This window comes from Tenrec ecaudatus, chromosome 11 (genome assembly GCF_050624435.1).
Source record: "Tenrec ecaudatus isolate mTenEca1 chromosome 11, mTenEca1.hap1, whole genome shotgun sequence".
Lineage (NCBI taxonomy): Eukaryota > Metazoa > Chordata > Mammalia > Afrosoricida > Tenrecidae > Tenrec > Tenrec ecaudatus.
The window spans coordinates 15,570,704-15,859,061 of NC_134540.1; the positions used below are offsets into that span (position 1 = coordinate 15,570,704).

The following is a 288,358-nucleotide window of genomic DNA, read 5'->3' on the forward strand; positions in this document are numbered from 1 at the left end:
TGAATGAAATGGGGAAAACAGTTTTTTTGAGGTAGTACTGATTTTGTTATAGTGAGGCAGATAGGTCTTAGGGATTTCTGATGCTGGAGCTGATGGGATGTGGTTCATTTCTTTAGGTTTGCAGTTATTCAAACCCCCACCAGATGGCAGCAACTAAAAGTGGGATACATATTTCCCACTAAGCCCTAAAGGTGAAAAAAATTAGGTGGGCACTATATGTTCCAGAAGTCACAAAAGGCTTAGGCCACTGGAGTTATTTTTGTTTTTCATACAGCCCTAGCACTTGCATTCCAGTAGGAATTGAAGTCTCAGTTGCCTAGGCAGAAAGAAGCCTATGTTAGGTCCTCCACATCAGCCAGGACCTGAGACCATTAAGTCCTACATACACTCAATCAGTGACCCTGCATCATATGAACAATGACACCTCTATGGGATAACCACAGGCTAGGACACCTCTGACATTGAGGAAGGGGACTCTACTATCTGGGCCACTCTGCAAATCTCTCCTCCACCTTGTTCCAGAAACCTACAATTCTTTTTTTTTTGGAAAATTTAGGGATAAAAATGCCTGCTTATGAAAATTACAAAGCACTCCCCAATATGTGCAGCCAACAGTGAAGTAGAGGTTCTCACTTAGAAATCAACATTCTGCCAATCACTAAAAGTCTTTCTTCCCCAAAATGCATCGCTTCCACGGGAATGGGAACGTGAGAACGTTCTTGGAACCACCAGACTGTGGCAGGTGCAGTTTGAATACACCCCAAGCGATTCTAATTACTACAGTCACTGCAGCTTTAAGCCTCATTAATTCTCCAGCATTTCAGTGGCCATTAATTAGATTAGTTACCAAAGGCTGCCTAAAGAATGGACCTATGAGGGCAAGTATATCTGGGAGGACAAGGAAAGGTCAGAGCTTTCCTGGAATGTCAAGGCCCAGGACGGTTTTCAAAATAAAATCACCCTCCACCTCGAAGGATAAGAGTGAAGTGTGTTTTGCTCTACCTTGGGTGAGGGGAGGGGGAGAGCTTCCAGAAGCGAGGAAGTGTCCACTCTCCATGTGTTGAAGCTGGAAGCCCCAGGACTTATCCCTGAGCATGTTTAGAAGATGTTGCGCAGTGCAGGTGATTTGTGTTGGACTACCAACGAAGAGGTTGGCCATTTGAAAACACCAGGAGTGCCATGGAAGACAAATCTGGCGATCTACTGCCTCAAAGTCACAGTCACAGGAAGCCCTCCAGAGCGCAGGCCTCCTCTGGGACAGACAGGGTTGCCATGTGTCGGGATGGAGAGAATGGCCACTATCTTACTGCACGGCGTCCTTGCCTTGGAGTTCACTGTAGATGGCTGGCATAGCAGCAGATGTAACAGTGCCTTCAGATGTCTCATCAAGTTAGTTTTCGTGTGTGTGCATGTGTGTGTGCGTGTGTGTGTGTGTGTGAGCTCTCCAAGGTGGCACTGACGGTGGCGTCCCCAGGACTCCAACACACTGCAGAGACAAGCTCAGGGTTTCTTTGAGGCCACTTTGATGAAGGTTTTCCGTCAGGAAACCATGCTAATCAGCTAGAGCAGAGGTGGGCAAAACTTTTTTCTGCCCACAGCCATTTGAATATTTATAACATGAATGAACTAACCTCTCATAGGACGGCTGGAATGACTGCCCTTGGTGAGGCATGCGATGTTCGCGGGTATTGATGAGTTCACAGGCTTTATAGTTCTGATGTTAGAACAACCTTCACAGCGGGAGGAGCTGACCCTGGGCTTCTTATTTGCCAAATGTTAAGAATGGCTTCCACAGACAACGACCTCAACCTGTAAGCCAGTTTTAAGAACGACCTGGGAATCTGTATTTGGGTTCAACCCGAAGTAGGAAAGGTGCAAGCTGTTTCTTTGGGAGCCCATTCCAGGAGTCGTTTGAGGGAAGGGGTCGGTGAGCTGGGGAAGGGAGGAAAGCCTATAAAAGTTTACTGCTGTCGATCCCTGGGACTCAACCACATGGAGGGCACTCTGCGAGCTGATGGGTGATCAAATTGGAAGCTGAAGTATTTAACCACCAAGTCCTACACCTCGTTGCTGGTCAATGTCAGGAAAAAATTATGAAAGGCTCTGAAATAGGCACAAAGAGTAGTGGTTGCCGGATTCAGCTCCTGCATCAGTTTATCTCAGTCTTTCATTGCCTTTAAGGTATCTTACAACTCTCTATGCTGCACAAGACATCCCTAGAGTGTTGAGAAGCAGGGAGGTTACAGTGAGGGCTAAGGCGAGCCATGGTATTTTCAATCACCTCATACGCATGTGAAAGTTGGACATTGAGTAAGGAATGCCCCAAAAGAATTGATGCCTTTGAGTCGTGGTGCCAGTGAAGAATAAATACAGAGAGCACCACGGACCGCCAAAGGACAAAGAAATCGATCTGGGAAGAAGCATGGCCAGAGTGCTCTTTTTCTTTTCTTCAGAGCGCTCCTTAGAAGCGACCATGGCAAGACTTCACCTTACAGACTTTGGACAGGAGAGACCAGTCCCTGGAGAAGGGCATCACGCTTGGCAAAGTAGAGGGGCAACGAGCAAGAGGAAACCCTCAAGGAGATGGATTGGCACGGTGGTTTCAACAAGGGGCTCAACAAGCAGAGGAACGACTGTGGGGATGGTGCAGGGCCAGGTGGTGCTTCGTGCTGTGTGTGTAGAGTCACTGGGAGGTGGAACTGACCGGAAGCCACTTGCCCGCAGCAGCAACAACAACAACAACAACAACTCCATATAATCAGTAGACAATAGATAATAAGACACGATTCTCATCCATAGAAACACTGAGTCTAATTGCCCTGTGGAGACTGACAACCAGTTTTACATCTTTTTTGCCAATTCATCTCCGCATGCTTTTTTCTGCCCTCTGATACGTACCACTTAGAATTCTCCTTTAGACCCTCCGTAACACCTAAATGGTTGCATCAGTAATTAAAGAGTTAAATAAACATTTTGATAGTCCTTCATTTAATAGTTGGGTGACAGTCATGATAATGAACCCACATGTGCGTGTCTGAAAAACAAGGTTAACGAGGGTTGCTCCCTAGGGTAGTGAGGCCCTGGTGGGAAGCAAAGCCAGAGAAGTCGCCCAGCAGTGACTGCTGGAGCCTGTGGCTTTGAAGTGATCTTTCGGGTAGGCTAAAGGGGTACAGGCATTGTCTACTTGTAGTGCCTTAGAGGGAATGTCTACTCTAAAACCCCAAAAGAGAACATCCTCCTCCTCTTCAAACCTGAACTCACACTTAGCCAGAACCAGTCTCCTGGCTCCAGCCTCACTGCAAGGAAAGCTGGGAACATGGCCTACTTGGCCATCTCAGAATTTCTCGATCTTCTTAATCTATCAGAGTGAGTCTGCCCCGAGCCTCGCCTCTCTGGCTGATAAGGACACAGGGAAAGAGAGAGTCCTGGGAGAAAACTTCTCAAAGAAGTCATTCTCATGAGAAGTGTTGAGAAGGGAGAGAATGTTTTGAAACGGATTGTGGTAGCAATGGTATAATACCGCTTGATGTGAGTGAACTATGGAATGATATATCTGAATTAGCTCCCAATAAAAGGGTTTGGGGGAAAAATTGCAAAGAGAAGAGTTTGAGGCACAGAAAGCCAAAAGAGAGGGGGGTCTTCATGTAATGGGAAAATACCGGAGCTGGTCCTACAAGAAGCCATTGGAGCCATCCTGACTGCCAGGATGGTTTCCACTGGAGTGTGCGGACGCAACATCCCAGAATAAGTCCTGCTCACTCCAGCCAGAAACCTTTGCAACAGAATCCATCTTAAAGAATTGCAACTTATCACCGCCACCCCACCAGGTTAAGCCACCTCCTGGAAGTCCCTGCTCATCCTTACGAATAAACATGAACCTATTTCCCTACATGAAACTCATTCTAGACCTTGTCTTTGCTCCTGGAGGTGAGGCCCTGCTCGTCCTTATGAATAAACATGAAGCTATTTCCCTACTTGAAACCCATTCTTGTCTTTGCTCCCAGAGGCGAGGGCTGGCTTTGCTTGTGCCCTCCTTGTCTCCATCAACAACATGAACAAGCATCTTCCTCTTCAATAAGCACTTGCTGATGTGGAAAAGCGTTCACCTTCGCTGGTTATTTTTAGCCAGTTGAAGGCAAGACCCTCCTTTGTGATGTTGGCTGTGGAATAGCATCTCCTGGCAACAGTCGGCTGTTCACCAATGACACTTAAGGTCCCTGTTGTGGGTTCGGAATTGCCTGAGTAGCAGCATGTTGGGAAGTTATGGGTGAACTTGATCCCTCCCCACCCCACCCGATGGTCCCCATCCCTCCATCTGGGGAGTGGTATGCCTCCTCTTGCCTTCCTATCTCAGCCCAGTCTTTCATACAAGCAAAGTTCTGCTTCCTCTGATTCTTTTTCCTTCTAGATTTTACCGGTTGGTTGTATATTGCACTGACTTAATGGATATCCATTTCAAGACTGGAAATGAGAGGCCATTTGCCTGACCTGGCCTAGCAGGAGATTCAGAGGCAAGACGATCTCTGTTTTGTTGAGATTTGAGTCTGCTCAACAGTCTTGATCCCAGGGAGTGGAGGACTCATAATATTGCAGGCAATGGCTTTAGTTCGATCAATTAGAACAAACCAGCTAAATTTTTTATTCTGTTTGCCCATCCTTTCCTCTCCTTCTCTTTCATTTTGAGGAATTCAAGCCTCACACTGACCTTTTTTGTTTTTGCCCTAATTCCTATTACTTTCTTGAAATTGGTTTTCCCCTGTGGGGATCTCACATGTGTAACGGTTTTTTGGTTGAATGGCAACTTTGAAGTGCCACCCAGTGGACACCCATCATTGCATTTGTGAGTCCTGCAGGCTCAGCACTTGGTGTCAGATGACCCAGTTAGGGTTTCTTCCCCTCTCTTTTGCAGCCTAGTGGGACGCCTCTGTCATTGTCACAATGTTTCTCTTCATCTGTTAGTGGACCCTGGACTGGACCAACTTGTGTCCTCTTACCAACTTGTGTATTCTTACCAAAGACAGATGATAATGATATGGATGTGGGCCACATCTGACCTCCCCTGCTTGACAAGACTGATGACTACAAAGCAGAGGTCAGACCTGCCTCAACCCTTGACCCCTCTTGCCCAATTTTGTCACTGACTCTTCCTCCCACAGCACTCTACCCTCCCCAACACTCTGCTTTTCTGCTGGGCTCTAGAATTCATTGCATTGGCAACACACAAGTCACAGATGGTCCTCATAATGTGGGGACTTAATAGGGACCCTAACAGGCTACAATCTGAGTGGCAACTGCTCAGGGTACAGTTTTCCAGTCAGGACAGTTTCTGCTCTGCATTGCCTGCCCCCAGTCACTTGGCCTGGCCTCTTCTGCTGAGATGAAGTTACAGTCACAAAGCGTTTTTTAAGGTTGCCTAAAAATGCAGGACCGCAACAAATAGTCAAAGGGCATGTTACTCCACCAGAAGCTGAAATCCGAAGGCATTCAGCTCTAGCTCTTTGTCCACCAATTCCAGTTTTCCCTAGTAAGTGCCTGTAGGCGCACTACTCACTCCACATTCAATCTTTTGCCCCAGAGAACTCAACACTGCTTAGTCTCTGGCTGGAAAGCTCATGCTATGCCTCATCTTGGGCTTCTGGTTTCGCTGCGCCTGTGGAGCCAAAGCTGTGCTCAAGGACTTTCACAGTACAGGGAGCTTGGGGTCCAAATGACATGTTCTACTCTTGTCTCTTCTCCCTTACTGGTAGTGAGAGCCTCCTTTCTGGCTTCTAAAATGGTTCATTTAATTTAATTTATTTTAAAAATAGTTTTATTCGCACTTCATCCACATGTCAAATAATTTAAGAATTCAATCATCTCACAGAGCGTTAATACAGTCAGCACCACCATCAATTCTAGGCCATTTTCCTCTTCCCTGTACTCGCTGTATTCATTTAATCATTGTTTTAAATTGTGGCTGAAATATACACAATAAAGCATTCTCCAATTGAATGACTGCTACATGCACCCGATGATGGTTCATTTTAGACCCAGCAGGATGGCGATCAAAACACTGTCAACAACCATTCAAAACTGAATCCTATAAGCCTTCACCCTTCTCTGCCACCTTCTCTTACCCAGACCAATCAGGAAAAGCTAGTTTGGTGGGTGTTACCAAGACTATGGCTCTCAGGGCCACACTGGATCATTCTCTGCACTGCTATAGGAAAGGGCTTTCTGAGCCTGCCTGGACTCCATAAGGGAATGTCCCCACTCAGTGACAAACGAGTCCCTGAGAGATAACAGGTTACTCTGTTTTTTTTGTTTTTCATGCCTAGTATCCTGCAGGACTTGCTGCCCGTGTGTGCTTGAACACAGTTTCCGTGTTAAGTCTGTGTCATGGGGTATTGGGTCTGTCGGTGTCTTGAAAAGTCTGAAGCAGTTATTCAGAGAGGTGTTCCAAGCATAATGAGAAGTTACAGAAGAAGCAAAGGAAAAAGGATTTTTGAAAAAGGATGAGAGGACTTAAAAGAAAGCTAAAAGGCAAGATCAGTTTTTTGGGTTTTTTTTTTTTTTTTGGTTTTTAAGGAAAAAGAAAGCAGCATTGTTTTAAAATGGAATGCCTGGCGATGCCAGAATATGAAAGATAATAAAGACTAAACTTGAAATGAAAAAGGCAGAAAACTATTGCATCAGAAGCTCAACTTGTGGCACAAAGCAAAAGAAAAGAATGTGTGTGTGCATTTGGGCCAAAGAAGTGAAAGTGTTTTATTTAAAAATGATAGTTTGAGTAAGATCAGGATATGAAAACATTTGTTGAAAGTGTTTGCTTGATCAAGGGCCTTGTTTATTTGAAACTAAAGGTTTAATAAGTTAATTCATTCTAAAATAAATTGTTAAAAGGTTTGCTATCAAATGGAATGTACTGCCAAGAATTGAGTTTCTTGCTGTTAAGATAACGAAATTTTTCTTGGTTCCTAAGTTGAAGATCAAGAGCAGAGCAAATTCCTGGCCCGTGAGAGCCCCTTGATATTAACCTGAGAACTTAGTAGTTGCCAAGACAACAATTGAAAAAACCAGTTGTAGTTTGTACAGTTTTAGAAAAAGCTGCAGCCAGAACTTAATTGCTGCTCTGTAAATTCTACTGAAAAAAACTCTCTACGTACAAAGCTTCATAGGCCTGTACCAAGACCCAAACTTGAAAGTCAAATGCAAATGTAAAGATCCTAAGGAGAAGTCATTCAAGGATTTTGTCTTAAAACTAAAACTGTAAGCGAATCTCTCCAGTCCCTTTGCTCCAGGCCCCGAACAGACTCACTGCACCCCCGCTGTACACCAGGACCCGTGCCCTGATACCTGTGCATTTCATTATTTAACTTGCACCAGACATTAGGAGCAAATGACCAAAAACCAGGAACAGGACCCCGGACCCCACACTCATGCCTGGTAGAAGAGACCTTTAAACTTTAACAGTAGAGAGATCTGACAACCAAGGACCAAGTCTAAAAGAGGGCCTAATTGTGGGCAGTACATCTTCATGGCTACTTCTAGATTACTCTGGTGAGACCAGAACCATACAGTTACTAAAAGAGAGAGGCTATTGGAAGGTGGAGTGTGCAGAACATTCAAGAACAGGGTGGCCAGTTTACTCTCATTGAAGGCTCAGTCCTGCCAGTCCACCATCCCATGTGATGTCCCTCTCTGAAAGAAACGAGGGGTCGGGTTACTCATGAGCCTCTGTGGTCCGGTCCACGCAGCTCCTGGCATGAAGACCATCATCCTCTTTACATCAGAGCCTTGGGTTACAACCAGATTTAAGCGATAAGGAAACTGAATTCTTATGAGCTGCTTTCTCCATTTTAACCCAACCCCGTAGCTCATGTGCTAGCAGTCATAGTGGTCCAAGGAAGGCCCAAGGTGAGTTTTACTTTCCATCTTCCCTGTGAGAAAAGACCCCTCACACTCACTTCTCTGTTCCTGAATGCTTGGTTCCCTTACCAGGAAGATGCTTGTTGACCAAGCCACAGTGCATGTAGAGAAAGAACAATTAACCACAGTAGTAGCAAGGACAGAACCCTAGAACTGCCCTTTGTGATAGGTCAAGATGCAGTTGCTGGTTTGTGCTGCTGAATGGGATCCCTGCGTAGCAACCCTGTGTATGAAACGCTGCCTGGTTCTGTGCCGTCCTCCCAATTGTCCTGCTGTGTGAGCTCATCAATGGAGCCACTGTGTCATTCTATCTTATCAAGGGCCACTGCTGCCACATTACCAATCATGATGTCCTTCTCCAGGGACTGGTCTCCCCTGGCAACATGTCCAAAGTATGCGAGATGAAGACACCTCATCCTTGTCTCTAAGAAGCATCCTGGTGGCACTTCTTTCAAGACAGATTGGTTTGTCCTTTGGCCACTCCGTGGTACTTTCCAGTCTTAGCCAGCGCTGCAATTCTCACAGACGCTAAAGCCTTCGGTGCGTCTTGGCCTTCTTCCTTTGTATCATTAGTTCTTGCTCATATGCGACCTCCTGAAATAGTGGAATGTCTACTGCTTCTTTTTGGTACAGTGGCTGTGTCTTCTATCCATCGTCTTTGGCTGCTTCCTGCAAAGTTCATTATTTTGCCCATAGCTCCTCTCACTGCAGTAACTCGAGGCTTGAAGGTGTTCTTCAGTTCCTTTAAGATAGGCTACAGGAGTTCTTCATTTTGGTTTTTTAACTCTAGATCCTTGCATATTTATTTTAATACTTTGTCTTCCCGAATTTCCCTTTGAAATGTATGTTCAGCTCTTTTACTTCATCTTTTCCTCCATGTGCCAGTCTGGGTAGACTAGAGAAACAGATCCATGGACACACATATGTATATAAGGGAGAGGTTTATATACAAGAGCAATTGAACACTGAGAAAACATCCCAACCTAGTCCAGACAGGCCTTAAGTCTGATATTAGCCCATATGTCCAATACCAATCTATAAAGTCCTCTTCAGACTCACGAAACACATGCAATGAAGCCAAATGCGGGATGATCAGAGACCAGTGCGTAGAAAGTCTTTGGGTCCAGTGAGGTTGTAAGCATCTCAGCGCTGGCCGGGGGTCTCTGAAACTTCTCCGGCTTCAGAGGTCTGGTTGCATCCATGTGGCTTGTCTTCTGCAGTGCCTCCCAGGGAGCGGCAAAGAGGAAATCCCAGATTTCCCAGAATTCTCAGGAGAAGACCACGCCCACACAGAAGTCTCATTGGCTATCTCCAGATTGACAGCCTAGACCCCACCCCTATACTCTTAATCCTTAAATTGACACTAGATTGGGTGACTACCACACTCCATTTCTCTTCTGCTATCCACTTCACTCTTTTCTTTCTTACTTGCTTTTTATTTTGATGAATCTTTTCTTTCTTCATGCATGATGTTCTTGTTGTGATCTCACAGCTCATCAGCTCTTCTGTCCTTAATCTTCAATGTGTCAAATTTGTTCTTGAGACGGTTTCCAAATTCAGGTGGGATAGGCTCAAGGTTGTATTTTGGCTCTTGTGGACTTGTTTTAATTTTCTTAGGCTTCAACCTGAAGAGTGGCTTCAACATCTAGACCCATTTTAGCTGCTGATATGGAGCCTCTCTCCATAATCTCTTCCCACAGATGTTGTCAATTTGATTTCTGTGCAGTCCAACTGGCAAAGTCCACATGTATAGTTGTCGTAAAAGAGGCATTTGTGATGAAGTCAGTGGTCTTGGAAAATTCCAGCCTGTAATCTTCGTCTTTGTTTCTGTCCCCAAGGCCATATGTCCCATCTACTTTTCTTTTCTCTTTGTTTCCAACTTTTGCATTCTAATCACCAATAATTACCAAGACATTTTTTATTGCATGTTGGATCCATTTTGGGCATTGGTAAAATTCTTTAGTTTCTATATCACCAGCTTTAACAGTTGGTATATAAATTGGAATAGTAGTTATTCATTGGATTTCCTTATATGGGGTAGACATTATCCTTTCACAGAAAGCACTGTACTCAAGTTAGATCTTGACATGCCTGTTTGCTGAGGATCGCAGTGCCATGCCTCTTGAATTTTTTATTCCCACACAGTAAATCATTTGACTATCTGATGCCTAACAGCAGTCTATTTTAGCTCCCTAATGTCTTTGTGCATTCCATTTAATTTTCTGTCTTCCAATTTCCTTAGATTTATATTAATTACATTCCAGGCTTCAATTATTTATAGATGTTTGCAGTTTTTCCCTTCATTTTGAATCAGTAAAAGGAGATCCTGAAGGCTTTATTCCTGAAGGTTTTATTCCATTCACAGCATTATGATCAACTCTACATTGAGGAGGCAGCTCTTCCTCCATCGTATTTCGGTGCCTTCCAACCTGAGGGACTCACCATCTGGCACTACATCTGAACGTGTTCTGCTGCTAGTCACCAGGTTTTCAGTGGCTAATTCCTCAGAAGTGGACAAGCTATTCCTTCTTCACAGTCCCTTCTTAGTTTGGAAACACTGCTGAAATGTGTGCGTTTGGGGCGACTGCTGGTATTTGAAATACCAGTGACATAGCTTCTGGCATCACAGGAAGGCACAAGCCACCACAGTACGACAAACTGACAGCCAGTGATGCTAATATCTGGTAGAGAAAGGAAAAACTACCTCTCAGTTCTCCAAAGAAGAAAGTTAAACTGTTAGTCTGTTGTCATCCTTATCTATCATCTTAGGTATAAAAGTGGAAGACGCTGTACATCCAGGGAGCGTGACTGTGTGAATATTCATCTATGTGTTTGTTTGTTATATCTTGTGGTGGCAAAGCTCTGGTGGCATAGCAGGTTACAGGTTGGGCTGCTAACCACAAAGTCAGAGGTTCAAACCCATCAGCCACACCATAGGAAGAAAGATGAGGCTTAATACTCATAAATATTTCCAGCTTTGGAAACTCACAGAGGTACTTCTATGCTGCCTTATCAGACGACCCTGAGTCAGAATCAACTTGATGGCAATAAGTTTAGCTGTTGTTTTATTTTTATCCTGTGGTGTGTGTGTGTGTGGTGGGGGCAGGGAGTAAGATGAGTGGTTTCCATTCCATCTGTACTTTTAGTTTAAGAAAAAAGTCAGCACACAATTAAAGTGTAATAACCACTAGTATTTAAAGTTGTTTTGTTAAAATTTACAACATTGATTTCCGTACACTTTAGCATATAAAGTTGTACTGGGAGACATTCAAATAGTTTCATATCTCTTTCTATTGTCTCTCAGACATTTGACTCTTCTGCTTTTTGCCTTGTAAAATGAATCTGTGACCTAACTAAGGGTTGGCAAGGAGGACAGTTTCCTCTGTGCTCTGCTTGGGACATCATTTATTCTAGATTTCCCCTGAAACCATGGGAAGAACCCGCTCAGCCATCTGCTCCTCCCTGCACATAGTTTCTCAGCTCGCAGTGGCCGGGTGACTTGTCATGGCTGGACTGATAGTCCCCTGGGACGGGAGGCAGCCAGAGCATGCTCATTGCCACCGATACACTTTGTCTTTCTTTTGACCTTTTGTGGGACACTCGAGCGTTCCTTTGAAGGAGGGTAGAAATAGTTCAAAATTTATTAACTTGACATTGGTTGTGCATGAAGTTGCTTTTGTTTTCTCTGTTCCTGGGCATAAATAAATATCTTAGAGTGGAGTTCAATGGCCCTGACCCTTCTTCTAGGATTCTTGAACTCTTCCCATAAAACGGATTTTAAAAACCCACAGCTGTAGGGATGGAGGAAAGAAGAGTCCTAGGACCAAGTAGTGGAGCTGTTAGCCCAGTGGTAGAGAGGATAAGGGCATCTTCTAATTCTTTCCCACCCCTCTGGTCGTGGTTGCTGTTATTTTTAGGTGCCCTTGGGTTGGTTCTGACTCATAGTGACCTTATGTACAACAGAATGAAACACTGCACCATCCTTACAATTGTTCTTATGTTTGAGTCCATTGTTGCAGCCACTGTATCAATCCATCCTGTCCAGAGTTCCTCTTTTTCACTGCCCCTCCTTTTCCCAAGGCATGGCATCCTTCTCCAGGGACTGGCCTCTTCTGATTACATGTCAAAGTGCTTGGGGCGCAGTCTCACCATCCTTGCTCGAAGGAGCCTCCTGACTGTGCCTTTTCCAAGACAGATCTGCCTGTTCTTTGGGCAGTCCGTGGCACTTTCCATATTCTTTACCAGCACCATTGCTCAAATGCATTTGTTTTTCTTCAGTCTTCCTTATTCAATGTCCAGCTTTCACCTGAATAGGAGGCAATCGAAAATACTATGGCTTGTGTCAGGAGCATCTTATTTCCAAAAGAAACATCCTTGCCTTTCAATATTTTAATCTTGTGCCACAGATTTACCTTATACAACATGTCTTTAGATCTCTTGACTGTTGCTTCCATGAACATTGGTCATGAATCCAAGCAAGATGATATCCTCAACAACTTCATTCTTTTCTCCATGTCTCATGATGTTACTAATTGTCCCTTGTGAGGATTTTAGTTTTCCGGCCATAGTTATATGATATGCTTACTCACTCCTGTGATATCCTTCACAGCATTTACCACTGTGATAATTTCATAGAGTAAACATTTATATAATTCTAACAGAAAATCTTGTTCCCTATCCTGGAAGATTTCATTGTAAGAATAATGAAATGATTAGGTCTGTCATGCATAAACTGGTTTGATTTATTGCACGGTGGTCATGGCAAAGGATCCCTGGTGGCATAGTGGTTACACATTGGGCTGCTAACCACAAGGTCAGCAGTTCAAAAGCGCCAGGTACTACTTGTGAAAAAGATGGTTGTTTTCTATTCCTGTAAAGAGTTAGTCTCAGAAACCCACAGGGACAATTCCACCCCACCCTATAGGGTCACTATGAGTCAGAATCAACTTGATGGCAGTGAGTTCTCTGATTTGCCTCGTGGGCAGCTTTGTGGATAAGATCTCAAGATATTCCGTTATCACTGGAGAATCAGAATGAACAAATGTTAGAGCCCAAATCTTTAGATTCCAGGCTTTTACCTGGAGCAGGTGGTCTTGAGAAAGAGACTCGACGACTCCTTGAGCTCAGAGACTGGCCCTTAAGCTCATCTTTGGTGACTTATAGTGAATGGTAGGCTCCTCAGCCTTCAGATAAAGTCAAGAGAGATTTTGCTTCTGTCTTCTCAAAGCATGAGCAGGAATCTGCAGACCTAGATACCTGGTGTTCCATCACATTCACCTCTAATTAGTATGCTTTATTGTCCATTAGGAATCATTGTATAACATACTTATACTTTGCTAATTTATATTCTGTTTCATTGTCTATTAGGGGATTGTTGTAGGACATGGTCATGCCCTTGTTTACTACTTATGGGAATTGTTTGGTAGCATGTTTATGATTTGTTAATTGCCAGAGATTTGGTTAATGTTACGTTTCATGAACGAAGAATGAAGGTGTGGAGCCCAATTTTGGAAATTTACTTATGACCTACTTCACACACTCCTATAACCTATTTCCAAGGTCAGAATAGCTTCCTAGCAATGACCAAAGAGCATTATGAGAGTAGGCAGACTTCTGTTTCTAACGTCACACTACAACTGAGTCTAACACACCCCTTTAAAAGCATGAAAAAGGAAATCAGAAAAACAGTATAAAAGTCTATCATGATGTGGCCTATGGGTCCAGTTGTGAGGGATTTTCTTTTCTTCCTATTGAGTGGTAATCCACTGAAAGCTGTGGCCTTTGATTTTCATTAGTAAGTACATCAAGTCGACTTCACCTTTAGCAAGCAAGGTTGTGTCACCTGCATATTACTGATTGTTAAAGACCTTTCAATCCTGATACCACATTCTTCTTCATATAATCCATCTTCTTGCATTGTTTCTTCACCAAACAGAATGAATAGTTTTGATAAAAGGATACAACCCAGATATACACCTTTCCTGATGTTAAACTACGCAGTACGCCCTTGTTCTTTTTGAATGTCTGCCTCTTGGTCTATGTGCAGGTTCCTCATGAGCCCAAGTAACATCCTGGAATTCCCGTTCTTTGCTATAGTATCCATCATTTATCTTCTACACAGTCAAATGCATTTGCATTGTCAATAAAGTCTCTCTCTCTCTCCACATACACATAACAATATATAAATTCATATCATGAAAAATAGCTCACACAGTTGTAAAACAGACGTGTCCAAGGCCAGGCATGTTCCAAATCCATGAGGCTTCTTCTGAGGATCAGCAGGAACATACAGATTGGTGCTGAGATGGATACTCAGAAGACACAGGCTGCAGAGACATGAATCCAAGGCCAGCAAACCATGTGGCAGGTCCAAATAATTCAAGGTTGATGAGCCAGATGCCAGTTCCAGACCCAACAAAATGCAAACTTGCTTCCCACAGCATCTACTTATAGTGGGAGCAGGTGCACTCTTGAAGAAATGAATTACATCTGGGCTGTGACATGAGTAAGAGTGTTGCATTCCAACTCACTCTTATTCCAATTTGGAGTCTTACCACTGATTGGCTGTAATTACATTGCATTAGGTCAGGTCTGGGGTATTACAAGTTGTTTACTGCTAAACCACAGAGACTCTTGGCCCAATCAAGTTGTCACAAAATCTTAACCATCATAATTACCTTTCTTTGGAATGGGCACAAATATGGATCTCTTCTAGTCAGTGGATGAAGCAGCTATCTTCCAAAGGTTTGACCCAGACAAGTGAACGCTTCAGCTTTGTGTCCCTTTATTGGAACATCTTCATTGGTATTCCATCAACTCCTCAAGTCATTCCCCCACCCCCCACTTTCTTGTTGCCAGTGCTTTCAGTGCATCTTGGAATTCGTCCTTCAATTCTACTGCCTTCTGATCATCTGCTGTCTCTTGAAATGGCTGGATGTTGATCAGTTCATTTTGGTACCATGACTGCATTTCTTTCATCTTCTTTGGATGCCTCCTGCTTGGCTGCTTAGAGAATTCTTCAACATTTAAACTTGAGTTTCAACGTTTACCTTCAATTCATGCAGCATGAGAAATGCTAAGCATGCTCTTCCTTTTTGGTTTTCTACCTCCAGGTCTTTGTATATTTCATTATAAACTTTAATTCATCTTCTTTAGATACTCTTTAACCTCTTCTGCTCATCTCTTCTATTTTCTCAATTATTTCATTCACTTTATCTTCTCTACACTCAATAGCAGGTTTCAGAGTGTCTTATGACATTCATGTTGGTATTTTCTATCTTTTTAATGACCGTTTGGTTTCTTCATGTATCATATTTCTGATGTTAACCCACAACTTGTCTGGTCAGTGGTCACCAATAGATCATTTCTACATATAGATGGGATATACTCAAGGTCATACATAATTTGACTTTCATTGACTGGGTTTTATTTTCTTCAGTTTCAATTTGAACTTAAATACGAGTGATTTATAGCCTGTACTATAATCAGCCCCTGGCCTTGTTCTGACTGACATTATTGAGAATCCCCATAATCCCTTTCCACAGATGTAGTTGATTTGAGTTCTGTGTATTCCATCTGGCAGGATCCACCTGTATAATTAATGCTGATGTTGCTGCTAGCAGGTTTTTGCAGTGAATATGTCAATGGACTTGCAGAATTCTATCGTGCCATCTCTGGCCTCATTTCTATAACCAAGGCCACATTTGGCATCCACAGGTATTTGTTTCTAATGCATGCATTCAAATCAGCAGCAACTGTCAATGAATCTTGATCGCATACTGCAGACTGCATATGTTGCTAAAAAAAATTCTCCGTTTGGTATTAGCAGTTGGTAATAAATTTATATAATAGTCTCAAGAAGTCTTCCTTATAAAATACCAAATGCACTGTCATTGAGTCAATTCTGTCTTATGGTGACCCTACAGGACACAGTAGAAATGTCCTCATGGGACATTTATACAGCTCTAAATACAGACACGTACAGATGTAAATATATTAATATATAATGAGAGGTAAATAGATCTATGTACTTATACCTATATGTTAAAAATTAAGGTAGCAGATGGACATTGGTCCTTGACTCTAAGGACTCCTTCAACATAAGGACACATTGTTTTAATAATCTGGCAATTTGTGATGCTCACCTTCTTGACACGATCAATGAAGACAAAATGGGTTCATAAGCGAATGTAGTGAAGAAAGCTGATGGTGCCTGGCTATCAAAAGATATAGCGTCTGGAGCCTTAAAGGCTTGAAGATAAATAAGTGTCCCTCTAGCTGATAAGAAACAAAGTCCACATGGAAGAAGCATACCAGCCTGTGTGATCATGAGGTGTCAATGGGATAAGGTATCAGGCATCTAAGGCCCAGAACAAAATCATACCAATGTGAATGGAGGAAGGTGAGGAGTGGATATCCAAAGCCCATCTGTAGACAATTGGACATCTCCTCACTGAAGGGTCACAATGAAGAGATGAGCCAGTCAGGGTGCAGTATAGCACCAATGAAACACACAACTTTCCTTGAGTTCTTGAATGATTCCTTCCCCCCACTATCATGACCTCAATACTACCTTACAAATTGTATTAGACCAGAATATGCACACTGCTACAGATAAGAGCCCACAACACAGGGAATCCAGGATAGATAAACCCCTCAGGGTCAACAATGAGAATAGAGATGTCAGGAAGATAAGGGGAAGGTGTGGGGAGAAAGGGAAAATTCACCACAAGGATCAACATATAACCCACTCCCAGGGAGATGAATAATAGAAAAGTGGGTGAAGCTGACAGAGGATGATGTAAGACTGAAAATAATAATTTATAGTTTATGAAGGGTTCATGAGGGAGGGAGGGGAAAATGAGGAGCTGATACCAAGGGCTCAAGTAGAAAGAAAATGCTTTGAAAATGATGGCAACATATGTACAAATGTGCTTGATACAATGAATGAATGTGTCAATTGTGATAAGAGATGTAAGAGCCCCCAATAAAAGTATTTAATAATAATAATAAAATATATGTCCTTATGGGTTTCCCAGATTGTAACTCTTTTCAGGAGTAGAAAACCTTATTTTTCTCCTGAGGTCATAAAGCTTTATATATTTTATATAAAGCTAGTAGTTTCAAACAGCTGAACTTGTGGTTAGCAACCTATGGTAGTTACATAATCTCATGTTAACTTGAAGGTACTAAGAGTGAAGGAGTGGAGTCTAGCCTGTCAATCAGGTCACAGCCTGATGATACCTCCTTGTGGGTGAGACATTCTCATGAGGATTCTGGAAATTTCCTCTCTCTCTCTGCCTTGCTTTCTGTTGACAAGCCACATGGAGCCATGCTGAGACGGGCAAGAGCCCTGGAGATACTTCCATTGCCACTGGATCCACAAGATTTTGCACCCACTGGCCTGGGACTTTGTATTTTGTATCATTGCAGGTACTCTGTGAGTCTGAAGAGGAATTTGTGGACTAGTATGGGACTTATGGGTTGATATAGGACTTATGGACTTGATCTGGACTGGGATGTTTTCTTAATATGCACTTACTTTTTGATATAAAGCTCTTTCTTATACATATATGAGTGTCTCTGGATTTGTTTCTCTAGTCAACCCGTCCTAACACACAACCTAACAGGTAACCCACGATGCCACGAGGGATCCCTACTCTTTCTTGTAGGGAAATGTATATTATCTGATCACTGACAGCACCTTCCTGAAGGATGGATTTTGAAATGTTCTTTTTAGCACTGAAATCTTCAGTTTGTCATTCCTACCATAGTGGAACATATGGTTGATTTCAAGTGGCCAATACTAGTTCATTAATGTCCAGGCTATCTGCCCAGCAGCTGTCCAGAAGAAAGCTCTGTTGATCTACCCGTGTAACACAACCGTCATTGAAGCCCAGTTCTACTATGACACACGGGGACTAGCAAGAGTTAAAGTCGAGTGGACGAAAACAAATTAGCTGTATTTTTATTGGTACATTACCATCCTGCAAGGGACACTGCTAGTTGAGATTTTTATATTCTCACCCTAGTCCTGGGAGATATAGATGATTCTCCACCTTTTACGAATGAGGAAACGCAGAGCTGATGTGATTTGTCAGAGGACACATGGCGGAGTCTGGACTCAAGTCCTGGTTTCTAAACTCTGTTTTGCTTACTTGTGACTTTCTTTTAAAAAAAATCATTTTATTGGGGGCTCATACAGCTCTTATCACAATCCATCCATACATCAATTGTGTCAAGCACATTTGTACATTCGTTGCCATCATCATTCTGAAAACATTTGCTTTCTGCTTGGGCTCGTGGCTTTCTTGAGCACTGGGGTGCAGTCAGTCATCACTCATGCTCTGTGGTTCCTGATGAATAGACAAGAGCTGGTGTGTGGCCTTGGACATGTCTGTTCCCTTATGGATCCCTGGTGACAAAGTGGCTATGCATTGGACTGCTAACTGCTAGGTCGGCAGTTCAAAACCACTAGCCGCAACCCTAGAGAATGATGAAGCTTTCTAGTCTCCTAAAGAAACCTAGTCTTAGAAACCCACTGGAGCAGTTTTACTGCTCTATAGGATCATTATGATTCAGCATCAACTCGTTGGCAGTGAGAAGGAAATGAGTAAGCAGAGCCTCAGCTTTCCCAGGAGTGAACCGAAGAGATACTCTTATCTTTCTTTCTCAGCATGGTAATTTTGAATCCTTTCTTTACAGGTTGTCTGGATCACTTTTGATGAAGAAAACTGTAGAAAGTGCTTTGCCGGGGAGGGGGTCTGAATGCACTGCTGGGATCACAGCTCACTCTCGCTGGAATCAGTCGAGGCAGATTTTAGTCCACAGGTGGCTTCCCCCCCGTATTTCTTTGTAAACTCTTCGGAGTTCTTCCAGAATTTTTACAGTCCTTATTCTTTGGCTAGGTCAGCTCGGAGTGGTGTTCAGGCTGGGGGTCGTTGACCAGGGCTATGGGGGCTGGATGACTTGGTCAGTTTGGGTGGCTGGCTTCCAGTTTTCAGCGCTTGTTACGGCAGGCAGACCTACCTCTTCTCATTGATGTTAGAGTGGTAGATCTTTGTTTTAAAGGTGATCTTCGGTGGTTTGAAGGTGCACTCTGCTGGAAGTTTGATTTCAGTTCTAAAGACCCCCTTATCATCTCAAGGGTCGCCAGGAACAATAAGCCCTTGTCAAGTCAAGAAATTAGCTTCATCAAGCTGGATTTACAGAAGGTTTTCATTCCACATAGGCAGATTTCTTCAAACTCCTTCATCCACCTCCTGCTGGCTTCCATAAGCAGCTGCTTCTTATTCTACCAACCATCCACACAGGTTGGTCATAAATTGCAAAATCTTCAGAACACAAGGTCGCCCTGATAGCCTTCATTTCCAAAAGCAGTTTCTTTGGTCTACCCCAAAATGTCCTTCTCTGCAGTGTCCTCTTGGGGGATGTGACAAAGAGCCAAGCAAGAAAGCTTGAAGGGAAGCCATGTCCCTCAATATTTCTCCCAGGGTGGGGATGGGGGCCTAGGCTGGCTCCTGCCTGCCAGGCTCCAGGTGGGCAGCAGGGAACTTTATTGAGAATGTCCATTCTAGTCTCACCACAGAGCCCACTTCTCCGGTAAATATTTCCTGCAAAGTGTTGGGTAAATGCTCATCCTTAGGAAATACTCATGCCCTAAAGGGAGGCCTTACTGATTAAAAAAAAAAAATCTTCCCATAGTGAGTGAAGGGGGAAGTGCAGAGTGAAGACCCAAAGCCCATTTGTTGGCCACTGGAGATGCCCTCACAGAGGGGTTTAGGGGAAGAGATGAGTCAGTCAGGGTGCGATGTAACACCGATGAAGAATACAGCTTTCCTCCAGTTCCTAAATGCTTACTCCCCCACTCCCCCCAACTACCATGATCCGAATTCTACCTTGCAAGTCTGGATAGAGCAGAGGTTGTCCACTGGTGCAAATAGGAGCTGGAGGCACAGGGAATTCAGGGTGGATGATACCTTCAGGACCAGGGGTGTGAGGAGCGATACGGGGAGGGTAGAGGGTAAGTGGGTTGGAAAGAGGGAACCGATTACAGGGATCTACATGTGACCTCCTCCCTGGGGGATGGACAACAGAAGGGGGGGAGGTGAAGGGAGATGCCAGACAGGGCAAGATATGACAAAATAATAATTTATAAATTATCAAGGGCTCATGAGGGAGGGGTGAGCGGGGAGAGTGGGGAAAAAAGAGGACTTGATGCAAAGGGCTTAAGTGGAGAGCAGATGCTTTGAAAACGATGAGGGAAAAGAATGTACAGATGTGTTTTATACAAATTAGGTATGTATGGATTGTGATAAGAGTTGTATGAGTCCCTAATAAAATGTTAAAAAAAAGAGGAACTGATACCAAGAGTTCAATAGAAAGTAAATGTTCAGAAATTAATGATGGCAACATATGTACAACATATGCTTGATACAATTGATGTAAGGATTGTTATAAGAACTGTAAGATCATGATCTTATAATAAAATGAAATAACAAATGCAAAAAAATTTTATTTATTTATTTATAATATTTTTAGGGGCCCATACAACTCTTATCACCATCCATCCATACATCAATTGTGTAAAGCACATTTGTACATTCATTGCCCTCATCATTCTCAAAACATTTGCTCTCTACCTGAGCCTCTAGCATAGGTCCTCATTGTTTCCCCTTCCTCCCCGTTCCCTCCTCCCTCATGAACCCTTGATAATTTATAAATTATCATTTTGTCATATCTTGCCGTGTCCAACGTCTCCCTTCACCCACTTTTCTGTTGTCTGTTCCCCAGGGAGGAGGTCCCATGTAGATCCTTATAATCGGTTCCTCCTCTCCAACTCACCCTCCCTTCACCCTCCCAGTAACACCACTCACACCACTGGTCCTGAAGGGATCACCCACCCTGGATTCCCTGTGTTTACAGTTCCTATCTGTACCAGTGTACATCCTCTGGTCTAGCCATACTTGTAAGGTAGAATTGGGATCATGATAGTCAGGGGATGGGGGAAGCATTTAGGAACTAGAGGAAAGTTGTATTTTTCATCATTGCTATACTGCACCCTGACTGGCTTGTCTCCTCCTCCAGACCCTTCTGTAAGGGGATGTCCAGTGGCCTACAAATGGGCTTTGGGTCTCCACTCCGCACTCCCCCCTCATTCACTATGGTAAGAATTTTTGTTCTTCGATGCGTGATACCTGATCCCTTAGGCACCTCGTAATCACACAGCCTGGTGTCCTTTTTCCATGTGGGCTTTGTTGCTTCTGAGCTAGATGGCCGCTTGTTTACCTTCAAGCCTTTAAGACCCCAGACTCTATATCTTTTGAGAGCTGGGCACCATCAGCTAAGAAAAAATTCTTGTCAGCAAGAATTGGAATGGTGAAGGTATTAGATCAGTGGTTCTCAACCTTCCTCATGCCACAACCCTTTAATACGGTTCCTCATATTGTGGTCTCCCCTAACCATAAAATTATTTTCATTGCTACTTCATAACTGTCATTTTGCTACTGGTATGAATCAGGCAACTCCTGTGAAAGGGTCCTTTGACCCCCAAATAGGTCACGACCCACAGGTTGATAACAGCTGCATTAGATGCTTGCCTTTTTCCTGGGGCCTCTTTTCAACCAGACTTGCCCCAAAGTCTTCAGTGACTGGATCAGTGGTTCCTTGAGAGCATGGCAGGGAAGTTGGGGGTCAATGGGGTGCTAATAGTAATGAGTTATAAGAATGAAGAACATGTATTAAAACTGATTGTGGTGATTATTGTGCAACTATTCTTGATGTGATTGAATGATTGAATTGTATGACATGTGAATTACATGACAACAAAACAGTTCAAACAAAATTTTTTAAAAAAAGAAAGAAAATCAGATAGACAAAAGAGAAACACAAGGGCCTAGCAGCAATAGGAACATTTGGTCTCCGGGATGTTTCCTTCTTAAATTCCCCTCAGGAGCCAAAGCCGTCCAAGCAAGAAGCATCTTTGCCATAAGCTTCCTGAAGCATTCAGATTAAAATCTTTCTAGCAACAGGGGGTTTTGCATCCCCCAGCTTCCCATACCTTTGGGATCAGGGTGGCTTCGCTTATAACTATAAGGACAGCCTGGACGTGTCCATTTCAGAGCCTGTTTGCCCAGCGGCCTCGCACAGACCTTTCGTCCTGGCCCATGGTCTACTTGTCGGATGATATTCCCTTCCTACTCAGGTCCACGCTGAAGATGTGCAGGAGCCCTGGTAGCACAGTGGGTCTGCACTGGGCTGCTATCCAAAAGGTCAGTAGTTTGAAACCAGCAGCCAGTAAGCGAGAGAAAGACAGGGCTTTCTACTTCCACCAAGAGTTAGTCTTGGAAACTCACAGGGGTGCTTTGACCCAGTCCTATCAGGTAGCGATCAGTCAGCAGTTATGCGATGGCAGTGAGGTTATATCAACAAGGCGCCTTGGTGGCACTGTGGGTTAGGTATTGGGCTGTTGATAGCCAGGTCGTTGGTTCAAACCTCCCAGCCACTCTGTGGGAGGCAGGCGAGGCTGTCTGCTCCCACACTCCCATCTGAGAAGCTCGAAGAAGAGTCAGTGTGAGTTTTGCAATCAGTTTCATTGTGACTAATTCCATTGTGGGTTTTTATTGTCTCCCTTATATTAGGTGCCTCTGCGGGGGGGAGGGGCTGATGATGACATTATGGCAGGGAGTTGTTATTTACCACTGTCATATCCTGGTGGGCCTGGATTCTTAGAGGTTCCTCTCACCAGACACTTGCCAGGTTGGTTTTCTCCTTAAAAAATCCACTCCCATTGAGTTGATGCTGAATCACAGAGACCCTATAGGACAGGGTAGAACTTCCCCTTGAGTTGCAGAGACCCACCGTTATGGGAATTGCAAACTTCCATCTTTTCCTGAAAAGTAGCTGATGGTTTCGAACTGCTAACTGTTTGGTCAGCAGCCCAATTGTATAACCACACCACTGGGGAAGATTAGAAATCACACAAGCAAATTGCTCTTCCTTGGACTTCTGTGCTGAAGACTGATGGACCCATGCACTTTTTGTTGTGTTTGACGGTCTCTATCCTCCTTCTTTTTGTGCTGTTTCCTGCTTTGAAGGGGTGGATGTTCTTAAATGTGACTGCTAACAGAAAGATTGGCCATTCTCACCTGCTGAGCGCTTCTGTGAGAGGAAGGCCTGGTGTTTCTGGAGAGGTTAAGGGGTCCTCAAACTATGGCCCCATGGGCCACATGCGGCCCGCTGAGGATATTTATCCGGCCTGCTGGGTGTTTTTGCCCTGTTTTGGTTTTACTTCAAAATAAGATATGTGCAGTGTGCATAGGGATTGGTTCATAGTTGTTTTTTTTTTTTTAACTATAGTCCGGCCCTCCAATGGGTCTGAGGGGCAGTGAACTGACCCGCTGTTTAAAATGTTTGAGGACCCCTGGTAAGAGCTCGGGGAAACCCTAAGGAGCAGTCCTACTAAAAGCATAGGGGGTCACTATACGTTGGAATGGACTTGGTGGTCCCCAACAATATACTCCAACATCTACAAGAGGCCTCGTTGGCATTGCTCCCTGCTAGCAAAAGAGTGGGGGCACTATGTTGAAAATCTGACCTTGCGATCAGTGAAATGCACATGGAAGCTTGTGTAAGCGTGCTCAGTTCACTTGGGCAGCAAAGACCCCAACAAGGGGTCGGAGCACTTGATTCATCCTCATTGGTGCATTTGGGCAGGATTTCATGACTACTGTGGCATCTGGTCACCCTGCTCTTGGGACAAAGCCCTAGCCACTCCAAATGTTTTCCCAAAATCTACATGGCTTGTGACAGGCTCCTGACCGCCTTTGCACTCTGTAGAAAAGCAGGAAGGAGGAAGGGCTTTGTGGACAGACCCAGTTGAGGAGAGACCATGTTTTTACTGCAGGGGCAGTGAATTATTTAATGTGGCTCTTTTAGTTAAAGTCTCTAAGGACCTTTTCCTGCATGGGTATGGTAAGAAGGTATGAGTAGATACTGTTACGATTTACTTGTAATTGTGGATTCCCTGCAATGACATCCTGCTATGTGTGAAATGAGCCCTCTCAAAAGCAGGAGGGATCTCATTACCAGCAAAAGCCAGGAGTGGAGCAAGATCCCTATGCAGTGAACCTCCTGGGTCCAGATGACCATCAGAGGAGCAGCAGCAGGACCAGGAGTCAGAGTATGGAACAGAGTGAAGGACTTCCCACCCCAAAAAGCAAGTTGAGTGCTTTGGTGCAGGAGGCTAGCTTGCAGAGTGGATGCCTCTGGCCACTTAATTGGGAGTGTTGGAACTCCTGACTCACAAGCCGAATGCCTTTGGGTTGCTGCCTTTGGCCATTTATTAGCACACTTGACAAAAAATTTTAACAGGTCTTGATAAATAACTCAGCCATGAGAAATTCTCACTGGCATTACAACTTGCTAATTTCCTTGATAGATTAGAAGTAATCATGAATTTTGTCTATGAGTCCGGTGTCACCACTGTAATGGATCCTTGAACCTAGAGATCAAGTAGAGAATACCAATGAAGATAATCCGTTTACCATCAGTGTCATGGGGGCAGTCACAGTTCAGTGATAGAATTGCCTTCCATGTGGGAGGTTCAGGTGTGATGCCCAACCAGTGCACCTCAGGTTCAGCCCCCTCTGGTTCCTCGCTGGCGGCTTGTGTGTTGTTGTGATGCTGAGCACGAGCCCTTCTAACTAAAATAGACCAGGAAGAAAGGTCTGATGATCTGCTTCTGAAGCCAGCAAACGAACACCCTGGGAATTATAACACCACTTTATTCAGCTGTCCTGGGGTCCAATTGAGTCAGGCCCAACATGATGGCCACTAACAACAGCCACAATCATGGAGGTCATGGGGGCATCTGTTTCAGTCCCGGAGCCTGCAAAAGCCCTAGGCCTTGAATGAGAAAAATGCGAAGTTTATTCCAGGAATTTCGTGAGCTGAGTGTAAATACAAGTTGCAGAGGGCGCCACAATAACTTGGCCAGTTGAACACATACATTTACATCGGCTTTATTTGTCTTACGCACGTGAGCATATTTGGAAGGAACACGAGGGGTGTTGTAAAATATAAGCAGCACGCGTTTTTGTAGGCATGGATTTAGGACTGAATTACTCCAACAAGCTGCTTAATTGAGTTCCCAGGGAAAAACTTCAATGTCCAGCAAATACACAGTATCCTAGTAAATAAATGGGAGGGAAAAAAATGACCCTTTGGAAGAATTCTCATGGGAACATCATCAAAGCTATTAAGCTCTGTAAATACTTCTAATGCACACAGACATCTCACTCTGTGGTTAGATAAATATGAATTTGCCAAGTGGGTCCAGGGGGCTGGGAAGGAAGTAGGCACTTAATGCAATTAGAAGACACAGAGCCCTTGTCTGGGACGACGACTTTTCTTAATATACAAATTAGCTTAAAAACATCTTGCCAAGAAAACGAAAAAAAAAAAAACCCCAAAAAACCACAAGTTTCTGAAGCCACAGTGAAAGACTGCTTTGTAGAACTTTTGGTAATGTGCTTAATTGTGGTCTACGTAGAAATAGTAATTTAGCCCATTAATGTTAATTGATTAACACCTTTCAATACTTTAAGTGATTTTTATACTACTCTTTTCTTTATAAAGGCTAGCTTTTCAAAAAAATTCACATTTCTCATGGTCTTTAAGGCACCATCCTGAAAATACTTACATGAAAGGACTAGGTATGAACTGGAAAATACATACCACTAACAGAAATTCACTTGAATTAAGTGAGCATGTAGTCAAGAGTAGGAGCCCTGACTGGGCGTGGAGTGGTTAGGTGTTGGGCCACTAACCACAAGGTCAGCAGTTTGAAACCAGCAGCCTCAGGTGAAAGGTGGGGCTTTCTACTCCTGTAAAGAGTTACAGTCTCAGAAACCCACAGGGGCAGTTCTATCTTGTCCTACAGGGTCTCCACGAGGTGTTTTTTAAAAAAATGGTAATCAGAGTAACACATATCAGGCTAATAATAAAAGAAGGCACTATCTGTTTGTTAGAGAATTAAAAAAAATTCCAACACAGTTAAGATTTTAACCTCCTTCCACCCCCATTTTGGAAAATAAACAGTTTTCCAAAAGAATTTCATATATATGTTCTTTGATATTTAAAAACTTTAGTCACTGAAGTCCTCAAAAGAAGGTTTTGCATCTTAACCACCTATGGTGACCCTCCAGTGAGAGAATCAAGGAAGACTTGCTATTACGTGTTCATGGTGATGGTTTCTGCTGTTTCGTGGGGAGTTCTTTTTTCTTTTCCCAAAGCCTTAACACTTTGTAAAGAAGGACACTCCGCCAACGCAGGGCCGCCCTCCCAGCTTTCACATGAATGAGAATGCGAGACCTTTCAGAGAAAGAGAGAGTCTTGCCCATTAAAGGAGCCCTGGTGGTGTAGTGCTTACACCTTGGGCTGGGATCCACATGGCAGGAAGTTCAAAACCACCAGCAGCCCCGAGGGAGAAGAGACTGTGCTTTCTACTCCCATCAAGAGTTACAATCTCAGACACTCACAGGGTTCCCTATGAGCCAGCACTGACTGTGTGACAGTGAGAGAGTCCCTTAATGGAGTCCTGGGCGAGTAGGTGGGTACAGTTGGGCTGCTAACCACGGGGTCCTTTTTAACCTAGCAATGCAGGAAGAACAATAGTGCAAAACGGTGCCCATTTATTATTACAAACCATCAGGCCAGCAGTGTAAAAGCACCGGCCGCTCCACGGGGAAAAGATGAGGCATAATATGTGTTAAGGACATTCAGTCTCAGAAACCCACAGAGGCAGTTCTCCAACCTGCAGGATCCCTGCAATGCAGAATTGCCTCGATGGCAGGGAGAGTTCATTAAATGAAAAAGAAAAAGAGAAATGAAATTATGCATGATTGCTGGCACACGTGTGCATGCTACTGTTTTCTAGAAAATGTTCGGAAGCCCACACAAACATTAGGCAAAAGAAAATGATTGGATTGAAAGATAAAATGAAACCGCTGAAAATAGTATGGAAAAATCTGACTTTTCTCCCAATAAGTTGAAATCCAAAGAGAGGGGTGCATTTCTGTTTTGTTCTCTCCACTTCAGATTGAGAGAGAGAACTCTTTCTTTACCCATTTCAATGTGTTCTATGAGATCTTTCTTGTAGAACCTGCAGAAAAAAACCATGCATTTCTATTTAAAAATTCCTTTTGAAAATCCAAAGAGTACTCCCAGCCTTTTGTTCCATCCAATGAGCTGGAAACGAAGAGCAACGGGCCACGAGGGATGCTTTGAACTTTTGAGGAACATTTTCTGAAATTGTCTATGTCGTTACCCTGTAATACTTCACTCAGTTCTGGGAAGAACGCTTTATGAAGCATATTAACTTTTGAACTTCTGTCAAAGAAACTCCTCGTATAGTACATTTCCATCAAGGATCATTCTGTTTGAGGTTCCTGAAAATCTGCTTGTGGGGCCATTGCAGTTAGAAGTATGTCTGTACGGTTCATTGTTCTCTCAAAATTGGGTGTTTGTTGGTCTGAAGCTTGTGTGTGTGTAACAGAGATAGTGGAGCAGAGGGATGGCAGGTGGGAGTGGGAGAGGAGGAGGAGATGGAGGAAGAGTAGATGCTGATGATGGAGAAGAAGAAAAAGATGGAGAAGAAGGAGAGCGATAAGGAGAAGGAGGAGAAGAGCAAATGACCTGAATACTGGCATTTATTGCTTCCTACCAAGTTGCTCACTCCCGAACCACTGAGCTTTGGCGAGTTTAAGGATTAAAGATTTGCATCCATTCATTTGCCCGAGAGTCAGCCCGACACCAGGTTTGCCGGTGGGCTGGCTGATTCTCACCCTCTTGCTGTCGCTATCATAACTAGGCAAGTGAAAGAGTTTCAGAGTCTCAGGCAACACGCGTGTTTTCAAATGAGTGCAATTCTGATATTCCCAAATGTGCAAAATATACACTTTTAAACCATTTCCCCCTTCCTATCACAATATCGAATTGGCTTCCAAGTCAACTCTAAAGAGTCGTTTTCGAAACAACAGCAGAAATAAAACGTCCACTCTGTCAAGCATACACATCATCGCATTTATCTGTATTCTTAAAATGATCCACCAACTGTGGATCATCCGAATTCTTAACACCGCCATGTGGGGAGGGGAGAAAGGTTCTCGAGCTGTCACGGAGAAGTCCATCCAGTTCCTTTTAAAATGTTGACTTCAGTGTTGGTACCCTGAGGAAGAATTACAGGGGACACAGCCTAATAAAGTTATGCCGATGGGCCTGAGCACAGTAGGCAGGGCCTCAGTGTCACCCTGTAAAGCCATCCCTCTTGAACTAGTTGACCTGGCCCTTCAAGCTTCTTATTTATGTATTACAGAGGCTACGGAGTGGCAGAGTAGGAGTCTGATGGACTCATTTTGCGACCATTCTCTGATGATGCTAGAGGGTTATAAGAAAAGTGTAGGGGCAATGTTCCATCCTTGGAATACAGCGGGCTTGTTCGCTACACAGCCGCAAACAATATGCACTTTGTAATACCTCTCCTCCGGGTGGGTTTAAGAACAGTTCTATTAATTGTTGGTTTGAAAATCCGTGTCTTCCGTCTGAGAAAAGAATGAGGTTGTTTTAAATGGAGAAAGAGTAGATGCTAGAGAGATTTAAACTTCTGAGCTGTCTTAAAGATGCATCTTATTTCATTGTGTGTATGTACCAAGCTCATTCATTCCTCTACAGCCAGAGTTTTTGATTGTGTCTACCTTTTTGCTTTCACGGCAATGGCTCCAATAAACATGGATGTGAATATGAAATAAAATATAATGTCATCCTGGTGCGTGGTTTTGCCTGGTGCATCTCCTAATGCAGAGCCCGTCTCTTTGAGCCCAGTAAAAAGCAGAATTCAATGATAACCGCCACCCACGCCCTTGAGTGCTTCTGGTTCACACGGTTAAGAGAACCCTTTCTTATTAATATTTCTTTTTATTTATTTGGTTTTATTATATACTAGCAACAAGACCTTGTTTTAATTGAGGTCAAAAGCTACTGACCATCTCAGGAGTTGTATTTGTTTACACACGGTTCTCTATGGGAAGATGTTTTATGTTGTACTCTTTAACATACCCGATAGTTCTCTAAACAGGGGTTAGATCCAAAAATATGGGTCTGATCATTTTTCCCACGAAAATTAAAAAATTGTCCATGTGTACGAAATTATATATTCAGTAGGTAAACATGGGGAAAATGCTGGAAGCTATTCAAGAAAACTATTGTTTTAATAAAACTCATATCTTTTGGATAAATTCTTCCCACTTCTCTCAAGCTCGCTTTTTTAAAGGGAAGGAAGGAAGGAAAGAAAGAAGAAAGGGTAGGGGAGAGGGGGCAGAGAGAAAAAGCAAGCAAAAGGGTGAGCATTCTCTTCATTAGACCAGGATCGACATACTCCCCATTCTAGGAGCTCAGCTGGTTAGCGACAGAGCTTAGCGATTCAGTGGTAGACTCTCATTTTCCAGGTGGGAGACGCCACGGGGGTTCAAGCTAGTACACCTCTTGCACAGTTACGACCTGTCTGTGAGTGCGGGCTTGTCATGTTGCTAAGATGTTCAACAGGATTTAGTGGAGCTTCTAGGAGAGACTAGGGTGAAAGGCCTGGCAATCCACTTCTGAAATCAAAGAATACACACCCCATGGGTCACAATGATGCGATCAGCAACCCCTCACTTGGCAGGCACAGGACTGGACCATGGTTTGTTTTTGCACACGAGTTTGGGGCTGCCTTGCTACATAGTAAAAAGTTCATGTACCACGTGGAGCCGCCCAACTTGAGTTCATTCTTCCCATGTAAACTATGAGGTAGCCAAAGAAGCTGCTAAGCACCCGTGGAAGGTAGAGTACAACAAAGAGGTATGATTAAAGAAGAGTCTCTTTATATTGAGCAACGACCTCCTGGGCTAGATCAACCTTCTGCCATCCACTGAGTGGATGTAGATTCATAGTGACATTCGAGGGCAGACTAGAACTGCTCCTGGGGGTTTCTGAGACTGCCCCTTTTTACAGGAGCAGACAGCCGCCTCCTTCTCCCACAGAGGATTTGATGGGTCTGGTCAGCAGGTCAATACTTAATTAACTCGTGCCCCCAGGAATCCTTGGGCTGCCCCATTCTCTTTCTCTCTTTCTATAAGTCATAGGGTGGGGAGATTCCTTTGACATGTAGGGGACACCTGAAAACTCCACAGTCAAAGACTACTACTGTCCAGTGATTTTTAAAAGACTTAGAGCGTGGGGTGCAGATGAGGGGCAAGTATTAAACACGTTACCATGGCCTGTCGATTTGCCCCTGCATCAGATGCACCCATAGCACCGAGGTCAGGCGTGCCTTTGAGAGTCCCCCTTTCTCCAGGATGCTAAGTGCCGCTCGGCTCTGGCTCCTAGTATAAAGGGATCCTGGGCAGCACATAAGCCCTAATCTGTGGGTATCTTTTCCTTCCTACTCTTGATCTTATTTTTTGTCGAAAATACATTTATTTGCTTTGCAAAGTTGGTTGTCGAGCTACTGGGCTTTTCTCTTTGCAAATGGCCCTTTGGCTCATTGGTGAAAAACCCCAAACCCACAACTAACAAGCCCGCGTCTGTGGTGTAGTGGTTCTGTGTAGGGCTGCGAACCATAAGGCCAGCAGTTTGAAACCATCAGCTGCTGCTCGGAAGGAAGACAAGGCGTCCTATTCTGGTACCGAGTTGTAGTCTGAGAAATCCTCAGGGGGCACAGCTCAACACGGCCCTATGGGGCCCCTGTGAGTCGGCATCAACTCCACACCTGTGAGTTTGGTTTGGGGGGGTCAATGGAGGAACTGTCAGGGGAATCTTACTCAAACCCCTCGGTTTTGGGGGGTGAATGATAAGTTGCACTGCAAATTGTATTTTTCAGATCTGGAGAGGGAGCTCACTGCCCTTGTCACTGGCCTGGGGAGCTTTCTTCTGGGGTCAAAGAAGGGTCAGCTCAACAATGCCCTAGCCAACTCCACCTCCATTTCTGAGTGACAGTGGCAGAGAACCCCGTCAATTGGACCAGATGCTGATTAGAAAGCAATGGGTTGTGGCCCACTTAGCAGTCTCTAAGGGGCCCACCTGCTCCAGGGTGTGACTACTAACTATTCAAATCTACCCAGGGGCACCTCAGAAGGGAAGCCTGTCAATGCTCCCGAAAGGTCACAGCCACCGAGAACAACTGTACATTGAATTAATGGCCACGGGTAAGGGCTATGCCGGACTGAAGTTCTGGCCACAGCTACTCTGAAGGCTGACCACGTCTCTCAGGAGGTTCCCATGTGAGAGCAAGCACGCATGCGAGGCACCCCGGTTACACACCATCCTGTTAATAAATACGACTTTCTCCCTTCCGCATCTGCATGCGTGTTTCCCCTAACCGCTCACGGGGTCAAGACTGCCAGCAGGTGTTCGGCTCAGTTCCCAGAGAATATGGTCCTGTCCACGTGAATGGAACCGGCAGCACTTCATCATCACCGCAATGTCACGAGCCTCCCCCTGTCCCGCAAGCATCGAGCACCAATAAGGACTACTATCGTGCAGCGACTCTGCTCTGGAAACAATCTCTTTCAGACGGAACATAGTCTTTGATTCAATACAAATGTGAACCAGCGGGACGATGGACAATGAGGAAGAAACCTCATTGCCTCTCTACCTTCCTCTCTCCTCTTCTCTATTTTTCTCAAGTACAAAAGAGGATGCTTTTGGTGGGGGGGTGGGGGATGGCAGTGGTGGTGGAGGCACTCCTGGTCATCATTCTACGTGGTCTGTATCTATTTGCTACCTCGTCCTAATAAACAGCGAGCTTATCCTTCGGGCAGGCTAGCAACTAGAACTTTGGAATCATACACTGTTAGCAAATGCATAAACAAGGTGATCTCTGCACCGTCACCTTTCTTACTCGGTAGCAATCATACTAATGTTCTCATTAACATTTTGACAGTCTGTTAGCACCTTGGAATAGGCCCAGCTCCGGTGTACGGAGGAAATGTCTGGCGCGAGAAAGACGTTCTTCGCTGGTCATCTGCGGCTCTGTATTTGTGTGAATACATCGTGATTGTCTTCTGGGCCAGGGGGAAGGGAGGTGTTCTTTGTTGCGTGGAAAGGTAGATGAAATTCAAATCAAAGTACGTGAGCATTGGCAAGTCCTCTGGGGCAGCTTCTTTGTGGAGGTCTCCTGTCTTGGACTGCTCACCAAAAGAAGCCTTTGGGGTTACACTGGTCTTTCTGAGGCACTTGGGGAAAAGGCTGGGTTCCAGGCGCAGGTGTCAAACCTCTGAACTGTCGCTGCTGAGGCCCTGGGACGGCATCATGGGCTCGCTGCTGCCTGAGCCGCTGGGGGCATCCTTCTTCCTTGGCTTTTCTTTGCTCCTGCACATCAGGACTGCAGTGACAGTCAGGCCCACGGCGAGCAGCCCCACAGCGATGCCTCCGACGACTGTGACCAGGCTGATGTCTGAGCCGGAGGGGCTGAGCTCGCGAGGCAGGACACCATCCGGTGGGGCTCTCCCCTGTGGGGTTTGCTTCTTGTCCACTCGCTCCAGGGAGATGTGCAGGATGTTTGTGCCTCGGTTCTTCTCAGCACCGATTTCCCACGTCAGCGGGGGTGTGCTCCTGACCTCCCTCCTCTTGTGGCTCGTGGAGGGCACCGGGGGCATTGCGGGACTCAGAGAATGGTACTGGTACTCCACGCTTCTTTTGCCAATACCACGCTGAGCGTTGTCCCGGGATCGCACTGTATAGATGGCATGTAGGTACCATTCTCGGCCCAGGGAGACCTGGGAGGCACACAACATTGTTTTGTTAGCACATGGGATGGTATGCTGGCCTGGTTCATCATGATTTTCAAGTGGAATAATGGCAGCTTTTTCCCCAGAAGAGGAAGGTGATTTCGAACTTCTGACCTTGCAACCACAGCCCAACCCACAACCCACCATGCTAAACCATCAGGGCTCCTCTCAGTCTGCTTAAATCAATCTCTCTCTCTCTCTCTCTCTCTCTCTCTCTCTCTCTCTCTCTCTCTCTCTCTCTCTCTCTCTCTCTCTCTCTCTCTCTCTCCCTCCCTCCCTCCCTCCCTCCCTCTCTCTCTCTCTTTCATTCCTTTGCAGGTTTTCCCAGGGCCTGTAGGAGGAAGGAATGTTCTGACCAATGTTTGAAGCACTCAGAATTAGATTGGTCAGATACTTTGAGAATTGACAGTAAAAATGAAAACAAGCACCCCCCCCCCCCACCACCACCAAAGTTTCTACCACAATTTCTGCTGGGAAAGCTGCAGAATAACGAATGCGCTTCCTTCTTATTGCCCCCACAGGTAGAAAGATCACAGCTTTCCCCACGCCTGTCAGGCTCAGGCAACTGCAAGCACAGTTGCGAAGGGCCCTTGTTCTTACAGGTAGTCACAAGGGAGCACAGCTCTGTCCTGCCTCTTTGGAGTGATCCGTGTTGCTATGGCTGCAGGACCGCCCCCTTTCCCCCTTCCCCCATACATCTGCTCTCTCGGCATGAGTAGTTTCCATCTCAGCTCATGAAGTGTTTTGAGAGGGGAAATTCTGTGTGTCCACCTGCCTCTCCTGAATGGAGCAGTGTGCCCAAGGTCATTCTATAGGGTCAGGAGAAGAGAGGGAGGAGGTTCTGCATAGGAAAAGCAGAACTCCCCCTGTCAGATGTGGATCCACATCTGGAGGCACAGATAAAGCTCTGACCACCGGATGAAAGAATGGGAACATCTCAATAAACATCATAATGGCTAGGATTTAGGGATGCTCACCGCAGGCCCAGGACGGTGCTTTGTGGTTGACATATCTTTTCTTGTTCAAAGTTCACACGAACTATTGGACCAATGACTATGATTGCCACCGACATCGCAGGCATGAGAAGTCGAAACTCTCAGTTCGCCTCTACTCTGACTTCCCGCGACCCCCTATGCGGCAAAGCTTGCGCCCCATGGGGTTTCCAGGGGTGGATTTCTGAAGAAGGTGGGTTAAGGAGCCCCGCTGGTGGCATGGTTACACTTCGTGCATCAATCTGCATGGTGGGCATCGGAACCCACCGGCCGCTTAGTGAGAACGACTTCCGGCGCCAGCAACGCTCGCACCTGGAGTCGCTACGAGTCACCATTGATTGGACTGGAAGGAAGCGAATTTGGTTCTGGTTTGGTGGTTATGAGTTGGGCTGTGAGCCACAGGTTGGCAGCTAAAAACCACCAGCTGCTCCACGGGAGAAAGACACAGAGCTTCCTCCTCCCGTGCAGCGCTACCATCTCTGTCACTCACAGGGGCCGCTCCACCCTGGCCGATCGGGTCGCGATGAGTCAGCAGAGACTCATTGGCAGGGAGTCTGATTTTTGGGTTGTTTGTTTGTTTTGCTGGCATAGTGGCTTACGACTTGAGCTGCTACCAGAAAGGTTGGTGGTTCAAATCCACCAGGAGCTCTTCAGAAAAAAGAGGAGGCTTTCAGCTGCCCTTAAGATTTACAGCCTCAGAAACCCAAATGGGGCAGTTCTACTCTGTCTGGCAGGGTCATTATGAGTTGGAATTGACTCGACGGCAGCGAGCTTGGTGTTTTGAATTCTTTTGGGTGGATTTGAACTTCTGCCTTCAGTTAGCAGCTTCACCTGTGAGCTCTTTGCCCCACCACAGTGCTAATACATTGGTTGGAAATCGGCTCCTCTTTGGCTCACCTGGAAGAGGGGTGTTGAGTCAACTTTAAATCCATCAGATCCAGGCTGGTTTACTAAGAGAATGGCTTCGGGGTCATCCGCTGCCAGTCTGGCATTAAACAGGACATCTCCAAAGCTGGTGGCTTGGGTCTCGGGCTGAGCTTTGTCCTTGAAGGACAAGGATAAGGATGAATGAGTCAGATGTCACAGTATGTTCATGATCATTTGAGCAGATTAAAATCACCATGGATGTCACTGATTGGTTTGCACGATTGAAAAAGATGTTCTTGTTTAAAATGGTTTCAGTAAATACATACATATATACATACATACATATATCTATCCAGTTTCTTTTTTCGCATGTATGTTACTAGAGGCCTCTAGTCTACTTCAGCTTGACTTCTGCTTTTCTTTTTAGCTATTCAGAAGAACAGTTAGGTCTGAGGGGTAAGGAATCTGGAGGGTTTTTCCTTTAAAATTTTGGTTTTTAAAGAAACATTTTATACAGTTATACAGCCCATCTCAACAAATGAAAATAGTAAGAATATCCCGTTAGTGCCCCATAAATGTGGCTCTTTGTTTTTTCCCTCCATTCCTCTAGAATTTCCTATTCTCCCCTCTCCTGATTCCCACACCCATCCTTGGCTGCCTCCTCTTCAAAGTCTTATCTTTTTGTGTAAAAGCCACGTTTCTTTTTCTTTTCTTATAATAGTCTGTAAAATTCCCTACAAAATGACTGTCTAGTTTCATTGTTTGGTCAAAGCACTCACCACAATTTTAAATCTGTATAAGAGTGAAGGCGAATCCGCCAAGCAGCCGTATTCCGCATCGGCTGGGCTGTACTTGGGGACGTAGCCGTCGGTGCCTGTGCACAGGAACACCTTCTCAATGCTGCAGTAGAACGAATCGCCGAGGTTCTGCACCGGGTCTACCATCACACGGCCATAAATGGTGTCACCTAGAGCAGAGACAAGGGCGCGTTAGTTGTTAGGTGATAAAGTCACTGTGCCTATCCGCAGCCACAATGATGACCACTTCCAGAATACAACATCTGAACTTGTTTCCGAAGCCCCCTCGCCCAGAATAAAACTCACCCAGTGACACCCCCCAATTTCATACACACCCCAGGGCCCACTCAGGGCCAAACTGATCCTCGGTTATATGTGCCAAACCATAAAGAAGGTTATAGCTATCTGCACTCAAACGTGAGAACCCAAAGCCAACCCTACACACACGGTGCCAACAGTGTGAGCAGCCATGTCCTGTGTCAAAGCTGTACCTTCTGCAAAAGCGACATCGCTCTCTTGCCCGAACCCCATGGATCCGTCCGACAGCCAGAGGCTCTTCTTGGAGAGCAGGTACATTTGGGTGTTCAAGCTGAACTCGGCCGCCACTGGGTCACTCACCTAAGACAAAGTGCAAAGGCCCTTGGATGTGCCGTACAGGGTTTTCCTGGTAGCCAGGCATGGCTCTCCCAGGGACACACGTCCACTGTCATCAGACAATGGTGTGCACCTTCCGCAGAGCGATGCAGGGCTTTACGACACTGGCTTTCTCCTCAGTGAAAAAGCAAACCTGGCTGGATTTTGAAGAGCACAAAACACCACTGTGTGAGCTCATCCACACTGCTGCAAACAGTTACTGTCCTCCACTGCTAGCCCCAAGGCCAGTGGTTTGAGTTCTCCTAGAGGTCCCTTGGATGAAAGGCCTGGTGATTGACTTCAGAAAAACAATCCACCCAAACACTGATGGAGCAGTGGATTTTGTGTCAGGTGGCTTGCATGAGTGGATGCTTTGTTGAGGTGCTTGGACCGAGTTCTTCTAACAACCCTGAAAATAATCTTTACTTGAAATCTACTATTTACACTAAATGAATACTATCAATAGGTCACTGTGGTGGTTAGATTTTATGCTGAGTTGATGGTCCCTCTGTGGAGATAGGGGTGGAGCCAACCTGTCGGTCAAGTGGTAGCCTGGTGATGCTTCCTGAGGGGTGTGGCTTTTTAATAAGATAGACAGCGAGACCCTCTGTCTTGCCTTTCACCTTCCTCCTTGTTTGGAGTCTGTATCTGCCTCCCTGGGTGGTTCTAGGGGGGCCATTCATCCTGGGAGCTGCACCCTGTCACGTTCCCACTGCCCTGGGATTCATAAGACTCTGCACCCACCAGCCTGGGATCTCCCTGCTTCCCACTTCCCCTTTCTGTTTTCCCAGCCCGCAGCAATGTGAGTCTGGAGAGGGCTCCATCAGACCCATGGACTACACTGGACTGGAATGCTTTCTCCATATAAAATTACTTCTTGATATAAAGTTTTCTTGTCCATCTATGAGTGCCACTGGCTTTGTTTGTCTAGCCAAGCCAGCCTAACACAGTCACCAGAGTTTTGCTGCAAAAGGTTCTGGTGGACCCCCACCCCAGGGGTGTGTGTGTGTGTGTGTGGAACTTGTACACATCTAGATTTGTGCTGATGGTTCCAGGACCGGCTGCATTTGTTCACACTCACCCAACTGTGTGTTACTGTGTGTAAATTAAACCTTAACAAACCTGATTGAGACAGTTTCTGAAAGTAAAAGAGAAAAGACAGAAACAAAAACACCGCCTACCGATCTCCCCTGCGCCCCCACCCTCCATCAAGGAGCTCAGTTCTCCTCTGATAGGCCTGGGGTTTCCAAGAGTTGGACAGACTTCAGCAGTGGCGAGTGGAAGGGACCTGTGGGATCATGGTCCGTGCGAAGCTACCGTGTGGGTTCGGCTCTAGGTCCCCTCCATCACGTGACTATGGCAAGAGAGAGTGGCATGATGATCTTAGCTTCCAGTGGCCACACAATTGTGCTTCGACTCTACTGTAGTCCAGGAAGTGGGCAGTAGCTTTGCCAGAGAAGCTTGACTCTTGGGAGAATTACCAGAAGGTGACACAGAGGCATGACGGGAGCACATGCCGTCAGAAAGACACTGGCGAGGAAAACCTTGCTCAACGCAGGGGCTGCCTCCGTACATCAATCTGTACAGAGCCCAGTATCCGTGAAGAGCAACACGCCCGTGTCTGTTCTCGATCCATGCAAATAATGACAATTAGGGGCTGAGAGGCAGTCAGAGGATCAGGGTGCCCTCCTCCATGCAGGTGGAGACGCGTAGAATGGCTTTCACAAAAATTCTCCAATCTCCAAGGTACCAAGCTCCAGGAGGAGGGGCAATCAGAGCAGATAAAAATGAAGCAAAGTAAACCAGCAGAAGCCCTCGCTCCTCTGGCAACTATCTGTAACCATCCAGGTCTTGTTCTCATAACAGATAGAGGAGGTTCTTTCCTCCTCACCTTCCTTCCTTCCTGTCTTTTTTCTCAAAGTCATCAGCAGAGGAAGACGTTTTTTCCTTCTACAAGTAAACCACCACGCCATGACATCTAGAGGCCAGAGGCCAGTGAGACGCACCTGCTGGAATCGGATGTCCAGGTCAAAGGTGACAGGCTCCCTGGGGTTGCAGATGAGTGGCAGGCGGTAGCTCTGATGTGGAGGGGTGGAGCACGGCAGCAGCTTCACAGTGTAGGTCCCTGAGTAGTCCCGGACCTTGGAGAGAAAAGAAAGACCTGCATGGTTTCCATTGGCAAACCTGCGGAGTAAAGGCCTGCCGCCCCGAGAGCCTCGGCCACTTACTGCGAAGTCGGACATGAAGCTCCACTGCTGCACCGGCTGGTTGTAGGTTGGCTCACTCCTTATGAGGCGGAGGGAGAAGGTGAGGCCCGGGTGGTCAGCAGATATAATCACTGAGCTTGTGAGGGATGCTGGGAAAGTGATGGAGATGCCCATCATTTTGTTGCTCATGGCTGCTGAGTGGAGTTTGACTCGGGGTGACTCAAGGCATGTGTCAGAAGAGACCCGTGTTTTACAGGATTTTCACAGTTGTGACTTTTCTGAAGCAGAAAGGTCTGGCCTATGTTCTAAGGTGCTCTTGGGTGGTCTCACATGGCCAACCCTTCAGCCCACCCACCACTCAAGAAGATAAACAAAGCCAAGCCCACACAACTCCTAGGGACCTAGAGGGCAGGGCAGAACTTCTCCAATTTCCAACACTGTGACTCTTTATGGGAGTAGAGCGCCTTGTCTTCCGCCCTTGGAGCAGCTGGTGGTTTCAAACTGCCAACCTTGTGTTTAGCAGCCCAACTCGTAACCCAGTCAATAAAAAACAGAACAATTAAAACATGACAAAGTAATTATTTCAAGTAGTGTTTAAGATTCCCAGAACTCTTTATTTGCATTTCCTCATACAATGTGTGTGCGAAGACCACTGACAGGCGTGGAGTGTCGTCTGACTCACAGCGGTCCCAGAGGCTGGGGCAGAACTGCCCCTGAAGGTTTCTGAGACAGTATTTCCTGATGGGCAGGAAGCCTCCTATTCCTCCCTTGGAGTGGCAGTTACCCTGATTTTGCAGATGAAAAAAAACCAGACTGGGAGGGACGATGTGACTCTCCCAAGGACCCATAACTAGGAAGTGGCTCTTTAGAATCAGAACCTAGAGCTCTTTCAATCCAATAACTCTGACAAAAGATAATTGTGCAGAAGCGCCCAGCTTGCTCGGGGCTGCTTTCCGGGGAGGCACCGCCGTGCAATAACGGTGGACGTGAATGCGTTCATTGTGAACTGAGACCATGGCTGTGCTCAGAATAGTCTATTGGTGTCCACACAGCTGGGCAGCGAATTTATGAATGGAGTCTCATCTTTATTAGACTGCCTGCCCCTGTGCTGAACAAAGACTTGGCTTATTCGAAAGGTGGGCATGTGGAAGGGGACTAGTAAGGCCAGGAGACCATTCTTTTCCAGGACTGGCAATCCCAAGAGGTCATACTGATTCATTCCAGCTCAAAACCTCTTACTTCTGGAAGATTTCACCTGCTCTCTTCTTTGCTAGAGCTCATGCCCAGCATAAGGCAGATTTTTGAAGTTATTGAATAAACGATTTTCCGTATGACTCAGCATGGACTTGATGACAGCCAGTTTGTGCGTCCTTCCTGGTTATCTTGTAAGCACTGGGCTGCTAGCTGCAATGTGGTTGGTGGTTCAAACCCACCAGCCACTTTGCACGACAAAGATGAGGCTGGGCGCTCCTGTCAAGATTTATAGCCTTGAAGACCTTATCTAGGTTGCTATGAGTCTGAATAATGGTGGGTGGGTGGCGCTATTACATATAAGGAGCTCTGGTTGTACTTCCAGTAAGCATGGGACCGCTAACCTTAAGACTGGCTGTTCAAACCCACCAGCCACTCCTTGGGAGAACGATGAGGCTGTGTACTCTTGTAAAGGTTCCCAGCCTATTTGGGGTCCCGGGAATGAACTTGATGGCAGGGGCTTGGCTTTTGGTTCTTCTATTGGTGGGATCATCGCTATGAGAAAGAATCGACTTTACAGCAGTGGACACGGTATCTGTCATACAATGGAGGGCTGGCAAGCCATGCAAAGCAGGTTGTTGTTTGGAGAGTGGAATTAAAAAGAAACGATTTCTAATAAAATAATCTTAAAAAGAGAGAACTTAGGGGCCTTATTGCCTGCTGCCTTATTGGTGAGAACCCCTGGGTGGTGTTAACGTTCAAGTGCTCAGACCCTAACAGAAAGGTTGGAGTGTGGAGTCGTCTTGGACATGCCGAGGAAGCAAGGCCTCCTGATCTACCAGGGGCCTTGTGAGCATTCCTGGACAAAAGACTTTCTCAAGCCCCCATGTGCTCCCCCAAATCCGTCCTTAAAAATCTTATGGAGCCCAGCTCTCCTCGGACACATGATTTGCCGTGAATCAGATGGGATCTGGAGGGCCGTGGAGTCAAGTCTGACTCCTGGTGACCCTTCCAGGCAGGGGAGAGCTGCTCCTTTGGGTGCCCAAGACTTTAAATCCTTAAAGGCATAGATAGGTTCATCATTCTCCCACGGAGCAGCTGGTGGGATCGAAGTGCTGGCCTTGTGGCTCAATGCGTAACTCACTATGCCTCTAGAGTCCCTGTCTTGTTTTTAATGTGTGTGTGTGTGTGTGTGTATTATATTCAAAGCACCATCTTACATGGAGATAGCCCTGAGGATAATTGAACGTGTGCAAAAACTTAGTGAGGAAGCAAAGCACCTCCACTGGCTCGAAACGCAAATGCCTCTTTCGGTGCCCAGTAGGGAGCTTGTTTTCTGAAGGGCATCACTCACCTGGAATTCAACTTTGTGCAGCGGAAGCAAAGCTGGGAAAGGGATTGTTTCGCTGCCTTTTTTATCTAAGAAAACCTTTACAGTGGACTTGGTGAGGTCTCCTTTTAAGTTTGCCAAACTTTTTTAGCATGTTCTTGAAAAGCTGATAGATATAACTTATAGGAATTTTGTAGACCAAGCCCTTAATGCAGATAATGACATATATGCATATTTGAAATAGAGTTTCAAAGCCAATGGGGGACCATTTGAATAGATAATGCCTATCCTTAGGCATTACAAATACAACATTGTATTTGTTGGGCTGTTAACTGTAAGCTCAACAGTTTGATATCACCAGCCACACTGACGGAGAAAGACAAAGCTTTCTATATCCCTAAAGATTTATGGCCTCAGACACACACTGGGGCGGTCTTGGTTGCTACTGGAGTGGTTAGAGGTTCAAGTCTACTCAGAGATGAGTCAGGAAAAGGACAAGCCCATGTGCCTTGATATATCAGCTATCAATAACCCTACCCAGCATAGTTCTACTCTGACACACGGGGTCACACTGAGCCAGTCTATTCAATGACAACAGGTATTGGAGTATCCACAGTGAGGAGAGTGATTGTTTAATGGGATGTGGGTCTTACCGGGATGTGACAGCACAAACAAGCCATGGAATTGAGCTTCTGTCTTGAAGTTCACAACTAAGCGTCCCTCTTCATTGAGACGCATGCTGGTTGGATAGAGAGAACCTGAAATGGAACACAGCACACCAGAGTGGAAATTAGATTACTCGGCCCTGGATTTCTTAGGTTGTCAGTCTTTAGTGGAGCAGAAAACCCTTTCTTTTACCCTCAGAGTGCCTGGTGGGTTTGAACTGCTGACCATGCACCTGGCAGCCCAACTCATAATCTACTACCCCACTCGGACTAAGGCGTTCACAAAGCAGGGAGGAGCATCAAGTTAGGTAACATGAGTGAAGTTGATATGAAATACATGAGAGGGTGGTGTCAAAGCATGTGTGGAAAAATTATCTTTTCATTCCATTTTCCCACAAAGTTTTTGAAGCCCCCTTGCTCCAACAGATCTGAACAGGACAAGACGGTCTAAGCGCCAGTCTATAAAAACAGAGTTGCTTACGGAAAGATATAACCCACGTAGTAAAATCGTGGCACTTTAGAGACATAGGTGCAAAAGAGGTGTGTCTTCTGAAGAATGATTCCCAACTTATGGGTGGAAAGAAAACGCTGAAGTTTCCCCCAGAAGTCCAGCAGTCTGACAAACTTTGGTTCCACTCCAATCATATGAAAGAAACGAGAATATTTACGGTAGGAGGAAAAGAAGATCCACCCAAGTATACGTTTGCTAAGGCAAGACACCAAATGCTACAGGCTTCTATGGAACTAGAATGCCAGCGATGTCTGAGGGGCCTAAAAATTCTTGGAAAAATAGAGGAAAGAACTAGGAGGAAAAGGTCATTGATAGAGGTATCAAGATAGGCACGTACGTATGTAAATATATTTATATATAACATGGACATATCTATATACATATATTTATGTGTTAAGTATTAAGATAGCAGACAAGATATTGAGTCTCTACTCAAGTCTGCCCTCAACGCAGGAACCCTTTGTTTTAATATCCTGACATTCTGGAATGCTCACTTTCCCGACATGATCACCGAAGACAAACTGGGTACATAAGCAAATGTGGTGAAGAAAGTTGGTGGCGCCTGTCTATTAAAAGATACAACATCGGGACTTTTAAAGGCTTGAGGATAAACAAGCGACCATGTAGCTGAGAAGCAACACGTGGAAGGAGCACACCAGCCTGTGTGATCATGAGGTGTTGACAGGATCAGGTATCAGGCATCAGAAGACACAAAAAACAATCATATGGATGCGAAGGAGGTGGGGCGGAGAGGAAACCCAAAACCCACCTGTAGACAATTGGACATCCCCTCATAGAAGGGTCACAAGGAAGGGATGAGGCAGTCAAGGTGCAGTATAGCACTGACAAAACGCAGTTTTTAAGGCTTCCCCCCACGCACTATCATGATCCCAGGTCTACCTCACAAATCTGGCTGGACCAGAGCATATACACTGGTATAGATAACAGCTCTCGACACACAGAATCCAGATAGATAAAACCCTCAGGAATAGTAATGGGAGTAGCAATAATACGAGGGTAGGGGGAACTTGTTGGAGACGACACACCTACTTGGGTGTAGTGTCAGAATTAGCAGCAAGAACACACCTTACATTGGACTTTAAAAAAATGTAGCTCCCCCTTTCAGGAATGAATGAATGGCTTTTTCCTTTGGGCTCTTCTTGCACTACCATTACATGTTTTTAGAACCATGGGGCTACAGACTCTATTGTGTGACCCAAATGACCTGTAGCCTAAGACGGGCCGTGATCGTTCCACAGCTTTGTAGAAAATAACCAATCACATGTTCTGCAAAATTTAAAGCTGAACGTCTGCTGTTATATTTAGGTATAGTAAAATCAATCAATCAATCAATCAATCAATCAATCAATCCTCTGAAGTACAGGCAGTCCCAGATCATGAATGAGTTCTGCCCCACAGTCTGTCTCTAAAGGGAGTTTGTAGGCAAATCGCCACCGCTACGCACAGTCTGCTGCCACAGTTGGTGCAGTGCTTGTCTCTGTGTGGAGCAGCTGGGGTGCCTTTGTGTGCACAGAAACATTAAAGGACCCTTCCGGATACACGGACACATCTTTAACAAAGGAAGCCAAATCAAAACGACCCACTGGCATCGTTTCAATGAGTAACTCCCCAAACCTCCAAACTCACTGCCTTCCGGTCAATTGTGACTCAGCGACCCAGTAGGACAGGTAGAACTGCCCCTGCGGGTTGAGAAAGCCTCACACTTTCCCCAGGAGGGGCTGGTGGTTTTGAATGGCTGACCTTGTAGCAGCCCAACTTGTCGCCCACTCCTCCCGCGAGGCTCCTAGAAACCTATAGCGAGGGGTTTCTATGATTGCGCATCTTTATGAAAGCACAGCCTTCTCGCAGGGAGCGGCATTGGGTTTGCACGGGGACCTGGTGGTCTGCAGCCCGATGCTCATACCACAGTGCAGCCAGGGGGCTCCTTTGACACAGAATGCAGTAAGAACGATATTGCAAAGCAGTGCCCACTCGTTATTACAACCACTGCAATTTGATGTTCATCACTCAGGGGCGGCCTGGACATTGATATCGGTAGGAGGAGTTAGTGATTTCTGCCAAGTCCTAGTCACCCACCTTGGAGTTCAGCTTCGGGTGGGCTGCCGATGCCGTCGTTCCACAAGATGGCAGTGTCGTACACAAAGGTCAGGCGCAGCTCGGACTTCAGGTCAAAATGCTGCCACCCGCCAATCCCCACGGGAGAATGGAAAACATAGGACACGTACAGGGGGACCCGCAGGGTCACGTAGGACTGCACCAGGTTCAAGACCTGAAACGAGACGGTCACTTTTATCAGCTCAACTCCCCGCTGTTTTCTAAGTGCACCTAACTTTATGGAGTTATTCTCATTTCACTTAGTTAATCACCGAGAAAAGGAAACTGTGGCATTCTACAGCACTACTTTCCCTGCGTTTAATTTTAGATCGATTAAATAGTTGTTATTATCTGACCTTCAGTCATAACCAAGGATATGTAGCAGAAGCCCATAGGATAAACTGTGCTATTGTAAGTACATTACAATCACAATGCCTTTTGTGCCATACACAAGCTTTGGTAAGATAGAGTCTACACACACACACACACACACACACACACACACACACACACACACACAGAGTTCACTTCAGTATCTTCCTCTGTGAAAAAAGGAACACAATTTGGAGTTGTCTCAAGGGATTGTTGAGAGGACTGAATGATTGGAAATAGATAGCACATTTATTTTATGTAGGAGATTTGCAGGCACGTACCCCAAACCCCCTCCAATCTCACTGCCATCCAGTTGATTCTGTCTCATAGGGATCCTATAGAACAGGGTAGAACTGCCCCTGTGAGTTTTCAAGACTGTAATTCTTTATGGGAGTAGGAAGTCTCATCTTTCTCCTGCAGAGCCACCAGTGGTTTTGAACTGCTGACCTTGGGGTTAAAAGCCCAACTCATAATTACTATGCCACCAGGGCTCCCTTTGCACTCCACAGAGCCGATGATTTAAGTGCAATCTTTAGGGAAGAACAACCAGAGAAAGTGGAAATGATTTAACAGCAGATTGAAAACAGGGTTGGTGAGGAAGAGTTATAGGAACTAGAGGTATTTACTTAATTAATCTGTAATATTTATTCAATCTGTAAAGGAAAAAACAGGTGGATTTGTTATTATGAATCATTATTTTTAAGCTGTAAGATTTTTTTCTTCAGTGTTTCTTTTCTGGGCCAAAGACAGATTGGGGAAGGTGGAATGGAAGAATGAACTTCTATCGAGCCTTAAACAATTTGCCAACCGTGATAACTAGGAAATGTCAGAGGCAGATTTGCGCCTACCTTTGTCCATTTCCAAAGCCAGGGTTTTTTCCTATCATTTTGTACTGTCGTTCTGATGTTGTCACTGGGACTTTACTATTAATCAAATGACTTAATCCTGTTGCTTTTGAGACAAGTGCCCTCTGGCTCCCCGTTGGAGTGCAGTCTTGGAAAAATTGGCCTCAGCTAGAAAGCCTTGAACGATTGAGTGTCAGACAATACTTTCATGTATAAACCCACTTAACAATTCTTTTCTTTCCAGCTGGGACAAATCCAGATGCTCGGTTGTAAACAAAGGAGGCTTTGCGTCTGTATGCTTTGCACGGCTACTCTGTTGATGCCAAGAAAAGGGAGGTTTTTTGTGAAGATGTATTTTGTGAGTAAGTGTCGGCCTGTGGCTATGAAGAAGAGTCCCCAGTGCAGAGCTTTGAATGAGAAGATTGCTGACTATATTAATGACTGCGATAGGACAGAGACAGGAGGAAAGGAGGAAACAGAAAGAAAGGGAAGGCAGAAAAACAGGGGTGTGGGATACAAAAGACTTTTCTCCAGCTTTGTCTCCCCAAAGACATGCCAAACATTAGAGGCTGTTTGCTAGCACATGGTGGGATGTCAGATGCTTAGAGATATTCTCCCTGAAGGCATCCAGCCATCAGACTACAGTCTGGTACACTGCAGGTGGGGCTCACACCTTACTGATAAGCATACTCATTGTTTCCATGGAGATCCAGAGAACAGGTCAAACTTGCTCAGTGACATCTGAAGTTAGGCTGCCATCCTGAGTCTAGGATCTGCCTTTCTTGTCACATGTATGTCCCCAATCCCGCCCCTTCCTACTGCAGTGTATACCCCTAGATCACCCCCTCTCATTACTGTATTACCTATAGTACAACACCTTCCTGTGACGTATGTCTTTACCTGTAATTAGGGGACTTGCACACCCCCAAAGATATATAAGCCTTGGTTAGAAATAAAGAGCTCTCTCTCCCCTGCTCCTTGCTCCCCTGTCCCCTCTTCCCTTGTCCTCCTTCCTCTCTCTCTCCTGCCCTGTATCAAGAGGAGCTGAGGTGAGCATGCTCCCAATGAAATGTGTCTGGCGCCTTCATTTTGCTCTCTTCTATCTCTCTTATTTTCTACGACTTTACTATAATCTTTAGTTATTATCGCCACACAATCGCGCCTGCCGGACCTTTGATGATTTGTTATGGGCTGGCTCCCCTGACACAGGGGGGTAAAAAGGAGGGAGGGAAGGACGGCGAAGCATGACAGTAAGGAGTGATTAAAATCAGATTAGGTGGTTCCTGGTTGCCATCGAATCCAAAAGTCCATGAGCCTGACTGCCAACCAAGAGGCTGGAGGTTTGAGCTCACTCACAGGTACTTCAGAAGAAAGGCTGGGGGTGGGGTGGGGTGGAGTATCTTCTGCAAAATCAGCCTAGCTCTCCTGGGACACACACGGTGCAGCTACAAGTTGAAATTAACAGTCAATGGCAACCGCTTTCGTGTGCACGAACACATACAGCGATGGACCCTTGGAAGAGCAATCTGTACACGGAGTTGTGGAGCACAGCTTCGTACTGCAGAGTTGAGGCTTAACGTCCTAACTATATAGTGTCCTTTCAATATAGAGAAAGAGAACGGATTTTACACCCTCGATGGCAATTATAATAACCGGAGGCCAATTAACTCATGATCTCTCTCAATCAGATAGCAATTAAGACTTGGTCCCAATCTATGGAATGGAACAAAATCCACCATTTCATCCAGAGAACCCAGGAGAGAGCAAAGGCCCGATGGGAGACATCCTTACCTGCCCGTCGGTTCCGATGGTGCCTCCACAGGCAGCCAGGAGCTCAGACATGTCATAGTAGCTGACAAACTCCCACAAACAGGCCTCCAGGTTCAGGTTGCGGTAGAAGCGGAGGGTGCTGGCCCCTCGGATGGAGGAGCTGTACTGATAAGGATACGTCTCCCCAATGGTCTCTGGGTTTTTGGTGGCGTCCGTCAGGAAGCCATGGTGAGTCTTGACTTCGGTGTAATCCAGGAGGTTGGAGCACTTGTGGTTGCCGACTCTTGTGCCGTCGGGGCTGAGGGTCAGCTCGAAGTTGGACAGCTCTCGGGTGGAGATCACGGGGAGCATGCCTGCAGGACAGTGGTGGAGTCACTGGGGCTCTGCTGTGACAAGCAGGGGCCCCTGATCCTTTCCAATTTTTCAACCTCATGATAAGGCAGGGCTTTTGAAATACTGTACAGGAGCAGTGGCCCTCAAAGTGCTGCCCGAGACCTGTGGATTTCCCTGAGGCTCTTTCAGGAGAGCGGGACCATGGAACTTGTATGAAATTCAAGTCTATTGTCCATGATAACGTCTTCCTGCTTGGGGTGACCCCCACTCATTTCCATACTGTGTCCACCTACTCTCACTCTCTGATGGCAGCGCTGAGTTAATCCAACAGACAGAGACCTTATGCTTTGCAAAACGACACCCATTTACTTCAGCCCTTTACTCTAGAAGCTTACTGGCTCTTCCCCTCTAATCCAGAGGATAGTTTTCCAACTGTTTGAGCAAAATGGTTGAGGGCCCCAAAGACACTTTGTTTGGGAAGTCCACCAGCAGCTCCTCTGGAGAAAGACTGGGCTTTCGACTCCCGTAATCAGTTCCAGTCTCAGAAACCCACAGGGGGTTGGATCTTCTTAGGTAAATAAGTGGGAAAATCAGGCTCGGGTCCTGGATGTAAGGGAGGTAGATTCCACCTTCAACTTTTAATAGTACCTCACTGCCCCCCCCCCCCCAGTCACTGAAAGCGTAACCGATACTTGGCATGTTAACATCAGTACCCCAGGTTGACTATAGGTGTAAAGTGTGTTGATGGAGTTAGGGTTGGAAACATCTTCTGTGAGAAAATGCTCATAGAATAGATTAAATCATTGATGCACACATCCTGGTTACAGCTCCCTAAGCTGAGAAGATGAAACCAACGACAGGAGACTGCTCGTTTCTTTTGGCTTTTATTTTAAGACCTAAACAATGCCTTAGTTATTGCAGTCAATATTTAGAGAGATGTAAAAACCAGAACATCTCCATCTATGAAACCGCAAATGTGCAGGGGCTTAAAAACATCATCATCCTTAAAAAAGTCGCCATCCTTTCATTCCAGTTCTCCACGGACTCTTTGAAGTCCTTCCGTCCAAGCCGAAGGCAAGCATTTGGATATCAGCCTGCTTCTCCTGTGAGTCTACGTTCATGGGTTCTGAAGACTTACTTATGCCGCTACTTCAGAAAGACATGCTGTCTACTGCTGTGTAGAATTCCAGTCTCGGAAACCCATGGGGACAGTTCTACCCTGTCCTCTAGAGTCTCTCTGAATTGGAATCCACTCTATGGCTGTGAGCAAGACGTTATAAAAGTCAGCACGGGTCAAGGTGATCTACGGTGTTTGAGTATATGGTTAATTGGTCTGTTTTTATAGAATGCTTTCATGGTTAGGGAACCCCTGGGTGGAGTAAGAAGTTAACACCCCCGGTTGCTCATGGAAAGGTTGGCAGTTCAAGTGGATCCAGAGCTGCCCTGAAGAAAGGCCTAGAAATTCACGTGAAGAAAGGTCTAGAAATAAAGCTGATGAAAAAGTGCATTCTTCTGTTCTGATACATAGGGGACTACCAAGAGTCAGAGGACACCCAATGGCAACTTTTTTTTAAGTGGACAGATGTTGGAAACCTGGGCGTAAAGGAATCAGGGAGCTTTGGAAGAAGCATTTGTTACCGGCTAGATTCATTATTCAGTAAAATGAACCAGGAAATGGGGAGCCCAAACACGTCCAAACATGGCGCGCTCAGGTCACCTACCATCTACGTGTGGCATTGTGACGGTGAGCTTGATGAGGTTGGCGTAGTCCGGGTCCTCGGGGCCCGTGTAGCGCAGTTTAGCAGAGAACGGCTCCGCGCCCACCACTCCGGGCATGCGGGGCTGGCAAAGACCTGCAGGAAAAAGAAGACATGGATTATGAGGGGAATCCAAAGACAATACCTAGGGAACATTTGGGAGTGGACCCACTGATTCTTCTATGTTCTGTAAGGTTCTCTGTGGACCGGGACCCATGTGGGGGAGACTGTGGTATGAGAAGTCGTCACAACAAAGAGACTTTGTAGAGTTTGAGCAGGAAGAGAACCAAACCCCACTCAACACCATCTCTACCGTTCAGACTCAGGTGACCCTACAGGTCAGGGTGGAACTGCCCCTATGAGTTTCTGAGACTTTAAAAAAATAGATCATTTTATTGGGGGCTCTTCATGCACCCATTGTACTGAGCACATATGTTGCCACCATCCTTTTCAAAACATTTTCTTTCTACTTGATCAACTTCGGAGCGATTGCAGCCATGGAAAGCCCCATGCAGCCCAGGTGTCCTCTGGCACACATGGAGTCACCACGTGCTGGGATCACCTCCATGGTGATGTTTTTAGACTAGAGAATCAGGAAATATACGGGTCATTTGAAGAGTAACTAGAAAGGACACATCAATAATCCAGGAAGGCGCTTCAGTGGCTTGGCTCCACTGCCTCATCACATGAAAATGGGAAAGCAGTACCTCTTTCTCTGCCGATGGTTACGATGGGGCTCAAGAGCTCCAGGCCTTCGTTCCCATCGGCATTCACAGCGCGAGCAGCACACTGCACCCTGGAGCCAGGCTGGAAGTATATGGAGTCTAAAGTGATGATCTTGGATGAGGTGAAAAAGGTATCGAAGTCCACTTCTCTCATGGGGCTGGTCACACCGTCAGGGCCGGTGGGGGCACTAATGAGCCAGCGGTATCGGGTCAGAGTGTCGTTGATGTTCTCACTCGCACAGATGGACCCTGTCTTTTCATAGTTGGGATATTTGGGGTTGCAAGCCTGTGGGAAAGACAGCATTCGGTTAGGTCTACAACGAGATGGCCACAACTCTCACTTCTTTGTGTCACAGTTCATGGGACTTTACCCCCATTCCTACGCGGGCTTACTGCAGCTTCCAAATGTCTGTGCCAAGATGTGATCGCTCTTATGAAAGCCCCCTTTCCCCTTCAAGCAGCTTACTGGATGTAGTCACCTGAGCGATACAAGCACACTGCCTACTACCATCATCTCTGTGTCCTTGGAACTGCTGAATCATCCTTGTTTTTCTCTCCTCCCTTGATCGCTTCCACTCTATTAACCCAACTAATGGGGGAGTGCACCTAGCTGATTATTCTTTGAATTGTCTCTTATTGTTGGCCTCAGCTTTCTCACCGCTCCCTCCCTACATAATGCAGGGCCTTTCCTTCTTGTCCATTGACAAATAATGACCGCGTGAGTCCTCCAACCTAACCCTCTCGTCATGCCCTCTTCTCTGTAAGAGCTTCGGTTGCCTCCCATCTGTCTACCCAACCAATCGGGTCACAACTCTCCAATATGGCATTTAAGGTCCTCTATAAGTTGGTCCTCAAACTACTGCCTGATTGGAAAACGTTATATACCCAAACAGCCATTATTGTATGAAAATAAACAAGTCACAGTTCTTTTCACCAGGAGCCACTAACTGACTGTCAAGAGAAAACCAACACAAAAGCCATGATCCCACGCCGTCTCTTTCGCTAGTCCTCAGGACGTAGCCCGAGTTTTGGTCCCCTTTCTGGAACGACCTTTCTTTCTTTAGTAAGTTCCTGGCTTGCATGGCTCAGACTTTACTCATTATTGCCTTAGAGGCTGAGCTGCAGGCAGAGCACTATGCACACATCAGTTGGTAAACCTCTGTGGGCCAAAGAAGAAAAATGGGAGCTTTATTCGCTTCGGGTTATATTTTCTTTGGTAAAGTTCAAGGCTGAAACCTGACAAACGTCCCCACTTTTATCTTCTTCATGATAACGTCAATGTGATATTGGCGAGTTTGCAATGATTTTCAATCAGCGACATCACACTGTTCCATCCAGATTCTACTCACCGTCACACAGACAACAGGGTAGCCAGACACGGGCTCCACCTGGCCTTTAGCTCTGGAGGTGTCGTCATACATCAGCAAGGACACGATTTGAGGAACAGACGGAAACGTGACGTCTGCCATGCTGTTCATCTCTTCTATGTACACAATAGCTTTGGTTGCCTGTAGGGGAAAGGTAATTATCATCGATGGCTGGAATGCTACACGTCTGTGATTTTAAAAAAGAACCTTACGGGACCACCCTCGCGGTGGCAATCAGACCCACTGTCCCATTACAGTAAAGAAGGTCACATCCAGGGTCCTTATGTTGGGTTCATATGTCTGTGGTCGCTTGGCCATATCTTATGGAACACGGGAAGACACCTACGGCCCCGTATAGATCAGTTTGATAACTATCTCTCAAGCCAAGCCATATATCAGCTTCCAAACTAACACTTCCACGTGTGTTCTTAAGAGAGTCGTTAGCAGTGGAGGTGATTGGAGTGAATCTCTGTTCCTTTCACCACATAGGAGGTAATACAATATTCCACGAAAAAAATAAGGAAACATTTACTTTTCATGTGATCAAGACTTACAAAAGCTACTCGATAAAGGTTCTCCGCCTATACTCCTTGAACTGCACATATGGCATGGTTAAAAAAAAAGCTAAGCACATGTTCTCTCTACAATTTTCAGAGATGGCCCATTTTTATCCATGAGAATGAATGCACTATTAGAAGTGTAACTTTAGGTCATAAAGGCACACTTTAAAGAACCCCCTCCCCCCTCCCAAAAAAAAGCTAAGCACTGCACCAGGAATACAATAATCAAATTTACAAAGTGATAAAAATACTTAAGGGAAAAAATATCTCTCCAATTTTACCACACACAAATACTGAAACAAATCATACATCCAGACACAGTATTTATTTTTAATTGACTGGGTCTGAACATGATATGTAGCTATGAGAATTTTTGTAGGTAGAGAAGTCAAAATAGTGTGGAAATTATGGTTACCTTAAAGAAAATCTGGTTAGTTCAGGCAATATAAATTAAGAAGAGAAAAAAATAGGGTTAAAACTGTAATCTTCTGGCTCCTGAGACTTCTGCACATACAATTTTGATAAAATTATGACTAGTTGAAGGTGGAAGTTTTGAGGGTGGAAAAATAATTTTGTGGGTTAAAAGAAGTGATTTCAGTAAGCTGTAGCATGAATTTTGGGTTTGGTTAGCATCAAATAGGATGCCTGCACCCCATGTGGTACAAATGGTTACTAACCCAAAAGTTGGTGAATGAAATATACTCAGAGGCACCTTGAAAAAAGGGTCTGGTGACTGATTCCCAAAAGATTAATCCCTTGAAAAGTCTGTGGAGAACACAGCTCACTATCACACACACACACACACACACACACACACACACACACACACACACACATACACACACACACACACACGAGGCCACTGTCAGTTGGGACTGCTTGGTAGCAAGTTGTGTAACAGCACTAATCCCATAGTCTCCCCTTTGGGCCAAGATGACTCTCCGGGTTGAGGTCAACTTCATTACTAACTGGCATGGGAAGTATGAATCAATTGATATGGGGCTCAGTGACTCTGCTCCTGGAGCTACTGCAAACAGGATTTCCCCAAGGAGCTAGATGCTCCCGAACGAGAGCCAGTCAGAACCAGACTCATTCAGGAAGTGCAAAGGGCCCATCTCCTTCTCGGTAGGCTCGTTGACCGTGCAGCTATAAACGCGCATCTTCTCTGATAAAAGGCTGGTTCTGAACTTCTTCCACATTTATGGACTTACCTGCGTCTCAGCGATCATATTTTCGTCGGGTTTTAGGTGGACAGTGAAGGCCTCCGTCATCTCTCTGACCCCATCAAAGATGACTTCGATTTCGACCAGGTGCAGGGTTTCTCCTTCCTTAAACTCGATTTCTATGAAGGCAAAGCCACAGACTCAAATCTGGACAAAGGAACGGGAGTGGCCTTGGCTGAACCTTTTCAGACTGTGACCCACAAGGAGAACTAGACTTTCCCAGGTGGTCAGTATCTATCTGTGTGGATACAAGTGTGTGAGTGTGGCTGGAGTTGACTCAATAGTTGAGCAAACATGATTTATTGACTGTCCGTTGCATGCGAAGAGTTTCAGTTGTGTTTTGTTCTAACCACCACCCATCCTTCAGAAACGTCCACACTCACAAAGGTTAGCATGAAGACGTGGCGTGAACCTGATCCACCCCCAGACGTGGCAGAGGTCCCGTTACCTTCCGATACTGGGTGATAGTCTTCTCCGGACGTGGCGGAGCCATCCTTGGTGTGGACTCTCACGATGGAAACCTTGGACGTGTCTCCTTGGCGAACCACCGGGATTTTTACAGTCGCCGATTGTCCTGGTTCTTTGGGTTCACTGACACTAAATTTGGTTTCTCTAAACTTAATCACAGTCTCTAAAAATGGCAGGAAATGGAGAGAAATTAAATTCTTACAAGGAAGGATGTGTCCTCTACCCACCCTTTTATAATATAATGCTTGGCTATCTGTCTCTGGCCATAAGCCACGTGCTTCCACATAAACTGCCTTGGCTCTGGTGAGGGCATCTTGTCCCCTTTTCACATTTCTCAATTTCTTAAATTTCCCCCCTCGGTTCCCCAAACATGAATGCAAATGCATTGGAGCTCCCAACGGAAAGTTGAACGTAAGAAACGACTCCTTACTGTCAGCGTCATCTCGTATCCGTATCAGAGTTTCGTTTTGGGCACCAATGGTGGCCCCAAAAGGAGAGTTGCTCAGTGGAGATCCCAGAACCAGGCGGAGTTCCTCTACCTCTTCATAGAGCTGGTCGTCCATCAGCTCAAGGACGCAAGGCTTCTCTGTCTCACCTGGAACGAGGATCGTGGCAACGGTCGGTCATATCCATGTCCCAAAGCTGATCTGCAGTGACTCAGAATGGTGAGCTCGGAGCTCCGTACAATCTATCAGAGTTACCTTTATCTGCGTCTCTACCTCTACGTCAGTATCCAGCTCTCTCTGCATAGCTCCCAAAGACACATAGAAGCAGTGAATGAAGCACTTTCCAGATTTCAGTATAATTCTTGTCTACAGGGACTCTTGCTCTCATGTGTGACCTTTTATTCCAATGAGCATGGGGGACGTAGAGCTGATTTTTGTTGTGTGGTGGTGGTCATGACAATAGAGCATGTACATTGTCGCCCGGTGTGCAGCCAACCCTGGATCTCAGTTACGTAAAGCACGAAGGTCTCTACTTGTCCAAGCAGAGAAATGGACTCAGAGGGTTACAATGACTTGGCCTGGTCATTTGCAAGAGGAGGACTGGTGGCCTTTATAAAGCTCCTTTCCTCTCCCTGTTTAGGCTATTTATTGAAGACGCAGCCAATTAAAGTTCGAGAAGTTCATTTTGGGAAATTGTCTATTTCTATCCAACAGCTGGACATGCATTTTTTACTAGGATGACAAAAAGTAGATCAGGGCATTCATGTGCTTAGAAATGCGGGAGAGATGGATTGTACAGAAGGAGCCATATGTTGGAATACTGGTGCTGGCAAAGAATATTGAAAGTACCAGGGGCTGCCAAAAGAACAAACCTGTCTCGGAAGAAGTACAACTAGAATGCTTCTTGGAAGCCACTTTCTTTCATGTACTTTGCGCATGTTATCAAGAGGGAAAGGCATCTTCTGCGGGGAAGCAGAAGGGCATTATAAAAAGGAAGATCTTGGATGAGATTGATGGACATGGTGGCGGCAAGGATGGGCTCAAACAGAACAGCAATCATGAGGATGGCACAGGACTGGGCAGTGTTTGCACAAACAGTCGTTCTGTTGTACACAGGGTCACTAGGAGTTAGTGCTAACTCTCAGCACCTAACAATAACAACACACATGGATTAAGGAGCCCAGGTGTCAGTGTTAGGTTGCCATCCTCAAGGTCCGTGGTTCATATCCACCAGCTGCTTTGCTTGGAAAGATGATGCTGTTCGCCCCCTGCCCCCCCGCACCCCTACCCCAACATGTACAGACTCAGAAGCCCCAAGGAGCAGTCCAACTCTGCTTCATGAGGTGCTCGCGAGTCAGGATTGGTTCTATGCGCTGGCATTGACTCGATGACAGTGGGTCAATGCTGATTGGGGAATAAAACAAACATGATCTCTGCCTTCAGGAGTCTACAGTCAAGTTTGGGAGACAGAGCGCATGAAAGCGAACACACCTACAAAATTCAGGTCAGTGCTCTGAGATAGAAAGCCAGCAAACCAGAAAATAAAAAGTAGGAGAGAGAGAGGAAGGTCACAGGGAGGAGCAAAGGAGTACCGAAGTCCTCGTCTGGAGAGTCGGTGAAGGCAAGAGCTCCCTAAGGAGGAGCTGGTGGGAGGCTGAGCCATGCGGAGGACAGACAGGAGACTGCTCCAACTACAACAGTGAGAATGGAGACAGAGGCTGGTCTATTTCAGGGACCGAAAATAAGCTAGTGAGCCCAGAACATGGTGAGCATGGGGGCTGATACCCAAACCAGAATGAGTCAGAACCATGAAGGCCTCTTTGAGGCCATGGTTAACCAATAAAGTAAAATAATAAAATAAAACAAAATAAACCCAAACTCGCTGTCCTCAAGCCCATACTGGCTAATGGTGACCCTGCAGGACAAGGAAGAATGGCCCCTTCCCTACGGTTTCTGAGCCTGGACTGCTTTGTGGGCGTAAAAAGCCCAGTCTTTCTCCCACGGAGCAGCTGGTGATTTTGAACTGCTGACCTTGAAATTAGCAGCCCAACTCTTAACCGCTATGCTATGATAAGGAAGTTGAATTTCATTCTCAATCTTGTCTCATGGAAAGCCATTACAGAGATTTTACAATGGATCAGATTTGTGATTTTTAAAGGTGACTAGCTGCTGTGTTGCAAATGAATGAATGAATGAACGAATGAGAAGGGGCTGGGCAAAAGCGAGGAGAAGAGGAGTTTGTGGCACTGCCAGCAGAGAGGACAGTGGCCTGGCAGAGATGGTAGGGAAGATAAGGAGAATTAAAGGCTGCGGGTGAAAAAGCTGGGATTTCCAGCAAGACGATGATCTGTAAACACATCTTTCCCAGGCTTTCTGGGAAACCAAATGAAACCAAATGAAACAGGTATGGCTGAAAATGATGGCGCCTTGACCTTCAGCAGCAAGGACAGAAAAGTGGGTTGAAGACCATGAGGAGAGGAGAGAGAAGCGTGAGTGGCTGGCTAGCCTGATGCTATGCCGCCTTCTTGGAGTTTTGCAAACAACATTCCATCCAGATAGTGAATGGCTTGGCACACTGGTTGTTGGCAACAAGAAAGGCAGGGTTACCCCCCACCTTACCCACCCCCATTCAGAGGCTGCTGACACCTGTCCCTCTGGTCAGATCTGTACCTTGGTGCTGGGTGCACTACCCTGGGGTCTGGAGGGGCGTGACCCCCTCCTCCAAAGTTGGAAACCAAGAGGAACAGTAGTTGGGCAATATGATCTTGGTGACAGAAATAAATGAAGCTAGATATTGCACGAGAGAATTTTGTACAATCAATGACTCGTTCATAGCAAATGCCTTGTTTCAACGACACAAATGGCGACTGGACACATGGACTTTAAAGCTCATTCATTACACGCGTTTTCTCATCGAAAGACGAAATCCTCACTGGTAGTCACACGAGGTGGCTGTGCCTCCTCTGTCTGAATGTATGCGATGGGACAATTTCTTTCTTCCCAGAGAGAATGCAAGTGCCACAAGAGTGAGGATGGTGTTTGATTTAGTGCTACATTCTCAGTACAAAATGTAGTGTCTGGAATGAAACAGATTTTAAGTAAACGTGGGATAAAGATTTTCTTTCATTTCTGCCACAGATCTTAAAAAGATGACGGAAAAACAAGTGCTGATTTTGTTTCTAGATTTCTTATATCTAATAAAGAAACAAAATTGGTAGCCATACACTGATTGATCATAGTCAATATGATAGTCATGCTAGCTTCTAGTATTAGGTGTAGTGTTTTAAATGAAGGGAGTCCTGGTGGTGTGGGAAGTATGCACTGGGTTGCTAACGATAAGGCCAGCAGTTCTAACCCCGAAGTCACTTCAAGGGAGAAAGATGAGGTTTTCTGCTACCGTAACATTTACAACCTTGGAAACTCACAAGGGCAATTCTCTTCTGTCCTGTAGAGTTGCTGTGAGTCAGAATTGATGAGATGACAGTGAATATCAGTGACAGCTTAAAAAATAATGTTTTCACTAAAGGCTTATAAATCAGTTTAGTTTCCCATCCAATAATTTCTACACAAGTGGTTCCATGACATTGGTTACATTCTTGACAATGCAAGCACATTCTAATTATTTCTGTTGTGGCTCTTCTGTTTAGTAACTGTTGACTAGTCACACATAGATGCTTTTAAAAAAGGAGCCTAATATGTATGGATCATAGTCACTGTTGTTTAGTCACTCTGTTATTTAACAATGGTGATCTCAAGGGTTACTTTAGGTTCAAGGTTTAGAGTATCTTATGGCCATCATCTCAGGAAAACTTCCAGTTTCAACTATCTAGTAGGTCTTTTTTTTTTTTAAAGAATGAATTTGAGGCTGTCCCACAGTTTCCTCCCATTCTGTGAGGGTCCCTCCAGAGTGGTCCTGATTAGAACTGTTGGTAGCTGGGCACCAGCTACTCCTTCTGGTCTCAGGAATGTAAATGAGACCATCAGTTGTGTAGTGTACTAGTCCTGTAGACTAGTTTCTTCTTTGGCTTTTTGCACCCCCCCCCTTTTTTTTTTTTTTTTTTGCTTTTTCTTCTTTTGTTTTAGGCAAATAGAGACCAATAGTTGTATCTTTAGTATTAACTTTGGACTAACAAACCATCATTCCAAGAGTAATCAGGTTCCTGCCTCTAACGGTGGAATTGATACTATATTCTCTGCTTTCTCCCATCTCATTAAGAATTATCAAACCATTTAAAAGGGTGCAAATGATATTACTTTATGAATACTTAAATAAATATTTTGAATGGTTGATCCTTTAAGCTGTTTTCAATACTTTTATTATTGTACGCAGTTTTGAATTAAACACCCATGTCAGGAAATCTTTCCATGTTTTTGTTTTTCTTGAATATATTCCTACAAGTACTATGATTGAATTAATGTGATTAAACATTTTAAGGTTCTAGATACGTATTGAACATGTGAGAATTATTTCAATTGCATATCTGTCATTTGATCAGTAAATATCCCCCAATAGGGTGAAATGGGGACATTTGGTAGAACCTAATCACTACATAGAACACTCATCCATCAGTTGGTCATCCTATTGCATCTCGTATGTTCCTGTGATGCTACAGCAATGTTGGCGGTATTTCAAATGCAAGAAGGGTGACCCACTACGAACAGTTTCCACTGGGCCTTCCAGCCTAAGACAGACCAGGAAGAAAAGCCGAGTGGATCTACTTCTGATAATTAGACAAGGAAAACCTTATCAATCACAACAGGAGATTGTTCAGCTCATTTGCTTTGGAGGCTTCATCTGGGGGATTAATCACTTGAGGAGAGCATCATACGTCCCAGCAAAAGGTGACGGGACCTTGAGTGAAAGACCACGGTTGGGACAAGGACTCACACATGCTAGTGATCATGAGGATGGCATGGGACCAGACAACGGTTTACAGTCTGCGCCAACTTGGTGGCGCTCATCCATGGATCCATGGTAGTTAATTCAGGGAATTAAGCATTGAGGTCCTAACCACAAGACTGGCAGTTAAAACTCACTAGTCATTTCATGGGAGAAAGATGAGGCAGCTTGTTTCCATTAAAGTTGACAGACTTAGAAATCTGATAGAGCAATTTTGCCCTGTCCTATAGGCTACCATGAGTTGGAATCAACCTGACACTGGTGGGGTTGGTTTTTGGCTCCCTATCACCTCATCATTGTGTAGATACGATGGAAAAACGCAGGGCACTAGTCACCAAGATGATAAAGGTCAAAAGTACATTCAATTGGCTACACTCTACCTCAATGTATCACTTGGTGACAAACTAAATCACAAGTCAACCAACATTCATGCGCTTGTGTTTCCTTCATGCACGAGTCTTGCCCAAAACTTGGTTTCCTTGAATGCCAAAGACAACGCCCAGCTCAAACTTACCAGGGAGGAAGGTGATGATGGAAGCATCAGTGTTGGGACGTTCTTCGAAATCCATCATGACTTGGGCCGAGCCCTGCCGTGTATAGCACCTCACGGAAGACCGGTACTGGATATCCCCACTCCGATGGATCCCTGCCACTATCTGCCCAGCATGTTCATCGCCAGTGTACACGCGTTCTTTAAACTGCATCGTAGGCACTGCCAGAAGAAATAAACACAGGGAGTCAAGTGAACAGGCATTTCTGTAAGAAAAGAATGGCATTGCAGAGCGTGTGATTTAGTGGTAAGAATAAGGGGACAGAGTAAGGAGAAAAGGGTCCCAGCTTTCTCATAGGCACTGGTCTGGTCATTGTTTCAACCTTGAGAAGACCATTCAAGTTTTAGAATCTTGATGTCCTTATCTTTACATTTACACCTAGCCTATCTTTGTGACATGCCTAGGTGATTCAAAGAGTTGAGGTGCTAGAAGCTAACTAAAAGCTTGGTGGTTTGAATCCACCCCTAGGTACCTTAGAAGAAAAGCGGGGCATTGGAATGAGTCCTTGAAAAGCTCTATGAAACACACTGGGGCAGGGGGTGGGGGACCAGTTATCAGCTGGAGTCTATTCAATGGCAACTGGTTTTTAAAAAAGAAGTCCTCTCCGTCTTTGTGGAATATAAATATGTAATGAAATACTAGCAAGTAGATAAATCCAGAGGTCTGAATATACAAGGGGGTGCCAAAAAAGCCCAGAAAACAAAACAAAAACCCCAACCAGAATTGCGCTGGGCTAAGTGGAGCTTTCGTAGCATGCATTTTTCTCATTACGTAAGCACCAAGCAACTTGCTCTGAGTTAGTGCACCCAGTGGCATTGCCTGGGAAGGTTCTCTCTGGTCATAGTGAATTTTTTGTAAAAATAGTTTCACTCAAACCTGGTTTGTTGTGATGGCTGATTTAAGAGAACAGTGTGAGGCTGAGAAACTTTGCTTCCTGCTTGGGAAAAATACTTCAGAGACTGTAGTGATGTCAAACACAGAGTATAAGGACGGTGATATGGGAAAGACTCAAGTGTATGAGTGGTCTTCTCATTTCCAAAAAGCTGAAATGTTAATTGATGACAAAGCTCATTATGGAGGTCTGTCAGCTCCCTGAAAGGACGATGAAGATGTCAACTCAGTGCACTCGGGTGTCATCCCCCCAGGACAGACTGTTCATCAAGCTTTCTATTTAGAGGGTCTGAAAAGATTGCCTAACAGTGTATGACAACAAAGGCCTGATTTGTGGCAGATGGGAGACTGGTTTTACCACCATGACAATGCACCTGCTCAAGCAGCCATCTCAGTGCACCAGTTTGGGGCAAAAAACATCATGCCTTTCTTGCCCCACACACCTGACTCACTTAACCTTGCTCTGTGTGACTTCTTCCCCCCCCTCGCCCCCCCACCACAAATGAAAGAGGGACCATGTAGAAGAGGTGAAGAAAAAAACGAGGGAGGTGCTGTCAGTCATCTAAACAGATGAGTTTGAAAAATATTTGCAAGAGTGGGATAGCAGATTTGACAAATGTATTCAGTGTAATGGAGGTGATATGGTGGGTTTGTGTTTTTTTAATGTAAATACATAGCTTTGAGGGAAAAAAATAAATCCTGGAATTCTGGTTTCTTTTGGGTACCCCCTCATTTGAATATGTATATGCACATAGTGGTGTGGTCAGGTTAGCATGGTCTGCTAACTGCAAATTTGGAAGTTCAAATATACTCGTCATTCTGCATGAGAAAGATGAAGCTGTCTGCTCCTATAAAGGCTTCAGTCTCAGGCACACTATCCAGGGGTGCTATGGGTTGGAATCAACTTAATGGCAGTGGACTTTTTTGTATACACATACACATGTATATGAGGAGGCTTCATGAAATGGAGCTTAAAGATAATTAAAAGTTTACATGAGCATATATTTATATATACGTATACGTATGATCAACCAAATTCATACTTCAAGATTATGATGGCTAGCAACCATACAGGACAGAGTAGAACTGCCCAAAGGATTCCCAAAGCTGTAACTCTCAATGGAAGCAGACTGCTACATCCTTTTCCCACCTAATGGCTCCTGGGTTGAAACAGCCAATTTTCCAGTTAGCAGCCAAATCCTTAAACACTATGCAATCAGTGCTCCGTGTACAAGAGGGGCCTTCAAAGAGTGTGTGGAAAAATGGAATTAAAGCTAATGTAATTCTGTGAACATTTGATTTATGAAATGGATATTTGTTTTTGTTGCAAATATCATCATGAATGTGGTGGACCATGCAGAGACCAAGCACTGTGAAGGAATGAGTCACTGGGCCTTGGGCCTCAGGCCATGGTCTCAGGTGACGTCGAAGTAAATTGACACAATGCAGTTCACCAAGACAAAGTGCTATATCAAACTTTGGTGAGTAGCTGGCATCTCAGAAAAGCTCTAGAGTGGCTTGGACAACTCAAACTCATAGAAAAGACAAGCATTACTGGTTGGGTAGAGACTGGTAGAACTTCCCAAACGGTGGGCATTTGTTACCCTTCAGGTTTGGAAATGAATTCACACCTCTGGCTCAATTTTCCGACAAACGATAGAGGGGTCTATAAAGGGAACAAAACTACATTGGAGGCACGCACACCTTAGAACAGCAGTTCTCAACCTGTGGGTTGTGACACTTTTGGGGGGTCTAACGACCCTTTTATAGGGGTTGCCCAAGACCATTTTGAAAACACATATTTCCAATGGTCTTAGGAGCCGAGACATCGCTCTTCTATCCGTCTCCAGGTGGGTCTGCCCACATGCAGATTCGCCCACATATGAGTACCCGGCGTGAAGACTGTTACCCATGCTACACCATGCTTCAAGACAAAATTTCATTTATTTGTCCTTAGAAATAAATAGTTCACAATATATAATTACATATTATTTTGTGATTAACCACTATGCATTCATTATGTTCAATTTGTAACAATGAAAATACATCCTGCCTATCAGATATTTACATTACAATTAATAACAGTAGCAAAATGACAGTTATGAAGTAGCAACAACAATAATTTTATGGTTTGGGGTCAGCACAACATGAGGAACTGTATTCAAAAGTCATGACATGAGGAAGGTTGAGAACCACTGCCTTAGAATAATCAACCACTTGAGTTCAAAGGGAAGCATTTATGCAACAACAAGGTTCAGAAGTATTAGCAAAAAGGGAAAAATGGAAACAAGAAACACAAGGAAGAGGGAAACGTGATATCACCTTGTGGGACTTGCAATCAATGAGAGAAAACAAAATGTGCATGAATTGCTGAATGGAAAATGGATCTAAATCTTCTTCCAAGCTAAACCTTCTTCCAACAAATATAATCTGAAGTCAAAGGAGGGATGAGTATAAATAGTGAGACTCTGTTTTGCAGAAGGCTCTGGATGACAGTGGAAGCCCAAGATCCATTTGTGGAAACTACAGAGGAAACAAGCCTCCGGTGACCTCCCTCTGTCCACAATTGAGGGAGGGGAGGAAACTGGTTACTACCCAGAGGGTGTTGGACAGATGAGGATAGAGGAGCAAAGGCATAAATCTGACTTGAACAGTCACAGCTTTGTCAGTTGATCCCCCCTCTGATGCATGCTGGAGCTGATTTGATTTTCAATATTTTCTGTATTTTTGTTTTGTTTGTTCATGTTAGGGTATATTTCAGAGGCCTTATGCCATTGGAGGCCACCCTTATGAAGTTGTGTTATAGGTTTTTATGTTTCAGTATATGAAACCCAAGGTTGATGAACCTACAGGGACAGCAAGTAGAATGGGTGCTTGGTCTGTTTGTTTGGTTTTTTGTGGGGGAGCAGTGGGGGTGATGGGTATGGTGGTGGTGGTGGTGGTGGGATAAAAGGAAGATCGGGAAGAAAAAGAATGTTCAGAAATGGTTTGTGGTAGCGATTGCACAAATCTGCTTGATGTGATTGAACTATGGAATGATATATGTATTAACGCCCAATTAAGAATAAATTAAAAACAGAATTGTGCAGTCATCACAATAAAATATATAAAAATTTCTTTAAAGAAAAGTTAAATAAAAAAGAGAATGGAAATTCCCCATGAACTCTTTGACACCCTGGTGTATGTGCATGTACGTGTGTGGGGGGGTGGTGGTGTTGGTGGTGAGTGCATAAGCAAGCACCCTGGTGATGTCATGGTTAAGCGTTTAGCTGTGAATCAAAAGGTCATCAGTTTGATCTTACCAGCCACTTGTGGGAGAAAAAGGTGGCATTTTGCTCCTAAAAAGATTGACTTCTTGGAAACTTTACAGGGCAGTTCTGCTCTGTCCTAGTGTGGAGATGAGTTGGATCAATAGCAAAGGGATTTTAAAAAATAGTTGTTTGTCTGTTTACTCATCGATTTCTCCATCCATTCGCTCATCTATTTGTCCCTCTACCCACTAACCCCTTGAGTTTTTTTTTCTCAGAATCTACTGATATCAAGAAGAATATTAAATGTTGTGCAGCTAATTCCATGACGAAGGAAGATCAAAAGAGAATTGATGTCTTTGGATTATGGCATTGACAAAGAATATTAAGTTCACCATGGACTTCCGAAGAAACGAAGCAAAGATGCCCTGGATGAAGCACAGTGGAAATGCTCTTGACAACGGAGGGCTGGACTTTATCTCACCTACTTTGGGTATGTGATCAGGAGAGACCCGTCTCCGGAGCAGGACAGCATGTGCAGTAAGGCAGATAGTCAATGAAAAGAAGACTCAACCAGACGCTGGACACAGTGGCTGTGTCAATGGGCTCAAGCATAGCAACAGTTGTGAGGACGGCGCAGGACCGGGCTGCGTTCAATTCCCTGGTACACAGGGACCACCGAGAGTTCGAACTGGCTTGACAGCACCGAACAACATTGAGACGTGTACTTTACTCAGATCGTCTCGGGAAGGCTAACAAAGCGGATACACCTGTCATTTTGTGGTGCCACTTGTGTTGGGCAATTCCATGTTGGTTTCGCTGACCATAGCTTAGACTCATGCAGGCACGGCCACGGTCACCCTGAGGAGAGGTCAAGAATCCTTTGACATGCCAAAGAGCCTGCCAGTGTCCTACAGCCGACACTGTCTCAGAAACATGATTTCAGTGCCTTTTAAAAGAAGTTCAGCACAGTCTGTGTTTAAGGAGATCACAGAAAAGGTCTCCTGCTGGGCAGGAAAAAGACCACTGTCATTTAAGAAGTGAGAAAACCTCCATGTGGTTCCAGCCACCTGCAAGGGACTGCTGGAGACACAGCTAAACTTAGTAACAAAAGGCATGCCACAAGAACTAGTGTCAATCCCTTAGGGAAGGGATTTTGTCACTTAATGAGAAAACCAATAGTTTTCTTTTTAGACAATCTACTTCTATCTCAATGAAAGGAGAAGGATATGTAAATCCAAATTTATCAGAATACTTATCATTTATATGGGCCCTAAGTTATTGTTAAGTTAATGAACACTCACCGTCTGAAACAGAGTCATTTATGGACACAATGGCTTTGCTGGGTTCTCCAAGGGCAGCATTCATAGGCATCCGAAGCACCAGTTCAAATTTCTCAATTCCCTCCAGCACTGGTTGTCCAAGATCATCCAAAATAATTACACGAACAGTCTGCATGTTGACTCCCGGTGCAAAATCTAAATTATGACTGATTCCTACATAGTCTGTTCCAGCTGGGAGAGTTAAAAAGACAGTTATTAGTTGGCACTAAATATTTAAAATGATAGACAAATTATACATACATAAATATTTATAATAATTGTACATACAAGTTACATATATATATGTATTGACTAAAAATTTGTTGAAAAAATGGAAATAAAAGATAATGGGATTTTTCCCCCACTAACTTGTTGGTGGCTCCTTGCATATATAACCACTTTTGAAAATTCACAGGCCCAGCATGACACTGCTGAAAATTATATTCAAACGAAGTGCCCACGATTGATATCTACATTGCTATGTACATTAATGAGATGGTAGGTGCAATATGGCTTTTTACTGTCTATGATGAGTATAAGGAATGACTTTACTTACTTTGAGTTCTTTCTCTTGGCTCCCTTATCTGGGATTTCTCAACTGTTTTCAACCCCATGTATTATTTTGATAGCCGTAAAAATGTAATGTCTTTGTTCTTTGAAAATTTATATGAAGCCTTGTGATTAACAACAAAGCAAAGTTAATACACTTCCATAGTTCTTTGTGACAATTTCACAGTATGTGATCTAATACTATCGGGGAAAAGAGGAGGCTTTCTACTCCAGTGAGGCGTTAGTCTTGGAAACCCACAGGGCAGTTCTACTCCGTCCTCTAGGGTCGCCTTGAGTCAGAAGGGATTCAGTGGTTGTGAGTTTGGTTTTGAGTTTGATCTGATATTGTCTCTTTCTTCATCTTCCCTTCTCCAGGGGGCTTCTTAGGGAAATGATACCAAGAAGGAGACACGTCTAGCGTAGGCATGGGACACATTTTGGGAGACAAGGAGCTAGAGAAGCTTTGAAGGTACAACCAAAGCAAAGCAGAATTAGTCACTGAACATACAAAACAAACATCCTCACCACTGGGCTCAGAAGCAAGCTCAGGATGAGAAAAGATTGCAGTTGTCAGGATTTCATTGTACGTGAGCCCACGTGCGCCCATCGTCCATGGGAGCAGCAGGCAACCAATCAAATGATGTATGCCATTTGGGTAAATCTGCTACAGAAGGCCTCTTTGAAAGTGTTAAAGGTAAAATTCCTTTGAAGACAAAGTGCACCTGAGCCAGGCCACGATGCTCTCAGTTACCTCCTAAGTGTGTGCAAACTGGGCACTAGGGAAGATAGACCAAAGACAAAGGGATGCCTTCAAATTATGCTGTAGACCAGGAATCCTTCATCAACCAGGGGCTGCCAGGAGACAGACGACATCTGTGCTGGAAGAAGCACAGCCTCCTTAGAAGTGAGGCTGGCAAGAGGGCTCACCATCCGCCGAGGGAGGCTCTGTCTTCCGAGACCGCACGGTGACGCTGGACGGCCTGGACAGGTCGGTGCCTGCTCTCCACACTTGCACCTCCACGGAGCCGGCACGCTCGTCCACGGAGTACTCCACAGCGCCGAAGTAGAAGGTTGGTTCTGTGGATAACAGAGCAAGAGCCATTCCGGTCACTTAATTGTCCCATGCCCATCTCTTCCTAGATTATTCATCTTTGTAGCTCAATTGATCATGGATATATGTGTGTGTGTATATATATATATATATATATACACACACATCATAAGGTGTTGTGGTTGTTAGCAGCTGTGGGACCATCCCAAGAACCCATGCACACTCCTACACCATCCCCACCACCTGGTTTGGAATGATCCTTTGTGTTCACTGACTGGAGTTTCAGATGATTGCCAGCTTAATCTTAATTACCTTAATCTAGAAGCCACTGAAACCTGTTCAGCATCCCAGCAGCACACTAGCTTCCACGGATAGACAAGTTGTGACTGTAAAGAATGTATGCTGGATGGGAAGGGAACCCAGGACTGACTCACAGGCGAGCATTCTACCACTGTGCCACCTCCGATCCTGTTAGTAAGGTAGTATTTCTTTAAAGGATAGATTGATAAAGTGCCCAGGGCCAAATGCCTTTGCTAAGAAATAAAAAAAAACACAGAGTATTATCCTCAAGAAGAGAACAGAGCATCCTTTTCACAAGGCATAAGAGTTAGTGTGTCCCATGGGTGAGTTATAAATGGTTTAGAATGTTCTTCCAGGAAGCTGAGTGTGTTAGACAGCTGGAAAGGAAATGAAGGGACGCCCTGAGGCTGAGAGTTTTGGAGTTTTGCTTGGCTGCTAATTCCATCCTCTCCTATGGTGGGCTCATTCAGAATCAAAGGCACAGCTACTTGGACAATGGCATGTTCTATTCCTTTAGTTTTGAGCGGAATCCAGTGAATTTGACTCTGTAACCACTGAGCTTAGCACCTGTAGTGGGTCACTAGTTTTGAAGACTTTAGAGAAATCAGGCCTTGCTTGTATGTTGCATTTAACCTGCAGGGTCTTGGGAGATATTCAAGGCCAACTGAAGATCCACTGGAGAAATGGTAGACATAATCACCTACCAATGAGCTTACATGCATTTACATGGATTTACATGAATGAAAATGTTGAGACTCAGTCATTCCAGACTCAGCTTGTGCTTCATGACTCTGCATTTCCTTCCATTATTGGCAGTTACTCTGTGACAATTCATGTTGGCAAAAAAAAAAATTGGAATATACTGAGGACTATCAATGGACCAACAAATCACGCTCGGAAGAAACACAACCCGAGTGCTCCTTAGAAGCGAGACTGGTGAGATTTCCAACTTGCTTCTTTGGGGCACACTATCAAGAAAGGTAAAGCACTAGGAAATGATGCTATCATTTTGTGTGGCAAAGTAGAGGATGAGGAAAAATGAGGAAAACCATCAATGAGATGACTTCACACAAGAACCCTACCGGTGGATTCAAATGTTCCAGTGAATGATCCTGAGGGTGGTACAGGATGGGGCAATGCTTCTAGCTGGGTGTCAACTCTTAGCAATGACACTGGTGATCCATTTGAATGGGGCTAATGGAACCACTCCTCAGCCAGGGCCTCTCAGGTTAACCTCGGGCAGCTAACCATCACGTTGGTGGTTCAAACCCACCAGCAGCTCCAGACATTGGGCTGTCTGCTTCCATGAAGACGCACATCTGGGGAAACCCCAGGAGCTGAGCTACTCTCTTGGAGGCTGAGAGTTGCTCTTTGTTGAACCATTGCTCCCGGTGTTCCCTTGTGACCAACAGTTTACCTGGGGAGAGAGCTGTCAGAAGGCTGGGGCAGAGTGGTTAGCTGACTAGAGATAATTTGTGAGCAGAGTTAAAAACAAACAAAACCAAAAAGACGTAAACCTACCTTATTTTGAAACACCTCTATTGTCCTGTTAATGGTGCACCCCTTATTCATTGTGAGCTTATTTTAGAAACAGCCACTAGCAAAGATAAAGGCTGTGTCCCTCCAGAGTCAGGTAAACTATTTGTCACCAGAACTTCTGGTTTTACAGGACCTGAAGGACTGAATCTAAGAGGACATGGACCAAGAGTGTTCCATGGATGGCTGTCATGTTTCAGAGCGTCAACTTGAATTACCAAAGACCTGCTGGTGTAATGCTAATGCATTGGGTGGTGATCTGCAAGGTTGGCAGTTCTAAACCATTAGTTGGTCCTCGGGAGGAAGGTAGGGCCTTTACTCCTATAAAAAGTGAAAATCACAGGGGCAGTTCTACCTTGTCCTAGAGGGTCAGGACTGATGACGGTAGTGAGGTTATTTATCTCTTTTGGTGGGGCCGGGGACTTTTTAATGGAATGTACCAAACCAAACCTTACAAGAAGTTCTTACATTCAATAAATTCCCTGCTCAAGTTCAACATAAATTCTTTCATTTTCTCCCCCAAATAAATACTCCTTATGAAAACCAGAAGCATCTGTTTTCTTTGTTGAGTCATATATATAGGTGGCGTGCTAAGAAAGGCATGTTGTTGTTGTTCTTAGGTGTCATCGAGTTGGCTCCGGCCCATAGCGACCCTGTGTACAACAGAACGAAACACTGCTCGGTCCTGCCCCAGCCTCACAATGGTTTCTCTGCCTGACTCCATTGTTGCAGCCACGGTGTCAATCCATCTTGTAGAGGGTCTTCCTCATTTTGTCCATCAGATTGTCATCCTGTGGTGGCTTGCGTGTGGTGGTGATGCTGGCGGCTATGATAATGGCATTTCAAAAGGCAGCAGGGTCACCCAACAGGGACAGGTTTCAGGGGAGATTTCAGACCAAGAACAGACAACGAAGAAGGAGGGACGTGGCGCCTCACTTTGGAGGAAGAAGGCGCTGAAAACTTTATCTACAGCTTCGAGGCCTCTTCAAATACTGAAGAAATGCATCGCCCCACGGAATTCTTAAATCAGAAGAAACCAGCCTGGGGGTTTGTTTGCATATTTTGTTTCGGGAGTGCTACATCGGCCTCCAGCTGGGAAGGTGCGAGGGATTGAGGATGTGTGCAGAGGAAGGCGCTATCTCACTGTCTCTGTCAAGGCCCGGAAAGATGAGCCAATGTATTCCTCGCATTTCTCCCTCCTAAGTCGGGGCCCAAAGTGCACACAGATCGTCCTCCACAAGCTAACGCCACCGACCAGATGGCAAAGCAGGCACATCTGAATTTATTCTTTTTTTTACAAAAGGCTTTTTACAATGATCTTGAACAACAAGTGGTTCCGTAAATCTCTTCACATTCTTGGTAAACCACATAATCGTACAAATGACCTTCCTGTACCGGGCTAGAATCAGGGTAAGCCCCAAGAGGGCCTCTCTCCGCTCATAATGAGACACCCTCACCCCTGCATCTCCCTATCTCTCTCCTCCTCCCAGAGCCAAAGGAGAAAGGGGGCAGAACAAAGCCAACCCACAGTGACCCAATGATTGACATGGTGGTGGAGATGGCACGCGGGTGCTTGTTTGGCCTGTGTTTCAATGGCCAACTGTCAGTTCTCACTGTTCACATGCTCGCTCCTTGGGCCGTGCCTAGCAGGGCCGCTGGGAGCCTCCCGCAGTCTCCGGAGGTTATGTCCAAGCTGTCAACGAGAAAAAAGAACAACTGTTCCCACATATGGCACATTGACGACCTGTCAGTGTCTTAGTGTATGTTTGAGTGTATGTATGCACAGGGGGGGAGCATGCCATTTTTAGCGGCTTTCGGTAATGTTACCGGATGTCACCAACAATTTCATCTAAATTTTATCTTACACTATGTTTTTGCCTGCAGCAGAAAAGAGGGGGAGGGGGAAGGAGGCTTAGCCCTATAATGCTGAGCATGACGTTTTCATAACATTTTAATTATAACATTTATTTTAAGTCCATGGACGAATATGGCAATTGGGTTACATTTAAAAAACATTGCAAATTTTATATATTTTTTCATATATTTTGGTTGTTATATAGATTGATAACTATGAAAGTAAACAATAAAAACAAAAAAAAATTTTCCCTGAAATTAAAAATTCAGGCGTTATAGGATTATTAATCACATATCCCTCATCTTTACCATGGCGATGTCTGTAAAGCATTAGAAACTATCTTTAAGCGTTTTTCTCTAAAATGAGATTTTAGTCTTTATTCCTTTGGTTACTAGCAGATGAGCGCATGGGAAAGCTGGACATTGGATAAGGATGGTCCGCAGAATCGATGCGTTTGAATGACGGTCTGGAGGCGAAGGTTGAAAGCATCATGGACTGCCGAAGGAATAAACAAATCTCTCTTGGAAGAAGTACAGCCAAGACACTCCTTAGGTGCACGGATGGTGAGACTTCATTGCGTGCACTTTGGGAGTTATCTGGGAGACTAGTCCCTGGGAAAGGACATCATGGTTCGTGAAGGAGAGGGGCAGTGAAGAAGAGAAAGCCCCTTGACAAGAAGGACTGACTCCGCGGCCACCGCGAGGGTTCGGCTACAGCGATTGTGAGGGTGGTTCAGGATCAGGCAGTGTTTCATTCTGGGGAGCGCACAGTCACCATGGGTTTGAATCAACTCGATGACACCTATCAACAACGATAACGAACCGTGTGACTTAGACATCTCCTTCTCTCTCTGCTCCCTTCACGGACACAGGCCAGCTCATCAGAGGCCATCACTGACCCTAAGGGTCGAAATGATCAACTGTGAGCTTGTCAAACAGGAATCTAGTAGTCTGTATAAGGAAAAATACAAAACACACTACTAGGCCAGCAGGGGGAAGAAGATATGACTAGAACTCAGCACCTTTCTATCTTCTCAGTGCAGCTGGATGAGAATGGGGAGCCGCTGAGTCAATGCCAGCTCGTGGAGACTCTACAGGACCAGGTAGCACTGCGCCTGTGAGTTTCCAAGACTGTAGCTGTCTATGGGAGTAGAAAGCCTTCACTTTCCCCCTTGGAGCGGCTGCTGGCTTCAAACTGCTGACTTTATGGTTAGCAGCTCAGTGTGTAACCACTGTCACCAGGCCTCCTGCTGTGATCTCACCTTTCAAAGCCTTCCCAAACTCTCCAAACTCCTGGACGTTGTTTGTAATTGTTGCCATCAGAGAGAACCATACGTAAAATGTGCGAATTAAAAAAAAAATCCTTCCCACAGGGAGCTGAATCGTCCACATCCCTTCAGGAAAATGGTGGGATGTCCCGGAAACATTTGAGTGTGTGCTCAGTCAGCGTAAGTAAATACTAAACAAATGGATGAGGGTTGGCATCCAACAGGTGAAAGATACACACGCCAAACCCAGAAAGAGCGCTCGCTGTTACGGCCGGCTAGTCTTACTTCTGAGTGCGACCGTAAGCCATTCCCCTTGGGTAGGAGCCCTGGTGGTGCTGTGGGTTCAATGAGCGGCTAAGTGCAGGGTCAGCAGGTGGAAACCACACTGCCCCCGGGAGTGCGAGGAGGCTTTCAGCTCTAAAAGAATGAGTCTTGCAAACCTACAAGGGCAGTTCCACCCGGTCCCGTAGGGTTGCTCACTCGGCATTGACTCAATGGCAGTGAAGTGGAGTTTTATCTCTGGCTACATTTATTTACTGATGTTTGCTATTGACTAAGGAAACCTGGCTAGGTAATGAGCCTTGCATGCTAACTGCAATTCAAGCCCACCAGTCACGCCAAGGAAGAAAGAGGTTGCCTACTCCCATAAAGACGCCTAGGGTCGTGATGAGTCAAAATTGACTTAATGGCAGTGGGGTTTTGTTTTTGTTTTTTTGTATAGGACCTTGGTTTCTTTGAAAAATTCAGGAAATCATATTTCTAAAGACCATTTTAGAAATATATCATTCACTCACTACCATTGAGTTATTCTGATGCACGGTGACCCTATAGGACAGAGCAGAATTGCTCCTTCTGAGCTTCTGAGACTTCAGATCTTCCAAGGGGCAGCCAGCCTCATTTTGCTCTCATGGAGTGACTAGTGGATTTGAACTTCCTACTGTATGGCCAGGCAGCAGTTCAGTGCACAGCCCATTATGCAGCTGGGCTCCTTCTGAAATGTAAATGCATTTTAGAAATGCATTACAACTAAAAGTAAATGAGAGGAAAAAAAAACCCTTTTTCATTCTACAATTCAGACCTGAAATATGCATAGTGGCTTGTCCTATGCTTAAGCTCAGTTTAAAATTTTTTTTAATTTAATTTAATTTTTAAACAGTTTATTAGGGGCTCATACAACTCTTATCACAATCCACACATACATCAATTGTATAAAGCACATCTGTACATTCTTTTCCCTCATCATTTTCAAAGCATTTGCTCTCCACTTAAAGCCCTTTGCACCAAGTCCTTTCCCCCCCATCCCTCCCCGTTCCCCTAAGCTCAGGATTTTAATGGCGCAGAATCAGTGGTTGATCACATTAGCCAGAATGATCAAGCCCATGCTACTTATTCTGCAGCTCGTTCACACACACACACACACACACACACACACCATTTCTCACTGCTGCACCACCCACCATAGAGCATCCAGAATGCAGGTTTATTCCCTCTGCCTCGGAAAGATACATTAAAGCCAAAGAGTGTGCAAGAACACGTTGTTCTAATAACCTGGCATTCTGAGATGCTCACCTTCCTGACACGATCACTGAAGACAAAATAGGTGCATAAGCAAATGTGGTAAAGAAAGCTGATGGTGCCGGCTATCAAAAGATATAGCATCTGGGGTCTTAAACGCTTGAAGATAAACATGTGGCCATCTAGCTCAGAAGCAGCAAAGTCCACATGGAAGACGCACACTAGCCTGTGTGATCATGAAGTGTCAATAGGATCAGGTATCAGGCATCAAAGACCCAGAACCAAAAAATCATATCAATGTGAATGAGGGGGAGGGTGGAATAGAGATCTAAAGCCTGTCTGTGGACATTTGGACATCCCCTTACAGAAGGGTCACAAGGAAGTGATGAACCAGACAGGGTACAGTACAGCACCATTGAAACATACAACTTTCCTCTAGCTCTTTAATGCTCCCCCCCCCCCCACTATCATGACCCCAATTCTACCTTACAGTCCGGCTAGACCAGAGCATGTACACTGGTACAGATCAGAGCTGGAAACACAGGGAATCCAGTACAGACAAACCCCTCAGGACTGATACTAAGAGTAGTGATACCAGGAGGGTAAGGGAAAGGTGGGGGGAGAAAGAGGGCACTGATTACAATGATCTACATATAACCCCCTCCCAGGGGTGATGGACAACAGAAAACTGGGTGAAGGGAGATGTCGGTCAGTGTAAGACATAAAAATATGAATAATTTATAAGTTATCAAGGCTTCATAAGGGATGGAGGGTGGGGGTGGGACGGAACAAAATGAGGAGCTGATACCAAGGGCTCAAGTCGGAAAAAAATGTTTTGACAATGATGATGGCAACAAATGTACAAAAGTGCTTGACATAATGGATGGATGGATTGTGATAAAAGTTGTATGAGCCCCCAATAAAATGATTAACAAAACAAAACAGACAAAGCCAAAGAGTGTCTGAGCAGTTTAAGGGGAGCAATTAGGCTCTCTATTCTCCTAAGGGTTGACAGTCTTGGAGCCCCATGGGGCTTTACAGTCGCTGAAATCAGAATAGACAGGATGGCAGGGAGGCTTGTTTTTGTTTTTTAAATCACTTTTCAAAGTTGATCTCCAGAAAAAGTGTGAAATTCACGAGGGAAGCCAAGCCCTCCTGTCTGGATCCTCTCAAGCAAAGGGTCCACAGCCCAAGGCAGTGAGGCAGAAGAGCCTACCTTAGCCCCTCAAACATGGACACCCTTATCACAGCTGAGAAAATGTTGACTCCATGCAGTAGAACTAGGCTCATACTCGCATGCTTGGGACCGAAGGGCAGAGGAGACTTGGCAAGCTGTACAGCCCCCCTGCGGCAGGGGTGAAGCCAAAGCAATGTAATGTCTTTTCCCAGCAGGGAGACTGAACTTCTTGTTCTACTTTGTTTTCGGCTAAGAGTGCAGTGTCTAGATTGATGTTTACAATTGCATGTTGTCTCCTGAGAAGGAGGGAAGAGGTAATTGCTATCTGGAGCCAAATCTCATTTACTGCCGTGGACACAGCCCGTCAGTCAGGGGAGCTTTCTGGTCCTCACTCACCCGTGTGCACAGAAGTGCCTGGAATAGAAACCTCTATGATGCCTAGTGGTTCTGAGCTGGAGAACAATACAAAGGAACCCCCTTAAATTATTTCCAATTCAGATCCGGTCTCCTGGGCTTTAGATCTTGCTAAACTAATGGCCCCTACAGATTTTTCCGATGGGTACCTCCAAATAAAACAACAAGTCCAAGGTCTGAGCCTCACCTGTGTTTCCATACCTGGCTACCTCTCTACCTTGCTGCCACGATCCTGGGTCTGGCCAGTGTCACCGGCCCCTGGAATCCCCTCAATAGCCCTTCACCAGACTATTAATCCAAGTGGCCGCACCCAAAGCTAGTCTAGTCCTGGTCACACCGTTGCCCAGTTGTGTATTGCTTTCAAGATTGTGCACAGACTTCACAGTAGGGTTTACAAGACTGAAACATCTGGTTCGAGTTTGCCTTTGAACATCATTTTTAGCCTTGGTTTTAGTATAATATATATTTTTAGTCTTGATTTTACCTTGATGATCCCATAACGCGAATGTCTTCAATAGGCCATGCCCAGTCTTTGCTGCACCATTGCTCTACTTTGAACATACCTTCCCTCTTCCTCCTCTGAAGAAGATTCCTGCTCAAGTTTCAGGTGTCTGTTCAGAAGTCAGTTTTGTGAGAAAGCGCCCTGAGCTTCCCGGACACAACTTTCACTCACCCTCAACTGTCACCGCTTACTTGTCTCAGCCCCTGTCTCTGAGCCGTCCATGGCAAGGAGCTGTTGTTTTCTGGACTTCCCACAACACTACTGCAAGTATGTGCTCACTCTACATCCATGGAGTGACGGAGCACACTGATGTCAAATAGAACAGGACGAGTTGTTCATGAGAGTGAGTGTATCCGTGTCTCCTTGTGATGCGGTGAGTTAGGGCAGAACCTTCCTTGCTGGACAGTGAAACTTAAAACGTGCTTCAGAAGAAGAGCAAGTAAAAGGACATTCATTCATTTATTCACTCATTTGTTTTTATTTCTTTCTATCTAATCATTTCACCCCTCTTTCCTCTGGACCCAGCGAGACCAATAACTGACCTTTAGATCGCCACTCATGAACTTCCCCCTTCCGACTTGTTAACCTGAGGTGGTGGGGGGTGGTTATACAAGGACATTTTAAAACTTCCCTTTGAGTGAGGCTCTTGGCGAGTAGCTCAACCTTTAACCCACTGCACCACCAGAGGGCGATTTTTTGTTTTTGGCGTTGAGCCTGGAAGAATACACCAGGGACAGATGAAGGGAGTCAGATGAAGTTGAAGCAAAGGACTTAACTTCGTGGTTCCCAAGCTAGATGTGTATTTGAATAGTCTAAAGAGACTTGTAAAATGCAGGTGTTAAGAGCTGACATCCAACTGATAGGCTGCAGGGGGTGACCCCAGGTACCATGCTTTCACAAACAACCAACACTGCACTTGATCATAAGATCTTGATCACAAGCAAGGATGTTGCTTTGAGGACTAAGGTGCACCTGACCTAAGCCCTGGTATTTCCGATTGCCGCATATGCATGTGAAAGCTGGACACTGAATAAGGAAGGCTGAAGAAGTATCTGGGCACATGAGCTGTGGTCCCACAGAAGACTATTGAAAGCACTGAGGACTACTAGAAGGACAAACAGATCTGTCTTGGCAGAAGCACGCTGGAGTGTTCCTTAGAAGCAAGGACAGCAAGACTTTTCTCTATATACTTTGGACATATTGTTCAGAGAGACCGGTGTGGGGGGAGGTCAGATGCTCACAGGCATCTTCCCTGAAGGCAGTCCCTGCCAGACTGCTGTCTCTCCACACCACAGGGGTGGGGGCCTGTGACCATTAGCTTGGTTCCTGTAGGTGGAGTTCACACCCCACTGATAAAGGTCTCTATCAGTTGAGCCAAGGAACAGGCCAAAGCGATCTGTGACATCCAAGGTTAAGCTGCCATCCTGTATCTAGGGTCTGCCCATCTTGTCACATGTATACCCCAATCCCTCCTCTTCCTATTGCGTGTATTTCCCTAGACCACCCCCTCTCATTACTGTATTACCCCTTCCTGTGATGCATGTCTTCACCTGTAATTAAGGGGCTTGCATGTCCCCAGAGGATAAAAGCCTGGGCTAGCATTAAAGATTCTCTCTCTCCCTCCACGTGGACCACCAAGCGGGGCTGGGGTGAGCATGCTACCATGAATCGTGTCTGACTCCCTTTATTTCAATACTTCTTTTCTATCTCTCATGCTCTCTATAACCTTACTATGAGCTTTACTTATTATCGCTGTACAATTGCGCCTACCGGGCCCGTAATGATGTGTTAGGGGCTGGCTTCTCCTGACAGACCAGTCCCTGGGGAAGGACATCATGCTGGTTAAAGTGGAGAGGCATGAAAAAGAAGGCCCTCCATGCGATGGGTTGGCACAATGGCTGCAACCATAGGTTCAGGCCTAGAAAGGATCGTGAGGCTGGTGCAGGACGGACAGTGCTTTGTTCTGCTGTACACAGGGTCACAGTCAACTGGATGGCACCTCACAACAACCGCAACAAGTCAGGAGTCGGATTGGTGAAGGGAGGAATCAGAGAATGGTGGAGAAAGTCTGCTCCTTAGCTACAAGTAAAGTAAGAAAGGAGGCATATCCATAAACAGTTTTCACAAAAATTTAATAGACTACACTTTTACCCAACAATTCACTGTAGGAGGGTTTACCATCTAGAATTCCTGATTTAAGTGTACAAAGATACTGGCATAGTATGTTCATTTGTACTTGATTTGTAATTGGGCACAATTGGAAACAAGCTCAAACTCAATCAGAAATAGGACTGGTTCAATTAAAGCCCATTCATAAAAGGGAATGGCAGGCATTCAAGTTGTTATGCCCTCAGGAAAAAGTCTAGTTGAGACGTAGATGTCTGGTTAAAGATGATTCAAGTGACTTCATATTTTCCACTCTCAATTTGGCATTGCAAGCAATAATAACAAATTAAAAGTGAAAGATAAATCTACCAATGCTTTGAAGATTGTCCTCTGCACCCTAGACCACCAAGCCAAGGGAGGCACTGGATGGTGCACTAGATTCACATGCTTGGCTGCTAACAAGAACTTGGAAATCTGAGTCCATCCAAGATGCTTCCAAAGGAAGGCCCTGTGGTCTCGTCCAAACATCAGCCATGGAAGCCCCATGGGCCACACAGTTCTACTTCGACATGTGAAAGTGACCCATGTCAGAGTGAACTTGCTGGTATCGCTCCCTCTTTCTTAAGGAAAGAGAAAGCCTTGCTAAAAATCAGACAGACACATCTACGGACTTAAAAACCCACAACAGCAAACAGTGGTAAGCGAGGGCCAAAGGTGCATAGTTCTGCTGGTTTCTAGTCCCGAGCATGGAGAGAGGTAGTGAATCAATTCTTGAGGGGTCGTAGGACTCCAACTACAACCCAGCTCATGGGTGAGAACCAGTGACAGATGTTATCACCTATCATAGGTGAACAGGTTCCACTCAGTTACACACATATGCCAAGAAATGGCTCTCCCTTACTGACTACCATTGAGTCAATGCTGACGGAGAGTGAATCTACAGAACAGGCTAGAATTGCCCCTGTGAGTTTCCGTGACTGTAGCTCTTTATGGCATTATAGTAGAAAGCTTTATTATAGTAGAACGCTTTGTTTTTCTCCTAAGGAGTGGCTGGTAGTTTCGAACTGCTGACCTTGAGGTTAGCAGTCCAATTGTAACCACTATGCCACCAGGATGCCTAAACAACTAAAAGCTTATTAAAAAGGTAATCTGAAGCAGAACTATGGATGCAAGATATATTGATTGAAGATATGAATAAAATATGCTGGCAGACTCAACTCAGTATTGATTGTCAACCTAAATGATCATTATAATGGATATTTCCATCTTAAAACACTGGAACTGAAAATCAAGACAATAGCACAAGGCTAAAGATGGAGGAGTCCAGTGGGTAGCTAAGCCACTTTCATGGTTATGTTTCATTCAAGAGGACAAACTTTGTTAGTTAAATTACAGGTAGGTTTGTTAGAATTATAAGGGTTGCTGCCAAGAGAACAGAAATAGAAAATGGAAAGATAAAGATAAACTTTCTGAATCTACGGTAACTTGTTTACAAGAAGCAAATAGAGTGGGGGGGGGGAGGAGTTCATATGCAGAAAACTCAAAGTATAAATCCCAAATATAGAATAAGCCCACAATAGGATCTGTTTAAAGCAATTAGATGGGATTGAATAGCAGAAGTATAAAAAGTAAGTCTGTAAGTACATGAAAATGTGAAGGAGACAGGGGCTAGACCAGTACTTATTAAGCCAAGAGGAGCAAAAAGAAAGGTGGTGTGATAATATTCTGTGTTTGATGACATTATGTCAGCCCCAACACAAGTTAAAGTAAAACCCTGACAACAGATCAATGAGTAAATCCACCCAGTGGGACAAACCGTGAACCAAGACGATATAGTAACTATGACTTTGTATCGAAACATATAAACCGAATTATAAGAAAACATGAATCAATCTACATTTATCAACCAAACCAAAGCCACCGAGTTGATGCCGACTCATCGCAACCCTATAGGACAGGGTAGATCCGTCCTTGTGAGTTTCTGAGCTAACACTTTAAGGGAGTAGAAAACTGAGGAGTGGCTGGTGGTTTTGAACTTATAATCACTATGCCAGATGCTCATCTATAGCTGTAGTGGGATTTTAATTGTATTACTCTTAGAATTTGACATATGAAGCAGAACAACAATCAGTAAGAACAAAATTATTTATAACATAAGCTTTGTCTAATATGTGTTTTTAATCAATCTCCTTTCCCTCAAATAAAAGATTTGACTCAATCCCTCACCTCCCAACTCCCACCAACCTATAACAAAAAATCTAATGGCCAATGGAAAGACTGGAAAATGACAGAAATGTGCAAGTCTCAGAAGAGAAAACTTGAATTGCTAATGAAAAATATGTTGACTCTCTTTAGTACTGAAGGAAATATTAATAATATTAAAGTATCAAGGAGATACTAGCATTCACAATAATGCTAAAGCATAAAACAAAAACCCAAACCCAGCAATAATACATGTGGGAAAGAGTACATGGATACACAGGGCTTGCAGGAGGGGGGTTATAGAGTGGATTCAATCACCTTGGTGAAAATTTGGCAGTAGTTGGCAAAATTGAAATAGTACATACAGTACAATCCAGAAATTCCCACATTAGGTACATATCCTTGAGAAGGTTTGCATATGCCTCCCCGGAAACACATCAACGAATGCTCAATGCAACATTACTTACACTAACAAACAAGGGTAAAACATAAATACCTATTAGGAGAGGACTAGATAATAACTAAAATTTATCTAAATGGATAAAAGGACCAGATCCTGAAAACATATGCCACTTACAAAAATTAAAAAGCAAGCTTACATTGAAACACCCTCAATTTGTAATTGTTGCTTTTAAGCCCAGTACTCAGGGGTGACAGGTAAGGACTTATAGATTTAGTGTGTAGTGTAGATTCTTTTAAAAGATCTCTAGCAACCACAGCAAATGTTAACACTGGTTCATTTTGGAATGTTTCCATATGCGATTTGCTGTCTTTTCTCTGCAATGAAAAAACTATTACACAGAAACTGTAGAATAGTTTGCATTAAATGATACAATGGTATAAAATGTGTATATTTAAAAACATGAGAAACAATATATAGAGTTATAAAACAGAATACATAAACTGCTAATGGGTTATTTCAGAGGGATGGGATTCTGAGAATACTTTATCTCTTTTGCTGTATATACTTTGGTAGTATTTGTTTTGAAAATTATCTTCAAGTAGCAATCACTACATTTGTAAATAGGCAAAACAAAGTAGGTTAAAAAAACTGATGAACTGTATCCTATTAGTATATTAAAAAACAGATTTAAATATTATTGACTGCAACTTCCCCTACTTAAAAAAATACCTTAGCTATATACACATACCTCCTTAAATAAGACCTATAACATAGTCTTCAAATATTTTCCCTTCAAAATACTTTGTTGGAGAAATAAAGTTCACAATTTGTACCTCAGGTGAAAGCTTACATATAGATATCAGTTTAAAGACATGCTTTTACCATTTCTTGCTCTTGTCAACTATAATTTTCTCAGACAAGATAAAGAAAGCTCAGTGCATGTCTACATGCTGATAATTTATGAACCAAATCTTTTCAAGATTTGAGCTAAAAAATATATGGTGGGTATTTCTCCCAAAATACAATTAATCAGAGATTTTCCTGTCAAACGAGGTTCACCCCCAACATCTGATCTTATCTTTCTCAGGGTCAGCGCAAATCTGAAAGTTTTGTAAATGGCGTTTCCCCTCCAGAACATATGATGACTTTGTAGGTGTTCTGAGTCCAACAAATGTTATTGGGCATCCTGCCTTCTGCAAGAATGCTTTTATACATGCTCTTTCCCCCCTATTCTACATCTTAGCATGAGAGTCCTTGGTGCTATAAATAGTTAATATATTCAGTTGCTAACCAAAAGATTAGAGATTCAAGTGCACTCTGAGGTACCTATGAATAAAGGCCTGGCAATCTACTTCTAAACTCCTAGCCATTGAAAATCCAATGGAACAAATCTCTACTCCGACATAAATGGATAACCATGAGTGGGAGCCAAGCCACTGGCAACTGTTTTTTGGTTTGTTTTAATACCCTAACCTCGTTCCAATGGATGGAGATGAAGGGAAAATCAACAGAGATTCAATCATTAGTTTCTCAACCCAAAGGGATACAATTTGTGGTTTCCAAGAAACCATTCTTTATGGTTTGGGGTTTGTGAAAGCACAGAAACAGGGAAATGTCTATGAGACAGATCAACACAATGGCTGCAACCTTGAGCACCTACCAATCAACCATTGTTAAGATGGCTGCAGGCCAGACAACAGTTAGCTGTCACATGTATAAGGCTGTCATGCATGGGAACCAACTTAGCAGCAGCTGACAATTCTTTATGGCCATGTTTCCCAACGACGACACAGATCATTTTTTCTAAGGTGCTTGGGAAGTGCAGATTCCGGTGTACCTCACCCAAACCAACATAATCAACCTCTCCCGGAGCCAATAACTGAAAATCCTCTCCTTAGGTGAGCACAGTCATATTGGAGTTTAAGAAGCATGGCTCTCACTTTCATCCTCCAGCAGCTAGTCTGGAAGGGCACGAGAAAGAACCAGTCCACTATCGGACAGGTACTGGAGTGCAGAAATGCACGGGTGGTGGGTAGAGGTGTAGACAAGAAGCAAAATGCATGCTGGGTCTCACACACCACACAGCAAAGGGAATTCCGAGGAGCTTCCCGTAATCTAGTTTGCCTTCTTTTGTGTTTCCACTGGTAGGTTTTGCTTGAAAGTATATTTCTGAAGAAAACTAGGCCTCCCAGTTCTGTCTCTATGTTGTTTTCCAGGAATTTTATAGAAGCTCTGGTGGTGTAGTGGTTATCTATTGGGCTGCGAACTGCCAGGTCTGCAGTTCATAACCATCAGCTGCTCGTCGGAAGAAAGACAGGGTTTTCTACTCTCAGAGTTACGGCCCCAATTGTATCCTGTTCTATAGGGTTGCTATGAGTCAGCATCATCTCAATGACAGTGAGTTTTTTCTTTTTAATGGTATTAGTTTTAACATTTAGGGATTAAATTCATTTTGACTTGTGTTTTTGTACGTGGTGTACGATAAGAATCTCGGTTTATTTTTCTGCATCTGGAGATCCAGTTTCACCAGCATTATCACATCAACAGACAATTCTTTCCCATTGACTGGACTTTGACCCGTTGCCACCGATCAACTACCCGTAGATAGATGAATTCACTCCTGGGTTCTCAGGGCGCGTTCACTGGTCTACGTGTCTGTCACTGTGCCGGCACTAGGTTGTTTGTATTACCATAATTGTATAATAAGTTTTGAGATCCGGAAGTGAGAGGACTCCTCCTTCTTCAGTATTACTTTAACTATTTGAAGTCTCCGTCCTTTCCGTATCAAGTTGGAGATGAGTTCTTCCCTTCCACTTAAAAATTATCGCTGGGATTTGGATCAGGACTGCATTAATTACAAACCACGCTTTGTACTATTGCCATTTTGTCTTTCAATTCATAAACATTAATAAACATGAGAAATTCTTTCAGTTATGTCGAGCTCTTACTTTTGTGCAGTAATGTCGCAGTCTTCCTTGTTTGTATAAATCACTTACGCATACAAAAGATTTTACTTGTCTGGTTAGGTTTATTCCGTGTAATTTTGTCCTTTGGGAGGCGACTGTAAATGGTATTGGTTTCTTAACTTCTCTTTCAGCGTTCTCCTTCTTAGTGTAGAGGACCCCCAATGATTTTTGTTGGGCTCTGTCATTTAGCTAAATCCTTCTATTAGTTCCAGTAATTTTTCTGAAGTCTCTGGGGATTTGGAGGCATATCCTTGTGATTCTGATTCCTGTCTAATATAAATATCCTTTATTTCTACTATTTGCTTTATTGCTATCGATAGAGCTTCTGCTACAATACTGAACAGGAGTGGTGGTAAGGAAACCCTTCTCTTGTTCCCATTCCCAAGGGGAATGCTCTCAATATGTCTTGGTTTAGAATAATGTTGGTTATTGATTTTGTATATAGGGGCCTAATGATGTTCAGGAATTTCCCTTTATTCTTATTTTGCTAGGAGGTTTTTAAAAAGAAAGGGTGTTAGATTTTATCAAATGCCTTTTCTGCACAGGTGAGGCGATAATATAATTTTTTCACCTTTATTTTTATTTTGATAAATGTTCTCTATATTACCTCTACTTTTTTCCTTTTCTTTTTGTTTGTATTATTTTTTTCCCCAACAGTTTCATTGGCATATAATTTACATATAATACAATTGAGTAGCTCAATTGTGCAATCATATCAAGGGGAATTGTACAATCACCACCACATCTATCGTAGAGCATCCCCACCCCGCCCCCTTACCCCCACGGTTAAACCACCTTTGATATGCGTCCTGCAATCAAGACCTGTAATTCTGATGTCCATTGCGATGACTACACAGAATTCATATACAAAACCCAAGCTTAAAGGGTTTGTTAAGGAAGTTAACAAGTTGTAATGCCAATGAGAAATGCTCAGGATTGAGTTGTTTACCAGGCCACGTTACAAAGTTCTTTCTGGTCTGCTAATAAATGTTCAAAGGGCATACCAACCCCACTGTAAACCTCAAGCAATAGCACTGAGCTCATGATCCCTGGGTCAGCAAAGCCAGCTCCCTGAATTAAGTGCCCAGAGGGAGCCACTCTGCAAGCCAACCCACTGCACAAAAGCACTCAGCTTAACTTGCTCCATGGTTTGGGAAGTCCCCTGCTCTGGGCCACACTCTGGTTCCTGGTTCTGCTGCAGCTCCTCTGATGTAACATTATCTCCTAGAGCCCAGAGGTTCATTGATGTCACAGTTGTCTTCCGGATCCAGGAGGTTCTCTGTGTAGATATCTTGGGTCCAGAGGATATGCTCCACTCCTGGCTCTTGCTGCTAATGCGATCCCTCCCCCAGATCCTCAGAGGCTCATTTTATATGTAGTAGGATGGAATTGCAAAGAATCCTGTAGATCTATTGATTGGCTTTCTAATGTTGAATCCTTCATACCTGCTGTAAATTCTAATGTATTCTAATGGACAAAGGAGCTTCAAAAAGTCCATGATAAAATGGAATTAAAAGATAATTCTGCAAACTTTCTAAAACATCCTATTATTTATATACGTTGTTAATTAGAATTGTGTTGAGAATATTTGCATCTCTATTTGTGATGAGATATACTGGTCTGTCAGTTTCTTCTTTTAGTGGTGTATTTTGCCTGGTATCAAGGTGAGGCTGGTTTCGCAGAATGAATTGCAACATATTCCACTTTTTTTTCTTTGTTATAGGACAGGTTGAGTAGAATTGGTGTCAACTCTGCTTTTTATATTTGGTAGAATTCTCCAATGTAGTTGTGCCTTTGTTTTACTTTGTTTTTAAATAACATTTCAAGTTTCTCCTTTTGTTTTGGCTTGTTCAAATTTTCTATTTGAGTTTCCTACTTGTATATGGTATTTTTGTTTAAAATAATCTGAATGGAATCTCTCCGTATGTCTACAGATCAACATGTGGCTCCTTGTTTTAGGACAGATGGAAGTTCCCAGTTATTCTTTGTGGTTGAATATCCAGATGAGGACAAGTTCTAATTAAATGTGTGATGATAAACACACTTATTTGAAAAGCCTAGTAAAAATAACATATATAGATAGCAGCCTACCTCGTTTAAAGACAAAAGCAGGGCACATCCTTGGAGGATGAAGCACAGATGGAAAATGGCCAAGTGGTTCGTCTGATGTGGGCAAATCCCCGCCAAAGGGATGTATTCCTTTTGTACTTTTCAGTTCCAGACGTCATTGATGTAATTTGTTTAATCAAAACTCTAGAGTCACTTAGTAGGTGTAATTAGCGCCATGAGCAAGAATTCTCAAACAAAACGAACACTGAATACATTCCATTGATGCCTCGATGTGCTCAGTTGCTAACCAGGATCATCACCAGGACCCTCACTCCTTTGGTTCCCAATTACTGCTTCTTGTTGGAAATCTTTGCTTCTAGGTTTTGAAGGACTGCATGCTCTGCTTCTTGGCCACCCCCGCCCTCTCTGTGAGACTCTCTGCTCACACTCTGGGAGACAGACACAGCAGCTGACAAGACACAAGGACACACCGTGATGCAGAGACCCCTGCCAGTGCTGAGATGTTTCCAATGCCACTGGACAGAAGGATTTTCTACCCCCTGGCCTGTAATCTACATTCAGTGTAATTGCATGCATTTTGTGAGTCTGAAGAGGACTTTATAGATTGGTGTCAGGCATATGAGTTAATATCGGACTTAGGGACTTGATCTGGACTGGGCTGGGATGTTTTCTCAATGTTTAATTGCTCTTGTATATAAATCTCTCTCTTATACACATAGGTGTGTCCATGGATTTGTTTCTCTAGTCCATCCAGACTGACACAGAGCCATAGAAGCGGGGATGCAAGACTTCGTCTTATGTATTTCAGACCTGTTATCAGGAGAAACCAGTCCCTGGAGCAAGGCATCATGCTTGGTAAAGTAGAGGGGCGTCACAAAAGAAGAAACCCTCCGAGAGATGGATGGACACAGTGATCATAACAATAACCTCAAGCTCAGGGATGACCTTGAGGGTGGTGCAGAGCCGGCAGTGTTTCTTGTCCGTTGTATTTAGAATTGAAACTGACTGACACCTGAAATCAAGATCTAGAAAAATAATAACAACGGACATTGACTGGGTATTTTCAGTGTACCTAAACAGTCCTAAATCCTTTATATACATAATTCATGTAATACTCCCAACCGTTGTACTGATGTGGGTCCTGAGGTCCAGAAGTTCAAAGACTTGCTCAAGATCCGTTATCAGTAAGTCGAAGGGGCAGAATTGGATGTCACAGTCCGCCTGTAGAGTACTCACTAGGTACCACTACACTGTACTTGTGCTTATCTTTAATCAAAATGGGAAATGTGTAGATGTACCTTCATGTGTGGAAACACAAGCATCAGACTTAAGTGACCGTGGGATAGAGGTTGGGTTTGATGAGGGAGAAGGTAGACAATTGCTGTTAGGTTCATACATTTATGTTAAGTTGTCAGGGGATAATTTTGTAATAAAAATTGAATACTCAACAAGGATTAACCAGCATCCTTTAAACATAATCTTGAAATGTTAGATATAGGCCAGAATACTAATGATAGACCACACATATCTCTCCTCTGAAAATTTAAAAAATATTTTGTTCTCTCTCTCTCTCTGTGTGCGTGTGTGTGTAAGAAAGAGCTTTATATCAAAGAGTAATTGTAAATTAAGAAAACTTCCTAGCCCAGTTCAGATCAAGTCCATAAGTCCTATATTAGCCCATAAGTCCTATACTAGTCTATAAATCCTTCTTCAGACTCACGTGATATATGCAATGATGCAAAATGCAGGAAGATCACAGGCCGGTGAGTGCAAAGTCTTGTGGATCCAGTGGCGATGGAAGCATCTCCAGGGCTCTCGCAGATAATATTTTGTTCTTAATATATTCGGACATCTTTTCTAAATCTCCCAGGGTTGAACATGAGTATGCTTTCTAGGGAGCTGAGTGATGATTGCATTTTCAAACAAAAATATTATCAAGAGTCCCAGGTGCTGGGAAGTTTGTTTGCCCCCCTTTCTAACATATAATTAAGTTGGCAACTGTCACGCATGCTTCGTATCTTATAATTCTCGCAATTCTTTCTTTCTTTTTTAATCATTTTACTTGGGACTCTTACAGCTCTTATCATAATTAATGCATACATACATTATGTCAGGCACATTTGTACATATGTTCCCATCACCATTTTCAAAACATTTTCTTTCTACTTGGACCCTTGATATCAGTTCCTCATTCCCGTCCCTATCCTCACGAACCTTTGATGATTTATCATTTTATTTTCCCCATGTCTTACACCATCTGCTGTGTCCCTTCACCCACTTTTCTGTTGCCCATCCCCCCAGGAAGGGGTTATATGCAGATCATTCACACTGCATTTTTATGCTATGTCCAAACCACCCAGCCAGGCATCTACCTCTCTCCTTAGACTGTGTGTCAAAGACTTGTTCAAGAAATAGCATTGTGACTAGGAAAAGGGGAGGTATTAGAAAACAGTCTGAAATACACACCAGTTAACATATGGTTGCTTATCTTTAATCAAAGTGTGTGTGGGAAACGTGTGTGTGTGAATTAAGAAGTGTTCACTCATAAGTTCCAGGGGAAGCAAGGAGCCTGGGGCACGAGACGTCACCAATTCATGGCTGGAAATAAAAGCAAAGGCTAGTAACTGCTTCCAAGTGTAACTAAAGGAAACCACTCTGGCTGTAATGCTTATGTGTGAGGAAGCACCAATTAAGATGATATGTAATGCAATATTAACATCATAATTTTGCCCATGGGTACATTTAGCGTGGTTTCGCAAGTCAGGAATTGCACCAGAACCTTTGTTAATTTGCCTTTTGTGGTCAAAGTTGGCACCGAAGCCTGGTGGTGCAGTGGTTAAGCTCTGGCTGCTAACCAAAGGATCTGTGCTTCAAAACCATCAGCCAGTCCAAGGACAAGAGGTGGTAGTTTGCTTCTGTCAAGACGGCTGTTAGGTGCTGTCAAGCCACTTGGGACTCATAGCAACCCCATTTAAACCAGAGCGAACCCTTGCCCGACCCAGCGCCATCCTCGCAGTTGTTTCTGACTGAGCCTTTAGTTGAAGTTTCCATGTCAGTCCATTTCACTGTGGAGCGCCCTCTCTTTGGCTGTCTACTTTGCCAAACATGGCGTCCCTTCCCAATGACTAGTCTCTTCTGACAACATGTCCAAAGGAAGGGAGATGGAAGTCTCCACAGCCAGGCTTCTAAGGAGCGGTCTGGTTTTATCCTTCCAAGACAAATGTGCTTTATCTTTCGGATATCTACAGTAATATTCTTTACCAACCTCATTATTCAAAGTCATGAATGATTCTAAGGTTTCCTTATTCATTAGCTAGCTTTTGCATATGTATCACGTGATTGAAAATATGACTCAGGTTGGGGTCACTTTTGGCCTCAAATCGTCCTTTGCTTTGTAATCCGTTAAGGACGTCTTCTGCATCCAATTGGCCCAGGGCAACAGGCAGTTTCATTTCTTAACGCCACTGCCACGGGCATGGATTGTAGATTCCTGTGAAATGAAATCCTTGACAGTGTCAGGACGCTCTTATTATGCATCCCATGGTAGGGATTCATGCTTTCTTTATGTTGAGGTGTAATCTCTACTGGATACAGCAGTCTTGTGTTCTCACCGGAATATGCTTCTGTGCTTTGCTGCAAGCCAGGTGTGTCACCTGCATTCCTCAGCTTGTCAAGGATCCCCTCCCTCCCTGGTGCGGAAGCCACCTTCTCCATAGAGCCCAGCTTCTGAGCCCATTCTCTCAGTAGACGTATTGGATAAGGGTGGTAAAGGGACACAACCCCAAGACACACTGTTCTTTAAGCCACAAAGTCTCCGAATGAATAGCCATAGAAACTTCTGTGTCCACTGGAGCTGACTGGACGACACGGAGGCAAGAACCATAAAAAATAAAACAAAGAATGCATGGCCACCGAGACCATTCTAACAGAGTCGAACGATTCTCAAGGTTTGCTGAGAAAGTCTTTGTGGAAGAAGACAGCCTCCTCTTTCTCCCTTGATGTGGGTGGTGGGCTTGAACCACCAACCTTGCCTTAAGAGGAAGGTAATAATAATTGTGTTTAAATGGCAAGGGAGGGACAGAATAGTCCACGTGAGAGCAAAACTAAGACATAATTTTATCAATGTGCTCCAGATGGGAAGATAAGTATCTTCTTTGAAATCAGGACGCCAGCAGGATTTAGACTACACTATAGCTGGTAAGTGCTACTTTGTCATTCCCCCTGCTCAAAGTAAAGTTGTTTCTATCTCTCCCTGTCTGCTAGTGAATGCAGCAGCCCAGGGACACTTGGTCTCATGCATATCACAATGGGAGGAGGAGAAGTCAATGAGCTCTCACTTGCTGCTTAAAGTCTGCATTGCCTTTCAAATGATTACTGCTCCAGAAACTGTGAATCCGAAAGTCTATCTGGACATTCTTACTCCTGCAGACTGAAGCGGATTCTCTAAGTAAGGCTTCGAAATCAATGCTTCTATTCCAGGGGTGACCAGATTGACTGCAGGGTGATTAATTTGGGAATCCTAACAGCTGAACCAAGAAAGGCCGGGACTCACCTGATGTTAAACATGCCTGTGTGAGGTCTCGGAATAAAAGCATGCGGCTGACACGCCAAAGAATAAATGATGGAAACCACGGGCTGTCCCAACAGTGGATGTGGAAACATGCCTGCAGGCTGCCCCACGAGTAAACAGAGGACACGGTGAATTCCAGGATAAAAGGAATGTGTTCCTTTATGGTAAGACTCCTTCTTCTGCTGTTCTCCGTCTCAAAGTTATTTGGTAGCAGCAGTCAGTCCTGTTACGTTGCCTTCTAGTGCGGTAGACGAGAAAGTCTCACTGCCCTCTCCCGAGCTACTCCAAGTGGAGTACTCGCTCACTGTCCTCTGGTCAGTGCCGGCTCATGGCCACCCTGGAGATCACGGACAACTGCCCCTGTGGGGCCCGAGACTGCAAATCCCTCAGGGAGTAGATAACTTCCTCTTTCTAGCTTCAAGTGGATGGTGTTTTTAAACTCCTGACTTTGCGGTTGGCCGCCCAACACATAACCCACTGGGTCAGCAGGGATCCTTGCCTTGTGGCGTAGTAGGGGGAGGGGGATCACTGATCTGCAAGCAACTGTTGCTATAGCTTGTTCAGGCACTGGGGAACTCAGGCTTGCTGGTTCTCTGATTTCTGGTCTGTATTCTGGGAACTGAGTTCCTGTGTGATGCAAATATTTACCTGCTAAGAATGCATATCTTTAAAAAAACATGTTTTATATAAATCACTGTATTGGGGGCTATTTCTTACAGCTCTTATAACAATCCATACATCTGCGGGGCCAACCCCAATCCTAGCTCTGTGGACGCCCTCTCCACAAGAATGCACTGCAGAGGACAGCACTGAAGGTACAGCCTGGGAGAGTGGCCGGTCTGCCCAGACCACACGGGAGCAAACTAAGAGGGAAAGAGAGAGATTGGACTACATTCTTGTCCACCAAACCTCAAGGGTGACCTTCCTGCACAGAGCAGCCAATGCAGATAGACCTGGAACAATATATTGGCTTCCCCCTGCCACTACCCCCCACCAATGTCCATCCATATAAGATTGGTAGGATAAACAATCCCAAGGAGCAAACAACGGGGCTGATTGCTCTGGGGGGACAGAGGAGAGGAGGAGGTGGGGAAAGGGAGGGGGAAGCCACTAATCCAGGGAAAAGAGAACAAGAGATTTAAAATAGATGGTCAGGAGGGTGTAAAATCACTGATGGGCGTTGATCAAGTGCACTATAACTGAGAGAAAATTCTGAGAGCCAAATGAAGGTCAAACGTGAGGTGAGACAGAAAGAAAGTAAAAGGAAATAGAGGAAAGAACTAGGAGGCAAAAGACATTTATAGAGGTATAAACATAGGCATGCACATATGTAAATATACTAATATAATGAAAGGGATGTAGGCCTATGCACGTATATTTAAAGGTTAAGTATTAAGGTAGTAGACAGACATTGAGTCTTTACTTAAATACTCCCTCAATACAAGAAAGCTTTGTTCTAATAACCTGGCATTCTGTGATACTCAGCTTTCGACACAATCACTGAAGAGAAAAAATGGGTGCATAAGCAAATGTGAAGAAAGCTGATTGTGCCTGGCTATTAAAAGATATACTGTCTGGGGTCTTAAAGGTTTGAAGTTAAACAAGTGCGATCTAGCAGGGAAGCACAAAGCCCACATGGGAGAAACACACCAGCCTGTGTGATCATGAGGTGTCGACAGGACCAGGTAACAGGCATCAGAAGATTCAAACAATTACATTAATGCGAATGATGGGGGTCAGAGTGGAGACCCCAAATCCTTCGTAGACATCCCCTCACATAAGGGACACAAGGAAGGAACTAGTTAGCCAGGATGAAGCATAGCACTGATGAAGCATACAACAGTCCTCTAGCTCTTTACTGCTTCCTCCCCACCACTATCATGACCCCAGTTCTACCTTACAAATCCAGGTAGACTGAAGCAGGTACACTGGTACATATAAAAGCTCTCGACACGTGGAATCCAGGACAGATAAACTCCTCAGGAACAGCAATAGGAGTAGCAATCCCATAAGGATAGGGGGAAGGCAGAGGGAGAAGGGGGAGAAACAGGGAACTGATCACAATTATCAACCTATAATACCACCACCCCGCCTGCCTGAGGGGGACAGAAATGCAGGTGAAAGGAGACAGACTTTTTCCCATGAACTATATCTGCCACTTTAAGAGAAGTTCATAGTACACGACCTTCTCCTATCTAGTAGGACTTTTTAGTTTTTCAAATTAGATATAAGAAGTTTCATCAGATTCAAGTAGACACTTTTTGTTGACAGTAACAAATTTCTAGCACCATTGTTTTTCTTTATTTGAAGATTGTTGAAGTCACTCAATACAGATTTATTGCAGTACATTGCATGCTTGGCATTAAGATAATGTTTTAATTTGTCTCATTTCATACTTCCCACAGCAAAAACTTCATTACAAATTAAACATGGACATTTTCCTACACCACCACGGTTATTAGAACTAAATTCCTATTGCAAGGATTATTTGGCATATTTTCTTTTTCTTGTCAATTAGATGTAGCACAACCCAGTAGATAAGACTTGGCTGTGCCGTCTTCAATATTTTTTACCCCTTTTGTCTAAATTTAGTCACTTATTCTTAACCGAAAAAAGTATGTTTGTCCTAAAGTATAAATATACATTGTTAATAATCTCTCAACTAAATGCTAGTTTAGTTCATTCCATTATATTTGGGTGTGCTTCATGTAAACATGGAGTTCATACTTATGCATATACATACAGCAGTGATGGTGGAGAAGTACTAAAGGGCTTTGTCTTTACTAAAGAGCCCGGGTGGCTGGGTGGTTAACTGCATGGTGACGAGTTTGTAAATCTTTCTGGAGGAAGACAGCCTCATCTGTCTCCATTGGGGTGGTGGGTGGGCGCGAACCACCACTTTTGCTGTTAGCAGGGACGTGGCATGAACATTACAAAAGATGAGGCTCTCTTCTTGCTCTTTCCTTGATAGTCACCAGAGTCTCTCCCTCAATATAGTCAAGCATACCTGAGTGCACCATCATAGTCAAGCATACCTGAGTGCACCATCATAGTCAAGCATACCTGAGTGCACCATCATAGTCAAGCATACCTGAGTGCACCATCATAGTCAAGCATACCTGAGTGCACCATCACGGGGCAATGGATCTTCAGGTTCCCTCCTTTTTCTCCTGCCTTCCCTCTTCCATATCTCTGTCCCCACCTCCCTCCCTTTCACAGCTTTGAAGACTCTATCCACTGTCTTCACTCTTGCCGCCGATTAACTCTAAACCCCTTGACACGTGGCATCGTTCTCCAAAAACACTGGAGAAACACTTCCGTCAAATCACCTGACTTTCTGCAGGTGCACCTTTAGTAGAACCATCCTTCATTTTCTCTCAGAGTTGAACACTGTGAACCATGCCTCTGGCCTGCACAGCTTGATCCTTCCTCTGGGGCACCACCTGCCTCTAGTTCATCTCTCGTCTCTCTTCATCGTAGGCATGAGTGTGCAAGGGGAACACGAGACAAGGACCCGGGAGTACTGAGCGTGCTGTGTGCACACCGGAACTGCCCAGGGAGTCTGAGTTAGTGTTAGCACCTGCTTGGATTGCAAGCGTGCATCCGAATGACCCAGGTGTTGGATGGGGGATCAGAGGGAGAAAAAAGACTTTCCAAGCAGGGAGAGCTGCAGAGATCTAAGAGGAAAAAAAGGTGAGGGGCAGTTCCCCATGTTTAAGGGTGAAGCATGTTTACAGTGGTACGGTATGTCATTTGGGCGCATGGACAGTGATGGCAGCAGGAAGTTATGAGCATCTCTCGAAGCTTAGGCTTCATGAGGTAGGTGAAGGAGCTGGGCCCCTGTTCTAGAAGCTATCAGATAGAGGTGCGCTCCAATTCTACTCAGGCAGGGAATGTACGGAGACATATATGTACAAGCTTGGGGGGAGCGTTGGAGGGGTGGGCATACTGGAAACAGTGTCTAGTTAGCTGCTAACAGCACTGGTTCGGCCTAGGTAGCGGCCGTTCACACAGGAGGGAGAGAGTAAGGAAATAATATGCAGAGATATAAAGCAGGTACTTGTACAGATACAGGGTGAGGAAGGGGAAGAAAGAGCCATCAAGTTGAGGTATAGATCCATTCACCAAATGAAGGAAGAAAAGCACAAACTCACTGCCATCAAGTCAATTCCAACTCCGAGGGACCCTATCGGTGCCGAGACTGTCACCATGGGAGCAGAAAGCCTCAACTTTCTCCCACGGAGTGTCTGGTGGTTTCAAACTGCCGACTTTGTAATTAGCAGCCCAATGCTTAATCCACTATGCCACCAGAGTGCCTCAGTTTAGGAACAGAACAGAAAAATCAAATTATTACAATGAACAGTTCACCTAAACCAAGCTCTAACAGGCCACCCTGCCCCCTACAGATCTGCTGGATTTTCTTTGAGAATCTAAGGCTTGGAGGCATTGATAACTTGTGTGAATCGGTCCCCTTGCTTTCACTGCTTAGAAAACAAGATTAAATCCAGATGGCACGGACCACTAAATTAATGGGCCTTCTGCAATGGTACTATAGGAGTCTGACAGCATTTCTCTTTAACTAGAAATATGCAGGAACTGAATGTTTACAGCATGACTGGAAACATTTGCTGATGAAGATCAAGGATTTCAATCTTCAGTATGGATTACAACTCAAGTTACAGAAAACAACTGGACCAACAGGTGATATCATGATAAATGGAGAAAAGAGAGTCAAGGATTTTGTCTTGCTTGGGTCTCCTAATAATGTTCTTTAAAGCAGGAGTCCAGGGATCCAGTGACACACTGCACTGGGTCAATCTGCTGCACACGGCCTCTTTAAAGACCTCTTTAAACCCCTTGAAAAGCAAGGAGGCTCCTTTGAGGACTAAGGTGCGCCTGACCCAAGCGATGGCATTTTCAATTGCCTCACATGCATGTGAAAGTGGGACATTGAATCCGGAAGGCCAGAGAAGAATCAAGGTGCTTGAATGATGGGGTTGGCGAAGAATATTGACACTATCATGATGAGTCAAATTGGCCAGTGAGTTCTGATCAGGAAGTTGGCCAAGAGAAGCAACACCTTAGTTAGTAAGGTGAGGCTTGAGATGCAGGGCAAGCTTTGGTAGGAACTTCAATGTTGTCTTGGGCCTGCAAAGGCCAGGTCACTCCCACCCAGGAACTTTGAGGACGGTCATTAGAGTTGGCAGTTACCGACTGAGGCGCCCTGCCCCTTGTCCCTTGAGGTGCTGGCCCTATCTCAGCTAGGAAGACGCTTGTGCTGTTAGGGATGAGCCAAGCCATGGTCCAGTTCAGTGCTCACTGTTTAAATAAATTCTCTTTAAAAGGAATAAAATGATATTACAAGTGTGCTGTAGGTGAAGGCTGTCTACCCAGCGAAGCACCCAATTTACAAAGGAAATTAAATTTCATAAATCCATAAGTAAACAGAAATAAAATGGTTGTTCAAATTTTACTAGCTAGTGCTTATTAAAATAAATAACAGCAGGAAATGCTGTGTTGTAGACATTATGAGCAAAACCCCACTTTCTTTCTTTTTGTACCTCACGGAGCTGAAGTTCAAGTCCGGCCTTAGTTTCTCTCAGGGCATTTCACACACACACATGCACTCTTTCACTGGCAGGAAGTGGGCCACGAGCTGTGATCAAACGCGTCAGGACGTTACTCCCCTCACGCTCTTTAGTTCAGAACCATACTTGTTCAGAGGGAGGATTTTCAGGGCCACTGTCACTGCCAGGGAAAGCTTACAAACAGCCAAAGATCCTGGGTCATCCAGCGTAAGAGGAGCCTCTCCTGGTAGTTAAGAGGCAGTACATCCCAGGGCTGGCTTGGTAGCTTTTGTGGCCGGCACTCATGGCCACCACTTCAACAGAGCGGGGAGATTCCATCCCGACGCCGCAGCGTGGTAGAACTTGGCATGGAGTGTCATGCTCATTTTGCAGGAGAAATTGTAGCCTCTCTACCAAGTCAGCTTTAAAATGCTTTCTAAGTGTGTGGCAATTGTAATATGCAGTGGGGTCTATTTGAGTACGCTAAGAGGCCACATAAGCAATTAGTGAATCCAGCTTCTAGTTCATGTACTGCTGTAGCCGCTGTTGGATGATCTTCAGCAAAATTTTACTTGCGTAAGATATCAATGATAACCACCGTATAATTTACAGATTATGGGGCACCTTTCTTTGGAATGGGTCCAAATATGGGCCTCTTCAAGGCCGTTGACCAGGTCCCTATCTTCCAAATTTCCTGGCATAGAGGAATGAGTGCTTCCAGTGCTTCATTAGTTTGCTGAAACACTTCAACAGGGATTCTGTCAGTCCTTGGAACCCTGCTTTCCCCTCATGCCTTCAGTGTCTTTAGTCCAGGTTGGTCTGCTTTCATCAGTACCCTGGATTATTGTTTTTATTAAAAGATCATTTTAAAAATATTTTAAAACATGCCGAGTTGTTTATTAACTCTTAGACAAGCTTTTTAAAAAAATTAATAAATCTTTTTATTGGGGCTCATACAACTCTTATCACAATCCGTACATACATCAATTGAACAAAGCACACTTATACATTCGTTGCACTCGTCATTCTCAAAATTCACCTTCCACTTGGGTTCCTGGAATCAGCTCGGTTTCCCTATTTTATTGGAGGGTCTTACAACTCTAATTACAGTCCATACATCAATTGTATCAGGCATATTCGTACATATGTCGCTATCCTTCTTTTCTCGCCATTTACTCTTAAAAAATCATTTTATTGGGGGCTCATACAACTTTTATCACAGTCCATCCATCCATCCATCCATTCATCCATTGCAGGGGTCCTCAAATTTTTAAACAGGAAGCCAGTTCACTGTGCCTCAGACCCGTTGGAGGGCTGGACTATAGTTTTTTAAAAAACTAAGAACAAATTCCTATGCACACTGCACATATCTTATTTTGAAGTAAAAAACAAAATAGGGCAAAAACACCGGGTGGGCCGGATAAATGTCCTCAGCTGGCCACGTGTGGCCTGCAGGTTGCAGTTTGAGGACACCTGATCCATTGTGTCAAGCGCATTTGTGCATTTGCTGCCATCATCATTTTCAAAACATTTTATTTCTACTTGAGCCCTTGGTATCAGATTCTCATTTTTTTGCCTCCCTCCCTCCTTTCCTCCCTCCCTCCCCCATGGTACTTTATAAATTTTTTTCATGTCCCACACATGAAGGGGAAGGTGGGGGGAGATAGGGGGAACCGATCATAATGATATAACTATAATCCCCTCCCAGGGGGAGGGACAACAGAAAACTGGGAGACAGTGGTCAGTGTGGGGCACTATAATTGATTCTTGATCAAATGTTACCTCTTGAAATGGCTGAACACTGACTGATTCTTTTGGTACAGTGATGCTGTGTATTCCTCCTAGCTTTTTTCAATGTTTCCTGTATCATTCAATATTTTGTCCATGGACTCCTTCAATAATGCAAAAGTGCTATAGCAACACACAAATCTCTACTGACCCACAGGTAGCGTCTGTGCATGAGGTGCACCGGCCAGCAATCAAACCCCAACTTCCTGAACGGGAAGCAAGAATTACAGCTTGATGTATATCACTGGTTTCATCATATACTTTAGTGGGTCGTCTTTAAAAAATCGTTTTATTGATATATAATCCACATGGCATGCACTTCAATAGTGAGGTCATATGTGAAAGAGTTGCACAATCTTCTATTCCTGCTGTGCTGATTGCAGTTACCTCAGGGGACTCATGTTATACCTGTCCCTTTGAGATTGCATTACCTCGCTTAACATCAAGGAACCAAAAATCATTATTGTGTGACCACCTTCCCCATACAAACGCTGAAGACAAATGTGTGCATAGCAAGTGTAGTGAAGAAGGCTGATGGTGCCTGGCTATCGAGAGATATAGCATCTGGGGTCTTAAAAGCTTGAAGGTAAACAAACGGCCATCTATCCCAGAAGCAACAAAACCCACATGGAAGAAGCACACTTGCCTGTGTGATCACGAGGTGTCGAAGGGATCAGGTATCAAGCAACAGAGAACAAAAAATCATATCATTGTAAATGAGGGTGAGTGCAGAGTGGAGACCCAAAGCCCATCTGTAGGCAACTGGACATGCCCTTTACAAAAGGGTTGCAGGGAGGAGATGAGTCAGTCAGGGTACAGTGTAGCAATGATGAAAGATACAACCTTTCTCTAGTTCTTAAATGCTTCTTCCACCCACTATCATGATCCCAATTCTACCTTACAAATCTGAAGATGTACACTGGTACAGATAGGAACTGGAAACACAGGGAATCCAGGGCAGATGAATCCCTCATGACCAGGGGTGAGAGTGAAGATACCAGGAGGGTGGAGGGAGGGTGGGGGTAGAAATGGAGAACCAATTACAAGGATCTACATTTAACCTCCTCCCTTGGGGGTGGACAATAGTAAAATGGGTGAAGGGAGACATCTGGCAGTGTAAGATATGACAAAATAATAATTTATAAATTATTAAGGGTTCATAAAGGAGAGGGGAGTGGGGAGAGAGGGGGAAAATGAGGAGCTGATACCGAGGGCTCAAGTGGAAAGCAAATGTTTTGAGAATGATGAGGGCAATGAATGTACAAATGTGCTTGACACAATGTATGTATATATGGATTGCGATGAGTTGTATGAGCCCCCAGTAAAATAATTAAAAACAAAAGAGTTGCACAATCATCACAGTCTCGCAACGTTCTCTTTCTTCCTAAACCCACTGCTACCAGCTCCCCATTTCCTCCACACACTCCCCCAAAGCCATTTATCCAGTTACTATCTCTAAACACCCATCCATTCTGAATTTCATATACAGGAAAATATATTAAAAAAAACTAAGCAAAAAACAAAAATCAAAAGACCACCTACAAAATAAACCAGAGAAATACCCTAATTTAAAATGGATCAAAAAAGATTAAGTGTTAAGACATTACATTTTAACCTAACCAAGCCTGCCAAAACCAACTTAACAATGCTCTCTGAGAACAAGGCTAGTTACATACTTAGACTATGTATCAGAGGAGATTCTCCAGAGACTAATCTATACTTGAAGGTTTCCACTGACATCCAACACCTCCTGCAAACCTGCCTGCTCACAATTTAAGCTCTGATATCATTCCCTCCTTTGGATTTGAATTTTACTAATCACAATTCTTAGGGCACACAGGCTGGTGTACATTCTCTATGTGGACTTGGTAGATACCTCACCTAGATGACTGCTTGTTTGAAGACAAGCCTTTAAGACCCAGACACTATTCTTTTTCATGCCTGGCCACTGAATACTTTCTTCACCTCCCTTGGCTGTAACACCCTGTCTTCAGTAATCTCTTCACCAAGGGGAATCTCCAGCAGGGCCATGTCATAAGAACTAGTTTTTATTAGACTGGGGTAGAATTAAGTGTGAGCCCCAAATCCACACATATATGTATGTTTTACATACATCTTTTTTAACATAAATCTCATTACTGATTTCTATATTGCTATATGCTAGAGAACATTTCAATTAACCTCCTGGGGCCTAAGATAATTCTAGTGATAGTGTCATTATGTATCCATTGTTATGGAATTTAACACACTGTTGAGAAAAGGAAATTACACAAGTAGAGCTGGTTCTGAACCGAGTCTCATGAAGTGTTGCTTTATACAGATTAAGCTCTAAATTACTGGACACTATTTACACTAACAATGAGGGTTGGTGATAGGGTAAAATTTTTAATAACATTCATACACAATGCAGAATGATGTCTATCAGATTAGAACATGTCACAGTAAAGCCAGGATGGCATTGATATAGTAAATATATGGTGGTCCTGGGCCTCTTTTCATTGGGAACTCTCTAAGCAAGGGATCTGAATCAAAGTCTAATGGCCTCCAATTCCATAACCGTGGGACAGCAGTCATCTGCTGCTTCACAAACTAAGGAGTTTTAGCCGTAAGTCTAAGAGCTGCAGGTGAGTTTGAAGGATAGAGCCCAGTTCACTTTATGAGGTTTCCACACTGACTCCTGGTGTGGCCTATGCAGGATGCTTTACGCCTTGAGCAGACCGAGTTTCAAGTTACTGGGTCATCCTTTATCTCTACAGGTCACTTGAAAGGCTCTGTATGTTGATTCATAATTATAAGAGGAACTTTAAATAGCTGATGGAAAATGGAATGGGATGATAACAGACGGTTGCCAAGAAATCTTTGAAGTGCCCTTGTAGTTACTTTAATGCAATCGGATTTTACTCTGAATCATGTTAAAGAAGATTTTAATGTCAATTCCAAATAGGTATGCACATGATTAATGAGGTCATATGAGGAAGCAATCTAAATAGCAAATCACATCTCTACAGAGATCAATCAGCACATCAACAGTATAGACAATGGCACATATAGTTCTATTATTTTAATTAAAAAAATTTTAACATCATAAATGGAGATGCGTCTACCTATAGAATAGCAGGTTTCTATGAAGTGTGTATTTCCAATAACAGAACATTCGGTAGTGAGGCATGGTCTGGACCGACTAGTTAAATCATCCTGTCATTGACGGTTCATTGCAGGGATTTAAACTGGGTTGCTTCAGTTACACCTCCTGCTGAAATTTTATATTTGCACCCCAGATATTTTAACCAGATCCCATATGATTCTAATGTATCCAGAAGGATACACTCACCTATGTAGATCTACAGGATATCTGGGTAAGAATCACCTTGTTAAAATGGACATTATGATTCCCTTTATCTGTAGTGGAAATGTAAATGGTCAGCAGGGAATTGAACTGGAAGGAAGCAATTCAAAGCCCTGGTCCATTGTGTCGTGTTAGAAACTCTGTCCTATCTTTTCATCTCACAGCAGAGAAGTGAGGAGTCCTGGAGGCGTAGTTGGGCCACTAACCAACCACAAGGTCAGAATTTCGAACCCTCCAGCATTCTGTGGCAGAGAGATGTAATCGTGTGCAGCCTAGAGACTGACTGTCTTGGATACTCAACTGGGCATTCAACCCTGCCCTTTAGTGTGGCTGTGCGTCAGATCCAGCTCCTTGGCACATAAGGTTTTGGTTTAAAACAGTGGTTCTCAACCTGTGGGTCGTGACCCCTTTGGGGGTCAAACAACCCTTTTACAGGCATCACCAGATCCATAACAGTAGCAAAATGACAGTGATGAAGTAGCAATGAAAATAATTTTATGGTTGGGGGGTCACCACCACATGAGGAACTGTATTAAAGGGTCATGGCATGAGGAGTGTTGAGAAGCACTGGATTAAGAGGTTTTTCTAGTTATCCAAACTTTTATGCACTTTACTGATTCTTATAGTAATATTTCTAATTCCTTTCAGCTTTCCAATTTTGAAGTCTAGTGTCTGAGGCAATGCTTACAATAATGTGTGCGTAAATGCAAGGGGGCATCAAAAGGTTGGGAAAAAAGTAAGTAAAGGAAATGGATTTTTTTCCCCATAAGCCCTCTGAAATTCCACTCATAGATATAGGTCTAGCACCCATCATTTATGATTTTTATATAACATAAGACACCTTTAATATATGTGAATTTTAAGCACTGTGATGGAATTTGTGCCTGAGATCTTGAGGCATCTGTAAATGTGTAATGATTTGCTTCTAGGAGTCTAGTGATAATAAATCAACCGTGTTTATTCTTTGAAATCTACCAGGTGGTATTTTATGGCCTGGCATTCACGCTCGTGTTTGCAGGAGCTGGGAATTGAGCAGATAAGCGTTACCAGGGCAGGACCAAACAAACCCAGCCAGCATTACCCACAAGGCCCCGAGAAGAGCCCAGACCCCACCTTTCCTAAAGACCTCCCTGTCTACTGCTAAATGGAGTGGAAATGCAATACTGTCCCATGTCTAACGGAAGTGTAGAGATGCACTAGTATGTTTTACAACGAGGAATTATAATTTATAAAAAGTGAGCCAGAATAGTTTTATTACAAGCCACTCCAATGTCTTTGATGGTCAACATTTTAATTATTCTAACATCCTCAGGCGCTGTGCACCTGTAAACGTACCTACTTGTCTCATCTGATTATGTTTTCTATTAGGATACTTCATCCCTTTGAGCATTACAGAGTAGACTCAGAAGGCAGCAGCATGCGCTCATAGACACACCACTAACGTAATATGAGGCAGAACCACAGTGGTTAGGACACTGGGCTCTCGAGTCGGATTGGCTAAACGTTTACCAGTTCATCTGTTTTGGGTAAGTTATCTAACAATTCTCTTCCCATTTTACAGATGATGAAATGGAAGCAAACTATGGCTTTGTAAATCATAGGTATGTAGTGTTTGTGTGTGTGTGTGTGTGTAAGCTTTAGCATAGTTCTTTTTTAACATTTTAGTAGGGGCTCATACAACTCTGATCACAATCCATACATACATCAATTGTGCCAAGCACATTTGTACATATGTTGCCATCACCATTCTTAAAACATCTGCTTTCTACTTGAGCCCTTGCTATCAGCTCCTCATCTTACATGATTCGACGTCTCCTCTCACCCACTTCTCTGCAGTCCATCCCCTGGGGAGGGGGTTATATGTAGACCTTGAAATCTGTTCCCCCTTTCTCCCTCACCTTCCCTCCACCCTCCTAGTATTGCCACTCTCACCATTGATACTGAAGGGATCATCTGTGCATGATTCCCTGTGTTTCCAGTTCCTATCTGTACCAGTGTACATCCTCCGGTCCAGCCGGATTTGTAAGGTAGAATTGGGATCATAATAATGGGGGGTGGGGGTAGGAAGCATTCAAGAACTAGAGTAAAATTGTATATTTCATCGTTGCTACATTGCACCCTGACTGGCTCGTCTCCTCCCTGCAGTCCCTCTGCAAGGGTATGTCCAATTTCCCCCAGATGGGCCCTGGTTCCCCACTCCACACTCCCCCTCATTCACAATGCTATGATTTTTTTTTTAATCTTTGGTGCCTTGTGATCTCACAGGTTGGTGTGCTTCTCTAGCATAGTTCTTGTCACCAAAAAATGTGCTCAATGAATCTTGTTGTCAGCTGCCTTGGTGCCCAGTGCAGATGAGTCCACTGAGGCTGTCCCAGCCCCAACCCCAACCCCAGCCCCAAGCCCAGCCCCAGCATTGTTTGTGGCTTTGACCATTAGATAAAGAGGGCATTCACTGGCCAATTTTCATAATTAGAACATCCATGCCTTCTTCCCACTGAGCCCTTTTCGGCCTCATCTGCACATTCAAGTCTTCACTGACAGACGGGTGGTCACTGCGCACAAGATGAGGTGCATTGGCTGAGAACCGCATGTGAGTCTCCCACACGGAAGGCTAAAATACTACCACAGAGCCACCAATGCCTCCTTCATAAATACCAGTATTATTATGGTTAGGAGCCCTGGTGGTACAGTGGTCACACAGTGGGCTGCTAACTGCAAGGTCAGCGGTTCGCAACCACCAGGCACTCCATGGGAGAAAGACGGGGCTTTTTACTCCTTTAAAGAGATACAGCCTCAGAAACTCTCCGAGCTGTTCTACCCTGTCCTATAGGGGCACTATGAGTTGGTATTGACTCGATGGCAGTGAGATTTTTTTTCAATTGTTAAAAATGTATGTGGTAATGATGGAACCCTTGGTGGGTATATGATGGGCTGCTAACTGCAAGGTCAGTAGTTTGAAATCACCTGCTGCTCTGCGGGACAGAGATGAGGCTTTCTACTCCTGTGAAGAGTGAACAGTCTAGAACCCCCCAGGGGCAGTTCTACTCAGTCCTATAAGTCACTACAAGTCCGAATAGACTCAATGGCAGTGAGTACTATTATCATTTTTAAAAATGTGTGCTAAGACTGAACTGTATGGTCTCTTTCAAAGCCTCCACCTTAATTGATGTCCTAGAGCTACCGTTGCAGACACTGTACTGAGCTAACAGTGCCCCTTACACTCCATGCTGAGAGAGCTGCTCTCGGGTGAACTGGACCTGTTTCCGGCATAGCTTCCTAGGCTCACTTTCTTGTTGGCCACAAGGTCATCCTGCTGTGTAAATTATACAGAATGGCCAGCTATTCTCACAGAGAGCTCTGGGGCCCCTTGGCCTTTTCTGGGAATGGCGCTGAGCTGTTTTTATGTGACCTGCACGAGAGAGTCAAGTAAGTGGCTCCTTGCCAAGCAGCTATGTGTGCCTGGGAACAAAGCTCTTCATGCCTCTCCTGCTGGGAGCAGTGTGTGGATCAGGAGTTTCCAGAAGACCAGGGCAACCAGAGGAGCAAAGCAGCATGGTCCTTTGGAGCTCCGGACCACAGGTGGAGCCGGACGTCCTTCCATTGCTAATGAACCTGCTCCAGCAGCCGGCTCCTTATTGATGGCCATTTGCCCGTGCTTTAATCTGTGCCCTCGCCATTCCTCTTGGGGCGCTGTTGCCAGCTAACAAGTGGCTTGCTGGGCTCTGCGTTCAGGTCTAGAATTCGGTAGAGGACCTGGGAATTTGTACCCTGTGCTACCAAGCCTGGTGTACGCACTCCATCCTTTGGCCTCTCCCTCTCTGAGTAATGGAATGACTTGCGCTCACAAACGCTCTTTCTTTTGACCCCCTCCCACTCATGTGTCTGTTGAACACATTCATCCCCAAATCTTACAACCCCTTTTCTGAAACCATTCCAATTATATATACTTAAAAAATGGGAACATTTGACATCTGGAAAGGCCTAACAATTATATTTATTATTGACAACTCTAATAATCTACTTACAATTACCCATTTCCACCACGCTTCTCTGGTTCTATAACAAATAACACTTAATTATTACTTGCAACTAGCAAGCCTGGTGGTGTTGTGGTTTTGCACTGGGCTGCCAACAACAAAGCCAGCAGTTTGAACCCACCAGCCGCTCCTTGGAAGACAGGTGAGGCTTTCTGCTCCTGCAGAGTTCCCTCGGAGGCCCACAGGAGCAGGTCCACCCTGGCCTAAGGGGTCACTATGAGTCGGCGTCAACTCGGTGATAGTGAGTTTCTGGTATTATTAGCAACTGACCCTGATGGTGCAACTGTTAAGTCCCTGGCTGCTGCCAGATACGTTGGTGGTTCGAAGTCACCGGCGGTTCTTAGGGAGGAAGAGATGGTGGCCAGCTGCAGTAAGGATTGCCGACTGGGCGGCCCAACGGGACAGTTCTCTGCTGTCACATGAGGCCATGAAGAGTTGGAATCTACTCAATGACATCCAACATTTGCAATTAACAGCTAAAAAGAAGTGTATGTAAATATCTAGCAGAAATATATATTAATCGCTATTGAGATCTGTGGCATCCTCACAGCCATTGTGTCTAGTAACATTCTCATGGGGAAAACACAGTGTAATCTTTTTTCCTATTCAGTTGCCTCCTGTTAATATCAATATTAGTTCAATTCCTTCTCTGGCTGATGTGTGAAACAAATATGAACGCCTGGTCAGTCTTACTAGAAGAGCTTGAAATTCATTAGCTCAAATGTTTTCCTCATCATTTGTGGTTTCTGTATGTGTTTATGCATCTCCGCCAAAGTGATTCATTCTCCGACGGTGAAGCTCATACTACAACATTCAAATGGCTTAATCACCTTTGCAAGCGGATGTGCTAAAAACAAATCTTCAAATACAGACGCCAATAGCAAACAAAATGAACAAGCGACATTGCTTTATATTCATTAGCTTTATGGTCTGATGATGCCTGCGGCCATCTGTATGGCTAATTACTAATAGATGAACTATACAGTTTAGGTACCAAGTGAAATTTAACTCTTTCACGACCAAATGATCTACCACTTTGGGTTTTTTGGTTGATGCCAAATGTTTTCAGGAAGGGACGGCGTGCTGATATCGAGGGGAAAACGTGTTTGGAGGTAACATGGATTTTGATACAACTATATGGGTCTTATGAATCCTCAACAGACATCGTGGTAGGATTGTTGGGGTGCAGTGTCTTTCTGAAGATGCACAATGGCGCAGGTCCTCCCTCGTCACCAGGTGGCGACATGTTCTACAACTGGGGTATCTGTCGGCTTCCCAAGAGCCTCGAGAGGCTGAAATGGCTGGTGGGCAATATCTGTCTCATGGAGCTTGAAAGGGTTGAATCATTTTTTTGTGTGCAGACCAACGGCACATTAAAACAAAAATTCAGTGAGTCTGTCACCTACTCTCTTAATGGTACATTTGTTTTCAATATAGTCCTACAATAAGAGTGAGCAAAATGTATATTCCTGGTTCACATTAACGTAGTTGATATTTGCATCAGGGATATTGTGGCTTACGGGAATAAACTCATTTTAAATAACTATATGAATGCAAGGAAGGATTGGAAGAGAATGTGTATATAAGAGCGTGTACCATTCTGTGATACATGAGAAGGAAGGATACCCACACCCAAGTTTGCCGTGGACACAGTCTTTGGCCCAAAGGCTATGCATGGGATTCTGGGCCTGACACAGAGCCCCACGCAGCATCTTGACTAGGAAAGCAGCACCCATTGGCCCACTCAGGCCTGCGACAGCCCCTGACAGGAAGGATGTCACAGGATATATCTGGAGGAGGACACATGTTTTTATTGATCTCAGAGCCACTCCTTGATGTTTCTAGCCCACCAAATGCCACCAGAATGTAAGCTTGTGTTTATGACTTTGGGGAAAACAAGAATATTTCTTTCAATGATGGCAGCTCTGGAAACTGAGCATACACTGGATATAAAAATATCTTCCGAGAGGCATTTGTTTCCCGTCACCAACTAGTTGAGTTTCTTGTGGAGTTCTCTCTCCCATCAGCTCAGAAGATCTGACCAGAGGCTACTTCACCTCCTTTCCACCATGCACAGCGGCCACCCAGCCCCCACTCCAGGGCCCCTGCATCCCAACGACTCACTGACAGCCCTGGGTTGCCCTGGATGCTAAGCTCCTCAGCCATATTCATGAATCTGTCAATGGCTGTAATCCCTTACTCTTCTGAGCAGCCAGAAACTCATTTTTCCATGGTCTTAACTCTTAATATTGTCATAACTCAATCATACACGATACAGCTTGTACCCTTGCTTTGCCAAGCTATAGCCTTATTTGAATTGGGCTATCTCTTCCAGTGACGGTCTTGGCATTAGTCAAATGTGGCTGATTTGTACGAAAGAATTACATTCAAGAAGAAAAAGGGTGATGGCCAGGTCTTCCAGCTCAGCACCAATGGATGAAAAATGGTTTCCCAGCATATCATATACCGTGTTGTATCATATATCACATCCCATTCCATCCCATTACGATGTCTTTTACCAGCGCGAGAAATGCTTTCTTTCCTAAGGCCTTCCAGTTGTGGAGAAAGACTTTCTGATGCCGGTGACCTTTTGGATGGTACAGAGTTGAGTTACATTTACCGTAGGGCTCGCCATGTTGCCTTCCACATGGTATTGGCTCACGGTAATTTTCCCAGGGTGGTCAAGGGAGCCGGCCACTCTAGAGCTAAAACCCTGCTGACTGTCACACAAAAGCAGACAGTGGATTCAGCAGGAAGGTTCCTTAATGAACCTCCCAAAGACTGAGAGCAAAGATTCCTGAAACATTGTTTCCACTGACTTAATACTCTTCCCAAGGAACTGAGGTGGCATTAAATTGTGACCGTTACCAAAATGCTGAGGACTAACGACATGGGTGCGGGATGTTGGGGATGTTTCCACAAAATCAGAGCCTTAGACTCAACACGTTGCTTAGCTGTCTCTTAAAAAATGTAGCCCAAGTTTTATTAGGCCAAACTCCTATTTTTCTTGTGGGGCAAATCATGAATGTGCTTGGCTTCTAGCTAGCAGGTTGGAGGCCGAGTCCATCTAGAGGGACCCTGGAACAACGGCCTAGGGACCCACTTCTGGAAAACCCTTTGGAGCTTAGTTTTACTCTGATGCCTGTGGCTCTCCAATGAGCCCATAGCACCTTGATAGCCACCAGCTTTGCTTTTCTGTGCCTCTTCTCTCCTTGCCCTACTCTTGCACAGTTACAGTTATCACAAAGTGAGCCTTGGGCTCCAGTAGGGATAGGTCAAACATTGGAACCTAAGAAAGGTCACTCTTGGTCTTGGTCTTCTCCTTCTTTTAGGCACAGACATGTGAATATTAGAATTCCACTCAGGTATAATCTAGCTTTGGAATATCAGCTCCCTCTTCAAAATGTGGATCACCTTAAATGACGAACTTGCCCTTCATCTAGTGTGCCCATTAACAGGGGCATCGACACAGAGGAAAAGATGCTGGAAAGCTGGTAAGCCTATCTCGTCCACGTTGCGCAACAAACTCCACTGTGCTTCGAACATCAACTGCCCGAGTGTCCATTACTGACACATTAGCAACTCTCAGAAAGAAATTCTGCCCTTGATCAGTATTGACCTAAAATGGAATGATTCTTTCATAGCTTCTAAAGAGATGTTGCCCCTTCTGTTATGTCTACATCACCGAGTCCTGAGGTAGGCATTTCTTGCATTTAAATTCCCTTGATGAGATTCAGCATTGATTATGCCACAGAAGTGAAGCACATCAGAGCACAGTACGTGAAGCAAACCTGTATTTAGGGGTTTGGGCGGCATCGCTGACAGTGTTCCACTGCTATTCCTAGGCTTTTCAGTGGCTAATCCTGCTGAAGGGGACAACCTACTCCGTCATAGTCTATTCTTAGTCTGGAAGCTCTGTTGAAACTTGCTTACCTTGGGCGACCCGGCTGGTACTTGAAATACCAGTGACCTAGCTTCCAGGGTCACAGCAGCACACACACCACCACAGTATAACAAACTAAGGACAGTGAGACGTCTCACATCGTTTGACCATGCTATCAGAAAGACCAGTCCCTGGAAAAGGACATCATGCAAAGCAGAAGCCTGTCCAAAAAGACAATGAATGACCTTGGAGGAGACGGATTCTCACAATGGGTCAAACTGAACAATAGTTGTGGTAGTGTTTTGTCTTGTTGTGCAGAGCGCTGCTACACCTCAGAACTGACCTGATTAAACATCATAAAGCAGCAAAAGTGTTTAGGGTTTTATAGTTTAGGCATTTTTGTCTAAGTAGAGCTCGTTGACATTTACTGAGTCTTGTTAACTCCAAGAGGCTGTGGTGAGCACAGTTTGCTGTTCTATCCCGGCGCCTAGCAGTGTGCGAGTTAAACAGGCTCCCAATTCACGGATCGTGGACGAATGAATGAGTGGGCGAGTGACCATAAGATTCTCAATTCAAATTTGCCGAGCAAACAAATACTTATTAAATTTCAACGCGATTTCTTCCAGAGATTCTATCTCATGATTTACCCCAACCAGGAAATCTGTAAGTCACGAGTTTCTCTTTCACTAACTGTACTGTAGATAATTAAATTCCCTTTCCCCCCTTTTTCTTCAGCGTGGATTTACTTACAACAGGTGGCACTACTCAGTCAGTTAACTTGGGGGAGGGGTCCTCTTCTCCGGTGGGATGTGTGTGCCTTGGAGCCTATCTTTCATTATGTTGAAAACTTCCTGCAGGCATGGGTGGTCTCTTCCGTTTTGTGTGATCTTTAGAGAACTGGCAACAGTGCTCCCCACATCATAGGCTCTCAAATGAAAGGTGAATGTTACTAAGTAAATAAACAGATAAAGATCTCAGACCAAGTGTCTTGGCTGAATGCAGTAAGAGTAACTCTTTCTGGCAGCAAATACACAAGGCAGAGACGTCAGGCTTAATGAATCAAAGGGGAAAACATTTGTGTTTCCTTATAACCACCAGGTCAGCAGTTCAAGTCCACTAGCTGCTCTGCAGGAGAAAGATGAGGCCTGCTCCCATCAAGATTCAAAGCCTCAGAAGCCAAGGTGGCAGTTCTACTCGGTCCTGCGGGGTTGCTATGAGTTGGCATTGACTCGAGGTAGTGGGTTTGTTTCCTGTTTCTCTGGGTTATTGGCATAGGGCAGAGGTAATAGAATGTTGTTCAGCAGACCAGCCAAAAAAGGATCTACCGTGAATGACAACAGTGAAGATCGGCTATAGCCAATCACGTGAGACCACTATGTGACATCTGCCAACAGGAACAACAGCATGTTGGGGAGGCCCTGGGTGGTCCAAAGAGGGAAAGGTTGGAGGTTCAAGCCCTCCCAGAGGCACAGTGGAGGAAGACCTGGAGCTCGACTGCTAACAAAGCAGCCACTGAGAGCCACCTGGGACATAGTTCTTCTCTGACAGACGACAGTCAACAGGAGTCCGTCAACATCACGACAACTGGCTTTTACAGCGCGTTGAGGAGTGATGACTCACAGGAAAATTGGAGACACACGTAACTCAGAAAACAGGAGACACATTTAACTCAGAAAACAGGAGACACACGTAACTCAGAAAATAGGAGACACACGTAACTCAGAAAATAGGAGACACATTTAACTCAGAAGATAGAAGACACACACTCACAGTGGAGACAGTGACTTCTTCGATTCTCTTAGACAAGCATTCATGGATAGAGGGCTAGGAAGGGTATTTTAATATTAATGTTTAATATTGATGCTTAATGGTAAAAACTTATATTTGTTAATGTGTCACTGGTGGAAGGGCTGAGGCTGTTCAGTGTGCTGATTTCAAGTTTAAGTTGTTTCTGCTTTCCCTTTGTTTAATCTCAGCCTTCTGCAATCTTTGATCATCCAACAAAGAACAGTTTCAGGTGCTATCTAATTTTCTCTACCTTGCCAAGAGTTCCTACCTGGATCACATGGGAACTCAGGTTACAGTGGCATTTTCTTGTGCCCATGGTCCCTGGAGAGGAGATGATATGTGAAGATAAGACTTTGCATACTGTGTGTGTGTGTTTGCCTGATTTGAGTGTCTGTCAATAGAAAAGAAAAAAATTCAGCATCTGCTCAGTCTTAATTCACAGTCATTGAGAGTATCGACTCGTATGTGGCCCAGTAGGACATCATCGGATGGCTCAGTGGGTTCCCGAGATGGTAAATCATTACAGGAGCAGAAAGCCTCAGAGTTTCCCCGAGGAGCGGCTAGTGGTTTTCAACGGCTGACTTTGTGGTTAGCAGCTCACCTCAACCCATGACCTCCCCACCCCACCCTCCTTCCCAGGGTTCCCTCTTTACTCTCTTAGTATCGAATCCTTGTGCCAAAGTGATGGTAGCCAGCAGTCACACTCCTAAGAACAATGTATCTTACACAGGGGTGGCTGAGGGGCTGTCTGGGTGACTTATCTCTGATTCCACAGTGATGGAGTCTCTGAAATGAGAATCTTTATTCAAAGGACAATCTAATAATCGAAAAAGGCAGCTCAGGGGCACCAGGCCGCAAAACAGAGTTCTAGACCCAAGCCAGGGTAACGAAGCAAACGAGTTTGGTAATCAACAGTAATAGCAACATTGTGGATATTTTGTAAACTTCTCAGGAGAAACATTTATAGATGCGGAGTAAAACACAATAGATATTCTCGTAAAAGCATGCCTTAGAATAAAGGGACACCACCCATCATACCCCCAAGGAGACAGAGCATAAGAGAAAACTGTGTAAAAGTAAAAGGCAGAGTGCTAGGTCCATCCAAGAACGCTGTGGCTATGCAGGACGGGGACACACAAGGGGAAGCTGAACTGAGACTGTAGCAGTAAACCTGCTTCCTGAGACCCGTGAGCCAAAGAAAATTCATCCTTCTACAGAGGTGGTGGCTTCTGCCTGAGCCTTGGAGCAAACAAAACGTCTCTGATGGCTTATCTAATATGGAGGCTTGGGGTTCTAATTGCTACATCATTTTGGAACTCTTCAAATAAGAATACAATTAACACACACACACACACACACACACACAAAATGATCCTGGGCATTTAAGTACAAATCTTCTCTGAGGGGGCAAACCACCAAGCCAGGCTCACCACATGTTAACCCCGCTGTGACGGAGCTGGTGATTCGGTCTCCTGTGCCTTTTCAGAAGAAGTCACTCAGCACGACCTTGGCAATTAGAAATGTTTGGGTGACAGCCCATGATGCAGGATAAAGTGTAGGCATCTGCCTTTGAAGGCCCTCCCAAATCCAGCGCCTTCCCCCACGGGGGGTGGTGTGGGGTGGTGGTGGTATGCCTCCCTTTGGCAAACACTGCTGTAAGGTGCCTCAAGGTGAAGCCAACCTCCAAACGTGGCGTTTGCAGCTGAGCACCTAACTGAGCCAGCACTGGAGCTGCAGGCTTCTGTTCTGGGTTTCTATTGTTCGGCTCTCCATTACCAGAACAGCTAAGGTTAGGTAGCTGCGGCCCAGGAGTGACACCAGAGGATGGGGGGGAACAGCCCCTGTGGGGTTTGGTGACTGTAACTCTTTCTTTCTTTTTTTTTAAGCAAATGCTCTTTCGTTGGAATGAAAAAAAAATTAAACAGAAATACCCAGATTTATCCAATGCAATACGTTGTTTGATTTCTTGACTGCTGCTTCCATGAGTGTTTATTGTGAATCGAAGCCAAATGAAATCTTTGATAACGTGAGCCTTTTTTCCATTTATTGAGGTTACCTATTGATCAAGTTATATTTTGGATTTTTTAGCCCCCACCCCACCCCAAACCCAAATCCATTGCCATCATGTCATTTCTACCCCCAAGCAGCTCTACAGAACAGAATGGGACTGAGACTGTCACTTGACTGAGGCAGAAAACCTCAGCTTTCTCCCAAGGAGCAGCTAGTGGCTTCAAATTGCTGGCCTTGTGGTTAGTAGTTCCCAAGGTTAGAAATCCACTAGGGTTTTCTTTACATCGATTTGTAATGCACGACGAAGGCTGCGATCCTTTATCTTCATCAGCCAGTACTTCAAGTCCTCCTCACTTCAGAAAGCAACGTGTGCCATCTTATTATTGCAGGTTATTAATAAGCCTTCCTCCAATCCTGATGCCACATTCTCCTTAATATAATCCAGCTTCTCTGATTATTTGCTCAGCACACAGACTGAGTCAGTAGGGTGAGAAGAGGCAATCGGGACACATAGCTTTCCTGTTTCCTGATTCTGAACCAGGCAGTAGTCCCTGGTTCCTTTTCAACGATTGTCTCTTTATCTATGTACAGATTCTGTATTCTTGAAAGCATTTAGGATGAATGAAATAAATCAGATATAAATTGCTTTACGGGACTAGAAAGCCACATCTTTCTCCTGCAGATCAGCTGGTGGATTCGAACTGCTGACCTTGTGTTTAGCAGCAGCATCACAAAGAGCCCTGGTGTCTCAGTGGTCACTCACTGCAGGTCAGCAGTTAAACCCCCAACCACTCCACGGGAGAAAGGCGAGGCTTTCTGCTCCTGTACAGATGAATAGTCTTGGAAACCCACAGGGGCTGTTCTGCTCTGTCCGGAATGACTTGACAGCAGTGGGTTTGGTGTTTGGGTGAGATAACCACTATTAAAAAGCAGTCAGTAAGCTCACCAAAGTTGCCTTAGATTGTTGAGCTTATAAAGAACAGAACCAGGATTTCATCCTGAGAACCCAGCCGGCCTTTCATGCCATGAAATAAAACCATGCCAACCAACCGAAACACCCAACAAACATGAATTGCTATTGAGTCCATTCTGACCCACGGTGACCCCAGGCGGTCCCGAGAACTGTGTGTGGTCGGGTTTTCAATAGTTACAACCATGTGGAAGTCAGTGGCCAGGCCTTTCTTCTGTGGTGCCTCTGGGTGGGTTTAAACTGCCAACCTTTTAATCAACAACCCAACTGCTTGTGCCACCCAGGGACACCGTTCATCCAGCAGGTGAGACTTTGGACTTTAAAGGCTAGGTTACAAAGAGGGAGAAAGGCATTTCCCAGGAGGAGCTGAAGCCAGGAGATGGTGAGGAGGTAAACGACTGGCCTCTCACTGCCACCCAGTCAACACAGACTCACAGTGAGCCTACAGGACAGGGTAGACCTGACCCTGTGAATCTCTGAGGCTGGAACTCTGGATGGGAGTGGAAAGCGCCTCCTTTTGCGGATGGTGGTTTCACACTGCCAACCTTGCAGATCGCAGCCCAGTGCATAACCCCTCTGCTGCCAGGGCTCCTCACAGGCTGGCCTAGCAGTTTTCAGATCCGGGCTGCATAAGATAAGACAGGTTGCCCTACGGGTCTGAGTTACTCAATTAGATGCCAAGCTGAATAAATAAGCCTTTAATTCAAGGTGGAGAAGATTAGCATATACATTGTGTAATTATTTGGTTCAGGGAACAATTCTTTATTCCGTGGGTCATGGCCATCTCAGAGCTGAGCTTTTGAAAACTTCAGAAAGAAAGGCAGGTGGAGGGATTTAAAGTGGGTTTGCTTTCCTAATCGGCATTTCAGGAGAGTTGGATGAGACAGCAGCCGTCATCCCAGTGGGTGACAGGTGGGAGTGGCTGAGTCACACTGGGGACCCGACTGAGCTTGTTTCTAGGCACCTTTTACCTGCAATTCCTTTCTCTCCCTCCTTGGATACGAGGTTCATTCATTCCCTCCATTGATTCATTGGTTCGCCCCATGGAAGCCTCAGCCTAGTGCTGATTTTCTCTCCTGAGACCCGCTCCCTCTCTTCTCTCCTGCTCTCTGGCGGCTGACCCAGTGACTGGGCTGGCCACTGAAAGGACTTTACACTTAAACAAACGACTCCGCTGTTTCTTGAACATGTATGAACATGTATGAACCTTGTATGTAATGCAGAGATACAATCCCTTTCATCCCTGTAGGTGTCCCCCCACCCCCTGAAACCTCCACAGCAGACGGAGGAACCTTCTGATGCTTGCCTCTCTTTTGCATGATCTGCTTTGCATTGAGGCAAGAGGGAGGTGCCTGTTCTCTAAATCAAGAGTAGGGAATGTCCAGGCCACGGACCAGACCAGTCCACTGTGACAGGCTGTGCAAGAGGGCGCACAGACACAAGTGCACAAGTGGCCCGTCACTCCTTCCCACCTGCCAACGCACCCAGCAGGTGACGAGGCCACTGCTTACAGAAACATCAGCTTCAAAAGAAAGCTGTCAGAAAGGCAGGCACCTTCATGTTCCTGGCGGGTGGACATTTCCTGGGAGCAATGCCTACTACCTTTAGTGGGTGCTGGGACCTTTAACCGTCCCAGGACTCTCATGGAACCCTAAGAGTAGTAAGGCATTTAAAGAGTCTGGGAATGCTACAGTAGAGGAAAGGGTTCAAATTAATGAAATCCAACTAACAACACATTCACAGTCCATCAATTACGGGTTTATATTTTTTAATACCCATGAGATTTCCCCAGATATTTTAAAAAGAAACTGTGTGGAAGGGAATAGTCCTACCTGACTGCTTTAGCACAGAATTTGGGAACATCTGACCTGAAAAATCACCAATACCAGCTAACATCACATACCCTCACCCATTCCAGCATCACATGAAGGCTTGATTTAATTAACTATGTGACCAGTCTGGCCTGGAACGATGTGGTAAGTATCCAAATGACCCCTGGCAGAAGAACGATTCTCCAGTCTTGCTCTAACTGACGGCACAGTTTTTTGTGTGGGGAGGGGAGGGGAGGGGAGGGTGATAGAGGAGTGACACAGTAGGAGTTCAGGAAAAGGCAGCAGTTGATACAAACGTCTGGATGAGAGGAGATGTGAGGCTGCAGACTTACGAGGAGTGGATTATAATCAACACGGGACATAAGATAGACAGCCTGCACTAGAGCACTGTTTTAAAAGCAGAAGGGAAAGGACAGATGGGAGAAAACAAAGGGATGTGCAAAGGATTTGTGAGCTATTAAGGAGTAGGGCTTGGGGGAAGGAAGTAAGACTGCTGATTCGATGTTCCATCGTTGCACTATCCTGTAATGTTAGCCCCGACATTAATTACTACCTGAACATCTATAACCGGGAGGGCCCAGACTGCTTAGCCATTGCGGTCAACAGGTGCACTCTGCTCCCATTTAACAAGCTGCCTAGCCAATAAGCCACCTTATTATGGAGACCAAGGAACTCTAGTGGTGATAGGAGGTAACTACTGAGCTGCCAACCACCAGGTTGGTGGTTCATACCCACCAACTACCCGCCAGGAGAAACAGTTTACGAACTCACTGTGATAGTTACATAATCTGTTGTCAATTTGAGACTATTACAAGGGAAGGGGTGGAGTTTAGCCTGTCAATCAGGTCACAGCTTGATGATCTCATTTAGAGGCACTAAGGAGATAAATAGCTCATTGGAGGTGAGACATAGGCTCACTTCCTGCGAAGCATTTCTGAGCACAAGACACATGGAGCTACATTAGAGCCCTGGAGCTGAAGGAGCCACGTGGAGACCCACTCCAGTGCTGAGATACTTCTATCACCACTGGCCTTCCTGTGTTCGGCATCATTACATGTGTTGTGTGCGTCTGAAAAGGAATTTATAGTTTGGTATTGGACATATGGACTAATATTGGACTTATGGACTTGATCTGGACTGGGCTGGGATGTTTTCTTAATGTACAATTACTCTTTGATATAAAACTCTCTCTTATGCACATATGAGTGCGTCTATGAATTTGTTTCTCTAGTCTACCCAGACTAACAGACTCACCCCTAATGTGATGGCTGAAACGGCTTCTTTTTGGTGAAGCGTGCGATGTTAGCTGTTATTGATGATTTCGAGGATCTTATATGGTCCCAGGGTTGCACATTCCCCACCCCTGCCTTAACAGCAAGCTTACTTCTTTTGACAGACACTCCATTGAATGATTTAAACAAGGCAATCACATCCTTGGGATCCTACAGGAACTTGGGGGACTCTATCATCTTAATACTACAAATCCTGTCTCCCATAGCCACTGCTAGTTTACTCTGATCCCAAGTTCAACACCTATGTGACCTTGTTTGGTGAGCAATACTCTCTTCTCTCAGACTGTTAAATATATATGTCTTTGATGGTTTTGTGTCAATTTGGCTGAGCCAGGATTACAAGTGATTTGGCAGTTAACACCTAGCAACCCCTTTGACCTGATCTGATACAATGTAATCACAGTCAATCAGTTGTAAGAAGATTTAGGTGGGATGCAACACTTGTACTCAGGTCACAGTCTGATGTGCCCCTGATGCAGTTACTTGAAAAGAAATTTCCTTGAAGTGTGTGGCCTGCTTCCTACAGAAGTGGATGCCGAGGGAAGGTTTGCTTGCTATTGGCTAGATCAGCATCTTTCATCTGGCTCATTGACCTTTGATATTTTTGGACCAGAACCAATGGACTGCCATATGGCCTGCCAATTGTCTGAGTCATCAGTTATCTGTCATATGATCCACTAACCTTGGATTCGTTGCTTCTGCAGCCACCAGCCTATGGTCTTTCTGCTGCTCATTAGCCTTGCAGCTATGCTAGGCAGGAGAAGCCACCAGTCTAACATGTGACCCACAGACGGAATCCATCTGGGTTTAGACCTGCCCATTTCTACAACAGTGTGAACCATTTTCTTGATATAAATCTCTCTCAGACAGCGATGGATAGATGATGTGGATCTCATCTCTCCAGTTCTGGGTTATGGCCGTTCCGCGAGCCAGAGAGAATGACAAGTTCTTCTCTGATCATAGGGGTGCAGAGGAGAAGATCCAAACAGGCATTCGGAAGCCTCAGAGTTGACGACATTATACACAACAGCCCTGTGCTCTGGAGCAAATCCTTCCCTGGGCTCCCTGGCTACTCCATTCATTTGACCTGCATTTGCCAATGGATTGGAAAAATTAATATTGATAATAAATATGTTTTTTTAAATTATGTATTCATAGGTACCATGAACCTCTTCACCACTAGGGGTAAGTTTTCGAGGCAGTGATATCATGGAAAGGCCATCCATTTGGGGCCCTGACACTGGCTCTGCCATGTACTGGCTCTGCAAGTTCAAGTCACTCAGGTAGCCCATCCGAGTGTCACAGCTGCTATCTGTGAAACAGGGTACCACCACTGCCTTTCCCTCGTGCTGGCAGGTGCAAGGGCTTGCCAACTAATGAACAGTGGGTTCCTTGTGCACTTATATTGTTCCCCATGTGCACGCCATAGCACTCCGTATAGGACAGGTTTTTATCAGTGAAACAAAGGAAGAGGCACCATTCATTATGTTCTCTGTCTCTAAATGAAATCTATGCATATCTGTATTTATACCTCCAGCCACTAAGAGTCCCAAACTAATGGCTGTCAAGTTGATGCCAACTCTGGGTGACTTTATTGTACAGCACAGAGGAGAACTTCCCCAGAGGGTTTCCAAGGCTGTGGATCTTCACAGAAGTCGTCTGCCATATCTTTGCCCCACAGAACAGCTGGTAGGTTTGAGCTGCCTTTCGGTTTGAAGCCGAGCGCTCAATCACTTCCGCCACCAGGACCCTTTGTAGTTATATAATTTATATCTGTAGACATGTATTTATAGTGTTTCTACAAGGTCAGCAGTTCAAAACTACCATCCACTCCAAGGGAGAAAGATGAGGCTTTCTTCTTTTGTACAGCATTACAGTCTCGGAAACTCACAGGGGTTGTTCTACTCCGTCTTATAAGCTTGGAATGAGTCAGAATGGACTCAATTACTCTGAGTTTCGTTACTTTGAACACACACACAGAGATTGACCGATTGAGCTAAATGTTTAAATTATGGAGCTGATAAAGCTAGACACCTGTGTAACAGGTAGATGCATTATGAAGATAATTGTGCTGCTTCAGTAGATAAAGAAGACACTGGCCGCCTTGATACTAAAACTGGCCTCCCGTGTAAAATCAAGTCATTCCAACTAAAAATTTTATACAGAAGTATTAAACTGATCAATTCAAGCAAATCCCTAAAATATCACCGTTGTTTTCGTATGTGGGGTAATAGCTAAATGTCACGAAGCCCCTCTGGTCCAGGTTAACGCAGTGTTGGGCTGCTAACTGAAAGGTTGGCAATTCAAACCCGGCAGCCTCTCGTCAGTGAAGCTTTACAGCCCCCACAGCCTGATGGAGCAGCTCTCCTCTGTCCTTCGGCCACGAACAGGCCGAGCCGACTTGCAGGCTATGTTTCAGAGAGAATCAAGACTTTGGTTATGATTCTTAATAGCATTCCTCACTTTTATCAACAACCGCTTAACCTTTCCAGTAGAAAGCAGGCCCCGTTATCTAGCTCACAGGAGCCTTGGGAGGAAAACGCAGGGTGACACACAAAGGCCTCAGCCTCCTTTCCTGGCACAGGGTCCACGCTTACAAGACATGCTTCTGCCTTAACCTCTCACCTTCGTTTTCACCCCGAAACTGTCCTACACCCTGCCTGGGGGATCACGGTCAACTCTTGGTTCTGGAAAATGATTTGATAGCCAAGCATTTTGAGCCTCCTCCAAAGTCTCTGCTAACCCAACGATTTTCCACGTGCGCCGCCCCCCCCACCCCGCACCTCCCTCTTTGATCCACCAGGAAGTAGAAACTCAAGAGGAGGTGAAAAATAGTTCAGTGCTGGGGACTCGGCCTCCCTGGGGCATCACGCTCACGTTCCCACAGGGTTATGCCCAACGTTTTCCCTCCTTCGCTCTTTCCTTCTAAAGAATCACATCGTGTTCCTCAAACTGGGAAGATTAAGAAGGAGCCCTGCGCTCCTTTTTCTAGCTGCAAAGAGGGGTTAGCTCGGGTTAATTGATTTTCCCTGGGGAGAAATACTCTCTTCTTTGAGGGCAGAGAGCTGTCAGAAGGACTTAATTGTCCCTAAGTTGATTACCTTTCTAGTTCTTCATTTAAACTCATCTGACAGGCTTCTTTGAAATAGCTGGTCAAAATTGAGGTTACAGTTCCAAAGGAGAGCTTTTTAAAAGCAAACTCAAAACAAGACTCCAAAACCGCTAACCAAAACAACCCCTCCCAAACAAACAAACAAAAGAAAGAAAATCAATTGGGTTTATGATGAGGGCTTTGGTTAGTTACCATGAAATACAATGTTGGTTGAATGGACTATGCGTCTCAGAAAGGGCACTGTGAAAGACAGAAGATGCACACAGAAAGGACAGAAGATGCACACAGAGCTGTGACCCTTCAGCCCATGAAGAACATTAAATTCAAGCCCATGGATCTGAGCAGTCAACGAGGTTACGTCATCACATAAAGGAAACCTGAAACACATGTGAGTGTTATGCTTCTTTCGGATGCTTATTTTTCAGTCTAGAGATTGGTGCCTGACATTTTAATACCTGGTACAAGAAATGAATTTTTTTTTTAAGGTAAATTGGTACTTACCATCATCTTTGTCGGGGACAATTGTCACTTGGGCCGCAGGAAACTCGGATCCAATTCTCCCACCCATGGGCATGCTCAGAAGGACATGGAACGTTTCCTCCTCTTCATGTAAGGAGTCATCAATGACAACGACCCGGCACATTTTCTCCCGTTCATCTTTGTCAAAGCGGATGATGCTGGTGTGGTCGTCGGGCCTGGATATGTAATCGGAATAGGACAGCACGGACGTCGGGACAGTTCCAGTGGCCGTTCCTAGAGCCAGGGAGAACCCAAAAGGCTTTGATGTGGGGCGCATCGCAAAAGTCTCTCCAGAAACAATTCCCTTCACCTGCGAGCATTTCAATGACCCACAGGCATCTTTTAACACCCTTGAAACCAATGTAGCAACTGTGAATACTTCTAGTCCCCCGCCTGTCATTGTCGAACAGTGAGGACTTGTGTGCTGACAAGATGCTGAATGTCATGCTACCAGCATTTTCAACCACAGCAGGGTCACTCAAGGTCATTGAGGGCCACTCATGGGAGCGTCCAGGCTAAGAGAGAGTAAGAAGAAACACCTGATGACCCACTTCCAAAGATTAGCCATTGGCGTCGTATGGATCGCACATTGCCTGTGCTGGAACATGAGCCCCCTAGTTTGGAAGGCCCTCCAATTAGTCCATTGCCCCAACAGCGAGCATCCCAACCATCAGGAGGATGGCTCAGGACTGGCCAAGGTCCCTCTTGTGCATGTGGCTGCCATGAGTCAGAGAGGCCTGGTGACGACGAACAGCAGGGAGAACTACTGGTCCCGTGAGTCAACTTCACAATGGCCTCACCCACAAGATATATTAGATCTCAAGTATGTGCATCCGTCTTCCCAGTCCACGAACCTTTAGGTCAACCGAATCTGATAAAATAACAGTTGCTGTTATTAAAAGGTTGTGGTCCAGGTGGCACAGTGGTGAATGAAGTAGATCATTTCAACCCACCAGCTGCTCTACAGCAAAGATGTGGCAGTTGGTGTTTGAGAAGATTAAAGCCTTTGAAACTCTTTGGAGCAGGTGTACTCTGTCTTACAAGGTCACCATGAGATGGAATCGATTCGAGGGCAAAAGGTTGTTATTAGGATGATTAATATGTGCAGCAAAGTGCCATAGGCTTTATACACATTGCCTCGTGACCCTCCCAACCACTCCAATGACTTTTACACACTGGGTGACAGGTTGACGGAGGCTAAGCGACTCACTCTGGGATCTCGAGCCCTCTCGGATTCTAACATCGTCTTTACACACGACTCTGGCTGACTTTTAAACCAGATATTCTCAGGGCAAATTTCATGAACATGAACGACTGCTCAGATATCAGTATTGTGTATGAGTGTTGCTTTTGCATTCTTATAGAATCACTGTTATTTCCTAGAAAGATATTTGCTCCACTCGTGATTATCACTGTTGATTTTAATGCTATGTTCTATAGAACCACCTTTCACCGAGAAAACTTACCCACGAGCATGAAAGATATGGCAATTGTTTTCAACAAGTTTCAGATTGGTATTAGATGAGTTAGACATTAGTTTTATTTCCCTTGGGTATATGCATTGCTTTGCCTACATTTTAAAACAAAAGAGTCCCTTTTTATTTGAGCCGGCTTGAGTTCAGGATCTTTATCTTCAATTTCCCCCAAAGCCTGGAGTGTTACAGAACGTCACCAATCGAAGTCAGAAAGGTTTGGTGAAAAGAAATAGTAGTAGATCCTTCCAAGCCACCATAGTGCAGTCTTCAATGCTGCCGTATGGAAGGAAGACCTCTGAATCAATGCTTTTTCTCTTTATCAAAGATGTAACAATAAAGGACGCCACTCGTGGGATATAATGCTTTAGACCAAACATGTTAAAGAAGCTTATTTATGCTTCCAAGTTGTTGTTTAGTTTGTTTGCAAATCAAGCTACCTTGCTGCGTGGAACAGATCACCATCAATTCCTGGCTCACGTCTCCACTTCTCCTGATGGGAATGAACAGTTCTCCAATATCTTCTTCAATGGAGTATTCAGACTGAGGGATAAACACCGTGGACTCTACGGAGAGAACACACAATCACAGCCACTAGGAGCTTGGTCTGAGATTCATATAGCAACAAACCTAAGGAAATTAATATTCCTCTGATTATTTATCCCCCACCCCTTACATATACTTTTACCGAATAAAGCCACATCTAGAGAAGGAGAAGAGAGGGTGGAAGTAGACATAAAATATTCCAGTGAATGATCAAATCTAGAAATCAAACTCAACATCATAATGGTTTTTAAATCTCTAGTAGTTCCTGCCTTTTCAATTCATAAATGCTGCTGGTACATGATTACTTGGGTTTGTGATCAATGTTTATGGAAGCAGCAGTCAATAGATCAAACAACACACCGCATTGGATAAATCTGCTGCACAGGACCTCTCTAAAGTGTCGAAAAGTGAAGAGGTTACTCTGAGGACTGAGGTGCACCACACCCAAGCCATCAGACTTTCAATTGCCTCCTATGCACGTGAAAGCGGAACATTGTATAAGGAAGTTGAAGAAGAGCGAATGCATTTGCAGTACGATGCTGGAGAAGAACACTAAAAGTACCACAGGCTTCCGAGAGACCAAACACACCTGTCTTGGGAAAAGTACAGCCTGAATGCTCCTCAGAGCCAAGGCTGGCGAGACTTCATCTTACATGCTTTGGACTAGTCCGTGGAAAAGGATCAAGCTTTGTAACTCAAAAGAAGCAGGCCTACCAGGAGCTGGATTGCACAGGGCTGCCACAATGGGCTCAAGCATGGGAACAACTGTGAGAATGACACAGGACCGGCCGGTGTTTTGCTCTGTGGTACTTTGGGTCTCGATGTACTGTAACTGCCTCGATGGCACCTCGCAGCAACAACAACAAATGATGTACAGTCTTCCCAGTCAAATTGAATCTCCTTTTGGTGGAATCGAATTAAATCAGTGGAAGAGACCTCAGAAGTTATCCTGCTCCTCCTGTTAATTTACAGATGAGAAACTTAGGCTCTGAGAGTTGACTTACCAAGAAATGCGTCCTGGTTCAATGAGGATCAGGACCCAACTTTTCCCTCTGCTACTGTTTCCACTCTGAAGTGTTCCTCTCAGATAATGACCAGAAAGCCCAAACCAAACCTGTGGTTGTCGCGTCGACTCCAACTCAAGGGGCACCCCAGGTGGGGCCACCCCTAGTCTGCCGGGGAGCTCGCATGGTGCAACGTTGTACAACAGATTTCAGACCGAGATGGACTAGAGGATCTAAAAGGGCCTGGGGGTCTGCTTCCAAACTCCGTCCATGACCACTTCCTGGACCACAATGGCCCGGTCTGGATCCTATGATAGGGTTGGTGCAGGCTCAGGCACCATTGGTTCCATAAACTTAGAGAGCCCACTTGATGGCTGCTGGGGTAACAAGGGCCTGAATCTGGGTTCCTTCACTGGTCTATTTGAAGGCTAAACCTGGAGAGCTCTCTTACGTTTCTATGGTGTCTTCGTTGATTTTCAAAGCAGAATGGAAATACAGACTTTTTAAAAATAGGCATTTGAAAAAGCAGCAGGAGACTAATGAAAATAGGCCTAAATCACATGATATTGCGGCGCAGCTTATTAAGGCCATTTGAGGAGAGCATGAGGTGCAAACATTCACTTCGGATGCTCTGCCAGCTGATGGGTGAGAGCAAGTCTCTGGGCAATCCTTAACATCATCGATGTCTTTGTCTTGGGGAATGTAGCCTCTCTCAGAAAGACTTGCTAGGACTAATACGTTCTATTTTGCACCATTTGCCCCCTGGCCCACCTTTGGGTTTCAGAGATGGGTGCTCTCCTTTTAACAAACGGTTGGGATGATTTTGATTTTGTTTCACGTTTCACGCTGAGTTCAAAAAGGAGAGACGGCGTTGGCATTTGCTCAAGGTGAGGTGCTTACATGCATTCTCTATCACTCCCCTGTCATCGGCTTCAGTTAGCTATCATTTTGTTAATTCTGGCAGACCCACCCCAAACATCTCTCTGTGTCAACATTGCAAATGGGCAAAATTAAAAAAAAATTGTTGATGTTTGGATTTCATATAGTAGCTTATGTCATCTGAATTCTAGCTCATGAAATGGGTCGATCCACTCAGATCATGCAAAGATCAGCCCTCCCCTCCCTTTTTTCCCCCAAATATATTCAAATCCTTCTTCTTTTTTTAATGTAAATGCTTTATTGTGACTTGGGTGAGGGCTTACAGAACCGAATGGACCTTCCATTGGACGATTCCTACACACTTTGATGCGCGACCTCAGTCGTAGTCCCCACAATGTAGCAACATGCTTCTCACTTCCTCAGTGTCTTTCGTATTCCCCTCCGTCCTTCGTTACTTCCTCCTGCCTGCCATCTGGGTTTTATCCTGCCATCTGGACACATGCCGCCCTCTTGCTCTCTGCTTGGCTGATTGTTCTCAGGAGTACATACCTCTCCTGGTGGTGTAGTGTTTGCCATTTGGCTGCTCACCGCAAAGCCAGCAGTTTGAAACCATCAGCAGCTCCTCTGGAGAAAGACGGGGCTTTCTACTTCTGTAAACAGTCTTGGAAATTCCCAGGGGCAGTTCTGTTCTACCCTGGTGCTGTAGGGTCACTGTGGGTTCGCATGGACTTGAGTTTGAGTTTGGTGTTATTGGCCACCTTACAAGTCTATTGTTTGGCTGGAAGTTGAGCTATGTGTATGAGGGAAATTCAAGGCTTAAGACCGTCCAAGAGCCAAAGGCTCAGACGTCCCTCTAGTTTCTGTCAGAGAAGGAAACCTGTTCTTTTTCATTTTTGTGAGTTTTGTTCTACATTTTCTCTCACTGTTTCCAAGACCGTCCACTGTAATTCCGATGAGAATGGTTGTCAGTGGTAGTCAGTCACCATCTAGTTCTTCTGGTCTCTGGTTGGAGAGCTTGTGGTTAGCGTGGTCCGTCAGTCCTTCGGATTAAGTCCATTGGTCCTTTGGACTAAGTGTTTCAGTGTGACTTTGATTTTGCTCACTTCTTCTTACTTCAGATGGAAAGAGACCAGCAGTTACATTGTAGATGGTCCCTTGCAAGCTTCGAAGACCCCAGCTGCTGTTCATCAAAGCTCAAGTGGAACATTGTCTGTGCGCCATTTGACCCTGATGTCCACTGGGACGATGATTCTGAGCGCCAGACCCAGGGATGCATTCTCTCAGCGGGGGTTGATTGTTATCAATGCTTCCTTATCTTTGTTTGCTCCCTGTATGCTCTGCTATAGTCATGAATATATTGGCAGCACATATAGATACATACATACAAATAACCAATATCATTGAGTCGATTCTGACTCATAGCAACTCTATAGGGCAGAGTAGAACCCTGGACTTTCGGAGACTGTAAGTCTTTGCCTGAGCAGATGGCCTCCTTATCACACTGGGCCGGTGGCTTGACCCTCCAACCTTGTGGTTAGAAGCTCAATATGTAAGCCCTATGGTACCCTAGTGCTCCTTATATGTAGAAATAGCTTCTGTCGTGCCTATTTCTACCTAGTATTGGTGGGAGTCATCCAATTTGTCTTCCTACGCCTGCTCTGGAGCTACGCATCTACTAGTAGCTCATTATTATTTTTGCAGGATTGTATATGTAATAAATGGTATTTACTCTTGTTACCTTGAACTCAGGTGTCCCTCTCAGGTCTTTCTTTGCCTTCATGATTTTGTGCTGACCTTCCCCTTTGGTATATTGCCTTTCCCTTCACCTAAGTTAATGTATAGCTATCCTCTAGTTACCGATTTACCTTCCCATGCCTTTTCACACCAGATAACCTTCGAAGAATGTTTCTTTCTGTGTGCAAACCTCTCTTGATTTTACACAGCAGTGGTCGCATACACTCCTTGCCCTCTTGTGATTGGCTTTTTTCACTCAGCGTGGAGTCCGCTGGGCTTATCCACGCCGAGACGTTTCTGAGATTCATCACAGCTCTTGAACACTGTGCATTATCCCATTGTGTGCATGCATGCTGTAGTTTGTCTCTCTATTCATCCCTGGATGGGCACTTGGGCTGCTTCAGAAGGCTTTGGTGAATGGTGCTGGGATGAACATGGGTCTGCATTTATCTATTCATGTCATGGCTCTTATTTCTCTAGGATATAGCTCGAGTGGTAGCATTGTTGGATCATATGGTATTTCTAGTTCCAATTTTCCAAAGAAACGCCACACCGTTTCCCATAGTGGATACGCCATTTAATAGTCCTAGGAGCAGTGTAGAAGGGTTCTAGTCTTTCCACACCTTCAAAGGGATTCACTGTTTTCTATTTTTTGAACTTTGCTATTAATGCTGAGGTGAGATGCGATCTCACTGCTGTTTTGACTCGTCTCTAATGGTTAATGACTGTGGGCATTTCATTGTGTGTTTGTTGGCTGACTGATTGTTTTCCTTAGTGAAGTGTCTGCTCGTGTCTCGATTGCTCGTCTTTTTTTTTTTAGATGTTGAAGTTTTCTATTAATTTTAGAGATTAGTCTAATGTCTGAAATGCCTTTGTCAAAAGTTTCTCCCCTCTGCGGGCTCTCTTTTTATTCTTTGGATGTACATATGCATTTCATTTTTAGCAGGCCCCAGCCATCTAGTTTGCCTTCTGCTGTCTGTGCATTTTTAATAAATTTATATCGTGATTGCAGGCCATGGACGACAGCTCCTAAGTGTTCCTTCATTTTTTCTCTGATGATCTTTATAGTTTTAAGTTCTACATTTAGAATCTTAATCCACCTTGAGTTAGGTTTTGAATACGGTGAGTGATATGGATCTTGTTTTAGTTTTCTGCAACTGGATACCCAGGTTTTCTAGCATCATTTGGTAAGGAGATTGCGTATTCCCTGCTTAGTGGGGTTTGGTTCTTTGTCCTAGATCAGCCAGCCATACCGGGGTGGGTTTCCTCCTGGGTGCTCAATTCTACCCCGATGGTCGATGTGTCTGCTGTCGCACTGGCAGAGTGTGTCGACTGTTGTGGTTGTTTAGTAGGTGTTGTGATTGAGGAGTGTGAGGCTTCTGTTTTGCTCTTTTCCTTTAGCAGTGCAGTGCTTTCCTTTCGGTGTAAAGTCAGTGATAATTTTCCTTTACAAAACTATGACGCACTATGGAACAGGAATGTATTGTATTTCTGATTGCTGTGAGTAGCACGGGGTTTTTACAAGGCTAAGCTTTCCTAGTCACGAGGACAGCAGGCCGTTCCATGTATGCGGGTCCATTCTGGTTCCTTATGCAGGTGTATAGGTGCGCTGTAGCTTTCTTTGATAGACTTCTGGGCCCTGGTTAGCTTTATTTCAAGTGCTCTATCTTTCCTGTGGCTCTTATAAATGGTTTTGGTTTTCTTTTCTTCTTTTTAAAAAAATAATAAATCATTTTATTGGGGGCTCATACAACTCTTATCACAATCCATCCATTCATCCATTGTGTTGAGCACATTTGAACATTTGTTGCCATCATCATATTCAAAACATTTTCTTTCTACTTGAATTTTTGGTATCAGCTCCTCATTTTTCTCCTTCCTCCCTCATGAACCCTTAATAATTTATAATTTTTTTTCATATCTTGCACTAACTGATGTCTCCCTTTACCCACTTATCTGTTGTCCAGCCCCCTGGGAGGGGGTTATAGCTAGGTCACTGTGATTTGTTCCCCCTGTCTCCACCCCTCCACCCCACCTTACCCTACTAGCATGGCTACTTTCAATATTGGTCCTGAGGAGTTGATCTGCCCTATGTTCCCTGTGTTTCCAGCTCTTTTCTGTACTCATGTACATGCTCTGGTCTAGTCAGGTTGGTAGGGTAGAATTGGAGTCCTGATGTGGCGTGTTGGGGACGGCCGGGAGGAAGCATTAAAGAACCAGAGGAAAGCTGTATGTTTCTGATTTTCTGTTCAGATTGCTCTGTTAGTGTAGAGGAATCTGCCGGATTTCTGTATGTCAATCTTGTACCCTGACACTTTGCTGGATCCTTGTATTAGTTCAAGTTCTTGTTGCTCCTCTGGAACTTTCTGTGTATCAGGATGACTATTGGGTGCCATCGGGCCAGTTTGACTCACAGTGACCCTGCTCACACCAGCCCAGAACCCTGCCTGATCCTGCCCCATCCTCACAACTGTGGCTGGGTATGAACCATCACGGCAGCTCCTCTTCCATGGCTCATAACATTGGCAAGTAGAGGTGGTTTTTACTTATCCTTGCCAATTTGGATACATTTTGTTTACCTTTTCTGCCTGATTGCTCTGGCTAGGACTTTCGATAGTATATGAAACAGGAGTGACGATAAAAGGCACGCTTGCCTGGTTCTCATTCGCAAGGGGGATTCTTGTAGGCCTCTTCCAGTCGAGAATAATGCGGGTGCCCTTGGGCCTGTATGTAGATGCTCAGTTATGTTGCGTGCGGCATTTCCCGTCTATTCCCGATGTACTGTTCTTATCTGGGATGAGCGTTAGATCTTGTCCGAGTCACTGCTAATCTGAAGGGGGTGGTCCACCCCCATGAAGTGGCACTCTGTCAGAAACCCTGGCAGGCTGCTTTCCTAAAGCAGATTCCGGCCAAGAAAACCCTTCTACGGAGCTGCGCTACGTTGTGAGAGGCGGCCCGTGAGTCGGAGTTGCTGCGGCAGTCACAGCAATACCTGTGACATTTAAATTTAAATGAGCTAAGGTCTGGGAAGCTCCCCATAAAGGACTGTTTCACCGCAGGTCCTCAGAAGAGGTGGTTGTTGTTGTCAGGTGCCTTTGAGTTGGTTGCACCCCCTAGGCCCCTCCGCAGAACAGAGAAAACACTGCCTGGTCCTGCCCTCTCCTCGTCACCGTGGCTATGTTGGCAGCCATGGTGGCAGCCACGGTGTCAATTCACCTGGTCGACAATCTTCTTCTTTTTCTCTGCCCCTCGACTGTACCGAGCACGATGCCCTTCTCCAGGGACTGGTCTCCAGGATAACATGTACGTGTGGCTTTTCCAATAGATGTAGATGCTGGTGTGCTGAATAAAATCCTCACACAGAATCCTCCCCTAAATCGCAACCACCTAGTTTTTGAAAAATTAATAGATGGAGCAGCTTTTATTAGAGTATAATTGTGAACACGGGAGAATCCAGGATAACTGTGTTTGCGTGTGTGTGTGTAGAACAAAGAGAGAGGGAGAGAGAGAGAGACATTAAGATGTGTGGCTTCTTTATTATCAAATTTGGAAACTAAGACTTAGGACCTATGAAATGGAATATTCGAGAAGAATCAGATCAACTGCAGAGAGTGGTCCAAATATCTCGGAAGAAGGGAAAAGAACGTAATGAAGTGATGTACATGACTTTCTCAGCACGCCAGCTGGCACTCGGTCGGTCTGTGCTGAAGACGCTTCAGTTAGGATGGCACTTTGGTCAGTGCCATTGGGAATGTAGGTCCTGGATAAAGTAGTACTTGTATGCTTGTATAAAATGGCCCACAAGTAAAAGCAGTCGCCAGACTAAGACAAGCCTTTCTGTTTGTTTGCTTCCACAGTGCTGTGGATTTACTCTATTGTTTTCCTTCACATCGTGGTGTAATCACTTATTTATAAACTCACAGGCTCTTATTCCCATTAGGCTATACACTCGTTGACAAAAGAGATGATATGTTTTTATTATATTTTTATTCCTAATACAGTGCTGTACCTAGAGCATGTGTGAGCTTGACATATTTTTAATCAACTGTACAGATCTGATGACATAGAAACCCTATGCTGAGGGCAAGCTGTTAGGCATAATATTCCTATAACAAGTAAATGGATAGGGAAAGTGTCGGAAGAAAGGGTTCAAAGAACCAATCAACATTTGGGAATGGCTGAAAAATCGATCCTTTGTAGAAAGAAAAAAGTATGGACTCTCTTAAGATGAAATCATATTAGACAGCAGCAACATTTGTGGTGTGTGTTCGGAAATTGAATGTTAATAAAGGCTGTTGGATTTGATCGTGGTGGTACAGCTGGGAGTGGGATAGTTGGAAATAAATAAAACTAGGTCTTACAATCTCAAGACCATCGTCTTCGACACAACACGGAATGTGGCAGGCATTACAGCACCCTTGTCAGTTACCATAGGGGTGATAAGGGCTTGGAATGGATTGAGCTGAACTTCATCCAGAAAATTCTAAGAACCCTTAGATGACTGCATGAAAGGAAGACTACGTTTTACTTGGCTGTACCATCGCTTACATGGAAACTAAATTATGTGAGAGAGACAGTGTGTGTGTCTCTGTGTGTGTGTGTGTTTCATTTTTAACATCCCATTGCTTAGATGGGTTTTGGGTACACAGTGTGGGCTGATAAATGAGAAAGCATAAATTAGTTTAAGTGTCTTCTTCACTAATGTAAAGGATAACAATTATGCCAATTGGCAAATGGAACATCAAGAAAAGACTTCAAACAAACTTTAACTAATGGGCCCATTTATAATGTCTATTAAAGCTGTCACGGGCTCGCTCAATAGAGAGAAGCTGGTTTATTATGCAAATGTTTACCCCCCAAAATCGCAGGGCTAGAAAATGTTTAATTATTTATCCCTTGCTAAAGCAGATAAAATTAAATTTAATTGAGCGCTCGACTGTTCCTTAATGAAAACCATAAGTGTAATTGACATTCGCATTTAAGTAAAAGCAGAAATGTGAGTTAAAGAAATGACCCTTGGGCCCCAGCTTCCTTACATTCTCTCTGTAATTACACCCGTCTTTTAACACTGGGATTGGCACACAATCTCCATTTCATGGACTCGGTAGATAGTATCTTGGCGAGAAAGTTTTAAGAGTTTTCTGATTGACAAAATAAAGCAGGCTGGCGTTTTCAAAGAAAACCATGTCTGGCTCCTGACAGGATCTCAGCTTCAGAAGAGACTTGACAAGGATTGTGTAAATGCCAGCGCCAAAGAAAAAAAGCAAAACACACCCATCCCACATGCCCTCCATCCCCCCACCCCCTTTGAACCCATTGAGACAAGCCAGTGGCAGCAGGAGGGGGAAGGTTAAATTACACAGGAAAGCTGTAAGGTTCATTTTTACCAGCATCAGCCAAAAGTGTGTGCTGACAAGAATCCTTAGTACAGTAGAAATTATGAGCCTTGATTCAAGACACTGTTCGCTGAACAGTAAGGGGGGCGGGAGAGCGGCGTGGAGGGTTGGCTGGTGATCATGTAGCCCATGAAGAAACATATGGCCAAGTGGAAATTTTGAGCTGGTGAATCTAGGTAGGCAAGCTAAATTATAAAATGTAATCTGGGGAGCGCATTAAGCCCCAAATTGGTCTGAAATACTTTTCAACCATTTGTTTTCAAAGTAATGAATTAATTCAAGAATAATGCCATGAACAATATGGGGGTATCCAGAGAGTTAGGACTCACCAATCATCCAACAGAGAGGTTGTTCACTTGAAAAAATGAGCAAACAAAAATACCCAACCTGTCAAATCTCCCACCATCAAGCTGATCCCAACTCATCAAGACCCCATAGACAGGTTTCCAGGGTGACCATCTTCACAGGGAGTAGACAACCCCATCATTTTCCTGGGAATGGCTGGTAGGTTTGAATTTCAACCTTGCAGTTAGAGCTTCTCTTACTGGCTTGTGAGGCTCTCTCTTCCTGTAAGCACAGCTTGTAATGCTGGACTGTTGATTAGGAAGACTGATTTTACAGTTGGAAAGTAGCCCCGACAGACAGCGGTGAAAGCTCTCAGCTGGCAACAGAAAGGCCCACGATTCAAGCCCACCGCCCTATTCTGTGGTAGAGAGAGATGGCGGTCTACGTCTATGCAGCTTACAGTCTTGGAAGCCTGACGGAGGTCGTGTCATTCCCCTGTGTCCTATGCAATCCCAGGGAGTTAGAATTGATTTGATGACAATAGGCTAACCAACTGGAAGGCTGGCAGGTAAAATCTGCCCAGTGGCACCTCCGAAGTAAGAACTGGCCCTCTGCTTTCATAAAGGTCACCGTCAGGAAAGCTGTGTGCATCACACTTCTACTCAGAGCCCTGGGGTCCCCATGAGTCAGAATACGCTTAAGGGCAATGGAGTTGTGTTTCGATTTTTGTCTTCATAACCCGTAAACTGAACCCACTGCCATCAAGCCAATTCTGGCTCATCATGGTCCTACAGGACAGGGTAGAACTGCCCTGTGACTTTGGGGGACTGTACCTCTTCATGGAACTAGCAAGCCTTGGTCTTTCTCCCTAGGAGCAGCCGGTGGTCTTCAATGGCTGATCTTGAGGTTAGCAGCCCAATGAGTCACCATGACGCCACCCCTGAACCCAACAGGGACAACGCACGAAAGCCGCGGATAGCTCTTACCATCTCCGGGGTCCACAATCTCCACCGTGGTCACCGAGGGGAATTCCAGCACAGCCAGCACCGGCTCCGACAGCACCACCTGGAAGGTCTCCGATCGCTCATGCTCGCCGTCACTCACCACCCGCACTCTCCACGTGGCCCTGCTCTGGCCGGGGTTGAACTGCACTTGCTTCTGAGCTTTGCCCTTGAAGTCTTTGTCTTTCTCCGCAGTCCCATCTCTTGTGCCAATACCTTCACAGAAACACAATTCAGATAGAGCTTTTAGGTTCAGATCCAATTGGAGGACGAAGGCTTTCTGTGCTGTGGAATCTTTGCGGTCATTGTCTCCGGCAGAGAAAAGAGGTGTAGATGGTTCCCACGCAACTGCTCACCGAAAGGCTGGAGGTTCGAACGCACCCAGTGGGACCAAGGGAAAAAATGTCTGAGCAGGTGCTTGTGTGCTCCTTGTTGTCAAGATATCTTTACCATGACTGCGTGCCAAGTACTCAGCCCATGTGGTGGTGTCAACTCATAGCCACCTTCTGTACATCAGAATGAAACACTGCAGGTTCCTGGGGGCATTCCCACAATGGTTTGAGCCCATTGTTGCAGCCACAGTGTCTAGCCATTTTGTTGAGGGCCCACCTAGACCATAGACTATTTTATACAAAAAGCAATGAGTAAGAGCACAAAAATCCAGTGTCAGGGGTAAAATACTATGAAATTACCATCATACTAACTGTATATCTAGCATATACTCTCTACAGTTCATATCTCTAGTATATCTGTCAGGACTGAATCCACATGTGTTAGAATTCTCAGTGAGTCAAGTTAATGAAAAATAATTTTCAAATACATTTCTTTAAGCACTGATTACCTTCAAAGAAGTTGGAAGGAAAGACGAAGTTATCTTTTTCATTTTTAAATTCTTCTTATTCTTCGACATAGAAATGAATCCTGATCAAATCATTCCTATTCACCCACAGATATAGGAGCTTCAAAAGCATTTTTGGAAAGGGTGGGGAAGGGGGACAGGCAAGCTATTGGGAAATTTGATAAGATGTTTAAATTCTTGATTGTAAAACAATTATCTGAAATGTAAACCTCCATATCATTCACAATAAAAAATGAAACAGAATTTTTTTGGGGGGTGGGATTCCATTTTCTTTTCATTCCCATTTTCCTGGAATGATTGGAAGCCCCTCTTCTACACTGAGTGCTGATCTGGGCAGGGCTCTGAAGGCACAGCAGAAAACAAACAACCTTCAAAACCCGCTGTGCTCCCGGTGCTAAGGCGCGATGGAGCTGAGTTTTCTTATTGAGTCACCTGAAGACAGCATTGTGAAGCTAATCTTCACGTAAGGAGGAAAAACATTCTATTTTAAAGTATTTCTGTCCTATGAACCTTAGAGAAAAACAACGCACACACACACATATGACATTGCATATTATCTTTTCAGTAGCACGTAAGCCATAATTAACTCAATGGCAAGTGAAAAGGGGCCCAGCACCAGAAATGACTGGCCTAAATATCTTAGTGACTGCTCCGGACGTCCTTCTGGCCCTCTGGCTCCTGCACTCACAGCACGGCTGTCAACACCTCCGCCATCCACTGCTGAGACCACGATGAAAAGAATCATTTTCGGAGGCTCCCACAACACACGCTGTGTGTGGAGGGGCTGTCCCCAGGAGCCTGGCCAGCCACGGAATCTGCTCGTGTCTCCTTCATGTCGCTCCTGGCCACCTGCGTGCAGCCTGGCTTTCACCAACAATGCATTCTTTTCTCAGATAGGCAAAAGGCAGTAAAAACAACAACACTAACAAGACGTCAGTGTGCTAAGAGGCATGCCCACTGGATTCAAGCATGTAATCATTCTTACTGAATGCCAATCAAATCATCCCACTGGCTGTAAAAGGTTAAAATCTCAAATGCCAATGGCCGCAGCTAGTAATATCCATCACTGTTTTTGCTGGTGGGTGTGGTCAGAGGCAATGTCTTTGACCTACCAAGTCCTGATGAATGGGCTATATATATATAAGATTTATTGACATTTAATTCATGTGCCATACAATTCAATGGTTTGAATATATTCAAAAGAACCGTGCAACCAAGTTTAGACCATTTTCGTCATTCTTATACTTATTGTTATTAGCTCTCCTTTCCCTCCAACTTCCCCTGCCATAACCGTCTCACTGCCATTGAGACGATACTGACTCCTAGTGACCCCCAGTCTGGGTTTCCAAGATTGTGACAGTTTACAAGAATAGAAAGCCCAGTCTTTCTCCTGCGGAGCTGCTGGTGGTTTTGAACTGCCAACCATGTGGCTCACAGCCCAATGCTTAATGAGTACAGAGCCACAACTCTATGAAACTATTAATCCAGTTATTGCCTCTATAGATGTTCCCATCATGGGCTTAATATAAAGAAAACCATCCTTCAAACCAAAGATACCCTTAGCAAGCACAAGGCTAGCAGCTGGAAAACGCCAGGTGCTCTGAAGGAGAAAGACGGCACTCTACTCCCATCAAGAGTGAAAGTCTTGGAAATCCACAGGGGCCATTCAACCCTGTCCTACAGGTCCACTGGGTTGGAATCCCCTTGATGGCGGGTGAGTACGGTTTTGTGCATGGCGCTGTGGGAGGGGCCTGGTGGCCGAGGGCATTAACCTGTGAACCAAGAGGTGAGTGGCCACTGAAAGGTCTCAGAAACCCAAAGGGGTTGTTCTTCTATCCTGTCTTAAGTTGGAGTCACGATGAGTCAGAATCGCCTTGGTGGCCGTGGGCTTGACCCTGAGCCAACCCTGTAGTTAAGAGGTGGGGAGCTCTGGAGTTAAAGCTCAGCTCCTCACCTTTCGAGCTGTCTAACATATTACCTAACCTCTCTGCTTCCTTCGATGTCAAAGGGGGGTTTATAATAGCACCCCTCTCACAGGGTTGTCTGATGTCAGTATTTGGAATCAGATCTTGTCTATAATTAAACAACAACAACAAGAACAGAAAACAACATTCTCCGTCCTTGAGTTGCCGCTGACTCATAGAGATGACAGCAACTGTGTAGGACAGGGTGGAACTGCCCCTGTGAGCTGCCTATATGGCAGCTCCATCTGGGAGTGGAAAGCCCTGTCTTTCTCTCTAGGAGCGGCTGGTGGTGGTTTCAAACTGCTGACCTTGTGGGTAACAGCACAACTGCGACCAGGGTTCCCTTGCACATAATAAGAACTCAAGAAATATCAACCTTCATTTTTATCACTTCCTAATCCACTAGCTAACAACTGCCTGGCTGATAATAGGCACTCAAGAAAAGAGTAGTTGAGCTAGTGAATACGAAGGGTTGCGTGGAATGAGAGACATCATACATGTCAAGTACCGAAGAAAGAATCTTGTCTTTGGTAAAGGTTCTATAACGGGAAGCAAAAGGTTTTTTGAGAGTCAAATACTTTTGTGAAATGCATGCATATTTGAGTTATGAATGGGTGTTAAAGGTTAGGAAATGACTAGTCATCTCTGGTAAGCTGATACATAAAATGATAAGCAAGTCTAATTTTGTATGTGTGCTCCTGAAGGTAGCTAGCCATAATAGAATCTACCTAATGATAAACTAGCATAGTTCAATACTAAGCTACACTAGGGGGAAACTAGCCTAATAGAGCCAAGCTAATGCTAAACTTAAACCAACACCCCCCCCTCCCCATTCACTGCCATAAAGTCGATGCTGAGGTAGAGTGACCCGGTAGGTCAGGGGAGAATGACCTCTTTGACTTGCCACGACTGTCATTGTTTATGGGAGTAGGAAGCCAGCATCGTTTAACGCTAAGCTCTGGGTAAACCAGCCTAATGGAATCGGTCTAATGCCAAGCTTGCGTAGTTCAATGCTAAACTCTGTGCAAACTAGATGTGATGGAATCTGTCTAATGCTAATGGTGCAGGAATGCAAGCGCAGGGTGACTGTCACAGTGACACAATACGGATTCCTTGTAGAACATCTCTGATGCCATCCGTCACTTTCGTCCGGCTTCCAGTCTGGCTCTTCCCAGGAATTCTCTTACCACCCTGGCTGACTGACAGCTGGGAGTCACTCTCCAAAGCTTTGCCAACCTCCTGCCATCACAGGCCACCCACTCATCAAGTGAGGCTAACCAGGTCAAGCCATCAGTCTTTGTGGCATTGCTGATGAGCACCTCCATGTTCATGGGGGAAAATGTCTTTTCAGGACAAGAGTTCTTATTTGGCATTGTGGTATTCTGTTTAAAAAAATGACGTCAGTGGAGAATACAATTGCAAAACACTGTTTAAAAAAATCCAAGCCTGGAGGAAGGAATGGTATTAGAGCTTAAATATTTTTGAACACCCCATTTGTAGAAGGCGAGGGATGACAGGTGAAAGCCCCCAAGCCTCCAGTGATGCTGGACCAAGATGGGAAAGGCCTTTTTACGTGGCAGAGTTCACTGCCGGGTGGGTTACTGCCATTGTAGGTAAGTCACGCGACCCCTTGTCATCGATCTCCCTCTTGACTCCAGTTTTCAATATTTAATATCTCCAACTTGGTGACTGATTGTGGGTTCTCCTCCATTTCATAGTGTCATAGTTGGGCCGTTTCTCGGTACTGTTTTGACTTTGTCTGATTCTCTGCGTCTGAAACCCAGGCTTGGTCAACCTACAGGGACAACAGCTGGATCCACAGATCCACAGATCTACAGATCCACAGGGACATGACACGGGAGACTGGCGGGAAATGAGAGCTCACTGTGAGGACAAGGATGAAGAAATGTCTTGGAATTGACTGTCGTGACTGTTGCCCCTCTTGTGAGTGTGGTTGGACTATTGAAACATACGCTATGTGAAAGGCCTGTCAATGAAACTGTGAAGCATAGACTCATTATTAAATTTTAACAAAGAGTTTTTTAGAACTAGCTTTCTCAATGCTGTGCATGGGCCGGTCGACATGGAGTTATTAGAATACTCACCAAGAGGGGAACTTTAGGTTAAACAAAGACACCGGTACGGTCTTTGTGGTGTGTGGTTTTCCTGCAGCCCCTCGACTCCATTTAAAAAAAAAATCATTTTATTGGGGCTCGTACAATTTCCATCCAGCCATCCATTGTGTCAAGCACATATGTACATTTGTTGCCATCATCATTCTCAAAACATTTGCCTTGTACTTGAGCCCTTAATATCATATTCTCATTTCCGCCTCCCTCTCCACTTCCCCCTCCCTCATGAACCCTTCATCATTCATAAATTATTGTTATTTTGTCATATGTTACACTGCCCGATGTCTCCCCCCGAGCTCTTGTCTGCTGTCCATCCCCCAGGGAGGAGGCTATACGTAGATTCTTGTAATCAGTTCCTCCTTTCTACCCCACATTCTCTCCACCCTCCAGGCATTGCCACTCTCACCACTGGTCCTGAAGGATTGACTCCAGTTTTTATCCACAAACCACGTCGGTGTCAGTTATGACCAACAGCCTAACTGTGTGATGGTTACATGAAAGAGGATGTCAACTTGAAATGAGGTTGAAAAGAGTTTTATTCAAGTTTGTTTGGGGCTCAGGTTTAGATAGTACACAGTATCTTTTATTGAACTGAGGTTCCTGAGAAGTTTAGCGACCTATGACAGCATTCCAGCACAACTTGAATTACGCTGCAGTCCTTCATAAACTAAACAACTTTTAGGAACCTTAGAACAAGACCTAGCAACTCTAAAGAAATCATTTCATTTATGAGTAATTACTTCCAGTTTAGTGCTGTTATTTTATAGCAGTGAAGGGTTCCTCCTAGATAACTTTGAAGAAGCAACCATGCATTTCTGATGGTTTTCCATCTCTGTCCTCTCTGAGGCCCTGGTGGCACTGTGAACTAAGCATTGTGCTGCTAACTGCAAGGTCGGTAGTTCAAACCCACCAAATGCTCCATTGGGAGAAAGACGAGGCAGTCTACTCCCGTAAAGATCAAAAACTGTGCCACTCTCTAGGGTCACGCCACATTGCTGCTTTCTTGTTGTTTTTGTTCTCTATGGAGTCCCTGGAGAGTCCTGTGGTATAGCGGTTACCCTTTGGGCTGTGATCCACATGGTCAGCAGCTCAAAGGTCCCCGTAGCTCTGCTGGAGGAAGACCGAGCTTTCGACTCCCGTAAACAATTACAGTTTCAAAAACCCACAGGGTGGGGGGGGGGCTATAAGTCAGCATTGACTCCATAGAAGTCAGGCTTTTTGTTTTGTTTTTTTGGTATAGACTCCCCGGGTGGGGCCAATGGTTAAGAGTTCAACTACTAGCCAAGTGGTTGGCAGTTCAGTTCCACCCAGAGGCGTCTCAGAAGACAGGGCTAGTGATCTGCTTCTGAAAGGTGACAGCCTTGCCAACTGTGGGGCAGCTCTCCTCTGCACACACGGCAGCAGAACTGACTTGGCAGCAACATAGCTGTTGTTATTGTCAGGTGCCACCGAGTCGCTGCTATTTCATGGCGACCCTCTGTACAAGAGAGCCACACACTGCGGGTCCTGCAGCCTCCCACACGGTTCCTATGTCTGAGCCCCCTGGGCATGAGCAACATGGTGGGCAGGGCAAACCCCTGGATGGTTGAAAACGGTCAGTGCCCCCAGCTGCTAACAGAAAGGTTGGCGATTGCAGCTCACAGAGATTCATCACAAACAAAACTTAGGAACAATCAGCCATTGAAAAGCCCGTGGACACACACGGGGTCACCAGGCGTTGGGCCCCGCTAGTTGGCAACTGGTCTGGGGTGGCTTTGATGGAAACTCCAAAGCCTGACATTGTCGGAGGTTATGGGTGGGGTCATCAATTACGGTGTGGACCCAGACACAGATTTGTTTCTTTAGCTCAACGTGTACACGTCTTCCTCAGCTTTCACACCAGAGTAAGAAGCCAAGCTGGACACTGTAATCAGCGCAGCAATGACAGGCGTGTGTGCTAGAAAATGGGATTCGGAGGCAGAAGTTTGAATGGAACTTACTTATAAACGAGGTCTCTCCCAGGTAACCTCTTCGTTTGAGAACGACGTCGAGATATTTGGAGTCCTCATTGATCAGGTAGTATTCCTTTTCAAAAGAGATCCACGCCCAATTCAGACGGAACTGTTGGTTCGTTAACTTGTTTCCACCTGGAAGACAAAGAGGGAAAACCCTGACTTAGTGGCCTCCTGACTAAGCGACCTTACCACAGTAAGACGTGGCGCCAGCTGACAGTTTCATGGACAGTATACAGAAACACAATAGCCGACAGCATTCACCACAACGGGCATCCTGGATTAGACACTGGACTGCTAACTAAAAGGGCAGCAGTTCAAGTCCACCAGTTGCTGGAGAGAACGAGGAGGCTACCGGTTCCCAGAAAGATTTACCGCCCCAACCCCCTAGACAGAGTCGTTATGGGTTGGAATCAACTCGATGGCGGTGAGTTTGGATTTTTTGTTTGTTTCCCTTTCCCTTTTGGAAGGAGCGGTTGTGAGAAGAGCAGGTATCACAAAACCAAACTTCTGCACTGCAGGATGGAACACCTTCCACCAGGTGCCACTGGAGAGCAGGCTTTCCCCACAGAGATCTGGGCAGAAAGCTCACTTGTGATGCTCTTTTACACACACACACACACACACACACACACACACACACACACACACACACACACACACACCCTTCACAAATACCTTTCCTCTGAGCAATTGTTTGGAAGGCTTTAATTATAACCCTTTCAGAAACTAAACCAAAAAAACCCTAATAGCCCCTTTCCACCTCCTGTCCCCACTACAGCCCACTCCCTTCCTTTGGGCAGACAGACAGCTCTTTCCATTGATTCCCATTCTGCTCTGAAGATAAGGCACCCCCCTCCCAGCTCCGCCCACCGATATGGGGCTGGCTGTCCATTAGGGGAAAACGAGCCCAGTGTGTGATCTTGCTAATGTGAAAGCCACTCTGTTGGGGACATGAAAAGAGGTGCGGTTATCAGCTGATCACTGGATCACTGGGCACTTATCCCTGCACCTCTTTGATCTACACCAATTATTTCAGAGTCAGGTGAGGCTTATAAACAAAGGCATCCTTAGCTTCTTTTAAGTCTTTCTGGGGGAAAAAATCTGAAAGCAAAAAGCAAAACAAAATAAAGAAACCCCAATAATAAACAGGGATCGAGGTGTTTTGAAATTGTAGTTTCTTCATTTCTGGGTTATTCCAGGCGTCAGAGGGAAGGGAATGAGCTGGGGATACCGTGGAGGCTTGCCTAGACCTGTTTGTGGCAGGGGAGAAGAAGCCCTGTTACAAGAGGACAAAACACAAAGCAAAGCACAACACAACACAGTTGGCATCAGGTTGATTTTGACTCCTACTGGCCTCTGATGTGTGGAGTGGAGCGCTGCTTCACAGGGTTTCCAGTGGCGGAATTTCATCAGTCGATCACGAGGCATTTTCTCTGAGGTGCCTCTTGGTTGACTCAAACCTGCAACCTTTTGGCTAGCAGCCTAGTGTGCTGTCCGCACCCCCCAGAAACTCTGAAAACCATATTAACGAACATAACCACCCTGTGTCTTGTCTTACTTCTTAGTCATTTAAATTGAGGCTGACAATTTATTTCACAGGGTCACACAGGGCAAAGAAAATTCTAAAAACTTGTTGTGTCAAAAGGTGCACAATCTGGAATTTGATGAAAGTGCAGGGCAGATTGTGGGTAATTTCTCTCTCTCTCTCTCTCTCTCTCTCTCTCTCTCTCTCTCTCTCTCTCTCTCTCACTCTTTTGCATCAAGACCCTTACCAGAATCAGTTGAACTTTGTTTGCATTGCTATGCTTTCTACCATGTTATCTGAAATAATTCTCCTGCTGTTTATGGAACAAACATTTATTGAGCACCTGCTGTGGGCCAAACGCCAGGTGTACAGTGATGAAAAAGGTCTTCTTCTCTCCAAGAATATTTGCTTCTGTACTGGCCAGCCTCTTCGGAGGTGTCACATGGCTCCTGCAGGAGCGACCTTACACCCTGACAATGGGCCCGGGGAGGGAAGGCCATCCAGGCAAGCAGCTGCCATCAGGCTCGGTGAAGGTGACTGTTTTCCGTTCACTTCAGCCATACCACTTGCAATTATAGGACGAAATTCAATACCACAAATTGATGGCTCTTTTCAGTGTTGAGTTCACCCACTAGACAACTCTCCTAAAATGTCTTCAAGGAATAGAGAATCACTAGGGAAAAAACAGAGGATCTATGCTGAAAGCGCCCCCAAAGCCCTGCCTCCCAGGAAAATACATCTGTAGACAGCTCTTGCTTTGAGTGGCGAGGAGACCTGGTCTTGGTGATCTTGCATGCCTCTGTCTTAACTGAGGTTTGGTCTGTGGTGAATTCTTTCTGGAGTCCCTGGTCTGTACTCATGGTTAGGGTAACATGGGTGGACTGCTTAATGCTCTGCTCATACAACGCTAACATGAAAACATCCTTAAAATGACACAGAAAATGCTTCATGAAAAATACTGTGTCTGTGCGCACGGTTAAGTAAGTATCGGGTTATAAGACAAGCCTATTGAAACAATCGCGCTGCTAACTCAAAAGTTGGAGTTTTGAGTCCACCCAGAGGAACATCAGAAGGAAGGGCTGGTGACCTGCTTCTGAAACAAACAAACAAACAAACAAAAGACAACACAGCCATTTAAAAACAGGATGGATCACAGATCTACTTGAACGGACACCTGGCCCCCGGAATCACAGTCCACTCACTAGCAACTGATGACTTGTTGGGTCAAAGTGATTGAATCATTGTCCTCAAGGCAAAAGGGATCAGCTGAAGCTGGAAGTACAAAGCTGGGCATAACCTAACCTAACTAACCTCACTTAACCTAACCTAGCTAAATTAACTTACCCTAACCTAACCTACTGGAAAGCTGAGGACGGCTGCAGCCACAGTCTGAATGAGACAGAAACATGCACTTAAAAAGAGAGACTGTCAAACGCATAGACAAGCAGGCATACTGTTGTCTTAAGGCAATACAACGTGCACACGGCACAGCTGTCCATTGATTGTCCTTCCATTCTTGTGAGTGATTCTCTAGAAGAGCCCAGTGGAGGACCACACCACAATCCTCTAAGTCTGTTTTTATAGTCAGTAAGATCAGGCGTTGGCAGCAGGCACAGAAGGATGGAGCCCTCTCAATCATGCCCATAAATGAGATCATCTTTCTGGAGGGCAGTTTCATCAAAAGCCCCAACATTTCGCAAACCCTTTGACCCTGAAATTCCACTTCCAGGAATGTATCCGGAGGAGAGAGAGCAATGAGTCTCTGCAAAAGGCTGAGGTCCGTCCCTTGCTGCGCAGCACTGTTTCAATAGCAAATAGGCTGCAGACACACTGTGTGTCTGGCCAGCGAAGATGGACTGACTGTGTGACGCTTTGCCTTTACAAGGCTAACCCTGCACACTCATTAAAATGACCTTGTGGAAAACGCTTCATGAAATAAAGAGACCCCAGAGGAGAGCGCCAAGTGTTCCCCTTGAAATTCCAACTCTAAATCGTTACAGCAGCAGAATGCTTTTCTCCTGCCGAATGGTTGGTGGGTTCGAACTTCTGACTTTGTGGTTAGCAGCCCAGCTCAGGACCCACTACACCATCAGGGTTCTTTTGCCCAAAGACCTCAAGGCTAGCTAACTGCATCTCCATTTTCTGAATTATTAAGCTTGTTTTTAGGTTTACACCTGTGCTTTAGAAGTGCAAGACTGCCAAATTCGAAGTTAATTAGCAGTATTGCATGACAGTTGAACAAGTTGGTCAGGGTTTCATTTATCTGCCACTTTGATATTTCATTTGAAATAAAATTCAAGAACAATACTGGAAAAATTTCTGCTTTGTGAGACTGTAAGACTGTCCAGGGTAATTATTCTAGAAGATCAGCGTTCATTCTGAATCTGAGATGTCTAAGTTGACAGTTACCTGGAGTAAATGAACTGAAGACTGTAAAGCTTAACTCTGAATAAAATCGCATCCCACATAACTCTTCCTATTGATATTCATGCAAATGCTATTTCGTTTCAGGTTTTGTAAAACCCTATGTACTCAGCTATCATGGGAGATTGGTATGTGGATTCTAGGACCTTGCTGTAGCTTATTGCAATTATTTTTATTAAAACTGGAACCTTCCACAACTGAAATGTGTATTGCATCTTAATGCCAAAATGGCATTTCCCTTCTTTATTCCGTTAATGCATATCATACACATATCATTGATATGATATGCATATAATTTAATGAATATCATATTCGTTTAATGCATATCAACCCTTGATGTATGGGTATAGTAACATCGCCAGGTTTAATAATGATAGTTATATCTTAATGAATGTGAAAGTTTGGATGGAGTCAAACTAGTTAAAAAGCTGACCAAGCACCACAGAGACAAGCAAATAGATTTGTTTTTTTAACTAAGAGGGATTTGTTGGCTTTCTAAAATGAATTCTGTCATCTATAATGTCTAAGCAGCTAGTCACACAGCCTCACTGGAAACAAATGAAAGTCTCTAACTTGTGTCATAAATCCACACAACAGGTGCCCGACAGCTGAAAGCCACACTCCCAAATACTTTGTCCTCAAACGCTGACACGCACGATCCTCCAGTGTTTTGATGAGAAGACCTCTTTTGAGCATTCCCAGCTGGCTTGCAAGCTTCTTCATTTTCCTTTCCAACGATGGGAAGGAGATTTATTTATTTATTAGTAGCAAAGAATCACAACCTCCAATCAGTCTCCCTAAAAATAGGGGCCCCTCTTGGCTTAGCGGACCACATGTCGGTCTGCCGACTTCAAGATTACTACCGTGAGACCACCAGCCCAATGGGAAAAGGATAAGGCTTTCTATTCCCGTAAGGATTTATATCTTCCGAAACCCACAGGGGCAACTTTACTTTATCTCTTGGGGTCACTAGGATTCAGGATCAACTCAATGGCAGTGAGTTTACCAACAGGAAGGTGTCAGATTACTTTCAAGACAAAATTGACTCCAGCAGGAAACCAGGGTCACAACTTAGGCTGGGCTTAACAAAGGGTCACGTCTGGGTGTCTACTTCAGTTTCTTCTTATAGAAAAGTTAGTTACCCACAGAAAACTGTCTTGGTCTTTCCTAGCTTGTTAAAATTGAACTTACTCATCCCAAAGGATGTCCAATGTGGAAGTTGAACAGGAAATCAAATCTTTAGCTACAAAGGGAAAGCTGGTTGTCGGATTTTAAGTCAGCAAATTAGAAAAGATGAAGACAAAAGCATTTATCTAATTTACTGAGAAAATTAATGTGTTGTTTTAAACAGATGTAATGGCTGGTTTTGAAGTACAATGCTGTCTATGATGGGATAATATCTATCCACACACAAGGAAATTAAATTGTTACAACTGTGATTCGAATGTACGCACCAACCACTAAAGCTAGTGATGCAGAAATTGGAGGATTCCACTAAGGTCTTTAGTCTAAAGTTGATCAAATATGCAATCACGATGCATTGGCAATTCTTGGCGATTGGGATGCAAAAGCTGGAAACAAAGAGGAAAGAACAGTGGTTGGAAACCGGGGACTTGGTGATAGATACAAGGCAGGAGAGTGCACAATAGTGTTTGCAAGACCAACAACTTCTTTATCACATGTATCTTTCTCATGTGTGGGAAGAGATGACGAGGAAGCTCAGGATCAGCAACTGGAACTAGGTCTGGGGAGGACTGGGGTGCAGATCATCAGTTGCTCATGGGTAAGTTCTGGTTGAAGCTAAACGAAGTGAAAACAAGTCCACAAAAGCCAATATATAACCTGAATTTTGAGAAGGTCTCAAGACCAGATTTGACACATTGAACAAGAATGACAAAAGACCTCACTAACGAGCTGTGAGATGACATCAAGGGCATCATTCATGGAGAAAGCAAAAGGTCATTAAAACGACAGGAAAGGAAGAAACGATCACATTGGATGTCAGAAGAGACACTGATATAGGGCAGCTCAGGGAAACAGAAGAAAGGATGAAGTCAAAGGGCCGAACAGAAATTTTCAAAGTAAAATAAAAACTCAAAAAGGCAAAGTAAAAGAATATAATGAAATCTGTAAAGACCAAGAGTTGGAAAACCAAAAAGGAAGAACATAATCAATATATTTTAACCTGAAAGAACAAAAGAAACAATTCAAGTTGCAATATTAAAAGATTCTATGGGCAAAATATTGAATGATGCAGGAGGCATCCGGAGATGGAAAGAAACACAGAGTCAAGGTACCAGAGAGAACAAGTCAACATTCCACCAGCTCAGGAGATAGCATTCGAGCAAGAACCAATGGTACTGAAGCCATAAATGAGGCTTCAAGATTTGAACGAATCTAGAGATGTAAGCAGGATTCAGAAGAGGGTGTGGAACAAGGTATATCAGATATCGTCGCTGATGCTGGATTGATCTTGGCTAAAAGCATAGAATACCAGAAATATGTTTGCTGTGTTTTATTGACTATGCAAACGGTTTAGACTGTGTGGATCATTAAAAACCATGGACAGCCTTGAGAAGAATGGGAGTTGAAGAACACGTCATTGTGCTCATGCGGAACCTGTTCAAAGACCAAGAGGCAGCTGTGGGAACAGAAAGGTGTGTACCATGTGGTTTAAACCCAGGAAACGTGTGTCAGCGCGGTATCCTCTTATCATATTCATTCAGTTCTACGCTGAGCAAATAACCAGAGAAACTGGATTATATGAAGAAGAATGAGGCATCGGGATTGGAGGAAGGCTTATGACGATATGCAGATGACATCTTTGCTTGCTGAAATTGAAGAGGATTTAAAACACTTGATGATCAAGATCAATGATTGCAGCCTTCTGTATGGATTACGACTCAATGGAGGGAAAGCCCAACTTCTCAGCGCTGGACCAGTGAGTAAGAACATGATAAACAGAGAAAATATTGGCATTGCCACAGATTTCATCGTGCTAGGATCCACAATCAACGCTCATGGAACCCGCAGTCAAGCTATTAACGGATGCACTGCAAGAACTCTTCAGCGTCGGAAAGCAAGGGCGCCACTGGACTATGGTGCGCCTGAGCCAAGTCATGGTATTTCTCATCTCAGAGGCACGTGAAAGTTGGATGTTGGATAAGGACGTCTGAGGACAGTCAGTGCATTTGAACGGCGGTGCTGGTGAAGCATATGGGAAGCATCCTGGACTGCCAAAAGAGCAAACTAATCTGTCTCGGCAGAAGTACAGTCACCGTGCTCCTTGGAGGCCAGGATGGCAAGACTTCCTCTTGTGTCGTTTGGACTGGTTATCAGGAGGGACCAGGCCCTGGAAAAGGCCATCATGCCTGGTAAAGTGGAGGCGCAGAGAAAATGTCAATGGGCCTCCAGGTGAATTGACACAGGGGCTGCAACAATGAGTTCCCTCATGAGAACAATTGTGCAGATGGCATGGGATTGAGTGGTGTTTCCTTCCATTGTGCATAGGGTGGAATACCTGGATGGCGCCTAACAACAACAACAACAACAACAACAGCAACAACATCAACGACTCCAATTCAGTGTAAAGTCAGTCCGCCTCCATTCTATAGGGTAGCTTTAGTCAGAATCGATTCAATGCCAGTGAATTTGAGTGTGAGAATTTGCACAACACAAACAGTGTCCACTCAGAAAAGACAGGTCAAAAAGACTAGAACTGAGGGTGTGAATGGTCTGGGTGCACTGTGTGAATGCCAAGCTAGTCTTGGGGATCCTGGCCATGCTCTGGACACGGTGCGGATGTCAACTTAGCCAGTTAGGTATTTCCACACGGGAAATATAGGGCATTTGAAGTCATAGCAGGGTCCTCCCTGGTGGACTGGTTTCAGTGGAGCTTCCAGACCCAGGACAATTAGGAAGAAAGATGGAGTGAGATCCTTCTGAAAGTCAGTCCATGAAAACCCGTGGACCACACACAGGACTCTCTGACACAGTGCTGGGAGATGAACCCCTGGAGCACTTCAGATACTGAGCGACAGCGACACATGATTTGAGCATGTTGACAGTGGTGAACATGGCATAGGACTGGGCAACATTTGTTCCATTGTCCCTGGGGTCCCCATGCATCAGTGGTAACTTGATAACAACAAGCAAGAAGGAGGAGGTAGGAGAGTCTCAGGCAGGTTAACCTGTTCACGTGACATCCCAACAGGTGTGGTAGAGGGTGGATTTAGGACTGATATCCAGCTTACTAGTATCCTATGCTTCCTCTGTGTAACCCCATTACTTCATGTATGCTCGTGTTCTATGGGCCTGCAGGCTACTCTAGTTGCAGTTTCATTTTCCTTTATTTAACTTGCAAATTAGTGCTTTGATTGAATGCACGCAAAACTGGTGGTCTTGAGCGACGTTACCTCAACCATCACGAGAACCCTCTGGTGCTCCTCCATCATGATGTCACCAGAACACGACACCAAACACAGCCGTCATCCTTGGCAGGCGTCGCCAAGTGGGTTTGGACTCTTAGCCACCCCACGCACACACAATAGAACAACACACTGCACAATCCTCCCAAGTGTGATTATACTGGGTCCCATTGTTGCAGCCACTGTGTCAATCCGCCTGGTAGAGGGCCTTCCTCTTTTTAGACACCCCTCTCCTTTACCAAGGATGAGGTCCCTCTCCATGGACTGGTCTTTCCTGATCATATGTCCAAAGTACATGAGACATACTAAAAACAGACTAAAGAAATGCCCCCAACGCCCAGCTGCTCAACTCCTGAGGATGCCACGTCTACAGAGAACTGCTCTGTTAGGTTTTCAAGGCTTAGTGACCTTTATGGAAGCAGGTCAGCAGGCTAGTCTTTCAAGAACCCCTGGAAGGAGCCCTGGTGACATGTGACATCCTGGGCTAGCCACTGGGCTGTTGTCGTGAGGTCAGCAGCTTGCGCCCACCAGGCTCTCGGTGAGAGATGGCTGGATTCCCGTAACAATGTCTAGCCTGGGAAACTTTAACTCCATCTTAACAGGTGGCTATGAGTGGGGGTGGACTTGATGGGAATTGGTTTGGGTTTTGGGTTTTCTGAGAGCAGGTTGAGTTCACCAGTGACGCCACCCAGAGCCTCCCAGTGAGGCAGACACGTGGCCAGAATTCGGTTGGCAAGTTTTGTGATGAATTTATAGCAAATTAACATAAGCTGAGGGTTGCGAACCCCCTGTCTCATGAAGAGAGAAAGTCAAGGATCTCTGCTTCCATAAAGAGTGACAGTTTGGGAAGCCCACAGGGGCAGTTCTACCCTGTCCTACCGGGTGGCTGTGAGTCAGAAGTGACTCAATGGCAGTGAGTGGATATGTGGGTCCATAGCCCAAAGTCTAAGAAGTTGGGAGGAAAATGCTCCTTGGGGACTAACAGATGTGCTCCAGCAGGCAGTGGGCTGGGTGCCGCTCAGCAAGCCCCAGCCTGCGGAAACCTCAACAAGGGATCTAGTTGAGTGCTGCCCCTCCCCCAGGGCCACTCCCGAAGAGAAAGTGCTTATTTTCATCATCTGAAACTGCAAAAAAATAAATAAATAAAACTAAAAAGGAGAGGACCGTGACTTTACACCCAGCACCACGGGCTTACACGTGTTTCCGTGATGGATTTGAATGTAATTCTGCAACGCTCCACTTTCTGAATTAGAAGTGTGAACCTCTGGACTGACTGAACCCATACATAGGCTTAGGGCAGAACGTTGGTTTCAGGTGTCCGTTTTCGGATGACAAAAGACAAAGCAAAGGTAAAGTCGCAACAGATACTGTTATTGGGGGATCCGTTGGCATCTGTGCTGAGAGCTACCTTAGGCATCTGGTTGCTGTGATGGGAGGGGCACAGGGGCTGTTGTGTCCTCCCCGAAAATGAAAGCATGACACCGTAGCTTCAAGGAGAACTGTGCAAACCCATTCAAGAACTATATTGCCGATGAACAGCACAAAGACTTCCGACGGTTGAGGGTGAGAAGCAGGCTTGGGTGGCTTCGAACCTGCCCATCCTGGTTGATCAAGGTCCAGAGAGGTGGCACTGTGAGTAAGATGACAAATAGCTTTACCCTTGCAAAGGGCTTGCCTTCTGGCCTAGTGGCCTTGCCCTTCCTTAGGTGGTAATCTCCGGTCTCTGACATCGTTTTCTCAAGTCTCTGCAGATGATGCACGGAATATATGAAACCAACCGAAAGTCCATACAGGGGTGGAGGAGCTTCAAAAAAGTTCGAGGGAAAGTGAAATTTGCATTTCCCCTCAAATTTTGGAGGGACCTCCCCTAAATGAAGGGACTTCAAAAAGTTAGGGCAAAAATCACATTATTCTTTCATTCGATTTTCCCACAAGCTTTCTGAAATCCCGTTTATATTTGTGTGCGTGTGTGTGTGTACATAAGTTTGGGGAAACTTACTCCCCCTTTTAAAGTATTTAAGAAATGTTCTATCATATTTTCCTACTGACAAATAGAAGCAAACTCTGTGTGTGTGTGTGTTGAAACACCACCACCTCCCTGATCTCATAGAAACATGAACTAAGAGCTGAATGAAGTTTGTCAAGAATATCCATACCCTCTACCTCCTTCTGGGGGTTTTGAGACAAAACAAAACAACAAAACACCTGGTGCAGCAAGATTCCATGCATGCACTGCCTGGAGCTACAAATAAATTTATTACATCGCTGGCAACACATTCCTAAAATCAACTTAATAGCCTTCAGGTCTCTGCTCCAACCAGCGCCTAATTCCTTTTGTGGCGCCAGACTAACCCCCAGCCCTGAACCTCCGCATGGAAATGAAAGCAGTGGATCTTTGCCCCAACGGAGTAACCGGTTTGGCGCCCCGTAGTTAAAGCCCTGGGAAGGGAAGTGCTTTTCTAGTTCCTGCTTGTGCAGCACAGCCATGGCAATGAACGTGAGGTGCCCCTGAGCAGAATGCGCACGCGCGATCTTTTGCAAATGCGTGAGCGTCACTTTAAAATACAAAAGCAGGAAAGCAAGCGCAGCGGGCGCCAAGGATCTTAGTCTGACTGTAAACAACAACAATGCAAACCCTTCTGCTAACTTGTCCACACTCAGAATACTGGGAGGGGAAGGGCGGAGCAGGAGAGCAAAGAGCCATCTCTGAATGGAAACTTTTACTGGAGATGAAAACTTGAACTCAGAATGGTCGCATGTGAGAGAGCGATGAGGCCGCCTTCCAGACCTTTTTAGTTTGGTTTGTTATTCTTGGTTGGCGTGCTCTGTTTTTATTTTGACTTGGGTGACTTGGTCCTAGCAAACACAAGGCATCTAGGTTTTAAAGTTTGTAGACTTTAAGAGTCAAAAAGTAATATGGGACCCTGCATTTTGCTGAGCTATGATGCCCGGGACAACTTTTTAAAAGCCCAGCGGTTGAGTTCAGTCAATGAAGGAGGGGGAAGGGGGGTGGGGGTGGGGTGGAGGTAAGGTGGGCAGAATCTTGGAGGGAGAAAACAAAGGTGCCCGAGGGAGGGAGACTGAGAGAAGACGGAGTAGAACAGGATCAAGGTCTATTTTCATATTTTCTTCTCATTTATTTGAGATTGCTTGAGCTAAGCTAGCTTTTGTGTTTACCTCTCCTGTGATTTCATTAGGCGAGCCCCTCGGTGGCTGCTGCGCTGATCCCTGGAAAATTACACCAGAGCCGATTTTACCGACACAGTTTGACATAAAGTCTGTTCATTTACATATGAAGACTATGCAGCATGGTTCTGGAACACTGCAATGCTCAGATGACCCACAGCACTTTCATTCAATGTGGATTTTGAAGAAAGCGCCGCCGCCGGCAAGCTGAGCACAGAGTTAACTATCCCCAACTGCAAACTTAAAGGTTGCCGGGGCTGGGGTGGGGGTGGGTGGGGGGGTGGTCCTAGCGAATCCCATGGTCTCTAGGAAGAAAGGCCTGGTCATCAATGAGGAGGCTTCGAAATTTCATGGGCAAATTTTCATTCTTTTCGTTCCATTTTTCTATGAGCTCTTGAAGCCCCTCGAGTCCTACGAAGAAATCAGTCATCCAAAACCCCAGTAAAGGGAGTTCTTCTGACAGACATGGGATTTCCGAGAGACTAGACTGACTCAAAGACGACAGGTTGGTTCGTTTCAGAAAGGCCTCCAACCCAGTGAAGAGAGTAACTCGAATGTCACCATAATTTGAAATCCAGATGCATTGCCTTCGAGTTGATTCCAACTCACAGTAGAACGGCCCCAGAGAGTTTTCCAAGGCTGGACATGTTTCCAGAAGCAGACTCACCTCATTTTTCAAAGCCAACCCCTGTAGTTACAATATGAGGTGTAGAAAACATCAGAAGACGTGTAAACGTGACTATAAAGTGCCCGGGGCCACAGAGAGGGATAAGAGGCTACTCAAATGGGGCGACCACTATCAGCTTGGCAAGAGTGGATGGCAGGGTCAGCCACACCACTTGCACAAAGGGTAGGCAGGACAACAGAAGTCAACGGAGGGCAGTGGGCAGCGTTTGGGTAACCATGGAAACACCAGCTTTAGGAGGTAGTGTTAGGTAGCCCGATAGGGAGTCGTCCCTCTCTATGACAAGCACCCCTACAGGAGGCTGCTGCAGACAATCAGGTGAGCCCAACCTGCCCTAAAGGCTAGCGGGCATGCACACATTCAGGCCTTTGGGACAGGAAGCCAATATACTTGGAAGGACCCAAATCTAGGCCAGGTGGGCTTAACACAGCTAACGGGGTCAACCAGTACCGTGAACCACGCCTTGCAGCGGGAAGCCCCCAAAGCCTGGAACTTCGAGCCCACCCCCTCTATTCTAGCTGCTTCTCTGCAGTGGTGCCCCAGTTTTCTCCGGCCTCAGGTTTCCACATGTGGGTGTGAAGTGCTCAGAGGGAGCCTGTGTCAAACCTGAAAGTCTTCTCTCCTTTATACACACACACTTGGATCCCAAACCAGACTTCAGCATGAATTTTTTCTCTTGCAGCCAAGGCCCAGGTATTTCCAACCTGAGAAACCTAACAGGATCTTGAAGGAAGAGAGGAGCTGGGAAGGCAGGCAGGGGGACATTTGGGATAGGAAGAGACATCATCTGAAATATTTTTAAGAAATATTAAGGGTTTAAAAATTTTTTTTTTCAAAATCTGAGATTTGGCTGCTAATCACAAGGTCAGTCGTTCTAAACCACCAGCCACTGTGAGGGAGAAAGGTAAGCTTTTCACTCCTTTAAAGAGTTACAGTCTTGCAAACCCACGGGGGGCCAGTTCCTCGCCGTCCTATGGAGTGAGTCAGAACAAACTCAGTGGCAGTGGGCTTTTGAGAGCCTGAGCCCTGGTGGCCCAGCGGTGACCCATTGGGCCGCTAACCTCATCGTCAGCAGTTTGAAACCACCAGCCCCCTCAGAGGGAGGAAGGTGGCTTTCTAGTCATGTGGAGAATTAAAGTCTCTGAAACTCAGTGGGCAGTTCTATTCTGTACTCTGAGGTTGCTGGGTCAGATGCCACAGTGAGCCTGGTTGTTGTTGTAGTTGGAAAACGGTTTGGTGGTTTCTCAGAAAGATACATGGACTATAAGATACACGGAATATAAGATCCAGGAATTCCCATGGAGCAGAAAGCAGAAACGCAATCACAAACCAGCGTTCATCTCAGCAGGAGTGACAATAGTCAAACAGCTGAGATGCCCACCCAGCGATGAATCAGCAGACCCAATGTGAAAGGTTCACCATAAACAGAAATGAAGTCCCGATTGCACACGAGGGAGCCTTGGGAACATTGTGGCGAGCAAAGGTTGAATTCTGACACAGAACAGCTAGCGCAGGTTCTCACCTATAGGAACTGTCTAGACTAGGCACGCATCCGTATAGAGGCCAGGGTTGATTCCTTGTTACCGGGGCGGGTGGAAGAGGGGAAAAGAGGAGGATTTAATGCTTGGGGGATGCTGAGCTTCTGTCAAGGGCGATGGAAACATCTGGGACCAGATAAGGTAAGGGTGATGGCCAGACGACATGATGGACAGAAGATAATGGCCCAAACTGCACCCGGGAAGCAGATCGAAATGGAAAATATTCGATCACGTGCGCATTTACCACAATGTAAAAAAGAAACAAGAGAGATAGGCTAGCCATCAATGACACTCTTCTCAAAAGCCCCAAATCAGGGTGGATTTTTGTGAGTGAAAAACAACCAAACTCCAAACTCACTGCCGTCAGATTGGGTCTGACTCGCAGTGACACAAGTCAGGGAAGAACTGCCCAGTGGGTTTCTGAGACTGTGACTGTTTCCAGGCGTGGAAAGCCCCCTCCTTCTCCCATGGAGCTGCTGGGGTTTAGAAGGGCCCACCTTTCCTTCACAGCCCAGCTATCACCCCACTAGGCCACCAGGACGTCTGTGGCCAATGGACAGGGAAAATTACACTGTAAGACAAATACATTCATATCCATATCACACATATATATGTATCACTGTGAGAAAAAATGTTTTTTTCTAAAATTAGGAAATCTGTTAATATTAAAACTTACTTATGAACAAGTGAGATAGCTAACCAAAGTTTTCTAGCATAGGTAGCAAATCTCGTGACTATTTACGACTAGATGGATACCACCTTGTAGCACACAGCCAGGCCAAATAACTTTTTTTTTTAATTCACCAACTAACTTCATATGAGTGGAAGCCGCAAAAGAAGGGCCTACCTGACCCTGAATTTCGGTCAAACGGGTACTCTGCTTAGCAAGTATGTTTTAGAAGAGCATCGATGTCTTTTTACAGTTTTGAAAGAGCATCCTGTTTGAAAGTGGGTTTCCAATGTGAATAGACCTGTTTTTCAGATCACAGTGAGCTTTGGGGTTAGAAAAATCATTGGTCATTGATTTTCACTACTTTTATCTGCTTAGACAAAGTTTCTTTCTTCCTTCTTCTTCTTCTTTTTTTAAATGAAAAAAGAATATGTCATCAGCCCAGGTGGTGTAGTGAGCCTTGTGTCGGGCTGCCAGGTCAGCGGTATGACTTCACCAGCTACTTCTCCGGAGAGAGCTGAGGCCATCTCCTTCCATAACGACTTAAAGTCTGGGGAGCCCACACGGGTGGTCCTCCTCTCTCTACAGGGTCACCAGTATGGACTTCTCGGCAGTGGGTTTGGGGTTTTCATCAGAAGTGATACTGATAGCCATGATAAGGTATTATACAATCCTTCAAGAACCCAGCTGGGTGAAAAACATTTAAACAAATATTATCAGCAACCTTTATGACCAATTTTCTTAAGTATCATATATATCAGTGTGGAAATCTAAGACCCTTATTTGAAGATCTTAAAATGTAGGCAGCTCATGGACTCAAGAGGTTTGCAAAGCAAGCCTTAAATGTACATAAGTTCTGAAGTCGCCCCCCGCCCCCGCCCAGTTTGTACAAAAACAGTGTAACAGGGAGGCTCTCTTGAAAGTGCACTTGGTTTGAGCAGTGAAAAGAAGCAGCGGCTGGATTTCTGAAGGAGATTTGACCTAAGAGCCTCCTTGGTCAGACTCCAAGTGCATACCACAAGTGAAGTCAGCTCTTCTCTCACCTTTACTTTGTAACTTTAAAAGAAAATCAGGATCTGGGTGACAGAACTCTCTCTCAGGCCAAGATAAACCACATTTTTCTTCAACTGGTTAACATACAATGCAGGTGGCATGTTAGGCATACGTTGAGGGTTCCAGACAATGATTACCACAGGGCGTTCCTGAGCAGCAGCGATTTTTAAAAAAACACCAAATAACCCCAAACTTTCCAGAAGCCATCCTTGGTCAGGAAAAACACCGAAGGACCACTTCTGAACGTCGTCTAAACCACTTGGTCTCCATTTTGGGGATCCGAAACCAAACTCACTGCCATTGAGTTGATTCTGACTCCTCGTGACCTTAGAGGGCAGAGCAGACCCCCTCTGGGTTTCTGAGGCTGCCAGTCTGTATGGAGCAGAAACACAACCCTCATCTTCCCACCAAGGAGCAGCCAGTGGTTTCAAACGGCTGACCTTGAAGTTAGCAGCCTAACATATGACCCACTGTGCCACCAAGGTTCCTTCACTGGGAGTAGGAAAAAACAAAACAAAACTCAATGCCATCAAGTCAATTCCAGCTCGTAGTGACCCCACTGGGCAGGGTGGGGGTGCCCTGTGGGTTTCTGAGATGGACACGTTTAACACGAGGAGAAAACCTCATCTTGCTCCCTTAATGGGGATACTGGGGGCAATGTTTGCGTGGAGGCAGTTTTTGCCCCTGGATAACAATTGGCAATGTCTGACACACTTTGGTTGTCACAGCTAAGAAGAGAGTATGCCTAGCATCCTAATGGGTTGTGTGTTGGACTGCTAACCACAAGGTTGGCAGTTTGAACCCAATAGCTGCTCTACAGGAACAAGATGAGGCTCTCTACTCCCATAAAGATTATTAGCCTTGGAAACGCACAGGGGAAGTTCTACTCCTTTGACTTACAGAGTGTTTATAAGCCAGCATGGATTTGATGGCATTGAATGTTTTGGTTTGGGGGGATTGTTTGGCTTTTCAGTGGGCTGAAGCCAAAGGTACTACTAAACATCTTACAATGGCCAGGGCAGCGTCCCAGGACAAATGATCTAACCCAAAGTGCCAAGAGCATCATGTCAGGAAACCCCAGCCTACACTTGTTATCTGCATGTTGGGGGTAAACGGCATGAAATAATACTACATATAGCCAATTGATAAGCCCATCTCCTCTTCTCAACCCAACAAGCAGATCTGTTCAAATTTCTCATTGATGTGGGACAACCACTACACCCCCAGGACTCTGGGACACTGGACACAGAGCTGGGCGCGTTTTCCATTCTCTGACTTTTCAGCAGCTGCGGTTTCCTCGGTGCAGCTTAGAGATGGGAGCATGAGAAAGGAGGTCTCCGGTAAATTGTAGAAACACCGAGCAGGGCATTGGTTATAAGTGACCTGCCTCTCCACGCTTCTGCCGATGGTCAAGCTGCACGTTCAAATGCACACTCATGCTTGTATAGTGTGTGCCTTCCAATAACACACTCCCCCAAAGACGGAAAGCCTTCTGTTCGAATCCTGTTCCGCGGGACCATTTCGGGAAGCATTTCTCAAAAAATATTTGCCACTGTACTTTGGGTACGCATTAAGAGGTTTTATACGTAAAATATTTCACCCTGTCTACCAAGAGTGGATGTAACACCCTGGATTCAGCTGTGTAAGCAGAAGTGGATGGGATAGCTTTGTTTTCATATGTGAATGTCACTGAACATGTCCAAGGAGAGATGGAGCATGCCACACCTCCCAATTTCTTTCTGTCCCTTTTTCTAAAACCCACTTTTCTTTCTTTCTTTCTTTCTTTCTTTCTTTCTTTCTTTCTTTCTTTCTTTCTTTCTTTCTTTCTTTCTTTCTTCTCTCCTTCCTTCCTTTTCTTCTTCTTCTTCTTCTTCACAAATCATTTTATTGGGGGCTCTGACAGCTCTTAAAACACTCCACACATCATTTGTATCCAGCACATTGGTACCTATGTTGCCATCCTTATTTTCTTTCTACTTCAGTCCTAGGTATCAGCTCCTCTTTTTATCCTCCCTCCCCCAAACTTCCAACCTCGCGAACCTCCGATAAATGATATATCATTATTGTTTTCAAATCTTACACCACCCGCTGTCTCCCTTCACCCAGATAAAACCCATTTCTTGAGGTATCCCACAATGCTGCATTCCCCAGAATGTGATCTGAGACAGCTGGACCTGAGTATTTGTGGTTGGATGCCCTCAGGTGGATCCAGACTTGTCAATTCCATACCTGCGATGGATTAAAGGTCTTTTTGGCTGACCCTCCGCTGTACTGAGCACGATGTCCTTCTCCAGGAGCTGGTCCCTCCTCATCACATGTCCGAAGTACTTGAGATAAAGTCTCCCTCAACATTCCCACTCCTAAGGAACACATCAGCTGCTTCTTACCCCACTGATTCTTCTGGTGAGAGTCCGAGGTTGATTCCATATTCTTTGCTAACACACTAATTCAAAGGTACCAATTCTTTTCCCTTCTTTATTCAATGTTCAGCTTTCAACTAAAAATGAAGTGATTGATGTGGCACGGGCCAGCTGTGCCTTCATCCTCAAAGGAACAGCTTGATTTCTTTCCCCCACACTTTCAAGGGGTCTTCTAGAGTAGAGCCTTTGATTTCCTGTCTGTCACTTCTATGGTTGTTGATTGTGGGTCCAAGTAAAATGAAATACTTGATATCTTCTATCATATCTCCAATCATTCAGATGGTGTTTATTGATTCAGTTGCACGAATTTTGGTTTTCTCTTTGCTGGAGTGTAATCTATACTGAAGGCTGCAGTCTTCGAACTTCACCAGTAAATCCTCCTCACTCTCAACAAGGAAGGTGGTGGCATCTGCACATCAGATTGTGAATCATTCGGACTCTAATCCCGAGTCCGTTTGCTTCTTTACCCAGTCCAGTTTATAGTATTTGCTGCTCATCATCTGATTAAATAACTATGTGAAAGGATACAACCCTGATGAGAATCTTTCCTAAGTTCAAGCGATGGTTCCAGTGCCCACCTCTTGGTCTATGTCCAAGTTCTCATGAGCACCCTGCAATGTTCTGGAATTCCCCTTCTTTGTCATGTGAACCATAGTATGTTATGATTTACACAGTCAACCGTGTTTGCATAGACAAGAAAACTTAGGTTAACACATTTCTGGTATTCTCTGATTTCACACAAGTTCCATCTGGCATCAAGAATACTCCCCCTTCCCTGTCTTCTTCTGAATCTGGCTTGAATTTCTGGAAGTTCTCTGCCATGACAGTGCTCCAACTTTATTTCAAGAACAGTATCTCTAACCCCACATGCATGTAAAAATTTTGCTGAAGATAATTAAAAATTCGATTTTAAGTATGAGCTACTTAAAATACATATGTGAGCAGACAGCCTTGAGTAGCATCTATCTGTCACATCCAAGCCACATAATTTTCAATTGTCCACAGTTGATACCAAAAGTTGCAATTGCAGTTCATAATACTGAGGAATGATAATAACAATATAAGAAAAAACAAGGTGTTTTTGTTTGTTGATTTGTTACCAGCAATATAAATTCTAAGGAGCCCTGGTGGCCCTTTGGTAAGATGTTGGGCTGGTAATCCCAAGGTCAGTGGTTTGAATCCAGCAGCTGTTCCACAGGAGGAAGATGGGGCCCTCTGCTCTCCGGAAGTGGTATGGAAACCCCGCAGGGCAGTTCTACTCTATCTTAGAGGATTGCTGAGTATCAGCAGCTATTCTGTGGCAGTGTTTGATTTTGAGTTTATACAAATTCTGACTTAAACATTTCTTAGTCCACTGGCCAAGAAAATTGACTAGTGTGCAGAATGTCATGAAAAATAAGTTCAAATAAATTTAACTGGCTGCTGGGGCAACTTTTATTCTTGGCGATCCATGCTTTGCCTACTTGGTGAATTAATAGTACAGTACCCAGCCCCCTTTGAATTAGTCAAATGTGGATCGGCTATCAGAGGAAACAAAGATTAGGATTCTAGCCAGGTTTCTTTCTTTTTAAAAAAACCCAGCTAGAATCACCAACAATGTATAATGAGCTATGCCAGCCTCCCATTCTGAGTTAGGTCTTACTCCCTCCAGCTATTTGAACCCTATGATCTGCCCAACTCTGATAAGGGATTTAAAGGCTTACACTAAAAAGAATGCTTCTGATCTGATTAAAACAACTGGCAGGGGAAGTACAGACTAAGCTAGGCTTTCGAAAGAGGATAATACTGCAGCAAAACTCCCTGGCTGATAAAACATGTGAAGGCACATTGTTCCCTCGGCTGCACTTCTTCCTCATTCTGCTCAGTCACTCTTCCCCGGAGACTATCAGTACCAACAGCAGCTCCCGCGCCTTGGTGATAGAAGGAAGAAGAGCATTTTTGATCTATCGGACAACTCAACTGGCTGCTGGATTGCTCTTAATGTTCATTGTTCACTGGAAAATACCTTTATTGGTCGAAGAATCAAATGGGCTAGAAAATGAACAGTCCATTAACTGTGTCCATTAACACTTTCAAAAGTTCATGGAAAAATGGATTTAAAAATCATGGAATTTTCCATGAACTTTTAAAAGTCCTCTCAACACCAGACAGGTGTTCTGGAGATTTAAGACAATCAATTTGAAGAATATATAGATAGATTTCATGGTATTCTATTACATATTTACATATATATATATCTATATAGATATATATGGATAGATAGATACATTTACATAAATACAAGTAGCACCCAATAGCAACCATCTGAGGTGCCCTGGTGGCATAGTGGTTACACATCGGGCTGCTAATGGCAAAGTCAGCAGTTCCAAACCACCATCTGCTCCTCAGTGGAAAGATGAGGCTTTCTGCTCCACAGAGTCTTACAGCCTCAGAAACCCAGGCTCTGCTCTCTCCTCAGGGTTGTTATGAGTCAGAATCAACTTGATGGCAGAGAATTTGGTTTTTGGACCACTCAAACTGCAAACCAGCGCTTTAGACCAGTGAAGACGTGGTCATTCAGTGTATTTACTTTCCACGTAGGGCTTTTAAAAATAAATACCTATAGCTACTGTGGTAGTTGGGTTTTCTGTGCTGCACTGCCTGTGTGCTGAGCCAACCCATGGATCGTGGAGGACCGTGTTGCCGTGCTACTTCTTGAGGCTCCATCATAACCTGCATCACTACACTGCTGCTGTTGCTGCTGTGCTACAGGCCTCTGCTATGCCTTGACATTTCATCCTTCTGCTGTTGCCACCCCACCTTGCTGTGTCTGCTGCCTGAGGGCTGACTCTGATTGTCATGCCTGTAGGGAGACGCTGTACTGTCTGCTTCCCTGGCCTTGGACCAGCCGCCTGTGTGAGTAGGAAGGACCTTCACCTTCAGTATATAACTGCCCCATGAACGTGAGGTGGACTGAATCTTCTGCACTGCTGTGTGTGCTAACTAGCTGTTGTATTCCTTCATGCTCTATAAACCTATACTTTTACAAATATAATCATAAGTGTCCTGGTTTTGTTTCTCTAGAGAAGCCTGTCTCACCCAGCTACATGTAACCATATATGTCTACACCTGTATTCATATATCTTTCTATATAATTATATAGAGATGTAGGGCTGTTGTTCGGTGACGTTGGAGCAGTTCCTACTCACAGTGGTCCCATGCACAGCAGAACAAAACATGGCCAAATGCTCCCCGCCCTTCCCATCACTGGTGTGTTCAGCCCATAGACAGTCATGGTGTCAACCCATCTCACCAAACGTCTTCCTTTTAAAAATCTATTTTATGCCCTCAAGAAACTGAAGTCTTTACAATAAGAGATAATGCACATAAACAGAAAACCTGACCATTGTTACTACTCAGAGAATAATACGAACACGATCTTTTAGGAAGATAGGAGACTCTCAGAATACGTTCTGAGAAGAGAAAATTCCCAGGACTATCTTTAGTTCTTTTAATGATAACAGAGTGAATGAGACTCTGGGGGGCACCTCTGTTCCTTCCTCTTTTTCTTATTCTTGGTTTGCTTTTTCTCATGGTGGTGGGAGAATGGTTAAGGCAGGTGAGACATGGAACCCAAATGGGTAGCATTTCTAAGAGGTGGATTTAATGAATCTGATGGTATAAAAGCCTGAGGTAAAGTGTTGGGATTTTCTCTGAAGTTCATAACCTCATAAGTTTTAGGAAGTTGTTGTTGTTATTGTTGTTGGTGGTGGTGGTGGTGCCATTGAGTTGATTCAGACCCATAGCAACCTTACGCACAACAGGTCCTGCGCCATCCTTACAACTATTCCTAGGCTTGAGCCCTGTGTCGTAGCCATGTTCTCATCCCTCTCATTGAGCACCTTCCTCTTTTTCACTGTCCATCTACTTTACCAAACAGGATGTCCTTCTCCAGGGACTGGTCTCAACTGACAATGTGTTAACATATATAAGACGAAGTCTCATCATCCTGACTTTAAGGAGCGATCTAGCTGGATTTCTTCCCAGAGAGACCAGCTTCTCCTCCGAGCAGTCCATGGAAGGTACTTTCAATATTCTTCTCTGGCACCACAATTCCAAGGCATCGATTCTTGTCGCTCTTCCCGATTCAATGCCCAAGTTTCACATGCGTACGAGGCCATTGAGTGGATCAATGATGGAATCAGAGCCATCTCTGTCCACCCAGCTTGGCACACCCTACTTCTACAGCCTCACGTGTTCTCTCGTTGTGGCTGTTGTTAGCTGTTGCTGAGTGATCCCATGTACCGCAGAAGGGACCATTGCCTGGTCCTGCTCCATCTTCGCTCTTGTTGGTAGGAGGTTCACAGTTCTGTGTACTTTGAGGACTCCTAACAGAGTTGCAGCCTCAGAAACTCACGGAGAAAGGTCTACTCTGTCCTCTAGGGTCATTATGAGTCAGCTCCGGCAGGACGGCAGTGAGTTTGCTTTTCAGTTTTCCCACCTAGTGGTCTCATCTTCCAGCACTGCATTGGGTGATATTCCATTGTGATCCATACCATTTTGGGGGTTAATTTTTGGAAGTACATCATCAGACCTTCTCTCCCAGTCTGTTTTAGTAGGAAAGCCCTGTTGCAAACTTTCCTCCCTGGCTGACTCTGCTCAGATCTCAAATACCGGTGGCATAGTTCCAGCTTCATGATAGGACACACTGACAGATGGGTACTAGCACTTTTTCTCTGGAGATGTCATGTCCTCTTCTGTACTGTTAAGGTCCTTTCATGCTTGCCCTCCAATTAGATAACTTCTTTTCTTTCTTCCCAACCTCAGCTAGAAATTCCTTTACCTAAAATATTTTAGCCCAAAATAAACATGCCATTTCCCTTTTCCAGATTTCACATAAATTCAGGGCTTCTTGATCTCAGAAGACCTTCTAAGATCTCGGCCCAGCCAATTCTTTGTCTTTCCCCCTGCTAGGGCTCTTGTTCTGAGATCCTCCATCTTTCTTGGCTTTGATGGAGCATATCCTTCTGAAACGTGTTGGAAAATGGTGTGCAGAAGTTCGTTGTTTTTGAGTTCTTGTGATTTAATCATGTGTCTGTATCCATGTACCTTTGATTGGTAGCTTGGGCTGGATACTAAATCCTAGGCTGCAAAAATCTTTCCAGGATTCTTAAAATTTGAGCTTCCCTGTGAAGAAGTTCAGTGCTCATCTTTGATGCTTTCATGTAAACTCCCTCTCTTTTGGGGAGACTGGTTGGTTTATTTCCTAAGATTTTGATTTTCTGAAGAACTGTGCTTTTGATTGTGTGTGGGACTCCGGGAGCCCTTTCCATCTAAAAATTTAGAACCTTGAGTCTAGGAGTTTTTGTCTTCAATTCTTTCTTTGGACAATTTTTCACTGCCTCTCTTTTTCTTTCATCTTTCTGAGGTTTATTTTCCTTCCCAGGTATGACTCTGGGATGGACTCTGATGCACAGATTTCTAATAGGTTGTCCATTTTCTTTCATCCCTGTATCTTTTTCTGCTACCTTCTAAATATCTTCATATCATTCTACTAACTCATGCATTAACACTTTCCATTTCTACCATCATGCTTGTAATTTACAGACTCAGTTGATTCTGCAAATGTTCTTTCTTATGGTATCCTTTAAAGAGGACTTTCACGGGTATAAAATCACCTCTTATATTCTTGAGAATGCTAATTCTCCCTTTTGCTTTGTTTTCTCCCCTTCGTTTTTGATGCCCTGGTGTTTGAAGATTATTGGTTCATGCTCATGTTTAAGAGTAGGAGACTCACATTGACCTGTGCATGCTGGGATTGTTGACATGGTGAATGTTTCGTTACCTATGTATTTAGAAAATAAAATGGCCTTAGGATTGAATAGAAGAACAAAGGTAGCATAAGGGGCCCCTAACAACTTTACAGGGTAGCAGAAAGAGGAAAATCTATTATCAAAACAAGCCCAAAGATCCCAGTGCTACCGGAGGGGCTGCTTAGCGTAAATGAAGGAGGTTTGTAACTCCCAGGGAGCCAGGAGGCCTTGCTGTATTACAGAGCAGTGCACCTGCAGCTGTTCTTAATTATGCGCTGGAATCAACAAGCCTGTGTGTGCCCCTTCTAAGTCACCACATCGTCCTTTGCTCACTGACTTCTTAATCCTTGCTAAACAGGTGTGTTAACCATCTCTTGTCATTTTCCCAACAATGGAAGAACCTTGCCTTGTATACGCATGGCCCCAGCACCTCACACGGTGCCCAGTGCATGGTAAACCTGCTGCCATCCAGTGGGTTCTCGCTCCCGGTGACCCTGCGTGTGGTTGAGAAGAACCGTGGTTCATAAGGAGCCCACAGCATATTTGGGGGGACTGGACCATTAGACTTACCTTCTGAGCTGCCTCTGGGGGGATTCAAATGCCCCACACGTTAGGAGGCAGTTGAACACGTTTCCCATTTGCACCACTCAGGTACATATAGTTATTGGCTGAGCAAATCTATTTGCAAAATGCCTAGAAACACATGTTTATTGGACAGAGGATAGTAGAACATATTTGAATATATATATATATATATATATATATATATATATATATATATATATATATGTGTGTGTGTGTGTGTGTGTAAAGCCTAATGCCTATGCTTCTTGTAGAAATGAATGGAAAGGAGTGGGGAAAACGTAAGGGAGAGTAAACAAAAAGCTGTTTCTAAATGTAGAGTGTCATTTAAGAATCTGAAGCAGCATTTTTGAAGTTACACAGAATGTGTCTAAAATATTCACTATGATCGCTTTGGCTTGCAAATTAGTAGCGGGTCTCTTAATTTGTCTCTTAGACCTGAGATGTTGCCCCATAAAAAGCAAAAGCGAATCCTCCCAGCAGGTTATGCCTTGTCCGATATGACTTGCTTGACACAATATCCTGCATTTATACTCTAGAGAGCTGGCCTCAAATAGTGATTTCTTTTTTTCTGGAGAAAAAATATATTGAGCTCCAAATTTGTGGTGCTTTGGCAATCGCTTCTTGAAACCAGGAAAAGTCTTCACTTAGGATGAATTTTGCTGTTTTGTAACTTGCTAGTTGTACTCTTTCTGCCACATCATAAAATGTGTTCACGTGTGCAGGGTACTCCTGGTACTTGCTTTTCTTTTATCCATTCTTAGGTGCTAACACTCTTCCCCTGGGACCCACTTCTGGTGGCAATTGTCTCCTTTCTGTCCACATAGCACTGTGAGGCAGCTGACCTACGCAGTAGGAAACTAAACCTACGCAGATGAGATTTGAATCCCAGCACCATGTGATGCCCAGTCTCTTTTTTAATTGACATTTGATTAACATCATCCAATTAAATCATTCACTCCTTGAAAAAGAGAATTGTAATCTTCACCACAATTTTAAAACATCTTCTTTCTTGTACTCATGTCTCCCCAACCTCCTTTGCCATACTCCTAAGAAACTATTAATTCAGTTACTGCCTCTATAGATTTACCTATCTTAGATATTGTATCAAGAAAAACGGACTCAAAAAAGCCCCAACAATAGCTACAAACTAAAACAGAAAAAACTCAATCTGAAAGAAAGAAAACATTAAAACCTAGAACTAATTTAAAATGGGTGGACAGGGAGATCACGTTACGGTGTTATATTTTAACCTAGTTACATCTGCACAGAGCCCCTTTCCGATGCATTTTGTCTCATAGCAAGGTTATGCGTGTCCCTGGTCAATGGTCAGGGGGCATTCACCCGAGGCTTAATTCACATGGGGACTCTGCAAGTGAAGTTTGGGCTTTCACTGTCAGCCATAGCCTTCTGTAAAGTGGGTGCGTAGAATTTAAGCTCTAATACTGTTCCCTGCCCCAGTTTTAGATTTTATTATTTACAGCCCTTGTATCACCCAGCATGACCTGCTTCTTCCATGCAGACTAGGCCAGCGTCTTGCTTAGATGGCTGTTTGTTTTAAGACAAGCCTTTAAGATCCCACACACTGTTCTTCCTAATCACTGGCCGCCATCTGATTTCTTCACCACACTTTGCTACAGCACCCATATCTCCCGTGATCTCTTCATGAGGGCAAGTATGAAGAAGGGCCACGTCATAGGAACCAATTGTTCTTAGATTGGGGCTATGAGTGCGTGATGCCGGGTGTCCTATTTCATCTCACTGTGCACGACTTTCCTCCTTTCTAATATGGGGACACCGACTTTGTAGGGTAAGGATTTCATGACAAGGCCGCAGAGGCAAACATTTATTATTTACTATTATTATGTAATGATTTTTGGGGGGCCTGTGTTGTGTGACCTCTATGTACACAAAGGGTTTCCTGCTTGTTTGGAGAGACTTGGTCTTAACTTTTTAGAGAAATCTTCTTCTTCGTCTTGATTTGGCCAGACAAGCATTTGAGAGCTGCAGGTCAAATCCCATTTCAATCTTCCTCTAGCAGTAAACCCCTAACAATTAGGCAAGCTTCTAAATGAATGTCACAAGTCAAAGTTCCCAAAAATGTAATCTACGAGAACACAGTTATTTCCAAAGGGCGTTCAGACAAGTGGATTTCTATTTGCAATGAAAATTTCAATGATCCTCATCAATATTTATTGGTGCCCACAGGCCAAGAAGTTGCTCCTTAATTTCTCATCACGAGAGATGCTCTAAGGTAACCAAAGAACAGAATACAGAACATCCCCTATTGCCTCATGCAGAATAATAATTGCAAATAAGACACTGTACTCTCTTTGTTTCTCTGTTTCACAAAGAAGAAAGAAGCACGGAGAGCAACATGGTCATTAGATTCACCTACTGGCTCTAATTAGACCTATCAACCATTCATGTATTTTCCAAGTTCACAGTGCAGCCATTGTTAAAGTCCTGTTTCAAACATGCATGTTTGAAACCATACTTAGCTTACTCTTACTCTCATATTTTTCTTTTGCTACCATTCTTCAATGTTTACAAATCTAAATAGCTTAATAGTTTCTTTCTAAAAGAGAAACTTTCAGTATACAAGGAAAATATCATTTAAAAAATAAATTTTAATCCATAGTTTATTAAGTATTAAACACTAAAGTGTTTACTCTTTTGTATTAAACACTAAATACTAAGTACTTAAGCAATCTTATTCTACTATTTGCTTTGGGCTAATTATATGTTTATCTACATAGAAACATATTAGTTGAGAATGTCCTAAAGGACTAGGTTAATATAATCCAGAATTGAAAGCATGGTTGGAATATAATGAAACACAGTTTAAAGATTTGGAAAAGTTTGGATTTGGTTTGGTTTGGAACGATTATAAATTATAAGACTAGAGGGAACAGTTGAAGAAATCTGGTGTATCTTTCTATTTGCAGACGATGTGACTCTATATACAGAAAACTCAAATATTTGCTTTAAAAAGTTGATGGAATGAATTAAAAGTTTTAGCAAAGTGACTGGCTACAGGATTACATACAAAACTGAATCCAATTCCAGAATACTAATGAAGAGCACTCGGAAAATAAAATTTAAAAATTTACAATTGCCACCCACAAGACGAGATACTTAGCAACAAACCCGATGAAAAGGACAAAAGACTCACACAAAAAAAGCTGTAAAACACTACTCCAAGAAGCCAAAAGAGAACTTCAGCTATGGAAGAAGATACCATGGTCATGGATAGGAAAACTTAACAGTGTAAATATGTCATTACTATCCAAAGTCACCTATAGATATAATGTAATTCCAATCCAGAGCCTACCACCATTCTTCAAAGAGATGGAAAACCTAACCACCAGCTTTATATGGAAAAGAAAGAGCGAAGAAAACAAAGCACTTGTAAAGAAGAACAGAGTAGCAGGTCTTTCCCTTCCCAACCCCCAAACCCACTAAACAGCCATGGTACTCAAAACCATGGTAATGGTGCAAGGAGAGAAACATAGGCCAACAGAACAGAACAGGGAACCCAGAAATAAGTCCACTCACCAATAGAGCACTGATTTTTAAAAAAATGGCTGAAACACCTTAAATGTTTAAATGGGAATCTCGTCAACAAATGGTGTTGGCAAAATTGGATTTCTACTTACAGAAGAGGGAAATAGGACTTACATATTTCTCACTCCGTGTACCAAAATAAAAACAAGATGGACTAAAGGCCTAAATGAAAATCCTTGTAGTTGAACTACTTGGTATACATCCTATAAAATTAAGGAATATCACACGAACAGCTAAATGCACACTCATGTTTAACCCAGCTTGTTCACAGTAGCAAGTAGGTGCAAACAACTCAAAAACCCATTGGGGAAGGATAGATAAACGGTACACACACACAATGGAATAAAGAATCATGGTGAAATGGTGAAGCACTTTGTGCCAGTATGGGTAAATCAGAGAAACAAATCCACAAAAACTCATATATATGAAAGTTTTATATAAAGGGTAAGTGCACATCAAGAAAACATCTCAGCCCAGTGCTGCCAAATCCACAAGCCAAGTGTACATTAAGAAAACATCCCAGCTCAGTGCTGCCCAAGCTCATAGGTTCGGCACAAATCCACAAAGTCTTCCTTCATCGCACAAAACACACAGGACGCCGATTGCAGGAGGAAAGCCTAATTAGTGCACATGTAAACATCTCAGCACTGGCAGGGGTCTCCACATGGCTGCTCCAGCACCCAGGACTGCATCGGGGTAAGTCCATGTGGCTTCCTCTCAGGAATGTCTTACAGGAAGTAAGCCTTGCCAGCTGAAGCAGAAAACTGGGTAAGGCAGCCATCCCTGGCCGAACATCAGAAAGCAAGAGACCCGAGAACTAGAAAGAAAGGTGAGGCTCACTGAGCCATATATCTCTCTGCTCTTCAATTACTTCCGCATGTGTTTATCAGCCAGGTTGGCACAATAAACCTTAACCATCTCACACATCATAACTTGGATGGATGTAGTGGCTATTACACTGAAGTTAGTCAATCACAAAATGGCAAATATTGTATTTTTAAAAATCAAGAAAAATAATTTACCCAAAGAAACAAACTTTGGTGGTAACCAGGGGCTGGGGGGTGGGTGGGGGGAGGGAGGGGAGAGAAAGTCATAGGAAGTAAAGGGAAGACAATATCTTAAAAGAGGAATATGGGCCAAAACAATGTGCGTGTGTGTGTAAGTGTGTGAGGGGGTGGGGCACAGGGCAAGGTATTAGGACAGTGGTTCTCAACCTTCCTGAGACCCTTTAATACAGTTCCTCATGTTGTGGTGAACCCCAATCATAAAATTATTTTCCTTGCTACTTCTTAACTGTAATTTTGCTACTGCTATAAATCATAATGCAAATATCTGATAGGCTGGATGTATTTTCATTGCTACAGATTGAACATCCTTAAAGCAGTGATTAATCACAAAAGCAATACATAATTATATATTGTGAAATATTTATTTTTAATGACAAATAAATGAAAGTTTGTCTTGAAGCATGGTGTAGCATAGGTAAAAGTCTTCATGCCTTGTACTTGTATGTGGGCGTATCTACAGGTGGGCGGACCCCCCTGGAGATGGACAGAGGAGTGGTGTCTCGGTTCCTAAGACTCAGAAATATGTGTTTTCCGAGGGTCTTAGGCGACCCCTCTGAAAGGGTGTTTCAACCCCAAAGGGGTCATGACCCACAGATTGAGAACTGCTGCATTAGGAGATTTGCTGAGTTGGTTTAAGCTGTTGAATGCAAAAACACCCAATTGCCAAGCCAAACATGCTTACATGCCAGTCATTCTAAACTGGATGACAACGTTTGGCTACACTAGGAAGTAATGCCCTTCTCTGAATGATTGTGGTTCTTAACTGTATGAGGGGACTACAAGAAGTTTTGTTGAAAATGTCTTTTTCTTTTAGTTCCATTTTCTCCATGAATTTTTTGGAGCCCTCTGGCTTACATAAATTTGAGGTTCTGATACCAATATCATATTTTCTGAGTTAATGGGGTGGGGGCCCAACTACTTTATCATAATCCACAAAGAAAGTTTCTTTTGTGCCTTACATGACCAAAGAAGACCTGGAAGCGGACCTACTCTGAGGGACCTAGGTCGGACCTGTCTGGGAAAGACACAAGCAGCAAGCTTGAAGGCAATTTATACTGTAAGAATCACAAGCAAGGTTGTGTTTTCTGCATATCACAAGTTATTTAAGATTCTTCGTCCAAGCCTGATGCCGAATGTTTTTTCCCTATAGAATCCAGGTTCTTTGATTATTTGCTCAGCACACAAGGACACAACCCTGACACACACATTGCCTGATTCTAAACCCTGCAGTAGCCCCATGTTTTGTTCAAATCATTTGATCCATGTGCATATTCCACAGGAGCAGAAATAAGTTGTCCTGGAATTCCCAGTCCTTGCAATGCTATCCATCGTTTGCTGTGAGCCGCATAGTCCCGTGCCTTTGTACAGTCCACCAGCCTTGCTGGTGCTCTGCTTTCAGTCAAGATCTACTTGCCATCAGGACGGACTTTCCTTGTCCCTTGTTCCTCTTGAATCCCGCTTGGATTTCTGGCAGTTTCCTGTGCAGGTACCACTGCAATGATATTTGAATTTCCTTCTACAAAATCTCACATGCATCCGATATTAATGATCTCATTCAATAATTTCTGAATTCTGTTGTTTTGCATTTCCTTCGAATGGGCACAACTACAGATCTTTTCCAGTCTGTCTGCCAGATTTCTTGCCAAAGACCAGTGAGTATGTCACATGTGACTACAGATCTCAATGGGTAGTCGGGTCCTTGGAGGGTTTGTTTGTTTTGTTTTGTTTGCCAATGCTTTCAGTGCAGCTTGGACTTCTTCATTCCATACCATCATTTCTTGGTCGCATGCTACCTCTTGAAACGGAAGAATGCCAACCTGGTCCTGTTTCACAAGGTGACCTTTGTTTTCCTTCCATCTTCTTTAAATGCTTCCCGCGTGGCTCTGCATGTTACCCAGAGAATTCTTCAACATCGCAACCTGAGCCTTCCGTTTTACACTTTTAGGTTCTTTTTCGGCTTGAGATGTCCCGAGTATGCTCTCCTCGCTTGGCTTTCCAACCATTGCATTACTTTACATTCTCAAACTGCCCTTTGACATCTCTGTAGCTCCTTTACCTCATCATTCCTTCCATTCTCTTTAGCTACTCTGTGTTCAACAGCAAATTTCAGAGCATCTTCTGACATCCATTTTGGTCTTTCCTTCCCCCGCCCCCTGACTTTTAAAAGACCTTCATGTATGGTGTTCCTGATGTCATCCCACAACTCATCTGGAATTCAGCCATTAGTTTTCAACGAGTCTGCTCTTCTCGTAAGATGATCTCTAAATTTGAAAGAGCTACCTTCAAGATCTTACCCTTTGGTTGTTTTCTGTTTGTTCTAACCACTCCACAAATGGAATATTATGGAAATAGCTCTTGTTGTTATACATAGTATGCAAAACAGATTTGAAAGCAAGAATAAAATAATGTTAGCACCTTTGTTATAGAAAAGTTCCATCAAGCCATCGATCTCACAGAGAAATTGGCTGACATTGCTTTTTTCTTTCTTTCCTATCACTCTTGGATACTGTTTATAAAAACAAAGGTGTTTTCCATAATATTTCATTCATCTAGTGTTGAGAACAAAGTCGATAAAAGCCGGTGGGGGGGGGGAAAGAAAACTCAATGCTACAGCGACCTCCTTGAGTCCTTGATTGTTCAAAAGCGACATCCACTCATTAGTTTATTCATCCAGCAATGAAAATGCACCATGTTAGGTACTGACTATTAGGGAGGGGGGTGGGGAAGGATAATAGAAAAAGGAGGACAAACCTCCAAGGAGACTGGAAGAACTACCAGTTGGTGTCAATACTGTGAAGCACACACACACACAGAGTTGCTTGGGAGCACAAAAATGTTGCTTCAATTAATCAGTAATCGTTTCGATGAGGAAACCATGCTGAAGCTGGGTCATAAGAGGCAATGCAGAGTTAGGAGGGGTAGGAGAAAGGACATTTGAGCCAGCGAGCCTAACAAATGCAGGGAACGAAACAAAGCAGAAGTAAGACAACAGAATGTCAAAAGAACTAAGGACAGAGCAGTAAGAAGGAACTGTTTGGATGTGAAGTTTATATCTGCGGAGCTTCTGCTGGAAGCTAACACTCTAGGCTTGTTAATAGAATTTCCACCTTCGGGAAATGTGGTGGCTTTTAGCATCAATGCAAAGTTGACCTGGTATTTTTCGTCACTTATTTAAATGAATAATGTGCCCTTCCTCTTTGCTGTGCCTTCCTCATGGTGGCAGTTTAACCACGGGTCTCTGGGTCATCTTCTTCCACAAGCCACATGCTCAAAACAGGCTTGTTGTTTGTTTTATGACATCATGACCTGCCGACCTAAGGCTGGAGAGAACGTAGTGGTTTAAACAGATATTTGGGGACGGGAGGGCAAAAAAATGGAGCCAGTTCACTGTAAAACATCAATCAATTTTACTATGTTGAAATAATAAGGTAAACCTTTACAGAAATGTTCCTTCCCTCCATCTTTTCAAAAGCAGTGTCCATTCTCTGACTGCGGAGTTCTAGTGATTTTTCAGTTCAGAAAGCCATGATGTTTCTGAACAAGCGCCCTCCGTCTACCGGCCTCTTAACCCTAATTTTAGACTGTGTTCAGGCGCTCGCTCTCTCTCTCTCTCTCTCTCTCTCTCTCTCTCTCTCTCTCTCTCTCCCCTAGAAATATTTTTGTAGCTCCCTAAGACCACAAAACACAGGCCAGTTAAAACCACTTGCCACACCATCTTTACAAATAGGTTACTCTCTAGTTAAACATTATCCTTCAAGGTTGGGGATATCTTGGATCATTAAGAGAAACTCAGAGGCAGAGGCAGGCTCCCCGGCATACACCCTGCAGTGCGGTCTCGGTAGTGAAAGTTTGTGGCACAGCAGTCTTCTCAGGAAGTTCAAGAGACAACGTTTGTCACCCCAGCCTCCCAGGTCACACCCCAATCATTGTCTCCCTTCCTTCCCTGGGGAGGTGGGGATTCCAGCTTCCCACCAAGGCCACCTGTCGGCCAGTGGAGAGTCTGGGGAGCAAAATCCCACTCCCCTCCCCTCATCTCTCTGAAATGAGAGAGACAGTTCGTCAGGTGGTGGGCCTAGAGAAGCCGCCAGTGTTATTTTCGGGGAAACCTCTCACTGGTGGTCTTCTCACATTCTCCCTGCCTGGATTAGCATTTCAGATCACTGAACCCCAGCTTCTGGAGGTCTGTAAAAGCCACTTCTTCTGACCAGGAGGTAACCCCGGGATGGTTACAGGCATCAACGGTCAGGACTGCTAACCAGACGTTGGAAGGTTGGAGTTTCCCCGGAGATGCCTTGGAAAAAAGGCCTGGTGTCTTCTCGCAAAATAGGTCCCAGCCAGGGGCACCCCAGGCAGCACCATTCCACGGGGACAGATCTGGAGTCACTGGGACTCAGAACTGATTCAGTGGCAACTGGTCGACTGACTTGGCTGTTCACTGAAAGCTTCATGCCTGGAGCCCACCCAGAGGTGCCCCCGAGAGCTATCGGGTGCCCAGTGAAGTCTGACACGTGTAGGGTCGCAGTGAGCTGGGTGCTTGCTGACAGATGGTTTGGGATTCCCCTCGACACACAATGGCTACTTAAGTTGTCTCAGGCAGTTCCTGAGTAAGCATTTTTTTAAAGCTTTTGTTATAACTTCCTGCTGAGATGACAAGTAATTACTGTTTTGATAAATGGCTTTCCCCCCCACCACTCAGAATTAAAACGGAAAATGCAATGAAGTAGTTAGCCTTTCCACAAACATAATCAGAACCTTCAAAGAGAGCAGGTAATTCCATCTTTAATAAACTTCACCTTCAAACACGGGTGTCGTGGGAGTTGTTGTTTGCTTCTGTGGGTCGCTGTTTAAATTCCGTCATCATTTCTAAACGGAGGAGCACGTCCCTCATTGCATCGAGTTCATAAGCCAATAACGATCCCACAGGACCGAGAGGAACGGCTCCTCAGGGTTCCCTAGACCGTAAACCTTTATCGGAGGCAGCCAGCCTCACCTTTCTCTCTTGAAGCAGTTGGTGGGTTTAAACTGCCAACCTGTGGTTAGCAACCCAACCCAAGCCCTCACCCAGTGAGTCCCGATCTAGTAGGAAGTTAAAATAGAATTCCTCCTAGCAGAGAAGAATTATGAGGCTGTGTTGTTTTGAATGTACTTTAATCACAATGATGGACCAGGGGACACACTGGTGGGTCAGTGGCAGAATTCTCATCATGTATGTTGGAGATCTGGGTTCACTTCCTCATGTGCGTCCACCACCTGTCTGTCAGTATTGGCTTGTGGCTTTGCATGATGCTCAGATAAGCCTTTGGACCAAGATGCACAAATGAGGAAGAAAGACCTGGCGATCTACATCTGAAACCAGCCAATGAGAATCCCGTGGATCAGAATGGTCCCATCTGCAACCTAAGAGGGAAGAGTGCAGGGCTGGGTGCACCGTTTTCATTCCATCTTTGTTCTTGCCAGTGCCATGGTGGCAGTGGGTGGGGCCGGGATGTGACACAAGATCCCCTAGCTCCATAACAGCAGCAGATGACAGCACTGCAGGTGGAATGCAGAACGGAGAAGCCAAACACGTGAGAGATTTTTAAGTACACACTACAATGTCACTCCTCTCGTGAGGATTCTTGCTAAAAATGTTTAGAATGATCGAGTTAATGAGCACTAATATGTAGACATGTTTAACTTGATTGTTACAATTCTATGGATTCATAAATGAATATTGTAAACGGCTCCCAGTTTTAATTACAGTATTTATCAATAGACAACAAGGAACACTGGTGGCATACTTACTAAGCATTGAGGCCCTAACCGTGTGGTGGGCAGTTCAAAACCACCAGATGCTCAGAGATTCCTACTCCCATAAAGAGCTACAGTCTCGGGAACCCCCAAGAACAGTTCTTCCCTGACCTATAGGATCACTAGGAGTCGACGGCAATGACTGGACCATCAGACACAACACAAACCAGAGTTCTTTAGGGTTCTCAATGATTTAACTTTAAGACAAAAAGTGGTTCTAGGTCCAAAAGGCATGAGAACAATGCTAAACAATGCAAAAATAATAATTTAATCACAAACGCTCTGAAACCTCACTGCCATCATGTTAATTCTATCTCATCGCCCCATCCATGGGCATGGTAGAACTGCCCCTGTGATTTCTGAGGTTGAACATTTTTTACAGGGGCAGAAAGCCTCGTCTCTCTCCCATGGAGCAGATCTTGACTTAGAACCACTGACCTTGAGGTTAGCAGCCCAACAGTAATCCACTACGCTGCCAGAGCTCCTTCAAAAGAACAAATATTTTATATGGTTCTAGAATACATATTTCATACCAAAAATAGTTCACTTGCAATTTAGCAATCTCCCCCCCACCCTCATATTTCCTCTTGTCTCCTGCCAGGCTTAAAAATATATTTTGAGCATTTAAAACTTAGTTCGCATATGTTATCACAGAGGAAAATGTCGTAGGGGGGTGCATGCCATAGATGAGCGTTTTTACAAAACATAAACTTTACGCTTAATTTATTTTACTTGCTTGGTCCATTTGAAAATGTTTTTTTATGTTTCAATGAGGACATAATAAAGTCAATCATAATACGATCTAACTTATAATGTAAATAATTCTTTCCAAAGCATTAACTTATATAACCAAGTTATTAGAGTTCATAGTGTTTGTTTAAGTGAACTACTTTTTTCCCCCTGTCTAGAGTCTAGGAGATTCATTTTTATCCTTAATTAGGCATGAAAGACCTTTTGTTTAATCCAGACAGGTTATGTTTCTATAAGACAAGTATCAGAGGTAATTTGCCCCATGATATTTGAGCCATTAAAACAAATGAAAGGAATTTGAACCACTGTGATAATCGGAGCCCTGGAGGTGTGGTGGGATGAGAGGTGCGCTGTCGATCTCAAGGTTGGTGGTTCAATCCCATCAGCCACTCAGCCGGAGAAAGAGGAGGCTGTCTGCTCCCTTAACATTTACAGTGTTGAAACCCTACCGAGTTGGCCTTCCTCTGTGAGTCAGCGTCCACTGGCTCCAGGGCAGTGTCTTCTTTTTAATATGACAGCGTGTCTGGTTCAGTCACTTCAAATATGCATGCCCCGCCACTAGTCTGTCAGGTTGTCTGTCCTACTGCGGTGGCCTGTGTGTTGCTGTGACGCTACCAACCATGTCACGGATCCTTCCAGTACCAGCAGGCACCCAGTGTAAAGTGGATCGATGCAGATGTAGTTAGTTTAAAATATAATAGTTAATCATTTGATCTCCCTTTTGACCTATTTGTTCTAGTTTTTATTTTTACCTCCTTTCTTTTGAGGTTGAGGTTTTTCGGTAGCTGATTTTGTTTTTTGCAGTTGGGGGTTATTTAGTATGTTTTTCTCTTTATGAAAGCCATGGCAGATAGCTCTATAGAGACAGAAATTGAATTTATAGTTTCGTAGGATTATGGCAGAGACGTTGGGAGGAAGGGGAGGGCTGATAATAATGAGTACAAGAATGAAGAAACTGTTCTAAAACTGATGGTGATGATTGGTTCCACAACCTTTTAAAATATGTTTAAACCTCGGAATTATATGGTATGTGAATCACATGCTAATAGTTAAAATTTTTAAATAAGAACAAAAACAAAAGTAAAAAAAAAAATTCAACATCTACCTTGAAGTACAGTGCTATCTGTGATAAGCTAATATCTACACACTTATAAGCTAGTCCAGTGAACATACTATTATTCAGATTTGCATGTCAACCATGAAAGCCAGTAAGAAAGACATTTAAGAATACTATCAACTTCTTCAGTTGAAACTGGAAGCAATCAAGATGCATTGAAAATGTCTAGTGATTCGATTGCATAAGCTCTAAACAAAGAAGAAAGACCATTAGTTGAAAATATGGTTACAGTGATAGAAATGTAGCTGGGGATCACATGAGAGAATTTTGGTGGACCGACAACTTATTCATTTCCAATAGCCCCTTTCAACATAGTAAATGGCCACTACATTCAAGGCCCTCACTAGCTGGGACACACAGGAGTTAGTTGACCACATCTGTGACAGGACGCAACGTAGCCTCTCGTCCCACCAATCAGAGCAAGGCCAGCACAGACTGCAGACTCCACCATCATGTGCTCATCTGCAAGTTCAGAGTGATGCTGAAGAAAGCTCGACCAAGTCCTCGAGCGAGGCAAAATATGGCCTTGAACATAGCTATACCACCAGAGTTTAGAGACAATATCAAGAACAGAGTTGACCCATTGAAGGTCAGATGAGTTATGGGATGATATCAAGAACATCACACACACACATGTCATTAAGAAAATAGGAAAGGCTTAAAGGACCAAAGTGGATGTCAGAAGATAGGCTGAAACGTGCTTATTCTTGAATACAGAATAGCCAAATCAATAGAAGATATGATGACGAAGCCATAGAACTTCACAGGAAACTCCAAAGGTCGCGTAGAGAAGACAAGTAAAGTATTGTAAAGAAGTGAGCAAGACCTGGAGTTAGAAAACCAAAAACGGAAGAACAGACTCAGCCCACATCAACCTGAAAGAGTTGAAGAAAAAGCCAACCCTCAAGTTGCAGTGCTAAAAGATTCTATGGGCAAACTACGGACTCATGCAGGAAGCATCAGAAGAAGATGGAAGGAATGCACAGTAACGAAATGCTTAGCTAACCATTTCAAGAGGTGCCATATGGTCACAGACCAGTGGTACTGAAGGAAGAAGTCCAAGCTGCACTGAAGGTATTCGCCAAAAACAAGGCCCCAGGAACGGACAGAAAACAGACGGAAATGTTTCAACACGCTGATGCAGCCCTGGAAACAGTCATTAGTCCATACCAAGAAATTTGGAAGACAGATACCTAGACAACTGAGTGGGATAGATCCATATTTCAGCCCATTCCAAAAAAGGTGACCAAACAGAATGAGGAAATTGCAGAATAGCATCATTAAAATCACATTAGTGGGTCAGTAACCCCCCCTTGGAAGGCCCTGTTCTTATCTGACATTTATTTAGAAGGCCCCCTAAAGAGACGAAGGCAAGTTTTGTTCACCCATTCATGTATTGATGGACAGCTGGGCTGTTTACACCTGCAGAACCTTGGGGAAAGCACTGACCACAGAGACAAGCATACACACATCTTCTTCTGTGCATACCTATGGAGTGGGACCTTAGTAGCAATACTTTTTAACACACCCTCGTATTCTACATATAATCTTTTGCCAGTATATGATTTGCATTTCCTTGATCCCATTCTGTAGGATGTCTGTTCACTTTCTTCGCAAAAGCTTTCAGAAACAAATTTATTTGATGAAGTCTATTTGGGGGTGGGTGGGTGAAGCAATCTGTCCTTACGCTGCCATGTGTAAAAATCCATTACCAAATTCATGGCAATTCCTCCCTTGCTTTCCTCTAACATTATTTTTTTGGTGCGGTGGTGACTTCTTATTTTTAGATGCTGGTGGCTCATTGTGAGTTATTTTCTATACGGGGTGAGGTAAGGCGTCCAGGAGAAATTTTTTGCACTGGAAATCAAAGTCTCCCAGAACCATTTGTTGAGACGACTCTGTCCCCATGGAACGGACTTGGCACCCTTGTGGAAAATGGATTTTTCATAGATGGACGGGTTTACTGTTGATTTCTCAGTTCTTTGCCTTTGGTTCTAAGTCTATCCTGAGGCCAATATAAAGCTGTTTAGGTTACTGTGGTTTTGCAATAACCTTTACAATTGAGAGTCCACCTATAGAAACCTGCGTGTCCCAGCTTTGTATTTGCTTTCCTTCCCAAGATTGTTTTGGCAGTTACATTCTTACAGGAGGATTTAGCAAGTCTAGACTTTAGGAAACTTTGATATCCTGTTCCTCAAAATGGAAAATGATAAATGTTCTTGCATAATGCACATTTCACTTAGAGTCACAAGCCTAACAATTTAGGAAGTGGCTGCTGGTTTCAAATACATTTAAACAAAGGTCTACATGCCATACCTGGAGACATAAACTGAGGATCGGCTGCATCCCACCAGGTATCCAATTCATGGGATCTCGTTTGACAAGTGGGATTTTCTTCCCCTGTAATTATTTGCTTAGTTTCTCCTGTACACTGAGGACTACATGTGGTTTTCTTCTTTCTTGAACAGGTAGAGAAATCGTTTGATTGAGGTGTCTATTTGCAAATTATCTTGTTTTCAGCAAATGTTTGGTTTCACAGTTAGTCATGCATGTCAGGAGCCCCGGAGAGATACAAATAGCTGACATTCTTGGCTGCTAACCACCAGGTGGGAGCTTCAAAAATCATCTAGAGTGCCTTGGAAGAGAGTCCTGGCAATCCATCACTGGCACATAAGCCACAGCAGACCCTGTGGGGCACAGATTTGACACAGGGGGTTGCCACGACTCAGAACTGACTTGGTGATAGTGACTTAGTTACTGTCAGTGAGAGCCCAGAGGGAGTATCTAGTTGATCAGTTTTAGGGTTGCTTCCTAGTGCCTAGCCCAGTACCTCCGACGTAACCAATCACGATGCGCTGTGGCTATGGCCGAGTTGACTTGTACCCTGTAAAAACACGTTAATTCCCAAGTTAACTATGTCTCCCTAGTTGTTCAGGACAGGCCCGGTTCATGGTCTTCACATACTTGTGTGAGTGTGCCCGTCGCCTTCCAGAGTATCGTGGTCTGGAGAGTGACTTCTATTGTGAGCATCACAGAGAAGAGCCTTCTGTCAGCTTAGTGTATTCAACAGACAGAACCCTGCTGTCGCCGACCCCCGTACTGTTTCCAAAGGCAACTTTTCTAAGAAGATCGCTTATTTTGTACATTTCTTCCATGATCATTTTCTTGATTCAGTATCTAAGCCACATAGAGACATAGCCACCTAGGAAATTTTTTCTTTATTTCCTCAGGGGCTGTGTTTTCTTTTTTTAAAACAGTTTTATTGGCACTTGATCTACATAGCATACAATTCAATAGTTCAACCATATCAAGAAGAGTTGTACAATCTTTACCGTCATCAATTTTAGAACTTTTTCTTTTCCCCCAGGCTCATTGTTCTTCATGTAATTTCAGTCCCATGCTGGCAAAAATATACCCAACAAAACATTGTCCAATCCAACAACTTCTACATGTACAATTCAATGCCATTGATCATAGTCTTCGCATTGGGCAAGTACTCTGTTCTCCCTCTCCAAATCGTCCGACCACCATTCAAGTGAACTCAGTGACTGTATGTATTTTCCAGACGTTAACATAGACTTCTTCTCATGGGGTTTTGGTTTTTATCTTGCCATCTAGAAGGGAGAATTCTCCTATATGTATTTTTGAATGACGGAAGAAGCCAGAAATTGTTTTTGAAATTCCATCCAAGAAGAACATCAGGAACTCCTTCGGTTAGCCAAGAGTCATTGGAATATTACTAAGCCTCAGCAAAAACACAGGTGAGAACTGTGGAAAGAAAAATAACCAAACTCACAGGGAGGAGTAATGGTTCCCTGAGGGTACCGAAGGATAGTGGAGGGGTTCCTGACAGCAACGATGACTACGGAACCCCACTGGAGGGGAACAAGTAACAGAATGGCACGTGAATGGACACATCGGATGGTGTAAGGTATGGGGTGGGGGGCAGGGGGAAGGAATAACAATAAAAACAATAATATTTAATAGAATAAAAAGGGTTCTTGGGGGGGGTTGAGTGGGACAGGTTGAGAATAAAAGGGAGCTGATAGCAAAGAGTGAAAGAAATTGTTTCTAAAATGATGGTGGCAACAATTGTACAATCATGCTTGATCTAATTGAACTATGGATTATTAATCTGTAAGAGTGCTCAATAAAAACGGGAAGAAAAAAATTCATGGGAAGCAGAAGTTGCATAAGAATACTTTCAAGCCATGACAGTATATTTGAGCGAGATGTTTTATGTTAAGGACTTGAAGAAAAATAGAGCATCTACCCTTTAACATATAAACAACACAATTTCTGGCTGATCCTCTCAGTGGATCTGCATTTATGAAATGAAAGCGAACGGGCCTTGCTGAGATGACAGATCACAGTTCAATGGAAACACTTTCATTTTCTAGAGGTGCTATAAACACTCCCACAAAACAGGTCCGTGCAAATAATAGGCTGGGGGGGCGGGGGGCTAGGGAAGATAATTCTTTATCTTTTCCTTCCAACTCCTTCCAAGAAAGCGCCAAGTCTGGAGTGAGAATCTCAAGCCCTCCAGCACTGCTTCCTGCCCAAAGGGGATACAGATTCATCCCGGTGGAAGAGGACAAATCACAGACTGTCCTGGATCAAGGAGGGAAGGGCCCTCACTAAGCACTAAGCATCAAGGAGCCAGCTCTGCCTGGCAGCACCTCATCCATATTTTCAACTCTCCTATTCCCTATCTACCGCTTATCTGTCAGTTTGTCATACTGCGGTGGCTTGTGTGTTGCTGTGATTCTGGAAGTCAAGTCACCTGTATTTGAAACGCAAAGAGAACAGGTTTTTAGCAGAGATTCCACCTGAGAAGAAGGAATTAGCTGCTCACTTCAGAGGAAGGAGCTGCCGAAAGCCTTATGCAGAGCTTCAAGACACGGTCAGAACCTGAAGGTCTAATGAACGGAAGTAGAACATTGTCAAGGTGGTGCCAGGGGAATGGGTGCCTGGAGTCAGAGGGCACTTGAAATGTGAAGAGGTATTTCTTAATAAGTTGCCTGTGCAATCAAACCAACCTCCCCTTTCCCCAGCAAGTTCATCATCAACATGCTGAGACATGTCCAGTGAAATATAAGCAGATTACAGTCACAGTGAAGACTTCTCATGGCAATCAGAGTCTGGGCTACTGTGAGTGGCAGGTGGCATTGGCACCTTGTTAATTTCACCCCCGGGGAAGGCGAGTCTTAAGGCTGTGGCTGAATTCTTGACCGCCATGGCCGTCTTTATCCCTTCTAAACAACAACCTTACTAATTAAACAAAAGTAAAACAAAAAATAGCTGTTATTAAGTGAAATATTTTGTTTAGAATCTTGAAACAAAGCTTTATAAAGTTTTGAATGGAGTTGCAGCAGTACATCTGTTTTTTGTTTAATGACAATGTTTAAGATGTAGTGGGGGAGAGGATGTGTCTATTTTTGGTTTTTGCAGCTTCACCAAGCTAGAGCTTGTACGTCAAAATCTGTGTTTCTATAAAATTATTAAAATATTAGGATGACCCAAGGGAAACGCTTTGTTTATTTTTTTCCTGTGTTCCTGGGTTGCGTTTTATTACTACTGGTCCAGAAAAATTGAATAAAATTCTAAAATAAAAAAAATACACAATACTTTTTATGCCTTTGTTCTCTTATCTCCTTTACAGATTTGGAGCTATATTCTGACCTGGATAACACAAACAAAAAGATACTTTTTACCAACAAAAAGATACTTTTTATTTACTGCCAAACCACCCTCAAGTCACTTCTACTCATCTTCCAAAATTACTGTATGAAGCAAGTCTGCAACGCTCTTTGTCATCTTATACCAATGGCTGATGCTCTGTAATTCTGGCACAAAGGTTGGAGCCTCAAGCCCACCCAGAGGCACCTTTGAAGAAAGGTCTGGCGATCTATATTTGAACAATCAACTCGTCAGACCCTATGGGAAACAGCTGGATACTGATATGGGTTTGCCGTGAGTCAGAATAACTTGACAGAAATGCCTTTGGTTTGGTTATATGAGGGGTACCCCAAGAAAACCTGAATCCACACCCCCCCACACCAGAGCTATGTATTTTTCCCCATTAAACAACCTTATCACCTCCAAGGTACTCTCCATTATATTGAATACATTTGTTAAATCTGTGATTCCATTCGTGGAAACACTTTTCAAACTGATCTGTTTTGGATGGCTGACAGCACCTCCCTCGTTTTATCCTTCATCTCTTCCATGTCGTTAATCGATGTCCTTTTATGCCCCTCTTCATTTGTGGAGACAATAATAAGTTGCATGGGGAGGGGTCAGGTGAGTAAAGGGCCGTGGGGCAAGAGAGGCATGCTGCTTTTTTGGGGCCAAAAACTGGTACCCTGAGATGGCTGCATAAGCAGGTGTGTTGTGGTGGCAAAAACAGTCCCCCAGCTGCCACACATAAGGCCTTTTTTGGGTCACACACAGTTACACAATCTTTTCAGACCTTCTAAATAGAAAGCTTGATTAATTCTGATCTGGTGGAACACACTCCAAAACTAGTTGACATTTTCATCCATTTGGGAAGTTGATGGATATCCAGGATGAGGTTTGTCATCAATCGACATTTCACCTTTTTTGAAATGAGAGAACTACTGATACACTTGAGTTTTTCCCATGGTGCTGTCCTTGTAAGTTGTGTTCAACAACACAACAGTTTCTCCGACATTTTTTCACAGGAAACAAAATTTCATAACTGCATACTGTTTGCTTAAATCGGCCACCACAAAAAACAAGGTTTGAGCGAAACCGCCTTTATGAAAAAATTCACTGCGACCAGAGAGAACCTTCCCAGGTGATGCCAGTGGGTTCACTAGCTCAGAGTGAGATGCTCAATGCTCACCAGCAGGAAAAATGTGTACCATGAATGCTCTGCTCTGGTCAGCACAATTCCATTTTTTGTTCTTGTTGGGGGGGAGGGGTTACCCTCTTGTGTATAAGGTGAGGATCCCTGGTGGAATAGTGGTGATGTGTTGGGCTGTAATCCACAAGGTTAGCAGTTTGAAACAACTAACCACCCCAGGGGAGAAGGATGAGGCATTCTACTTCCATAAAGAGTTACAGACTTGAAACCCACAGGAGCAGGTCTATCCTGCCCCAAGGAGTCACCATGAGTGGGAATCGACTCGATAGCAGTGAGTTTACTTTTGTTTTTTTTACATATCATGTACCTTTGAGAGCAAGGTTTTATCCACCATTTAATCACAGATGTTGAACTCCCAAGGATTTTACGTTCCCGCAGGTAACATGCAAATATCTATTCTAATTGAAGCCTCTGACATGTATCACACAGGTCATAGTAACTATAATACATTACCTACAGATGAAACAGTAAAGTCTTTAGGGAGCCATTTCTAAGTAAAGAAAGCGGGTTAAAAGTTCATTTCCAGTTCTTTAGAGCAATTTAAAATGTTAGAGAGTAAAAGGACTTTAGCTAATTAGCTCTAATCCCCAGTTTGGTCAGACATGTAAAGATAATTGTTAAAAAACAAAATGAAAAAATTCACAATCCAAGCGATGATGCAATAATGCAAAACATCCTCTCTTCACATTTCAACTGTCTCACTATCTGATGGTTCACACTTATAACAATCATTCAAACCTACAGTCTGGTTACTTTGCACAGTAACAACATGTGTCTAGCAGGAATGGCTGTTGAGGTGCAAAGGGAGCAACACTGGTTTGATGGTTCTAGTTGTGTGTCCACAAGGCGGGGCCAAGATTCTTCGTAGTCGGGTAGTTATCTAATGGTGTAAACCTGGATGTTGTTTAATGATGACAGCTGGTAGTTATTTGAGGATGTCGTTGAGCAATGATGTCATGTACATGTTCATCATTCATTGACACTGCTGGATTCCAAAGATCAGTGTGGGAAAATTGGTGTCAGGCAAAAATGGAGGATGATCACATCAGATCACAAACTGGATCATGACACACTGCCTGATTATATCAGTACAAAACAATCAAGGTACATCATCACCTAACTGCCAAACCACTCAGAACTATGGCCCAGACAAGTTGATACATGACTTTAACCATCACTGTTAGTATGGTGCTCACCTGCCACACCTCTGTGTTCATCACTGCCAAATGGAAATGGTTATTGGGCAAAATAGTTGGATAGTAGATTCTTTACATTGTTGTAAATGTGAAATGTCTGATAACAACATCTCTAGGAAGGAGCCATGTGATGGATTTGTGGGTTTCGCTTTGGGCTGCTAACCACAGGCCAGCAGTTCGAAGCCAACAGCTATCCCATGGGAGAAAGATGAAGCTTTCTACTCCCATAAAGAGTGACAGTCTCAGAAGCCGACAGGGGGCAGTTCCACTCTGTCCTGCAAGGTCACCACCTACCTGTCAGGAGCCATTCCTTGGCGGTGAGGGGGCTTTGTAGAACATTCCTGTGCAAATGAGGAGTTGAGTGTGTTCCTGGATGTTCCTTCTCAGACCCAAAGGCTTTGCTTCCTGTTAGATGCCCTTCAGAAGGACCCAGTGGAGAACACCCAAGTTCACGCTCATTTTACCGTCACCACTCCTGTGGTTATTCATCGCGCATGGTGAAACAAAGCAACCCAGATATTCTTGTCAGCTGCTGTCAGGGCGATCTCATCATGTACAGTGGCCGATCCTGCACCGTCTCCACAATCCTGCTATGATCCATAACGTTTTCATTAGCTAATCTAGGGAAGTAGACTGTCAACTCTCTCTTCCTAATCCTCTTAGTCTGGAAGCTCTACTGCAACCGGTTTCAGCAGCAAAGCATCACCAGAGCCTGCTGTGCTGGGTGCCGGGTGGCTGCACCTATGGTGTACAGGCTGGTTCCGAAATCTGCATCTCTGACAAGGAAGGCAAGAATTGTACGAGGAACCACCAATGGGCCCCATCACATGGGTAGTCCTGACAGTAGCAACAGGTGCTCTAGTCCTGGTCAGAGAATCAAGAGGTAAAGGACTAATGGATACCTGATGCTCTTCCTTGACTTGGGTATAGTAGTATGCTAACCACGGATGCTAGTTCCGAAGGCATCCATTAGTCACTAACCTCGGGAATCTAAGCGCATCCTAAACCAAACTCACTGCCATCAAGTTGATGCCAACTCGTAGCGACCCTACAAGACAGGGTAGAACTGCCCCTGTGAATTTCTGAGCCTGCAAATCTAGATGGCAATAGAAAGTCCCGTGTTTCTCCCCAAGAGGCGGCTGGTGGTCTCAAAGTGCTGACCTTGCAGTTAGCAGCCTCCTTGGTAGCCACTAAGCCACCAGGGCTCCTCTATGAAGCCTCCACTTGCCTTCTTTACCTTATGCCAAAGAAGGGGGTAAACCCTTGGGTTTAATATGCGTTTACATTGGGACTACTCAGAAAATTTGGGAAAACATTTAGACGGCCACCTAAGTCAGGTTTACATAACAACCTGGATTAATTTGTAATTAGAATCAAAGAGGAGTGTCATTCGGTTTGTAGGTCTGCACTGTTCCATTGCTGCATGACTGACATGTCAGAGGGGCACGAGGCGATAGGATAGGGGAGATCAAGTCAGGAAACACACCGAGAGCCCAGGCACTGTCAAGAGTGTGAGGACACAGCAGGCAGTGCTTAGTAAGTCAATAACTCTGCCATTTGTCCCTTGCCTGACATCCGGCCACTCAATTATTCACCGGATATTTACAGAGAGCTCTGAGGACTATGGGAGGTGCTAGATACAATGAGAAACAAACATGGCCCCTGTCCGCACACGGTGAGCAATTTTGATCTGTAAAATAAAACATGTCACCTACATTTTAAAAGCCAGAAGGTTGATCTGCAGTTTTTAAACATTTGATTTGATTTTGTTTAAATCATTTTATTGGGGGTTCTTACAGTTCTTATAACATTCCATGCATCAATGGTATCAAGCACATTTGTACATATGTTGCCATCATCATTTTCTAAACATTTACTTCTACTTAAGACCTTGGTATCAGCTCCTCTTTTTTCCCTTCCTCCATCCCTTCCACCCTTGTGACCCCTTGATAAATGATAAATTATTATTGTTTTCATATCTTACACTGACTACTATCTCCCTTCACCCACATTTCTGTTGTTCATCCCCCTGGGCAGGGGTTATGCATCGATCATTGCCAATAGGTCCCCCTTTCTCCCACCTCCCCTCATCTTTGTCCTACCCTCCTGGTATCACTACTCCCATTTCTGTTCCTGAGGGGTTTATCTGACCTGGATTCCATGTGTCCTGAGCTCTTTTCTGTACCAGTGTACATGCTACGGTCTAACCAGAACTGAATGGCAGGACTGGGGTCATGATAGTGGGAGTGGGGCGGGGTGAGGAAGCCTCAAAGAATCAGAGAAATATTGTGCATTTCATCGGTGCTGTACTGCACCCTGGTTGACTCATCCCTTCCTTGTGACCCTTCTGTGAGGGCATGTCCTATTGTCTACAGATGGGTTTGGAGGGTCTTAGCTCCTACCCCCTCATTCTCAACAATGTTTTTGTTGTTGTTTTGGGTCTTCTGATGCCTGTTATCTGATTCTGTTGACACCTCATCATGCACAGGCCGTGGTGCTTCCATGGGCTTGTTGTTTCTCTACTGGATGGATGCTTGTTTAACTTCAAGCATCTAAGACCCCAGACACTGTATCTTTTGATAGCTGGGCATTAAACAACATTTTAACAGAGGATTCTTTTCAACTTATTTGCATCAACGGTATAATAAGAATTCCTATGCCTTAGGATGAAATCCAAAAACCTAAATACCTATGATTTAGAGGTGCTTTGGTGTGACAGATGAAAATGTCTGGTTGAGTACAGCTGAAATTGTACCCAAGGCTTTATAAAAACTACCTCCAATATGCTTAGGAGATTTAAAACAATACTTTCCCTGCACTTTAATTAAAGTCAGTAAAGAATCTTGTGTTTGTCAAGCCTGACAATCACCACCCTTCATTTCAACTATTTTAATTAAAATACCTAGCAACTTGGCAGAAGATTTCCTGATCGACTGAACTACCACTTAACTATGTTAGAACCATCTATCAGATTCCAATTTAAGCTGCGGCAACAGCTGTAAGTTCATTATGTGCACGATGGTAAATATTTTTATTTCCTCCACCCGCAATCATATGTCTATACTAAAACATCACATAAGAATAGTTTGGGCAATGGGATACAGAGAAAATAGCATTTTTTGGGGGGGGGGAGTCTAAAGTAGCTGTAGTCATAATCTTTACCAGAGAACAAAAACTAATGGAAGAAAAAATAGTTGCAACTTCTCTTTGGGGTATTTTTTCCATCATTTTATCAAGAATATCTGACATAGTAATTCTTTTTTCCTTTTGCTTATTAAACACATGATAGAAAGCAGTGGTGATTCAGTGGTAGAATTCTCCATTCCTGTTCACCTGTAGGTACCTGGTGGAGGAGTGGGTTACACATTGGACTGATAACCACAAGGTTAGCTGTTTGAAACCAGCAGCAGAAACCCACAGCTGCACTGAGGGAGAAAGATGAGGTTTTCCACTCCCATCATGATTTACGGTCTCGGAAAGCCACAGGGGCTGCTCTAGTCCGTCCTACAGGGTGGTGATGGGTCAGAAATGAAGGATGCCGTGAATTTGTTTGTGTGTTTGTCTTTAGTTGAGGTCACCTAGGTTCTGTTCCCAGCCAATGAACCTCAATAACAGCCACCGATAATTGATCACTGGTGACTTGCATCTTGCTCTGATGCTGAAGAGGTGTCAGGGAGTCTTCCAGCCGGAGACAGGCTAGGGAAACAGGTGTAGCGCCCTCATTTTGGAACATCGGCCACTGAAAGTCCGATGGAGCACAGCTCCGCTCTGATTCACACGGACTCTCCGTGAGTCTGCCTCTATGCAGTGGCAACGGGAAGTTTAAACGCGTGGCAGATTCCATTTGCATAGTCACACTTTCACCCAAGTCTTCTAGGAGTTCCCTGCCTCCGTATGAAATTGCACACGGAACGCTTTATCCACAGACATCCCAGTGTCCACGTGTGTAACGCCTTCACTTTGGACTTCCCCAAAAGGGCACGTCTTACATTGTAAAAAGTCAGATTAGTTGTCCAATTACGAATCAAGCACCACACCCATTTTCTACCCTTCTATAAAAATAAGTTGGACAGACCTCTTCCTTGTTTACAAACTTCTACAATGATGTGAACAGCGTGCTAGCATGCAGAATGTGTGGCAAAGAGGATTGTTGCAGATGCAGGTAAGTGAAATTTTTAGTACCTTATCCTTTGATCTCCCTTATGATCCATTGATATTTGTTCTAATTTTTAATCTTTTAGGCTGTCTTTTTGATTGAGGATTTTATCTGTTTACTTTGTTGTTGTTGTGAGCTGGTTTTCAGTGTTTTTCTGTATATGAAACCCAGGTTATGCCATTCTAAAGAGGCAGTTAGTGCCTGGACGAGTGGGGTGGGCAGGGGAGACTGTGGGGAAGCGGGGAGCTAATCACAATGAATAGAAGACTGAAGAAAATATTCTCAAACTGGCTGTGGTGACTGTACAACTCGTCTCGATGTGATTGAACTATTGAATTGTATGATATGTGAATTATATGCCAACTAAACTGTTTGGGGGCAAAGCTTCCATAATCTCTGTTGTAGTTTTCCAGAGAATCCACAGGCTCTGAGAGAGCAAATGGGTCTTCAAATTTCTGCTTTGTTCCTTCACTACCTTCCAGGTACTTTGCTTTTTACCATGTTGGTCTTCTCTCAGTTCTGAATGAGTGAAGCTATTCCCTGCCTCATTGCAAAATGAAAACGGCATGCAATGATTACCTAGTCCTACTCCGTAACATATGGGTGGCCATGAGTTGTAATCAACTTGAGGACAACCACCACCAACTACACACCTGTTGCCTTCTGGCGGATTCTGGCTCAAGGTGGTAGATCCCATGTGCATGAGCATAGACATTCCTGCACAATGTTTTTATTGGCTGAAGGAGCTCACAGGAGTAGGGCCTAGTACTCTGTGCCTAAGTGTGTGGGCTTCCCAGTCTAATATTTTTAGGTGAGTTGTTTTGTTGTAAATTAGGTGGGGGGGGGCTACATTTCAAACCCTCCCCCACCCCTGCATTCCCAGCAATCTGTGTTTCAACAGCCCCCCAGCTCGTTTGGAAACATGCTAACATTTGAGGACCACAGCTCAGGAAATACACACTAGCTAGCTTAGTCAATGACATCAATATTTTAAAAGCAACACATTTTGACCCATGTTAGACCTGTTTCAGGTTAAAAAGAAGTGAAGGGGAAATACACGTGAATGAAGCCCCTGGTGACTCCCCCTCGACCGTGGGCCCAGGGCGTGAAGAGCCCCGCTGAGATGCAGGGTGCAGTCGGACGTGGATTGTTAACAATGACCACCCCGTCATTTGATTTCCCTGAGGGTCCATTGAAATTTGTTCTAGCTTTCTTTCTGATTGAGATGTTCTGTTTTACTTCCTTATTCTTGCTAGGGTGTTTGTTGCTGCTGCAATGTTTTTCTGCCTATGAAATCTAAAGAGACAATAACTGGGTGGGTGGCTTGTTGTGGCTCAGGCAGGGGAGGTGGCGGGAATGGTGGGCATCTTCACGGCCCTTCTTTCATCAACAATTTTGCTCAGAAATGTTTGTCTCCTTGCACTTTAAGGAGAGCTGGTGGTACAGGGGTCATGCCCGCAACTGCTAACCAGAAGGCCCAATTCTTCTCTATCCTATTTCCATTCAGAGTGACCCTCCAGGACAGAGGAGCACTGCCTCAGTTTCCAAGGTTCTCAACACTTACAGCGCAAGACTGCCTGACCTTGCTCTCCAGGGAGTGGCCTGTGGGCTGGAAGCACCCATTCTAGCATTAACAGCTAGGGTGCAGCCACCGCGCAACTGGGATGCTTCCCATCATGCTCCCAGGCTTGGACGCCCTGCACCGCAGTCCCACTGCCCAAAGGGGCACCGTGAGTTGGAACGGACAGCAGAGGCGATTAGCGGGTACTGTACTTTTGAAGATAATCTGAACACTTTAGGATCCATATTGAGATGAAACGCCTTTGAAATCGGAGTCGGTCTTTACGACAGTGGGCTTCTGGGCACCCACGTGACTCTATCTCCATCCCAGCGAGTCCCCTTGATGTCTACAATCGATAGTTCCCTTCCTTTTTGGAACCTGTCTGCACGATCTTAGTTTTTTTTCCCTTCTTTCTTCCACATCCATTATTTTATCTAATAACCAAAAAAAAAAAAAGTTGTTGTGAAGTTGAATCTGCGTCATGGTCATCACTTCTGTGCTCCAATAGAGTGGTTTTCTACAGAACTGTCAAGACTAGGGTCAAGGGTAGGGTCAAGGCTAGGGTCTTTCAGGAACAGACTGCCAAGGACTGGCATTTGGGGTTGACTGAGAACTTTAGCTTTCTGCGCTTTAGGCGGGTGGGCTGTAAACCCGACCTTAATTCTGCTCAGATTAGGTGCTCAGAAATCCTGCCTGCACACTAGTTACACAGTCACAAGAGAGCAACACAGACTACTGTCCATTCATTAGGCCTTCCGTATTTGACAAAGTTTCAAAGTTATGCGTCAGGTTTTCAGTGGCAACTTCCTTGGAAGTGGACAGCTGATTCCTTCTCCATTGTCTCTGGTTGTCTGTTCTTAGTCTAGAAGCTCCGATGAACCTGTGCACTCTGGGCGACCCTGCTGACAGTTGAAATGCTGGTGACACAGCTTCCAGCAGCCCAAGCCACCATGGTACCACAAACCGACCAACAACCGTGGATAAATCTGCCAGAGCCTTGGTAAGCTTTCAGCCATGTGGTTGCACATATTAAGAAGTAAATTAATTGATTATACCCATGTCGATCTCAGGCAACAGGCCTCTATCTGTGTCCTGGTTGCTACTGGATCAGTTTGTTTTCTTTGGCATTCAGTTGTCCAGTATCAACAGGTGAAGAAGGACTGATATTTCTGAAAACACATGCAGCCAAAGTCACAACGCTGTTTGTACATGCTTGGATCCCGAAGTAAGGGGGAAACCCTACACCACACAGACCAACCCTGGGTGAATTGACATAGGCAGCTTGTGGTAGTTACATAATGTGTCAATTTGAGACTTAAGAATGAAGGGGTGGCATTTAGCCTGTCAATCAGGTTGCAGCTTGATGACCTCACTTAGAGGCAGTAAGAAGATAAATAGCTCACTGGAGGTGGGAACACACTCACTCCCTGTGAGACATTTCCGTTGAAAAGAATGCATGGAGCTATGTTAGAGCTCTGGACATGGAGAAGCCACATGGAGACCCACGCCAGCAGCTGAGATGCTTACACCACCGCTGGATCCACAAGACCTTCCACCCACTGGCCTGTGATCTTCCTCCAGTGGGCATCATTGTATGTGTTTCATGAGTCTGCAGAGGACTTTACAGATTGGTATCAGACATATGGGCTAATAATCGGACTATGGACTTGACATGGACTGGAATGTTTTCTCAATATTTAACTGCTCTTGTGTATAAAGCTCTTTCTTATACACATAAGCGTCTATGAATTTGTTGCTCTTGTGAACCCAGAGTAACACACAGCTGAAGAGAAAGTTGGCATCATTGCACTTCCCCTTTCCTTGACCTGTTAGACTTCTCCCTTCCTTCTTCCCACTGATCTCTTCCTTGTTACTCAATGAGCTGTTGATGGATGAACCCGTAAGGTTTGAATTTTACTTGGGGATTTCTGAAGATTTTTGCATGTGAACCTCAGAGAAACTAATTTTAATAATGAGTTTCAGGTATTGTGGCAGGCAGAAGGTTGTTTTCGGCGGGGGCTGTTTCTCTTTTCAGGTCTTGTGCCCATTGAATTTTCCCAACAGATAGGTAAACATACACGTTATTTATGGCTCGGATTACTGCTTACAAACAAAGTGATGAAGTAGCCAGAAGAACGGTCCCCCAAAGATGCCCAGGCCTAATCCCTTGCACCTGGGAATATATTTGATTACAGAGTAGAGGGGGGTTAGGATGGCAGAAAGAACTGAGGGTGCTATTGTGGAAAGCAATATAGGACTACTTCGCATTCTCTGGAATAGAAATTCCATACAATCCCGCCTACATAGCCCACGGAAGTTAGAGTCTTAACAGAAACAGTCAAGTGCACTCCCATGGTCATCCCAGCACTAGTCCCAATAGAGAGAAGATGGAAACAGCCCAAATGCCCATCAGTGGGGAACGGATAAAGACATTTTGACACACACACAAAATGGAATACTGTGAATCGCTGGAAACAATGATGAAACGTTGTGCCAAGAGAAGCGATTCAATCACAAAAGGTCAGACATTGCATGAGACCGCTACCATAGGCATAAAAACCACGACAAAGACTTTCCTACCAAAAGGCACAGAAGTTCCCAAGGGAGGGAGACCAAGCGGGTGGGGGAGATGAAGGAAGAGACTAGAAGTTGGCAGGCACTGCCTTGGATGAAAGGAAGGAGGGAAGTCTGCAAGAGTAAAAGGAGAAATCAGGGGAGAGGAGTTGAGATTGAATATAGGGCTGGTGGTGGTTGATGAGTGATTGTAACTATGGATGATCTGAAATATAACCCACTCCACAATGGAAATTCATTATACATACAAAAAAGAATTAAGGTAGCTTATCATCTCATCTTAGGATGGGGGTGGTGTTATCCTGGACCCAATATAATCATAAGGGCCCTTATACAGTAAAGAGAGAGGCAGATGGTTAACGTCACAAAGTGACTAGAAGATCCTATGTCCCTGCCTTTGAAGATGAACGGAACACGCCTCTCAAAAAAAACAACAAACAAACAAACACAACTCACTGCTCTCGAATCAATGCCAACCCACAGCATTCCTATAGGACAGGGCAGAACTTCCCTTGTGAGTTTCTGAGACTATAACTCTTTATAGGAGTAAAAAGTTTTGTCTTTCTCCCTGGCAGGTTTGAACAGCTGACCTTAAGGTTAAGAGCCCAACACACAACTCCTACTCCACCAGGGATCCTAGAATGCCTCTATAAGCTTAAAAAGGGCAAAGAAAAAGATCGTCTCACCAAAGTATTAGTTTATAGAGTGAGGTGTGTGTGAGAGTGCTTCAAGAAGTTCACAGGAAAATGGAATTAAAAAAAAATAAAAGATTTCCACCATTTTTTTCAGCTATCTACACTATGATGGCATAGTGGTTATGCATTAGGCTGTGATCTGCAAGGTGAGCAGTTCGAAATCAGCAGCCACGCGGGGCTTTCTACTCCTGTAAATAGTTACAGTCTCGAAAACTCACAGGGGCAGTTCTACCCTGTCCTACAGATTCGTTGTGAGTTAACTCGATGGCAATGAGTTTGAGTTTCTTATACAGTTCTATCTAATATCTCTATATATGTATATATATGTATACACACATATATATATGCTAGAGAGAGAGAGAGAGAGAGAGAGAGAGGTGGAATGAGAACCATTAGCAGAGAAGCGCTGTTTATGTGCAACTTATCACTGGAGGATTTCTGAGCTAGTAGACGCTCAGAATAAGCATGTCAGGAATTCTAAGTTCAAAAGATCACTATAAACCATACTTTACCCCCATTATTAATGCAAGGGAAAATGACTGATAAATGGGTCTTGGTATCCTCAGTTCTTAAAAGCAGCAAGAATGAAGCTTGATTCTCCCTGTCAGCAGGGGAGAAGGCCCCACAGGTGGTTCCAATGAGCTTTCTAGCCCTGAGGTAGGGATGCATAATTAGCAATGAGCGCTAGATCAAAGTCACTTAATATTTCATCTCTCACAAAGGCCGACATCTTTTAAGTGCCTGCAATTTAAGAAAACAAATGATAAAACCTAATTATATAATAAATAAAGACAATGATTGAGGTCTGGGCCTGGGACTGGTGAGCTCATCTTGGAAGGCTCTGCACTGAGGACTGCAGGAGTGCCGGAGACCTGGGACCCTCACAGCTGCTCAGAACCTTGCTCTTGTGAGTGTGCCCTCAGGCTCCCCACCGCACCCCCCCTCCCAGGTGCCAGGGCAGAGGAACCTGAGCCAGCTTCTTACAAGTGGCAACACAGGCCTTATAAGAACAGAGCACACAACCAAGAGGAAGCCATGGAGCATCTGGAAGGCGTCATCAGTGAGCCAGCAGCGGAATGTCCCCACAGGAACCGCAGCCCCACTCTTTCAAAATAGGCCATGCAGCAAATGATGATGGCAATGATTTGCTGGACGGCTTAGACCTCTCCACGGCCATCAGTCACGTCCACAAGGACTTGGGTGGACATGAACGAAGAGGTAAAATGACTCCCAAAGGTTAGGTCGCAAGGATAACTCTGAGAAAAACCACTTCCTAAACAGTTCCCTGTAGCTTACTTCTTAGTTCCAGAACAGGAATGGAATGCATGCCAATCAGTGCTTTTTCTGCGCAAAATATGTTAAAGCAAGAGAAGACTTACGGGAAGACAAAGTGTTGTTTTTTTCCCTCTCCTAGATTTCAGAAGTCCGCCAACCAGTTTCACCACTTGGTGCTCAATTTCTGGAGTGAACTTCGGCTGAGCTATGTTTGACATCACTGTCTTCAGGGTCATGGACTCCAGTCTCCGACCCTGAGAGATAGATGTCAAGTAGTGGCAGATGGGCTTCCAGGATGAAGGGGAACCCAGAAAAGATCGGGGGACCGGGATCTCTGGACGAAGGAAGTCACAGGTCTCAGAGAAGAAAATAAGGGGAATTGCGGCTTGAGTTCCTTCTTCAAAAGGTCAGATCCCAGAGGCTCAAGACCGTAGACTCAGGGGACATCTTGGTCACCCGGCATGCCATGCTCCGCAGAGTCATGTCTTACACCCTACTTGGTTGGGTGTGTCCTGACTGGGGTCTTCAAAGCTGGGAGCAGTCATGTGAGGTGCAGCTTTTGGTCTCTCCTTATCTGAAGCAAAGTCAAGTGAAGAAAATCAAAGCTGAATGGAAACAACTAACCCAGAGGACGAATGGACCCCATCAACTCAAGTCTAAAAAACCCCGAGACCAAAAAAACTAGATGGTGCTCGGCTCCCACTGCTGACTGCTCTGAAAGGTATCGTCGTAGGAGGTCCTAGATAGAGGGGAGGAAAAGGCGGGCCCAATTTCCTAATCATCAGAAAGACCAGACTCATTAGTGGAACAGAGACTGCAGGAACCCCCAAGACTATGTGCCTTAATCACCTTTTGGGTTTGGATGTGAATTCATGACCATGGCTCAATTTTTAACCCCCTCCAAAGAGGCAGGCCTATAAATACACAGCAACACCAGGGAGGTGCATACTCTTTAGAGCAATCAACCATCAAGACCAAAAGCACAGCATTTGCCCAGGAATAAATCTCAGGAGGCAGAAAGAGATACGAAAAAACACATGGAATAGTAAACCCAGCACAGGGAGGAAGTGCAAAGACCCTTTCAGCGGGTGAGGATGGCAGTCAATGTCACAGAATGAAATGCGCATGAGTTGCTGAATGGGAAACCTATTTGCTCTATAAATAACCACCCAAATCAAAATAAAAAATTATAAATAGATACAATAGAAATTTTTAAAAAATGGATACCAGGAAAGGTGCTGATTGCAAAGTTCAATTAAAAATTAAAAGGAATAAAAGCAACTCTAAATTACAAATCGCATATAATGATCGCTGTCTTTGTTGTACCCATCTTTTTCTTTTAATTTATTAGTACCAAGAACACTTAATTTATTCTTGGGCAACAAGACTTTGCCAAAAGTGATTTTTACATTAAAGAGCATTTAGGAGTCCCTGGTGAGAGAAGCAGCGAGGCCCAGGAGACCCCTGTGGGTTTACAGGGCGCACCAGGCACATTGGGTCTCCTAATGGCAACTGACGCTGGGGTTTCTTTTGGCTTCCCACCCCACCCCGCCAGTCCTAATGTAATAATTCATTCTGGAGACATTTACCCTAACGACACTGTATGCATTCTAAATGTACATCTTAGGGAAACCAGTATTTACTTAACGACGCGATTCCTTACACACACACACACACACACACACACACACACACACACACACACACACACACACAGCTTTTACTGACCCATCTTTGGATTCTCAGGAGCAGAGGCCTATTAGTCAAACGAGCTCAGTGAATACACATGAGCCATTCTGAAATTGGATGGTCAAGAAAAACAAGCCCCCCAGCCTCCCACATTTAAATGAGGAAAAGTCCATTAGGAGGCCACGTGAACCATTGGTGAAGTAGGAGCAAAAACATGTAGATCTTATTCAGTCTGTGTGGTCTACTCATGTGTCATTTATCACCACATTACACTTCCATGACTTATTGTCCCTGATTTACGAGCAGTGTTCCATAGTAGATTTGTCTATTTCATCTTACTGAGAGACTGCAGAGGGTGGGGGGGGGGGGATGGAAGGGTCTCAGTGGTTTTACTACTCATCAGGCATAAAGTGTGATATTGTAGTTGTAAGTAAAATTCATATATTACATGCCATTCTTTATAGGTAGTTCATAAACCCCAGATTCTAAAAAACAGATAATTTTCTTGAATACCACAGAAAAGCAAGAATGTAGGTGTCCATGCTAGGGACTCAATTGGTGCCTGTTTATAGCAAAGTGTTTGCTCACAGCCGCGTCTAGCTTCTAAGGGACAAGCTATGAATTGCCTTCTAGTTGCTTTCGATGTTTGACCCCCATGTGTGTCAGAGCAGAACCAGTTTCCACAGGGCTTTTGATGGCTGATTTGGGGGAAGTGCCACCATCAGGCCTTTCTGCCAAGGCACCCTTGGGTGGGCTCGATCTCCCATCTTTCTGTTGGTAGCTGGATGCATTAACAGCTTGCACCACCCTCCACTGTCTCCAAGCAAGACATGGAAAGGAATCAACCCAAATAACACGGAGTACAAGGAAGATGAACATGTTCTAAAATTGATTGTGGTGACGATTGCCCAACTCTTCTGGATATGATTCGACTATTGAATTGTATGGCATGTGGATTAAGTGCCGATCAAACTATTAAAAAAAGAAAAAGAATCAATATCCACACCGCTTATTTCCCAAAGACCCCACGGAGAATGCCAAACCATGCGCTCCTCTTACTACTTGAGCGTGCTTGTTTTCTGAAAGCTCTGCTCATCTAAATGGAGGTCAGCCAGCTGGCCTACCTACAAAACCAAAACAACAACAACAAAAACAACCCTCCAGGCTGCCCCATCACCAACTAAGTGGACAGCACCACCCTCCCCCCAGAAGAATTCCCTTCAGAAGACAGCCCTGAAGGAGAGGGACTTGTCTGACCAGGGCACACAGGAGCCAACAAGGGGGGAAAGGGGGAAAAAAAAGAGTGAAGCACATCCTGGCTCACCAAGCCCTGAGGACAATGTTTCTGCTCAGAGCAGCAATGCACATAGACCACCACAGGCCGGCCCCACCACGGGACACTGTGTTCCTCATTGACCCACAGCACCACTGGGGACAACACTAGAGACACACGGAGGGAATTGTGCCCGCCCTGAGCCCACTATGCCGAAGCCAGACACTGAGGGCGTGCTGCAGAGCAGCGGGGGGAGCAGAGCAATCAAGTCCCCAGGGATAGATGTGGGGCCAGGGCATGGCACCCATCAGACTTGACTGGAAAGCACTCATAAGCACAAAAAACAGACCCTGAACGACTTACAGGGTTTTATTGTTGTTGTAGCTATTGTTTTATTTTCTATTGTTGCTTCGTTGTACGCAGTTTTGTGTTGGTGCATATTGTTGTCCCTGCATGTCTACCTTGAAGGGATAGGCGGGATAAACAAGCCGTAAGAGAGAACAATGGGATGACAGTTCCAGGGGACATGGAAGATGGGGAGGAGGGGGAAAGGAAGTGGGTATTAACAAACACAGGGACAAGGGGGCAACAAGTGATCCAAAATCAGTGGCAAGGAGGTCTGGCAGGGCTGGATCAAGGGCAATGTAACCGAGAGGAATCCTGAAACCCAAATGAAGGCTGAACATGATAGTGGGACAAGAGCAAAGTACAACGAAATAGAGGAAAGAACTAGGAGGCAAAGGGCAGTTATAGAGATCTAAATACAGGCATATACAGATGTAAATATATTTATATATGACAAGGGGGAAATAGATCTATGTACATATATTTATAGGTTTAGTATTAAGGAAACAGATAGACAGTGGGCCCCTGCTGAAGTACTCCCTCAACACAAAAACATTTTGTTCTAACAATTCAGCAGTCTGAGATGCTATCGCTGAAGACAACGGGTGCACAAGCAAATGTGATGAAGAAAGCTAAGGGTGCCTGACTATCAAAAGATATAGCATCTGAGGTCTCAAAGGACTGAAGATAAACAAGCGGACATCTAGCTGAGAAAAACACATGGAGGAAGCACACCAGCCTGTGAGATCAAAAGGCGTTGAAGGGATCAGTTATCAGGCGTCAAAGACCAAAAAAAAAAAAAATCATAGCATTGTGAAAGTGAGTGCGGAGTGGGGACCCAGGGCCCATCTGTGGGAAATTGGACATCCCCTTGCAGAAGGGCCTGGGGGAGGAGACAAGCCCATCAGGGTGCAGTGTAGCAATGATGAAACATACAATTTTCCTCTAGTTCTTGAATGCTTCCTCCTCCCCACTATCATGATCCCAACTCTACCTTACAAATCCGGCTGGACCAGAGGATGTACACAGATAGGAACTGGAAACACAGGGAATCCAGGACAGATGAGCCCCTCAGTACCAGTGGTGAGAGTGGAGGTTGGAGGGAAGGTGAGGGAGAAAGGGGGGATAGATTACAAGGATCTACATATAACCTCCTCCCCGGGGGACAGACAGCGGAGAAGTGGGTGAAGGATGATGTCGGACAGTGTAAGACATGACAAAGAAAAAAATATGACAAAAGAATAATAATTTATAAATTATCAAGGGTTCATGGGGGTGGAGGGAGCAGGGAGGGAGGGGAAAACTGAGGAGCTGATACCAAGGTCTCAGGTAGAAAGCAAATGTTTTGAGAGTGATGAGGGAAACAAATGTACAAATGTGCTTGACATACAATGGATGGATGGATGGATGGATTGTGATAAGAGCTGTACGAGGCCCCAATAAAATGATTAACAAGAGAAAACAACCCTCCAAACTCACTGCCATCGAGTCAACTGTCCCTGTGGCTCTCCAAGATTAGAACTTTAAGCAGGAGTAGAAAGCTTCTGCTGATTTCAAACTGCCGACCTTGCAATTGGCAGCCCCACACGTAACCACTACGCCACCAGGGCTGAGGCACAGTAAGTATATTTAAGTGATTCCAAGACCTGAATAAGCAGGGACTTACGACTATCTTCAGCCTGTTGTGGCTCACAGTGTTACAGACTTGAAATAAAAACGATGCTTTGAACTTCCTATTTGCTAAAACTAGGTGTTTTTAGTTTTGAGAAATCAGTTACTATAGTTATCCTTAAAAACCTACAAATTTTATTATTGTCATCATTAAAAAGGAGAAATAAAGCCTGTAAACTGTTATCTGTTGAAGAGATAAGGTTTTGCATTTTTTTACTTTGATGATATGGGGTGTCACGACTACTTCCTTTTCTAAAGAAAAAGTTAGTTTAACTACTTACACAAAATAATTTTGTCAGCAACTCTTAGCCTGTAACCTTTCCATTCCTGTATGGCCCCCAACTCCCACCAAAACCAACGGAGGTGTTTGTTCCTGCCCACTGACCGTTTTCAGATTGGATTGTTTGTCTTTTTGTTCTCTAGATATTGGTGTTTTATATAAATTTTAGCGATTAATCCTTTGTCAGATATATTACTGTCAAAAAATTTCCCCAGCCTGTAGATTCTCTCTTTACACTTTGCAAAGTCTTTCATGTGTATAAATGTCTAATTTTTAAGAGCCACAAATCATCTAATTTATCTTCTGCTATTTTTGCATTTTAATTTATGTTTGGCAGACTATGGATGCCATAAATCAGAGTCCCTACTCTTTCTTTGAAGATCTTTGTATTTTTAGGTTCTGCATTTAGATTTATTTCTAATAAGAACTCATACGCACCCAAAGTTGTGATAATTTAAGGAAAGTTCCCTCAGAACTCAATTCCAAAACAAAGTATATCCCTATGTTTTTATAATTTTGTGATGAACCTCAACACTCATAGCTGGTTCACGTTAGTGTACACATTCCTATGTTCAAGAAGGCGCACGATCTTGATGGACATTGGGCAGGCAGATACCAAAGAAAGACAGGTTTTTAAAAGCAGGAATCCCTCAGAGGAAGACCTCATGGCGTGAATTGCTCTTTCGAATTGCTCAAGGAATAAAGAAAGGCTCATGACCATTTAACGAGAGCAGCCAACATCCTTCCCAGGACCTGCATTTTAGAGGATCTGGGACTCTTCTGGGGATTGAACATACTTGTACCAGGGCCCGCATGACTTCACTGGCTCATTATAACTCCTAAGGCATCGGTGCCTCCCCCTGTTTCTCTTGTCAGCAGCAATTAATTTTATTGCCAAGAATGCTTGCTTCCCGCCCCACCCCCAAGCTCAAGACGTCTGTATAATCTTTTAATGCTTGTACTCAGCCCTCCTTGTTCTATTCCTTGTGATTATTTCTATTTCCCAGCCTTTCCTTTAAATGCGAGCTAATTATCAGTAATTACTTTGCCTTAAACCCCATCGTTACTTGTCTTTCTCAAGCAAACGCTTGTGCTTCTTCTACTGAGATCAAGAACTCCCAGGCTCCTGGGAGCTTTGAGCTCCATTGTCAAATGTGGATTTAAAACCTGGCAGCTTCTTCTCCTGGATGATATGTGCATCTTTCAGTAGTGTATGAATTAAGGAACCTCGTGAATGGTACCAAGAGACATCGGCATAGACAGGAGCAAATAAGTCTGGCCAGATACATTAGGAAAGCCACACACAGATGTCATGTTTCACTGCCAAAACCTAGCAGGCAGAGTTCACTTTCTGAGACTGCAGGTCACACGAGAGATCAAACGAGGAAGCAGCAAACCAGATTTTATAACGCAGCAAGAAGTGCGGCTTCTCTTCCACAGGGTAGCAAGCCAGATAGGCAGCCTACTGGATTCTTATTTTGAACCTAATACTGAGTCTTTAAACTGAACAAAATTTTGTTTAACTACAAAATTTATTTCACAATGATAGCTTAATGAGGACCAGCAATACTTTTTGTGACAGCTTTCTACTAGAGGCGCTCTGGTGGCATAATGGGTGACACAATGAACTGTTAAGCACAAGGTCAGTGGTTCAAACCCACCAGCTACTCTGCTTGGAGAGCTGAAGCTGTCTATTCCTATAAAAATGCAAAGTCTCATATGCTGAAAGGGGCGTCTCTATCTGTCCTGTAGGGGCACTAGGAGTTGGAATGGACTCAGTGGGAGGGTGGGGTGTTTTTGGTTTTGCTTTACGCTTTCTACTTTCCATTTCTAATGTTATGTCACATGAGGGAAGACATCGTTTCGGCGGAAAATACTTAAGGGTGTAGTGCTGGTTTTTACATTTCAGTGATTCATAGAAAACCTATATTCCAATGATATCTCAATTTAAAAACCAAAAAAGAACAGAGAGCAAACGCTGGAGGGAATGGAGATAGATCGGAACTCTTATACACCGCTGGTGAGCTTGTAAACACGTACCATCGTGTGGAAAGTGACACAGCACTGCCTAAAACACAAAAGAATATGCTTGTGGGGTATATTCTCCAAAGAAATAAGAGACAAAACACAAACAGACATATGCCTCCCATGGATACTGCATCAGAGTTCCCAATAGCAAGAAGCTGGAAACAGCTCAAATACCCATCATTAGGATAACAGATAAAGAAACTCTGGCACGCGTGCACACCCACACCCACACCCACACACATACACCCGCACACACATACACCCACACACACACACAAGGGGATACTACACATCCTTAAAAAAACAGTGACGAATCACCTCATGACACGGATGGACCTGATGCCGAGTGAAGTTGGTCAGTCACAAAAAGACAGATATGGTATGAGTCCGCCGCTATAAGGGCAACCATCAAGATGAAGACTAGCTTCTGCTGTCAAATCATGTAATCTTTTTTTTTTTTCATCATATTTTCTTCCATTAGTTTTTATTTTTTGCTTATTTTTATCATAGATTCATGTAATCTTTTAATCCGTTCTTCCAAGTCATGAAATCGTGAGCCAGCCTACTGCCCAGGAACCACATAGCACCCCTTTTATTTGTACATCTTATAAAATGAACCAGAAAAACCAAACCAAACTCACAGTCATCAAGTCAAAGCTAACACATAGCAACCCAAGATGGGTTTCTCAGACTGTAATGGTTTATGGGGACGAAAGCTTAGTCTTTCTCCCCCAGGGCTGCTGGTGGTTTTGACCTGCTGACCATGGGGACCACTATACCACCCTGGCTCCTAAAAAGAACCACAGACATCTATAACCCATAAATATATTAATTGAGTTCGGGTTCCCATTTAATTCTAGCCTCAATCTAAGCACAATTAATTCTTACGAGACGGTCCCATTACATAGTCGCCCTTGTGAAGAGATCACAGAAGATACGAGTGCTGTAGCAAAGTGTGATGGAGAAACCAGGTGGTACCCAGCAACCAGAAAGAACAGTCTCAAATCTAGTTTAGATTTGGCGTCTGGAGTCTTAAAATCTTGTCTTTAAACAAGCAGACATCTAAGTGATTTATCAACTAAGTTGACATAGAAGAAGCACACCAGTTTGTGTGATCTAAGGATGGTAAATAATCTAACCCAAAGCCGAAGGAGAGAATGGTTTCAGAGCATCAATTCTGAACACCCAGTTTTTAGAGGGCTGTGGATGACAGCGGAAGGAGGCAGTGTCACTATGGATTGAAGGCGACATGATGGCAGCAATACACAATAACAACACATGCACTCAGCCTCTGGGAAATCCCCTCTGATCGTATGAGAGGGCACCCCCCAAATGATGCGCCTTTGTTTTATTTTTTTATGTGAAAGGGATTTTTAGTGTGATTCTTGTTTTGCATGATTTTCTGCATATGCAATCCAGGGTAGGCAAATCTACAGAGACAGGACGTGGACTAATGATTCCCTAGCAGCACGGCGGGGCGGGGTGCTGGGGGATGGGAGCTAACAGCAATGAGGGCGAGAAGGAAGAAAATGATCTGAAATGGATTGTGGTGACGGTTGCACCGTTTTTCCCAATTGGACTCTTTTCTTGATTGGATTATTAAATTGTATGATAGGTGCAGTAAAATAAATTAAAACTATTTAAAAAGAAAGAAAACAGGTTTTTTTCTACCTGTATAATTGTTTGCATGATAAACCAATTCATTATTTGACAGAAAGTATGAGTAACGCGGGCTCCAAGCTGGTGGCTGCTGTGAATCGCTTCCACCTGAAGTGTGCGTCACCAACACGTCAAAGGACTTTCCTGGCAATGGGTTTCATGTATGTAAAAAGTGAGAAAGTTCTACTACAAATCTTTCTGGGGAATTTGTCTAAATACTAGGATAATATATAGTATATATGATATGTATTATATCTAATGTGAAGGGTTCCTTCTCTACCCATGAGATCTGTGTGAATTAACATATTAATGTACCACGGTCCTATAACATTCTTGCAGTGGGAAAAAAAGTTAAGACCAGAAGTGCAGTCAGTTTGTCATGGTGGTTTGGGGTGCAACACTGGAGAGGAAATGACATCTGAGCCGGGCAGCAGAGTGATTAACAGTCGCTGAGGTGGAGGGTGGGACATACCTGGCATAGTTATGTGAGTCTGGCTTCAGAGGACAATAAAGAGCTAGACAAGCACCCCAGAGAGGAAACAAAAAGTGGATGGGAAGCACTTTGATGCGGAATCGCTTATAGAAACCTTACTGAGCGTAGAGGGTTGAGCATGAGTCAGACACAAATGCATTTGACTAGATAAAGAGACCACGACTCGTCCGTGGGGGCTTGCGTGTTGCTGTGATGTTGGAAGCGATGTCACTGGCATCTCAAGGACCAGCAGGGTTTCCCAACATGAACAGATTTCAGCAGCGCTTCCAGACTAAGAGCAGACGATGAGGAAATAACAGGCTGCTCACCTCAGAGGACTTAGCCGGCAAAATCCCTAGGGAGAGCATCGAACAGTGCCGGTTACTGAAGAAGTCGCGAATGGAAGCTGAACGGTGTTAGAGAGAGAGAGTGCCAGAACAATCTTCTTCATATCACATGCAAGTAAAATTTTGCTAAAGATCATCCAACAATGATTGAAGTAGTATGTTGACAGAGAACTGTCAGAGGTTCTGACTGGATTCAGGAGACATGGAATATTGTTGACATTAGCGGTTGTCCTCTCATGCCTATTTTTAGCAGTATACACTGATCATTGTTTGTACAACTAGAGTAAATCAATTCCTTATTTCTGTGATCCAAATAATATCTAGTTATGTACCAAACTTATAAATAATAAGTAACAATGAAATGCACAGAAGGTTTAAGGTCTGACTGAAAGAACCTAAGGAATGAGGGTGTGTGTGTGTGTGTGTGTGTGTGTGTGTGTGTGTGTTAAAGATATGTGCTATATCACCCAATATTTATCAGGTTCAACACACAATAGGATCCAATGAATTATTACTCAGCATTCTCCAGTCCTCTAAAACTGTAGTATTTAGTCCTGTTATTTGTTAATGACCCTAAAGCTCTCCCCAAACCAACAAAAGCAGTGACTGTCATAAGCACCCTTCATGGTGGAGAGTGACTCACCCTTTCCTGCGTCCTGCGGAAGAACACCACAGCTGCATTTGCATGATGGTGGATTACAGTCCGAAACTAGAGGTTTCAGGCTTCTACGCAATCTCCACTCATTCTTGGTCCCCTATACTTAAAAACAATACATTTCATTTCTAAGTTTCTTCAACTCTTGTTTGCCCCAGGAAATGCTTAGACACTTTCTGTCTGTCCTCTAGCCAGCTCAGTCATGTCCACCCGAAGAAGATGAACTTGGTGGATGAAATAGGAAAGGCCTCTAAATTTTGCCCCACCAATTCTAGACTTGTCTTTCAGATGTAAACCTGGAACCATTTCATGACAGGTGATTGATACTTGAAGTACATCATCAGAAGGCACGGTTGTTGAATTCAGCAGTCAAATCCACCAGTCCTAACACCTCTGCTACCCCACAGAGGGGAAGAGTCCTGCTCTTGAGAGGCCTATGTCGCCCTCTGACGAAATGTGGCTGGGGACATTACTTCACTTCTAGGACACCCTCTATCCCTCTACCTGAACAACGAGAATAACCCTTGCTCACGGGAATCAAGGATCTGGCACAATTCCTGAGACACATCTTAGAGAACTGACAACAGTGGCATAAGGGGACACTTACATGGCGTTTACACTGCTAACACGGGGTATTTTGAAAACCCATGTTTGTATTAAATGTTCTGAAAATGATGATGGCAACAAATGTATAAATGTGCATGACACAATGGATGGATAGTGATAAGAGTTCTATGAACCCCCAATAAAATTATATATATATATACACACACACACACACACACACCAAACCAATTGCCAGAGAGTTGAGACTGGCCCATGGAAACCTCTTTAGGCTCCAGAGAACTCCACCGGGGAATGGAAAGCCAGGTCTTTCTTCCGAGGAGCCTTTGGATAGACCAAAGGACCCAAACCTGCAGAGAGCAGCTGCCCACTTAAGCATTTGCACCCCTCAGAAACTCCAATACGTTTATATTAAAACCCAACGTCATCCAGTTGTTCCCGATGCACAATGACCCAAGATAAGGTTTCTGAGGTTTTGTAAAATTTTCTGAGGGCAGCCAGCTATATCTACCGCCGGTGGAGTGACTGATGAGGTTGCACCGCCTGTCTTGTGGTTAGCAGTCTCGTGCTTACCCACATTGCCAACGGGTTCCTATTCAAGCCACAAAACATCCACTTCTAGAGTATATTCTGGTTAAATTATCGGCTCTACCACTGGAAACATACATAGATTCAGTTGGATCGCCCAAAGATACAAAATCCCAAGGTGTACATCCTTCCTATGCAATATGAAAGCATGATGTCATCTTTTCACGGCAAATGCTGTAAACATTTATGTTTCGCGATGTTCACACTTCGGATGGAGCAGAGTTTCATTCCAAAGACTTTATAAATATCAATAATCTGGTCCTTCTAATCCAAATGTTAGAATACTTTTAAAGAAGAGTAATGATCTTGAAATAAAAGCCACATCGATATTTTAAAATAATTTAACCCTAGTTAAATTATTTTAAAATTTCGATGTGGCTTTTTCTTCATTTTTAATCTTCGTGGTCTCTATTGTGCTTATTCTGCCAGCAAGAAGATTTCTTACATCAGAGGAATTCAAGTAACTCCTGTACAACACACACTTTACTGCACCCCCCAGAGCCCACCTGGCAGGCTATCCTGCCCATGGAGCCGAGGAGGCGTAAGAGAATTACCTCTGGAGTTTTCCTCTCTCCCAGGCAACTAAAGCTTGTGAAATACTTTAGTTCTGATTTCCATAAGCTCAAAGACAACCTTTAGAGGCCCACCCACATTTTCTGCAAAGCCAGGAATAAGCCCACTCTCCCCAGGCAGTCATTCTTCGCATAATATTTTGAAATATGATATTGCACAGCGTTTCCAATGTTTGGATACAAACCAGAACTCTCAAGTGAACGCTACCCTTCTGCCCTGCTGAGGAATGCGTGGAATCATAAAGTACAAGCATGTTTCAAGGACTGGGGAAAAACCAAAGTGTAAAAACAAATCTATCGACTTGCATGCTTTAGAATATTTGCAAGTAACGGATTGTGACCTTTTTTGATCAGGTTCAAAAAAATCACATTTTCTGTTGAGTTTGATTCAGTTGTTCTGAGAGGGAAAATGTATATCGATCTATATTGTGTCTTAAATCAACAATGTTGATTTTACTTCTTGATAGGCGGTACTCAATTGAGGAGTCCTGGCAGTGCAGTGGGTTAAACGATTAAGCCCTAGGCTGCTACAGGAAAGGCCAGGGATTGGGACCCACTGGTCACTCAGCAGGAGAATGATGAGGCATTCCGCTTTCATAAAGAGTCACAGTCTTGAAAGCTGTAGAGAGAAGTTCTACTCTGTTGGGTAAGGTCAGTACGAGTCTGAAGGAAATGGACAGCCCTGGGTTTGATTATTTCATGTAGATTTGAATGCTTTCTGGTGGCCTATTGGGTTCAACACTGAGCTGTTAAGCTAAGCACAAAATATGATTTAAACCCACCAGCCATTCCCTAGGAGAAAGGCGAGGGTGCCTAGTCTCATAAAGATTTACAGTCTTGGAAACCCACCAGGCAGTTAGTTCTGCTCTGACCTACAGGGTCACTATGGCTTGGTGTAGACTTGATGGAAGTCGACAGTTATTGCGGGAAAGTTTCCCATCTGAGCAGCAAGATCTACCCATATTTTCTATAAGTTGGTGTCTTTCTTAGAACTCTATTTCACACAAACATTCCTTTGATCAACATGGAGAAAATTCTGATTCGGTTACTATAAAAATAAAGACAATCAACTTATTAAGCTTACTTAACTTATAGCAAAATCCATCTATGTTGACCCCAAGTCAATGTGCTATTTTGCCTCTCTGGCAACACCCCAAAATGAAAAAATGTCATTTTTTCAGATCTGTGACTACCATGTCCAGTAATACATTAGACCAATGCTTCCGATCCTTCACAATCCACTAGAAACACTGATGTTGGGGAGAGAAGATGCACATTTATTTAGAACTGATTTCTTGGTGAAAGTAACACATTTCCTACCGGCATCTGGTTGCAAATCGGACAAAGGCACACCCCTGGAAGACCTACGCTGGTGAGCACACAGCTTGTGAGTGGAGCCGGGGCCCAAGACCAGCATCCACTTGGCGCCTCTAGCAGCAGCTCTTGTGCAGGGCGTGATCTGAACAACTGTCATGGAGATCAGATTTCCATGGCTCTTTCTTTCCAGTGCTGTACACATCATAAGCTCTCTGTATCGCCAGCGCTTGTCTCGCCATTGTTTGCCTAACGGGCCTGTGTCAACTACAGCCAACACATGTTTCTATGAGCACAACACAAATCCCCTCAGTATAAATGAAGACAAGAAGACAGTGATATTTGATACCGAGTCTCATAGACGTCACTCTCCTTGTTCACACAACAGGCGCGGGAAAGACTTACCACTGTCTTCCACCGTAAACTGGAAGGCGTCACTGGTGGCGTTCGCCCCTTCTCTTAAGACGTAGCATATTTTGGTGTCATCAATGTCAGCTAGAAAAATAACCAAAGGGCAAGAGGATTAATGGTTACTGGGAGAAAGCTGAGGGCATGGCTTATGGCACATCCCATTAGGGATGCCTTTCCTGTAACCACATTTAGGCTGCCAGCCCCGCCTAGGGGGCATGGTGCGATCGTATTTCACATGTCTCCAGGCCCCTGGATTTCAGCTGCCCTGTGGAAATCTGATTCTTTCCACAGATAAATAGAACCAAAGAGCTAAGTTACAATAATAGCAAGGTGTTGCTCTTTCCCAATGGTACTTGCATGTTCATGCACCAAAGGAGTGGCTATTTAAATATGTTATACCAGTCACCATAACAAGTGGACAGGAGATTATTTTGGGGCCTGGCAGATTTCCTGGAGCTCTTGAAATCACACTGTAACCTCCTGGTAGGCCTGGCCTTCCGTGGAAGGCAGCTGACTTTCCTAACCTCTCGTGGCATAACTGGCTGGTTTGAAGTTCTCCAATGTTTGAACCACCACCAAAAAAATAACCCAAAGGATGAAATTTGGAAAATATAAATCTCACCGATTAAAATAACTAGCACAACCCAATAGCAAAAAGAACTCGAAACTGAAAATATTTGATATACGCTGGAGTCCAGTTCTTATTAGAGACATCGGCCGTGGCGGCCTCAGGTATGCTTCTAACATCGCTCCCTGCTCTCCCTATCAGAGCCCTGCACAGATCTGTTCACAGTGTCATGGAGACATCTCGACCCATGTCACCGGTTCCTCTTGTTCACAGTGGCGCAGAGACAACCTCATAAAACAAACATCCTTCTTTCATGTCTTTGTGCCCGTGACTTGATCGGAGCCACTGGCATTGCCAAAGGTGCATAACATCAAGATCATGGCTAAAAATCACTTGAACCATGGTAGTAAAATGTATATGCCTGGTGTGTTCTCTTCGCCTATTTCATCTCTTAAGAGGCCTACTAAATCCATGTGATGGAGTGGGAAGGAGGTGAAGCTGAGAACATGCCTTACGGAAAGATAACCCTGAGGAACGCAAAGGCATTCAGTATTAAGACCGGGGAATCACTCGGAGCACCCACCGCCTCTCTTCCCTGAGGTGCATTTCAGGCTCTACTCTGCCTCTCCAATCTTAAAAGGTAAAAGAGCTGAGGGTGGTCGTGGTTGCTCCCTGCTTTGAAGGAGGTCCTCAGCCTTGGGGACGCCTCCCAGCCCCTGGAAAAGGCCATTAAGCTTGGTAGAGTAGAGGGGCAGCGAAAACAAGCTGCACAGTGACCGACCCAAAGCAGCGGGCTCAAACACAGGAACAACTGTGAGGATGGCACAGGGCGGGGCAGTGTGAGTCTGGTTGTCTATGGGGCTGCTCTCTGTGAGAGGGACCTAACAACAACAACAACAACAACAACAACAGAGTAGGACTTCTCCATAAGGTTTCCTACATTCCTTACAGAGTCCCTGATTGGCGTCACGCAGGACTCGACTACTAGCTAAAAGGTCAGCACCTCTGGGGACAGCCAGGCCTGGCAATCTACTTCTAAAAGTCGCAGCTTCAAAAGCCCTACGGGGTTCGGTCAGTCACTAACAGCAAAGCCAGTGCAACAGATCTTTCCAGGAGTGTTTCACCAAGCCTTTATCCCGTAGCACACCTGAATGGGTTTGAGGTAACAATCAATTAATCCATTACCAATTGCTAGCACCAATTAAAAAAAACAACAAAATCACCAGCCAGGCTCACTGTCATTGAGTCAATTCTGACTCATGTGGGACAGAACAGAACTCCTTCCCCGCCCCGTGGGTGTCTAAGACTGTAACTCTTTAAGGCGAGAGAGTCTTCCTCAAAGGAGTTGGTGCTTTTGAACTGCTGACCCTGTGCTCCGCAGCCCAGTGGGTATCCACTATGCCACCAGGGCTCAACTTGCATCATCAGGCTCCTTCAATAGTTGAAGGGACCTTCTGGTGAAGAGAAGTACTGGGAGGTGAAGTCTAAGGTCTTCTGGTTCTCCTTCATCTCTTCTCAGATCTGATGTTTCTGGATAAAGTGCCCTGCACGGGTCCTGGTCAGTTTGTTCTGACAACTCTCAAGTTTTGTGACCTTGAACTTATCGGCAAGGACCCAGTGGAAAGTCTGGTCTGATGCCATACCTGTCATATACGAACAGTGATGCCTGGTCTTGAGGGAATGGGTCATCTTCCTCCTCTAATTTTAAAAGGAAAATCCAAAGGTGCTACTATGAGAAAAGGTAACCACGCGACAAACTGCTTACCTAAGCTCTCTAGCAACATTTTCATAAGCAAATCCTTCAGTATTTTGGAGATAGTTCCACGGAAATAAATCACTTCTTAGATTTTTTGAAAGAATGTTTTGTCAAATCAAGAGGACATAAATGTCAACCCCCACCCCCCATGAGTCAGTATTCACGAGTTGGAACAACCTAACACTCTGCATTGTCCTTACACTTCTGTTAGAAAGGCATCATTCAAGCAGAAGCCCCGTGTTCCTTTGAAATCTCAAACAACTTGGGGTTTGGGTTATGTGGACGCCATTACAAGATGGCGCTGGACCGCGCCCTTATCTTCAGGGTTAGTGATAACAAGTTATGCCACGCATGCGCTCAGTCTGGACTTTGACGCAGGAGAGCTTTGCGCCTATCTGAGAGAGCCCCGTCACCCCGAAGCATATATAAGCCAGGGTTTTTAGCCTGCCCGGGGTCTTCCATAGCTGACCTCGGATCTAGAGGCAGCTCTCAATAAACTCCGCTTATCACGCTATCAGAAGGATCCTGGTCAATTTGTCTCGTCGTGTGTCGCGTTCATCCTCTTATCTTCCGCCGTGGGAGGGTCGCGCGTGACAGCTGGTGCCGAAAACCCGGGATTTCGAGTCCTTAACAAGGCGACGAGACGGTTGAGTGGAGACCCCCGAAAGGGAGGATTCAGAACTGATCAGCGCTGCGGAGAGGGTGAGTTCTGCAAGGCCACTGCTGTGTGAATGTTTATCCGCTACGGCTGCGGCGGCCTTGGCTGAGTGTGGGAGAGAGTGCTGCTTCTGCTTTCGGTTTAGACCGAGAAGAAAATCCTGTGCTTAAGTCCCGTGTAGATAAACGGGCGACATGGGAAATGTTCCAATAAAACAGATGGTTAAAACTTTGCAGCAAATCTTGCTAGCTCGTAAACTGAAGATATCAGAAGGCACGCTTAGCAAATTTGTGAGGGAAATAGACCAGATTGCACCATGGTTTCTAACAACGGGCTCTCTGACTGTCCCATGTTGGGACAAGTTGGGAAGAGACATTGATCGAGCAAAAGAAGAGGGACAGATAAGACCGGGCACGAGACTGGTCTGGAAACTAGTTAGAAGTTGCTTAGTGGACGAAGCTTGTGCAGAAGTGATACGTCAGGGGCAGCGTGAGTGGATTGACTTTCAAGACAGCATGTCAGAAGCAGGACAGGAACACACCCGAGGAAACAGGACGTCCGAAAAGGACGATCCGGGAATAGATCGATCTAAAAGGAAAAAACACAGGAGCTCAAAATTGGAGACAAATACGGAGTCAGAGGAAACCTCCGTGACCGGCTCGGAATCAGAGACCGGAGAGGAAACGGAGACAAAACAGCCAAAAACAGGAGGGACCACAAGAGAGAGGGGGGCTGCCGCGCGGGCACGGCAGGAAGCCCCTACTGAGATTAAGCTTAAAGACAAATCCAAAGTGCCAGGAAGTATTTATCCCTGGAAGGAATTAGGGGCTTTAGGCCTTACCGAAAGTGATGAGGAGGAATTGGAGGAGGCGGCGGCTGCATATGACAGAGGGAGGTACGATGAGTTTGCTGCTATTAAGTCTATACCTCCGGCACCTCAGATACCTCCCCCCTATAGCTCAGGGGGACAAAATTATTCTCTTTTGACGCCGAAGAGCCAACGGATGCTTAGTCAGATGTTCCCGGTTTTTGAAAATGCCAACCAACAGCGATATCATGAACCTTTAGATTATAAAATTGTCAAGGAATTGGCCGAGGCAGTAAGATCTTACGGAGTCAATGCTAATTACACACAATCTTTAATAGATCGTGTCTGTGCGCATTGTATGACTCCTACTGACTGGTGTTCAGTCACCAAGGTGGTCCTAACCACAGGACAGTACCTAGAGTGGAAGTCTATGTGGATGGAAAACAGCATGACCCAAGAAAGACAAAATGCAGCCAGGGGCATGCCTCAGCAGGCTTGGACATATGAGATGCTAACAGGAAATGGTCAATGGGTAAACAATCAGACAGGTTACCCTATAGATGTATACCAACAAATTAATTTAGCCGCCAGAAAGGCCTGGAAAGCGCTGCCCAATAGGGGAGAAGTAAGAGGGAACCTTACAAAAATAATACAAGGCCCTACGGAGCCATTTTCAGATTTTGTGGCTAGAATGCTAGAAGCAGCAGGAAAAATTGTGGGGAGTGGTGAGAACCTGGCCTATACCCCATCCAGTAAATAGACAAGCCCCAGTTCTCCCAGTATTTTTTGCTCAAAAATGTGATAGATTGGGAGTCCCTTGTAGTCCTCCTGTGAGTAAAGTATCAAAATTTTATAATGTCACAAATTTTACTTTAGTTAATAGCTTATGTTTCCATATCGTAAAAAATTCTTCCAGTAATCAGTGCATAAATTTGAGAAAGATAAATGTTACAACATGGCTTGATCCTGAAGTTACCCCAGGGTCGACTGTCAAGGTAGAGGTCGATCAAGAAGGCGAGATGATTTTTAGTGGCTCGCCCCCAGCCCCGCAACTAGGCGAATGGTCGACACCAGCAACTCCGCCGGTGACGCGTGTCGAGACATATGTCTGGCAAGAAGAATTGCTGGCACCAGTAGAGACGGGCGAAGAACATGAGGAAAGAACTCGATGCAATGGTATTCTGGAAAGAGTGAGGGTATTCCCTCCCTGTCGTCCTAGAGAAAGATTTCCACCAGAGTTTGAAAACTGTGACCCAGGGGTACAGGATAAATTGTATTTATCTAAACTAAACCTCAATTTTTCCCCAAAATTATATAACAGCACCCAGAATGTGAGCAAGAATACATGGCCGTGGCATCAGTGGATTCTAAATAACAGATTGAATGCTGCCACTATTATGTCCCCTTTTGCTGGCTTGTTGGGAAGCGTCATACGTCTCAAAAGAGCTAATGTAGTTATTGTGGGAAATATGGCAAACGTTAGTGAAGGCTTGAGTTATAGCCATAATTATATTTATGATTATAATCCAGTTTGCGTAAAAGTCCTTTTTTATTTTTAGTTTTTAATGATACATGTATTATAAATGATGTTGTTAGTTGCAATAGTAGTAAATGTAGATGTAAAATTAGAGAGTGTTGGTCTGGAAACCGAACGCATAATGCTATGGTCATTCGCATTCCCACCTTAGTTCCTATACCTGTGGAAGCGGATCCGAATCAATTCCCCATTACTACTCTATTGAGACATAAAAGAGATTTTGGCATAACAGCTGCAATTGTTACAGCAATAGCGATATCAGCAACAGCGGCCGTAACTGCGGGTATCGCTATGGCCAATCAAGTGCAGACAGCTAAAGTTATAAATGAAGTTGTGGAAAAAACCGCGGATGCACTAATGGAAGCCCGCAATGCCCAAGCTCATTTAGCGGCGGGAATAATTCTGTTGAATCAAAAAACGGATTTATTGCAACAAGAAATTGAGCAACTTACCAGCTTGGTACAACTGAGCTGTGTATTATCAACACCTGCGGTTTGTGTCACCCCTATTGTATATAATGAATCAAGCAGCATTATTAAAAACATTTCAGATTTTTTGACAGGCCAATGGAGTGAAGAGCTGGAAGCGATACAGGACCAGATGTTGTTGAAGATTTTGAAATTGAATGGCACACGTACTAAGCCTATCACGCTTGGAGATTACACCTCTTGGTTGTCCTCTGCTTTTTCCTATTTCAAGGAGTGGGTGGGAACATTTTTATTTTTGGGCTTAATCTGCTTCGGTGGCACAATTCTTCTCTGGATGATTTGCAAGCTCAAGCGCAATCAGGCTAGCGAAAAGCGTGTGATATTACAAGCCCTCATGGCTCTTGAAAAGGGCGAGCAGCCAGAGATTTGGCTTTCCCTCCTCAAGCGCTAGACCATGCGCAAGCTGAGTCCGCAGCCAAAGACGGGAAAGACCAGTGGGACATGGTACCAACCTAAGACAGGAGCCTGCCGCTAGAGGGCAGGAGTTCCGATGACGGGTAAGGACCATGTGGCATGCTAGGTCACCTAAGACAGGCGGGATTCCAAAATCTTATTATATAAAAAGGGAGGAGATGTGGACGCCATTACAAGATGGCGCTGGACCGCGCCCTTATCTTCAGGGTTAGTGATAACAAGTTATGCCACGCATGCGCTCAGTCTGGACTTTGACGCAGGAGAGCTTTGCGCCTATCTGAGAGAGCCCCGTCACCCCGAAGCATATATAAGCCAGGGTTTTTAGCCTGCCCGGGGTCTTCCATAGCTGACCTCGGATCTAGAGGCAGCTCTCAATAAACTCCGCTTATCACGCTATCAGAAGGATCCTGGTCAATTTGTCTCATCGTGTGTCGCGTTCATCCTCTTATCTTCCGCCGTGGGAGGGTCGCGCGTGACAGGGTTACAACTGTTAGTCTACCCAATTAAACTAGCCCAAACCCACCACTGGTGCACAGATTCCCACTCAGGGCGACTCTCTACGGGGGTTTCTGGGGTCTTGTAAAGATGTCGGGGCAGCCACTTCCTCTGTCTCTCCAGGATCAGCTTGTGGGTTGGAACGGTGAGGGGTTAGCCATCCAATGCTTACCAGACAGTCGCGACCACAAGGTAAGTCAAAAAGTATTGTTCATAGAAATCTTCTTAAACCCAAATATCCCAATGTGAAACGATTACTTCTCAAAATAGTCTCTCTCTGGATCTAAAGGGATGTTTCACTCCAGCCCTTCCCTGAAGAGTTCGGTTCCCTTTGATCTACAACACGTCAAAATGGTGGTTAGGGACCCAAACCTTGTTCCTTTCCAATGTTCTTTGAGTTCGGGAACAAAAGGAAATGTGGAGGAGCGGGACTAGGCCAGGAGGGCGGATGGAGTAAGATATCTCAACGAATGTTTCATCGGAGAGCCCTGGCTACCTTCCAAGGATGCGTAAGTGGGTGCATCGCTGTGATCAGGGAGAAGCAAAAATCCTTGACAGAAGTTTCTCGGGCGTATTCTTACCAATGCAGCGTTCAAATCTCTGATTACGTCCTCACAGTGAGCCCCGTGATAGTCTAGAGTCCTTCAAGAAAAGCTATCAAGCTCACCCCTTGGGAATCTGCCAACAGGGAGTCGCCATAACGCTCTGAGCTGATCTCCTTGCCTAATTGAACTTTTTGGTAAGATGTCCACAGAAACCAATGTTTTGATGGGACTTATTGCCCCCACTCTCCCGAAGACCCCCCCCCTAACAAGACTAAAACAAGTGAATGTCTAAGAGAACTTGTCCACTGCCGTCTGTTGCTCGCCGGGGCTCGCCGGGGCTCGCCAGGGCTCGCTGGGGCAGGTTTAAAGCTGCTGGGTTTGGAGTAAGTGTGTGCGCGTATCAACTGGAACCCTCCTGCAGCCTTTCCACCTACCCTCACACGTGTAACATCTGTTTTCTCAAGGCACTGAGGTGCTGAGAAGAGAAACCCAGTGGCCACAATGTTTCCTTCTCTTACGGAAGCACCTGCGGGTTTCTTCAATGATGGGACATGCATGAACTGTCTTTTGGGTGATAGAAATCAATCCGCCCCTGGCCTGTTTGGATTCTAAATTCATGAACATTCTTAGTAACCACACCCTTGGCACAATCTTGTTGGGGAGACTTTTACTCTCCTGGACGTGACTGATGCATGATCTCACATGGGTACCAGGATGCATTTGGAATGGAGAAAGGATCCAGGTACTGACTGACACAGTGGTGTACAGCTGAAGTAGGGAATCCCTTTGGGCAAGGGTTGACGCTAAAAACAATGAAATCATTTCCAGAATTTTAAATTTTCTTAATAATGAGATTTTAAAAGTTTTACAAATGGATTATTAGTATTTCTCCTAAGGACCCTTGGGGAAGGTCTGGTGGTTACACGCTGGGCTGTGACCCACAAGGTCCACTATTCGAAACCACCAGCTGCGTCTTGGGAAAAAGACTTGGGCCTCCTACCCCCAGGAGCAGTTACAGTCTCAGAAACCCACAGAGGCAGTTCCACTGTGCCGTATACAGCCTCTAGAGTCGGCATCGACCTGATGACACTGGGTTTTGAGAAGGACCAGTTGGGAGATCTTGGATGGCTCAAACAGTCACATGCTTGGCTGTTTCAGAAAAGTTTGGCACTACAAACCCACCCTGAAGTGCTTCTACTCCCAAAAGCAATCTCCTTCCAACAAACCACACAGGTTGGAAGACCCAATGGAGGGGAGTTCTACTAGGTCCGCTTGGGGTTGCCATGAGTCAGGCACACCTTGAGGCTCCCAGAACCACTCAGGGGGCATTAGTGATGCAATAGAATTCTACTCCCATTCAAGGAGACCAAGGTTCAATTTCTCAACGAACCTCACGCACAAGGACCATCTGTCAACTGGTGGAGGCTTGCATGTGGTTCTGGTGCTAAGCAAGTGTGGATGGAGTTTGTATACTACAACAGGCTAGAAAGCAAGACCTGGGGATTTGCATCCGAAGGTGAGCCAGTGAAAACCCTATGGAGCACAACAATCCGATCAGCAACAGCTCATGAGGATAGCTCAGGGCCAGGTAGCCTTTTGTCCTGTTGTGTATGGGGTCCTATGCCACGAAGACCAATTCCATGGCAGCTAATGACAATAACAAAAGGACGATTCATCCTATCTAAAGAATAACCTTTTCTGGACACCTGAGTTACATTGACTAAAGTCAATGAACAATCCATCAAAATATAGCTGAACATATTTGAAACAAACTAACATAAAGAGAGCATACCCTTCACTCTAGACATGATGAAAGCCAACAATACTAACTATAAAATAGGAGCCGCTCCTATTTTTGCCTTATCTAGTATCCACAAGGAGGAGGCCTGGTCATGTAATGGTTATGAGTTGGGTTGCTAACTACAAGGTCAGAAGTTCAATACTACCAGCTGCTCTTTGGGAGAAAGATGAGGCTTTCTACTCCTGTAAAGAGTTAGTCTCAGAAACCCACAGGGGCAGTTCTCCCCTGACCTACAGGGTCGTCACCATGAATCAGAACCGACTCGACGGCTGTGAGTTTGATTTTTCTTCTTTCTTATTTTAGCTTTCACAAATAACTGTCACAGCCCAATCTCCGGCCTCAACTTGTTCAGCAGAATTACCATTTTCCTAGTCAGCCGTTAGATTCTTATTGGAATTGGACTATCTGTGTATTATCAAGTTTCTCTTAAAAACTTATTTTTGCTTCCTGTAATAATAAATCCCAACTACTATATTTACAAACAATCCCACCCATAAAACATGGTGAGTCAAAGTCAGCGAGCGAGCGAGAGAGAGAGAGAGAGAGAGAGAGAGAGAGAGAGAGAGAAAGAGAGAGAGAGAGGGGTAAGCCTAAAATAAGAGAGTGTTGCCATGTTTAATATTTAGGAAATAATGTTCTAATAGCGATGGGTTTGATCAGATAGAGTTAAAATGAAATAATTTCTATCTTCATTGAAAAAAATGTGAAGTCTAAATCAATTTATTTTTGCAGGCCAAGGGGATGATGGGAGATAACATCTTCTCTTCCCTCATCTGGGAAAGAGACTGTGTAAAAGAAGACAACCCTGCATGAGGTGGATGGACTCACAGGCTGTGATGGTGGGCTTGACATGCCAACACTGGAGAGTCGGGGCCCTGGCAGTGTTCATTGTGTCGTCTTGGGGGTCCCTACAAGTTGGGATGCCCTAGTCCTCCCCAATCAACACCCACAACAACTCCCACTAGTCTGGTCCTTTCGTTCGCTTCCCTTTCTATGAAAAGAGCCCCATCTAAGATCCCAGAGCACTGCCATCTCAAAAAGCCTTCACACAAAAGCCTCCGGGTCTGGCATGACACTGGCACTCTGAGGTTTTCCTGTCCCTGCAGGCCCTAGGATATAGCCAGGCTTTCAGCCAAGAATCGGGAGGTTGGAGCTTGGGGCAATGTGCCAGCATCTAAAACAGAGAGGCAGTTCACTTTCACACTCCATTTGGAGACACCACGCTTGTTAAAGCATTTGTTAACTCTGAGCACAACACTGTTTAGGAAAAGAACACCCCCTGGGGAATGTCCTGGGGTTAAACCCCATCCCTAACCACAGCGCCCACAGGGACTGGATCCAGTTTCCATTATGCCATTATGACACGGGGAGATTTCCATGAAAGGCCCAAGGCCCTTTGTTGGGAGTCAGGGGTTCTGGAGAACAGAGCCCTCATTTCCCAGCCAACAGACTGAATGGTTTCTCCCTCTGTCACTGAGTATCTCTGTGGAGGTCACCTGTCCTTCCTGTCTTAGCCTGTGTCCAGCAGACAAAGGAGAACCTGGTTAGAAAACTCCTGTAGCCTGACAATCACAATGACATTGGAGGTAAGAGGTGTTAGTGAGCGGGTTTGAAATCATGAAACCGCTATCCTCTGTCAGTGTTTCACCTTGCTACGCGTCTCAGGTTCTTCAGACTGAAGTGTATGCACCATTGGATGAGGAACAAACACCCAGTTATCTAATACGTCACTAAGACTCTGCTTTGTGCTTGTATCGTAGTAAGGGATCCTAGAAAGGTAAATGTTCTAACTCTAGACAGCTGTTTGTCAGTTGGGTCATTGGAAAAGTGTTTTCCGAAATCATGAACTCGTACAAAACAAAACAAAAAACCCCATTAAACTACAGATATTTCTGTCCCTTCCCTTGGACCCTCGGTGGATGCTCTCCTTCGGAGGTCATCCAGGACAGCCATACCCAACTCAAAACCAAGCTCCCTGCCACCGAGTCGGTTCGACTCCCCGCGGCCCCGAGGACAGAGGAGAACTGCTCCGGGGCTTTCTGAGACAGTAGATCTTTATGGGAGCAGACAGCCTCATCTTTCTCCCACAGAGCACTGGTGGCTCCGAACTGTCGTTCTTTTCGTTAGCAGCCCAGCCCGTTTAGTTTAGCTACAGGACCAACGAAACGAAAACCGTCGACCATACCTTGCGTGAACTGAATGACGCTGCGGTTGCCTTGGGCCAGGTTGAAGAGATAGCCGTGCCTGGGGGCCTCTGTCACAATAAACCTGAGAGCCACGTGCAAGCTGTCTCTGTCCTCCACTTTCAATATCTTGCTGGTGATCATGAAGCCCACGTGGCCAGTGGCCAGCGTGCGGAGCGTAGAGGCTCCTTTATTCACTGCAATCTGGGGCGCACTGTTGTCAACAGCCAAAACCTGGATCCTCATCACCTGGGGTCTCCTAGTCTCAAACACGGTTTCTGGAAATACGTAGAAGTCGGCGTGGGTGCCGTCGGTGACCGTGAAGGAGAAGCTGTCTTCCCTGGACTCGGTGCCATCGTGCTTGTAACTGATTAAGTTCTCATTCAAGTCTTGCTTAGTGAAAACCACGGCAGGCCTGGAATTGTTGAAGAGGAGACGGCCGTGGACAGGCACCTGAGTGACAGTGAATGTCAGGAGCCTGTCAGGAGTGTCCCTGTCTTCCACCGTCAGCTCAAAGGGGGTGATGAGCTTGTTTTCGCTTTCGCTGACCACCAGTTTGTGGATGGTCACCACTGGCTTTTTGTTGTCCACGTCGCTGATGGAGATCCGGAATGTCCGGAAGACGGGGTTACGGCCGTCCGTGACTTGAAACTCAAAGCTGTCCATCTTCACCTCATCCTCAGCTGTGTGGATGTAGTAGATCTTGTTGCCAGCAAGTTGCAGCTGAGTGAAGGAGGAGACGGACACCCCGGATTGATCCGTGCACTCCAAGTGGCCTCTCATGGGCGCCCTGGTGATGGTAAACATGAGATTCTCATCAGGGCTGTTCAAGTCGCTTGTGCTCAGTAGGTCTGTGGTCAGGGTGACTTTGCCGCCTTCTTTCAAAGACACTCCCTTACTTACCACGTCAGGAAAGACGATATCAATGCTGCCAATGGAGATATAAAAGTAGCGGTCGATGAGGGCATTGACTCCATCCGTTACATCAAACTTTATTAGGTCCCGGATGCCCTCTTGCCCACAATGGACATACTGGATGAGGTGTCTGTCCACTTCATCCTGGGTAAAGTTCATGCCCAAGGTTATATTTTCGAAGGTGCCTGTGGGTTTCTGTTTCTGTAACAAGCCATGCCCTGGGCCATACCGAATAATATAGACTAACGATTTGTCTTCAGAATCCAAATCCGTCGCCATCAAAACCCTGTTGCTGATAATTTTGGTTTCCCCAATTTCTATGTCTAGCCCATTATTGATGGTCATTCTGGGGGTCTCATCATCCACAGGGATGACAAGAACGAGGACCCTCTTTTCCACAGAATGCTTGCCATCTGTGAGTTCAATCACAAAACTGTCTTCCTGAGTCTCAGAGTCATCATGCTCATAGATGATGCTGGAGCTTTCTATGATCTGGTCCAAGGTGAAACTTTCCACCACCAGTGTACCATTGGCGAGCTGGTTCAGGATGTGACCGTGTGTGGGAGGCTGGGTGATAGTGAACGTTAAGTCCTCTGGGGGTATGTCAGCATCAGCAGCATTGAGGATGGGGGTGTCAATGACCAGACTCATGCCTTCCATGACCAGAAATTCCCTCATAAACATCTCGGGCTGTTCGTCATTGGTGGGGATGATAACAACGGGGAAAAAATTTCTATCTGAAAAATTAATGCCGTCAGAACAGCGAAATATAAATCTGTCCTCCACGGGCTCCACCCCTTTGTGGATGCTTTGGACATAATTAATGTGGTCCTGCCTGAGATCCTTCAGGGTGAACGCACTGATAGCAATTCCTGCCCTCGATTTCTCCGAGCCTGGTGCTGGAGAAATGTTTTCGACGTAACCCGAGGTCGGCTGAATAACTATCGTGCACAAGATGTCATCGTTCAGGGAGTCAAGGTCTTCCGCACTTATATGGGTTGAGGTGATAACACCCTTTCCCCCTTCCATGACTACAAATCGCTCGCCTACAGAAATTTCTGGAGACTGGTTATCAACAGGGAGGATGGTCACCCACACAGTAACTCCTCGGATAATACTGGCACCCATTCTCCACTCCTGGGACATATCTGCCAGACTCAGGTTAAAAGAGTCCTCTTTGGGCAATAAGCCTATCTCCCCACTCGTGTGAGCATAGACAACAGAACCTTCTAAGACGTCCCTTTGGGTGAAGTGCGCTGCGGGGGCTCCGTGCACCAGGATTTCCCCAAGCAAGGGCGGGTCATCCAAGAGGAAAGTCAGCATCAAGTCATCGGTGTTCTCGTTCGTCCCCTTGATAATACTGGCAGTGATTTCCGTGGCCCCATTTTCCAAAACATCCAGATAGGACCCCAGTCTGCCAGCGGGCAGGCCCAGCATGGACCCCTCATCCTCCACCGGCCGGACAGTCACTCTGAGCGTGATGGGCACCATATGGTGTCTGTCGCTGACTTCCAAGGAGCAGGTGTCCGTCAGGGACTCGTCCCCATTATGGGTGTAGGACACCCGGCCCTGCTTGATGTCTTCCAAGTGGAAGGTCCCACCCACAGGAAGTCTCTGCCCAGACACTCGCACGTGGCCATGCTTTGGAAGCTGAGTAAGAGTGAATGAGATGTGAGCTGCGTCCGTGTCCACGTCGGTTGCATGCAACTCAGTCTCACTCAGGACGTGGTGGCCCTTCTCCTGAATCGTGAAGCCTGCGTTGAGGATCTCAGGTGGCTGATTGTCCACCGGCTGCAAATAAAGGGTGAAGGTGCCTGGAGCCACGTTTCCAACTTGATCCTCCACCTGGAACTGAAACTGGGCCACGCGGGCAGCCACGCCCAGTTCTTGATCTGGAGGCCTGTAAGCAATCTTATGGTGGTTGATCTGGGCCTGGGTGAAGTGACTCACCACAACGGAGGGGTTGTCTGCCAGGACCAAGGTTCCCAGAGGGGCTGGCGAGTGGTTTTCATCCGTGTCCATGGGTGGCTGGGTCACGGTGTAGCGCAGTTCTCGGTCATCGGTGTCCAGGTCAGTGTAGCGCAGCCACTTCTTCCTCAGTGTTGTGAGCTGGGATTCCTGCACCACCATGCGAAGGGGACAGCCACTGCCCAGCTCTGGGGGAAGACGGTCCACCGGATGAATGCGTACCACAAACCTCTGCAGGCCGGACTGATTGGGGGGATCGTGGTTGTCCTGGACTCTGAATGTGAACTGGTCCATGACTGGCCCAGGACTATGGGGCCCCGTGTGCCTATAGAACAACCTCCCCTCCAGAATGTCCTGCTGCCGCCACTCTGTCACCCTGCGCTCATAGAACGCCCCTTGCTTGCTCCACTGGCCCCCAATGAGCTCCAGCTCCTGGTGGGGAGGTTGGCTCTGGCGGAGAAGCAGCTGCCCTGTCGTGGAGTAGGGCTGCTCCAGCACAAAGCGCAGCAGAGCGTCATCAGAATCCATATCGGTGGCGCTCAAAGAGAGCGGTGGGATGGCCGCGGTTTCCCCCTCTGCCAGGGTCAGCCCTGTGTTGGCATTGAGGACAGGTGGCTGGTCATCCACTGGCACTAAGGTGATAGGGAACAGGAATTGCACCCGGTGCCTGCCGCCTCCGTCGACCATGCGAAGCACCAGGTTGTCACTCAGGGAACCGTCTCTGTCATCATGCTGGTAGACCACCTGGCCCGCGGCCAGCTCAGCCACCGTAAAGGCCTTGGGCGCAGAGTGACCGCTGGAGGCACCCAGAAGGACGAGGTGCCCGTGCCGAAGTCCTGCAACCACCTCCAGCCGCACTGCCTCCAGGTCATCCTCGTCGCTGACGACTAAGTTCTGGGGCCCTCTGCTGGCAGGGCCTGTGAGGGGCTGAGACTGGCCCTCGTAGAGAACGAGGCCAGTGTTCCGGGTGACCACTGGAGCCAACGTGTTCATGGGCTTCACCACCACCATGAAAGCAAAGGGGTCTGAGGCTGCCCCTTCGGGGTCCACCACTTCCAGCTCCAGTTCAAAGAGACGCTCTTGGTCGGAGTCCTCCGCAGGGGGCTGGTAGGCGATCTTCAGGAGGTGCAGATCCCGCTGTGTGAAGGAGGAGAGTGGCAGGCTGCGGTCATCCGTGCTTACCAGGTAGCCCTGGCCGGGCTGGAATGGAGAGGTGAGGTTGAAGACCAACAGTTCGGGGGGAGACTCGGCATCTTCCGCTGCCAGCATGTCGGGGGTCAGGGCGGTCAGGACAAACTGGTCCACCTCCATCATCATCATGGCCACAAAGCTAGGCTTGGGGGCCGTGTTCTCCGTCCCTCCTCGGATCCTCACCAGGACCTGGAAGTGCTCGCGTTTCAAAGCAGGGCTACCCACAGGCGTCCCCCGGGAGCGGAGTTCCACCACCATGGGCACCCAGTCTCTGTTGGGTGAGCGGCTGGGGGCGGTGTGTCGGTAGCGCACGCCGAGCTCCTGGAAGGCTTTGCAGTCCATGAGCAGAGGTTCCGGAGCGGCGCCTTCGCTCACTGTGCCGGGGACCTGCAGGTAGTGGAGGAGCTCCCCGTAGCGGGGCAGCGCGCTCAGACCGGCCAGGATGCCCACGCGGCACTCCTCTGTCTCCGGCTGATAGGCGAACTCCAGGCTCCGCGCGTCCAGCGCATTGCTGGTCCCCAGCAGCTCTTCCACGACCAGGGGCAAGTTCCGAGTCACCACCTCCAGCTGGGTGAAGACCACCTCCACCTCCAGCACCAGGGGCAGCACCACCGCCCGGCCCGGCGCGTCGTAGCGCAGCTGCAAACGGACGCGGTCCCGCGACGGGCTGCGCGCTCCCAGGTGCGAGTAGCGCACTTCGCCGGGGCCGAAGTCACACGGGAAGCGTCTGGGACTCAGGCGGCCGGGCCGCTGGGACAGCGCGTCGTTGTCCAGCACAACCAACGAGCAGCGGTCCCCCGGTTGCACCTGCAGCACCAGGTCGTGCAGCGGATCCAGCCAGACCTCACGGCCGAAGGGCACCCGGAGGCCGCGGTTCGCCAGCACGATGGCTTCCTCGGCTGGGACCTCCACAGTCCCCGCGAGACCCGGGGACAGCAACGGCCGGCCGGGGGCCGCGGGCTGTGCGGGGACGCAGCTTACCAGAGACAGGAGCGGCAGCAGCAGCAGCAGACGGGTTGGCGGAGAGGGCACCGGCTGAAGGCTAGAGAGCTGGGCTGCCCGGCGCGCGCAGGAGGCGCCCCGGGAGAGCCCCGAGGCGTGCATGGTCCGGGGCTCGGGCAGTTTTGCTGGAAACGAGCAAAGTCCCAAAGTGCCAGGATCCCCCCACACCCTCCGCTGGCCCCTCCGGTCGCCAGGGCTGGGCCCAGAAGATGGGAACGTTGCGCGCGCGGCGCGCTCCGGTTGGGATCGCCGCGCAGGAGGCTGAGCCCGCCGGCGCTTGGGACTCCGCCGCTCTCGACTCAATCCGGCTGCAACTGACTCCCTCCCCTCCTCCTCCCCGGGTCCCGGGACCCTGCGCCCGGAGGGAAATCCCTCCCCTCGCACCCCCTGGCTCCAGCCCTCCCAGGGCCAATCGCCGGTCCCGGGAGGAGGCCCGGAGTCGAGGGTTGGGTGGCGATTTCTGCCAATCACCTCCCCAAGCCGGGAAGGGAAACGGCGGGCTAGGCGGAGAGGGCAAGCGCTACAGGTTGTTCTAGAAGGCAAGCCAATCTCGCTCGGGGTTGCACCTCGCTCCAGGTGGCGGGGGCTGAACAGGGGGTCCGGGAGTAGTTGCCCGGGCTGCGCCCAACCACTCCGTGGCCGGCGAAAGGGGATTCCTGGTTCTAAGTGTCTCCTCCCTAATCCATTGGTTGCCACGCCGAGAAGGTCCTTTGCCACCGCAGTCTGCGAACTCGCGGGGGCGGTGGGAGGGGGGAGGAAGGGAGAGAGAGTTTGCCTGGGAACCCCGACGGAGTGCGCGCGACTCTGGGGGCGTGTCTGCCAAAGAAAGACAGCTGGAATGCACAGAGCAGAGGAGAGCAGCCTGCACCCGCCCCTCAAAAATGACTGTGGATGGGTGCGTTTTACCAGTCCCTCGTGGGCCTCCAAAGCTCCCCGAGCAAAGGGGGAAAGAGAGCTTTTGGAATGCGTAATGGACGCTGTTTGGTCAGAGCCTGGCGTGCTGAAGGGTAAACTTCAGCGAATGTCGCCCAGGCTCTGTCCCGGAGCCTTTTCTGGAGTTGGAAGAGTTCCTATTCTCATCGTAGCAGTGAGACTCAGGACAAGCTGGCCAGCATCCCATTTCTTTGCTTCCCAAGAGAATTGATTAAGAGCTGGAAGATCAATTCCACTCCAGCAAGGTAGACCTTAGCCCTGGCCGTTTTGAAGTCAGTTTAACTCGTCCTGCCCCCTTGTGTCTGGGGGAAAAAAAGTGTCTACGCTGCCCCCACAAAATAGAACCTTTAAAACTCAACGATTTTCAGACTGGTTCTTCGGGTCGGCTTGCTGATCTTAGCTAAATGTTTTGTTTATTTGGGGACAATCTTTTCTCTCCAATAATACCAATCTGATTGTTAACAGAAGTATTTCGCAATGCTGTTCTGACTGGTAAAGACCCTTAGGACAGGGTAGAACGGCCCCTGTGTACTTCTGCCACTGGAACTCTACGGAGTAGAAAGCCTCATCTTTCTCTCACAGAGCCACTGGTGGTTTCAAACTCCTGACCCTGAAACTAGCAGCCTAATCCAGGATACATCACCAGGGCGGGCTCAAACCAATATCCTACCTCAAAGCCACCAAGCCTGTTCCATTCGTTGGGACCCTATGCGGCAGATTAGAAACTGCTTCTGTGGGCTTCCCAGGCTGTACCCCCTCACAGGAGTAGAAAGCCTCCACTTTCTCCCGCAGATTGGCTGGGGGCTTCCAAGCACAAATATGGGCGGTTCACAGACCAATGTTTACCTTACAACCCTGGAAGAGGCCCTAGGAATAGGAGCGGTGAAGCCCTTTTTCCACTTCAAAGTTATTTTGGGTTTGGGAGGGTGAGAGCTATTTGAAAGACAAACGATTCCACCCTCTTGGGTTTCAGCCTAAGTGGAAAATGCAAAATGAATATATAGGTAAATTCCAGAAAGAAACAGTCAATTCTTTTAACCCTTTTGTGGCTTCAGTCTGAATTCCTCAGAGGCAGGATCCTTATCAGTCACAACTAGTTCCCAGCTCCCACACTGTGGCTGTCCTTGAAGTGCAGATGGAGAGATCAAGCTTTGCTCCAAGAAACAGGGACTGTCCCTGAGAGTCTGAGATGGGAAGCTCTGAATTCTCTCCTCCCGCCCGCCCCCTCCCCCCAAAGCCCAGGGAGATTAAAGCTCAACCAAACAGAAAAACAATAAACCAACAAAACACGAAGTTCAGTGAGTATGAGTGTTTTCTGTGTGCTCTGGCCATTTGGAAGGGGTTTCACTCCCACTTAAACTTGATTGACATATTTCGCCATCCAGTACAAAAGAGAATGTTTGCAGATATTGGAGTGGGCGGGGTGGGTCGGGTTGACCAGTATTTCAATCACAAGAGAAAATCCCCACTTGGCCTTTAAGGAATGCCCAAGTCTTTTTTATATTCTTACAGGCAGTGCCTGGCTTACCATATTGGCACATAAATGACCTCTCCCTGTCCCTCCCCCTCTTACCTGCAAATTTTACTTCAGGCAGTGTTGCAGCGCATAGTATGCTGATGTGCGATGTTTACATGTAATGTGTCCAACCCCAAACAACAAACACAGATCTGATTCATAATGATATTGATCACCAAAGGCAATTATAATGAAAGCTAAAAAAGAAAATGATGAGGTATTTGGTCTACGTCAGAAGAAATTTACTATAGGTTAGCCAGAGGGAACCGCCCCCTGTGTAAGTCGGGGCCTACCTGTATTTTATAACATGTTAGGAATAGTTACTACTGTGTACAGAATTCCAGTGTCCGGGACATAGGGATAGCCTAAGATTCTTGTTCACAAATCACAGAAAGACGCCCAGTGACACAGAAAAGCATCATCGGAATACAACGCTATGTAGGTTATATTTCCAGTTCTGGCTCGATGGGGTTGTTTTTGTTGTTTGCTTGTTTTTCATTTGGGTTATTCCCGAATAACCCAACTTATTTATTTTGAAGAATCTAATTTATTGATTTTTTTTCAGGCTGAAGATACCAGGTAGCCATGTTTGTATGTGTAATTCAGTGACCGCTGATTGCAATCTTCATTCAGTGAAACTATTGCCATTATCTTTTGACTCATCTCCATACAGAATTCCTTTAAAAAAATCCATTTTATTGGGGGCTCCTACAACTCATCACAATCCATCTATCCATCCATTGTGTCAAGAACACTTGTACATTTGTTGCCATCATCATTCTCAAAACATTTGCTTTCTGCTTGAGCTTTTGGTATCAGCTTCTCATTTTTCCCTTCCCTCTCTGACCCTCTCCCTCCCAAACCCTTGATAATTTATAAATAACTATTATTTTGTCATGTCTTACACTGTCTGATGTCTCCCTTCACCCACTTTTCTCTTGTCTGTCCCCCTGGAAGGAAGTTATATGTAGATCCTTGTGGTCCATTCCCCCTATCCACCCCACCCTCCTTCCATCCTCCCAGTAGGGCCACTCTCACCACTGGCTCTGAGGGGTTCATTTGTCCTGGATTCCCTGTGTTTCCAGTTCCTATTTGTACCAGTGTACATCCTCTGGCCCAGCCAGATTTGTAAGGTAGAATTGGGATCATGATGGTGGGGAGGAAGCATTTAAGAACTAGAGGAAAGTTGTATGTTTCATCATTGCTACATGGCACCCTGACTGGCTCATCTCCTCCCTAGGAGCCTTCTGTAAGGAGATGTCCAGTTGCCTACAGATGGGTTTTGGGTCCCCACTCAGCACTCTCCTTCATTCACCATGATATGATTTTTTTTGTTTGTTCTGGGTCTTTGATGCCCTTACAGAATTCCTTTATAGTGGAATCCCAGCACCATTAGCATAAGCTCAGGGCACCTTCCTTCCCAAGAGCATCCCCCACTCCCTCTCTCCCTTTTTGCCCTGTGACTGCTAATAAGCCCCAGGTCTCTGTGCATATTGCCCTATTTCAGATTGGTTCTGTACTCCAACTGAAAACAAATGTCGCCTGTCAGCATTGTCAGCTGGGTGTGTTCTGACCAGAACTCAGGGGCAAGCTGGCCCCCCTACTCCGAATGCTTCCCAGGGGTCCAGGGTTTCCCTCCCTCCCCTCCTTTGAAAGTCCAACTCTGTTTGATTTTCAGGCTACGATAAGATCAGCATGTGAAGTATGGTAGCTTGCCTGAAGGGCACAGTTCAATGTTCTCTTTCAGGGTTAGAAGACTATGGTACATAATTAAGTATTTAGGGAAGTCAAGAAACTTTTTTCTTTTACTTTGTAATTTAGCTTTCCCTGTATTGAAGCAATAAAAGGAATGATTCCTAAGATGCTTTCTTCTTTTTAAAAAATTATATAGGAGGTGTCTTACGCAATTATTTGCTTCCATATAGTTTACATTGGTGATCATTACTTAAATAGTGAAGAATTAAAATCTCACCTGAAAGCAAAAATATATTGTAAGGGAACTAGTTCAGAATTAAAAGATATTTATATTTAAATGAGCTAGGAAATACTTCTTTTGCAGCCAACACTCTGCATAAATAAAACAGTGGACCGCTAAGAGTTAAAATAAGTTAGCCAAGTGAGTACTTACCAAAAAACATTATGGATGTAACTTCACTTCTTATATCTGAAGTGTTACAACACGGTCTATTATATTTTATAAAAGATTACAATACTTTCTCTTATATATGTATATAAAGAGAAGATATCAATATCTTCTACATATAATTCAATCTCTATATAATTAGATCTATATAAAGAATTAAATAGATGCATGTGGAATAACTACACAGATATTCCAAATATTTACTAAATAAATATAAGAAAATGCTTAGTTCTCCTCTGGTTCTCCTGATCTCACTTCCTGGACTCATTTCCTGATTGTAATAAATAATAATAGATAACAGAAATCTTCCTGAATCATCGGTATCTGTTGTCGCTCAGCTTTCTCACCACAGAGATGTATTACCCTCTTACAGGGAGGCTGACCCTACAGGTTGTCTCACCCATGACTTCCCTCATTCTTTATGGTCCATCATCAGGTTAAGACGAGCCCATCTCCACTGTGTCTTTGACAAGTACCCTCCTTCCATTCCTGTCCGTCATCAGCTCACTGTTTTTCATGTGGCTCCCCTGAAATACTAGCCTCCTCGCTGCTGCTGCCGTGGAGGGTCTGCCCCGCTCCACGTTGCTCTGGGTACAACAGAAGCCCATCTTGCTTGATAGCATTTAGTCAAACTCTTTTTGGACCTCCCGCTGCCCATCCAATGAACTCTCCTATTCATCTCTCTTGCTCAGATTTGTTCTGTGTTCACAGAACCCCTCAGAGCTGGAACCCCCTTGCGGGCATCGGCCAGTAACCACAGCATTCCCCCCGGTGCCGCACCTTGTCGTGCGTCTGAGGACGTTATATTGCTTCCAGGTATTTGCTCATATCACATGTGTGTTTCTTTCTCTTTTTTTGGACAATACGTGTAATTTTAAGTGACAAAACTCAAGCTAGAAAAAACAGTCCCGGAGGAAATCACAGATGTGCTACTGAGCAGAAGGGGACTTCTCACGGACCCTGGGGGCAGGCCAGGTTCGGTCCCCACCTCCCAGTGTGCCTCATGAACAGTGACTGCAGCCACCAGGTCCAACCCGTTGGTCAGTGGAGGGTTAGGTGTCGCTGCGGTGCTCAGAGGTGTGCGTTTCTTTTGAACTTTTATTTTTTAAACAACTCCTATACCTGAAATGCTTTCCTCGCCTACATATGATCTGAATAAAAAATTTTAGAGCTATAAAAATGCATAAACTGAACAGGCTCACTTTACAGGTGAAGGAAACGGAAGCTACCGGAGGCTACACTGTGGAAGTGGAGCTGGAAAAGACAAGGTTTCCAAGTGCAGTGTCTTTTACGTAGCTTGCACATAAGTCATATTTCTCTTTTAAGATTATGTCATGTGCTTTTTACATCATCAAACCACCTGAGCACGTAGTACGAATCTTCTGGTTCTCTTTTACCATCAGCCTCTTTCCCCCTGTATCACACTTTTAGGTTGACGTTTCTCTATGATGCCAGTCTTACCCATTGTGCTGCCAGAGACCTTATGTTCTACTGTGGTGCCTTTGAGGAGCCCTGGTGGTGGAGTGGGTTATGCTTTGGGCTACTCACCACAAGGGCAGCAGTTCAAGTCCACCAGCCACTCTGGGGGAGAAAGATGAGGCTGTGTCTGCTTTCCTAAAGATTTACAAGCTTGGAGGCCCAGGGGAGCAGTTCTGCTCTGCTGTAATGGGGTCACGGTGAGGAAGAATTGATTGATGGCAGTGAGTTTCACTAGATTGTGCCCTTCACTCTTTGGAAAGCATCCTGAGTCTATAATTTGTTCATCCTTGTCTCTTTAAAGGCCTGAAACATATGCATCACTTTAAAATAAATGACATTTTATTGTTTCCCAGACATGTGACCTTGAAACAACTCATTCTGATTTCACAGCCAGGTGTGAAGTATGAAGTAGCCATGTTGTGTCTATCATTCAGTTTACTTTAACAGCAAGAAACAGATTTTTACTAAATTAAGCAAAGACAAAATGAACAGCTATTGGATCATTTCCCACATGTCTTGGAAAATAAGGCTTGGAAAAGTTAACTTGAACCAGGTACCCTGGGCAGCCAGAAGTGAGCCTCCAACAGGGGAAGAGGTCAGACGGCCCTGGACCCTGAAGCTACCAGGTCCACCACCACCAGCATCGGTGAGGGGCAGCACACCTGAGAACACTGCCTCTGCTGTACTTGGACTTCATTGCAGCAACTGCAGATTCACAAGGCCAAGCTTCAGTCCCGCCCTTGTCTTGCCTGGCAGGGACGTGAAGCCTCAGTGTCTGACCTCTCTGACTGTCCTAGTGGTGGGCCCCTGCCTCTCTGAGGTGCAGAAGCTGAGAATGCCTCACATCAAGGAGGAGGGTCCACAGGCAGGTGAGCCCAACAACCATAGCTCATCCCGGCATCAGCCTCCCTCATTTACGTTTGCGAAAGTATAAAATGATAGACATAAGGATATACAATTATTCACAAAAACAAGATGAACATTCAAGTTACCTGTCTATGACAGCAAACAAATCTGCCTTGAAAGAAGTACAGCCAGCATGCTCCTGAGAGGCAAGGATGCTAAGACTTGTTTTGGACATGTTCTCAGGAGAAACCGGTAGCTGGAGATGATCATGGTGGTACAGCGGCTGGGCAGCAAAAGAGAGGAAGATGTTCGACACGATGGATGGACGCTGTGGCCCCATCCGTGGGCTCGCCCATCAGAACAATGCTGAGCCTGGTGCCGGGCTGGGCAGTGAAGCACACAGGGTTGCTACGAGTCAAAACCGGCTTGACTGCACCTCACTGCGTCTCTCACTGGTCCACTTCTCTCCTGGTACATCCTGACACACGATGTCCTTTCCCTTTCAAGAACATTTAGCAAGCACTCTTCTGCTTTTTTGCCTAGTGACAGGGTTCCTAAGTACTGCGGAGAGGAAGTGGGGTGAAGGTACCTCTCTCCTGGAAGGCTTTTGTGGGGGGCCAGTGAGAAGCAACAGCAGCCTGCCGAGCACAGGAATGGAGGCCCTAAACCCCCAACTCACGGCATCGAGTCAATCAGGCCTGGGCGGCGTAAATGATTGACACGCTCAGCTGCTGTAGGAAAGGTTGGACTCTGAACCCATTCTGAGGTGCCTCAGAAGAAATACCTGATGATCCACCTCAAAAACAAAGACAAGAAAGCTGGTGTTGAAAGTCTGTGGCATCTTGTTCTCCTCTGATGTGCCTGGGAGTCCCCTGAGTTTGAGTCAACTGAATATCACCTGAGAAGCCCTACTCAAGCCATAGTGCTGCAAAGACGCTTCCATTGAGGGATGTCATACATGGCAGAGGGGGTGTCTGGGTTGGGCGTGGGGGATCCTTGTGGCTGCAGGAGTCCTGAGCTCAGCCAGCCACAGAGACACACTGTGGCCAAGACTCCTTGTTGCCAAGCCAGGCCTTGACCCTTTTAAAGTAGCTAGTATTCCCAAATATTTGCATGTGCGACTTGTTAAGATCTTCTTTTCAGTCCGTGGTTCTGGGACATCAATATCCATGGAAATTCCATGTGCAAATTTTCAGATAAAAGCTCGGGATGAAGTTGGTTTCAACAAAAGACCACGGCACTGCTCAACCCAGAGAAACTAAACAAAGTGCGAATGGGGGTGGGGTGGCGAGAAGCCTTTCACCAGCTTGTATTTAAATTAAAAACATATTTAATCTTTATGGGATGACTTGATAGGTTTCTTACAACCGTCATGTTATCCAATTCCGACTCAAGGCCTCCACCGGGCAGAAAAACCTCTCTGAGACCATGCTTTCTCCTCTCCACCCTCACAGGAGCCATGTTCTGCAGGGCAGAATGTACCAAGGGCACAAGTTCAATGGCTTTAAAAAGCTGTATGACCTTCTGAAGGCATTCTGCTGTAACTATGGTAACACATTGGGCTGTTAGCAGTTCGAAACCAGCAGCTGGCTCCAAGGGAGAAACACGGGGCTTTCTGTTCTCATAAAGATTGACAGCCTCTGAAATTCCCAGGAGCAGTTCTGCTCTGTCCTTCAGATTCCGGACGAGCTGGAATCGACTTCATAGCGACGACTGAGGTTATTCTGCTTTAAGACTAGCGGCGCACACACGTCTCAAGAAAGAGAATTCATTCTTACTATTGTTATCACTTTTTTAAGTGTGTTTTCCTGTATAGGAAGTCCAGGATAGGAAAATCTATAGAGACAGTGACAGGATTAAGGGTTGCTTGGGGGCAGGGGTGGTTGGGGGCAAGTGGGGCGCTAATAATGAGGAGTAGAAGAAACAAAGAAGATGTTCTAAAATGGATTGCTAACAGGGTGGAGCTCTTGAATGTATGATTTGTGAATTATATGCCAACCAAGCTGTTTATAAAAGTAATTCACGTTCGTAACAGTTACAGAGGAAATCAATCATAGAAGACCTAAGACCGACAAGGCCAGGATGCTCCTGAGAATTGAGGATGGTGAGACTTGGCCTCATTTCCTTTGGACGGGTCAGCAGGAAGACCAACCACTACAAAAAGGAGCCACTGTTTGACCACGAAGAGTGGTGCGTGGACGCTCCATGAGATGACCTGGAACAGCACCACGGTGAGAATGGCACGGGACCTGGCAGTGTCATCTTCCAAATGAGGTCACCAAGCATCAGAGCCTTCCTGACCACAACAACAACCCAGAAGAATCACAGATCTGTCGTTAGGAATTATTATTTAAGAGGACTCAGCTCTTGAGATGGAATGAATTCAAATGCCATTACATAGGTAGGGCTTTTAAAATGACACAGAACATGACTTTTTTTTTTTCAATTTAGGAGTTAACCTGTAGGTCTCACTCTTCAGTAATTTTCCAGCCCGGCCTGTCCATGCCAGGGCCCTGGCTAGGATTTGAAGCTACTCCTAATGGCTTGGGAGAGGCTTGGTCCAGTTATCTTTTGGCACGTTCACCAAATTCCAGTTAGCAGCCCCTGCCTTCCTCTCCAGACCTCCATGTATAGCTCCCACCATCCGTGAGGGACGGTCCCTCAGCCACTGCTAGAGGTCTCCCCATACCCCAGAGCCGGCTCCTTCAGCTGGAGCGAGGTCTTCCATGAAAACCCATAATTATCAGGAAGCTCCTCTTTTAATAAAGCTTCAAACGGCCTCTGTGTGATTTCCATCTCTCCTCTTCCAAGGCGGTTACTCCTTCTTCCACATGACGGCTCCGCAGGTATTTGAGGTCAGCAACCAAGTCTCCATGGAGTTATCTTTTCTCCTGGCAAAAGATGGCTGCTTCGTTCCTTTAATCCTCGCCAACAGTGCTCCCTGGCCCCTTTGGCACTTTGTGTGCTGATTTTTAGCGTCTTTTTAAAACTGAGTCCCAGAGATCTAGGCACAAGGCTGTTTCTGAGATCATGCGACTGATGACTGACTGGGCTGGGATTTGAACTGGATTTGGACCCAGTGGAGAGGGTGGGGACAGGAGGCTCCCGGGCACTGGACAACATCTGCCTACAGGGCCCATCCGTTGTTTGTGGTTCAAGATCTTGTAAAGGAAGCATATTTTCAAGCAGCAGAAGGATGTGAATGAGAAAGATCACCAATTCTGTTTTCATATGTCGACATCGTAAGAACCAAAAGCAAACCACCACACTGAAAGGAAAACAAAAAAAAGATAAACTATAAGAACTGGTGAGGCCAGTGGGGAGCCTCACTGGTGTAGTGGGTTATGCATGGGGCTACTAACTGCAAGTTGAGCAGTTTGAAACCACCAGCCCTTCCCTGGGAGAAAGAGGAGGCTTTTCACGCCTGAAAACAGTTATCAGGGCAAATCTACCCTGCCCTAGGGTCACTCTGATTCAGAATCGACTGATGCTAGACTGAGTCATGTGATTGTGGGGAAGCCCCTAGTGGCTGCATGGTAACCTTCACCCCTTCCCTGCAGGAGGCCCCAAACTCACAAAAAAAAAAACAACCCCACTGCCCATAGCTTGATGTAAACTCAGAGTGCCGCGTTCTAGGGTTTCCAAGACTGTGAATCTTCATCAGAACAGACAGCCTCATCTTTTTTTCCTGTGGAGAAGCTGGTGTGTTTGAACCACTGATCTGCCATTAACAGATCAAGGTCTACCCAGGCTCCTACCGTCACCACCCACCTATCGCTGTAGCCTTGCATGTAGCATTTATGCTTTCAGGCTAACAGAGATCAGGAGGAAAGACCTGATGATCTATGTCTGCAAACCAGGCCACGAAAACCCTATGGGTCAGAGTGGTCTGATCCACAACAGATCATGGGTCTCCTGTGGGTCCCTATGGGTCTATGAGTCAAGGGCCAACTTATTAGCTGCTAACAGTAGTGTGTGCATTGTTTTATCATACTTGATGAATATGTTATCGATAAACAAGAGCAAGCCAAAAAAAAAAAAAAGCATGGCTATCAGGATCCCATTTCCTACAAAACCAAACCAAACTCAAGGCCATTGAGTCCATGCCAACGCCTTGCAGCCCTATGTGACAAGGTAGAACTGCTCCCGTGAATTTCCTGGACTGTCACTCGATGCAGAAGTAGAAAACCACATCTTCTCCCGCATGAGATTAATACAAGGACGTAGGTAAGCATGTCAATGTCTTTGTGGTTAGTGGAGAGCTTCAAAGCAGTCCTTTGAGTAATACCCTGGTCTGAGTCGCACTAGATACTCCTCCCCTCCACGATTCCATTCCAAACAGTGCCTTCGGAGGGGAGCTGCTGGGCCAGTGAAGTTCAAGGGAGCCAGGTCAGCTCAGAAGGTGACAGCACGTTTTTTGAGGGGGTGGGGTGGGGAACCGCAAAGGGACCATCGTAATAGAGCTTCGCAAAGGACACAGGAAAGCCAGGCTTGTCTGCAAAAGACGATTCTTCTGCACTGGCTTATCGTGAGATGCGGAAGAGTGGAGTGGAAGCCAAAGTCCAGCAAAGTTTCCTGAGGAAATGTGTGCCGTCACAATGGCCCTGCTCCTTCTTGGAGGCTGGCAGCTGCTTTCCTACAAGAATCTGGCTGGGAAACCCCCTCTCACCCACCCTACAGCTCTGATCTTGCTCCCTCAGATTTTTTCTGTTTGTTTCCATACTTAATTTCATTTTTTCACATGAATGGCCCTGGCCCTGGCTATGTGCTTGTACAATGTTAGCAGTTGTTTTATTGACATATAATTGATGCACCATCATTTAATTTTTTCATGGAAAAACTTTGCTTTCTATATAAATATATTCGTGGAGCAAATAAATGTGATTGTGAACACTGCTTGCACACCACATTTGCCTTGCTTCCTGTGAGCCCTGGATTATAAGTTGTTCACTCTTTACGTGTAAAGGTTGTGAAATGTGGTGGAAGTAGTTCACCTGATCCTGGATAGCAGGAAAGGAAAGGTAATGCATTCCTTTTAAAAAAAGTTTAACTGGCACATAATTTTGATATCATACAATTGAATAGTTCAATTACATCAAGGATAATTGTACAATCATTACCACATCAATTTTAGAACACCCCCACCCCATGGTTAAATCTCCTTTAAAATGAGTTGTGCAACCATAATTGATTCTAGTGCTCCCTCCCACTCTCTGCTTCATTTTTTATTCCTGAAATCCCTTTCCCTCCCTGTCCCCCACTCCCCACCCCTGCATCCACTATCAACCCTGTCTGTTAGTATCACTGTGCAAAAGGATACGTTCCTGTCAGTGATGTTTGAAACCCAGCACATTCATAAAGCTGTTTCGTGGTCATCGTTTTCTTGTAACAGTTACTGTCATGGTGGAAGCTAACGTCTTAAGAGAAGAGAGGTGGGGAACAGGGTTTACAGCGTGTTCAATAGCGGTTGTAAGCAACCCTGCATGTTGTTGCTCCGTGTCGTCCAATCCGCTCCAATGCCCAGTGACCCTGTGCACAAGGGAGCAGAACAAGGCTGGGCCCGGGCCAGCCTCCCAACGGTCGTCCTGCTTGAGGCATTGAGGACCACAGTGACTTGTATGAGGTCAGCTCTGGAGAAGGGCTCCAGGCCGCCCTGCCGAAGACTTTGGTGAGACAATCGACATAGACTCTTCCATTTGAACGTTTGGGTTATACGTCCAACCAATGTGACAACTCATTAAAAAGAAAAAATGATCCACCAGAATATTCCAATAATTATCCTCCTTTCTGAATATGTCTCCCCTGGCTTCATAAAATATTTTAATTGGAGCATACTTCACACATCATGCGATTTATTCATTCAATTATAGGATGAAGACTTGGGCAATCATTACTGCAGTTCATTTCAGAGCCCTTTCTTCTTGTACTCTTGGTCATTAGCTCCCCATTTCACCCTGCCCTCATCCCCACCCCCAGCCATGCCCCCAGTTGATTATCAATTCAGTTACTGTCTATATCTATCTTCCCATCCTGCGCTCTCCCGGGATTCACCGATATTCTTTCCTGATACTCTGGCAGCCAACCCCCTTTGGTCTGTCTATATTTTCCATTTTCCACATGTTTTATTTATTGGGATCCTAGTATATAAACGATTGGCCCCTGATAACATAGTGGTTGTGCATCGGGCTGCTAACTGCAAGGTCAGCAGTTCAAAACCACTGAGGAAAAAAGATGAGGCTTTCTATTCCCATAAAGAGTTAAAGCCTTGGAAACCCACAGGGGTACTTCTGCCCTGTCATCTAGAGGCTCTAAGTAGGAATCCACTCAATGGCAAAGACTTTGATATACGTACATAGTACTATTAATTTTTATGCTAATTCTTAATACTGGGTACCTTACTAATAATTCAGTGATTTCGAATAGTGGGATCAGACGGTCTCTGCAGTTATTTTATATACCCAGCTTCCTACCCATGTCTTTGTGTTAACTTAAAAAAAATGGCATGGCTTCTGAACCTCCTTACCTTTCTCTATTTAAAACAAAAAATCCCATCGCCAATGAGAGAGAGGGTGAAGATAAAATAAAGGGAGTCTATTCAAGAAAGCTCTTGTCCAGTGGAGTCTGACTCCTGGCAACTCAGAGCCAAAATTTACTCTGAAGGATTTTCAGTGGATGGTTTGTACGAAGTTAACAACCAGGCATTTCTTTTAGGATTTTATCCTGGGTGGATTTGAACCACTGACCTTTCGGTTAGTAGCAGAGAGGTTAACATGTTTTCACCACCCAAAAAACCACGGCCAGCACGTGAATTTCAATGCACAGCCACCCAATATCGGGTTTCTTTACAGCAGCAGACAGCCTCATCTTTCTCCCGAGAAGCTACTGATGAGTTTGAACCACCGAGCTTGTGGTTGATAGCCCAGTGTTTAGCTCACAGTGCCACCAGGAGTCCTTGAACCACCAACGGACTCCTAAATTTACGTAAAGTCTTCATAAAATTGCCTCATCATGCCTCATTTTAGCTAATGTTAAAACTCAGTAGCTCGTCTTAAAAAACCCAACCTCATTACCAGTGAGTAGATTCCAACCCACAGAGACCCTGATAGGACAGGATAGAACTGCCTCTGTGGGTTTACCAAATTGCTACTCTCTGTTTTGTTGTTGTTTTTTAAATTGGGAGCTCTTACAGATATTATAACAGTCCATATCTCAATCAGATCAAGCATAGTTGTGCAATTGCTGCCACCATCATTTTCAAAACACTTTTTCTTCTTGAACTCATTGATATCAGCTCCCCTTTACCCCCTCCCTCCCCTCCCCCCATGGCTCCTCAGGAACCTTATTATTCTATCGTTATTAGTTACCATATCTTACACCATCGTTGTATCTGTTCACCTATAGTTCTGTCGGACATTCCCCTGGAGGAAGGTTATACAGTCATCGTTGCTATCAGCTCCCCCTTCCCCTCCTTGGACTGGAACTCTTTTGGGAATGGAAACTCTTGTCTTTGTCCAGTGGGGCTACAGGGGAGTTCAAACTGCTGACCTTGTGGTTATCAGTCCAACCCACAACTACTATGCCACCACGGCGCTCTCTAGACATCACGTCCCACTCGCTGCCATCGAGTCAATGCTAATTCACTGCAACCCGCTGCAGGTTTCTGAGACTGCTAACAGGCTAGAACGCTTAGTCTTTTTCCCGGGAGCAGTTGATGGTTGTGCCACGTGAAGCGCAGTCCAACACATAACCAGTCTATAGACAACACAGACACTCCGGAATGGCCATGGTGACGTGGTTGGATGGGCTCTCAGAACCGGAATGCAGCATGATCTAAGCAAGAACGAATTGCCATGTATGTTTCCAGACAGAGAGTTTATTAACGACATACATGTGCACACACCCACCTGTGCCGCACTGCCATCCAAGTAAGGAAGGCTATAATTTTGATTCACAAGACTTAAGTTTCTTTGATCTTGCTCTGATATAAAACTGTAATGCACCAAGATATTCATACCTTCTAGTTACAGAGCTGCTCCCATGTTTTAACGACAGTGCACTTTATTGTTTTTCAGCATCTTGGCTATTATTTTGGACTTGGGTATAATATAATTACACTATTTTAAAACGTGTACCTTGACACTTCAATTCTAGAGGTTACCGTCTTTTCATTATGAAGGCAAGTGCATCTTTAAAATGTTTGGCATGTTTATACTTATTATTCCTAATGCCACCCAATCCCTGCATGTTGATTTCTGCCTGGCTGTGTGTTTGAGTATAGCTTTCCAACATAGGTGGATGGTATTTTGTTTGTTTGTTTTAACTATATGGTCAATAGGTGAGTCTTAAAAGAAAAAAAAAGGATTCAGATGGTGTCTGTATTTTATCTATAAACATATTGCTCTTCTAAGTTGGGATATTGAAGGGAGGGTTATTTTTTTATTCTGAGCAATGGAGGAACTGCTGTGTTTCCTCAAACAGGTAGCCCACAGGATCATGGCCCTATGAAACGTGAAATTGTAGGAAATTCAAAGTAACATCTGAGAGCTATTAAAATAATGATAATTTTTTTTTAGGTACCATCGAGTTGGTTCCGACCCATAGCAACCCTCTGCACAACAGAACTAGAAGCACTGCCCGGTCCCGCACCATCCTCACAGTTGCTCCCATGCTTGAGCCCCTTGTTGCAGCCACTGTGCAATCCAGCTCCCTGAGGGCCCTCTCTTGTTCATTGTCCCTCTCCTACCAAGCACGATGTCCTTCTCCGGGCACTGGTTCTCCTGACAACATGTCCAAAACACACGAGACAGCCTTGCCATCCTTGCCTCTAAGAAGCCCTCTGGCTGTTCTTCTTCCAAGACAGCTTGTTTTATCCTGGTGGCAGTCCACGGTCCTTTCAATAGTCTTCGCCAGCACCATCATTCAAATGCATTGATCCTTCTTTGATCTTCCTAATCAATGTCCAACGTGGACACGCATATGAAGTAATTTAAAAGACCATGGTAGAAATACATAAATTCATATTTTATATGTGTACGCATTCAGGTATGGTGCTGCCGGGTCTGAGTTGAAGTGCCAACAGGAAAGTCAACATCTCAACCCACCAGCTTCTAGAAAGATGAGGCTTTCTGCTGTCATAAATTTACAGTCTTGGAAACCTACTGGAGCAGCTACCCCTGTGATATTGGTCCATTGTGAGTCAAAAATGGACGCACTGGCATTGAGTGAGCCACGAGCTTTGAAATTCCCACTGAATGACTTTTTTCTGATGGGTCTGAGTCAAAGCTGGCTGGGGATGACATTGTTCAGATATTGATTAGACTGGGAATGACTACCAGGTTTGATTATGATGGTCACCCTGCCGGGGAGAGAGTGAGCGATGCCAGAAGCAGAAAGAGAAGAGTCAGGAGTGGAACATGTCGACCGGGCCCTGTATCTGCGTGCATGCAGACTTCTTGGTCTAGGAGGCAGCTCTGGCACCAGATGATCGACAGAAGAGCGTCAGAGGAGCAGCCGCAGCAGAACCAAGGGTCAGAACACGAGGCAGAGCTGTGGACTTCCAGTCCACGGAGCAGGAAAAGTCGAGGGCCTTTGGGCGGAAAGCTAGTTTGTGGAACGGGGTAATGCCAGGTATTTGAGAGTGGGAGCTTTGCTGCTCACGGAGTCGGACCTGAGTGCCTTTAGGTGGAGGCTTATGGTGGAGTAGTCTGCCCTTTGGGCATCTTTTTGGAAGCTCTAAAAGAGCTTTGTCACATTGTCTGAGCAGGGCAGAGACCAGGTTAGGAGACTGAGGGCCCGAGAGAGGCCTGCCTATGGCCTGGCTGAGTAGAAGCTGTCCTGTCTGAGCATTTCTCACCTAAATGGTAACCTATTAACTCTCTAACTGTGCATATCATCGAATATTCTGTGTGGTCCTTGCAATGAATTATAGAATCCCACAGAGAACTTAGAGAGGGCTGTGGAAAGGATGGGGGATGTCAGAATTGGGACAGCGGGTTGCTGATTGGAGATATGTCTGACCCCTGTCTCATAGGAACTGACCCTGGACTGGTATGGATTGAGATTTCTTTCTCCCTTGGGTAGCTGAGGGAGGTCAGACATGGTCCCCATGCTACTTCTTTACCTGTCTTAAGAAGCATACCATTTCAGTGGGGAGCATGACACAACAACATGGCCATATTCCACTAGAATAACATAGATAGAATGAGAAAATAATGCTTAAGTATTCTAATAGAACAATGAAGAATAGAAGGAAAACTTACCTCCATCATTCAGGAGAGCTGGACAGGACCTTCCTGCAGTGAAGATGAAAACTCGGCTGAGTCTTGAGAGATTAAAAAAACCCAAAAAACTCTGCATTTAAACTAGATGAGTCTAAGAAATAAGAATGTGCTTGGTTTACTAACATACACCAGATAGGTTGGGAGGACATTTCACCCCTGAACTTGATGCTTCCAAGACAGATTTAGACATCTAATATTGGAGCCACCTGGATACCCACTGAAGTGCCCCTACCCCCTGGCAGAGATAGCTTGGAGGCTGCTCTCAGTGCTCACCTGGAGCAATAGACCTGGTGGCCTGCCTCACCTTTTCTGGTGCCGAGGAGAGCCTTGTTTTGTGGGCCACTAATTCTCTGCTGTGCCGTTCACTGCTAATTGCCATGAAGTTGACTTCTGACTCATGGTGACTCCACGCACAATGGAATTTGACCTTTGTGATCCACAAGGTTTTCACTGGCTGATTTTCAGAAATGTATACCCAAGGCTATCTTCTTAATCTCTCGGTCGGGCAGCTCCACTGAGCCTGGTCAGAATCACTGCTACACTTGTTTCCATAAGAAGTTCCCCTAACCAGAAACCCTTTCCCGTTGACTCAATTCTGACTTCCACTGAGTCTGTATCTATAGAATAAAACTGCCCAGTGGGGTTTCCAATCTCTATAGATGCTGACTGCTACATCTTTTCACCAAGGAGAAAGCTGGGTTCAAACCATTGACCTTTTGATTAGTCAGACACCTGATCACTCAACGACCAGATTTCTTTCTCAGAAAGTGCGTGGGCCAGGAATCGAACCCTTGTCTACCATGTGGAAAGTAAGAATTTTGCCATGGTATCTTGTTTATGCTGCCTGGCCTGAGTCTTCCCTTCTCTGTTCCCTATTTTTGATGTGGATTCCCCACCACCACCCCCGCCAAATCTCAGTTTCACGAAGGATTAGTTACAGTAATTGTCCCCATCTGAAAACTCCATGGTAACAGGTGCACTGAGGCTTGAGAAAGCAGTATAATATCTAAGGAGTAACATGTGACATTGAGTTAGAAGCATTTTTCTATGTGCTCAAAACAATCCCAAGTGCATACTTGTGTTTTACACAAGAGCGAGGTTGTGGAAACCGTTCTTAACTGGAGAATCAACCGAGCTCTTTGTTTCAGAATCTTCTCCTTCCCTTACAGTTTGGAATATTATTCAAGGATACCCGGTGACTCTCTTTGCCAGGTACTGCTCTAGGGGCAAAAAGATAATGCACTTAATTGACCTCTTCCTTTGCTTCTTGTTCTATCCCAGTGGCTCCCAACCAAGGGCAACTCAACTCCCCAGGAGACAACTGACCATCCCTGGAGATATCTTGTTTCTCACACCTGGAGGAGCAGTGTGGTGTTACTGCAATCTAGTGGGCAGAGAGATCAGGAATTCTGCTAAGCGTCCTATAGTACACAGGTATCCTGTGCAAAACAAAGATGGCTTGGGTCTAAAATTGCAGGGGTGTCACAGTTGAGAACCCTCGCTGCTGGCGCCCCGCCCACACTGCAGGATGCACTCTTTTCCCTTTGGGTCTTGACCCATAACCACTGGTGTTTTCCTTGTGGATCAGATTGAAATTAGTCTCCAGTGCAGAGCACATTGGGCAAAGATCCCACTCCTCCCCACACAGCACTTTCTTGCTCTGGCACCCCCAATCTCCTGAGAGCTTCCCCTCCTGGGAAGGGGACCCAGCCTAAGCCAATTTGATTCAGATAGGGGTCAAATGCTGAAGTAGGGTATGCAATCTCTCCACTCTCTAGGTGTCTAGGTGTTGATTTTTTTTGAGGATTATGGATTGAATTGGGACACCCCGAAATATATTTTGAAGTTCTGAACCCTGTAACTATGATGACTAGTTTAGATGACTAGTTTAGATGACTTGTTTAGATGACTAGTCTTTGACGATATTATCAACGAGGTTAACATGAAGTCTTACTAGACTGTCTGTGATGGGCCCTTAGCTCATCTGAGTGGGTCCTTTTGAAATAGAAGAGACACCGACGCAGGACCATTAGAAGAAGTCGAAATTGGAGTTGCGTTGCAGCTACAAGCCACGGACTACACGGCTATCACACGCTGATAGAGACAAGAAGGGACTTCACTTTGAGTCTTTGGCAAGAACATCTTCCTGCTGAAACCCTGAATTCAGACTACTAGCCTCCAGGATTGTGAGACAACCAAGTTATGCTTACAGAAGCCATTGGATTTGTGTTGATTTGTTATGACAGCCCTAGAAAACCAATAAGCTAGTGACCTGAAGTTTATTTAGATTAAAATGAAGTTATATTTGGGTGAATCCATGGTTATTTCAGCATCATCTCCTTTCTCCTGGGACTGCTCACTCCTCCACAGCAGCAAAAAGCTCATATTCAAAGTCACCACGTAACCATACTCTCTGATTTATTTTTGCTCAGACTGCTACACTCCAGAACCATCGAAGTGCCAATAGCATTCTGTTTCTCGATCACCCATTCATCCAACCCTGCACTGCTAGCATCGTGGCTATGAGTTGGGCTACTCTCTGCAAGGTCGGCTGTTTGAAACCACCAGCAGCTGTGAGGGAGAAAGACAGGGCTTTCTACTGCTGAAAAGAGTCACAGTCTCAAAATCTCCCAGGGCGGTTCTGCCCTGTCCTATAGGGTCCCTGAGTTGGACTCAATTTGATGGCAGTGGGTGTGGGGTTTTGCACGCATTCATGTATTTGGCCAGTGCAAATGAGTGCTTTCGGTGGCAGCCAGGAGCAGTGCGACCACAACAAGCATGCCCTTTCACCAAGCGGTGAATACTGATGAGAAAATGGACAGTTACAACACAGAGGATCAGAGGATGATGAAACAACCACTCAGCAGCTGCAGCAAAAAACCACCAAGTTGAATGTGTTGGTTACGGTCATCGGGGAGAGATGTGCTGCTCTGAAACGGGTAGAGCAGATGCTGAACTTATGTAAGTTTGGGGGGTGGGTGATGTTAAGAGGGTGTATGTGAGTTGAGGGAGTTCTGGTGCCATAATGGTTATGCACTAGGCTGCTAACCCAAGGTTGTCAGTTCAAAGCCATCAGTCATTACCCGGGAGAAAGAAGAGGCTTGCTACTCTCATAAAGAGTTATCATCTCAGAAACCCACAGAGGCAATTCTACCCTGTTCCATAGGGCTGCCATCAGTTGGAATTGACTCAATAGCAGTGAGTTTGGCCTTGGTGTTTGGAAGCGCATTGGCAAGAAGCAGTCTTGGTTCACTGGTAGAATTCTTCATTTCCCAGTGGGCAGCCTTGGGCTTGATACCCTGCTAATGTAGCCCTTGCACACCACCACCCACCTGTCAATGGAGTCTTGGCACTACGAACATGTTGAAGCAAAGCTTCCAGATGAAAAGGGACTAGGCAAAAAGATGTCATGCTGAGCAAGCAAGTAGAAGGCAAGCAAAAAGGAGGAAGGCCCTCAAGGAGTCGGATGCACACAGTGGCTGCAACAATGAGCTCAAGCACAGGAACAATGGCGAGGATGGTGCAGGACCAGGCAGTGTTTCCTTCTGTCATGCACAGGGCTACTCTGGGTCAGAACCACCTCGATGGGCCCTAACAACAACAGCAACAGCAGGCAAAAAGACCTGGACGCCGATTTCTGAAAAGTAGCCAAGGAAGACCTGCTGGATCACGATGGAATGTTGTGTGGTCCACAGTGAATCAAAGGGATGGTTCAGGACCAGGCAGCCTTTAGGTCCAGTGGAGCTCAGCATCTCCATGGGTGGGGCCAGCTGTACAGCAATAAGTGGGTGGACATTGCTCGTAGAAATGTAGGGGTTTGGAACAGGCTGCTGTGCCTCAAGAGGCACTCAGAAGGGACCTATAGGACGATTGGCAAGAAGCTGTAGCTAATGGGCTGGCTTACAGTGTGTCCATGGAAGCAACTTGTTCTTGATGACACAGACCCCAAGCACGGTCTGGTGTCTTCTGTTTCCAGTTCCTAGAGTACAAGCACTCTTCTTCCAGGAGGGCAGAATCAAGCAATTAGATATCAGATAAGATACACTTTGTGAGGGGAACAATACGGTTTCATGGTAGCATAGAGTTTGGGCCCCTAGCTGGGATTTGTCAGGGTCCAGAAAGATGTTCTGTAGGAAGCAGCATTCACGCTTAGAAGTAAAGGGCAAAGCCGAGTAAATCAAAAGGAGTGCCCCAGGGGCTTGGGACCTGTGTTCCTTTTCTCCCTGTGGCTTCCTCTCTAGAGTCAGTAAACTTTAGGGCTGGCTGCAGTGGGTTTTCTGGTTGTGAAAGGCAATAACTACCTCCCCACCCTGTCCCATCTTCCCCCAATCCCACCCCACCTGCCCCAATCCAAGTTGTGTCTTCTGCAAACCAACGAGGTAGCAACATCAGGTAAAATGCCTAACGATGAAAAGACATGCACTGTGATCTGAGGCTCTTCCTAGCCAGCCTCCCCTCCCCTGTGTCTTTATCTTTGCCAGCACTCTCCACCCATATCTTCTCCCTTCCTCCTCCTCATTGCTCTCAGACTCCCCCACCCCCACCCCAGGATATAGCTCTTGTACCTCGAAATCCAAACACATCCAGTGTTGATGTGTTTCTGAGAATACATGAGCTGATACCAAAACGCCAACCCTGGGTCTTTTTCCTTCTATTTTCAGTGTTGTCCTGATAACAGGGCTTCCCTCCTGCTCCCGTCCTATCTGTGGATCTAAATTCTGCTCAAATCCACCTCCCTTCATCCAAGGTGGCAATGCCTGAAGAACCCCCAGGGCTGAGCCATCGTTTCCAAGTGAGGCGCCTCCGGTGGGGTAGTGTGGCAGCCAGTGGGCATCTAGTCCAGCATCACTGAAGGCAGAGAGAAGAATGAGGTCTGAGACAGAAAGAGGCAAGAGGTTGCAGGTTGGGCTCCTGCCCTGATGGTGGGGGTGGGGGCAGGCTCTTAGGGGAAGGCAGGAATCACTAGGACTCTCTTTGTGCTTAACCCCTGTAGGCTAGCAGAGCAATATTGCTTTCAGGTGCTGTGGAGTTGCTTTCTCTCTTAGCGACTCTATGCTCCAAGATGGAAACACTGCCTGCTTGTGCCCCATCCTCACGTTCACTGTGCTATCTGAGCACACTGCGGCAGTCACTGTGTCAGTCCATCATGTGGAGGGTCAGATGGTGTCCTTTTGCAGAGACAGGCCACTCCTTCAAAGTCCACAGTCCATGAGAAGGAGTCTCACCGCCCTCACTTCTAAGGAGCATTCTTGTTGTACTTCTCCCAAGACACTGCAAGAGCGCCATTAAAAATGTGGCAAAGAAAGCTGATGGTGGCCGGATATCAAAAGAGATAGTATCTGGGGTTTTAAAGGCTTGAAGGTGAACAAGCGGCCATCTAGCTCAGAAGCAACACAGCCCACATGTAAGAAGCACACCAGCCTGTGTGATCACGAGGTGTTGAAGGGATCAGGTATAAGGCATCATCAGGGAAAAAAAAATCTTACCATAGTGAATGAAGGGGGAAGTGCAGAGTGGAGACCCAAAGCCCATTTGTCGGCCACTGGAGATCCCCTCACAGAGGGGTCTAGGGGAGGAGATGAGTAGTCAGTCAGGGTGCGATGTAGCACCGATGAAGAACACAGCTTTCCTCCAGTTCCTAAATGCTTCCTCCCCCCAACTACCATGATCCGAATTCTACCTTGCAAGACTGGATAGAGCAGAGGTTGTACACTGGTGCATATGGGAGCTGGAGGCACAGGGAATCCAGGGTGGATGATACCTTCAGGACCAGGGGTGTGAGGGGTGATACTGGGAGGGTAGACGGTGTTTGGGTTGGTAAGGGGGAACCGATTACAAGGATCTACATATGACCTCCTCCCTGGGGGACGGACAGAAAAGTGGGTGAAGGGAGACGCCAGATAGGGCAAGATATGACAAAATGATAATTAATAAGTTATCAAGGGCTCATGAGGGAGGAGGGAGCGGGGAGGGAGGGGAAAAAAGAGGACTTGATGCAAAGGGCTTAAGTGGAGAGCAAATGCTTTGAAAATGATTATGGCAAAGAATGTACAGATATGCTTTATGCAATTGATGTATGTATATGTATGGATTGTGATAAGAGTTGTATGAGTCCCTAATAAAATGTTAAAAAAAAATTCTGTTGACTCAGGCTTGCCAGCACTTCCTAATGGCTTCCTTGTCATTCTAAATAAAACCACTTAAAAACATTTCTGAACCTTGTTATAATGGCCTGCTTTTTATTTAATTTTTTATGCTGGTGTCGGTTGATGGTTGAGTAGCATTAGCACCTGCAGTGATTGTATTAAGGTGCTTGAACCCCTCTGTAAGATGCATCTATGCACAGCAATATCTGTTTGCAAGAGGTCCGTGGATATCTGCTCCCCTCCCCTCAACCCACCAGCCAAGTTCCTCCAGGGAGAGCAGGAGTTCTGGGACCTTCTGTTGAGAACACCTGCTCTATAGAAACCCAAAGATGCAGGCAAACAGAAGAGCCGAGACTGAAATTTCAGTGTGGGGATTAAAATGGAATGGAGCCTGGAAATAGAGAGGAGTGGTAGACAGGGCCAGGACCGGACTCTTTTCAGATGTAATCCCTCTGCTTAGGCCAGGAGATCACCCCACATTGTCCCCATTTCCTCTGACTCTCTTCCCAGCCTTCTCCTTCCAGAATGCTTTCAGTCATAACAGGAATGGCCTAAGGTCGACCGAGGTCAGAGCCTTCCCCCTGCCTCTGGGTTCAGTGTGTGTGAGTGTACGCGACTCTAAGTCTGTTTGTCCTGTCACTCCCCAGATATTCAGAGGAAAGTACAAAAGGACACAAATGCTGTGTAGAAAGAACACGGGTGTGTGCAGCCCGCTCCACTGGAACTTGGTGTTGCGGTGGGGGTGGTGACCTTTGTGTTTGCATCGATCTGTTTCCCAGCCCGCGGAAGCATCACTCGACCTTGCGGCAGACTGACTGTTTCCTTCCCACAAAATAGAGAGAAAGAAAAGGAAATTAAATAAATAAACCCTTCAGTCAAAGCACCCGGTGGCTGGTGGTACGCGTCTGTCTGTCTTTGGTTCCGCAAAGGTTTGAAAGCTCTAATCTCTCTACGACTCCAAACCCAAACAAAAACCCACTGCCTCGGAGTCCTTCCTTAATTTCAAATCACTGAGAACCCTTAGGACTAAGCAGAACTGCCCCCCCAGTAGCCAAGGCTGCGCTTTTTTTAAAAGATAATTTTATTGGGGGCTCTCACAGCTCTTAAAACAATCCACACATCAATTGTATCAGGCATATTTGTACATACGTTACCATAATTATATTCTAAACATTTACATTCTATTTGAGCCCTTGGTACCAGCTCCTCTTTTTCCCCTCCCTATCCCCCTCGCACCCTCATGACCTCTTGCTATATTATAAAATTTTATTACTTTAATATCTTACATGGATCGCAGTCTCCCTTCCCCTGCAGGTTTTTCCCTCTCCTCTTCCCATTTTCTGCCTACGCTCCTGGTATCACTACTCCCATTTCTGTTCCTGAGGGGCTTCTCTGACCTGGATTCCGTGTGTCATGAGTTCTTATCTGTGCCTGTGTCCATGCTCTGGTCTAGCCCCAACCCTCCCCTGCAAGGCAGGACTGGGGTCATGGCAGTGGGGGGTGCAGAAGCCTCAAGGAACCAGAGGATTAGTGTGCACTTCCTCCGCGCCTTACTTCACCCTGGTTGACTCTGGGGACGCAGCCCGCGCAACCAGGACAGGCTGGTGGGGTCTAACCGCAGACCATTTGGCTAGCGGCCCAGCGCCCTAACCCTCTTACCACCAGGGCGTCTTCTCTGCCACGCATGCAGGTAAAATACCATCCGAACATATTTGACATAATTCCCTCCGGGGCAAATGGTATTATACAAACACAGAAGCGACACACGGTCAAGTTGGAACAGGTAGCGCGTGCCCTGATCCTCTCCGCCCCTGCTGGTCTCCACCTACCTGAGGCGGAGGAAGAGCCACTGGGAGAATTCAAAAAGCAGCTCCATGTTTCTAGAGGCAGAGCAGACGTGTGTGTGTGTGTGTGTGTGTGTGTGTGTGTGTGTGTGTGCGCGCGCGCGCGCACACAGGGAGAGCTTGTGGGGTCGCTGTCGGGGTGAGGCGCTTGGCTGGTCTGTGGTGACGCCCAGCACACGTTAGGTCCTTTGTGTCCTGATGCGCATGTCGTAGGCCCAGACTCCCAGCGCAGAATGAAAACACAATTGAAGCCCAGCGGCACCTGTTTAATGGTGTGTGTTGTCACCATAATATATAGTTTTAAAGGATGAAAACAACGTCAGGACTAAACGCAGAACAAAGCCGGCCGTCTCCGCCATAGAGCCATAACAACGGCAGAACAGCCAAACCCACAGCCGGCGGTGATTCCAGCTCATGGCGACCTTATGCAGCGCAAGACAAGTCCAAGAAATGAGAGGTTCCTTGCAAATTGTTTAAAGCCAACCCAGACCCAAAAGGAGCTGCCGTGAACTCAGTTCTGACTCATCGAGACCTTACCGGACAGCTACAGCACTGCCCCTGTGCGTTTCCCAGGCTGCACATCTTTATGGGAGCAGACAGCTTCATTTGTCTCTTGTAGGGATGGGTGGATTCGAACTCTTAGCCCTGTGGTTAGCAGTTTAACACATAACTCACTCTGCCACCTGGGCACTGCCATTGAGTTGATTCTGACTCATAATCACCCCAGAGAAGGCTTTCAAGACAGTAAATCTTGATGGCAACAGGCAGCTGCCTTTTTCTCCTGATGAGCAGCTAGTGGTCTCAAAGTGCTGATCTTGCAGTTAGCAGCCAGGTGTGTAACCACAATGCCACCATGATTCCTGCCCATTGTATGAGGGGGGTAGCCAAAACAAAACCAGAATTTTTTTTCAAAGCTATGTATTTAATTTTTTTTTTTTACAAAAGAATCGATCGCCTTCAAAGTATTCTCTATGACACTTGATACATTTGTCAAATCTGCAATTCCATTCTTGGAAACAGTTTTCAAACTCATCTGTTTGGCACTGAACTTCGTAATCTTAAATTCTCTATTTCCTCATCATATTGATGGTAAAGCGTAGCTGTGGGAACTAAGTGAGACGTGGGACAGTAAGCAGCGTAGTTACAGACTCAAAAAGCAAGGCTGCCTTGCCTCTCACTTCCTTGATAAGAGACGCAGGAGGGTGTTATGTAGTTCGCATGAGACGTATGTTTCCATGAGACATACGTTGCCATGCCGACATTATGTACACCTAAGGGTGTTTGTGCGCTTTTCATAGAATACAAGACCTGACCTGATAGGGTTTAAATTCCTGAAGGCAGAGGATTGGTTTTTATTTTCTTTGGGGTCTGTTTTTCCAGAGCAGTGCAAGGCACGTAATAGTAGATGTGCCGTCAATCTTTGTTGGCATAAAAAATTATGTTCCCTTTGATTAACATATGCTGTTACTGACTTGGCACTATTCTGAATGAATACAAAGAAAGAGAAATAGCAAACACGATGAAATTCTATTGGCATTGTTAGTGACGGATAAAAATACCACCCAGAAACACCAATTTCTAATTTTCAGAGATGCTGCCCAGAATCCCTAGCAGAATATTGCTGGAATAGAGCCCATTCCTGTTGGCGAGGCATTTTATCAGCTCCTCCAGAGAGAGAAGCGGGGGTGTCAGGTGAGAAGAAGCAAACAGACAGGATTGGGGGAGGGGGAGGGGCACCCAGAGGAGGCCTTCCTGCAGAGGGCAGGCTGGGGTCCAGCAGGGCTTCCAGCCTAGCACCAGAATCTGGCTTTCAGCCTTGCAGGATGCCTGGTGGCATAGTGGATATGCATTGGGCTGTTCACCACAAGGTCAGCAGTTTGAAACTACCAGTTACCCCTTGGGAGAAAGATGGCGCTCTCTGTTTCTGTATAGAGTTCCTTTCTCAGAAACCCAAGGGCACATGTCTAGCCTGTCCTTTAGGGGTTGTTGGGAGGGACTCCATGGCCATGAATGGGTTTGGGTGCTTACCTTGCACGCACCGGGCAAAAGGGAACTTATTTTTCTTCCTGAAAATGATTTTACTGCGGGGATTAGAAATGTTTTACATTTTTCCCCAAAGCATTAACAGAAGCTGGCCCATCCACCACCCTGCTCTTGCATCCCAGCCCTACTCACATTCCGGGGCTGGAAAATCCCCGAAGAATCATAGAAGCTTATGAGCAAATGTACACTTGGAATTGCTTTGGAGAAAGGCACACGCCTTCAGAACAGGGACAGTACCTCTAGGCCCAGCATCCTGGGGATGAAGATTTCGAGTGCTGCAAACTACAAATAAGAAGACGACGGATCAAGTCCCATCTTACTCATCTTTCCACTCCCAGAACCTAGCCCAGTGCTGGCTCATTGTGAGGCTAGATGCTTTGATTCGGGGGTGTGAAACTGACAGCCCACGGGCCACATGCAGCCCCAAAGGTAATTTTTTGTGGTCCAAGATGCTCTGAAATAAAAGGAAAATAGGAAAAAAGGTTATAAAGAAAATAGCACTTAGGGGAGATCGAGGCAATACTACACACACTATTTCCTCGTTAACCGTTTAACTACTGAAGGTGAGTCTACCCATGGCCCAGTGCCTTTCCTGGGGGCCTGTGGATGTGTATGAACTCGCTGACTCAGTTCTGGCGACATTTGGAAGCGATATGTCTGCCACGCTCAGTGTCACGTCATGTAAACAGATCCCAATAGCGAAAAGGTTGAAAGGAGCACTCTGGGCTGTGCTGTTATGAATCATACCTAGCAGCAGCGGTAGTTAACATTTTTAGAGGGAAGTCTTTACAATCGTGCATCACAATTTGTCAGCTGCCCAACAGTTTGTTTTTTATTAGTTACTTTGTTATATTTTCCAGTCACCACACAAGAGGTAAGTCAAAACTAGTAGGAAAGTGCTGGCAAGTTTCGGGTGAAAAAGAGTAATTTTAGTTTTATAAATACATTAAATGAAATAATTGTAGTGTTTTAATTATCTTATCCATATTCCTGAATCCTAAGTTCAAACCATAAATTTCGTGAAATTTGTCAATGTGCTGTGGCCCATGTGTTTCTTGCCTGTTGCACCATATGGCCAGGGTTTTAATTGAGTTTGGTGCCCTGCTTTTATGGAATGAAACCTGAAATCCACCCTGTTGTCCCCACTCCCTGGCGTGAAAGTGGAGGTAGTCATTCCTAAATCAGGCTCAATGTGAAATCACCACCAAATGATCGAAAACAGCACCCAGGGCCTGAAAGAAAGGAGTCCATTGCCATCAAGTGGGTTCTGTTCATCTACTACAGAGAGCACGACGCCGTGGGGGCCTCCGCGTGCGCTGTGGTCTTGATGGGGGCAGACTGCCGGACAGCTCTTTCTGGATGGGTTCTAAGTGCCAACTGTGATGCTACCGAGGGATCGTGCCTGCAAGCCATCCAGGCTGAGTCATTGACAGAGTTGTCGTTGGGTCAGTACCAACTCATAGCGACCCTCTGTGCAACAGAACCGAACACTGCCGGGTCCTGCCTCACCCTCACAATGGTTCCTCAGTGTGCGTCCATTGTGACAGCCACTGTATCAGTCCATCTTGTGGGAGGGTCTTCCTCTTCTTCCGTGCCCGCTACCAAAGAGACCATGCACATAGAAACTTTGACTTCAAGCTTAGCGTTCATGTATACTTTCTGACCCCTTCTTCAAAAAAGATGCATTTCCTATGTGTTCTTCTTTGGGGACAATGTGTCTCAGCGAATGACAAAGAAAAGACAACACTGGTTCAAAGATTACTTTCAGAGAGGAAAGAGTTAAGCTAGCTCCTAACACCCTCCCCCCAAGCTTTCTTTTTATCTCAACTGGGGAGTTCCGGCCTGCAAACAGCTGGGGTCTTGCTCAGGTCTCCAGCTCCAGGAGGCTTGCTCACTCTCAGGCTAAGTGCAGAGTTGAGAGTAGATTTTTCTAAGTAGCTCTCCTTCACCCCAAGCGTGGTTGGCAGATAAAACAGAGAAGCCAGGGACAGAGGGGGAAAAGGCACATTCTCTTTCTTCTTCCCTTCAGGGCAAGTAGATTAAAAAAAAATCATCCCACACCTACTTATTTTAAAGCATATTTTCAAAGCTCTCGTAGGGAAAGCTCAGGCCATACGAAGCAATCCTTGATTATAATCAAACTTTTTCCTATCTCCAGGCGCGCACACACACACCCGTCTGCTCTGCCTCTAGGCGTATCAAGATTTAAAAGAGGGCTGTTGATGTGCTTTGTTGTTAGTGCACATTTTTCCCCTTTGTCCCCTCCACCCTACCTGTAACTCATGATGCAGTAGAACATGATAGAGACCTCAATCTTGTTATCATCATTACAGTCCCAGGGGTCTCTGCACACAGAGCTCTGGGAAGGGTGGGGCCTAGGTCCTGTGGAATTCCATTCTCTCTCTCTCCCTCTCTCTCTCTCTGGTAATTGCCAAGATGACTTTTAATTTCAAGTTTCAGTTTAAATTCTAGGATACAGAATGTTCAAGTAACTTGAATACAAATTTTGTTTTTCTTCCTGGGTCCCCAGGGAATAAAGAATACATTTATAAAAAGAATGATTTCAGGTGTTTGATCACCTATTTTCTTTCACTTTCCCAGCTTCAGCTATTTTACCTACCCACCCCTGATGCTATATTTATCTTGGTACATGAGGACCTGCTGTCACTTGCAGGTGGTTAAGTTGACCTGGTACCAGTTGCATCGATTGCTAAATTGATTCTTTCTCACTACAACTCTGTGTGTGTCAGAACAGGTGTGCACCCCCACAGGGGTTTCAGTGGCTAACTTTTTGAAACTAGGTCTCCAAGCCTTTGTTCCGCGGCGTCTCTGGGTGGACTCAAACCTCCAACAGTAATTGCGGTCAGCAGTCAATTGCTTAACTGTTTGTGCCACCCAGAGACTCCTGCATGACTATCCGCCCACATGAAAATACAAATGGCACAATGAGTTATCCATGTCTTTGAAATAGCACAAAGTCTTTAAGCACTCAATTTTCACAAATAAAATTTGTGATTTATTTCACAAATAAAAATAGTCCTTTGAAGTTCCTTTATTATCCTGAGATCATCTGGATTCTCAAAGCCTGTGGAAGAAGCTCCTTGTAGCATGAAGTCGGGTTCGTGAAGATTTTCCATGTCACAGAGTGCAGCGTTAGCAGTGGCCTGCCAGTGCAGGGGGGGACATGTCTAGAGGCAATTGACACCAATGAAAACCAAACGAAACCCAGCTCACTGCCATTGGGTGGACTCCGACTCTAAACCACCCGATAGGGCAGGGTAGAATGGCGCCTGTGGTTTCCTGAGACTGTAACTCTTTATGGGAATAGAAAGCCTTCTCTCTTCAGAGGGGTGGCTGCCAGTGTGTACCAATAGACCTTGCAGTTAGCGAGCTAATGTGTAGCTCTACACCACCAGGACGTCTCACACACCAATGGCAAAGGCAGTAGAAATGTGAGTATCGCTATTGCACATCTCTCGCTGGTGCTCTTGCTGTTGTTAACTGCCGTCAAGTTGCCCTCCACTCCATCCTCAACTCCTGCTGGCTCTATGCACCAGAAAGCAAAATACCCGCCATCCCAAACTCTCCCAATGTTTAGTGGTGAGTAGGACCCAATGGGATTCAGGGGGTTTTCACTGGTTGCCTCTTGGAAGTTGATCACCAGATGTCTTCAGAATACATCTGAGTCTAGAAGCTCTACTATAACCTTGTGGAAGACTGGACTTTCTAGAGAAACAAAGCCGGTGAAACTCATATATGTGCAAGAAAGAGATTTATACCAAGGAAGAAATTTTACACCGAGAAGCAGTCTACACAACCACAGGGCAGGCAAACTCAGTCTGACTCAAGTCCATGGGTCAGATGCTAAAATGGAGGGTCTTCCTGGCACGTGTAGCTGCTGGCTAATGAACCAGGAAGCAGGAAGATGAAACGGGAGGCAACCTGATAGAGGATGAGCTGGATTGGTAGGTGGCAGTATGGTTGGCAGCTGGTAGCTCCCAGGGCTGGCAGGCCACATGGCAGACTGCTGGCCTAGGCTCCACGAAGCCAGATGTAGAATCCAGGCCAGCAGGAATAAAATAAAGAGTGAGTTCTCCACAACATCTTTTTGGAGATATGAAATAGGTAACACCTCTAAGGAGATGTCATCTGGCTGCAACCTCAGTGAGAGGTTGTACACCTGTATTTTTTATAATAGCAGTCAAGTTGACACAAAATCTAACTATTGCAACCCTGTTCAGCATAATAGTAAGACACATTTCCCTGGCATTCAGGTGGAACCTGGCAAGAGTCAGCCAGGTCAAACATATGCTACAGAGGGCCTGTGTCTGGATGCATATGACAATGCCCTTCCTCCAGTCATCATTGCTTTTCATATCCTCAGTCCACACCACATACTCAAGTCTTATATGAACAGAGAGCTGTTGCAAGTGTCAAACATGATGAAGCGTAGAACATGATATTGCATATGTTATGGGTTAAATATGGATGTTCGCGTTGGAATCCTGACTCCTATACCTGTAGATATACACCTGTTTGAAAACAGAATTTTGTTCTCTTATTGAAGCCAGGCCACTGGAGGCTGTGCCCTAAACCGAAACACTTCTGAGTGTGGGCTGGTTACATAATCTGGTGTCAACTTGCAAAGCGGTGGCATCTAGCCTGTCAATCAGGTCGCAGCTTGATAACTGCATTTTGGAGGCGCTATGGAGATAAATATCTCACTGGAAGCCAGATACACTCAGACTATCTGCTTTGTCTTCCTGCTGACAGGACACATGGAGCTATGCTAGAGCTCTGGAGCTAGAGGAGCCACATGGAGACCCCTGCCAGCACTGACATGCTTCCATGGTCACTGGATCCACAAGACTTTCCACCCACTAGTCTGTGTTCTTCCTGCATTCGGCATCACTGCATGTGTTGCATGAGTCTGAAGAGAAATTTGTACGTTGGTATCGAACATGTGGGCTAATATTGGACTTATGGACTTGATCTGGACTGGACTGGGATGTTTTCTCAATATTCAATTGCTCTTGTATATAAAGTTCTTTCTTATACACATATGAGTATCTCACTGGGTTTGTTTTCTAGATGACCCAGATTAGCATACAGTGATATAAAGAGCAGCAGAGATATGGAGCCAAGACCACACTAGCCTATATCTTGTTTATATGGTGACCACACCAGCCTATATCGTGTTTATCACGAAGCTTTCTTTCTTTATTTCGAATGGAGGGCTGTTGTTAAGCCAATATTGGGCACTCTTGATAAGATCCAGGATCGGGAAAAGGCAACAGACCTGTCCTGTATGGCAGAGATTTCTCATCACCCAAAGCCCCCCCACCCCTTTTTTTTTTTTTTCATTTTGCAGCTATCCTTGAATTTAGGTTGGTGCTGTATGACTGAGTGTGCCAATGTGATGTAGGCAAAAACGAGAAAGGCTTTTGCCTTGACTGGTCCTAAGGCTGCGTGGTGACCCTCTCCCACTTTCGCCTGTGTGGAGGTGTGACGTAGAAGAAGCCCTGGTTACCGAACCATCCCTTAGAGTACAGATGTCCAGACCATATCTGACAACTACGTGATCAAGTTGTGATAAATCCCTGAAACGTGGGGACTGATGTAGCGTATCCTAGAGTCAAGAGAGAACCTCCCACTTATGGGAATGCCAGTTTCCTAGTGGTGCTTTAGCAACCACAGAGAGTGGCACAAATACAGGACTTTAAATAATAGAAATGTATTTTCCCAGCTGGGAGGCTAGAAGTAAGAATTCAGGGCATGGCTCCAGGAAAAGGCCCCCTTTGTCTATTTCAGATTCTAGGAGCTGCCAGAAATCCTTGTCATTCCTGGGCTCAGAGTATGTATCTGCTGTCGCATGGCATCTTCCTCCCTTTGGGACTCTGTTTAGTCTACCTTCTAAAATATAACTCAGAAGTGCTTAGACTTAGGACCCACCCCACTCAGATCTTACTTAGCTAACAGCAAAAACACTCAATCTCCAAAGAAGGTTAAATCCACTGGTAGAGGGAACAGAGCTTAATACATATTTTTAAATGATTTTGCTATATATGTTTGTTATATATATGTATGCATACAAAAAACCCTCAAAGACAATTAAAGACTAGATTATAAAGCTATTAATATGAGGCAATAATAATGACAATTAAAAATATAAGGTGTTTGACTTCTGTCAGACTGGAAGACAGAACTTCCTGGAACAGAATCTCATTGAATGTCAGGGACGACCTGTGCTCAACTCTAAACTTAGTGGCCCAAGATAGCAAACCTGTGATATATCTAGTTCTGTGATTTGGGAATCTGGAAGCAGCTCACAGTCTCAAATGAGATGGCAATAGAATGTTAGCTTGGGCTGACGTCATCTATAGGCTGGACTGAGGCAGAAGGATCTGCCTTCACAGAGGCTTATTCACATGGCTGTTGGCTGGAGGTCTCAGTTTGACACTATGAGGAGCTTTCCCGAAGGGCTCTTCATAATACGCTGCAGGATTCCCACCAGGTTGAGGGGTCCAAGAGAGAAAGACTGATGTCATTCACCTCAAGCTGCCCAAGTGACAAACTTCTCTTTGGTCAGATTCCATTTCGCACACGGACTAACTCTGAAATAATGTGAGAAAGGATTATTCAAGGACATGAACTCCAAGACGGGGATCACTGAGCCATCTTTGAGGTTGCCCCTCACACCTAATACACAGAGCACATCTTCATTATACTTGGATCTTACAAAATAGTATTGGAATTATGTAAGCTCTTTCACATGGTCCAAGCAATCAAATTCACTGGCATGAAGTCGACGTTGACTTAAAGTGGCCCTGGTGGCAGAGTGGTTATGTGTTGGGTTGCTAACTGCAAGGTAGGTAGTTCGAAAGCAACAGCTGTTCCTGGGGAGAAAGATGGGACTTTCTAGTCCCAGAAGTAGTTAAAGTCGCTCAAACTCATAGGGGCAGTCCCACTCTGTCCTACAGGTTGGCTTTGGCATGGTAGGCATTCAACATATATTTGTGTTATGAATTGAAAGACAGCAAATAAAGAAAGAAACTTTCTTCTAGAGATATGAATTTTGATATTTAATTGAAAGTTGTCACTAATTCCACTTAGTTCACCAATACAGACTGAAGAAATAACTAATTAATTAAGATGGGAATTATTACTAATAGAACACATTCCCCCCAGAATCATATTGATTCTAACGAAATAGGGTTCCAAGATGTAAGTCTTTTTATTAAATTTCATTGACATATAATTCACATATCATACAACTCAATGGTTTAAATGTATTCAAAAGAATTGTGCAATGGTTACTACAATTGTTTTAGAACATTTTATTTGTTCTTATGCTTATTATTATTAGCTCCCCATTTCTCCCCAACCTCCCCTGTGATGACCCTAAGGAATTGTTCTTCCAATGATTATCTCTGTAGATTTACCTATCTTAGTAACATACTTAAAACGTATAAAGGGCTCCTCGAACCCAACAACAATAGCAAAATAAAACAGAAAAACTTTCAACAAAATCAGAGCAGAAAGTAATAAAAACTAGAACAAATTTTAAATGGGTCAAAAGAGAGAACAAATGATAAAGTATGAAATTTTAATCGAAGTAGTTTTTGCATTGATGTTCTTTCTCATGCACTCTGTCTGACAGCAAGGCTATGGCAATTGTCAGAGGAGATTCTTTGGAAGCTTAATCCAAGTGGGGACTGACAGATAGATTTGGGCTTTCACTCTCATCCCCAGCCTTCTGCAAACCAGCTGCTCAGAATTTAAGCTCCAATACAGCTCCCTCCCCCAGTCTTGGATTTTATCATGTACAATCCTTGGATTCTGCAGGGTGTGTGTGGCTTTTCCATGTGGATTTAGCGAATACACCAATTCGATGGCTGCTCGTTTTAAGATAAGCCCTAGTACCTCACATGCTATTCTTTCCGTTAGCTGGGCTAGGTCTGCTATCTTCAACACACTGCTAGCACACCCACAGCTTCGAGTACTTTCTCATGAGGGAAGAAGGTTAGTTTGTATGGGAAGCAGACAGCCTCATCTTTCTATGGCAAGGATGGGTTTGAACTGCTTACCTTTTGATTAGCAATCCAGTATCTAACCTCCAGTACTATCAGGGTTCCTTAAACAACATTTTATTGAATCAAAACCAACAACAGAAGTTAAAATAGGTTGCAACACTAGGAAAGACATATTGCCATCTATTTTAAGATTAATACTTTAACAATGAGACAGAATCCTTTCTTTCTTTCTTTGCATCCATACTTTTAGACCACCATGACTAGTTAAAAGAATTTTTTCTGCTTAATGCAATATATTTTCCTCATTTCCTAAAATGACATAGAAATTAACTTGAAGCATAATCTTTCCTCTTAATTACAAAGCCAAAAGATTTAAGGAAAGTTTAAGAGCCCCCAGAATTAATCTTTAACCAAAGTTAGAATAGCAACTCAGTAACATGGCTCAATAATTAATGAGTATTATACATTTAAATAAATGTCATATCCTTATGTCTTAATCATAAATCTAAACCAATGACCTTGGATGTGATCATACATAATACCTAAAAATTTTTTAGCCATGGGCTATTTAAGGATTAGATATACAGCTTTTATTATAGTTTGTTCTCTATCAACATATTTTGTGAAATATTTCCTTTCCTTCCTGAACTTTCATGCTATAAACTTTTATTGATTTCTGTTGACTTTTCTTTTGATAAATAGCCATTGGAAATGGCCTCATAGGCCTGAGGTAAGTGTGCTCTTATCTTTGCCTACTATTGATGAATAGCAGAACTATTTTAAAAGTCAAAACAATCTTTTTTCTTTTGCCTTTCTTCTTTTGGTAATAAAATAAAATAAAATATGCAGTCCAAAAGCAATCTCTCAAGAAAAAACAACTATGATTTTGAGTTGACATTTATGGAGTAAATTTCTATTTTTAAATCACCTAAGATTGAATCTCAGGAATTGTCTGGAAGCACAGATGAAACATGGACCAAGAACTTTAGAAGACCGGAAAGTTTTATAAAGAGTTCTTTAATTTATATCTATGGGAAGTCAAAGAGGAAGGGTATTTAAAAATAAATCAAGCAAGTAGAGGAAGAGCCAATTATGACTAGATGACAAAAGAGTCATTTTCTTGCCTTGATATCCAGATAACAGATTTTTCGTTCCCCTGGAAAGCTTTTCAATTTAACTGTGGTCATTGAGCTGTTTGGATTTAGGAGATCCTGTGCTATATTGTTAGACAGCTCTCTAAGATTTCATGGCTAGGGATACAAAGAAATTCAAGTCTGGCACAAGAATTTTTAAATCTGTGAAAATCTCTGATCTATCATCAGTTTCTATTCTGATGAAATCTAGGAGTCGGCTTTGGGGAGAAGTTGACCCACATGTGTATGAGAGCATAAATTGCATTTAACATTGATAGGAACTAGAGTCGGGTCTAAAACTGCTTTATAAGACATTCCATTTGTGGGCAGGAAAGTTATTTACAGAAGAGAAGATTAAGCCATGGTATCTAGGCCAGGCTTCAGACCATTTAAAAACTTACTAAAAGAGTAGCAACTATTTTTTATCACATACCAGATATGAGGGTTAGCCTGAAGGTATTGCTACTAGAGCTCTGCTGCTTTTCATCAGTTCTTTAAAATTTACTTTAAAATTTTATTATTAATTGGGAATTAATATACACATAATATCATTCCATAGTTCAATCACATCAAGCAGAACTGTACACCTGCTATCACAATCAGTTTCCAAACAATCTTTTTTTCCCCTGGACTCCTTGACACCATCTCCCTTATACCCCCCCACCAACACTGTATGCCCTCCCCCTCCACCACCAACACTACCCTTATTCTACTGGTTGTCCCTATAGGTTCCTCAGTCCTGAGTTTCATATACAAAAACACAGAAAAACCATCTAACACAACTTAAAGAAGGTGACCTCCAATGACATAATACCTCTGAGGTACACTCTAATATGAACAAACAAAGACAAAACAGAAATGCAGAGAATGTTGTAAACCAGATCAGAGAGGAGATCAACTGACAAAGCTTCAACTGGTCACGGATTCCTGAGAAAATGGTCTGGAGGGCCAGAGCTGACATCCCCTGACTTGCCGATTTCCACGAGGCAAAGGTCAGATACGTCTCCCCAGTCTTTCTTTACCCTCTTCTGACACGCACAAGATGGATTGACACAGTGACTGCACCAATGAGCTCAAAACACAACAACTATGAGGCTGAGGCAGGATCAGGCAGTGTTTGCTTCTGTTGTGCATAGGATCCCTAGGAGGAGGAACGGTCTTGAAGGCATCTAACAACAACAAGCCTTCTAGTCTCTATGTGGATCAGCTGATTTTTAAAAATGTTTAAATATATCTCATAGAGGCATAATAGACATTGTACCACAACTAGAATAATAGATTGGTCATTCATAAGAGGCTCAGTCAGAAGGTCTTGCTATTAGGGCTCTGATTCACTCATCCACAGTTTATTCCAAACAAAACGTGTGTGTCAACATGTCTCTGTGGTCCCTGGATGTCTCCAGACAAGCTCTCTCAGTCACACACTTGTCTTAGTCTCTTTAGGGTGCAGTCCAAATAAAGGTCCATTCAGAACTGTGACTTTCAAGAGAATCTGTTGGGCCACAAGTGCAAAGCAGAAAGGTCAACTTGAAAGCATTGGGAGATGGATTTAGGGGATCCCAAAGGAATGCTCTTGATAGAACTTCTAGTAGAGCACAGGGTGCTCACTGGAGCACTTCTGGAGAAGTTTGCTGAAAATGGAGAGCTCAGTCGATGAGAACACGGAGAGGAAAGGTGCATTGAGGAACCTTTCCAACACAACCATGCTCATTCATTGGAGGGCAGTAGGGATTTCCTAACAAATTTCACTGGGAAACCTTACCCCATCACCCCAGTCCTGACTTGCCCTCGCAGGCTTCTTTGTGTTCTACGAACACAGAAAGCTCTACGAACACAGAAAGGAAATACCACGCAGGTTGCTCTGGGCTGTCAACACGGTTGTCTGAATATGTTATTAGAGCTCGGGATTCTTCACAGAAGTGTGATAGATAAGGAAACACCACCTTCTGAACTCGACAGACTGAGCTGGAGGAAACTAGCTTCACATTTTCATCGTTCCGTTTCATAAAGATGTCTCTGATCCCATAGCAGTACTTTTTGATGGATCCTTGTAGAAGGCCCTATTTCCCAGTGATGAAGCACTTGGCTGCTAACAGAGGTCAGTTGTTCAAACCCACCAGCCACTGTTTGGGGGAAAAGATGTGACAGTGTTTTCCTATTAAGACCAGAGCCCAGGAAACCCTAAAAGCAGTTCTACTCTATCTTATAAGGTTACTATGAGTTGGAATTGATTCAATGGCACAAAACACCAAGCAAACATATGGGAAACACTTAATCTTAAGAGTGGTGGCATCTTACACGATGCCAAGCCTGTGGAAGTGACGGGCACATGGGTTAGGATGTCATGCACCTTGGCTCTTCTATTGGGAGCGTCTGCATTTTACCAATATATAATTCAGGCTGCAGAGGTCTGAGCGATCATTAGAACAATTAGCACCTTCCTTCAGGGTGTCAAGGTCTTCCAGAATGCATGAATCTGTATTCGTGGTGTTATTGTTGTCATTTTTTAAATTTCTCTTGTCTCCGTTTGGATTGTAGTCATAAAATCATTCAACATTGAGCGAAATAATTCAATATTAAGGATTACTGAGAACTCATTTACATTGCAATAATTTAATAAGTAATTCCTGCAGAGCTGAGTGGATTGTGAATAACCCTTCACTGAAAAACTGCATTGAAGTCACGAGCAGTGGAAACCTTTCAATGTGACCCATTACTTAGCTTCCTACTACCCCACACCCTTTCCTACTCCTTTCTGTAGCTAATATTTTAGTTGATTGCCAACTTCTCCAAACTGACTGACTTCGACTGATTTTATGGTTGAAACATTTCTCCACCAACGCATTTGAAATGGGCGTGGAGGCACAGTCTGGTTAGAGCTCCAGGATGCCAGCAACAAATGTTTAAAATAAGCAAACGGGCTTTTCCAACACACTGATTCCAATTTAGCGCCCTGTACACTCTGCCGAGAGAAGAAACATACACACAGAGGCAGTCAGCGAGAAGATACTGCTTAATGCTTAAATCCTTAATTATTTCTAATGTTTGTAAGTCTTTACAAATGGGTGAGAACCTCAAGACATTTTTCTGGGGTTGGGGAATTTTGGGCATCCATCCATGGTTTATAATACCAGGAGAGGAGAATTCTTCAACAATGTCCAGGAAGGGCTGAATACGATTAACATAGCAAATAGAATGTAGGTAATGAAAGATTTTCATGTTAGAATTTACATAAAACGAACTTAGTCTATGTTTGCCAATTTTTACTGTTGTCTGGGCCATTCTTCCTACTGCTCTGCTGGCAGATATTAGTGGAGTTACATGACCTAATTTTAAGAAACTGACATGTTCGTCTTCTTTGATGCTGGCAAAGAGGTGTTTCGGCAGGTGTGGTAGTCACCTGACCTAGTGTCAATTTAAGTGTAGGGGTGGAGCCTAGGCTGTCAATCTGGAGACAGCCAATGAGACTTATGTGTGGGCATGACCTTCTGCTGAGAATTCTGGGATCTCTCTCTCTCTCTCTCTCTCTCTCTCTCTCTCTCTCTCTCTCTCTCTCTCTCCACCCTGGGAGACATAGCAGCTGATAAGACACATCTGGATAAGCCATGCAGAGACCCCTGTCAGCTCTGAGATGTTTCCAATGACACTGGATCCAAAGACTTTCTACCCACTGGACTATGTGATCGTCTACATTTGGTGTCATTGCATGTGTTTCATGATTCTGAAAAGACTTTATAGATTGGTATTGGACATAGGGGCTAATATAAGACTTAAGGACTTGATCTGGACTGGGCTGGGATGTTTTCTCAATGTTCAATTGCTCTTGCATATAAATCTCTTAAATCTCTTTCTTATGCACATATGTGTGTCCTTGGATTTGTTTCTCTAGTCTACCCAGACTAACACGGGGTGGGGGGGGGGGCGAAGAATCAGTGGAAGAGTCTTTATCAGTTGACCAGTGGAGCCAGTCTTTCAACTTGTTTTGCTTTGCAGCGTGCTCCTCAAACCCATCTTTGATGCGTAAAGTCTCTGGTCCTTTACAGGGGTGGGGGAAGGATGAGATCTTAAGTGGGATGGCAGCTGACTTCCGGGATTCAAGACAAGATGTGGCAGTTCATTCCAAAGACAGGTTACATTCATACTTTATTCCTTGAGTCAATTCCATCTTGTAACAACCCTGTAAGCTCAAGGTAGAACCGCCCCTGTGGGTTTCTGGGCTCATAACTCTTCACGGGAGTAGAAATCCTCCTCTTTCCCCCATGGGAAACAGGCAAACCACTAAGCCACCGAAGGTCCTTCATTTTCTCGAAGGAGCCTGAAATACTTATTGTAAATGATTGTTCAGCAGAAATATGGCTTTTGGATACTTTTGCTTCGGATTTTACTCTCTATTTCTTAATTCCCATCTCACATCTGTTTCTACTTTTCTTGTACATTTCTTTTTCTATATTCTCTACTTTTGGTCTAGTTATACTTCTAATTTTCCCATGTATTTTAAAAAATTATAGTACATTTACTTTTATACTTTAAAAATGGTTCAAATTTCTTCTTTCTTTGCTTTTGATCCATCTGGTTAAAAATATCTAGTGGTAAATAATTTAGATAGCAAACAGTATTGCAAAAGGAACTTAGAATATTTTCCTCCAGATTAAGAATGAGACACGTAGGGTTTAAATGTGGGAAGAGGTTAGAAAGAGAGTCACTTGAAGACAGAGAGATTTCTCTCAGCATGAAGGAGACTTTCTAATTTTCAAAACATCTCTCAACAGTACAAGTGTTTTAATGCTGATGCATTTTTATTTGAGAACTGAATAATCAATCAAAATGTGGTCATACAGTATTTACATTCCTAGCCAATAATAGGGTATTCAATAAATGTTTGAACTGAACCAAGCTCTTCGTTGAAGTAAGAAAAGAAATTCCATGTGGGCAGTTCTTGACAACACTAGCATATCAGAACTCTAGGCAAAGGCTCAAATATAGATACTAAAGTTCAAATGGAATGGTTAATGGCTCTGATTGCATACACAAGTAATCTGGGAATTTCCAAATTGCTTACAACTTAAGAAGATAAATAAATTGAGCAAGCGTTGTTGCCAACATTTTATGAAGTTTTCAAATTGGTTATAGTTTTCAAGTACTACAGCAAATAAAAAAGGCTTTTCTGCTGTTCTTTGGTGACAACTAATAAAAAGGATTTGGGGTGGCAAGAGTTGACATACAATACTCATGTTTTGTTCCAAAATTTTTGAATATATATATATATATACATATATATATAATTTCCCTGTTGATACGAAGTTCTTGGAGACGGCCTTAAATGAGTTCATAAATAAACACCTCTATGATCTCAGGCCATTTCTCCTCTTGATAAAGTGTGCTGAAAATGAAGGGTTCAGAAAGAAGACTTTGCATAAAGGCCTTGCCTTGATTGTTTATCCTGCGCACCAGGTACCAGAAGACGTTCGACCGGAGAAAAGGAAGCACCGAGAATTGTGTTAGGAATTTGTTCCTAGGAAATGTCTTAGAAGCTAGCGAGGCAAGTCTGAAATACACAAGACAAGCAATCTTGGAAGGATTGTAGACTCCAGAAGAAAGAAAACATTAGTCTTGGAACTCTGATGCTGAAGTTCACAGGTGGAATGTCTTCTTTCGGGAGACTCAGCTCGGACAGCCCTTCCAATGGTTGCCCCGGTCCTCCCAAATGAATGTTGTTAGGTACCATCCAGCCAGTTCCAACTTACAGCCACCTTAGGTACAAAAGATGAAACGCTGCCGGTCTTGCGCCTTTATGAAGTCATTGCTATATTTAAGTGTCATTGTAGCAGCCACTGTGTCCGTCTGTCTTTCTGAGATGCTTCCTCCTTTTTCATGGGCTCTTTACTTTTTCAAGGTGGAATCCCGGTCTGGGAACCAGTCCCTGTCAAAACTACTTAAAATGAAGTCTCACCATCTTCCCATCTAATCTCCAGCATGCACATTCACTGAGATCCGTTCTTCTCCGGCCTTCTTTATTTGGTGCCCAACTTTCACACAGGCTTTGGGTCAAGCACATCTTCGTCCTCAAGGTGACATCTCCATGTTCTAAGACTTTAAAGAGGTCTTTTGCAGCAGATTTGTTCAATGCAATTAACACACCCTTTGGTTTTCTGAGTGCTGCCTCCATGAATATGGATTACGGAACCAATTTAAGGGAAATCCTGGACAACTTGGTTCTGTTCTCCATTCATCATGATGTTGCTTAGTTGTCCAGTGGTGAGAATTTTCATTTCCTTTATGTTGAGGTATAATCCTTACTGAGGGCTGTGGTCTTTGATCTTCATTAGTAAGTGCTTCAAGTCCTTTTTGGGTTCAGCGAGCAAGGTTGCGCCATCTGCATATGGCAGGTTGTTCATGAGTCCTCCAATCCAACCAAATCCTGGGGCCATGTTCTTCACCTAGTCTAGCCTCTTGGATTATTTGCTCAGTATATACAACGAATGAACATGGTAAAAGGATACAAGATTAACACACATCTTTCTTGATTTTAAATCATGCAGTAGCCCCCTGCTCTGTTCAAAGGTCCATGTGCTGGTTTATGGACAGGTTCCACATACACATCACCAGATGTTCTGTAATTCCCATCTTTGCAATGTAATCTATAATTTGTTATGTTGCACACATTTGAGTGCCTCTGCATAGTAAATAAAATACCAGCGAACCATCTTTCTGGTATCCTCTACTTTGAGCAGTTACCTCTTGTTCCGTGCCCGTCGAATACACTTCGAATTTCTGCAAATTCCTTTTTCATGTATCAGTGCAATCATTTTTAATTCTCTTCCATGAAATTTAACTTGCAAGTCATATGAACACAATTGCTCAATAACTTTTGCCTTTTGCCGGATCAGCTTTCTTTGGAACGATACACATATGGATTATTTAAAGTTGGTATCAGAGTGGCTCTTTTTCAAATTTCTTGCTGCAGGTGAGTCAGCATGTCCAGTGTGGCATCTGTTTGTCGGCACATTTCAATTTATACAGTCAACTCTTGAAGATTTCTTTTCCAGCAATATTTTAAATGCAGCTTAGCCTTTTTCTTTCAGAAATGTTTGTTCTTGATCGTATGCTACCCCCCGAAATGGTGGAATGTCAATGGATTCTTTTTGGTACAATGATTCGGTGTATTCCTTCCACCTTCCTTTGATGCTTCTGTGTCATTCGATATTTTGCCCATACAATCCTTTACTATTGTAGTTTGAGGCTTGACTTTCTTTCTTCAGTTCTTCCAGCTCAAGAAATGGCAAGTGTGTTCTTCCCTGTTGGTTGTTTAACTCGGAATCTTTGCACATTTCATGATAATACTTCATTTTGTGTTCTCACGTCACCTTTTGAAATTTTTTGTTCTCTTCTTTTACATCATAACCTCCCTCCTTCTATTTGCTTCAGCTACTATTACAACCTTTTTGATAAAAGTGAAGAAGATTCGAAGTATCTGCTGATGAAAATCAAAGACTGCAACCTTCGGTGTGGATTTCAACTCAATGGAAATAAATGAAAAACTTCCATAGCTGAAACAACAAACAGAATTCTGATAAATAGAGAAAAGATATACATGGTTAAGAATTCTATTTTACATGGATATACAGTCAATGCTCCTGGAAGCAGCATTCAGGAGATAAAAAGATGTATTGGGCAAATCTTTGTTCTTTAAAATGTTCAAGAACAAAGCTGGCACTTTGAGGACTAACGCACATCTGGCCATGATATTTTCAGTCACTTCATGTGCATATGACAGCTGGGTAGTGAGTAAGGAAGACCAGTAAAGAGTTGACGCATTTGAGTTAGGGTGCTGGCAATGAATATTGAAAGTGCCATGGACTAAAGAAGAAGGAGAGAACTTAGTCTTGGAAGATGTACAGCCAGAATTCTTGTTAGAAGAGAGGGTGGTAGACTTCCTCTAATGAGCTTTTGTCATGTTGCCAGGAGGGGTCAGTTCTTGAAGAAGGAAGGACATCATGCTGGGTAAAATAGAGGGTCATTGAAAAAGATCATCAAGGAGATGCACTGATAATGGATTGCAACAGTGGGTTCAAAATAACAACAACTTTGGAGATGGAAGAGGACCAAGTAGCGTTTCGTTCTCTGGTACATAGACTTTCTGTGAGTTAGAACTCTCTATAGCAACGGGTATCACAGTAGGTAGTCCAGATTTAAGAGCAAGTTTCAGAATCTCTTCTGACACTCATTTTAGTTCTTCTGTCTTGTCTTCTAAGGATGCTTATATGTGCTTTCTTTACAGATCGTGCCCTGGATTTCATCACACAATTCATCTGGTCTTCAGTCATCAGTGTTCAACGCATCAAATTTATTGTTTAAGTGGTCTCTAAATTCAAGTGGAATATGCTCAAGGTTGTACTTTGGCTCTAGTGGACATGTTTTAATTTTCTTTAATTTCAACTTGTACTTTAAAAATTAACAGTTTTATTGATATATAATATGCGTACCTTACAATTCAATGGCTGAAATAAGTTAAAAAGGAATTGTACAATCATGACCAAAATCAATTTTAGAACATTTTCTCCTTTCCTGTACTCATTATTGTTAGCTCCCCTTTTCCTGCCAACCTCCCCTGCGCAAACCCTAAGAAATGATTTATTTAGTTACTGTGTCTATAGATTTAGCTATCCTGGGTTTCTATAAAGGAAATCATCATACCACCAAACAACAAACCAAAGACCACTTAACAACAACAAAAACAAACAAACAGAAATCCTTAGTCCAAAAGAAAGCAAAAAATATAAAAACTAGAACAAATTAAAAATGGGTAAAAAAGGAAATCAAATGATAAAATATTTAATTTTAACTATATTTGCATTAATCCACTCTCTATAACTATAAAGCTTTATGGAGTTTATTAAATGATATCTACTTTTGCCACTAATTTTCACACCCTTAAAAATTACTAATCAGGGGAGGGAGGGGAAAAAAAAGAGGACCTGATGCAAAGGGCTTAAGTGGACAGCAAATGCTTTGAGAATGATTTGGGCAGGGAATGTATGGATGTGATTTATACAATTGATGTATGTATATGTATGGACAGTGATAAGAGCTGTATGAGCCCCTAATAAATTGTTTTAAAAAATTACTAATTAATAGGTTTAAAACATAGGATTTGTGGAGAGTTTCCATTTATGATGACCTTCCAGCGTTTCTATAAGATTGCCTTTTCTGATTATTTTCACCTCCTAATAAGTTGTTTTGATAAGGCATCTTAAGAGACAAAGTTAAATGAAAAAAATAGAGAATTTATATATAGCTAATAATAATTTATCAGAAAAGAGTTTAGGGAGTCTTTTCATATTACCTATATTTGAAATTCAGGTTGAATATTTATTCAGTTCTTAAATATACTAAGTGAGAAATAGCAAAGATAGCGTCTATAATTCATGACTAGCAATATAAGCTTGTCTTCTAAGCATGTTTTATTACATATAAAAAGCACCAACCAGGTCACTTAAGACTGCTGTTACCAAAATATTTTAGACTATTTTAATAACTATGTTGCGTGTATGCCCGTGGATAGTAAGTAGAATTAGTCAACTAAAAGACATGCTCGATGAAGCATCTAGATTAAAGCATAGGGAGGATAAAAGGCTATACTATCCTGAAAGGATCTAAGAGACCCTGAAACATAAGAAAAGATTCCCCACATGTGATGAGAATTGGAACTCTGTGTGTGAGAAAAGATGACATTGATGGGAAAGACGCAGGAAGATCTTTTTGGTTGATGGAAATGTTTGATTTGCTTGGTTATCTATGTTTAACAAAATGCATCAAAAAGATAGTGGTATCATTTTTATTTTATGATATGTAAATTACACTTTAACAAAAAACCCATGTGGATATAAAAGAATAACATACTGGAAGAGTTAAACAGGAAAGAGGAAAATCTTATCCAATGTCTATATGATGCATGTATGTATACATATATGTACACACGTGTGTATATATCCTAAAATGATCTAGTTGATGATGTATTTATAATATACACACATACTATATATGTGTGTATACAGTATATGTGCAAATACAGTATGTGTGTATACTACATATATGTGTGTGTGTGTGCCTTCAAACTTGCCATGAATTAAATCCAGAGAAACATTATAAAGAGATTTTTAATTTAAAACTGTATGACTTCAGTTTTTAGTCTCACTTACTGACAAGGCTTTTGCTTTGTCCCCAGTGCACCTCCTTCTTGTCCACAGCCATATCACGAGGAGCTCTTGGAGTAGAAAAAATATGATGGAAAAAATAAAAACAGGACCCACTGATTCTGATTTAAAGCATATGTATTTTGCTCAGAAATAGTTTTCATAGTATGATGTCTAGTGACTGTACATAAAATTTAGCAAATTGACATTTATATCCAGCAAATATCTTGAAAAAGCAGGACACTCTTACATTTTGACATACAAAACTAGGGCAGAGAAATGTTTGAAAACATTTACAGCTGGAAGACATCGTCTGTCTTTTTCCTTCTCCCTGGAAACCTCAATTTTCCTTCTGGCATATGCCAATTCATTCTTAAAGGCAAGGAATATATGTTTTCTGCTAAATATCCTACATTTATTCCAGAAGTGTGTATGCATTTTTGTAATACCTAAAGCACAGGGTGTGTAACTAACTTGGATCACATTGGCCTTTAAACAGAAAACTTCTCAAAAGTAGATTGTATTTTACTCACCTTTTTTTATAACCGGAGTCTTGCATTATGCTCCGCGTAGAATATGTGCCGGGGAAATACTAGTTGAAGACATGAATAAGTTAATTGGAAAATATATTAAGAATAATTTTATAGTTTTTCAGTCAACCATTTGTGACCAATATAGAATCCCACACAATGATAGGTCCTATGGCTTGATATAAAAGAAGGGAGCAAAGTTACTACTTTTGCATCCTATTTGTTAAAAAGCGCTCTTAACTGGAGCAAAGAAGGGAGAAGGAAATCAGAGGTTCAAGGAAACAATTAATTCAAAGGACTAATGGACTGTGCAGACCACAGTCTTGCCAAGCTGAGATTGTAAGAACTAGACGGGACTCAGCTACTGCTACAGGTCACTCTGCTCAGGATCACAATCATGGCCTTGGGGTGTATGACAAAGGAAGTGCTACCAGTCTTTTGCCTTCCTTAGTCATTCCAATGTTTGAACCTATTGTTGCAGCCTCGGTGTTGATCTTTTGGGTTCGTCCTCTTTTTCAGTGACCGTATCCTTTGCCAGGCATGTCTATATATCTTCTCTATAGACAGAGTTTTTCTGTGAACACTGTCTACAAAGTATGTGACTCAAAAATATCACCATCCTCACTTCTAAGAAGCATTCTGGTATTCTTCTGCCCACACACAATTGCTTGATTTCCATCTTCCTTATTCAGAGTCTAGCTTTCAGAAGCATATGCAGGAACTGAAAGTATCAAGGTGTGTTAGGTTGGGTTCTCTAGAGAAGAAAAAACTAGTGATAAGTAGTGTCTGTGTATTAGGTCTGTGGGTTAGATGTTAAGCTGGAGTCTTCTGACTCATGTAGCCCATCAAGCGATTCATTTGGCATCCTGGTGCAGAGATACCATTCTCCTCACTGAAAAATCTTGATATCCACATAAAATGTTGTCGTTAGCTGTCATAAACTCACTCCCCGCCCTAAGTCAAGGGGACCTCACATATTATAGAACAGAACCACCCCATAGGGGTTTCTTGGCTTTTATCTTCATGTAAATACATCACTAAGCTTTTTTTCCAGGATGCCATTGATGTGCCGGAACAGCCAACCTTTGGGTTAGAAATTGATAGCAAACTGCTAGCATTACCCAGGCTCCCTAATTATTCAAACAACATAATTTGTATAGTAATTTATAATGTTAGAAGTTGGATATTAATTTATCTGGGGAAAATGTATGTGCATAACCGAGTATAGTGTGCAATATATGCTGATGATTGGTTAAAAATAATTTAATGATATTTTGGAAGTCTGAGGGTCCTTGAAAAAGTTCATGGACAAATGGAATTAAAAGAGAATGGAAGTTATCAACAACGTGTGAAGCCCCCTCAGAGATGGCCAGGCTGCTGTTCTGTTCACGTGCCTGCTCAATCCTTCAGTCTTTCAGTTAGCAAAGAATGTGTCCAACATTCACACCACCTAGAGACTCCTTGTACATAGGCAAAGCAACCAAGGCTATTGAGTAGAGTCAATGCCAACTGCTCCTTGGGTTTCTAAGTCTGTAAATCTTTATTAGGTCAGACAGCCTCATCTTTCTCCCATCGCACAAATCCAGGATTATAGTGCTCTACATGTTGGGCTGCTAACCAAAAGGGTCAGCAGTTCAAAACTACCAGCGACTCTGTGAGAAAGATGGGGCCTTCTACTCCCAGGAAGAGTTACTCTCTCTGCCATCATCAAATTTGCAATGTTCTCTGTCTAATAGCAATGCTATTCATATCCCTCAACTATAGTCAGAGGGGCCCCGCCAGAGACTTAATCCATGTGCGGACCCTGCAAATGGATTTGGGCTTTTCGCTGTCATCCATAGTCTTCTGAAAGATGGGTGCTCACAATTTGAGATTTGATACTATTCCCTCCTTTGGATTAGGATTATTTTATTTACGATCCTCGGATCACACAGGCTGGTGCGCTTCTTCTTTGTAAACTCAGTTGAGTCTTCACTTAGATGGCTGCTTGTTTGAAGACAACTTTTTAAGACCTGAGACGCTATTTTTTATGATGGACACTATCTGGTTTCTTCGCCACATGTTGTGATAGCATCCATATCTTTGATTAGATTAAAATGTAACACCTTATCACCTGATTTCCCTTTCGACATAATTTAAAGTTGTTTCTGTTTTTAATATTTTCTGATTTCTCAGTTTTACTATATTTTTCTCAATCATTGATGTTTGGGTTATTTTGTTTGCTCATTTGCCTTCTACGATTGTGCTTTGTTTTGTAGGATATTCTGTGTATGAAATCCAGGATAGGTAGATCTATAGAGACAGTAACTGGATAGGGGCACGGCAAGGCAAATTGGGAGAGTGGACAGCTAACAACAATGAGCATGAGGAAAAATGCCTTGAAGTAGTCAATGAAATACATACTTTGGACATATTGTCAAGGGAGACCAATCCCTTGAGAAGGACATCAGGTTTGGTAAAGTGGAGAGGCAGCGAAAAACAGGAAAGCTCTAGACGAGATGAGATGAGCATAGTGGCTGCATGAATGGGCTCTGGCCTGGGAACAATTGTGAGGATGGCGCAGGACCGTGAAGCATTTTGTTCTGTTGTACACAGGGTCACTGTGGCAGTTACACAATTCCATGTCAACTTGCTAAATAAGAATGAAGGGGTGGAGTCTAGCCTCTCAATCAGATCACAGCCTGGTGTCGTCTCTTTGTGGGCGTGGCCTTCTCATGAGGATTTGAGGGCTTCCGCTCTTCCTCCCTGGAGGCAGGATACACACTCTCTCTGCAAGACATTCTTGTTGACAAGCCACATGGAGCTATGCTTATGGCACCCAGAGCCTTGGAGCTGGAGGAGCCACGTGGAGACCCATGCCAGAGCCGAGACGCTTCCACCACCATTGGATCCACAAGACTTTCTACTCACGGACCTGTGAGCTTCCTGCATTCGGTATCATTGCATGTGCTGTGTGAGTCTGAATAGGAATTTATGGACTGGTGTCAGACATATGCGCTAATATTGGACTTCTGGACTTGATCTGGACTGGGCTGGTATGTTTTCTTAATATTCAACTACTTTTTGACATAACCTTCTCTCACACATATATGTGTCTCTGGATTTGTTTCTCTAGTCAACCCAAACTAACACAGCCCCTATGGGTCAGAGGCAACTTGATGGCACCAGGACTCTTTTTCTCAGTCAAAGATTTGTCTAATGTTTTTGTATTTATTGTTTTTGCATCATTTTAATATTATTCTGAATTGTAGTATAATTTAATAGTTATTTAAAACAATATCATCAAGGTAAAAAATCTATTTGTTCCACAAAGTGACAAACAAATGTTTGAAATGTCATTCCATGGTCCCATTCAGATGCTCAAAAACCACAAGCAATAATTCTCAGCTGCTTTAGTTGATTCTTTACTTTCCACCTTTTCGTTTTTTGGAAGCTCACCTATCTGGGAAGCTCTGTATTATGCTAATCTGCTGCAATTGCAGTCTTCAGGATTAGAGGTTGCTGTGCTTCAGAGTGTTTACAGCTTTGCTCCATTGTCTGTTACTTTGCAATGTTGTTGAGAAACGTTGCACCCCTTTGATCCTTTGGATTTATCTTTGCGACGCCTCTACTTGTCTCTTTTTCCCCATGGAATCCGGGAGTTTGTCCATGCTGTGATTTTTATGTTATGCTTTTGTTGTCTGGAGATCTCAGTGGGTTGTTGCTGTCTGACAACTCATGCCCAGATCTGGGCGATCCTGACTCCTCTTTGAGTTCCTTCTTCTGTCTTTCTAGAAATCTATTTTGGACGCTGCTTCTTAATTTTCTTAGGAGTTTCATTGCTTCCTATCTTTTGGTTCTTTTCTTCTACTTTCTGAAGCTCCTTCAATTTTGTTTTCCAACCATTTGTGGAATTTTCCATTTCTTCTATCATATTGTTTTCTGGAGTTCTTTGACAGGATGGATCGTCATAGCCTTGATATAGGTCTAGGCACTCCTGAAGGTAATTTTTATGGACGCTCTAACCTGAATCATTTTGTACTTTTTAATGTAGACAATATGAAAATGGCACTTTTGCCACCCTTAAGGAACCTCCATGTTCTCCTTAAATGCTGTTCAAGTTTCTTCATAATAAGCCCCCATGGTTGGCCTGTGACCTTCAAGAAAACCTTTCAAGATTTATTTCTTGACCTTTCTGTTTAAAATTTAACTGGCTCCACAGATGCCATGGAAACCACTGCATTTATTAGACCTTTTTTGAAGACTCCTTAATGAGACAATGGGACTAAGACAAGTCCATTCATGAGAGGACTTGTCTCCAGCCAGCTACAGGTTATAGACATATTTAGTCATGTTTTATTTGGAATAAAACTATATATTTATGAACTGGAATCCCAGTAGCAATGCGTTTTGACTTATCCTCATATCTTCTTCCTTTTTACTACTCAGTTATGGAGGTTTTTCTTATGCTATTTGAATTGCTTCTTGTGCTCTGAGTTATTTCTTCTTTGATTATTTTTGGCATTTGTCTTTCATGCTAGAAATTGAACAGCAGCTCCTCCCTCTGCCTCTGTAGCTTGGGAGGAGCTGCTCAGGTGGTGGGATCCTCTGCAGGTGACCTGTGTGTTGTCTTGTTGGAGGCTCCATAACAGTCCTGATCTGTTTTCATGGGCCTTCTTGATTTTCCCAAAGAATTCCCTATCGGCCTGGGTGGGGATGAAGTACAAGAAGCCAGGCAGTGTGTTTTCAGAGCATATTGGTAGGTGATTTTCCTTTTCCTAAGTAGAATTGTCAAGGAATCTTCAGTTTTCTGTAAGCTAATTCCATTGCAAGCTGAGCCGGGTGTCTGGTTGTCAATTCCTCCTAACTCAACCTATGTGACATTGACGTGTATGTTGTGCCTGGTCCCGGCAAACTGGCAGCAACCAGACCTGGGGAACTAACTTCTCTTGATAGTAGTGCATCCTCACTTTCATAAACACTTGCTATTTTTAAAATTTCTGTCATTTTTGTGGGGAGTGGGAGGTCTTTTGTTTTAAATTGTGGTCAACATATATGTAATGAACCGTTTTTCATTTCAACTTTCTTCACATGTACACTTCAGTGACATTATGTTTATCACGTTATTCAGTTATCCCCATTATCTACTTACAATGTTTTTCATCATCCTTAACAGCCGCTCAGTGTCCTCTAAACAATGAGCTCCCTTCTCCCTCACTCCCTGGGCACTCCTGGGAGCTACTCATAGACCTCCTGGTGTTTCTGTGGCATAGCTGGTTTTGTTATGGCCTCCCTATGGTCAACGCAGGTTCTTGCGTGGCCCGGTCTGCTCAATTATTGGCTAATCTTTTACCTGCTTTCCTGTCTTCAAATGCTAGCTGTTCCCACATGTTCTAGTATTCCTTAGTCTTTGGGAATGGAGTGTGTTTCAAGATGGCGTAAATGTAAACACATGTGTCCCATCTACTATGTATCTCTTCCATATTTTTATTAATCATTCACTTAGCACGATCTGTTGTGCTGTTAAGGACTTCTATCGAGGCTTTAACCATGATTCACCACTACCTTTTGACCTCATAGTCTCAGTTCCCTACCTATACGTTTTAATTTGGATCCATCCTATACTTTCTTCTTGCTCAGGTGCTATTTTGAATATCCCATTGCATATAAGAAATCTCTAGCTCATTGCCATCAAGTGAATTTTGGCTCTTGATGATCGCTTGGGTGTCAGAGCTTGTTCGCTTGGGTTTTCAATGGCTTATTTTTCATCAGTAGGTTACCAGGCCTTTCTGTGTGAGCTATCTCTGGTGGAACCAAACCTCCAATGGTTAGTTAGCAGATGATCATGCTAATCATTTACACTACCCAGGGTCTCCTAAAACCCCAAACAAAGCAAACACATTGCCTCTATGTCAAATCTAGCTCCTAAGGATTCTGTAGGACAAAGTAGTGTTCCCATTGGGTTTCTCATTCTGAATATCTTTATGGAAAGGACTTTCTCATCTGTCTTCCTTTGAGTGGCAAACAGGTTTGAACTAGTGGCTGCTAGTTAGCAGCCAGATACTTAACCACTCCTCCAATGGCCCTGATTAAGGAAAATTAATTAATTAAATCTACTTTCTGAGCTCAAACTGTATAATCCATGCTGTGCTAGGTAGGTTTAGTGTGCCAACCTGGCCAATAAACACATGTGGGATTAATAAGGTTGCAGTTTAATTGAAGGGCAAAAAGATAAATGGCTCAGTGAGCCTCATCTTTCTGTCTCTTCCTCTCTGATGATTGGACCAGTGTGTGGCTGCCTTAGCTAGTTCTCTGCGTCAACTTGTGAGCTGAACTACCTGTGGGACAACCAACTCGTGGACCGTGTCATTATAGTTTGAGGTTCCTTCGAGACTTGCTTCACCATACAGTTGGTATATACATCACTTGAGCTGGGGACTGTTAGAGCCTGTCATCTGGCTGACTGTTGGTGACCTGCCCTGCTGTTTGCTGCCTGTGGCCAGACTGTCTAAATTGCTCTACAGAAAACAGCTAAAACCCCCTATAAGCAAAACAAAAAATCCTAAAAACCAAAACCCAGCCATAGCCTAGGGGAAAAGATTGTGGTCCTCTGAACCCTCTACTCTCTTCTTAATCATCTACTCCCAAACCCCAAATTCACTGCCATCAAGTAAATTTCAACTCATAGCAACCCAGTAGGAAAAGGGCAGAACTTCCCTTGTGGGTTTCTGAGTTTGTAACTCTTTATTGGAGTAGAAAGCCTTGTTTTTCTCCTGCAGAGCATTTGGTGATTCTGAGCTGCTGACCTCATGGCTAGCAGCTCAATGCATAAGCACTATGTCACCAGGGCTCTTTTATCGTCTGCACCAACCATATAGGATTTATGTTCAACTGAAATGCACTTCTATAATTCTGTCGCTGAAGCTACTACTTCCCAAATGAAATGGAAATGTCACTAATTGTTCAGTTAATTTATCATTTGGAAACTCAGGGTCACAAGATACTTTTTTTTCAATCCCATCATTAACTATTTTTGGCCTGACTTGAATAGAAATGGAATTGATTAATGATTAAATGTTTAAAATAAATTATTCAAATGTGACTGAATTTTCATAATTTAAGATATTTGATACCAGGTGAGAGGGGATTATGTTTATACCACGTGTGAAATAACTAGCTATAGGTATGAGGACAATTTCATAACACTAGGAATTTCAGCAGCATGTATGAATTCGCCAACTTGAAATCAGATTTTTAAAGTGAGTCTAGTTACAATAACACATGTTCAAAAGAACATATTTTATTATGTATAATTTTTGTTTCATCTAAGATTTCACTTGGTTCTCTCAAAAATTAAGATAATCTGTGATTTTATCAAGTGTCTTCTCATTCAACCTTGTTAGAGTAGACAGCACAGTATTTACAAAATACCTGGAAGTAACTATTCTGCAAATGCATTTCCTGTATGACAAATACCTTTCATTTTCTCAGCCACAAATGTCTACAAGAGTCTCATAATGAGAAGTTAAAGTTTAATCAGTCTTTGTTGATGGTTTGCACTCATGGAGAGTGGATGGACCTGCTCAACTTGTTCTTAGTCACATACAATTTAGAACGGACACTCAGCCAGACATGTCACTCTTCCAAATGGAGGCATTGTTTTGGCAGGCTCTTCATTCCTTAGGCTCCCCTTCTTACCCTGGCATTCTTTGGAACCATTCTTAAATCTTTTTAGGGTGTCAGTGTTGATATTTATAATGTTCCAACTTGTCACAAATTTCAAAGGTAGGAAGTGGTCTACTTAATTCTTCTACAGTCTGGGCTTTTAGATTTCCAATAAGTTCCAGAGCCTTTATTTCAGCAATTACATTTGTGGAAGAAAATAAGAGTTTCACCTGACTATTATTTATTTTGTTGATATGTTGCCATTTAAGCAGACTTGAAAATTACTAGGAAACATCTTGACAAATAAATGCTCAGAAAGCAGAAACAGCAACTAAAATAGAGTATATTTCCCTAAAACAAACAAAAAATGCATTTAAAAATCACGGCTATTAGATTATAAAACTTTGGCTTTACCCTGTGAACAAATTATAAAGTATCTTTCTTCAAAGTTGCCTAAGAAAGGAGCTATTGATAAATTATTCTCATCGGTGATTTATATGCAAAACTTTTAAAATTAGGTTTAAATTAAAAAATATTTTATTGAATTGGGTTTAATTTTTAAAACAATTCATCTAGTTCATATGGTCTGCAAAGTTCTATAGAAGACTATGTGAGAACATCTTGCCCATGACGCCCTGAAATAATGCTGAGATGCCCGAGAGGCTTGGCTCCTGTCAGCACATGTACACATCATTGACTCAATGAACAAAAGGACCATATGCTTTGAGTAGCCTTGTACCAAATGTTGGGGTTTGGCAGGCTTAAACAATATGTCTGAGGTAACTAGTAGGGGTACTCCTACCAGTGTACATCTTGCTTTTTTAGAAGAGAAGAGATAAACATCTGTTCCCTGACTTAGTTTGCTCCCAAGAGGTAGGATAAGTCCCCTGCAAAGTCACTCCATCCGAAGCCAGCTAAGTAATGAGTTCAAGAAATCCCAAGAATCTGTATGGAAACCCCCTAGGGATTTCCACAGCATGTAGGGAATGGGAAGCCCAGCAGTCCTTAGGAAATTCCCTAAGAATTTCCACAGAATGTAAGGAGTAGGGAAGAAACATGTTCCCTAACATCAAGCACTGTGGACACCGATCAGCCTTTACCAGCTCTTGTTGCACCTGTCTCCCATGTTTACTGTTCTTCCCTTCCAGGGTACCAGCACAGTAGTCTAACTTAGTAGATCTAAGGACTTTGTTCACTATATCATAGATATTTGAAAATATTGTTATTTAGTTGTGATAAAAGATGAGGATACTGACTTTTTCTGAAACCTATAAGGTAGTAAAAAGTCTTACCCATCCAATACAGGAACCTTATAGCTATCCTCAGAGTGTCCAAAGCCATCCTTAGATTCTCTAAGGGGCTTGTGATTACATAAGAATCACGACTCTCCTCTAGGGAAAGCAGCCCTAGCAGCGGTCTTGGGTCAGCGTTGGACTGCTAACTGCAAGGTTGGTGGTTCATACCCACCTGTCACTCCCTGAGAGAAAGAAGTGGCTATTTGCCCCCGTTAAGATCTCTAGCTTTGGGAACACTACATAGGATTCCTGTGAGTTGGAATCTATTCTCTGTCAGTGGATTTGGGTTTATGCTCCTCCTGGGAAGGAAGTACTTTCCTCTTGTTTGTTAAAGCTCTCTTTCTCTCTCAGTGTGTGTGTGTGTGTGTGTGTGTGTGTGTGTGTCCAAGGACATTGACTGTCCTAGAAGACCAAGTGATAGTCAATTCCTTAGGCAATTTACCGGTATTTCCTATGAATTTCCTAGAGTTATTTCATTTCAATCTGACCTCCATCACATCCACCCTTCTAAAATGTCCCACAGGTCTGGGAGGTCTGCATAAGAAGCGGATAAAGATGCTCTGAACCTCATCTAAATAAATTAAAAAGAACAACTATGGTTCACGTGTGTCAAGGGGGCTCTTAGAAATTTTCTGCCAGCTCCTTCCCTATGGTGCCATCTCCTTGACACCAGAAAGGTCCTGCATACCTGTGTTATTCGCCCTCATGGGACTGAGGGTGTGGGAATAACATGATCTGTACATGTGGCAATTTTATATGCATTTTTATCCAATCAATATTTCTTGGGCATCTGTTATATGCCCAATATTGCCCATAAAAGATGCAGCGCACATTTGATTTGGCATGTGAGTAGGTTATAGCAATCATATAAGTTTTCACTTTAGGCTATAAACTATATTGCCATTGAGTACAGAACCCAATGCAAAGAACAAGGGATGGAAAAGTGCAACTGTTTCCACATTTCTGAAATTATTTTCTCTGTGATGTGTCAACATGGGTAAAATCTCTCAATCTGATCACACTTAAAAAAAAAAAAAGCAAAATGTCATAAACGCCCAACTCGTCCAGCCTGATTTCAAAAGGCAGAGATGAAACGCCTCTCTCCTCCTCTTAATCAAAAATAGTACCATTTTCAGTTTCCTTACATATTTTTAAAAAAAGAATCATTAAAAAATCATCGGTTAGCAATTCTTAAATCTTCATCAAACCCAAATCTCTTTTTTTTGCATATCAAGAAGGCCGCTGGATGGTCTCCATTAGTGAGATGACTAAATCAGATTGATTAAAAGAAAAAAACATTTCCAGAAAGTATTGCTTACAGCTGGGCACAGGGCTAGAACTATGTGATGAATCAAACAAAGCTTGGTTTTTGTAATGGAGTAGCCATACACCATAGTGATGAGAGTAATAATTATTAAAGTCATAAGTCTAATCAAGAAAAATTTCAGAGCTTGGACCACACTTAGACTGCGGAATCCGGCAATGACCCTGTGCAGAAATATTATTTTTCTTTGTGAAAGATAATAAGACCCCATCTATTAAGACAAGGTGACACAATAAGAAATATGCCTTTGATGTACTTCCCCTGGAACCTGGTCTCTTTCTAGGAAGTCAAATATGGAAATCTGGTTTCTGATGCAAAGCTTCTTCAAAATTATAGAGAAGGGAAATTCTTAATCCCTAAAAGTGATTCCAAGTGGGACCTCATTTAAATAAAGTGAAATGGACAGTTATTGGAGGCTTAGGAATCACTTGAGTTTTGTTACCAAAATAGCTTGGTGCCAGCTGTCGCTATCATTAAGTGCAGGGTTCAGCCAGCATTGTGAATAAGGACAACATCTGTCTACTACATTAATGATGCTCGATTTAAGCTCATTGTTATATATAGTGTCGGTGGCCTTTGTAGTGTGTGTGCCTTTGCCAGGAATATCCTTGTTGATTATGTTCCATTGACATAGAGCCTTTGTATTTTGTGAGTGAGAATAAACTGCAATGGGTGCCCTACCTTCACGTTCTGGAAATTTCCCCTGTAAATAATTTTAGCAACCTAAAGAAATTGTAACAGCGAGGCAGTAGTGAGATGTCTGAGTTCCTGGGGACCATGGCGCAACATGCAGGATGCAGCTTGAGCAAAAGTGCCCAAATTTGCATCACTTGGTGAAAGTTAACCGCCCTGGGGTCAATTTATGCTCATAGCAACCCTTTGGGGCAGAGAAGAACTAACTACCTCTGCAGGTTCCCGAGGCTATAAATCTCTAGTGGAACAGAAAGCCTTCTCTTTCTCTTGAGGAGGGGGTAATGATTTCGAACCGCTGACCTGGGTCAGCAGTTCCACACACAATCCACTATGCCACCGGCGTTCCTTGTTTAGGGCAAGTTAGGAAGCAAACAGCATGATGTTGGCACAGGAGAAAGACTAGGTGCAATGTGCCAAACAAATGGATTCTTACCGCAATTCCTGCTTTTCCTTCAAAAGCCACCATTTCTCCATTTTCTAGCTTACTTTGCCCTTAAAGTTCTACCTTTTATTAACCCTTCCCCTCCCCATTTAGTCTTACTTTTTTCAATCCTCCCTATGGCTTTGAAAACAGAGCCTTTCACTTTGAATTTGATATTGTGAAATTCCTGAGTCATGAAATGGTGTATTCTTTAAAAATAATGTGTGTGATATTATCAAAGCATAACATGTAGTTCTCACTGTCTTGTATGGAATTAAGATTCAGTTTGCAGAATAGTGAAACCTTGTTTGGTAACATTAGAGAAAATACTTAAATTCCCAACTTGAGTTGCTGAATGAGATACTTTGAAAAATGTTTTAAATTGTTTTTCCTCCCCAGAATTGGTTGAAAGCAATGAACTGTAATTTTTAGTAATATAATCTTTGGAATCAGATCGACCTCAGTTCAAATAAATGAGGACACTATTATCTACGTTATTATTTTAACATGATGATTAAATAATATGTTATGTATAAAAGCTTAGTATTGTGCCAGGGGAAGTTTAACTTCAAACATTTGCAGAGCTTGGAGTTTAGGGCACACATGGAGAAATATATCCATTAGTTTTAAAATTATACATAAAGCTAATAAACCATTAGATAAGAATGTGGTCTACTCATCTATGGTAACAAAAATACTCTAATAACAGCAATATTTAAAATATATATTAGGGGATTTCAAAAAGTGTGTGAAAAATTCCATTACCTTTTCATTCCATCTATTTACTTTGAAAAATAAAATATATAAACAAACTCACTGCCACAGAGTAGATCCTAACTCACAGCTATATAGTGACCCCATAGCACAGGGTAGACTGTCCCAGTGGGTTTCCGAGTCTGCAACTCTTTACAGGAGTAGACAGTCTGACCTTCTCCCATGGAGCAGCCGGTGGGTTCTAACTGCTGACTTTGTGGTTAGCAATACATAAACCAGTACACCACCAGTGCTATCTATCTATCTATCTATCTATCTATCTATCTATCTATCTATCTATCATCTATCTATGTCTATTTTTTCTGTGGTTAAAAGGGGCAAAATAGTGATGAATGATTGCATCTACTCTAGAAGTTCTATTTATGGGTCAATGAGGCTTCGATACATAATAAAATATGGATTATCGTGACTGGATCTTACAAAGCTTATTTTTGCCACTACTTCAGCAAAACCGCTAAGGTTCTCATGTAAATTGCATCTTAATGTCAGTAATGATCTAAAAACTAAAAAGAAAAGAAGTTTACACCCAGTCGAATTTTAATTCAAGTAAAAGGTTTATGGAGGTTGTTACAGGAGCTATTTTTCTTCTATGAAAGTCAAACTTGTGGGTGAACAATTAAAGGTGGTGAAGAAAGCTGATGGTGCCCAGCTATCAAAAGAGATAGCGTCTAGGGTCTTAAAGGCTTGAAGGTAAACAAGCAGCCATCTGGCTCAGAAGCAACAAAGCCCACATGGAAGAAGCATGCCAGCCTGTGTGACCATGAGGTGCTGAAGGGATCAGTTATCAGGCATCAAAGAATAAAAAAATCACATCATTTTGTGCTCACCTACCTGACATGACCGCTGAAGACAAATAGGTGCATAAGCAAATGTGGCGAAGAAAGCTGATGGTGACCGGCTATCAAAAGATATAGTATCTGGGGTCTTAAAGGCTTGAAAGATAAACAAGCGGCCATCTAACTCAAAAGCAAAAAAAACCCACATGGTAGAAGCACACCAGCCTGTGTGATCACAAGGTGTCAAGGGATCAGGTATCAGGCATCATCAGAACAAAAATCTTACCATAGTGAAAGAGCCGGGAAGTGGTGAGTGGAGACCCAAAGCCCATTTGTAGGCCACTGGACATCCCCTTACAGAAGGGTCTTGGAGAGGAGAAGAGAGTCAGGGTGCAATGTAGCAACGATGAAAAATACAACTTTCCTCTAGTTCCTAAATGTTTCCTTCCCTCCACACCCGCCCCGCCCCCGACTGTCATGATCCGAATCCTACCTTGCAAGCCTGACTAGACCAGAGGATGTACACTGGTCCAGATGGAAACTGGGAACACAGGGAAGCCAGGGCGAATGAACCCCTCAGGACCAGTGGTGTGAGTGGCGATACTGGGAGGGCACAGGGAGGGTGGGTTGGAAAGGGGGAACCTTTTTCAAGGATCTCCATGTGACCTCCTCCCTGGGGGACATACAACAGAAAAGTGGGGGAAGGGAGACGTGGGACAGAGAAAGATATGACAAAACAATAATTTATAATTTATCAGGGACCCATGAGGGAGGGAGGGGGAAAAATGAGGACTTGATGCCAGGAGCTTGGGTGGAGAGCAAATGTTTTGAGAATGATGAGGGCAACGAATGTACAAATGTGCTTTACACAATTGATGTATGTATGGATTGTGATAGGAGGTGTATGAGCCCCTAATAAAATGATTTGTTTTAAAAAGAAAGTCAAACTTAATTTACAATTCAAAGATAAGATATCAGTCATACTCAACCCCAAACCAAACTCCCTGCCACTGAATCATTCCTGACTCATCGCGACCTCTGGTGGGTTTCCGAGACTGTAACTGTTTTCAGGAATAGAAAGCCCATCTTTTTCCATGAAGCTGCTGGTGGTTTTGAACTGCTGATCATGCGAATCATAGCCCAATTCATAACCACTTTGCCACCAAGTCTCCTGCGATCAAATTTTAAAATAGAAATAAACTTAAGTATGACTAAAAGTGTTAACTGTATTGTGACAAATATTCAATGATATTTTATTTTTTAAATTTTAAAAAATAATAAAACTATTGGCAATCCTAGGGATGAGTGCCATCCAATTGTCATGGAGTGTATGAGCCTTGGACCTGCTCACTGCAAGGGTGCGGGGTTCAAATCCAGCAACCTGCTTCCATAAAGATTCTAGTCAAGCAAACCTTGTAGAGCTCTGTTCTACTCTGACACACCTGGTCAGAATCAGGTCAATTGAAACATTTGGATTGATTCTTGAATCATGAAAATATGTATGAGTTTTTGTGAATGACGATTGAGCATCTGGAATATCTAATAAGTAAAACTTTATTAAAATCAGTAAGTCATAAAATCTTGGATGGAAATACCTTCCTATAACATTAATTAAATTCTAATACTAAGCTTCATAAGTCCATAGAAAAGTAGAGCTAGATATATTCCAAATCTTTGTGTAAAATTAAATATTATTTCAACATACAAGGAACAGTTTTGTCTTGTCTGAAATTGAGTTCCATCATCTTTTAAATATACGTTTGTAGTGTTATGCACTGAAAAGAAAAGCAAAAGAAAGAGGCAGAGGTTAGAACTGATTGGTGACAGACAAGCAATTATGACACTGGAAACAAAGTCAAATCCATCCGATATTTTAGCAATAATGGCAAATATTCAGACTTGCTAGCAATAATGACATGCATGTGGTTTAAAAAATAATTAAAATGATCATAATCGTAACTAGCATTTTAGTCTTACTATTGCCTGGAACTGTGATAAATACGTGTGTTACCTCACTTCCCCTTCAAAGTACTACCAAGCAAAAATTATTGCTATGCCTACCTTATGAATGATTAGGGACTTGAAGTAACTAGATTAGGTTCACAGAGCTGATGTTGGAGAACTTTTACTGCTTAGAGGCTCTCGAGAATTTTTCATATCAAGGTCACTGAATTAGCTTCATGTGTTTTTCTTATGATAGATCATAGGCCCTTGAGTATGGAAGGTTTCTTGCATCATGCTACCCCCATCATGTTATCCCTATTCCTGTCCACAAGTATATGTTGTGTTGAACAATTTGTTCAGTGATAGGCACTGCTTCTTTAAAATTTTACTATTACAGGATTTATCCAACATTAAAGCTTCAGTAGAAAAATCAACCCTTAGGAACATCTGAATGAAGTTCTAAGTCTCCAAGAATGCTGTGATTGTACCCCACCTGGGAATTTTGCCTAAAAATAAAGTCCCACCCTACCATTCCAGTCTGAATAGTACTGTCTTCTTGCAAACCTACATTGCTAATGGCTTACTTTCTTAAGTGTGATCCACTGACAAGTGAGATTTATGCCCCCAAAAGCAACAAAATATTCCTGAAATCAAAGACAGCAAAGCGACCTTAACGGGGTTCAGAAAGAGTAGATGGCTGAGAACAAAGTGACAACGTTTCACGTGGTTATGGTATCTATGTGTCTTAATTTCCGACATGAGTTTTATTAAGTGAAACAGAAAAAAAACATTAAATGTGATTCAAATACTTTTTATAAGTAAAATGTTTTCAAATTTAAAAATACTGTGATGCATGAATAGGAACTATGCAGAGAGACGTCGCTTAGACTCCATTTGTTCAGCAGGTAAGTATGACATATTCACTAAAATATTTGCTCCTGAAGTCAAAAGGATTTCCAAATGTGACTTAGATTGCTATGTATCTATGACATAACACAATCACCTATGGCTTCTGCGCTCACTGCAGAAAGGGTGTTGTACACCTACAGCCCACAAGAAAAGTCTCAAACTCACTGCCAATGAGTCATTTTCCACCCACAGAAATCCTAGAACACAATAGAATGACCCCTGTGGGCTTGTTAGACTGTAATTATTTATGGGGCTAGAAAGCCTCATCATTCTCCCAAGGAGCAGCTAGTGGTTTAGAACCGCTGACCTTGTAGTTAGCAACCCAATTTACAATTCACCACACTTTGAGGGCTCCCTACAATAGCACAGAGAAGTTGGTATGGATGGAACTTTTAAAATAAGCTAGGTCATTGCATTTCATTCAAATCTATGCCCTGGAGATAGACAGACTTACTAATCAGAATTCATGTGTGTGGTCATTGGCTGCTAGGATCAGCAAACCTCTCTGAGCAGCCAAAGGAAGGGTCTAGTAATCCATAGAAATCTAAGAACAAAAATGGGTGTACATGCAGAGGACAGGGGATCCCTGGTCCTCAGCAACAAATTCAAGGTCATCTCTCATTCTGTCTTTCATTCTGTCCCAGACTCTGTTTCTCTCTAGTCGTCTTGTTGTGTCCCTTAGTTGCCAGATCAAATATTCTCTGCTGGCCCCTAGGGTCTCCACCTATGTGTTCTTAGTTGCTATCAAGTCAGCACCAGCTCACGGGGTCCCGGTATATACAGAACCAAGTGTTACCTGGTCCTGTTTCATGATCTTTGGTGTGCTCTAGTCCATCAGTGTGACTAGGGTGTATTTTGAGGACCTCCCACCTTAGGGAGGAGGCTTGGTGGTTCAGTGGTTAAAGCACTCACTCAATTACTAACTGAAAAGTCACTGGCTTGGACAAAGCAGTGGTTACATGGGAGAAAGATGTGGCAGTTGGGTTCTGTGAAGTCTAACAGCCTTGGAATCCTAATGGGGCAGTTCTGCTCTGTCCTGTAGGATCATTGAGTCAGAATTGATTTATTGGTAATTGATTGTTTTTTTATTCAATCTATGGGAACATCTTCCAGCATTTATGGGACAATAATATTCTCTTGTGTCCAATAAGACTTCATAGGCAAAATTTTGGAATTAAGTTGACTGGCCTTTATTCCTAGTCTGTCTTAGTCTTGAAGCTGCACGGAAACCTGTCCACCATGGGCAACCCTACTAATATCTGTAATATGGTTGGTATATCTTCCACTGGTACATCTAACAGGCAAGGCATTGCAGTATACCAAAGTGACATGTAGGTGTAGTCTCTACCTACCACTTCTTATTGATCCATTACCCAGTTCATTCAGAAGTATTACTTGCCCTATCATATGTTTCTTATTCACAGTCTCTTTTTTAGCTACTAGTTGGTATTTATTTCAATATTAGCAATTTGAAAAATCCATGAATAAACAATCTAATTGCCTCAGCTCCTTACTACTAGGGCACAGTATTCTGAACTTGGGTCATCTTTTGTCCAGTGGAAATGCCCAGCCCTGGCCTGGTCAAGACCACGAGAGGCAGAGCGGTTTGTGC

At 44.4% G+C, this 288,358-nt stretch overlaps 1 protein-coding gene, 1 non-coding gene and 1 pseudogene across 2 annotated transcripts; 1 reads left to right on the forward strand and 2 right to left on the reverse strand.

Moving 5' to 3' along the window:
- Nucleotides 1–18,689: 18,689 nt before the first annotated feature.
- Nucleotides 18,690–19,183, reverse strand: LOC142461598 (ubiquitin-conjugating enzyme E2 L3 pseudogene; annotated as a pseudogene).
- A 12,879-nt stretch (nt 19,184–32,062) lies between these two features.
- On the reverse strand, nt 32,063–223,949 carry FREM2 (FRAS1 related extracellular matrix 2). The gene is made up of 24 exons (XM_075563602.1): nt 218,774–223,949; nt 207,513–207,602; nt 138,697–138,843; nt 131,748–131,978; nt 121,358–121,483; nt 119,428–119,679; nt 66,295–66,444; nt 64,801–65,010; nt 59,321–59,518; nt 53,891–54,055; nt 53,441–53,623; nt 52,981–53,111; nt 51,192–51,350; nt 49,825–50,128; nt 49,082–49,213; nt 47,049–47,380; nt 44,023–44,215; nt 41,403–41,507; nt 38,250–38,377; nt 38,028–38,162; nt 35,880–36,006; nt 35,371–35,558; nt 34,622–34,768; nt 32,063–32,720 (listed from the first exon to the last, which is right to left on the reverse strand). The coding sequence occupies exons 1-24, from the start codon at nt 223,947–223,949 to the stop codon at nt 32,211–32,213; spliced, it is 9,519 nt and encodes a 3,172-aa protein (XP_075419717.1). The 3' UTR covers nt 32,063–32,210.
- LOC142461974 (small nucleolar RNA SNORA63) lies at nt 88,901–89,031 on the forward strand. Its single transcript, XR_012787130.1, has one exon. It is a non-coding gene; the product is annotated as a small nucleolar RNA SNORA63 (small nucleolar RNA).
- Nucleotides 223,950–288,358: the final 64,409 nt, after the last annotated feature.

What these genes read in the sequence shown, in the direction of transcription:
- FREM2 (XM_075563602.1), bottom strand. Translation starts at nt 223,949, where the DNA reads ATGCACGCCTCGGGGCTCTCCCGGGGCGCCTCCTGCGCGCGCCGGGCA. An exon ending in GTTTGTGCTGTCACATCCCG is followed by an intron (nt 38,378 to 41,402) that starts GTAAGACCCACA and finishes TCACTTTCCCAG; the next exon opens with CATCCCTCACAAGCTCAGTG. An exon ending in ACTCAACACCCCTCTTCCAG is followed by an intron (nt 32,721 to 34,621) that starts GTGAGCCAAAGA and finishes TGTGCCTCCCAG; the next exon opens with GTCTCCCTGGGCCGAGAATG.